Below are 233,031 nucleotides of genomic sequence, written 5' to 3' on the forward strand. Positions count from 1 at the left end.
ATTTTGAATCTCTGGCATTGTTTCAAGGTTCTAAATGGGACAAGCCACAAAGTGAAATACACCTTTTAGTAAGCCTTAGCCTGTTTGATCCCAATAGTATGTCAGCTATTCAACTACTGTCCTTCTCTCACTGATAACTTTTAAATAGCTGAACCCAAATTGCTGATATGGCTCTAAGGTAGTGGCTAAGGCCAGTGTGTAAGTGAACAGTAGATCTTTGTTATGTGGTTGGTTAAGGATGCACATTGATTTCTTTGTCATGAAGTTAAATCATCACTTGTTTATGTAATTTGAACTAAAGTTGGTAGGAGGGGGGATGTGCATCATTAGTTTGACACTGTGTCTATGTGAATCGTGATCTTGGTCTGAAGGTATTTGTTAAGTGTGAACATTTTTTTTTTTTTGTTCATATGTGCAAAGATCTAAACTATAGCAACTGGCAGAAACCAACAGTTTATTGATGTTATTTGCATTGATAAAAACAATTTTTAATCATGGAAAGCTAATTACAAGTCTTTGAATTCGATGACCTGTTTACATGTTGAAAGAGTTTTCAGCAGCATGACAACAAATGGTCTGACTACTCCAATCCAGGAGGAAGGTCTCCAGCAGCAAATTAAAGCCTCAATAGAAAAGGTTAGTGGGTCAGACTTAGAGGCTAAAGATCATGTACCAATATAATGCATGTCTATTTTCATCTATACCACTCCGGCATGGTGTAATGTGTCCAAAGCTATAGGAACAAGACTGGGATAAGTAGCGGTCAACAATGTATGAATTAGTAAACCATTACAAGTCTTCAAAAAGAAAAATTTACAGAAGCCAAAAAATAAAATAACTTAATGGTAAAAACCCAACATGACAAACCAGGAAATTGAGGAATATATTGAAGTCCTTTTCCCACTGTAGCTATTTAGTGTGATAATGGCGTTTGATCGACAGGACACAAACACCATTGTCACACTCCACAGCTCTGGAGGACAGCATTTACAGCAGAAATGGCCAATGGAGAGACGGTTTATGCAAACTGGCAGCTGCACGACCTGGAGAAATTAGATAAAACATAGTTTAGTGAAAAAACAGAGACAATCATACATCATACTAAACAATAAGAGAAAAAAAAACCTTGTCCATACGGCACTTACATTTTGTATCAATCATTATACTAAAAAATAACAATGAATGAAAAAATATAGAAAAAAAAGGAAAAGAATGACGCAGACTCTTTGCACAGCACTTATCGAAACTGTTCAAGGTCCAGTCAGGTATTTTCTAATCATTGTGGGAGGACTGCAGCTGTGTGCATTTGTGTTTGAGCAAGCAACCATGTAAAAGACCACCTGTATGATCCGCTGTCTTTACGAAATACAAAAAAGTAGTTTAAACCAGCCCATTCATTCTCAAAATCCCAATACTTTTCAAACATCTTTTTTTGTTTCTTTTTAAATGATATAACATTTTTTTACCTGAATATACCAACTGATGACTTAATAAATGAAGAACAACCTAACAAAAAATGTGACATTAAGCGAATGCGACTTATCTCAAGATAACAACAAACTCACCTGAAGTCTATGAAGCGGATCCTCTCTCCAGAATAACTGATTTAGGGTTTGTCTCCTGCGTCTGATCCTACCAGCTATTCCCTATTCTCTACCCCGTCCCTCTCACACCAGCGCATCTTTGTCTCCAAATCTTTCCAAATGGGTAAAAGTCCAGTAGTGAGTCCAGAGTGGCATGTTCACGAGGTGATATGTGGTGCATTTTGGTTTGATGCTGTTCCGTCCCGAGTCTTTATGTAGACAGAGCAGGGTTTGGACAAACAGCCAGGTCCACATTAGTGATAAGCTACAGGGGAAGTATTGATCGACCCTGACCAGAGGTAGAGGGTGAGGGGTGGAGGAAGGGTGACTTAAAAAATTGCCTGGTGAGGCAACAGAGCCTAAGTGCCAAAGTTTCACTGAAAGTCGCCATCAACTGCATGAGTCCTGATTTGAAAGACTAACTTGTAAATGTATAAAATTACATATTAAGACTAATTTTAGACATATTGACCTTACCCAAGTATAATGTTCTTAATAAAACTTCTCACATATAGGTCACGTTAGGAAATAGCATCCCTTTATTGGGGATCTGATGTCTCTGATAGGGTTTCATCTCTTATCTCTGGAGTCCTAATGGTTAATCAGTGTTTCCAAATAAGATTTTGTGACATCTGTCACCTGAACGCGTGGACAAATTAATGGATAAACCTCGGTACTGTTTATCCAGCAAAAAGCTTAGTTAGCTTAAAGTTATGAACAGATGGCTGAAGTGGCTAGTTAGCTAAAAGTAATCGTTAATCTATTAGAATGGCTTGCTAATGGATATGCTGTTGACACAGTTAGCAAAACGTAATGTGTACAAAGTTAGTTCAAATATAAAATAAAGGTTACAGAATAATGCAAAAAAAAAAAAGTAAGCGAAATTGACAGAGTTAAATAGTTTAGCCAAGAGTAATGACAGTGGAAATAGTTAAACAATGGACAACATTTTGTTGAAATTAGCTGAAGTTTCCAGATATACATATGTAACTAGTTCACTTAGCCTAAAGTAATGAATTACATTTAAACTAGTAAACTAGCCTATAAGAAAAAGGTAGGCAGAAGTAAGTTATAAGTCATGGGTTAGCTAAAAGTAGGCTACGAGACGAACAATTGAAGTTTGCTTCAACGTTTGGATTAATAGTTGAAACCTCTGATAAAAAACATGGATAAACAGTTTAAATAGTGAACTAAAAGTAGTCCATTTATTGCTGACATAGTTTGATAAAATAAATGGTTAAAACGTTTGTTGAAAAAGAAAGCTAAAAGTGACAATAGTGTGCTAAAAGTTAGCTTAAAGTGGCATTAAATAAACTGTTGAAAATATGTTAAATGTATTGGATTAATGGTTTGATAACGTTAGCTAATAGTAGCCTATTGTTAAAAAGCAAGCTAGTAATAATTAATTAGCTTTTGACGGTAGTAAGCTTAATGTAGCCTACTTAATTCATTGTAAATTATTTGCTAAAAGTACTTAATTCTGGGCAACAAAGGCAACATTCCCAAGAAGAAAACTCAACTTACTTGTGTTTGAAACTGCTCTCCCTCTCTTTTTCTTTTTTTTTTCATTATCATGGCAGGAGCAAAGTAAACAAAAATTATTTCAGAAACAAACTGTAAAAAAAAAAAGTGACTGTGAGGGGGGGGGGGGGAATACACCGATCACAGAAACCTTTAATTGAACACATTTCCAACATGGACTGGTTGTAACCTAAAATACAAGGAGGGCTACTTGAAAAGAGATGTGGGGATACTATCAGCAAAAATGTCACAGCTGCTCAACAGTTGTTAAATATTCCAACAATATTGGTGTTTCTTTTCTTATATGGGGGTAATAAACAAATACATTCAAGGCTTAGCAGAGTAGCAACATCACAGTTGAAAATAAAACATTATTGTATAATTTAGGTCTCAGTTATTGCTTAAACTTGCCATCAGACTCAGTGCTGTCATGTAACACAGAATGAAAGGCCTGTGAGGGATGATAAATGGTTAAAATGGTCTTATCTTTTGTGTGCGTTTGACTATCTTTGCACTTTGTGACATTTTTTAGAGCAGGTAGAATATTTTGGAAGGTGGATCTAAAGAAGAGTTGGCTCTCAGTTTGTTTGTGACCAGATTGAGGGTAGAGAGACTTGATAAAATGTCCCCGTACTGACTGGAAGGCTTTTATTTGCTTGTCCTTGGAGCTGATAACTCCTAGATTGTGATTGTGTGAATGAACTGAGGTCCTTTCACCACAACACACACACACACACACACACACACACACACACACACACACACACACACAATTACAACATTTAAAAAGGGGTCAGGACAGCTCCCCTCATTAACAGATGTCACGAAGCATTTTCATCTACATCAGGGTTTTCCATTTTATTTTTAGTACAAAACTATTACAGAAATGAAATAAATGGTATGACGTGACATAAGTGAATTTGTCTTTGAAATGTTGCACTGTCAAGGAATCAAGAAGGAAGATTAGGTTTACAGATGGAAACTACTTTACTTTCAACCAGTGCAAAAGAGCAATCCTGGAATCAAGATATGAATTATCAAAATGAATCAATGTCTTACATTTTATGCAGCTTGTAGTTTAAATCATATTTCTCTGGATCTTTAATGTTTTTAACTTCTGTTCTGAGAGAAGTCATAATAACTGAAACAACACAATCTGAGAAGTTTCATTTTTATTTGACTGAAGTTAAATGAACCACAAAGAGTTGCAGAGAGTGGTGGAAACGTTTAACAAAAGTGATATTTTCCCATGATTCGATAAAATAACAAAACCCCTCTAAAAAAAAAAAAAAAAAGGACTGAACCAGTTTTGAAAAGGGAGAATCACAGAGGGAAGCTAACAGAGGAAACAGGGAGGAAATGGTCAAGAAAAAGAGAAGGAATAAAAGGATACCAAAGGATGTAAAGACCATGCTTCACATCTGTTAACTTTTTCTACCTTAGCAGCAGCAGCCCAGATTTACAGACTATTTATATTGCACCAGGTAAGTGCTCCGAATGGAAAAAAGAAAGAATCACATTCAAGTTAATGACAAAACACATACAATAGGAGACATGACCTCAGAGTGATCTATAAAGTGCCCTTTAGGTTCAATGGTGTTAGAAAAAGGAGAGAAACAAAAACATTTAAAAAAACAAAGTTTTGCTCTGTAAGAAACATGCTGCTTTATATTCAGTGGCAATCACAGCTTTTCTCTCAAACACCCGCACGCGCACACAGCTTCATTTTAGTGTCGTTGATCAGTAATAGTTCTGTTAAATGTAGTTCATACATATATTTATATATCATGAAAGAACTTAAAATGTGTTATTTTTTTCCAAGAACAATTTACAGCATTATGAACAGCAACAGGCATGAGAATATTCATATAATCATGACGCAAACATCTCAGAGAAACTAGCGTGGGGTTTAGTTTAGTTTTCCCTTTCTCGAACTTGAGACATATTACACGTCCAAATTACAACTACAGTATGTAGTCAAAGCAAACACAAGATACAGTTTCATGCTGCTTTCATAGCACTACAATAAAAACCATTTTATTCAACACATTTGCTATCACCATAACAAATGATATGGATTATTTCGCAGACTAGCCAGATTTACACTTCACACACCATGTCATATAGAATTGTCAAAATAGTAAACAACATTGTTCATCAGTACAAATACGTTTGGAGTATTTTCCTGCGAGAATTATACCAATGATTAAAAAACAACGAAAAAACAAAATCTCTTCCATAATGACAAAAACTATAAAAATCAGTTTTTCGGGGATCGTTTCATCCCACGTTCTTGAATTCTTTACCAGCGGCTAAAATAACAAAAATCATTACTCTACAAAAAGGCTGCAGTGGCGGTTTCTGATCACACAACAGGCTCTACGGAGGGGTGTGGCCGATTTCCTGAAATGTGATTGGCTAGCATTCCTAAGGTAATCTGGTGTTGGTCTAAGGATTTGAGAGAGAGAGAGTTGTGATCATAGTGCCATTGCAGTTTCTTAAGAGAAATAGTGCATGTAGGAGCCAGATTAAGGCCATGCTAAGACCCCTGCAGTGAAGGGTGCAGAATACTGTGTTATAGTGTACATAAAGGAGCTATTGAAATGCATTAGTGTTTCCAGCACTGTAGATTTTCACAGGACGAGGGGAGGAGGGGAAAGAAACGGCGGATCAGGTAGGGGGGCCAGCTCATTCATCGCTCATGCCTGTACATAATAGATTTCAGCATCCAGCGGGAGGGGGGGGGGGCACTGCCTGTTTTTCCCCCAGCACCTTTAAGAAGCGAGCTACCCGCCCTGAAAAGATATAAAGACGTAGGCAAGTTGTCTCGACAAATCGCTGTACAGTCTCGAAACCACCGTGTTGTGGAGGTGGCTCACGTTCAGGCATTACAATACAACATGCTCGCACAGAACTGCCACTACAGCAGCTGGTTTGACATCCCTGTAGCTTTGTGTTTTTTTTTTTTATTGTTTGTTGGTTGGATGCAGTCGAAGGTTGCTTCTTTAGTCGACTCCCTCAAAGCCCTGCGCGTTCTCCACCGCCATGAGGAGTTTCTCTCTCAGGTCCTCAAATGAGTCGTAAGTGGGGAGATCCAAGCGGTTGAAACTGGGAAGAAAAAAACATTTTATACAAAATTATAAAAACTTCAGACGGTATTTGACTTGAAAGTGCATAAATAGTTCTTTAAAGTAGTAAACACTTGAAGTCATGCTAGCGGTTGGCTACAATATCTTTATATCTGACTTCTTTGTTCCAGGACAAGAAATCGAAATGTTTTCATCCAGAAATATTGCTGGGCTTGATAGAGTAGGAATTGGAGGGGAATGACATGCGGGAAACGAGCCACAGGTCGAACTTAAACCTGGGCCGCCCCAGTATGTTGTACATGTTCTTTGCAGGATAAAATATTAGACCTTTGCTGATCACACGACTTTCCTTAAACTCCTACAGCAGGTCAAGGGTTTTAACTTGTCCAATAGAAATGCACAGCGTTCTAACATGAGAAACAGGTCAACCCATTTCAAACGCGTGTTAGCTTTGTCATAGTGAGCATATTATCATGCTGATTTGAGCAATTTCAGCATCCAAGGATGGCTCTTTTTTCATCTGCTTGTATGCGTGTGTGCAGGCAGTAGACACATACCATGTGTGAGCTCTTGGTAACTTATCCGGTGTTCCCCACTGCTCGATTGTGAACAGCTGTGGTCCATTAGAACCTGCAACAAAAGATGTTTTTATTACACCTCAAATTTAACCTCTACATTTAATAGTCAATAATTATAGATGTAGAGGAGGGATAGAGAGAATATGAACAATTAATGCATTGTGTGATTGATTTGAATATTTAAGTGATCAAAAAACCAAAAGCCTCATTAGTAACTCCTATGTCTAAAAGTTAAATGTGAGAAAATAAATAACTATATTTTGATCACATACAGTTGTAAATTAGATAGTGATAAAATTATTTGACTCCTCTTATCAGGATACTATACTTTTGTCACTGTTTCCTTGTATAATGCACAGGTACTGCAGTTTAATCATAACATGATGTAAAAGTACTGTGGCCATAATAAAAGCAGGATATAGTAAGAAAGATGAAGCTGACTGGTGTGTTTACGCACCGTAAAGCTCCGCAAAGCCATTCATGGGCACACGTGACGTTCCCGTTACAAACTGGAGGAGTCGGATCCTCTTTTCAGCATCCATCAACAGGACGACCTGGTGAGAGACGAAGTGACATGATCGAACAGTTCACATAATTAAGTTATCAAAATATCAATCAAATAAAAGTTCTTTAAAATTGTTGCTGTGTGTTTAAAACGTAAAAGGGCAAAATTCAAACAGAAGCCGTTTAAGCCTGCTGGCATGGATGACATATAATCGTTGTTTGTGTGTGTGAGTGTGTGTCAGCATGCCATGTACACAGAAACAACTACTCGTGTACATTGTTTGCTGTCAGAGTGTTGTGTGTGCTACTGTGTGTGTGTGTGTGTGTGTGTGTGTGTGTGTGTGTTAAAGTCAAGACACATGATAACAGGGGCAGGCGACTACTTTAGGCTCTTTCATCAGAGCAAACAAGCCTGTTCTTCCAAACAGACTTTGATCTTCAAAAGCGAGGCCAGCAAACCTGTCACAGGCAGGATGACTGAAACCAGCATTTCATATGAAGCAATATGTAGCTGACATTTAAGTCAGTCCACCTCTGAAATAATCAGTTGTGCTTGTGCAGCGTTTTATTGCATGTGTTCACATGTCTGCGTGTTTATGTATCGCACTCGTACCTTCCAGAACCACTGAATAACGGGGTGGTTAGGGCAGTATCCGTTCTTGTAAACAGTGTGTTGTCTCCAGTCGTTCACGTCGACGTCACCCAGACCGCACATGAGCAGCTACACAAAGACAGAGAGCAAGGGAGAAAAATAAATGAATCATTCAAGTTAAAAAGGTTTATGTTATTTTGCTTATGTCTGTGAACAGTTCTGGCAATGTGATTGGTGCAAAATGACTAAATTAAGGATCCATACCTCCAGTTCATTTTCATCAAAGATCTTGATCAGATCTACGATAATAAGTTCTGTGAAGCCCTGAAAATAAAAAAAAAAGGGAATAAAAAAAATTATACCAGTTAATGTCAAGAAACATAAAAACAAAACATCCCACAAAATGACTGTAAAGCTTATAAATATTAAATTGAGAAATATTTTGAAGAAGAGGTTAAGATGCAGAGGTTGGTTTAATCTCATTCTGAAGGGGGAAACATAAAAGGTGTGTGGGAACAGTGCCCCCAAGTGGAGAATGTATTAATGCACATAAATACCTCCAGGAAGGCGTTCATCTGCTTCTGGACCCGATTGACAAACCTCCACTGGATGACGAGGCTGACAGAGGGAAGATCATTGAGATGAGAAAAACAAGTTTGAAGACAGTTTTAGATTCAGAAAGTTTTATTTTAAGTAACTAATCATAAAAAGAATCATCTTAAAGGATGAATACTGATCCAATCCTTACTCAATGTATTCCTTTTTGTTGTCATTGGTGACCACCATGTCTGAGCCGCTGGGCTTCAGGTCCACCTGGTACGTCTGAGACAGAAAACAACGATAAAGATAAGACAAGGAAACTCCTCATACCAAACCACTTGCATGCTACTGCATTCATTTTTTTTTGATATAATCAGATATAAAAGGGACGGATTGAAGCCTCCACACCTGTCCAAAGTTGTCCTCGTCGATACAAAACCTCAGGTCCAGCTCTGTGGGATCATTCTCCAGAATCCACTTTAGAGAGTTGTAGTATTCACTGTCCTGTGGTACAGAGGACACAGAGAAAAAAACAACACATGAAAGCAAGGTCATTCATTATGACCCAGACGGCTGGGTGGGTTTAAGGTGCGTTCCATTTCCGAGTTGTTTCCGGTCTGATTCGTCATCAGGGACGCCTGTCCGAGTTAAAATTTAACATGGCTGCTACATGCACCAACAGTAATGTTTATGATGTAACTATTGTGTTTATTAATAACTTAGTCCTCTTTTTGTGTAATTAAATCAATCACTCTGAAAGTATAGTTCAGGTTTTATCTGTTATCATGTTATTTTTGAACGGAAACTATCACATAGTATGTTCTTATCGTCTGGTATTAGCTAAAAAAACAAAGGAACTCCTGGAGGCGTTCATGTTGCTTGTTCGACTTGTAACCAACTCGCAACTGGAACAAGGTTAACTCAGGTTAACTCAGGTGTAACATCACTACCAACTCCAAGATCCTAGTTCCGAGGTAAATATAATGCACCATTATTCCTTCACGTCAGACCATGACCAATACGTTAAAAGACGGCTGATTGTTTAACTGATTAGCAAATTAAAGCCCACTCGTCTATTTCAGAGTGCTAATCCTAATGGAGGCTTTTCTTTTTTTAATCATGATGTATTGATGTCAAGCTGTGATGTCTTACCACTGACTCCATATCTTTCAGGGAAATCTGTTTCCCCAGCATCATCTTGTAGAACGGCCGGATGAAAAAACCTAAAGAGGCAAAACGACACGTCACAATGTGTGTGTGTGTGTGTGTGTTTGATTGATGTTTTTAGGTTCTTAAAATTACAGAGAAAATGTTGATTTAGTGTACTTACACGTGACAAACCAAAAAATACACATTATTACACAATATCCAAATGTGTTTTCATCTCAATAACATCATCAAAGACAGGACTACAACATGAAGCAGCTTACCATCCAGTAGTTTTCCATGAAACACGGCCATCCCTGCCACACGCCCGATGAACTTGAAATAGGAGAGATGGTCCTCGTTGCACAGGCCAGAGTTGGGATTTATTTGGAGAGTGTAGTTGTCCCTGCAGAGGCAAGAGCGTATTAGTAGTTTTAGAGAAAGTCGTTCAACGGTTTGATATCCAGGTCATTCTGTGGTTCTCCAGCCAGTCAATCGGTTAACTACCTTGTGTCCTTTTTGTCACAGAAACCTCAAAATGTACATGTTCAGGGGCACATGCAGCTGCAAGCTATGAGTAATGACTTTTAAAAAATAACAAGGGATGGATTTGGTAAAATTGGAGGAGGATTAATAAATCAACACAACTTTGCCCTTAAATTCATTAAAAAACGTAACAATCCAAATAAAATAATGAAATAATGTTGTTGTTTTTCGCATGATTTAAAAAACAACCCCGGCTGATGCCTGTAATAATTTATGCACTGTCACTTAATAATTATCCACACTCTTCTACCCTTCCTGCAAATTCTGGTGATTAATTATTTTATTTCAATCCTCTCTAATACTCTACCAAGGCAACAAAACCTGAATGATTCACACTGAAACAATGGCAATGTTGTGTGACTTAAGAAGCATTGTGAAGGGATATATTTTCAAGAGTTTTTTTTTTAATTTTTAAATCACTTCATTTGTTTTACTTTCTTCTACCTTTGTCCTACAAAATCTGAATGGCTGACTCTTTGTGAATTGATGGTGGTGCCGAGAAAAGGAACAAAACATACAGCGCTTTAATTATCTTAACTCCTACTGCATGTGGGAAACATTTTTTCCAGGATGGATTTTTGAATGAGAGGAAAAGTTAATCAAAGTGAAAGGAAACTTGAACAAGTCTCACAGGGGAATAATACAGCAGCTCCACCCTTCACCCACAGTTGTGCACAAAGCCAGACGAAAATATGAGGGAAAAGGACTTCTCCACAGCTGCACACATAAAACATGGTTCCTTCACTGCACCACCTTTGGGAGACTCTGTGTCCTGTGTTATATCCTTTTTTACACATGTTGACAAAGACCAGAAGAGACTCACGTGGCAGAGTATTCAAACAGGCCGTAGTAAGGGTTGAACATCTCCTTGGATAAGAGGAAGAACCACTCTCTGGCCACACCGCCGTAATCCAGACCTTTCTCTGACTCAAACTCGATCCACAGCCGAGCCTTCAGAACATCCGGCCTTTTAAGGGACATGATTCGACGGTACGACTCTTCAAAGATGTTGTTTCTGTGTAACTTCATCTCGAAGCGGTTGGGAATGTCAGCCTGGAAGAGTTGATAAGAATTATCGTGTGTACAAATATGAAAACAGTAAAGGCAACATATAATCACATTTTCATTTGCAAATGTAAGGGGGACATGTGACCTGGTAGAAAGTAGGGCAGGGTAACAGAATGATCTCAAAACAGGATCATGATTACATTGTTGATAATAATGATGATAGAACAATTGCAACAGAAAACTTTTTAAGTGTTTCTTGACCTGCTCATTTTCAGCTTGATCATTTAAGATGAAGAAGACTTTTAGTAATCTGACATCTAGACGTTGAGAGAAAGCAGCTGAACTACAGAGAGTTAGCAACAGCTTGACATGCGGTCCCAGAAGCAGCACCAAAGAGTGTTGGAGAAATACAGATCTTTTTTTAAACATGAAACAGGTTTATTCTTTTCACTGGTTTTGATCATCACTTCAGAACCTGTTCTCTGAATTTTGTATTATTCTCTGTCTTGCTGCTGCAACGCCCGAATTTCCCCACTGGGGATCAATAAAATCTAATCTAATCTAATCTAAAGATCGATTTGGAGAAGAGGAGACCGCTGTGGAGGATTGAGCTCTAATTAGAAACCTCGAGACTGATGAAAAATAAAGGAATCCTAACCTAAAACGGAGTTACCAATATTTGTGGCAGCTCAGCTAACATCCCCTCCTGTGCAAACAAGAGCCCAAGATAAACCCTGATTTTCAGATTGTATAAAGACATTGATTAATATAGAAAAAAAATAATGGTAATAGCTTTTTGCAATACTGGAAAGCCAAAGAAAGCCACAAAAAAGGTCAAAGTCTTAGTATGTTAACACAAGATCAGATTCCAGTATTAGAAAACAACTGCAGACCAAAGCAGTAGAAAACACCTCCTCTTGGTGTGAAATGATTGCATTGAATATTCAACATGCAAAACAAAATGTCAAACTCAGTCACGCAGTGTAAAGACAGTGTGAAGAAAGTTAATTAAGTTTGCAATCAGGCATAATCAGAAAAGAAGGTAATTAGACCACCTTCTTGTGCAAAGAGAAGCTGTGAGTTTTCACCATATTTAGCTGTCGCCTGGTGTTGTAAAGCAAAAGACCACTTCTTACCGGTTTCTTCAATTTCTTCCTGAAGTAGTCATATTTCTGCTTGAACTCTCTGGAGTAAGGGACAGCCTATACAGACAACAACACAAAGAAAATGTTCAAAAAAGGGCATCAAAGTCTTTAAAAGCATGTGGCTTTTCAAAATAAAGTTAAATATAGCGACAGTTCTTGTTTAAAACATCAAAAGCTTCATGCAGTGAAACCAGGGGAGGGTTTTTCTAGAGAGGCACTACAATATCTGAAGTGGTGCGTATAATAACATGAAGGTGCTGGCATGTTAAGTGACAACCTCAGTGACAAAGTGATTTATCTTTGTCATACAGACAGAGACTAATGAGTGTATGTAGCAGACAAAACCAGAGTGTTAAAAGAGGGACTTGTAGTTTCCACGTAGTAACACTTGATAGAGACTCTCTTGAGTAGTGAAGTCATTACTCACGGGTCCTGTGATAGCTGGACTCTGCAGACGAGGGTCCTCCCACTGCGTGTTCTTTGTATCTGGGTTAAAACAAACAACACATACTCTGAGTGCAAGAACAGGATCAAAAAGCACATCCTTATCTTTTATTTATGAAGAATATGAAACATTTGCTGCTTACATTTTGAAAATAACGCATTTTCAGATTTTTTGGATTTGAAAGTAAACTCAGTAACTTTTGGTCAAGTTGGAATTAATGAGTGATCAGAAGGGGTTAACTTTGGCTCTTTAAAACATAAGGGGCATTTTCAGACATTTGATAGATCTAATGTTTACTAAATTAAGCCAAACAGCATTACAACAGCTGTATGTATGTGAATGAACCAGAAGGCTAGCATGCAAGGCAAAAAAGAACCCCTGCTTTCAGACTTTCCCCAACTGTATAAAAAGCAACAGCATTAAAAACATAAAGGGCAAGGCGATATATTAATTATTATTTAATCAATAAATCCAGTTTGTGGAAAATCGAGATTTTCTCTAAAACTTGCTCTGCCGCTCCCCTTGGGCTCCCTTAGTTCACATCCTCCCCACTCGTTTACTTTCTACAGAGCGGCTAGTTGGCCTTCAGGTATGAGCCACCCAGTATTTTGCTGAAGTTGCTGTGCCTCATCAGTACTTTAGCTGTACCCTGAAACTGCACCGTGCACTTTTAAAGAAAGGTTTACAGCTTCAATCTTGCACTATACGACAGCATGTGGGAGTCCACTCTGAACTGTCTACTGACTGAGTTTGTGTTGTAATGGATACTTCAGATATGCAAGAAACCAAAAAATTGTAGGATAGAACTGTCTTACTGTGGTCAATGTAGAAGGTGCGTCCGTCTGAGTGAATTCTTTCTTCCCATCCAGGCTAAAAAAAGGAGCAAGAAAACAAAAAGGTGAGAAAAATGCACACAGTCACCATTGGACATATATCAAAGACGACATGCTCAAATAGTAATTTAAATCCATCCCCTTTATTTTTCCTTTTGAGATTTATGTTTGATTGAACTTGACGGACCAAAAATGGTCCAAACCCTGACAGCCCAGCACAGCGAGCGAGGCAAACTCAATCAAACACCACAAAGGAACCAAGAGGATTTTCTCTCCTATTTGAGTCACGTCTGAGATGTCAGCAAGGCAGGGATACAACCACGACATTAAAAGAGGTTAATCACCAATACCAGTTCAAACCAGTACACCACCACTGACACGGTGAGCACTCGGTACGGTGTCACAGGCCAATCACACACACTCGTACGGCACCAGCAGTCAGGCAATGACAAAAAGTAACGGAATATTGAGAGTTCAGGTGTTGGGGAAGGTAGCGACTCTGACAATCTGTCAAACAATGTGTAACTGAAGAATATGTGTGGTTAGATATGCTGCTACTGCACGAGTGGAGAGACCGGATTGAAACTCTGACAAGACATGCAGCATACAGCCAGCTCCTTCCTCTAACATACACATAGAACTGCTTTTGTTTCTCTCGCATCTCTGTCATCCCTCCCTCGATCCCTTATTTAACCTTCCACTCCACTCATTCTCTCCTCAAGCTGAAAAATGGCCTCGTTCCACTTTCCCAAATTGTGTTTAACCTCGCCTTTAACACTGTCAACAGGTACACAGACATGGAGCAGTCCGGAGGATCCAAGGACGAAGCTTGGCAGCTCTAAATTTTAAAGAAGGGGTGGCGGTGGTGGTGCAGGGAGGGCGCACAGAGAGAGGAAGTGGTGTAAAAATACTGATTAAAAAAAAAAAAGGAAAGGGGAGGGTACAAGTCCATCCATGCCGGTCATGAGAAAGAGAACAGATAGAAAGACAGAGAGAGGAAAAATAAAACAAAACAAAAGTCAAAACAAAAAAAAAAGTAAGCGCAAGGCTGTCTTGCAGGCATTTGACCAGACTGGACTGGACCAGACAGGTAGGCAAGGCAGGCAGAGGGAGGGAGGCACCAACCAACCTCCTCTGGTAGGTTCTGCCAAACAGACATGGCCAGGTGTAGAAGAAGTAGCATACATTAGATCCATCAGAACGGAGAGAGAAGAGAAAGAGAAGAGGGAGGGAGAGAGAGAGAGAGAGAGAGAGAGAGAGAGAGAACACACACACATGCACACACCACACAAGCCTGTGAGATGTACAAACCCATGAAGCTTTGGTTATTTAACAGCTGAATAGAGTAACATTTGGCCCACTAGCTGGGAGGTTCTTTTCCACCACCCCAATTTCTCATCCGTGGTTCTCCCTCTTTTTTAACAGGACTACAAATTAATTTAAAGTGATCACATGATATTTCTTCATTCACAAAGTTCAAACGTAAAACATTAACAACTTTAAGCTGGCCTGCAGACAGATATGAGGAAAACAACTGCTCAGAAAAGAAATACCTACATGTAACACATTTACATTAGTGAATGGTTAAACAAAGCGAAGCAATTATCGGAATCCATTAGGTCATTGTTACTGTGCTTTGTGGGCCAAAGGTTAAATATGCAGTAGGTCTTATTGTGAGCGTACTTACAGGAAGAGGACCGAGCTCCCCAGGCTCCATTGAGTTCTTATTCCTCAAATGAACGGGATATTTCAACCTGGGATCCTCCTGGTTGTAAAAACATTGGAGAAGAGAAAGAGGAATACATATGAATTATTCCAAAACAGGTACGGGAAAATCATGTAAAATAGATCTAAATAATATCTGTTCATTTGTATTCACACCACCAGATGTCACTAAAACATCCTCGAAGGTCATCGGTACTGTGAGTTCACTGCTCTGCATCTAACTGTTTATAACTGAAACTGTAACATAATCATCATTAAGTAGCAAAAAAAAGAAAGAAAAGAAGACACTTTCTCATCAGTTTCTTACAGCACTTTTTAAAATATATTTTATACTTAAGTCCGAAAAAGATTCCTGGATGTTGTTTTGCTAAAGTATTACTTCATTACAGACTCTCACTGGCCATCTTCCTACACTATCGTTGCCAACATTTTAGATCAATATTTTTCAATAACATATGTTTTAAAAATATTACAGTCTTTTTAATTGAATGAACGATAGTATCAAAAAGAGCCGAAGCTAAGACATATTTTTAACCTACAGCTGCTGCTGGGGAAAGAGAGAGGACACCATCTAAATAATTTAACAGTATTCATTAGTTTACCTGCATGTTTAGGTAATCAAAAATAAAATAATAATGGGGGCCTAGGACTTGATATAAGATACAAGAGGTATCAATATTGTTGGATTCTTTTACTGGAATCGTATTGTAACAATGCTTGTTTTCATGATTTGGTTGAGGGGGGGGGGGGGGGGGGGGGGGGTGTTAGATGCAATGTGGTAGGGAAGGAAGTATTGGCGTTGTCACTAGCTGGAGCTAGTAGCATAAACACAGCCTACTGTAGCTCTGGGTTTCAAATACTACCTTATAACCCTTATTCACATAAAATCCATTATCTGTTAATAATATTATTATCATGAGAAAAGAGAGGGAAGATGCTATAAAGAAGATCCTCTAGTTGAGTTGTTCATATTGAGTTTTCTAAAAAGCTTCAGATTTTGGAAGGAAATTCCTTGAAATCTAAACTCCAGCTAATAATCATTTATTATTTATGTAATATTGGAAATTCTATACCTCCTCATAAAAGCAGCTATTCTTACTTGTCTGCAGTCCTTGTGCTGACCTGCATTGCACGAGGATTGTGCAAGCTATTGATTGTAATTTAAATCTATTATCATTCATAATTATTGGGGGGAAGTAATAAGAGTTATTTCCTGGACTTTAACAAGGAAACTGTACTATTAAGCTCTTCTTTTAAAAAAAAAAAACAAAAAAAAAAAACTCTTTTAGTCACAAGAACACAACATCCAAGAGTGTGTGTCAGCTCACCCAGGTTGTGTTTCTGCTGTTGTGGTCGATGAAGAAAGGCCTTCCGTTGGGGGCTATCCTCATCTCCCAGCCCGGGGGCAGGAAGCTCTGTTGGGTCTTATGCTGGGACTTGGGGGAGCTGTAAGGGGATGGCTGTGGGGACTGCGGGTTGGACACCGTGTCCTTTACAGCCCTCCGCACCTGGATGTTGTTGGCTCCCTGGAATCATATATTAAAAAAATGAATAATAATAAAGCGTAACGTTATCACTCCCATTAGATTCAAAGAAGAGGATTAAATCAGTGACTGAATATTGATTAATGGCAGTATGGAATAAAATCATCACTGATCCTTTGAAACCCAATAACAAGAATGGGAACCAGTTTTCAAGTACTCTGTTAGAAAACCTGATTAGATCAGCAAAGATATAGGAAACACCATACTTCAGCTTCGTAGCTATGACCACCTCGAGAGAAAGACCCCTAGGTGCTGAAGTAGTTATTACATACCCGACAGGTTAAAAGCTTAATAGATGTGTTAGTGGCTGACGATGGAGAGTGACTTGAATGCAGGCAGTCATCAGTCTGGAAAAAAGGTCTACTCCTGTGTGTATTGTTTTATTGGTTACTGTGATGCACTGCTCACTTATTCAATCATTGTAGCCACTTTAAACATGAGATGCATCTTGAACTTGTGCGTGATGTGTGATGATTTTTCAGTGAGATCTCATCTACATGTAGATGTTAAACCAACGTCTTACAATGGAGGCTGAAAAAAACGTTTAAATAAGTTTCTTTTAACTGGTAGCCATAGGAGTTTTTTTTTAATGTTATCCAACAAGTTTAAATAAGTCTCAGAGCTCCCCAAAACATGTCTGTGAAGTTTCTTGTTCTAAAAACACTCTGATCCTGTATTTGATCATACCTATAAACCCCGCTATTTCAGCCCTGCTCAGAACAGGCTGTTTCTGTGTCTGTAGCTTTAAATGTAAATGAGCTGTGTCTGACCACGCCCCTGAAAGGGGATGTGGCTCGGGCTTTCTTACTCCATGCCCTATTGTTTACTGTAAGAAGTCAGACTCAGAGGGCAGAACAAACACCTAGCTGTGGGAGTGTCACCCACCTGGGGGAGGGGTTACTGCCCTTTGTGATAAAGGGAAAATCTCCAAACAGCCTGTTTGAGCACACATTTTCTGAAAAGTGGAGCAGGCAAAAGACGTAAAGGATGGACTTTTCTCATAATTGGGGTGTTTGTAGACGGACGAGAGACACATATTAAACATGATAAAATGTATTTTATCATTAATTTTTCATTGATACCCTGGATATTGGGACTGGGGCCTCCTTATCGATCAAAAACGTAAGTAGTTTTTGACTGGATAATGAAAAACTGCAGAACATCTTTTGTTGTTTTTCTATATCAGATAATAGATGGTAGGCATAAAAAAGGACAATGAATGACAACATAATACCAATATTTCTGAAACTATATGTTTACAAGAAACCTATAATTTCTGGCATTTAAAAGCTTCTAATGCAACATTAAACCGACTGAATCTGCTCCGGCTAATAAGTGTCCCTGCATCACACTATTCTTGTAGCAGTAATTATCACTGACTGATCTGATTCTGAACAAGAGAAAAGACTGTTAATTAATCCACAGACCTCCCACCTCCTCTAGAAGTTGTAATTACAACATTCTGCAGTGAGTGTTTCACTTTCTTTGACTTGTTAACGTTAGCACACACACACACACACACACTCAGAAACACACTTAATTAAAACTCCATCAGGTCTGTTCCCTTGATAAGAGCACAGGATCTTCACAATAGCTTTTTAATGGAGCAGGAGGTCAAAAAGAGACTGTGCTTTATAAGATACACTGTGTTGATCTCAATTAGCCAAGTTAGAATGATGTATTCAAGCTACACTTGGTAATCTTAAAATCTGTACTTAAAGTTTGTTTGACGACAGAAGGTGTGTCCCCAGTGCGTCCTTGAGGCCCCCAAAAGGCACTGTCCCCCCCAAAAAAAAGAAAACGAAAGTGATGAAAAACTTTCCAGCGGTCTAAATCCACAAGTCAGTCAAACATACTTCTCAGTCTATCCACAGCGACTTTTCCCCCCAATGTATGTTGTGTCTTTAGAGACCCACATCTGATTTTGCTCTTATTCCGAATGTATCGTGCATAAAGGTTAAAGGTACAAGGACAATAAATAACTTTGTCAAAGGTTTTCTTAATGCATTAGCACCTTTAAGCTGCAATTGAAGAACATGCTCACTCACAAAACAGCAACACAACGTTGCCAACAAAGTTAGAAAGGGAGCAAAAAGCCTGATAGATAGTTTAATTCAAACTCAAAACCCTTTAATACCACTTGATAGAATTATTTTTCTATAGTAAACTGCAAAATGTCACCTTTAACAAATAAACCTCTCCTATTTCAGTCAGTAACTCCAGATTAGCATGTATTGTACTAACTGTGAAGTCATTTGAGTAACACATTAACCACCTGCGCTGTCTGATTATTAAACCCCCTCACAAATAAGTAAGTAACTGTCCTCTTGAAGGCCGACAGAGTAGAAGACAGGAATGCTAACATACTGCAGAGGGATTAGGAATTACTATGTCTTAATATTTAATCTGTACACTAAGTGGGCTGAGTCAAATACTTCTAATGCACAGCTGCTGCTTCAAAGTAAAAGCCCGACTTTCATTGAGATTTCTGTAGGAGAGGATTTTTACAGCGGCTGCAGGTACAGGACTTACAGTACATAGTGTACTGTGCAAAGTGTGTGACTGAGCCCTGAGTGCTCGCTTAATTCTCCATGAAAATTGGTGTGAACACAACTTTGATATCTTCCTGTATTTTCCTAAAAGTTCACACACTACCACTGCAATGTTTACTGTCTGATTTTAAATTCTAATCTGTTGACTGTCTTTCAATGCATTCAAAAGAGAAGTCTAGAAACAATGAAAAAAAGGAAAATACACCTAATTAAGTCTGCAGAGATTGAAAACAACTTTTAAATGTTTAAGAGCACAAAAGGTTTTCTAAAGGATGCCACGCTTTAAATTAATCTTGAATGCCTCCCATAATTTAAACAACATTGTTTTATTTGTTTTGTGTTTTAAAAATAGCCTCTAGGTATAAGGGTGCTTCATAACTAACGTCAATATCATTGATTTCCAGACAGTTAGCTTTAGCAAAGAAAAACATTTGTTGTTGCAGAATTAAATGGTAACTGTAACGGTAAGAGTGCATAGTGAACCCAACAAAACTCAATGTCATGAGTGAACAAGCGCGATGAAAGCTGATTATTTCATGTGACTAATTAACAGGTGAAGATCAAAAACAGGAGCAGTGTGAAACAAGAAAGTCGTCTTTGACAAAAATAAAAATTAGAGGAAAAGATTGGCCAATGATGAGATTAATATTTCTGGATGGTTTGTGAGGATGAAAAGAGAGAAAGGCAGCATGATGACAAGATGTAACCTGAAAGAACGAGAGATGGCATTAGAGGAGTGTTATCTTAAAAAAGGAAAAATGGCAGACGTGGATGGGTGGGGGTAGTGATGAGGTCTTCTGAGGAAAGGCGTTGATACACTGCAGGATTGCATGACAAAAAGGAGAGAAAAATAAAGTAGCCCTTAGGAAGTGAAAGAGGAGGAAAAAGGATGCATGGGAGTTGTGAAGCGGGATCTTAAAGGTGTCTAATTCTCACCTCCAATGGGGTGGAAAGGGTGACGGTAGGGGAGCTGAGGCTACGAGGTCGTCGGACTTGGGGCTCATGGAGGTGGTTGGTGGAGGCATTGGAGGAGGTGGAGGGGGTGGATGCAGGTGGCAGGGCTGAGGCTCCTCCTGACGATGATGATGTTGCTGCTGCTGAGGTGCTGGCTCCATCTTCAGTCAGCTGTCGGTGACAATAGAACTTTTCAGGTTAAGTGGGGTCGAGATAAGTCAGCTGAAGCTCTTTGCTAGAAAAGTTAATGATGGCTGCTGTTGTAAGAGATGCTTGTTTGCTATCAGAGAGGTCTGGATACAAGCTTTTCTTTCATGAAAACTAGTTCTTTAAACAGGGACCTAGGGATAAGTAACAAAAGGTAGTAGAAGAAGAAAAGTTAGTGTTATTATCAATCTTAACCCAAGTGGTTGCTGTAGGGCCCTATGATTTCCCTGATGCAGAAAATGCAGCATTATTACTGAAATGGAATTAGTGGATTTCAAAGTGTGGATGCTTTTCTGTAACATTTTCAACCTCAGCAAAAGAAACAGACAAGATCTATTTGTTGTCCATTATCAAGACCATGAAGGTGGTTTACCTCTTACCAGGAGAGATTTCCATGATACCATATGTTGAACACCAAATAAGCTCTAGAGCAGGTTATGTTCGGAATAAGAGATCAACGTGTTGAAATCCCCACCCACTGACCGATCAGATCTCTTTATGATGGCGCTCTGAGAGCTGATCGAGAGGTGAGGAGGGAGAGACACTGACAAACACGTTGACTTTCCTGTGTGATTTTTATATCAATGAAAGTAATTGATTGTACTTTACTGATATCATCCTTCAACAGAGACTGAAAGGAGTTTTTTTAAGATGTAAGAACGCTTTGAATTATATTTGTTATAAATGCTTATTGGCTCTGTCTGCTACCATCAGAGCTGCAGCTGAAACATTGTGTCTAAAACCGTCATACACACCAAGTGAAGTTTAATCTTAAAACAGCAGATCAAGGCAAAATGAAGGAGAAAAAACAAGATAGGTTTAAAGTTTAAAAAAGGATCTCATAGGGCCCTACTCATACTAGGAAAAACACACATTAAGAATGAGCCACAGCTATGTTTCCACAGACTGAAGGAATACCATGAAACTATTATGTAACACACTTGGCAGTGTCCTCCTCTTCTGAGAAATAACAAAAACAGATGAGAAGCACAGAATAAGAAAAACTGTGATGAAGGACCAAAGACGAACAGAGTGCTCAGGTAAAAGCAGAAATGAAAGGGTTTGATATCAAAGGAGGAGAGACTTGAGTTATAGACATACACACATTCCCATGTTGCCGTCTCTTCCTGAGCTCAGACTATATGGAGCTGCGTCAGACAGTAAGACAGGGGAAGACAAATGGGAAAAACAGGGTCGAAATGGGAGAAAGGGAGGGAAATATTGGTGGTTGCACTTCAAATGCCAGGGTTTAGAAAGGTGTGACCAAAACAGAGTCACACTCCATCCAGAGTTTCAAACAGAATGCTAGACAAGAGGAGAACCACACAGTTGGAAAAGGCTGGAAAACCAGACAGAGAAAGACAGAAGGAGAGACTTTAAGGTTGCAATGCTGCGTCTCTTTCCGTCATTCTTTAAGGGCTACACAGAGGGAAAAACACAGAAGGAAAAGAGGAGGAGGCCCGACACACAGGCTGAAGTAAAGGTCCAGTCCCATGCATAGAGTGCGGGCCAGCCATCGGACCTGCTGTACCTGCACAATCGGCCTAGTCCAGGTAGTGGTGCGGCTGTTATGGTTGACGAAATAAGTTCTTCCCTTGCCGTCCTTCCTCTCTTCCCATCCAGGAGGCAGGCCGGGGGTGGTCAAGGAGTAAGGGGTGCCCGAGGGAGACTGGCCGAGTTGTAGAGAGAGAGCAAAGCAAAGACAACTAATCAGTACAGGCTGCCATGAGTAGAGACACGTGGAGGGAATCTATTATTTCTTTTGATCAACCTGCGATGGGAAACGATTCAGGGAACATATGACTGTCCTCGGAAGTGGATACAAAGGGATGTTTTCATTTAAATCAAGGTCAGAGTTATTGCCATTTTCCACACCTTTGTAATCATCTAAGACTAAAAACATCAAAGCTAAAAATCATTCCTGTTTTGGCTTGATAAAAAGTAAATGAAACAGTTAAAGAGCAAGATATGAAAACTCTACTGGGACAGTAGGCGACTGTATATGAGGTTAACAAACAGAAACAAAGCACAAGACTCAAGAGCTGAATGTAAATAAACACCACATGGAGGAAAGTAGTAGATCATTGCTCCTGTGTTGAGTGAAATATTAACCATTTGATGAATAAAGATTACTGCAAAATAGTCAACCAAGCAAACATTAACCTTGTGGATAGGTCATAACTGTAGAAAATAATGCTGGCTTTACTCTTCTGAACATTTGAGTGTGTACAAGTTCAAATCAATAAGGCACACTTTACTGACCCTGACTTTACAGAATGAGGTTCCCAACATATGCAGATTTCTGTCTGAATCTAATAAACATGAAGTCTGCGTAGGTTCTCAGTTCTCAGTCTAATAAATATTAACAATAAGTTGTGTAACAAACATTTGTGTGTCACTTTAAAACAGCATTACAATTTGTTTACTCCTTGAAATAAGAAAGTGAGTGTTAGGGTGTCTGGTCATTTTTAGGAGTAACTAGTTCATGTGTATTCTGTGAAGTAAGTTGAAATCAGAGAATATGAGTTTAGCACATTTTCAGGTTAAAGTGTTCCTAAAGCCAGTGTCTGTCTTCAGTCAAAGATCATGTACGAGGTAAGATCCTCCACTTGAGTCTTCCAAAGGTGGACTCAAGTTTTCCACAAATCCAACTGTGTGATAAATCTTCCCTCTCACTGACTGCATTATGTCAGTTTAAGTTGTTGCATTTATTCTGTTTAGCATTCATTTATATCGTGTGGATTTATTAACTAGGGTCCTAAGATTTCAAATAGTTTGTGAAACTTCAGTCTGAAATATTAAGTAATTAACAGCTATTATATCAAAGGGTTAATTTAACAACATTTAAGTAAATGCAGCTATCAGGTCAGACATCCAATATCAAAGGACTGGGATCAGGATCAAGGGCAACAAAAAAAATCCTACTGGACAGATTTTGCTTTTTGACTTTTTAAATCAATGGCATAACCTGACACTGAGGCAAGCTTCAAAATCAACAGAAAATGTGTAGATATGCTTTAAGAGGAACGTTTTCACACCCGCTGATCTATATAAGCACTTCAGTTCTTCATCACATTACCGATTACAGAACTGCATAAAGAAGGATTTGCTTGGATTTATCAGCTGATTGTTTTACAAAAGAAACAAAAGCAAGTATTTTCATTTTTAAAGAATTGCTAACAAAGGCATCTTCTTCCGTTTAAGAAATGATGTTTGCTGGTTTGGCTCAGCTGGTAGAGCAGGCGCCCCGTGTACAGAAGCTACAGTCCTCAACGCACTGGTCCCATGTTGGAACTCACCATTTGGTGCATGTCATCCCCCACATTTTCTGTCATCTTCATTATTATCAAATAAAGACACGCCCCTTCCCCCGAAATAATAAAAAAAACAGTAATAACAACAAAAACCTGTAGGCTGCTTTATTATTTTAAGGCCCTATGACTCGAGTCATATCTGATAAAAGCGCGCGTATGCCGCCTTCCTGGATAACAAAGCTCTATAAATGATAATAGGTATGAATGAGTGGAAGTCGTCATGTGGCTTTCTACCCAAATGTAGGTTTTAACAAAAGGGATTCACAGAACTAGTCAGGGGACACTCTGAGCTGTCCTCTGCGGTTTCTGTGAATTAAAGGGTGTGTGACTGTTGGGATTTAAACCGTTTATAAACTGTGATATTACCATTGACTCCTCACCACCTGAGACTGTCTGAGCTCTTGTTCTTCTGGTCTGGGAACCCTGCTGGTGGTAGACAACAGGGGAAGATGGTCTTTAGTTCACAGTAGGTTTGTGCTTTCTTTGGAAGTAAAGGTGCAGGTCCAGTGAGGAAACACTGATTGGACAAAGGTGGGAATTTATTTTTTAAAGGAGGTGAGGAGTGACAGAAAGGGAGGAGGAGGCTCTTGTGATTGTGGGCCACGGGGGGAAAGTGCAGTGGCGGGAATAGGAAACGAGAAGACATCCACTGAAGCCTTCAAGCTTTACGGTTGAAAGGGGAGCAGGAAGGAGGAAATGTGATTTGAAGAGTGCATTGTGATTGGTTGATGTGATCACACAAATTAAGCTTGAGCTTGATCTTTTGAGCTAACCACCTTTAAAACAAAGACAATCAAATAGTAAGTAATCAAGAGAGATTGATACCCAGAAGTGATCAGAAGTTATCAGAAGTGAATTACTTGGTTGAAGTTCAAAGAAAGTTTAAGGTTTGAATGTCAGAAGAGAGCTGTTAGAACATTTTCAATTGCAGCATAACAAACAGAAGACCGTCAGAAGGCATTGCTTCACAAAGACATAACTGTATGTTCTTCTGCTGTTTCTAAGCTACATAACCTGGTAGACAGATATGAACCATATTACCACCTAAAGGTTGCATCATCACAAACCTCTAAACTACAGCAAAATATTGAACCTGACTGTTTTGATTATGTCTAAACCACAAATGAAATCAAAGTAAATATGTATTAAACCATTTTGACAGATTAAGTCCACATTAAAAAGGTGATGAGGTGATGCTCTTTACTTTAACTATTGCCAACAAATCCCAAGTCAAGACCACTAACGAATAACATACTAAAAAAGTATTGTCCGTATGTTACTAGCCTGATATACAACAGTTTAGTCCTAGTTACCATAGGCCTCCATTGTTCAACAACTATTTAAAACAGAAAACTCCCACTGTTGCACTTGCTTCGGAAAACACTCAAATCAACTTGTTGTGTATAAATCCACAGCTGAAAATAGTCCTACAACAATGCACTTTCTGTCTTTCAGAAAATGACAATACCTAGCTAGTTTGAGATAATAATTGAGATAAAAATAATACAAAGCCTAAGATTTGAAAAATATACACCAACTAACGGATAGTCACATGTTAAGGCGCAAGGAGAAATCTTATAAGCAGTGACCACCAACCACCCACTTCCACATTAAACAGCATCAGGAATAATGTGATCTTTCCTAGATCCACACACTGACACAATTATAGGAGGAAACTGGTCAAACACATGGTTTCCTGTGATGGCTTTTTAATGAGCTAACTGTTGTCCAGGTCCTTATAGATGAGTCATTCAGGGGAAAAGGCTGACATCAGCACCTGTACTTTTCCTCGGCTCGACAATGCCTGGCTCCCTGTTGTGACTCAGCTATGTGACAAACATCTGACTCAGATCTTGTGACAGTGTCTTTGAGCTGAATCTCCACTGATGCTTTGACTCAGGACTCACTGGGGAACGTTTGATCTGATGTGGTGCTGCCCTCAATCTTACTCGCCAAAGATTTTTACTGGAAGGGTCACTCTGCTGGCACACAGCCTAAAGGCGTACATTTCTACAGAACATCAGACAAAGCTGCGAGTGAATCACAAAGAGGACGGAGTAGTAGTGAGGAAGGAGGAGGAGGAGGTGTGGTAATCCTACAGTACCAGGAGGGAAAAAAAAGGAACACTGTGAAATCGAAGAAAGAGCAGGAAGGAAAGGTGAAGAGGAAGCTACTTCTGCAAGTGGAAATTTTAAATCCAAAGAGGAGCAAAGAAGGTTATTAATGAGTGGTACACTTACAGCACTGATACATGCCAACAGAGAGGATGTAAATGAGACACCAAGGCCTGCCTGCTCAAGAAAATCAAGGCACAGTGAAAAGGATGTGCACAATGCTAGTAGTAATGTAACAAGGAAAAGGGAGGAAGTGCGAGAGGAAAGAGAACAGGACTGAGGAAAATGTGGGAGTTAAGAAATATGTACCATAAGAGGAGGAGCCTGGGCCTGATCACTGACACCATCCGTCATGCTCGAGGATCGGAGTCTGTTTGACAGCTGGGTCTGTTAAATAAAAGCAACAAAAATAAAAGCTTAATAGCAACTCTGCATGTGCCTACATTAAGTCATTTATGTTTTGACTATTTCAATATTTCAGTCTCAGGTCTCACCAGAGCAGTGCTGGGGCCTGCCACTTCACCATTCGTTTCTGGAGTGAGTGACAGCCTCAGATTTAAGTCCTCCGAGAACTCCTGGGTGGCAGGTGGCGGTGGGTGTTGTGGCGTTAGCATGGAGGAGGTGCCAGGCAGAGACTCGTTAGGATCTTCTTCTGTGATGAGCTCCCAGGACTGCAGAACCATCAAAAACAATATGTTATCATCTTAATCTGCTGTGGCTCAGTATCTACATGCTGCATGTGTGTGTTTATTCCTCTCGCTCTCTCTTACATTGTCCAGGTCTCTGGTCTCAATGTGCTCGTTCTCAAGGTCTTCACTGATGTGGCGTCTTGAACGGAAAACACGGTGGGCTTCCTGATGGATCTGCCGCTGTTGATTGTCACTCTCAGTCTCTGAAATCACATCCCTGAGGGAGAAGTGTGACAAAAACAGAAGTTATTGTAAACCATAAAATGACCCAAAAAAAAGGACAGATAACATCACATTCAGCAGGGATTACTGATACGTAAATAAAAACCATAAAGTAAAACCCTTGAGTAACACTGGATACACAGTGCAAACTGTTGCTGCTTAAATAAAAAAAATCTAACCCTGTCATGCCTGTTTGTATAGCCAAGAATAAAATAATTCTGCTAAGATGTTTCAAAAATGGCAGTAATGAGCCGACTGACATGTGACATGTGACATGTTTGGTCTACTGTGACCAAGGGATTACTTACAGAATGACACCTAACCTTACAAAGATGTATTTATACTGTAATGTAACATCATGTATACTTTAAGTAGTGTCCTCTGTGCAGTGACACTTCTTAAAACTCACTTATAAAGACTTGCTTTTAGTTGATCTTGTCTTCTTCATTTCATTTCCTTAACATTCAGCATTTCATTTATTGCTTTTATTTCCTCTCTTAAAGCTATGATTTAATGGCTTTTATCTGTTTGTACTGTTTTTATTGCTTTCTTATCCTTTGTTTTTAATGTATGCTTTTACTTCTATGTCAAAGCACTTTGTTGTTAAAGGTGCTATATACAACACAGAGTTTTTTTTACTGCTTTTCATGCTGAACTACTCTTTTATTTGACGTGTAAGGAGAGAGATAAGAAGTACATGTTGGAGGGCCGTTTCCACTGCGTATAGCGGTTGTTGTGGTTGACGTAGTAGGTGCGTCCCAAGTTATCCACCTTCTCCTCCCAGCCCGGGGGCAACGGGGGCAACAACTGCTGGGGTCGCTGTGAGCCTGAGTCTGCAGACTCATCCCATCCCTGAGAGAGACACAGTTCAGATTTTTAACACGAGGCAGCATGAGTAACTCACTGGTAGCTTTGGCCAGAGACCCTGTGGTCATAGATATCCCAGTGAGCTGAGAGCTTGTCAGACACGCATGAACATCAGCAAACAGGGAGAATTCAAGCATGGCAACACATTAAAGATGTGGATTTACTTGTGGCAGGATAGAGCCTTTCAGAGTGCTGTGTTGTGGTTTGAAGTGTTTTTGTTAACATTGACTGGAGTTTGTTTTTGTCTGACAAGCTGCTGGCTGGTCTCGATATCTCCAGCCAAAGCGTCCAAGACTGAGCTAATGCGCATTAATATCACTTCTAGGAATGACAAACCTGAACTGTCCTTCTTGGAAAGTTTGGCAAAGAAGCAACCATGATATAAAACCAGTGAAGCTGGTGTAATAAATTACATTTCAAAGGTCAGCATACAGAGGTAAGAAAAAAAAGAAAAGAAATCCAGACAGTCAAAATAAGTGATTTTTTTATATTGAGAACATGCAGTGAAGGAAAGACCTTTCACTGTCTGAAAATGTATAGCATCTTTCTTGAGCTCAACAAGAAAACCACACTTAAAGACACAAACAAAGAGAGAAGTTATTATTTCACCAAATAACTGGCAGTATTGTAAATGGCTTTTCCATACGCTGACCTGGGAAAGACTTTCACCAGATTCTAAGAGACAGAGAAAAAAAAACAAGAGCCCTCCTCTCTGTCCTTCATCTTAGCAGAAACCACTTGTACTTCTATTTGTCCAAATTGGGAAACTCAGTTGAATTTTTATGCTTAGATCTGTGTTTTTCTTTGTGTGGAAGGAAGTAATAAAAAATAAAAAAGACTCTGGTTTGGCTTCAGTCTCGTGATCGAGATGGTGAAAAGGATGCCGTAGCTACTGCTAGGTCAGCAAGTTAAAACCAACTCGAACTGCCAAGACCTTACCTCAGCCTCCTCCCTCACGTCTCCAGCCTCTTCCTCTGGTCCTCCTTGTTTGGGCAAATAGGCCATCTTCAGACGCAGGTAACCTTTCACCCGGGACTTGTGACTAGAAGGATTACATCAGCAAAAATTGACCCTTTTAAATACAGCACAGAAAAAAACCAGGTGGCTTCAGCGTCAGAGCTCCAAGTAATGCTTAGAGGTACTGGGGAGTTTCCAAACGGGCTATTAGTGCCAGATGGTTTTTCACCTTCAGTGTTCAGCTGACCAGCCCATGAACTTAGTGCTCTGTGGAGATACTGGACCAGTCTACATCGTGTTTAAAACAATAATTAAAGTCACTGTGTGCTAAATGATAGGTCAGGGTATATTATATCTTCTAATGGACACTGTTTAAGCTCAGACTTTGAATTACTGATTTCAAATTTCACAAATCACCACCTGTTTGTCACATTCAACAGAGACTGACCTTCGGGGCCGCAGGAGGAAGTCTTTAAATGTGTAGGGACGCTCCATAGCCGGGTCCTCCGTCTGCAAATTAAGAGGAGGCATGTGTTGACACAAATCAATTGAGCACGCAACAAATACATATATTAGAGAGGTTCAAAATATCAGAGTCATGAGTTAAGAGCACGGCTGAAACCCTCTGCACAGCCAGCGCAGGATCATTATGCAACACCGAGCTTCTCCTGTTACATATTGAACAGCAGGAAAGTCTTTTGAAATTCACTGCAATCTCCCATTGCTCCTTGACAGAGGCAAACCAGTCTATACTGGCTGCTCATCAGAATCTGTTCTGGAAAGTACCACTGAAGCCGACTGTCAGTTTCCACATCGAAAGTAGAAGATACATTTACTTAACAAATTCTATATTTCTTGTTTAATGATGAAGAAGTTAGACTCTCCCTGAGGTCTTTAACATTAAGAATTTATATCAAGTGTTGTGAATATTTCATCCAAATGAAAAGTATTTCGCAAAATGTAGGCAGTCTAATCTGAGACAAATGTAAAACAGGGCTGTGTGAATTTTTTGGCAAATGTTTTCATGCTGTCTGGTGCTTGACATTGTCTGGAAATGGTTTAAAAGCAGAATGAGTGGGATTTATGGCGTGCTGGTTGTAAACAACTTTGAGATTTGGCGCCCTCCTTCTCAACTTTTTATCTTGACTTGAATGCTCACATATGATCTGGTAACATTCAATATTTTTGCAATATTTTATATATGTGTTTATTGTGATTGCTCATAGCCCGGGTACAAACCTGTTGTTGAACATTTGACCAGATATGACCATGCAAAGGCTGCTTTCTTTAACAAATAATTGAATAATATTAAATCATCTATAATAATGTCCACAGGTTCTATTAAAGACTATCATCTGCTCAGCTGTGATACATGTGCAGCAGACTGCTGAGAGTATATGTATAGTATATATTGTAGGCCTATATTGGTAGATATAGTTGGCCAACTACAGCCATATTTTTCAACTTCTAGTGATGTTGAGGAGAGATCATTTTTGGACCAGTCTATTTACACGGTTTCTAAAACCCAGTCTGTCTGCATTTTACTAAACTTTCTTTAGGCATATGCACACTTCAGGTGAGTCAAACATATTGGCCAGAAAACATTAAGTTTAGTATCCAGGAAAAGCTTGGATAGAGAAAAGGACTATGACTCAACAAATGTCCAGTAACTATGAATAAGACTGCAATTCCTACAAAACGTTATTTGGCATAAAATCAATGGACCAAATTCATTCCAGACCCACTTAGAATGCAGATCCCATCATCGACACAACCTCTGCAGTAGCTCATTCATGCCAGCTCAATTTGTTAAATGGCTAAATTAAATTTAAGACAGCATTTACTGCATCAGGACCACTGGCTTCATCGCTCAGCATGACTCAGCTTGCTTTTATCTACTGCCAAACTTCTGGAGCTCTGGGAGCCAAAAAAAAAGGACATTAATAATTAACCCCAACACCTTCTACTGATGTGCTTTTAAGGTTTGCAACCTGGACAGCTCTTCAGAGAGCCACAACCAGTCTAACAGCTCTCAGCTTAGTAGACAGGGTGCTGCTTTAGAGAGGTTTCTATGTCTATTTGTTTTAGTTTCCCACACAAGCCCTAAACTGTAAAAACAGGAGCAAACAAACCTGTTCTCCATGTTTTTGTTTACAACACCTGATATCTCCAAGGAGTTCACAGCTTCCAAGCAAATATACGTGCGTGAATTTGAGGAGTGTAGCTTTTTCCATTGGTTCTGAGGGTCTCACACCCTCAGGAAAGTCACCTCTGTTTACATCTCAGACAGCACGCCTCCAATATCTAACAGAGAGCTGTTTGGTTGCAATAACACCAGTGTGGCTAGCACTTTCTCACACTCAGGAAAGACAGACACACACAAACACACAGACTCTTTGCCTGACATTCACAGAGGTTAATCAGGCAGCGTGAAGTAGATAAGAAACAGCTGAGTATTTAAAACAGCATTATAACAGACCGTCTGGCGTGACACACAGGTGCAAATAACTCACCGGCAAATGGCTGAGCGGAACATCAACCTGGCCCAGGAAATCATCTCTCGTCTAGGAGAGAAAAAACAGGGTCACCTTCAGCAGCTTAATTTTAGAAGTAACAGCTTTTAGAGTGCGTCTTTGGGGAAACCCAAATTTCCAGCAGGGGAGGAGAGGGGAAAAAAACCCACAATGTGAATTAACTTAAGCACCACAAAGTCCAGTAGCCTTTGTGCTCATTTGTTGGATAGAGTGAAAATGACAAAGCTTCCATTTTATGGACAGGCCAATCCAGAAGTAACCTCTAGACTGTTTTTATGAACACATATAGTGATGAAACAATCTCAGCTGGTTGTTTAACAGTAAAATGCAATCATTTTCTTTCAAATCTTACTGAATTTAGCATTCAATATTTGCTTTTTGTTCAGCTAAAAAACTTTTACACTATCTACCAATCAGTACAGATTTCCACAAGTGTCCAAGCAGAATATTCCGACTAGAGTTTCATTTCTGAACCGGCCTGTGGTATCATTTCAGAGGAGAAAAACCCATTAACCCAGCAAGGAAAAATAACATCGACCGCCACCAGATTGAAGCCAAGACAGCTACACAGAGGAAGAGAAGGACAGTGGGAGAACCAGGAAAGGTTTTTGTTTTCAGATTTAAGAGGCCCGTAGATTTGTCCAACCTTTAGTCATAATAATGAAGTCTGAGAGGAAAAGGGGGAAAATGAAAATGACGGTGGAGCGGGCACAGCAGCAGCCCACACTGGGAGCAGTGATTACCTGTGCCAGATGGAAAAGGCCATTCTTGGAAGAAGCCTGTATGTGGGACACAACTGATTTAGATAGCGGGCAATTACTAACAATGATGCTTGTCTGTAGTTATTGGCTTTACAGGAAAAGGCAGCATTGAAAGAATGCACGACATTGTGTTTCCAAATCCCAGTTATAGTCCCTCTGCGAGTTGTCAGGGGATCAACATGACTAAAAGACATTACGTCTTGTCCATTGGAGAGGTGAAGGCAGTATAAAATTTTTGTTTTTTTTACATTTCTCATTTAGTCTTCAAGTTTTAATGTTCAAAAGAAGTATTTATTTTTAGTGGCATCTGTTAAAGTTGATTCACTGCTGCAAAAAAATAATGCAGTCCAAAAAATCTGTATGTTTGGAGACCTGTTGTGGCAAATCGACATTACGTCATTCCCAGTTTGACGATGAAATTCAAACATTTCTGTTTCTGTTTTTTCAAATGTCATCAAGCAAGTTGTTAGGGCTTCCTCAAATCTCATCAAACATTTTTGCAGTGTCAAGTTAGACAGTAAAAACAATTTTAAAAAAGTGCACTGGTTTATTCTGATCATCAGGGGAAAAAAAGCAAATAGACCTGGAATTCAACAGTGAAAGGTTACAAAGAAACGGCAAGTTATTAATCCACAAAAAAACAAAACACTGAATCGGTGTTGACACTTACTCTCACACACGCACACAAATACATGTGAACCCACACACAGTTTAAACAAGCGCTTTATAGATAAAGTTCAGAATTGGACTTTAACCAAGGCGTTAGGCACTCCTGATTTCCTTTTATCACCAATCTTGAACCTTTAAAAAAAAATAGAGGAACTTTAGTTTGTGACCTTTAAACCAGCTAGTGTCAGTGTCCCATGGGACAAATGCACTCATGAGACACATATCTGTTTTTTTCAGTCCTCAACAATAACAAGCATTTTAAGCTGTGGGTATGTGTGAGCAGAGGGATATAATTGCAGAGTCATCAAAGGGTCACAGTTGAGCCTGCAGCTGCCTCTCAGGGCCAGGTTACACTCTGTGTTACTTACAGCCTAAAGGAGGAGGAGGGACCAAGAGCGGTAGATGGTAAGGCTGACGTACGTACATGCACGTTTTGCTTTGAAAGCCATCAGTCTCACATGTTCACTGATCAGCTCCACCTCCTCCTCCTGTCAGAGCGGGTGTCAATGTTTACAATGAAAGGGTATTGTGGCACAGCAATTAGGTTAACTCATAATCCCCTCTCCAAGTTTCAGCAAATAACAACAACATTAAGGTTATGGATTTGCATCTCCATTACAAAAGGGTCTGCCAACTGAATATGTGTTTAAACTGATGACTCGCTTGTCTGAAGTCCAAGATGATTAAAAGAAGTGGGCTTGGCCTATGAATCATGGCGAAAGGAGCAGCTTTAAAGACCAAAACTGCAGATGGTGTTATTAAAAATCTCTCTAATTGTAGCTCCGCTAAGGCTTAAATGATAAGCACATTCTATTTCCGACAAATATTTCACAATAAAAGTCCCCCTGCCTAAGCTGTTAAAATGCTTTTATTATGAAACAGTTATGTCAGGAAATGTGGTGTTTTCAGCAGCAGCTTTACACATCTCTGCAGGAGAGAAACAAAACTTAAAACCATACAGATTCAGTTACAAGCTGCTAGGACCTAAACGCACAGTGACTTTTAAAAAAGCAATCCTTTAAGACAGAAATAAAGTAGAGAGATAGAGTGAAGAATTGACAATTCAAACTATAGTTGTACTGAACTGCCATGAATCTACAGGGGGAAGTGGTAACAGACTGAGAGTTTGTCATATATAGAGCAACCTGGAACATGTCCAGTCTGGCAGTGAAGTGTGAAAAGGTTGTCCCACCTACTCAACAGTCTCTGTGCTGACACAACTGAATTGCAATGCCATGCAACCCTGAGAGATCAGAGCTGACAGAGAAAAGCCCTTTGCAACAATAGCAATATGAATCCCTCTCACATGCTTCTGGACCAAAATAAAAGGAGACCCCCGCCCCCGAACTGTCCATCCACAATCCTGTCTCAGGTAAATATAGAAAACCCAGTGGCCTGCAAGAGCTCTTTGTGAATGGCAACTGGGGGGCGCCGAACGAGGGCATGGCACTGTGGCATAGCTGTCTGCACGTAGTCTAGCTGGAACACATACAAAACACACACTCGTAGTATCCCATGCAGGGCTTTAAAAAGGGGCACTACAACGTCAGGCTACCAGTTGGGGAAGACCTGTCATTATGGTCTAAATGAGGATTTCCTTGTTGCATGAGAAACAGAGTGCCCGAGGGTAACACTAAACCACGTGTTTCAAAAAAGGGAATGGAGGAGGTGTTTAAAATGCATTCTAGTATGGCCTAAGTGCTGTCAGAAATATGACTAAAAATATAAAAAAAGCACTGGAGTCGAATTTAATAAAATTACAGGTGCCCCCTTTCTTAGTTTATTATTACTCATCAAATCCGCCGTCTTTCCTTGACGTTTGACTAACGTGTTGAGTGCATTTCCTTCTCCTTAAGACATTTGTTAACTTGCTAGCAGTTAACATGCCTTTCTTAGCGCGTTGCTGTGTATTTTGGCACCTTATAGCCACATGTCTATCAGTAGAACAACTTTAAACAACTGGCAGGATTGTATAGTGGGTCAAGTACTTTGTGCGCAACACCAACAAATCAAGGACCCGTAAATAAAATAACTGCTGCAACTTTAAGATGAAAATTTCTCAGGGCATTTTGATTCCTTATAATTCATGGGTTCAGAAGTGGTTCACTGTCTGGTGGGTAGGGACTGTGAATGTTCACTACTAGCCAACTAAACGGTTAAACATTATCCCCCCCTGCCCATCAGTGCGAGAATTACTAGTCGATTAAACTAACTATTACTTATTCTTTTTTTAAATTCAGGCCTGCAATGCCGGTTAAATGTTGTTTCTTGGCAGCCACTAGCTTGGGCTGTAGCTCCAATTAATATCTATTGCAATACTGCCATAATGCTCTACTACCTAGATGTAATCCAGACCAGTGGAAAGATGGCATCGTGGAGCGGTTTGGCAATATTTTGATCTAGAAAGTGGAGATAAAGCTGTAGGCTGTGTCAGGTTACACTGCCATATTGACCAGAGCAATGTGTAACCAGCATAGGCATGTCGAGGTTAACCTGAAAGTACAACCTGAGGCTGGGCGTGCTAGCATTGCTAATGTTAGCGACAGTCAGCAAACTTCTTTGACATTGTCTACCTGCAGACGCTATGATCCCATGTGTGTTTTCTTGACTTTACATTCACCTGTCTAAATTACAATTCACATTTAATAGACTTTGAAATAAATTGCCTGGAAACATCCCAAGTAGGGAGGTTGCAAGAATAATCCAAGTAGTCATGAGATGATAAAAAACAGAATAAGAAGCAGACAAAAATACTGCTATAACATTCAAACTCACATTGGATGAGTGAAAACTTTATCTTTGGGGAACTGGCATGCATAGAACCCTTTTACCTCTTCTTGCAAAAAGACATTACATCATTTGCAGTAGTCACAAGCCAAAAAGATGAGAACCATGAGTGTTCAGGTTGTACAAGTTCAAAAAAGTGCGAGGAAGGCAGAAGATTCAAGTTTATGTTTTCGAGATTCACGGTCAACTCCTGGAATCAACTTTTTAAAGAGATGCCAAAAGGAGTAATTATTATATGATAAATGTCAACAAGATCTTACCTTTATTTACAGCTGAGGTACAAAATTTACAGCTGTTGAAAGACACACGCTCTAAAGTAATAGAAGAAGCTTGTGCATGATGAATTAGGTAATATGATACCCTTATTATATAAATTAATCCTTAAAATTAGTTTTGCTTACAATGGTTGAGCTACACTAGAATGGGAAAGAAAGCTAAAACATAACACTTCAGGCTTTTAAGAAAAGCAGGTTTTGATAGTTATTAACCTTCTTTGTCCTCCTTTTGGACGTAACAACATCTTAGTTCTTAATCACTCTTGGAGCAGCTGCGAGGATATGGATCCATACCAGCCTAGAGCCAAAGAAGACATGCCGCCTGCCCGCTCTCAAAATCAACAACCACACTCAAAACAGACTAAAGATAGAAACAGCCAACTCTCAAAGAGCACTGGCTGCAGTTGAGGGTATTACCAAACTTAAGTGTCACATTTCCGTGGAACAGAAGGCAACAAGTGCACAGGGAGAAATGATCCATTCACCCTGTTCCTGTTTTCCTTTGGTGACTGACTGAATTGGCCGTTGTGTGTAACATTTCAAATGCCTGTGGTCGCAAAGTGAAAGAAGCCAGTGTGTGACTTAGCTCCTGAGCCATGTCTGTGCTTTTCACCTCCCAAAATGTTACCACACTCTTCCTGCATCGTGTATATCTCTCATCTATGCCGGATTTATAGAGTGAAATGGATCATATTTGCAAATGCACAAACTGGATGTGATACATTTAAGACATCCAACAATTGCATAATTTAGGAAGCAAAAATTCCCTCTGGTTCTTGTTTTTTTATTGTCATGGCCCTTTTTCTGGCTACACTACGTAAAAGCTATCATATGTTTTACTAAATGTTGTATAAGTCTTTGTTGTTACAACTAATCATCTGGCAATTTGTTATTGGGATATTTAATTGTAATATTTGCATAAAATCCATTTCAAATACTTTTACCAAACCACCAAGAAGTCTTACTGCCTTTTTAAAATAATGTTTACCTTGGGATTATTCCTTGTCGAATCATTGCCAAGACTCACATCCTGATCTGCAGCTCCGCCTGGGGTAAAATATATCTTGAAATGAGGCTGCCTTCTGGAAACATCCCTACTGATTTTGAAAGTACAGCCATTAGATTGGTTTCTTGCTTCCATTCTCTGTGTGCCCACGTCTGTTTGGTTTTCATCCACAGTTTGAATTCTGGGGAAACGCACCACACGGCTACCTCTTGAGCTGGTGACGCCGAGATCTGGGCATTCATCTTGGGAGGAAGAAGTCTGTTCCCTGTCCTGGCTTTCATCATGGTTCTGATTTTGCTGCAGCTGAAACACTAGTCTCTGTGTTCCTCCATTAACAACAGAGAACTGGTCCATGCTCGGCTGATGGACGGACCAGCTGGTACCACCATAAGGGAGGATTCTGAATTGCTGAACATCAGAACCGTCTTGAGAATTCCTTCGTATACAAATTCCCCCGACACTGATACCAGGTTGGCCTCTGCCATGCATAAAAGTTCCATTGGAACCAATACTAAAGACCCTGCGTTTGGGAAGGTTTGGTTCTGACAGAAAAGTTTGTGAGTTTAGTGTATCTGGTTCATAGTATGGAGGAGGTGGATGTCTGGGAACATCTTCTTGAAGCTGGGTTTCGGAATAGGCAGGCGCTGGTCCTGGGGGAGAATAACAGGGTGGCGGAACGTCATCAGCAGGACCTCGGGTTTCTCCATTACTAGATCCATTTGAGCGTTGGAGGGAGATGTGCATGGAGGAGCTCTTTGTAAGCCGTGGCTCAGCATAGGCGGCGAGCTGGGGTATGAACATGGAGGAGCTGCGTTTAAGCAAAGGTTCTGATCGCAAACAGAACTGATTTTGTTGGACTTGCTGGGCAGCTGGCTCCTGAGAAGGCCTCAGTTCCGAAGGTGGATGCGTATAAAGCTCTGCGACCACATCATTGTCTCCCTGCTGCTCCTCTAAGTCCCCTTCCAGAATCTCAGGCGCTGTATTACTGCGGCCTGAGGCGAAGTACAAACGCAGACGTTGTGCCATTTTCACCTCACGTCCTACAGCTCCCGTTCACTCTCACTTTCTCTCTGACTGGCTGTTTGGTTCTCTCCTCAGGCTCCAGTCTCACTCTCTTAGTGTCGCCCACTTCTCTCCTTTGGCTGGCTGGATGACTGATCCCCCCCTTTTTTTTCTTCCACTTTCCCCCTCCCACCTTCTCTCAGTCTAGTCCACAACTTTCCTTCCCTCAGTAAACTGTTTGGAGGAAACAAGTCACACCACAAAATCTCCACTGCTGCTGAAAAAGAGCTGACAACTTTTCACTGCTCACTCAGAGTGGAAGCTACAAAAAGAAAAGGGTGAGGGGGAAAGAATAAAAAAGAGAGACAGATCCCTGTATGCCAGACTCTTAGCACTAGCGACAGACAGCAGAAATAGACTGAGCCTAGTGACGGCCAGCATTCCTTACATGATAGGATAAGAGCTGCTGGCGCTCCTGGTTTCCGAGGTGACAGTGGGTGGCTTGTCAGTCATGTGACTACAGATGGCCACCCCACCTCCTATTGCAACCCCATGCTGCCCTCAAGTGCCAACTTCCCCCCCCAAACACATACTGTACTACTCACCAATGTCTTTAACATCCAACCATTCCCCATCCTCAACACCTCTGATTAATGTCCTTGCGGTTTTATAGCCCTCTAAATTACCTTAAACTGTGATCTCAACATCTATCTTTATATCTTTATTTGTGTAGCGCCAATTCATAACAAATGTTATCTCAACACACCTTGCAAAAAAGAACAGTTCTAAACCGTACCCTTTGTTATATAATTTACAGAGCATCTGAGTAAAGTTTTTTAAAAAGCTTTATCAGAACATCACTGTTTGAACACTGAGCCAACCACACAAATACAGGAACATGTTCTGCCCCACTTGCATCGCAAAACAAGAGAGCATTGGACACCATTGCCATATGAAACTACCTTTAAATGCCATTCTTGTATAATAAGATTTCCAGATATAACTTGTGGCAAATTCTGTGCATATGGAAGGCAGGAAGGTAAGGTCCCTTGTTTTTTTAGAGACTTTGATTTATTGATTGCTGTTTGTAAAGAGAAATTCCACAAATAACAAACTCATTCTAAAATAATACTCTAAATTTAATGTAACGGCTTAACCACAATATCGACCATTCTGTGGTTGCTGGGAAACCCACAATGGTCCCCCAGGAGAATGAGAAAGAATAAGAGAGAGAATTCATAAAAGAAACAGGTCCGTAAATCTGTTGTGTGAAAACACACAAAATCACATCCACCTCCATATCCAACTTATACAATGGTAGTCAAAACAAGAATTGAAGATTGACAGACTAACAAATCTGGAAGACAAATTAAGCCTGGGTTCTTCTTGTACTTTGGAGACATAAAAAGCAGAATAAAGAAGTTGTTCTAAAAATAGACCATCAAAAAAAGGCAGCAGCAGAGTGAAGAACAAAAAGCTGACAGATTGCAGCTTCGATAGGGTGAAGAGCATGGCCCTCTCTGGGGAAAGATAGCCAAGATTTTTTTTCCCAAACGGAATAGACTAGGCTGTCTCCAACAGACAGCCGAACAGTTATCTGTCTGGTGGTTTTTATAGGCCACTCTGTTTGCATCCAAAAACAGCCCGAGCTACGACTCAGCTGAGATCATAGTCTGCAAGGCTGAATGAAGAAATTATGACGCTTAAGCACTTGTACTGCAATATTTGGCTACAATTCAAGGCAAAGAAGAAGGACGCAATTTCACAACAGAATGTACATGCATGTCAGTACACTGCTAGATAGCAGTGAATCATATATTGATCAGCATATCTTAATTGCGATTTATGGCTTCTTTAATCTCAGGCATGAGTCGATAAATAAGCGGCCAGCCTCAAGGCCCAGAACTGTCAAAAACCCTCTGATACTTTGACCTTTTAGGGTGCAGTCCCATGGACAATCCGTACTGTTCCCAAGCATGTTTGAACCCAAAGTCCAGTTCGTTTGACTAGTGCGAGTGCGCCATATTGTGTTCAGGCACAGTACACTTTCTTGGCCTTGGCACGGTTGGAAGAGGTGGGTTCATGCACCAGCACAAGCACAGGAACACAACGTCGACATGAAATAAAATCAACCCCCGTTTTGCATAACTGAGAAATCCAGGAATGTTAACAGGGTCTTGTGATCTGACAAAAATGACTCAACATTTGCCACAAAGTCGGTAATGTTGCCGTCATGTTCTCTGGGTTGTTCTCCATTGTTAGAGAAAAATCACTACAGTCTATAGCCAAACTTTTAAGGTGGAGTGGAGGGTTTTCTTTCATGTTACTCAGTGAATTAATTTACATCGTAAATCATTCAAGCCACGTAAAATATCAAAATGATAACTGAGAATTTGTATTGTTTTAAATGTCTCTCTCGCATAACATACACTTTAGTGATGATCTAATCTAGAAGTGATCTAAAAAGTGTATATGAATTTCAATTGGATTATGCAAACTGCCAATATTCTATTTCCTCACACTTGGAGAGTAAAGTCCTGGAGCACACCAGTACTACACGTATGTGATGACTGATGACATGTGTACAGAGGCAACCGTGCTAAGGACCGGTTGGGCCTGTAGCTGTGTGAGTGCATGACAGCAGGGGAATGGGGTGGAGGAACAATCGTGCTTCAGCACAGTACATAGCAACTTGGCCGAGTGCGAGTGCGCCCTTAGAGCGCTATCACCCAAAAAAATGTGTTCCTACTCCCATGACTGATTTGACCTATGGTTCTGGCCTCAGTGCGTCACCTTATCTGTGTCAAAAAGCAGGCTGACAGCCAAGCTACTGATGGTTCACCACAGTGGAGCTGAAAAGAAAAAGGACAAAAACCAAGAAATGAAGCTGCTCCATTGTGGACCACAGGGCATTAAGGAGACAGGCAATATTGACTGGAGGCACAGAAACATCCAATAGGATAAAAGACTAGAACATGAAGAAGCCATGGCTTGGCAGGGTATTAAACTGTGTGATGACTCACTGCTTACAGTGCAAGAAGTCAATAAATGTGTGTGTAATGTTATGGAGAATGTTCTGGATACAAGAAACAAAATGCCAATGTGTGGTCAAATGGCAGCAAGCCCAGTTTCGTAATGACATAACGTGTCTTCTTCACACAGAGCACTACACTGTATTGTAAGCCTTTTCAATTTCTTTTTTTACATTCAATGTTACTGACAGTTACATCTATAGTTGTACTACATTTGTAGGCACAAGGAGAAGATGAAATCAGGGCTGATACCTATACCAATGTTTCAAATACCAATTTAGCTGATGGCCAATTCCAATACAGCTGTTTTTCCCCACAACTTCCCTGTTATTGTTTATGTCTGTTTTTCAATTTCTAGCTACTAACACCAAGTGTGTGGGTGCGCTAGTACTGAAACGTTACTCGAATTATAACGTCAACAAAGAGTACTCGAGTACTTGAGAACTTGTACCCATCCCTACATGCTACAGCACAAAGCTACATTAAATATTTCAACTGTTCAGACAAATAAACCATAATGGATCCAAGATAACAAAAAAAGTCTGGTTGAAGATATATTGCCCAGAGATGGAAGAGCTGCTTTGGCATGCACCTACAGATAGACAGAAAAGCGACTCCTCAGACATATAAGGAGTCGGACAGGAGCAGGCTTGAGGCTGTCTTGTGTCAGCCTCTTCTATACAGCAACAGAGTTCCCACTGTACTGCGGGGGGGGGGGGGGGGGGGGGGGAATTATAGCTGCCCTTTTCTTAGCAGGCTGAGTGCCAGTAATTCCCTCTTTGCAAATCATGTGCACACAACAGCTCCATGTATGTGCTTATTTTATCAGCACAAAACATCTAATCATTCAATCTACACTTAATAAAGTTATCAGGAAAAACTACAGTATGGTCGTCACAAAAAGACACTCCACAAGCCTCACACCTTCCAACCTCCCACGTTGGTTCTTTGCACATTAAAGCAGTAGCCCTGAACCAGTCAGGCCCAGACATAATGTTCCTTGTCCAGCCAAGAACATCAACACTCCACTGTGCTGCATCCTCTGTTTGTTTTATCAAACATTCAACTCTAGATTCTGACCGCAGAGTTACAGAGGAAACATCATTGCAGTCTTACATCCCCTTTTCATAAAAGCCTTCTGCTTCTTCCACAGAACAAAGTCTCCATAATGTCAACAAACACTTCATTCTCCTCTGAAGATTAGAACATTTATTATCAAGACCTACTTGTGCTGTTTTTAATTGCTGCAACGCTTGACTTTGTGCAGACACTTAATCCAGTTGTCATGGCAACTGAGGGCCTACAACAGGCTTCGTTTCACAAGTCAAGGAAGCCAGTGTTCTCGTCTATGGGGGAAATCTGAGAATCTTGACTTAGGAGGAATGTAGTGGTTGTTAGTGGACTACAGGCTTAAAGCAGAGCAATGAAACTAGCAGCCTGTACAATGATTGTGTTAAGTGTATTCCTAGAAATGCAGTTTATTTATTTTACTTTCAGTGAGGCTACAGATGAAATCTGGTAATGTAACAGAGAGTTTACAAAGATTATTGTGGCGTCACACAGGGTGCAGATAAAAGACCATTTCAGGTTGTTGGTGATTCTTGTTGTGAAATGAAAGCAAAACTAGTTGGAGAACATTTCTTGGACGATTGGCATCACACTGAAATTTTCTAGGCACAATTTAGGCAAAACAATTAAATAAACAATTGCTGTACAGCCTGTGATCACTGAATGGAATCAAAAGAAATGTTATCAAGACAATGCGAGTCTAAATAATTTAAAGCAGCAACAAAATCAAGTGAATAAAAAAAAGAATAGACATGAGGAACGCTGTTTAGGAAATTTTATCAACTGCTTGTGAAAGCTATCAAAACAAGACAAAAAACAATGTGTGATAGTAAACAACAGAGGGAGTGAAAGGTAGGAGGTTACAGAATGTGAATCTTACCAATCTGTTTTCATCAAACACCTCAAAGAGTAGCCTGTGATTCAGTGGACACACCTGTGTGGGCAACAAAATAACATCAGAGATAATATAGCAATCATCCAGTGGTTCTGTTTGTAGCATGCAAAGTCTATGCCAATGTACCTTATACATGCATGCATGCATACAGATATTCAGCAAGCACTGAGTTCTGCACAATAATTATCAACTACAGTAGCTGGAGGGTAATCAGTCCTTAATCATTATATCACTGGACTGAACTTTGATTCTTTTCGATAAACGGCATTGTTGAACATGTAATTCTGATTGCTCAGTTATAGTATACTAGGGTCTGTAATTTTTGTAGGTCAGACCACTGCTATAAATACCAGACCCTTGCCCTGATTGCATGTCTGATCCAACACAATCTAACCATGCCAGTCTTATTGTTCTGAAGAAAGAAGTTCATTAAAGTAAGCGTCAGCTCATTCAATTCAAAATGAGCTGACACTGCGGCAATAACAACAGAAAAAGGAAACGAGAAAGTAAAAAACTTCTTCCCCTTTTTTTCTCCTTTAAATACTCGCTCACTCTATACATTATCCTTTGCATAAATAAACAGAGAGGAGTTATCATGTGTGACTAAGCTTAAGTCTAATACAGACAGTTTGAGAGTCCAGTGGCGCAGGAGGTGGACATCTCAGTTAAACTGCAATCAAAGATTAAAGACTGTAACACTAACACTCGAGAGTAAACATGTGCAATGACAGGCCATCACAGTAGAGGATACTGGGAATAAGGGGAATCTGACACATTGTAAATCATAGAAAAAGGTTCAAAATCTTAACTTACTCTGAAGTAGAATTCCTCGTTCCATTTGGGATTGAGGGTCTGAAATAGGAAGCATAAAAAGGTTTAGAATCATATAAGCACAGACAGCAGCATCATTAAATGCAAAGAAAACAGAATATGCATGAAACCTATCAAACTTAGCCTGAGCCCAAGTGAAACATTCATGTGCGTCAGAATGATCCTCTTACGTTGTTAGTGGAACTTTATGTCTAACATGTCAGAGTGATAGGCGTGAGTCCCTAGATTAACGATATTATGAGGATTTTATCCCACTTTCTTGACAGATCAGCCCACTGTGTTGGTACACGGACTCTCTGCTCCTGCCTCACACATTCAATATTTTATTGGACCGAGAACTATGTGACACATCACATTTAAATTCCTTCTGTGATTGAAATGAGTTAAACACCAGAATGTCAATGAAGCCTTAAATTCACAAGTAACTCTGATTAATAAACACTTTGCAGCATTTTACGGCAGCGATAAATTAACATCTCTGTTAAAGAAAACTGCTGACGGACAAGAATTACGAATGAACCCACTGACCTTTTAATTGAAGCTAGTTACACCCTTAAATCTAACAAGTTGTCATTGATTGAATAATGAAAATATCCAGGATAGCAAAAAATATTAGGGTTTGGTATTGCAGGCACTTCAAGATACTGTGTTACAGTCTCAGTCATATTCACCATCATTTTTTTTTCTTAAAGCTTTCTTGCCTCAAGCAGGTCTCTTAGCTTCGGCAACAAAGATTGCCTTCAAAGGTGTCCCACTTTAAGACACATAGAGCCCATAGAAGTACCGAGCAGTGATGCTTCTTTCTCGGCTGCTCCACATAGCCGTGCATTGTCAGCTATTTATATCCAACAAGGCAACCGTGGCCACTGGCAGCATATGCCTGCCTGCATGGAGGCCTGAGCTGCCCGACTCCAGCAGAGGGTTGGCTGACAGCTACAAGGCTAGAAATTTAAAAAAATAAAAAAAAATAAAAAAATATGGAGCTGCTTCCAGATTCAGGCTGTTTATGACAGCCATATCAGCAAAGTGGATGATAAGCATTTATTGCAGAATCATATAAATTAGATTTTCTGCATTGTAATTGAATAAAGACTTCATTTTAAGCCATACACCACAATGTTAACAATGAATATGAACTGAAGTTTCAAAATCACAGCCCACGTTCACATAAAGATATTTTCTGAATGGTGTTTAATATTATAGCAAGTAATAGCTCCCCCTGCTGTGAACAGGTTTGCTCCCTAAAATAAGCCTCAGGGGTAAAAAGCTTGCCTAGTGAATCCCTCCACACTCTACTGAGCAGGAAAGGAAGCACTGCCTTCTGGTGACTTCCTGAGGTTTCCAAGAGTGTATTATTGCCTTGATTTGCGGGAAACATGCTGCTATTGTTCGGGGTGGCGTTGCTAGGAAGATTTGGTGATCTCATACATGTGGAATAAAAGGGAAGTAGACAAAGCCTCATTTAAAAGGCTTAATGGTTTAAGTGTGATGCAGGTGTGGGAGGAGATTACTGTGGCAGGATTGGCTAGTCTTCTTGGGGAGACAAACACTGACGTTCACTGGGTCTTAAACTTAAAGGTAAAACAATAGTATGCTTAAGATGAGTGTAACAGTGTCACTTCTTACCTTACGACCTACCTTTTTAATAGTTTTTGTTTGAACTAAGGCAAGCTCTCTGTTTTCATCAGCAACATAGAGGGACAGTTTGACGTAGGGATCGCTGCAGATGCAAAACAGGAAGAGAAAACAACTTTTAGTGGCAAAAAAACACATTTATTTGGAGTCTGTCAAAATTCTTATTTGACAACAGGTCACAGGTGTCAATCTCCTTTAAACAATGTAATCAACAACATTCAAAATATGCAAATGACATTGCTAACACTTCAGTAGAAATATACACATTAATGTTTTTGACATGGCAGTAACAATAAAGGTTTATTCCTTGACCAATCAGGAATTAAGCCAAAATACTAAAAACAAAATGAACAAAATTGTGTTTTGAATCAGGAATTTTTCAACTTAAAAATATATTTTAGACAAGCATAATGTAGCTTGTTGTTTAGGCAGTTGTTGAAACTGTGACACATTTTTGGTCTTAAAGATTACGTATCCCAATCATGCAGTATATTGAAATGTCTAAACGTAGTTAATTCTATTCCAAATCCAACATGATATTAACTCTCAACAAAGGTGCAGGTGCCCATACTGCTCAGCTACACTGGTTGTTCCCAGACCTGAAACCTGAGGCTTCTACAAACAACCCAGCAGGGGGGAAAAAAACTGCTTACATTTGAGCATTATGAGATAAGGCTATAATGTCTTATTGACAAAGCAGAGTGCTAAAAATAGACACTGCAAAACATATTCATGATACCAGTGCAAATAGTAAGCAAGGTGACTGTGCTATTTAAAAACAGCCAATGGCTTTATTTGAAGGTGCTGACAAGGTAGAAATCCCTGGCGGGTTGTGGATAAAGAGGCAGAGCTGTGCTATTCACCAGACAGAGCAATTACTCTACTGAACTCAATCCCTACAGGCAGCACGGGGTACAATATCAGATGATAACCTTTTCCAGAATCTCCTTTATGGAGGATATTCTCACAAGAATGTGTGTGTGTGGTGACAGTGCACATATTTTAATATCACTTGGCATATTCATACTTGAAACCTTTACAGTATAACATACCTGTCTAACAAAAGTGATTTGCTAAAAAAAAAAAAATTAAATAGCTGCTGTTTTTACACGTTTTATATTTTAAGACAGCAATCTGGAGAAATTATACATGTGAAGATACAGAGGTAAAAGTTATATACAGACCAATAATTGAAACAACATGAAATGTTTAGGTTTTTTTTTAAATGTAATGTCTTTAAGAGACGCCCCCATAAGAATAAAGTAAGTATTGGTTCTCAATGTGGGTACAAAACTTTACCCTTTTGTGCAATTAGAACTGTTGGTCTGAATTTGTATTACGACAGTTCAGATAATATACAGTAGTTCTATTCATATTGCCAGTTGGAGGCGTAAAATTTACGCCCCTGTAATGTCTTGCCTATGTGAACGATGTGAATGTCACAGGAGCGGAATGGGACCAAGACATCCCACCAGTGTGCCAGCATCTGAGGTAATGACACAGGTGTTACAGGGGCAAGAAACGGCAGGGCCAATGGAAGAACAGCGCTGTGTGTTTGTGCACGTCTGAGTGTGTGTCATGTATGTGAAGCTCCCGCTGTTTCTTCACACGTCCGCAATGCCATACCGCGATGTTCAATCACAAACTTGGACAAAAATATTATGCTGTTGCAGAATCAATATAATGGTTACGGAACTGTCTCAATCTATAAAAGACATTGCACTACTGTTGGTACTATCTAGGAAAATAAATTAAAATGTGTCTATCATTAAAATGCATGTAAACTATGAATAAACAATGATTAGTGCTTATGAGAATATTGAAGTGTGAGTATTGTAAACATTATTGGGATCCTCAAGTGTAGCGATATTTCTTACAGCCCCGGTTTACAAAACCTGATGTCTGTATTTGGTTCACAATAGTTTTGTTCTATGTAAATAAGCGGCTGCACTAATAGAATAAACAAGTGGGAAGGATGCTTTTTGTACATAATTCTGCTCTGTCCTTGAAACAGAAAAAAAAAATAACTAGCACTACAGGGACTGATCTGAATGGATAAGGGGAAAGGGAGATGAGTGCTGAGGAAAGATAGTGCTCAAGTACTTCTGTGGAGACAAGTGGATGGGACACTCCAAACATGAGTGGTCTGACCTGACCACACTGCCTCACGTTGCACATCATGTGTGTTTTCAGAGTGCATTGGATGCAATTTCATATGCAAATAGGACATCCAAATTCAGACTCCAAAATAACACCTAAGCCAGAGTCGGGGTGCAGTGTGCAAGTATTTTCATTAGTGAATAATTTTCCAACTAATGTGTTTATAGACTTTTTTTTTTTTTTTTTTTTTTACAGATTTGTTTTAGGTGTTTAATGCCTTTATTTTGGACAAAGGATAGTGGATAGAGTCTGAAACAGGGAGAAGAGAGAGTGGGGAACAACATGTGGAAAAAGAGCCACAGGTCAGATTCGAACCCGGGCTGCCTGCTCTCGAGGACTTAAGCCTCTGTACATGGGACGCACACACAAACCGGTAGGTTCCCGGCGCCCCTGTTTATAGCAGTTTAATCGGCATATGAACATCAGAAAATAAGGACAACTTAAATTTGTAACTGAACACTTATGGAGCTGTTCTGTATCCTTTATGTTTTAAATCATAATGGTATAACTGTTTGGTATCCTACTAACAGGGGTTACATAACGACGTCCTAGGTAGCAACCTTGATTAAAATAAAATAATGAAAACATTGGTTGAGAGAAATAGAAAAGACAAAAAATAAATGCTCATCAAAATATCCAAGAAATCCTCGAAAAAATAATAGTAATATGTCTATTATTCTTTAATAGTATCAATTCTGCCATTTGAGAATAAAATAATTGGCTTTTGTTCTTGACATAACAAACGCTTAATCAATTATCTTGGTATCTACTCATGAGAAGTCAATGTTTCCCATAAAGCTACTGTGTGACCTGAAATAACTTCAATCAGGGTATACACACATACACATAGTGTAGCAGATGGTGTGATTCTCTCATGTGGAAGTAAAACAGCAAGAAGCACTGGTAGAGAGCTTTCAATCTGCACAAAAGACAATAAAGGAAGTTAAAAATCTGTCTTGCTCTTGCGGAGACATTGGTATTATGTCTTGCATTTCCTGTGAAGCAAATGGCATTTTGATTGCAGTGGCTAGCCTCATCACTCAAGGTTAGAAATGCAATTTGATTCACATTTTAGACAGCTATGAATGTGTGTTAAATCTGATTTGTCAAAATCAGTTTCCATGGGATTTTATTTTTGCCAACAAGAATTGATGTGAGAAGCAATCTAATTCCAGTATGGATATTGCCAAAATAAGATTTGGCCTGCCAGCTGGAGCGTAGCCTCACATTGACTTTACAGGAAGCAGCTGAGAGGGAGCGGAGGAAAAGTCAAGAGGAATAGGAAATATTTTGAAAATGAGCTGCAGACAAACCCAAAGCAAAAAATGCTGTTGCTTGATTGCTAATTAAGGTCTCTGGGAACCCTACAGCTTCTAATTGTGTGTTTTTGTGGTTCTGTGATGTGCTGTGGCTAAACAAAAAACAATGGGTCTACTGTACCGAGCCTGCTCTGAGACTCCTTCTGGTCTCCTTCCTTCTATCAACACAAATCCTGCTGAGGAAGACGGCTACTACGGGTCAAAGAAGGGAGATGAAAGCTAGCATGGGCTGCTAGTTCCCCTGTGACAGCTTCATCCAGTTGTTGTTTCTCGAGTTTCTATCTATACCTCACAATAAAAAAATAAAAACTTTGGATGTTTTGTGTAACCCAAAATAACCGCAGGAAACAATAGAACAAAGTAGCTGTATAACTGAATACAACAACAACAACAACAACAACAACAACAACAGGAACACGTTTGGAGCAAAAACAAGAGATGAACAAGCCAGCACTGTTTGAGCATCTTATAAAGTGACAGACTGCCAAGTCAGCACCGTCTCCTCCTCTGGTAGCTCACCACACATCGAGGCCTCATTCAGTGTTTCTTCATTACAGTTCAGATTTCTCCCAAGCCAGGCTGAGCTGTCCTGCCAGCAGGACATCAGGATGCTAACAGATGCACTTTGGCATGTGAGGAGCATTCACAGAGTGCTAAACATGCCAGACGCTTTCTCTGACAATGTCGGCTTTCTCATTCCTAAGATACAATGCATTACTATAAGCAACAGTAAGATCAGTGTTTTCATGTAGATGAGGCTGACTGCTTGAGTAAAGCCTTGTTCCAAATGGGAGTTTTCTGATCTTTGGTGTTTTCATGCATGCACAGAACTATTTTCAGGGTGAGCCGGATGTGATCACAATTGGCCGAGATACTTTTTTTCTGCAGCCCCCTAGATGTTCTGCAAAAACTTTCAATGTATTGGACTCTGTCGCTTCATTCGCCATTTTAGATAAAAAACAACAGTGAAATTCTAGTGGAGGCTGTCATTTTAGTCAGAGCTACACTGAATAAAACAGTTACAGAAGTTACTGTTTCTCTAACAATAAGCATTGCTAGCTAAGCTAGTGTATGAAATGAATATGTCTTGAAATAAAGTAGATAAAGAAATAAAGCAGTATGACATTGAAGTGTCTTAAATGTGACTTTGAAGACAATGTCAGCCCATGGCTTCCTGAGGTAAAACACATCTGCAGCAGAAATGATGGTTGGTTATTCTAACTGAAAAATATATCAGTTTTAAGATATCATATAAAGCCATTTAAAGTATACAGGCAATGAATATCCTTGAATTAGGATGACAGCATTATTGATTTGGTCTAGACTAAAAAGGACACACTTCGAAAGGATTTTCCCATTTGGCGCAGGAACAGAGTGATAAGGATTCAGCACTGATTGATGGTCATTTGGTGTATTATTAATTGATCATGGTGTTCTAGCACTGCAGGTACAGGCAGAGGTATGTAATTAAAATTCAGAGGACAGAAGCCACAGTACTTAGCCATGCAAAAAAAATGACTAAACACAGACTTCAAATGCAAACCCACAGAGGTGTATTATGCAACATGACAAAAGTTGTGTTAAAAGTGGGTTACACTTCATCACAGAATTACACACGGGAAGGAAAGTCAGACAGTGTAAGAGAAAGGCCCCTTGATAACCATGATACTTCAAAGGCACTCAAAAGTTCACAAACGTGTCTTCTGACAAGTGAGACAGTTCTGGTGTGTATAATTTTGGTCACCTCACTTTTATCTGGACAAAAAGGTAATTGAGGTGGGTCATGAGTAGGACAGGAGAGGCAGGTGGGTAATCATTAATTAACACGTACAGTTCAAGGTCTCTGTAAGTAAAAGGAATGCAGTAAAAAAAAAAGTGCTTAACACTGTACTGCATGAGGTTAAAAGAAAAGGCAAAAGAAGAGTAGAATGCAATATGCAAAGACATATCTACAGGTTATGTACTCAGTCTTATGTTTGGCTTTTCTCACGTAAATAACCCTCAAGTCTCTTTACTATTGTTTCAAGTTCATTGTTTAAATGCTGTGTGATGCAGAACAGTTGTAAAAGTGAAGACACATTTACAACATGAGAGGGGAAACAGGTACCCTTGTCCAGGCCTTCACATCTATCACACGGTGACAATAGAGAGAGGCAGAGCGAGATGGTGACTTAAAAGTGTCACTAATAGTAAACTTGGGTCAAAAAGCATCTTCAGTCGGTTCTTTTGTGATGCTCACCTGGCTCCAATGATGTCTTTCTTCGCCAAATCAATTCCTGCAATGACCTTAACCCGCAGCACTCTCGTTTCATTCTGCGGAAGAAAGAGAGAATGGATGAAAACACTGAATCAAACACAAACAATAATGATCTCAAAACAATGAAAATCAAGCCAATTCAGATATCTCAAGATTCTGGCTGCACGTAACTGCCTTTTAAGTCAATAACACGGACATAGATATGAACTGACTTTTATCTGTAACACTCTCAGTCCTGATTGAGTCTTGTTTAGAACCTCGTAGATGACGTGTCTTAAGCTTTATTGATCTAATGCGTTGAAAACCATAAAAGATTAAAACAGAATCTCCTCAATCTTACTTTGACTATCCCTGTGTTTTATAGCTAGGGCTGTGTATTTTTAAGAATCCCACAATAAACTACAATTCACAATAGAGGGAGCACATCACATTGTGATACAATACATTGCAAAATTGTAAGCAAGACAATATATTGCACACATTGCTTAATATTGCTGTTTCACAGGCCAGTTCTCTTTTTGTTGAAGCTAGCTTTTTGTGCTTTCTTCAATGCAAATAGGAAAGAGTTCTGAATAAAATTCACCAAAACTCCTTCTGACTGAGTTTACATTATGACATTGAAGTTGAGCATGAGGACATTTTCTGTCACAGGTGTGTATTCAACAAGTGCTAGAGAATGCAGGTTGGGGTTGGAGTTCAGGACAACCCCGCTGTTATCGGAGGCCATGGCTTTTTGTTAAGTGGGTGTAGAATTACTGGACGTTCACCTCATGGTTTGAGGAAGTGAGAGTCCCATGGAATGTGGACCCAAAATTGTCTGAAAAGCTTTACTTGTGCTCTGCTATAATACTGTACTGAATGTTAACCAAAATAATAGGAATCCTATTTTAAAGTCTCCCGGGTTTCTGTCTGTGGAATTCTGCTGAAAGGCATGCATCCCCTCCAATACTGACGGATAAGACAGGGGCCCCACAGAGCTATGAAAGTGACAGAAATAGTGGTTGAGTTTGGTTGCGCATTGGCATAGCCCATTAAATAAAGCTTGTCATATAAAATATCATATGTTAAAAATACAAATGTATCCTGTGCTCATTATATCTAGCAAGAAATACTGTATGCTCACTAAACTAACTTTAAAATACCACTGCAAATCTCGCCTCCATCTCTGTGTAACAGTGACAATTTGGCCTGCTGATTTAAGCAGTTGGCACACTCCACTGCCACAGTCACGCTTCTGGTTTACGCTGAGAGCCATGAATGAAGAAATGCAAAAATCATTTTTGGTCCTTCATCCCTAACACCGAAAAGTACCCAGCCTTACTATTTTTGACTGTATTGGTAATGTCTGATGGGTAGTTGGCTGATATGCCAGCTGCTCGGTTAGATAATTATTATGTTTGTCTCTCAGTTGTGTCCTTATGTTTGACTCGTGACTATCGTGCAGCCATGGAGAGCATGATATCATGACTTTTTTGACAAGACAAGACAAGACGTATAATGAGATGAGATGAGATTCAACTTTATTGTCATTACACATATACAAGTATAGAGTAACGAAATGAGGTTTGGCATCTCACCAGAAGTGCAATAAGCAGAAAGTGCAAGAATCTGTGCTATGTACAGTAATTTCCATATTTACAGATGTAGACTAAAGAAAAAAGAGAATTATTGGGTATATATGGATGGCTGGATTAATAGGATGCTATAAATATAAATAAATGCTATAAATATAAATAAATGCTATGAATATAAATATATTCTTAGGATTATAATATACAGATTAAGGTGTGTGAGCATGCTATACTACAGGGGTGGGCAACTGGCGGCCCGGGGGCCACATGCGGCCCCCATCAACCCTCAATGTGGCCCTCAGGTCAATTTTTTACAAATCAATGAATTGGAAAACATGAAGAAAATGTGACAAAATCTGCCATGAAATCATGAAAACCAGAAATAGGTCCATAATAATATTTGATCACAGGCATATGTTGAGTTAAATTTGAGACATAATTGATTTTTCTTTATTTTTATAATTGATTCATAATTGATCGTTTTTGTTATACTGCAATGTGGCCCTTTTGGCAGGGAGCATTAATTGAATGTGGCCCTTGCCATGACAAAAAGTTGCCCATCCCTGCTATACTAGATTACAGAGAATATAAAGAATGTGGACATATTGTACAGGTAACTTATTGAGGTGATATGAACATATTATTGGGATTTTAACTCAATTTAATGACAAGCAACCATCAAGCATTGTTGACCACTATTCTAGTCGGTAGCAGTGGACCAGTTTGACCTACAAAAGCCTCCACATCAGTAATTTATAATGCTCTCCTCTGCACATCTGGGCTTCATAATAACACTACAAGTCTTGTGTACATGCATTAAAAATTGAGTTTAAAGAGCTTTGTCGACCTGTTATGTTTTATTTTTTTTGTCTATGAAGGAAGGTGTGCAGCTGGTGGTTAAATTGCGGTGACAAACTAGTGGACATGCAGACATGGGGGGGCAGGAAATTGACAGCTGCCTGAACACTACTCGCCGTGGGTGAGGGCTTGTTAGCTTCACTATCGGCTACAGTTAGCTGACTGACTGACTGACCCCCCCCCCCCCCCCGGGAGAGCCGCATATTTTTAAAATAGAATAGAATAGAGCTTACCTCATCTTCAGAAAGTCCATATATCGGCTCGTAGGTCGCAGCCATATAGCCTGCTGTACACACAAAAACAAGCCGTCTGGCAAAGCTAGCTAGCTAGCCTCGAACAATAAAGTCCCACTTTCCTCTCTCTGCCGTCTAGTCCGCGGTGAGACCAAATCCTTGGCTCAGTGCGGGGGGTAAGGGTCGCAGCCGGTTAAGGTAATCCTCTTCAGCGCTGTCTGTCCGGCGTGGACACACCTCGGCAATATAAAAAATAAACTATGCCCAAAAATGTTTCGACTGAGACAGGTCGCTTTTGTCAACTCCGAGCTTATCGCTGAAACGTTTTGACACTTGACTTCCTCCTGAAAAGCTCAGCCAATCGTGTGCCAATTTAGACATGATTGCTCTTAATGTCAACCAATCAACTGCGCCGCATAGCTCCTCAACGGCCAATAAAACGTGCAGAGGGCGTGGCTCCAGGGCGCGGTGTCGTCTGTTAGTGTTATTTCCCCCCTCTTTTCAGGGTGTGTGGGGTTATGTCTCGTAAATCAACTGCGTTTTAAAATAAATTAAATAATTTTGAGATTAATGCTTTGTATGTGATATCACAATGTACACCTTGCATGCCTCTTGAGGGTGGTATTTTTGCTCCGGAGCGCGTTCATGTAGGGGGCGGGTCCTTTTCCAACACGACCAATCACAGGCTACATCCCAAAAAAAAAAAAAAAGAAAACAAGAAAAAAAGATTAGAACTACTGATCCGCATCACGAATTTAGGTCGTCGCATCCGCAAAAGTAAAAGGTGTCTCCATGGAAATTACTTTAAATATAGATTTATCTAGCCCTCATTCATTAATACTTATAAAAACAACAATGGCTTGAATTTGGCTTATAATCTCAGGTTAATTGATTAGGCTACTTAATAGACCTTTACATATTTATTGATAGGCCAAGAGAGATATGTAGACTAGACCAAAGGAAAAAATAACACTAAGGAACAGACTGTATACATTGATCAATTTAAGAGTTTTCATGTATTATTTATCCAAAAATTCAAATGAATCATCACGATTTAGTATCACTATGCCAACACGTCAAGTCTGAAGTGTTTCGCTTGACTTGGTGGAATAATCTTGAAAGGCTTAACATAGGCCTATAGTTGTTTTAATCACTCATAAATAATAGTTGCAGTTGATAAAATCATGATAACATAGAAGTTTTTTTATTCTTATTATAAGGTATTGTCAGTGTCCAATAGGGGCTTTGTTGTGGTTATGAATACAAATTAGATCTGTATGAGAAGATTTTCTGTTCACATTGGTTATCGTTTTGTACAAATGTGTTGTTTCGAGCTTTAAAAACAACTTGTCTTTGGCATGGTTGGGCAACAGCAATAGCAACACAACTCATATTGGTACTGCTTCATTAATATTCATTTGCAATTCATTTACATTCGAGAGACAAGTGAAGCTATATTTGAGCAACACTATAGTCCTATACTGCCTCCTATAGACGCAACTGACGCAACTTTCTTTTTACCAAAACTGTAAGAAAACGTTTTCTTTCTTTCTTTCTTTCTTTCTTTCTTTCTTTCTTTCTCTCTTTCTCTCTTTCTCTCTATTATCAATGATTGGCATGTATAATCAGACAGGCTGTTAGGCTATTCCACTTCAGCCTGTCGTTAATCGACAACGAAATTAATCGAGAGACTTGAAAAATGCCTAGGCCTACATTTTACTGATTTAAAGATACAATTTCCGTTACATTTCCTGAAGTGTTATGGGTTTGGTTTCTGTTGGGGCTATGTTTTAACTGAGTGGCACTTTGTCAAACCAATTCAAAGACCCGCCACTTGGTGTCGCTGCATGGCCATGATGGATTCTCTGTTGCCTATCCAGATGTTCAGTGGCTGTGAGAGCAACTGTCACATGGACACAACGGATACGTTTTAAGGTTTCTATGGGGAGTTGAGGGACTCTTTACCAGCCCTTTACCTCTGACTGCAGGCTGAGCGTCTTTCTTCTTCTATTCCAACAGCGCCAGCAGCAGCAGCAGCAGCAGCAGCAAGCCCGTGCAGGCAAACATGCTGTCATAAAAACAACAATTTCCGCGCTTCTGACCCAAAAGCATTTAAGCCCGACAAGGATAACGACTATGAAAAAGGGGGCAATAAATCTGCACGCTGTTTAATTTTCATTGTGTCTTTGTTTAAATGTTCCCTGATTTTCACAATGTCACATAATGGGACGTTCAAAACATTGTGAACAGCAGATGGCCATGTTATGTAACATTATTGCTTCTAAGTAGAGCTGAAAGGGGAGGGCCAGACATTTCCCTGCTACTCTTGATACAAAAGCATCACTCACTTATTGCATTTGTCTATGTTTATTTATATGTATTCAGGTCAATACAGATGCTGCTGAGCAAGCAATTCATTTAGTAAACACTTTTGTCCAAAGCAGCTTTTGCTGATGTGCAGCTGTGCAAGATAACCCCCTTAAAGTTTTCTGCAGGTTACATTTAAACATTTGTATTTAGTTAATTGTTATTTTTGTATGGAGGGGATTTTATTTTGTTTTTTGAAGGGGTTTAATGTCTGTCTGTCTGTCTATCTATCTATCTATATATCTATCTATCCATCTATCTATATATCTATAAACAATAACAATTTGATCCTATAAGCACATTTGTCTAACGTATACATATTGGTAAATAAGTGACTTTTGCAATACAGGATGTTTATTTGTAAGTATATGATATTATTTGTACTTACGTACTTCGACCAAAACTGTTTTTAGAGTTTTTTTCTTTTCATTTTGAGGTTCCTTGCTCTGTACAAGCAAAAGACAGTTTCACATTTTGACACCCTCAAGCACGCACAGAATGATTAAACCACTACTTTGCAGGAATTTTAATTCTCTTAGCCCTCAGCCCACTCTCAGACGAGTGTTTACATAGTTTTGTTCCTCTGGTATCTATGGCAGATTTCGTTACCCAGAGAGTCGGAAACAATGAGTGTAGAGGAAGTTAAGCTCAGAAGACAAAGCTAGATAGGATACAGGGACAAATTCCCAAAGATCCAAAAGACTTCTGTGTTCTGGTGTATCCCCAGCAGAAGTAAAGGAACAATGTCCTCAAATGAATTCCTTGTATGTGATTGTATGCTGAAATCTCTGTATCCCTCTGAGAAGAGAAATCTGTTTCTCAGACTACATATCAATATCAAACAGTTCAAGTGAAGGAAAGCTGTCACATAAATGCCTAAATAGAAATAATAATAATAAATTAGATTATACTGCGCTTTTCTAAATACTAAAAGACGAAAGAGTGACAGAATGAGGCAGAGCAGGGGAGGCTATTTCACATACTGGGATACCTTACTATGTTTATAGCTCCCAGTAAGAGGAAACACATTGCTTTCGCAGGTCACTAAGCTCCGATCATAACAATGTGTTTTACAATATTTGTTCAACTAGAGCATGTAAAGGTCGCTTAACGGTAAAATAAGGTCCTGTTTTTTTTCCAGAGGAGAGGTGACTGTCTTTGCTTTGGTAGATGAAAACATTTTATATATTCAATTTCAGGGTTAGGGTTAGGGTTATTTTAGGGTTTTGTTTATACAAAATAAAAAGGGAAACACGTTAAAGTCTGTTTTGTCACCGTAAACTCCCAAAGAAGCTCACAACATTACTGTCAGTTCAACAAATGGCTTTAATATTAACAGTTTTGAAGGTTGATGGTTCTTTTTTTTCTCTGTCTCACAATCACACAACGGAATGTAAACAAGGGCTGTGTTCAACTATTGTGCTGAGGTTATAATAGACCTAATAATAAACATCCAGTGTTGAAAAATGAAGCCAATGCAAAGAACTGCAGTTCCATGAGTGTCCACTTGAGGCTGGTTCCAAAAGACCTGGAAGTCCCATACACACCATATATTAGAAAGTCTGACAGAAGAAAAAAAACATGTTTACAGCCTGGTACAAAAAAAAAAAACAATTTTGGTCTGATTAGTTAATGTCTTTTTTGGCACCAATTTCCCGGTTTCAGGGATTTTAAAAGTCTCTGTTCTGATTTAATAAAGAATACGAGTTGTAGCCTTAGTAGGGGCGTGACCAATATAAGTGCAAGCAGCCACGTTTAAGCAGGTTGTCAGGAGGCTTTCCATTTTTGTCAATCATTTTAGCATTGTTCTTTTTTAAACAGTCTTCATTCTCTAAACTCTAAGTGCAATTGTCACAACAGTTTAATGATAGGCTACATCCAAATTTGCATGTTTGCAAAAGGTAGTAAGTCACCCAAAACTTTTCATTTATGTTTCAAAACCTATAGTTTTTGTGTCAGTTTATTGGTCACTGCAGCCAAACTGAAAAGTTGTTTTGTCATTGTGTGAGTTTTACTGGTCAAATGTTTCTGCTTTTTGTCATCTTTTTCATGTTTTTGGAAACTTGGAGTTTCTCAATTCACAAACATGTTGAAGAAATCTCAGTATCTGACGAAAGAAAGTTTAGAAGTTGTGAAGAGTTTAAAAGTTTTACTGAGAATCAACTGATCCGTTTTGATCAGTGAGCTATAAACAAGGGATTTTTTTATGCAGATTTGTAGAGAATTGCACACATGTACCAAAACAATGAAATGCGCTTGAATGGATTAGAAGTTCTAATCCGTTGTGAATGACAAAGTAGTTGTTCAGAGCTTAATGATTTGAAAAATATGCTTTTCTCATTTGAGAATTGTGCGAAAGGGAATGAGAGAAACTGTAACATTCGCCTCAGCTCCAGCTCTTTGCCTGATTTTAGGTTGACTAAAAGTTTTTGAAAGAGTCAGCATTTCCAATATGGCAACCACCATGGATGGGCTTCCAAAACAGCCTTTCAGAAACCAATGGGTGACGTCACACAGACTTTGTCCAGATTAATATTCAGAGTATGATACAGAAGTATAGAATAGATGAAATGATATGTTGATTTATTGATAGGCCTGTATCAATTGACAAAAAATATTCTGAAACTCCTCCCACTACGACAATAAAATAATGAGGGAGTGAGAGAGAGAGAGAGAGAGAGAGAGAGAGGATGGAGGATGAAAGTACCTTAAGCAGCCTACCATAAAATAAACTGGGCATGCACTACCTAAATTAACCTGCACTATGTTGTATTACTCATAACCTCCAATCTCTTGTCTGAGACGGCCCATGATGTGGGCGTGGCTTCCTTCCACTCCGCCCCGCCCACTTCGGATCGCAGAGGGTTTTGAGAGAGCGGATGGATGATGCGCTCACTTCGCGAGTGTGACACAGTCAGGACGGCAGAGCTGCTCGGGGTGGGTGGTAATGCCAGTGTCCTTGTCTCCTGTCACCCCCATAAACCAGTTATGCTAACGGATCAACACGACTCATAAACCGAGGAAGAGACTGGAAACTTCTATGAAGAGCTGGTAAGATCCACGTTTATCTCTCGGTATGGTCAGCAGGCTATTCGTTTTATTATCATTTTAGGTCTGATCAGTTGCTCATCATTGGTGGATGGTTTGGAGCTCGTGAACTTGAACGCATTTTGTGTATCACTTTAAACAAACTTGAATTAATAGGCATTAATAAACATGATGTTTTATGTCCTCAAGTGCTTTTCAGTGTAAAGTCCTTTAGAGTGCGTTATGATGTGTTAAGGACCATGAATGAAGGAGAGTGAAACCTGTTCATTCTTATTGAATCCACAGAAATGTTTCATATCTAAAGCTAGTTTATTTATCAATTAGTCAATGAAAAGAGAAGTGTTCACCACTTTTCAAGCAGAATTGTCAAAAACATTTGCCAGTTTCCGCCTCTTAGATGTAAACATTTACTCATGTTCGTGTGATGTATGATTGTAAATGAAAAGGCTCTGGATTATAACCGATTTATCGTATTAAATAAGCACTTTGTTGTCTTCACTTGGCCTGTGGGAGTTTCCAATGACCATTTTGACCATATAGTCTCTGAAAGCACTTTCTTACTTTCTGAATTGAGAAAAAAAAGTCTTTATCAAATGATTATCATTGGAACCACAACTTGACTTGAGGCCTTACGTTGTTCAGTGATGAATGTATTTTCAAGGGATGAAGGATTTACAGATCAGATATTTTTTTGTATTTCTCCAAAAATGTGATTTGAACAACACCTTCACTTTGTTAAAGTAGTCTGGGAAAAAAAAAGAAGAAGTAAGGGCAATAGATGAACAGCTGACTGATTACAAAAGGTAATTCCCATAGCGTAGGACGATGATGCTGCTGGGTGTCAGCGGTGTAATGGGATTTCTCGGTTCATGATCTGCTCCTGTTCTAGATGCTGCCTGCTTGGGTTACGGTGAGGTGAGAGGGGCTGTAAGCATTTATAGCACCAAGCTGATCAACTCCATACCAGATTACGATTTCAGGCGCCTGCAGTTTACAGACTCTTGTCACTTTTAGTCCTGCACCAGGACTTTATATAGTCAGTGCGTACTTTAAATATTAGGTCCCACAGCTTCATTAAATGTTGGTTGAAAAAGTCTGTGTGTGTTGCCATGCTTCAATAATAATGCACTAAGCATATTTAAAGGATACAGTTTTAAAACATGCATAACAGTTGGATCAGTTGTTCAGATCAGAAAAGTAGAGCTGGTTTTTGGGCTTTTGTCACATGATAACACCAGATTCCCTTTTATATATGACAGATATGACGGACCTAGTCCTTATCACAGGGCAAACCTCGGTATCAAAGCTCTTTTTCAATGCCTACCTTTTCAGGATTTACTTACTGGCTTCCAGCTTTAGAGTTCATACAAAAGACAGAAAGTCAAACTTTTAAATTAGGAAACAGAAATTCATCACGTGAACAAAACAAAGCAATATGCTCATACATTTATACAAAGACTTAATTGGAAATTATAATACAAAAACAAACCATAAAGTTAGTATTGATTTTTCCCTCCCTCAATGTTTCAATAAAAGAAAAAGTTGTTATTGATGGTATTATACCATCAGATGAGCAGATGCCTGCAGCTGCAATTAAATCCGCTCAATGGGGCGGCTGGAGGGAGGGGGGAGCTTTTTTATATCGCATGACCAGTACATGTTATAAAGCTACTTCATACTCTTTTCTACTCATGAGTTGGCTTTTTTTCTCACTCATCCCACTTGTTGATGATTTGACTAAGTCCAATCACAGGTGACATTGTGATAAAGACATGAACTGTCATTGTAGTGCTGGAATCTGCCATCTTGGATCTCCGTAGCGTTTTTCTTAAAACCCTGAGACCCCTCTTGTAGTCCAATAAGAAAAAATACCCACAGGACATGTGTGAACAAGCAACTCGAGCAGATTACTCGTCAGGAGTGCATGTGTTGAAAACATCTTTTGACTGAAACCCCTGGAAGCCACTCTTCAAATCCAATGTATTTATTGCAAAGGAAAACGGCTTTGGAAACAGGAACCATAGTGAGCTGTGGTTACTTTCTATAAATACAGGTTTCCCTTATCTTACTAACCTATTTTAAATAAGCACACGGGTCAAAGAGCCTTCCCGGTGCATCTGTGCTTTAAAAGTACAGGAGGGCAAGGGAGGTAGGTTGGCCAAGACAACAGAGGAACAGCATTCATACAGGAAAGTGTGAAGGAAAAAAAGTAGTGATGGATCAGTGTTGAAATAGTCAACACATGGTTTGTGGTTCAGAGTTAGTAATGCTGGAAGCTGTTCGGTGCAGTCAAGCCGACGTTGCCTTGACAACCTTGTTTAATGTTTATCCCAGAATATTGTTTCTATTTAGAAGATGGACAGATGTGTTTAATTCGCAGTGTTTGAGACATTGTTATACTTCAGTTCTAGTGAACTGTATTTCCGATATGGGTGGGACTTCCTGGGTAACCCACAATACCATACGCAATATGTGACCCAAAATTACATCACTGCACAACAGTAACTGATATGGCAAGACTGTCATAAAATAACACTGAAGAATGTAAAATGAAAACTAAAATAATGCTCCTTAAAAGGCAAATAAAGGATTAATGTATTTACTCACTGCAATTTGTTGCAGTTTTACTTCTTAGTACGCTTTATCTCTTAACTTATTTTCTTGACTGTCCACCATTGTTCTGCTCTTTCATTTTTTTTTTTTTTGTTCGCTGTCAACTTGTTTGGCCTCATTCATATCATAAGAGCCACTGTGTGGAGGATATCTATAGATCTATGTATAAGGTTATATATTTTCGTTGTAATAAAAAAATGTCGATATTTGGCACCAGGGAGTCTGAGAACTGACATATTGCCGTATTTATGTTTTTTCCCACCGTTTGAATAGAACCATGTCTCTCAGGTGCTAACACAAGATTGAGAATTAAGGAGCTTTTGTCTGACAGGTTTACCCGAACATATGGATTATTATTAAATCCAGATTTTATGTTCATATCCTGAATTGTCAGTCTTCTATTTAAAGTAAGTTTACGAAGTCTAACTTCAGATTTTTTCCTTCGACCCAGATCTAGATTTACAATTTGTGAAATAAGATATGAATAAGACTTTAAATTAGGGCGTGATAGATATGGGATTTTGGGGGCCGGTACCGATACTGATATTTGGGAGAGAAAAAAATCCGATAATGATATATCGACGGATATCTTTCTTAGTTCTATGTTCGATCTGCAGAGATACATAAAGATACACATTCATGGCATTGATCCCTCAAATGCAGTTATCAAACACTTGTGGAAAAGACATAGTATAACATTGACAAGACGGTCACTCAACTGGTCACTCAAGTAAATGCGCATGAATGTGCATCACCACTTGACACTCTGGAGAGTGATGATGCTTATTGTAATCCATATAGAACACTCTGCTGGTTAAAGAGAACTGCTGGTGTAAAACAACGATACTCAAAAGAAATGCTATTTGACTGGTGAATAAATCTAGTAATATCGGCATATATCTGCGATAAAATGTAGCCGATATCGATAGTCACTGGATATGCTAATATCTGCAGATATTATCAGCTGGCCGATTATCGGTCAGGCTCTACTTTAAATCCCCACTTGCAGGCTTTAGGAATTGTACCAATACATTAAATTACATTTGCAACAGGTACAACTTCATTTATAGGCCTAGTTTGATTAAGGGTTAAAGTTTCATGTCCTTGAAATGTTCCTTCAAGTTTTCCTTCTACTCTGGGATCTTGCACACCCCTACGTTAAGTTAAGTGTTCCTAGACAGTATTTGTGTCCCGTAGATCAAACAGGTTTTGCACATTTCCTCGAAGTCGGTTCCAGTTTGAGCAGGAGTGGAGGTCACGTTTCTGTTATTATGAAAACCTCGTGCCCTATTCGTGGAAACTGCCCATTCATTTTTTCCCCTTAACTTTGCATGAAACAATTTACAACTTATAATGTATAGCATGTATTTTTTCTGATAAGAGGATTGATCATTATCTGTAAATCAGGGACTGTTACAAGAATGATCCAGATTTATGTCGTACACAACCTTCTTCTTCAAATAATGAATACACTGTTGGGGTCATAAAGTTCTTTAAAGTCAGAAGAGACTGATGTTGTATAAAACGCTCAGATGTGATGGTTATCACAGTGAAGTGCTTATACCCCGTGGGAAAGGAGTATTGTTGAGTATTTAAACTGAAGGTGCCATTGTTTTATTATATTTGCACTGCACGTACAGTTACAGTTAATATAAAACTAAACAGTAATTCACTGATGATATATTGTGTAACAGGTTCTCCTGAAGGTAATAATGAAGCTCTTATGGTGCATTACCAAGAAACATGCCTTGATCACTCGTTGTTTTTTTTAATGGGGTGTTTATGTGAGTTGGGGGTCTTTTGGAGCAAGCCTCAAGTGGACACTAAGGGAACTGTAATGTCTTGTAATTCTGCATTGGCTTCATTGTTTGACACCAGAAGTTGCCGCTTGGTGTATACCTGTAAATGTAGTCTTGTGGCACAGGGTAGGTCACCTGAACTTGTGTAAGACTGCTAAGCTATATGTGGGAAAGCTAGCAACTGTAAGTGCATCAGTTTTCTATGATACCATACATTTGGATTGATGGAATAATAATAGTGCCAATGAGTCCCAAGGTAAGAACTGACAAAGGTTTGTGTACTTTAGATACTTTATTATTGCAAATACAGTCAAATTTTGTTGGCAGCAATCCACTCCATAGCAGCCTCAAAGTGTGTATAAAAGCCTATACACACAAACATGGGTTCACCATTAACTATAAGGCTGATGACCAAAACATAACACTTAAAATGTAATGTTTAGAATAATGTCCCTAAGGGATCTGTTGGTCTGCACTGTTGGATAGCACTTTTCCAGCTTAGCAGCTTATTCAGTTTGTGCTACTGGTTACGTAAGAAGGCTATATGCAGCAGGAGGCTAATCCAGTGCCGCGACCTTAATGCCAATTATGAGATCATGGTGACGTTATTGAAATTAAGGCAGAATAAACAAGAGTTGCAAACAGTCACCTGCCTAAAGTCATTATGGTATTAAGGAATAGTGCCAGCTTTGAAATAAGCTGCCTGCCAGGGAAAAAGCTTTAGTTTTTTTTCCATCAAGGGGAATATCATGACTATCACATCAGTTAAGTATTAAGTAGGCAAATCAGTGGATATGATATGACAACTTATGTCAGTCCTGTGTGATATTATCCACATAGAATTAACCTACAGGCTTAAAGTGTCATGTGAAGTTGTTATGTCGCATGTTTGAAAGGGAGTAGTGTCTTCATGTTTAAATGTGACTTTTGGGGGATATTTCACATAAAGGTGTTCTGTTGAAAGTCTTAGAAATACCACATGAAGTCTATGCACATTTACAATTTGCACATTCTCCTCATAACACATGACAATAAGCGATAAGCAGTAAGAACATTATAAAGCTGTTGCACAGAAATCTGTGAGTATTCTTCTAAGGTTTTATTGGAATAAGAAGAAGAAAAAGATCATCTCCTTATTTAACATTCTTTTCATTCATGTTTGCTTTTGGCTCAGAAGTTTTGAGGGTCACAGCACACTAGTTAAGAGAAGAAAATGCCTGAGCATGTTGCAGAGCATGTGAGGTTGATTGCTTTCAGCCAGCTCTTAATTTTTAGTGATGCAACATCGACTTAGGCTCTATTTAACCCCAACTTTATCTCCTATCCAACTATTCTCCCTCCCTCACCGCTTTCCATGTGTGCTCAGAGATGAAGAGCCATGGCCAGTAATAACTCAAACATCTGCACATGGCTAGGGAAAAGTAGGCTTCCAACTCATGTGCACAGGAATCAAGTAGGTCGCAGCTAGGCAAACCAGCCTCCCACTTTGCGTGTATCTGTTTCAGAGAGGCAAAAGCCTGAACGCATGTTATGCAATCAGTCAATGCTGCATGTGCCAGCTGGTAGAGGTAGAAACAAACAGAGATGATGTTTTTAATCCTTAGCGAAACAGCATACAATCTCTGCAGAGGACATTTTGCTTTCAATTCATCACATCTACGGTTCTGTAGTGGGATTTGTGTCGTTTTAACACTTAATCAGGTCTGTGTGGGATTTTGTTCTATAACCTAAGAGCAGTGACGGGATTCTGATTTTGAATATTAAGAACTAAAAGAAACGTCTCAGCCACAGTGTGCTGCTTTTCTTTGTTATGCAAGCATGTTGTGACTCAACACAAACTTCTGTTGTGTTGGACTGCATCCAACATTGTGGGTCATTTTGTTTTGTAAAGCGCAAGTAGCAGCAATTCTCTGACACTCACCTTCTTGGTTTGTGTTTGCTTTCATCCACCAGCCTACCAGGCTTCGTTGTGCCATGATGAAGACCTCTGCGGAAGTAAACCTGCTTCTGTTGCTGCTAGTCTTCACACTGCATGCAAAGGGAATGCGTAAGTGTTTGCATGTAGCTGGATTTGAAATATAGATTCACTATCTATTAAAGCTTTTGGTAATGAGTTCAAACACCTAAGAGGTGTATCACAAGTAACAACTGGGTAAATGGTAAAAACGTTGTTTGACTGTTTGGAGATAAATTGCTATTTATTCCCAGTTGATCTAATTGTTTCTACTTTTGTTACATGCTATAAATGTCTCATTGCATATGTATTAATTGCTTGATTTTTCACCATTTCCTGTGTGACTATAGGCTACAGCCCACCAGGGAAGCCTGCACTGACCAGATGTCGTTCTCCAGAAAAAGAGACTTTCACCTGTTGGTGGGAGTCGGGTTCTGACGGGGGGCTGCCAACCACCCACGCTCTGTTCTATCGTAAAGAAAAGTGAGTCAACAGAGTCAGGAGAAGTCATATCAATATAAACGTCGAGGTTTGAGAAATTGAGACTAGCAGTAATACAGCAACTGTGGGAAACACTATTGGGCTTATTCACACCCTAAAGGTCAACACAGTTGTCAGTGAGCGGCCTACCTGGTCTTTCGTAGAAGCGAGGCCACCAGACAGAAGTGTAAGAGGATAAAGATTGCAGAGATTTATGTGGCACTGGTTGGGGCTGTGGCCAAAGACAAAGCTCCATGCACTGAATCAGCAATTATGCACGCTATGAAGGTGCTATGAAGGTGCACATTTACGAGAATTAGATTATTTATCAAAACAAACATTATCGACTGTACAATCAGAATACACAACAAGTAAACAAATCACAAACATCATTGAAACCATTTGAGGCATCATTTACAGCCATAACTCATAGCCGCACCTGTAAATCTTCATTAGAATATCTGACGGCTGCTGGAAAGAAGGGCCTCCTGAGTCATTCAGTGGAACACTGAGGCATCAATTCACTTTCCAGGAAGCCACCAAGCTATAATAAAGACATGGGTGGCAAAGTTAATACAATGTCTGGACATACACATTGAGTGGCAACTCAGGAGGATGAGGTTAAAGGTTTAGTTTTGGTAAATAGATTAGATTAAACTCAATTTATTGCATGTATGAAACAAGTATTTTTAATTTTCAGGTATAACATTTGCTGTCTTGTGGTTTTGAGTGGGTTAGCATTCACTTATAGCCAGTTAGAGAAACTTAGCCTCTAATTTGTCCCTTTTGCATTATGCTCTTAAACCTATGTAGCTGTGTGTAGCTACAAATGCCACCATGTCCGGGCTAACAATGTTATTTCACTTTTTAAACAACAGAGAGAAAAGGCGTGAATTTGTTTTGGCTAACAACAGTGTAAGCTAGCGGGTAGTGCTGTTAGCGAGGCGATGGTAAAGTCAGCTTGGTAACAGTAAGCTAGCTTAGATTGATATAACGCAGTTACAAAATGTTGTGTTACGTAAAATACATATTGTACTATCAATGCACCGTGCAGATTCTTATTAACAATAAGCAGTAAAACAAGAGCAATTTGCTGTATTTTCAGTGTTTGCTACGTTGTATCATCATTTAATTGTCCAATCCTGAGCATGACGTTGGAGGAAAAGATAGATGTAGGAATATTTTTGAATGATGGCTTTGCTGTATTTTTCCACTGGTGGCCCTTTGCTCATAAAAAAACATGTTAGCTGAGTAATTTGTAATGTCTTCTTGAGGGAAAAAAGGACTTGTTCTTTCATTTCTGTGTTCAGTTCAGAAAAACATGTTCGCTGTGTATTTGGTTTACACCCTGTCTTTATGTCTCTGTCATTGTGTTCCATACAAACACACAAACACACACAGTTTAAGGAACTGAAGCATGAAGAATACATGTTGTTCTTCGTTAATGTACCAGTAGTGTACACTGCAGAAGATAACACGATGTTCCCTTTGCCTTCTCTTGCAGCTCCGAGACCGTGTACGAATGTCCCGACTACCGCACAGCTGGAGAGAACTCCTGCTTCTTTAACAAGAACGACACGTCCATCTGGGTTAGCTATAACATCACTGTTGTGGCCTCGAACGCGTTGGGCAGCACATTCTCCGATCCGGTGGATATAGATGTTGTGTACATTGGTGAGCGCCTGCTACTTCTCTTACGTTTAATTATTGGTTGAATTTAAACTCAAGGTCTAATGTTGGAGGCTGAATATCCCCATGAGGATTAAAGAAATGTATTTAAATGCACTCTCTCACAGCTGCTTAATGGCTCACACTGGGGATTATGCTCTTGAGTAACCAACCCCCCCCCCACCCTCCCCAGATGGAACTGTGCACTAAAGGTCACCGTTTAAAGATAACATTTTGTCTTTCCAGGTCATAAAGGTTATTTATCATGAAATTTAAAAAAAATATTATAAAATTGAAGAGAAGCCGGCAGAATTTTAGAATAAGAAATGAAACTTATAACAAGTATTGCCTGTCCCAAACCCATGCCTAATAACACTTATTACTGATCACTAAAGACTAGAATTGTTCTCAAATGACACTCTTTAGAACTGGTAGACTTTTTCCTTTATTAAAGGGACACTAGTTCACTTTTAGTGAAGCCGTCCGATCCATTGGAGTACCAAAAAGAGATTCATCCATGGCGAAAAATTGGATTTCACTATTCTCCCCTTATTGTGACTTTTTTTTTTTTTTTTTTTTTAATCTTCTGTACCCAATTGTTAGAGGGTCATATTAATTTTTTGGAGATTAAACTTTGTAGACCAATTTTTTTAAAGCGGTAACAAATTGGATATGTGTAAAAAAAAAAAAAAGCTGTAGACATTTGTTTGTTGTTGTTGTTGTTGTTGTTTTTTTGTGGGGGGGTTGCAAAAATGTAAAACAATTCAGGTCTTCTTCTTTCTTTCATCTGATTAAAAATACATACATGGAAGATCTACTCAACATTTTATAAACTTGTATAAATATTGTATGTGGTTTGGAATCACACACTACTGTCTTATTGAGCTCTTATTGCTGCCCTTTGTGTTTTGGCCTGATTACTCATTCTGCTCAGTCACGCACAATAAGCAGACCCTCTCTCATTCACATGTTCTCCCTGCATCTCCAGTCAAGCCTAATCATCCAGAGATGGTAACAGTGACTGTGATGGAGGACAAGGGCTGGCCCTTCCTCCGAGTGTCGTGGGAACCGCCGCACAAGGCTGACACTCGCTCCGGATGGATCACTCTCATCTACGAGCTCCGAGTCAAACTGGAGGAAGAAAATGACTGGGAGGTACATAACTCTTCACTTGAGCTTAAACTTCAATTTGTTAATTGGATATATAAACGATTGTGAAGTTTCAACAGATGTTTCTTTTTCATTATGATAGCATTTACAATCTATCTAGTTTCACAAAGCAACACTGACTCTGCATAACTATGTCATTTGTGTGCGATCTATTTCCAGATGCATCTTGCAGGCCAGCAGAAGATGTTTAACATTTTCAGCCTGCGATCAGGCGGCACATACCTTGTTCAAGTGCGCTGTAAGCCCGATCATGGCTTTTGGAGTGAATGGAGTTCCACTTCCTACATCAAAGTCCCTGACTGTAAGACAACTACGAACTATTCTCTACCATAAACTATACAGAACACATAACATTACATAGATTTATCATAGCATATGATACCAGTGGAACAGATACGATACAGTTTATTGTCCCCTTGGGGAAATTGGTCTTGCACTGAAGTGCTGCACACACATATAGCTGCCTTTACAGTAGACTCAATAAAACTATAGAAACAAACAACAATCCCCCCCCTCCCCCCCCATTCTAATGAAAACTACACACTACATTTTTTCACATGATCTGTATTTGCACAAGTTCCACATAAAAAAAAACTTGACATTAATAAGAGAAAATGATAAGAACACCATGACGCTATTCCACCATCTGTACGACCTTAAAAAAAACATGATTTTAAATTTTAATGAAAGTGGCAGAAACACGTCTTTGAAATGGTTTACTTTGCACTGGGGAATTCTGCATGAACTGCTGGATGGCAATAGCTTAACATTTTGTGAAATAAGCTCATGTGTTAGCTTAGCTCAGTTTAATTGCAACTTTGGGAAACAGTAGCTAGTATTCTAACCTTTGGAAAGAGAGAGATTTATTTACAACTCTCAGACATCATTTTGGGCTTGTTAAATTTGTAGAAACTATTAGTTTGAGTTTTTTAAGGTTTTTATGTGCTGGGTGCTGGAACTAGTTCTTTCCTGGTAGAGATGACTTATGAATTTGTATTGTTTCAATACATGACTGTTTATCCTACAGAATAAACAGTCGTGATAAGAAAGGGTTTATTAGTGAAGGTTTGAGGTGCTGGTAGGCTGGAGTTGAGGTTGAGTTTTCTGCCTTTGCAAGAAACAAAACTAGCTGATCCACCTTTTTACAGACAGACAAAGCTAATTATACCATGACTCCGTTTCACAATTAAAAGACAGATTTTACAACTGAATCCATCTTCTCATTCAGCTTTCATCAAAAAACAATTAGCCTATATTCTTAAATGATATAACCTCTGTAACTAACATTTTAATAACACTTTTATACACTAACAACATGTAACAAAAGTCATATGTTGTGTTAAAGCAATCGTGTTACATTTTGTCTTTCAGATATCCAACGAGAAAAGCCCATGTGGGTCCTCATTACATGCTTTTGTGCCTTCATCTTCCTCATCCTCACATGGTTGCTGCACATGAACAGCCATAGGTAAAATATGATCATTTATCGATTTTCTTTGACAAATAACTTTTATTGTTCATTTTATATAAATGTTAAATTTATTATCTAACCTTTCTAAGTCAATAGCAGCTTTAGCTTTCAAGTTTATCTTGAGACAATAACTTTATCATTAGATTAGACATCAAGGTTTTTTTTTGTGATCACATTACTTCAACATAAAATGCTCCAATGTTTATTTTCTAAGCATATTATTCAGGGGCAACACTTTGATTACAACATTTTTTTATGTGACAAACACATCTCTCAGTCATATAATTGATTTTTATGAGGGGTTGAAATGACTGACTACAACTTCATTGTCACATAAAGAGTTTAAAGATAACAGTATGGAAAATACAACTTTGTACAAATTGAATTTAACACTCAGTGTAAGTGATACTTTCATGAATTTCATGTTGATGGAATTTGAATCTTTTTGTTCTTTATAACAGTTTAATAACTTAATAAAGAAAGAGCAAATTAGGTTGTGATCTTTAACTAAAAGGGCTTTTAAGTCCTGCAGGCTTTAATAGAAAATAGTAAGAAAAGTATTGACTCTTTTTATATTTTTTCCATGTGCTGCTCACAAGCCCTAACTTTCATCTCTCTTTCTTCCATGAATGAAGTCTGAAACATTTTATTCTGCCACCTGTCCCGGGTCCGAAAATCAGAGGATTTGATAAGCAGCTTCTCAAGGTAACGTGGCAACACATAGATACACCTAAATTAAGTTTACACCTGACAACTACGGTCTTTAATGTGTCCCCTGATTAGTCTATCTGAAACTGACTTTCCTGTATTTTTGTGTGTAGAATGGCAAGTCTGATGAGATCTTCAGCTCACTGGTGGTTTCCGGTTTCCCCCCAACCACATCATCTAACTGTGAGGACCTACTGGTGGAGTATTTAGAGGTGTATGTCCCTGAGGAGCAGGAGCTGATGGAGGAAAGCAAGGATCTACACGACATTTGCCTCAAATCTGAGGGCTGCACATCAGACAGTGACTCTGGCCGGGGCAGCTGCGACAGCCACACTCTGCTCATGGATAAGTTTCGAGAGGCGAAAGAGGAAAAGAGGCAAAGAGATCAGGAGACGAGTCGAACAGGGACGGAAGACCAGAGGCAACGGAAGGACTGGGAGGAGGAGGGGTTGACCTATGCTTATGAAGACATGGTCAGTCCCAACATCTCCAGTGGGAGGGTGAAGACCTGGCCTTCTTTGTTTTCTCCGTTGCCCCAGTACAGCTCAAGTAGACACAACCGAAAGAGCTCACTTGAGAAGGCTAAAAAGCACTGCTTTTCTGACAGTCTGTTCCCCCCAGGCTCCACATCTTTCTCCCTCGACCAGGGAGGCCAAACCACCATGGAGGCCATCAGATCGAGCAATCGGGAATTCAGTTTGAGGATCAAGCAACCTCATCTACTCCGTTCCCACACTCAAGCTCGCTGCCAACTCCAAGCCCACAGTGAAGTCAACATCTCAAGCGTCGGCTGCAAACAGGCTCTTGGTGGTTTGCGGTCGCCGGCTCCCCACTCAGCTGAGTATGTGGAGGTGCAGAGAGTAAATGAGGAGAATACGGTGCTTCTCCAACCTGTAGAATCAGGGCGCGGCCACATTGACGGCTGCTCTCAGCTGCCTCTTGGGAAGGACTACAGCAGGGTGCAGGGAGTGGACAGGGACAACAGGCTGCTGCTCAAAGGAGAGGTTCCACAAGAAGCTGATTGCCTTTGTGATTACCAGGACATGACTGGAGACAGAACGGAGAACTGCAACACATCATCATCAGTTCCTAGTATACAGAAGCCCACAGCCTGCATTCACACTGTCATAATGGGACATGATGAAATGGTTCTGGCAGAGAATGGTTACATTGACACTTTAACTGCCAGAACACTGCCCAATTACTGATTGCCATTCATGCCAAATAAACCAGGTCTAGGACATTGCGGGACTTATTTCAGACTGGGGCTGAGATGATTTAAAAACACTTGCACTGTGGACTCCTAAAGCTTTTTTTTAGTGTTACAGAATCACTGGTATTTGATTTTGTTTAAATGATATGAATGATTACCTTTATAAAGAATATGTCTGGGTAAATGATCTTGTTCTATAAGATATCTATATGATTAATAACATATGTCTGTTATAATTATTTTTCTGAATTGCAGGTGCACTGTTTCATGTCATGAAGTTTTTAATATCTTTCCTATACAATATGTGAACTGGTACAATGTGAGTTAAAATAACTCAATTGCGTAACCTCAGATTTAACTGATACATATATATATATATATATATATATATATATATATATATATATATATATATATATATATATATATATATATATATATATATATATATATGTATATATATATAGGCCTATATATTAAGTTAATACATGACTGGATCTAAACATATTGACATGATTTTTTGATTGGCAACCAGCAACAACAACACTTATTGTAGTGACTCTATCTCACTTGTTAAACAGTGAAAGTTTCAGTTTTTTTGCTTTTTTGCATGTACCGTATATAGCTTTATAAACAGCCAGCCTCGTACTGTATACTGAATGCAATTCGAAACAACAATCGTTTTGAAAAGCTTGCCATAAAAATCATAATAATAAATTTACTATATGCCTAACTTATAATGATATCTTGATGTTATTTAGTGTGAATTAATATATTGACTTTTACATGCCTGTTTTATGACATGAATAATTATCAACAATGAGGCATACAAAATGATGCTACATGTACCTCTGCCTCTTATTACAAACAGATTTGATTTAACTTTATTGTCACTTCACAAGTATAAGTACTGAACAATGAAATCCATTTAACCAGAGGTCCAAAAAAGCCACCTGAGGTCCTGAGTAAAATTTGAAGTGAATTTAAGTGAAATGAAGACATAAACTTGTTTTATACAGTATGAGCATTAACAGCATAAAGCCTATATGTATGAGCTTTGAGGGGTGGTAGTGCTGGATTTGTAATCGATGATGGCTTGAATGCCTTGTCACTTCTAGAGTCAGAATATAACAACCAAGGGGAAAAGATGTATGAAAAGGGAAATTATCTTCCAGATATTATATGATAAAACTGGAAAAAATGAAAACTAAAATGAAGGTGCTTTTTATTCATTATCAACGGCGTCACCAGGATTTCTGGGTCCCATGAAAAGACTGTGGGCCCCACTGCAACAACCCGAATCAATTTGTACAATTACCACACCTCCGTAATGCTTATGACCAATAAAAGCATTAAAGAATTAAAACTTTGTGTTACACCAAAAACAGATCTGGGATTAATAACCACAAGTGAGAAAGTGTAGTATTTTCTCAGCAATATTTGAGGTCCTATTGATTTTTACAAACACTGAACAGGGCACAAAAGCAAAATAATTTAGGTGTACTCTATCTGGCTGATGATGGTCCACAAACTGACATATCAGTTTAGGCTAATCTTACTATTGTTTATATTTTAATGACATCCAAGGAGAGCCACTTTGTCCTATTTAAACAAGAGCTTTGTCTAAATGCTAAGTTGTGTCTGTTTACAAACGCAACTTGTTTTTACGTGTGAAGCTGCGGAGATGCATTGTGTCATTTAACTGTCTCCCAGAACTAAATAAATGCCTATGTGAATTCATCTAATAGCCTAGGCTAAATAGACCAGGCTTATTTAATAAAGAAATAAGTGCCAACATGCGTTTGGATACGTGAAAAATAATTCCTATACATAAACTCGGGGTTGTGTTTAAAATTTTCCAAACGCTTGGTGGCGCCAAAACTCCTTGAAAGGTGAATCACACGCAGGAATAAAGGGGGAATTGGCCTTCCATACAAAGTTGGGAAACGTAGCCTCAGTGGAATTGGGGTCATTGACTGACCCGCCTGTCCCAGGGAATTCCGAGAAGGAGTAGCTGCCTGGAAGAAAACTTCTGCTGAGCGTCAGACGGAGACTTTAGTCGGATAGCAGTCTCTTCTCAACATGTATAAACTTGTTTCTTGCCTAAGAAGCTACAGTGCAGTATTAACAGGGAAGTCCTGCTTTCGTCCCGGTTTGTCCAAACTCCACTTGGCAAGTGGTGAGTTACCATGGAGATAAACACATTTCAGAACCAGAACGTATTGTGTATAGCGTTTAAGCAACAAAAAGGTTAATATAACCCAGAAACAGAGCAGGCTATTTGAGACTTTGGACGTAAACACTTTCAATGTAACTTAATGTAAAAACTGCTACAAAGTTAACAAGTGTTAGCCATACGTTGAGCCATAGTAGCTGCATATATTTTGTTAAGTTGATATATTTTCTGCAGGCAGTACAGCCCAGGCCCTGCATTGATAATGTGTATTATCAAGAAGGAGGTGTAATGGGACAATACCTCTCTGGATAACAAAAACGTCAGAGTAGCATATTTGCTTCTGAAATGCACAAGGTTAGGTTGCAAATTGATAAAGTTTTTCTACTCCAGTAGACATGAACCATAAGAATAACACCTAAGTATAATGACCTCGTTTTGACAACCTGGGGTAAACATGCAGTTTAGGTGGCCTGTCACATGTTGCACAAGGTGAGGTCTAATGTGAACTGAATGTGGTTAACGTTTTGGACAGGTTTAGAGATTACTAGCAATATCATCCTGAATGTTATGAATGCCCCTAACATTAATCCAAACACATTTGTTGACTTTTTGTCAGTCTGTGAGGTAAAAGGGCTAAAGTTAAAACAGAGAAGTATTGAAAGACCTCTTATTGAGGTGTTACTGATTAAATGAGTCTTCAAAAAGAAAAAAACTAGTGTGCGCACAGCCCATAAAAAAGCATACATAAAAATAAACTGCAGGCAAAAAAAGTGAAGGCTGAGCAACGTTACTTTGGGCAAAGTTTCAATCCTAAAGATCTTCCTTCAGGATTGATAAATGACCTTGATTTAGCTAGGTTTACAGAAGTCAAAGGTTTGGAAAAGGTAGGATGTGCAGTGTCTTAAAACTTAACCGTCTCTTGTACCTCCATGCGTTCATTTCAATTCAGGTGCATTATGTCAGAAATCAGCCTTCAAATACCCTCCCACAGACCTCCCAGAGATGCCGCCATGCAATTTCCAACCTGAAGAATACAAGGTAAACCAACATACTACATTGTGTGCCCTGTTATTACCTTAGTTATGAATATCATACTTACCAGAATTTAATATAAAAACCGTCTGCATTCATTTAAAAGTCAGTTATAGTTGAATTTCACAGGCACACAAAATAAAAATATCCTATAATTTCTATTCAGGGTATGTCCAAGGAGCGGATGATGGAAATCCGCAAACTAAACTGCAACCCCATGACGATGAAGGTTACTAGCTATAAGAAGCCAGTCTTCGTCCACCAGGGATTCATGCAGTGGCTGTGGGATGTGGATGGGAGGCGATATTTGGATCTGTTTGCTGGTGTGGCTACTGTCAGTGTAGGCCACTGCCACCCGTAAGCTCCTTGTTTCTTTGCGATGCTGAAAACTTGTTCAGTTCTGATACACAGTGTACACGTAATAAATATTATTCCAGTAATTAAATGTTGTTCCTGTATCGGGTACAGGAAAGTAACGGCAGCAGCAGAGCATCAGTTGAGACGACTGTGGCACACGACAAACATCTACGTCTATCCTACTCTCCATGAGTACTGTGAGAAACTAGCCTCCCACTTACCGGATCCTCTTAAGGTACCCAGATGGCTTACTTCAATTTGATCACCGTTATTAATTTGTTTGCTAAAATTCAAATTGCCGCTGGTTCGTTTCTCCTTATGAAGGTTGTATATCTAACCAATAGCGGCTCAGAAGCCAATGACCTGGCGATGTTGATGGCTCGGCTGCACACTGGCAACTTTGACATCATCACTTTGAGGTTTTTTTTTGTTTTTTTTTATTATTCCTATTATTAAAATATTTTTAAAAGTGCCCAAAAACATTGCATAAATGGAATAGTTTTGTTTTAAGAAATCATAATGTAATAGTGATTAACATACATTTTCTAAGGCTAAACACTAAAAGTCAAAGATCTTTTCTTTTTTTCTTTCTTCCAATAATGTAAGATGCTACAGGGTTCTTTTTGTTAGGCACAAACAACATATACAACCAGTTTAGTAAACAAGAAGGTTGGTAGTTCCATTATCTCCGTTTTATGACGAAGAAAAGTTATCTGTAATCTAAAGTCCAAAAGTGTTCTCATTGTCATGGTTTTAATCTTTCAGAGGATCCTACCATGGTGGGAGCCCACAGACCATGGGTCTAACTTCCAACGCTGCATATAAATACCCCATAGCCAACGGTTTGGGCTGCACTAATGTATGTATGAGAAAACGTATTACGATGCAGTATCTTGAGAAAAAGCATATCATTTACAATGCTCTGTCATTTCTATTTTGATAAAGATTAAAAACATTATTTGGTGATGTAAATGACCAAAAAAAAAATCAAATCTCACAGAGGAGAGAGAGGAAGCTGTGTTGTGTTAAGAAAATGTCTTTCTTTGTGCTGAATGTCTAAATGGCTGTCACTGAGAGGTTGACCCAGTTGACTAGGTTTGTGCCCTATAAACAGACCATGTGTCCTGATGTGTTCAGAGGTCTGTGGGGAGGAAGCCACTGCAGGGACTCTCCTGTGCAGACTATCAGAGACTGTAGCTGTGCAAAAGGTACACACACACACACATGGATAAACACACTGGCTGTGCTATAAAAAAAAACAAAAACTGGAAAAATCAAGACTTTTGTTTTGGCCCTGAGATTAAGCATTAGTATCCCTTGTGCAATATTTCTCAGAAAGTTTAACTATACTATGATTTAATGATTACTGATCATGTGGGAGGCAAAGAATAGCTGATGCTGGACGATGTGTGTTTACTCTCTGTTCTTTGCATTTGAGTTTACAAGCGATCAAAAAATAATCGGCACCTTTAGAAAGAGAGAAAGCTTGTCTTTTTAGTGTTCAGTATTTCTTGTTTTAGTGTTTTATACTACTGTACAGAGCTCTGTGTTTACTTAATTGAAAAGTTACTGCCTCAAAATCAAGAGGGTAAGCAAGTCAGCTGAAAATAAAAATAAATATGTTGCTTGCATGAAGTTAAGGTCTCTCACTGTTAATTATTGTCATCTAATGGTAATTTATATCTTGAATAGGTTTTCAGCTCATCTCTCTTGCACAAACAAATTGATTTGAAATGGCCTGTTTGTATCCACACGTTATGTCTGGACTAGTTGTATTAATAGGACTTCGCTGTGTTGAATCCCAAAGGTCAGTGCATGGCACACGACCAATACATTGGACAGCTCAAAGAGACGTTTGTCACGAGTGTCCCCAGTCGAATTGCTGCTTTCTTCGGGGAACCTATTCAGGTACTGTATTGTTTGAGCGCATTACAAGAAATCCATTTTACAATTTTTATCAAATTACAGGCAGTGCAACAGCCTAGCGAATTTATTGACTGTTAACATCCTTATTCAGTTAGAAGATCCTTTAAGCTCGATATTAAATCTGTCCATAACAAAATTGTGTTTGGTTTGCGCAACATTAACTCTTGCTGAAGATAGTTCCAGGTACGAAATGTCCAAAAAGCTCCGAAGCCAATGAGTCCTTGAATTATCATGAGGTGGTTTCCAACGCTGGACTACAATCTTCTTAGCAGCAGTCATGCCTGTCAGCCAGACTATTGCGTGTTGGGCCCTCGTTATCCAACTTAAAATAGGACGGTCTTTTAAATCCGACCCCCAGGGAACCTTGTTGGCTTTACAGGCTGACCTTACTCTGAAGTAGAAGAAAAGAGAGTCCTTATCAATATCACATTGAGAGACAAGCTCTTGAAAGTTACGGATATTATTTGCTCCATTAATGTCTTGAAGAGTCGTAATACCTTTATCCTCCCAGCTTTTATTGGTGAATGGTTTTCCCCCCCAGTTAGAAGGTGATTATTGTTCCACATTGGAGATGACTTACACAGTCAATATGTTTTGAAAGTTTTTGCATGCATATTTTGTTGAACATTGACATTATTACCTGAATGTTCTTTGTACAGAACTATAAGCAAGCATGAACTTGTTTGTTAGCTTTCCTTGTAAAGTGTTGCCTCATGTCCAGATTAACATGAACTAAAGTGAATTAAAAAGTAAATGTTTGACGTGAAGATTGTGTGTTTCGTTTGCACAGGGAGTTGGAGGAGCTGTGCAGTATCCTAAAAACTACCTCAAGGAGACTTACGAACTTGTAAGAGAGAGAGGAGGGGTCTGCATCGCTGATGAGGTTAGGTACACGATTCAGTTTTTTTATGTCAGTGAAATTTCTGTTCAGAATTTAAACTTGATTGATTTCTACAAAAACACGTGTGCCGGATGTTGCACTAAATGAACAGATACTGTACAAGGTTAACTCAATGCACTGTAGAGTGTTTGCACTCTTGCATCACAGTGGCTCTTTTTGCATCATAAACATTTGAGACAAGGTACAAACACAGTCACAGAACATATTCTTGTGTGGGTGTGGAGTTGACACTAACACATATGGAAACACTATTCAGAGACTTTTATTAGTTTTCATTACATTTTCTCTCGCCTTTTCTCCTTTAGTCCTCTAATCCGGGTAATAGTTCTGCAAGGAGACGCATTTAGCATCATTACAATAAATCTGCACATTTTTGCACTAAATAGCTTATTTTAAAAAAATCATCTCAGAAAAACGATAAGAACTCTCAGCACAGAATCTGGGTTTGACAGAGACAGAGCTATATTTGACGTGCATTAAACTTAATAGTTTGACCCATGTCCCTTTTGTTAACACGGAGGAGGCGGGCTTTACAACCTATACTGCAGCCTGTCAGCAGGGGGTGCTCTATATATTTTGGCTTCAATTCCAGGTGGCTATTGCGCCGTCCATCTTAATATAAAGTCTCTGATTTGAAGCTTTGTTTCTTGGCACATGGAAAATGTATGGCCATTATTCACCTTCCTTATAGGGGTTGTTTTGAACTCCAAAGTTAAATATTTGAGTCTTAGTTGCTAAACACGCCACTGGTTGATACCATAGACTGTAAAAATAATTAATAATAAAAGTTGATACCAGCTGGCTGTTAAGGGTTTATATCTACTGTTAGCTGTACTTAAAACTGCTGCCTCTACCAATAAGTGTTTTGAAGGCTGTTAGATGAAAGATGCTAAAATGCAGTGAAGAGCTGAAGGGAACAGAATAATTGATTCATATTATTACTTATTTTGACAAAACAAAGTTAATTCACGTGTGATTTTTACAGTTCTGAGACAAAGTGACAATGTTATGCCTTAAAGAAAGCCATGTAAAGCAAACATACAAAACGTCTTCTTTCTTTTCTTTTTTTTTTTTGTGAAGCACCGACAGTGATAGTAACTTTTTTGCACCCAACAGGTCCAAACTGGATTCGGACGAACGGGAACTCACTTCTGGGGTTTCCAGGGTCATGATGTCATCCCTGATATGGTTACTATGGCAAAGGGCATAGGTAATGGATTCCCAATGGGAGCTGTTGTTACAACTCCAGGTGAGATAACACTACATAATACAATGCAACGTATTAGTATAAGATTTAAAGAGGGAAAGTTGTGTTTATAAAAGCCTCAAACTAAACTTATCTGTGAAAGTGAAAAAGTTATAGAGAATGTACCTTATTTTTAATTTATTTAATTGTGCACTGTGTGCTCTTTTTTTGGCTAACCCTACCCTTTGCTGCTGTAACACTTTACATTTCTCCGTTGTGGGATGAATAAAGGTTTATCTTATCTCATCTTAAGTTCCATAAGAGAGCATCCTGTAACCATTTGCAGTATCACAACAACATCAGACACCAATGACAACTGTACTAAGATTGAGACTGTTCCGAGGAGATAAAATGGCTCTCTTGACCTTCAGCTTCTCACTGCTGTGGCTTTCTATCGGTCTTATCTTGATGCTGACCTGATGTGTATGATGCCCTTGGTTTCCAACATGTATTTGTGTGTCATGATGTGTGATCACAGGTTGTTTCTTGTATTAATGTTGCTACAGTACTATCACTGTTAAGTCGCCTAAGGTTTTAGTTTGAAAGGCCATTGAATGAGGTGTGAGCTTGTTTTTTTTCATGTTTCCAGAAATTGCTGCCTCTTTCGCTAAGGGGGTTCACTTCAACACCTTTGGAGGGAATCCTGTGGCTTGTGCCATTGCGTCATCAGTGCTTGATGTAAGAATGTATCTGTTCTTTGTTTTATTTAAAGTTCAGCATATAGTATGTCTGTGTATTGATAGTGTAGCTGCATCTAAAAACTTGAACTTCATCATCCTGAAAACAACACTGAATGCTATTTCAAACAAGACTATGTGTTTTTTTTAATCAACAGACTATCAAAGAGGATGGCGCGCAGCAGATCAGTCTCAATGTGGGAACTTATCTGATGACACAAATGGCCGAACTCAGAGACAAGTATGAGATTATCGGTGATGTCCGCGGAAAAGGCCTCCAGATCGGAGTGGAAATGGTCAAAGACAAGGTACTGAGTTTGTTACAGAAGCGACAATCATCTCCCCTCACATGCTTGGACAACGTGTGTGTGTGTGTCTGTGCTGTGCCTCCCGGGGGCATGGTTCAGCAGTGCCCCAGTTAACAATTAGCCTGAGCAGAAGTGGCCATCTGTAACTGTGAACGGAAAAATGTCAGCTGCAGGACAAATACAACTTAGTGAAGTTCTGCATGTTTGTTGTATTTTTTTTTCCATACTGGCAGATATTGTTTCAGAAAAAAGCGCCAACAAATGGAAGAACAAGTAAAGAAACTTCAAACAACAAATGAGGCAGTGTATCAGAAAGAAATGCTGTCAAGGTGAAATATGTAATCTTCAGTTTTGTTGATTTAATTAAAGCAACAGCATGATTTTTTTAAGATAGCTGCAGCACTGTTTGTCAAGTATCCTGCTTTGTCAGGGTTTGAATAAGGTTAAAAGACATGAAAAAGCAAAGGCTCCCGTCCTTACAGGAAAGGTTAAAATGCCTTTATTAAATTGGCTACTTCTAGAACTTGCCAATTTAAAGTCATTTTTCAAGATTTGCTCATGCCCTCCATCAAACAGCATCGTCTTTTTTTTACTTTTACTACTTCTAAGAAGCTCTCCTGTTCCTGGACTTCTCATTTAATAAGGTTACTTTGACTTCATTCCCTCTTTGCTGATGCAGACTTGCTGTATTTGGCACATGTCTTTATGATTTGTGAGACTCTGCTGCATTGAATAATTTTCCAACGTCTGTGTTTGATATTCTCAAAGGCTGAAATCCCCTGAAAACAACTAAAAACTAGTTTGCATCATAAAGTTGTCAAATACAAAGAAAGAAGAATTTGTCCTGGTTCTCTGGAAGTTGTCTTTCTTTTTATTCCTCTGCAATAACAACCATTTTGTTACACACTCTTTAAATGTCATTATGATGAATATGAATTCTTCATATCAACCACAGGTCAGCAGGGACCCTCTAGCCCCTGAGGCGATAGCTGAGATCTTCGAGGACATCAGGGACATGGGAGTTCTGATAGGGAAAGGAGGCGTCTATGGACAGGTAACCACACTCACCTTTTTGCTTTTAACTTTTAGCAAACTGATCTGGAGGACTTTTACTTGCACACGTGCACATCACTTAACACAATTAAGTGCAAGTATTTCTGTTTTTTGCTGTGTATGACATCAGAAAAAAAAACATACACTAATCACATTACAATAATTTATTTAACAGCCCGAGCACTAAAGAGTCAAAATACACTGCCACAAGAAACCACACCTCTTTTTGAATCAACTTCTTTAAATGAATTCAGTGTTTTGTGCCTCAAATATCCCTCATCATATCTGCCAAAAAATTTTTTTTTAGTTGACTGAATGCTTTGAATATTTCATCTTCTGCTGCTTTAACGTGTGTTTAAGAAATGTGCCTGTGTCAGTACGTGAAAGAATAAAGCGTCTGACCTGGTGTCACATGTTGTTTGCACTCAGTATCTCCGGCGCGCCATAAACTCTTGCTCTGATATTTTCTCTCCATGTAAGACCTTCCGCATCAAACCCCCCATGTGCATCACGATGGAAGACGCAGATTACTTCCTGGCAGTTTTTAACAAGGCCATCCACAACTACATGGAGAAAAGATAAAAGGTCAGCTGGATAGCTGGATGTTGATCTTTTTGTAAACTTTTGTAAATGTGCTTACGTATCGTGTAATTAGAATATTTTCAAAACATACCTCACTTTTAAATGATAAAGGAATCTTGTACTGTGCCTTACTTACAATGGATTTGAAATGTATGTTATTTGGGGATTTACTGAATCATGCTTGGATATTACTTTCAATGATTGTTTTAAAAAAGTGTCATTTCTGAACACACTTTGAGTCCTGCTTGTTTCTTAATGATTAATGTGAAAGTAAAAATTAAGAATGAAAGCCCTGAGAACGACAATTTGTCACACTGCCCCCTGCAGGAATATTTCATACCAATTTGACCTGTTAGTTGCGAGGAAGCAGAACATTAGAAGTGATTTAAATTATCACTTGAATCTATGTTTTTCTCTGCTCTGCAGTATCCAAATCCTTTGCTGAGGTATTGTCTGTAAACACTTTTAAGGGATAACCTGTACTAACTTTCAGGTTCTTATCTTTGTTTCAACACCTGATGAAGTTTGTTTTCTGTTCATCTGTATTGTTTATACTTGGATTACTTCCTCTGGTTTAGGGCCACTCGACAAGCCCCTCTGGGTTTCTTTAGCTTCTCCTGCACTTTTCTTTCTGAAGTTATGTTTTACTTCCTAATCATTATGTGCTGCTTGTTATTGTTCTTTAATGGGTTTTTTTTTCTCATGTGCAATAAAAATAAATCTTAAGGGCATTTTGCTACGGTTGCTAACTTTGATGCGTCTACCAGCTCGTACTTGAGGTTTTAACTAGCCCTCATGTTCTTGGATGCTGCCTTCCGTCCCTGATGGCTCGTATCAACCTCCAACACAAATGTCTTCAATCTGCCTCAACCAATAACAGTGGTTTATAAAAGTTCTTCCATGTCAGTACGAAGACCCAGTTCAAGACTTTTAACGTGTTTTGACCAGTCCTTCCAAAGGGATCAGCAATATGCAATATGATACTCCTTTAGAATACATCAAACCACATGCCACTCATTCGTTCTGACTCTGCATAGAGATGACTTTCTACTTTCTCTGGATGCTAATGTATAAAAGAGGATCACTTTTTCCAAATACACAAGTACTGACTTTTATATTGAAGTCGAGTATCCCAACTTGGCTTCAAATTTGTTTTTTTCTTATCCATATCAGCAATTCACTTGATGTTAGAAAAAGACAAAGATTAAAGCTTGAAAACCACTGAACTCCATCAGGGCATTTGAGGACTGAATCGCAGGAAGCGTTTAAAAACCATCCACCTGATTTATGTGCCATATTTACTTTCTGCTCTCTGCCTTTGCCATTGATTAACGCCTCTGTTACTAAGATTCCTCCATACCGTCCTGCCCTGCATTAACCTTTGTCCTCCCACCTCCACTTCAGCTTTGCTTTTCAGCCCATTCACAAACACATTCCACACTACCTCCGAGTCTCTGAGTTTTGCATTGTGGTTCAATACTTTGTTAAAGAAAAAGCTTTTTCTTTACAAGCTTGCCACTTAACAGAAGAATCAGAAGCATACACAATATCCCTGAAGTATGGTTACTATGACAACTGGGTGAAGAAGTGGACATTTAAGACGAATAACAACCTGGTGTAGGACTGTGATGGTCAAGCAACCCAAGATTGAATTACAGTAACTTGCTGGATGACTAAACATGCCAGAGGTAGGTATTATGACCTTATGTCCAACCGGGGACAAAGAGCATTGTGCAAGTAAAACATAAATGGTTTTCCACAAACAAGTCTTCTAAGCTAGTTCTTGGTGTGCATTGAACTGGTGAATGATTGGCTGGCAATGCCCATTCAGCAAAGACTTTAGCACGGCTTACTATGCTGAGCTCAAATCTACAATTTTACAGAACCTGACCTGTGTCTCCTTTCCCGCTTGTTATTCTCCTCTCTCTCTCTCACTCACTCTCTCTCTCTCTCTCTCTCTCCCCCCCCCCCCTCTCTCTCTCTCTCTCTCTCCCTGATTACTGACTCTATCCACTGTCCTCTCTCTAAATAAAGGCATAAAATAAAAACTTAAAAAGGAGCACAATTAACATGTATTGAGTTGGTGGATGGTTGGGTAAGATAAGTCGAATGAGTGAAAGTATGTATCTGTGTGATGCAAATCTAAAATCGAGGTTTTAAGGGAAAAATAAGTCATATTTTCATACATGAAGCTCGAGGTGGGAAGCTCAATTTTGATTGTAATGTCATACTGCTGTAAACCAAGTGTGCTCACAAGATAATTATCTAGTTAGAGGATAACTTTTAGGACCTAGGTAATTATAACGTGCTCAATAATTAATATCTAGTGCACACAAGTTATCATCTAACTTGTGCACAGAAGATAATAATGTTATGCACATAAGATAATAACTTCTGGAAGTTGATATCTTGTCTGCACAAGATAATTATATTGTGTGCAAAAGGACAGGATTTTTTTTTTTCTTTTGGGCCACCATGAGAATATGATGAATGGGGATGCTTCGGAATAAAGAGAGAGTTTTGACCTCAGGGTTAAAATTGCATCATTTCTAGACTACAACCGGAAAGAACCAGCACCTGACATGCCTTGCCTCCTTTCTATCAACAACTCCCAAACAGCTGGCTTGAAGTGGAATTCTAATTACAAGATGCCACTGGTTATATATTTATCAGGGTGTCGTTGCAGAGAAATCATTGTGGTTTGATGGGCTCACTGTACCATTGGCTGATAACTGTCCACCCATCCTTAAACCTTAAGTGAGTTTCCTCTTTAGTCCCAGACAGTGAAGTTAGGAGGATAGCTGAAAGCTCTCTGTATCTGCTCAACATGCATAAAGCTGTGTCTTTTCTGAGTGGCCGCTGTGCAGCTTTAACTGGACAGCCCTGCTGTTACAATGGTTTGGCCAAATTTCACCTGGGAAATGGTAAGTTACCATAGACGAAAAAAACAACTTGTTTGAAGCTTGTTCCTGATATTCCCTTGAAAATCAATGTCTTGAGTTGACTGTGCAAATAAGACTTGATATGATAAAATAAAAATTAGGGCAGCAATGCATAAGTGTAGAACAAAGGCCTGTATTAGGATGTTCATTATTGCTGAAGTTCAGAGATGGATGTTCAGCTTGTTTGCTTGGCAAACTGGGAGAGTCTCCCTGCCTTTACAAAATACTTTATTGCGTTTGATTTGTTTAGTATTATTGGCCATCATGTTTTTAGAAAGGGGGAAACATGTAGGCTATTTGTTATAGAAACATTTTTTTTTTTTTTTTAAACCTGACTTAAATTCTGGACAATTGGCCATGAGAGGGGGTTCATGAACCCTCTGAACCCCCCCTGACAACGGGCCTGATTTATGGGTTGTAGCCTAAATGACAGTATATGGACCTCTGGAATACTGACGTTTACAGTAGCATAACCTGTGTGAACTATGAACAACAAAGTAAACAAATGTGGCACTCATGCCTGCAATGCATTAAGGTAACAAGGCATGATGGGTTGTCACTACGGACTTTTAGGAGTTTACCTGGTCGGACATAAGTGTTTTGAGGCAGTGGAGTTATGCCGTACACTTGTAGCTTTTTTTCTCTCTGTAAAAGATCAACACCATCCGTGATGGATAAACCGATGTCAACCCCCTCACTCTTTTTCAGTCGCGTACCTGTCATGGGCAGGGTCTCCACACCTGCTCCCCAGAGAAACACACACCCACACAGTAGCCCTTTTCAGGCTGATTTTTCCGCAAGAGTGCCATAACTAAGCTCAACTGTCATCACATCTAAAAGACAATATTATACACAACTTTGTCAACATTGGACTTGAAGTTATGCTCTTAATCTAAAATTGCAACTCAGATGAAACTACTTTAGTTAACATTTCCAGATAATTCAACAGCATTTCCCTGATGCCTTTGGATTGACTTTTACAGTGCTGCACAATGTAAAGTTAATGGAAACTTTAAACATTGACAATTTGACAATCATCAAGAAAAACCATGCTGCCTTTTGAACATTAATGAAACCAAAAGATATTTTTGAGAAATCATCTCAACACTTATGAAATCTATTTTATAATATTTAATAGTTTATTGATGTTGTGTATTTTTTTGTATGGTTTTGTATGGTTTGTTTTATGAGATATTTTTTTATACTTATTGCGAAGGTTGTCTGGCACCTCAGGGATGCAATCCTAGTGTTTCTGTGTTTGGGTGATGTATTTGCTTCCTGAAAAAGGGGGATCGGCCCATTTAAACAGTGATGTCATCATTTAAAGAAAAAGAGTTTGATCGATCTTATCTATAAAGAGCGTCAAAGAGGTTTTTAGTGATTCAAGTTTGAAACAACAAATGAAACAACAATAATGAACATTGACCATTAGGCGGCATGTTTTTTCTGTAGATAAGTAGCCTTGTTACAGGTCACTGACTTACAAAGATGATATCATAGCGAACTGCTCAGCGAAAAGATCAACCTCAGTGATCACCAAATGGAGGCTTGCAAGCCACATTCGGCCCACCAAATTTTCCCATCCAGCCCTTAGAATATATTAACCCCGGTGATTAAACAATAAACATTCAAATGAAATCCCAAGGCTGAAATACTCAAATTAGATGACACTAACTTCTTCACATCTGGCTTGAAAGCTTTCAGGCTTATGTGCAAGATTATTTAAAGTCCGGCCCCCGCTGTGTCTGTCAAGAAAAAAGCCGGCCCTTGTTGATGACCCCTGACTTAATTGATTCAAGACAAATAACACTCTCCCTAACTTCTTAAGATTATGATTTTTTTTTTTTAACCAAATCCATTCCACAGGTGCAGTATGCCAGAAACCAGCCTTCAAAAACCATCATGAAGACCTGCCAGAGATGCCCCCATGCGATTTTAAACCACAGGAATACAAAGTAAGACCACCGACCAGGGTTGCCTCTGGTGGAAGTGGTTTGACATGACCTTAAAACAAACGTCGACTTGCTATGATGCCAAATGAAAATAAGGGGTACCCTAATAAATCAAACATCCTCCTTTTGGGACCATGAATGTCTGTTCAAAATGTTTATTGCAATCTATTTTGGGGCCTGCACGCAAAACATTTTTTAAAATTCTCCTACATACTCTAACACTTATCTTTTTATGCCCATGCAGGGTATGTCCAAAGAGAGAATGATGGAGATCCGCAGACTGAATTGCAGCCCTGTGACCATGAAGATAACCTACTATAAGAAACCAATGTTCATCCATCAGGGACACATGCAGTGGATCTGGGATGTGGACGGGAGGCGGTATCTGGATCTCTTTGCTGGAGTGGCTACTGTCAGCGTGGGCCACTGCAACCCGTACGATCGTACTTCTTTTTTTTTGCTGTGTGTCTCAGTGATAGCATATTCTGTACTGATGTAGTTTGTCTTATGCTAACTCATGTGGGAACAGGAAGGTGACAGCAGCCACAGAGAAGCAATTGAGGACACTTTCGCATACGACAAACATCTACGTCCATCCTACTCTCCATGAGTACTGTGAGAAACTAGCCTCCCTCTTACCCGATCCTCTTAAGGTACTGCATTGGATTTTATTAACTGAATGGGCGGAGACGGGATCAATATGAGAGATACACTGAAATGTCTGCTGGTCTGTTTCTCCCTCTCCAGGTGGTGTATCTGACCAACAGCGGCTCAGAGGCCAACGATCTGGCCATGTTGATGGCTCGGCTTTACACGGGCAACTTTGACATCATCACTTTAAGGTACAAGTCTTATCTTTATGGTCCTCAGAATGACTTGGTGTAAAGACCAACGTATATCATGTATGCTCTTCAAATGTGCACGATTTCTTTTTGTTTAAATCTTCTAGAGGATCATACCACGGCGGTACCCAACAGACTATGGGTCTAACCTCCAACTCACCTTACAAATACCCCATCGCCACTAGTTCAGGCTGCACAAATGTATGTATGCATCAATGCAAAGCTGACCTTTTTTTTTTCTGTTGGAATACCTCTGAGTGACTGTGGCGGTCCAGTTTGACCCAGCTGACTAGGTTTGTGCCCAATAAACAGACCATGTGTCCTGATGTGTTCAGAGGTCCGTGGGGAGGAAGCCACTGCAGGGACTCTCCTGTGCAGACTATCAGAGACTGTAGCTGTGCCCAAGGTACACAAACGCACGCACAACAGGCCTGACACTGCAAAGGATGTTTGTCCTGCTGCTCACATAAACCATCTAACAGTATATTATTTAATCCTGCAGGCCAATGCATGGCAAATGAACAATACATTGGACAGCTCAAAGAGACGTTCGCCACGAGTGTCCCCAGTCAAATCGCCGCTTTCTTTGGCGAGCCGATTCAGGTTCATTCTGTTGTTTACTTTTTACTTAATTTGAATGATTGCATGTTTTAAATGTGAGTAAAACATGAAGAGAGTAACTTTTATCAGCTTGTTAGTTAAGCAGTGACTGTAAGACGTGATGCATTTTTGTTCGTACAGGGGATGGGAGGAGCTGTGCAGTACCCGAAAAACTACTTTAAGGAGACTTACAAACTTGTGAGAGAGAGAGGAGGGGTCTGCATCTCTGATGAGGTTAGATTCATGTAATGAGTCAAGTCTGATGTCTTTAAGTTCCAATGCTTATTTAAAAGTGCTAGATTTGAGTATGTATAAGGATATTTCAATTTTAAATACGTAATGAAACTAAGCTTTTTGAGTTGACCAACAGGTCCAGACTGGATTTGGGCGGACAGGCACTCACTTCTGGGGTTTCCAAGGTCATGAAGTTCTTCCAGATATTGTTACCATGGCGAAGGGCATCGGTAATGGATTTCCGATCGGAGCAGTTGTTACAACACCAGGTGAGATTTTTTGTAGGACACGGAAAAACTTGTCTGACAATGTACTCAATGTTTTAAAAGAATCTGATGAGACAAAAGGATGAGCAGTGTAGTCCCTTATTACCATTTTCACTTTTTATACCAAAAAAAACAACGTATGGAAAAACGTATTCTGTGGCACATGTTATGCTATTAAATGAGTATTTAGGGTGTTTATTACTTCAGCTTAATTTATATCAGTGCTGACCTGCGACAAGGTCATTTCACCCTAAAGATCTCATATTATGCAAAATGCACTTCACCACAGCTTTTTTAACACTAACATGTGTTATGAGAAAAGTCCTTCCTCTCCATCGTTTGCCTGCTCCAGTTTAAAAAAAAAAAATCTGTGCTCAAACAGGCCATTTGGAGATTTTCCCCTTGTGACATCACAAAGGGCATCAACCCCTCCCCCAGGTGGGTGACACTCCTACAGCTAGGTGTTTGCTCTGCCCTCTGAGTCTGCCTTTCCAACTAACGTAAACAATTGGGCATGCTGCATGAAAGCCCGGACCAAATCCACCTCCAGAGGGGCGTGGTCAAACACAGCTCATTTGCATTTAAAGCTACAGACACATAAACAGCCTGTTCTGAACAGTGAGGAAATAGAGGAGTTTATAGGCATGCTTAAATCATGATCAGAGTGGATTTTAAGCAAGAAACTTATCAGACATGTTTTTAAGAAGGAGTATTAGGGCCACATAAAGGGATTTTTTTTTCTTTTTTAGATCTTGTGATTAAAGTCATAAATGAGGAAAAAGGTTGTTATAGTCTATTTATGTCAGAAAAGCAGCAGTATTCCTAGAAAAGTAATGTTGAAGGTTTTAATGTAAAGCCAAGGTTGGTGAAGAAATGTTTCTTTATTCATGTGTTTTTCAGAAATCGCTGCTTCTTTTGGTAAAGCCTTCCACTTCAACACCTTCGGAGGAAGTCCTTTAGCTTGTGCTGTTGCTTCATCAGTGCTTGATGTAAGGATTATACTTTTCTCTCTACAAAGTCCTGTTTATTGACACAAGAGTTTCATTTGATTAAAATCTACTCTTGTAATAAAATACACTGTTAAAAAGTTTATGATCACCTGACCTCATGTATAGCCAAATGTTTTAAGTCTATCTCAGTGCATGAACGGTTCAACTGGACCTCATTTCTACTCACAGACTATCAAAGAAGACGGCATACAGCAGAACTCTCTCAACGTGGGAACCTACCTGATGACAGAAATGGCAAAACTCAGAGACAAGTATGAGATTATCGGTGATGTCCGTGGAAAGGGCCTGCAGATCGGAGTGGAAATGGTCAAAGACAAGGTACTGAGTTTGTAACAGAAGTCACACTCACACACTCACCTTCACTTACAGTGAACACCTGTATCCATGAACAAATCAAGTAAAGCTGGAAGTGGTTGCAGTGAGGAGAAGGTTCTGATATGCCTTCTATTGAGTTTAATCTGGTAGGTTTAGTATTCAAAATAAAAACACTCTGAACAAGAAACAGCACATTCTTTTCTGCAGGGTTAACCAATTTCTGAAGCGTGAAATGTTGCAATTTTAGGATCTTTATTTTGCATGGGTTAGAGGTGTTAAAGTTTTACTACACAGACCATCCTTCATTATGTAATATGTAACACTATTTGTGGATTTTTGTTTCCTGAAACTAGTGAGAAATGTTGCATAATTTCCACATTGAAGAGGACCCATTTGGTTATTTTCTGCTGCCTCGTTTGAGCAGCCAGTATTCAAACCCTTGGTTATTATAAACTTGAATTTTAATAGCATGTCAGTCCATTTAGCGCAAGGGTTATGTTACTTGGACACAGGCTTGTGTGGATAGTGTGCATAATGTTGAATACTTTATATGATCCTCCATTGGTTTCATTTCTGTTTGATCCACAGGCCAGCAGAGACCCGCTGCCTCCTGAGGCGATGAGTGAGATCTTCGAGGACGTTAAGGACATGGGAGTTCTGATAGGGAAAGGAGGAGTCTATGGACAGGTAACCACACACACTCACCTTCACTAGTTTCTCTTCTGTCTATTCTGCGTTGTCATCAGCATGTGGCCTGAAAAATACAACAGCGTTCGGTAGACAATACAAATATTTTAGAATATTTTATCTGGCTATGAAACAGACTAAATCCATGCTGATGCCTCTTTATGAAGTACAAAAGCAAACCAGACCACCAGGAAGAAGATAATACACACAAAGCTGAAGTTCCTCACTTGAGCTTTAAGCTCAACTGTGAAATTAATTTAATTCAAGCCGATTATTTATATTGCACAAAATAACAAATCAGGGCATTACAGTGTATACAGCAGCCAGATTAAAAACATCCTCCTAATCCCTGCAATGACCTCAAGCATGGGCACTAAAAAAAGGACTCTTTGCTTCGATACGTTTCCTAATATTTTTACAATGAATTAATTTAGAAAAACGTCATGAACAAACTTTAGATCCAAACCAGAGGTTACAGAAAAAGCTGTTTCCTAACCAAGATATAAACCTCATGGTAAAGTTATCATTTAAAAAGGAAGTCAAACAAAGCTGTGTGAAATCTCTCTGCCTCCAATATGTGACACAGAATAACGCACTGACCTGATGACGCATGTTTCCCGGTAATCAGTATCCTTGATGCTGCATAATCTCCCCTCTTGTCTTCTGTTTTCTCGCCACTGTAGGCCTTCCGCGTCCAACCCCCCATGTGCATCACAAAGGAGGACGTCGATTTCTTCCTGGCGGTTTTTAACAAGGCCATCCACAACTACACAAGCAGACACTGAACGAGTGAGGAGTGAAGACCAAAACCAGGAAATCTACCCAGGAGTGGACTACTTTTTTTGTAAAATTCAAATGCTGTTGATCATGTTTCTCTGTTATATGCATGTGCTTTTGTTCAAGCAATTCTAACACTTTTATCTGTATGTTATCGTTATGAAGACACACAGCACAGAGCTGAGCTGAGGTCAGTTTTTAGAGGAAAAATGATCTAATGTACAAAAATAACAAATGTGAGTTATTTAGTAAAATGTATCTATAGAATCATAATTGATGTTTATTCTGCAGTTTTATTTCTTGTTATTGCTCATGTATCTTAAATAAATAATACCATGTTTGATTGAATAACCATTTGTTTCGTTTTCTTTCTCAACATTTAAAGCATATAAATGGTATATATGCTTCTTTTGCACAGACGAACTTAGCATAAAGTCGTTTTAGTTAAACGTGAGCCAACTTACCTACGTTCACTCCTGAACATTTCTAGACAACCTGCCCCTGATATCTTCCTCAGGTGCTTTTACACATGAGTCCCTCCCAGTATGAAGATTTCCCTGTTGGACAGTGTGAAGGGTGGGGGGTCACATGAGGCCAAACTCCTAGTCTTAATTTTACTAGGAGACTAGCAGGGAAATGTCTGGGTCAAGTCAAGTCACAAATATTGGGAAACTTTCAGAAGTGTTGTTCATGTGTGCAAACACCACTGGTTAGCATTCAAATGATTTCAGAGTTGTTGTATAAATACCAACATGCAGCATCACTTTTATTTTTGTACACAGTAATACCACCATAGAGCTCTTCATAACAAACCAAGAAGCATGATTTTTGAAACCAGTAAAGGATGAAAGGGATTAAAGGTGAATCCTGTACACATCACGGCTGGTTTATCAGTTAAGATATTTGTTCCAGGAGAGGTTCATAAAACTGCTCACATGGTTTCAATTGTTCCAATCTAGAAGATTCAAAACTGTAAAATCAGCACTCAGTCCGTCCAGTCCATTAAGCTCCTCCAGAGAGCACCGGTTCTGTGATTCCCCGCTGAGCTCAAAGCTTCCAGGTGCTATCTGTTCTTCTTCTTGTCTTTTTTGCTCTTGCTCGTGGAGCTGTGAGGGGCGCCTGAGGAGAGAGCGGTGGCGTGGCCGCTCGTCTTCAGATGGTCGAACAGCTTGTTTCTTGTAGAAAACTCAGTGTTGCAGGTCACACAGTGCAGGATCAATTCCTTAAAAACACAATTATGATATTTTTACAACACTTCAAAAATGTTATAAGGTCATTTGAGGTATAACATCACTGAAAGCTGATTAGAGGGAGAAGGGCTAAAGAATCTGCAGTCAAAATTTAAATAATAGTATTGATGAACATGACAGAAGTAAATACCAAACACATCAACATTTTTCAAACTCTGGGCTCTACTGTACAAACCTCAGGAATCTCTTCTCCTCCGGTGTTTGACTTGACAGTCATCGGTTTCTCTTTTCCTCTCCCTTCTTTCCCTTCGCCTTCCCAGAGCTGCTGCTGCTGCAACATTAAATGACAGATTGAATAAAGAACACATTCAAAGTAGAAAGAACACAACACGTTTAAGACACCTGAAAAAAGCTCATGAAAGCCTGCATCATTCAGGAACAGACTGTTTGCCTCCCCTACTCGTCACACAAAGGAGGCCACGGGAGGTCCTTTTCTATTTCTCAATTTTCTGTTGTTTTTGGATTACATTTTTTGTTTTTGCTAAGATGAAGTTTCTGTTGCTCCAAAAGGGTTGTTTCACTTTTGAAAAGCTTCAACAAAAATGTAATATTTGTTTTAAAGTTACACAGGTGTGCATATTTCAAAAAGATTTGCAGAGAGAAAATTAGACTCTAAATAATATCAATGTCACAATATCACAGGGGCGAAAATATCGAGGCTTGAAACGGCAGTCTGAATAAGGCTGTTAAGATTCAGATACAGGATTCAGGACACCAAAACAGAGCTAACAGGATCTTAATGTTGGACTTATATTCATGCACTAACCAGAACTATGACTCTTGATTGATTGCTTTAAAGTTGCTGGATGTGTAAAAATGCAACTAAAGGCAAACATTATTTATTTTATTTTATGAAATCCATCATGTTTGTCATTAGTTGCCTTTTGAATTCAGCACTACTCTCCAAGTGATCGTTTTTTAATTTGTGTTTACAGCGTCTCCTGCTGCCCTCTGGTGGTAAAATTGATGAAGAAAAGTAGCTTACGACTTCAGTACTGCAGCCAATAATCATTGTTTTGGTCTTCTCCAAGTACAATGAGGTATAGACAAGCAGTGTGTGTAGATGGTATATGAGAAACATTTTCCAGATTGTGAAATAGGATAGGATTTTTTAAAAACTCGACTGACCTCTTGACCTCTGCTGGAGGAAGATCATCTTGATTCTCAGGTTCTGTGGGCTCTTCTGACTTCTCTGTGGCTTCTTCCTCATGGGTGGTCGGCGTTGGTTTGTCTTCCTCTTCTTCCACAGGTGCACTCTGCTATGGAGGACGCATGATTAGAGATAAGCGAGAGCCTTTCAGAAAGACTCACCACGCATGTACTGAGAGTCCACTACACCAGACACAGAGGCTAACAGGTAGAAATGATATTACTCACAGTCACTACTTTCTGCTGTTTCTTTTTCCTCTTCTGCTTTTTGGACAGCCTGTGTAGATGGGGAGAAAAATGTCAGAGAAGCAACTTAGAAATGTGATTAAATTCCACAGAAAATATGTTTTTCCCATCATCACATCCAGATACATACTTCTGCCTAGGCTTGTCTTCCTCCTCATCTTCCTCCTCCTCTTCTTCTTTATCATCGTCCTCTTCCTTTCCGTTAGCGTTCAAACCAAGAGATTCATCCTCTTCCTCAAGCTGTTGCCGCAGCAATGCCACCATCTCTCTGTGCTTTTTGGATTTTTCGTGGTTTTTCATGCTGCAGAGAGGAAAGAAACAACAACCGAGATGAACCGACGTAAAGGTTAAATGAGCTTGGGTGACGTTGTCATATGACGCTAGACTAATTATGTAATTGGACTGGTGGGAGTTACTCACGCTTTGTCTGATTTGAAGGATTTGTCGCATGCTGGGCAGTACAGATCATCGTAATAATCAATTGTCAGTTCATCTCCATCAGCCTGCTCTGCATCTGTGAAAGAATCAACAGCATTAGAAACCATTGTGAGCAAAAACACAAGTCGCCTGATGTGGACCAATCACAGCTCTCCCAGTTACCATTTAGCATCACTGTGGTCTACAATGTCAGTGAAGCCAATGCATCATTCTTATTCCTCTCATATTTTTTCTCCTTTAGAAATATATCCCCCTAAAGTGAGTAGAAAAAGTTTAATTACTCAATATTTAACGGGTCCCTGAAGTCTTGTTTATTCCCTTTGTTCAGGGAAATAGCCACAAAGGTTTCCAAATGCATACAAGATCTTTTAAAAAATTGTAAATGTTCAGATACACTTAATGTTGTTGTTGTTTTTTGTGATGCTGCTAAGCGCTTTTTAGAATTGATTCAAAATCCTGTTAGAAATAAGAGTAGGAGTAAAACTCTGAAAACACTTTTTATATGCTCTCTTGAACTTTCCAAAACGTCTAGATTTTAACACGACTGAGCTTGCATGCATCTAAATACCTGACTAAATCCCATACTTGCAAACATACCTAGTAGAAACCGTGATTTTTTAGGATACATATATACAGTATGTCGGCTATAGTGTTAGCTGCAGGAGCTAATGCATGTATCTGCAGGAAATCAAACATTACCATTCTTCTCCTGTGTCTCCGTATCCAGCTCTTCATCCTCACTCTCTGATGCGTCTCCAAACTCTTCTCCGTACTGAGCCTCTATCTGCTGCAGCTCCTTCTCCAGCTCAGACATGGCCGCCCAGCTCTGCTCCTTGTACTCCTCTGCCAGTCTTGGAGAAACATGCAAAAGTGCATTATTAGCATTAGAAAGAAGCAGAGAAAATAAAGTACCTCACTATATCCACTGCTTACTTGGCCTGGTTCAACTTCTGCTGTCGCCTCATCTCCTCCACCTTCTTTATCTTCTCGGCGTTCTGCTCCTCCATCAGCTTCCTGTGGGCCTGTACACGCCGGTCGCGCTTGCGAACAAAAGAAACTAGTTGTCGCACAAGCTCGTTTCTCTCCTTTCGAGCCTTCTCTCTGGTTTTCTTGTTTTCCTTCTCCATCGCCCTTTTCTCCCAGCGGTTGGAGGCCTGCCTCGTATCGTACTCCTCCTTCCAGGCAAAGTTTTTACGCGTGCAGAAGCTCTGCCAGTAGCCGTAAAACACGTGCACCACCTGCAACATGGAAATAGAGACTGAATAAGTACAACAGCGAGAAAAAATACCAAACTCTTGACATCTTCAGTTTTTATTTTTACTCAAAGAAAGTAGCACATAAAGAAAATGTAGAGACTATTCATATCTCAGATGAGTGAGGTTGGCTTACAGTGTCGTAGTCGCTCTGGGAATCTCCAAAGGGAGGAAACTCTTCCTCCTCTTCTTCATCTTCCACCTTTCTGTGCTCCATCTCCTCTTTAACAATAGACTCAAAGAGATTCCTGTAGACTGTGTAAAAGCCCTGGGGAGGAACAGTAGGTAAAAAAAAAAAAAAGAGAGGGAAGAGGGAATCATACATTAGAATATAAATGTTAGGAAAAATCTAGTTTTTGGAAAGAAGCTGCCACAAGGATCATAAAACAAGATGATTTTTTTTTAGAATTCAGACAAAAACATTCTCCCTCAGAAGCATTAGATCTTTCTTGTTCCCCGACTAGCTGTGTGGTTTTCACCTTTTTTTTGGTAACACATTTTCTAGCCTACTCAAAGTCCTACAGTTGATCTAAATGCTGGCCTTGACTTTAATCAGCCTTTTGATAATCTCATTACCCGTTCCTCTAACATGAACGCTGAGCCAACAAGTGCTCACAATCTTGCCTGTTACTAAGTAGTTTGGGGACATGACTCCTGGCTTACATTGATCAAGACACATCAGAACAAGCTGTGTTGTATGTTTAAAGTTTAATATTCTAGATCATGTGATTAATTTGGACTTGTGCTGTGGTTATTTAGCAGGGACATGTACAGCTCAACATTTAGTCAACTTAAAAAGTATTACGTAAAGGAACTTTTCTTAGTGAACAACATAAATCCTGAAACTCGGATGATTCATTTGCCAACAAAATGCATCTCTCAAGGGTTCAACAAGCGCCCTTCCCTCCTCTCTGGGAGAACCAATTTAGTAGGATAAAGTTGCTTAAAAGATGTGTCTTATTCAGAATAAGAATGTGTTCCTATTTTTCTTTCTTTAACCTTTATTTATCCAGTAAAGTCCCATTGAGATTAAAAACCTCTTTTTCAAGGGAGTGCTGGCCAAGAGGCAGCAAAAGTTACACAGTTGCACTCACAACATACAGACAGCAATTAAAATGATAAAAAAAAAACAGTTACAAGTAAAGGAGGTCATCTCAAGTGCTCTCAACCTGGATTTAAAAGCATTTGCTTGTTTAATGTCTTAACAGACGGGTTTAAGGGTTTTGTTTGGCTGTGTGTTTGTGCCGATCAACATCATCCTCACAAACATCACTTAGAAACATTTACCTTGTCATCATCTCCAAAGCCAGAGTAGCAGGTGACTGTGAAGTACTGCAGTAGGTCAATGCTGTCATCTTCATAATCTCCACTGATTCCTCCTTTCAGCAGAGCCTCCCTGTGATTGTCATACCTGCAAAACAACACAAGACAAACTTTACCGACATGCTTTGTAAACGAATGAGTAAAGAGAATTTGTGGCAGCAACTACTTTTAACCCACGATGAGATAATAAAAAATGTCCTCACCATGCTCTCTCCTGGGGATCACTCAGGACATCATAAGCTGCCTGAATCAGCTTAAAATGCTCTGCAGCCTCCTCAGCATTGTCCAGGTTTTTATCTGGGAATTTCAGAGGAAAGTCAGCGTTGTAAGGTTGGGGAAAAAAGTAACAAAAAAAAAAGCTTCATTTGACAAAACCAAGTGTCCAAAATAATACTTTTAACACAAAATGTCATGTCACAACAGGTCAAACTGATGTGTCACACAATTTATGCTTAAACAGCGTGTCGTTCTTTATTCTTAACCAAAGCTGTTGCACTAAAAATGGAATAAACAGATTGTGAAATAGGATAGCTAGGGGGTGCACGTGAACAATAAACTGGACTGGAAGCACCAAACAGAGGCCGTCTACAAAGAAGACGCTTAGGTCTTTCAATGTGTGTAGCAAAATGTTTTATCAGACTGTTGTGCCATTTTCTTTGCGGCCGTCTGTCGGGGCAGCAGCAGCATCAGGGCTTGTGACTCTAAAAAGCTGATTAGGAGGGCTGGCTCTGTGCTGGGGACTCGCTGTGGAGCCCCTGGAGGTGGTGATGGGGAGAAGGATGATACAGAAACCTGTTGAACATTATGGACACTAACATGCATCCCTTACACAACCTCGGGTGTGAACAAAAGAGTGTTTTTAGTGGGAGGCTACGGCATCTAAGCTGCAAAAAAGACAGCTTAAAAAATACTTTTTTACCTACTGCAATTGCACTTTATAACGACTCTATAACGCTGCATATATCAAACTGTATTTTGCACCTGTAGATTTGCACACTTGACTGCTTTTTTATAATAATTCTTTATTTATCTATCATACTATGCACTGGCAGAGCTAGTATTTTGTACTGTTATCTATGAGTAACAGCTACTTATGCACATGGACCATCCATACCACTTTTTTTATCCTGGCTATGTTTTTTTGTATGGGTGGGATATGTATGTATATATGTGTTGTGTGTTTGTATACATGCTGGCTGCTGGAACACCTAAATGTCCCTGCTGGGATGAATAAAGTATATCTTATCTTATTATTATCTTATTTGAATCAGTCAGGTGTTTAAGGTTTCCACCACAACTTACCTGGATGCCATTTCAATGCCAATTTACGATACGCTTTCTTTAATTCGTCGTCTCCTGCGTCTCTTTTCACACCCAACATTTCATAGTGGCACTTCATTTTCAGTCAATTATAAATACAAACTCGCCGAAATACTCAAATTACTAAATGTTATTCACGTTGTTTCAATCGAAGCTAACGTTAGCGCGTAGCTTATAGCAGCATGCTAATGGAAAGACAACGTCTCTAGTCTGTTTCTTAAATATTATAAGACTGCTCAGTAGTAAGCGATAGTAGTGTTGTATTAAAGCCTTACATATTCAAATGTAAGTGAAACAATTTTCATTATGAAAATGCATCTACCGGCTGCTAAATACTCAGTAAGCGGCGGATGGAACGAGAGGTTGAGCTGCCGGCTGGTGGTGTCGCGAGATCTCGCGGGAGCTGGTCTTGTTTGTTACGTGATTTCAGCAGATTAGATGTTAAACTGGCTCTCTGGAGCCCTCTGCAGTTTGAATGATTTTCATCTCGAACTACTCAAGTTGAGCGTTTCCTTTTAATATGCTTTGTTTTACTTTTATAAAGTTACTCTGTCAAGTGTCGTTGATTATTTAATTTGATTTTATAAGAATATTTTGTATAATTATTATCTCTGACAACTCTCTCATGAGCCGATTATACCCTTTTTTTTTTTTTTTTTTTTACATTTCTTTTCGTCTTTGTGTAGCTGAACAGAGGATATGTTCAGATAGAAAGAAAACAACCAAACTGACTCTTATACTGCAAAATGAGATCAGGTGCAGTAGTTTATCTTAGAAATATTGCCATTTTGCATTTGGCACCTTTATATTTTCAGACACACAAAATCATTTCAAAGTTTCTCTGACAACTCTCTCATTATCCCCCTTTTTTAACATTTTTCTTTCTGGGAAAGCAAGGTGTGTTTTTTGGAGCCATTTGGATGTCTTAGATCACATCATCTAGTAAACATTGGTATTTATTATTTGAAATATGACACAAAAGAGGTCGCAAAATTCTGGATACTTGTTAATTTGGGCAATATGGGTAATGGGAAAATGTTACTTACATAGTTTCATACATATGGTGCTCCAATTGAAAACAAAATCAGTGCATCTTCCTTTAACTTTTGTGTTTTTGCTTCCAACAAATGTTAATATAATGTAATTTTATGTTGCTCAGAGTGATTTTTCTTGTTTTAAAAAAAAAATCATATTGAAGGCTGGCCAGTGGATTTAACTTATTTGTAGCTGAACAGAGGATATGTTCACATAGAAAGAAAACAACCAGAGATCAGGTGCAGTAGTTTATCTTAGAAATATTGGCATTTTGTATTTGGCACCTTTATATTTTCTGCCACACAAAATAATATCAAAGTTTGCGTGCTAGTGGATGCAGTACCACCTCCGCGCCACTAGAAGCTGCAGTACCACCTCCGCGCCACTAGAAGCTGCAGTACCACCTCCGCGCCACTATGAGCTGCAGTACCACCTCCGCGCCACTAGGAGCCTCTCTCTCCACTCCGTTTGCACGTGGGGTTGTTTTAGCTCGACGTTTTCACTTCTGGCCACGCGAGATTTGTGTCAGCCTACAAAACCTGGTCCAAACATGTCGGCGTTCAAGAGAAAACGTGGGGGAAAGGCTAACGATAAAAAGGCCAAGAAAGTAAAAATTGTCGCAGGTGGAGAAGAAACACGGGAGCAAGCCGAACAAGAGAAGAAAAATGAAGTCACAATCCCACCACCTGTGTCGAGGGTAAGTGATTGTGATTGTTTTCAGCCACTGAGGCTAACTTCACCGTGGACTAGTTTCTATCTTCTGTAAAACAATGGGTTAGTTAATGTCATTATAGTTATCCAACCCATGACTGGTGTAATTCAAAACGTGGGAATTAAAAGCATTTAAGTTTTAAATGAAGACTCATCAAACAAGGCCAAGCAAAGTTATTTTTTTTTATTTTTTAATAATGTGGGAGAGCATATGGATTAAACAGAAAATGTTAACACTCAATGTGTTTGTTTTGTGTTTTTATGTTGTGGGTTGATTTCTTGAAACAGGGTCGATGGACCAACAAGGAAAGGGTTCTCATTTTCTCCTCAAGAGGAATCAACTTCAGGACGAGACACTTGATGCAAGACCTGAGGACCATAATGCCTCATTCAAAAGCAGGTTAGTGCCTGATGTTAAATTCTGTATCATTTCATCCAACCTCATGCAGCGATTGGTTTTAATGTTGTGCAGAGATGTGTTGTTTTTGTTCATCTACATGTCATAATAATGGTTTTCTTTTATTAGATACAAAAATGGACAGAAAAGACAAATTGTTTGTGATAAATGAGGTGAGTTTGTTTTTTTAATTTGGGCACATTTTATATCATGATATAAGATATACTTTATTCATCCCAGCAGGGAAATTTAGGTGTTCCAGCAGCCAGCATACATACAAACACATATATACATACATATCCCACCCATACAAAAAAAACACAGCCAAGATAAAAAAAAGTGGTATGGATGGTCCATGTGCATAAGTAGCTGTTACTCATAGATAACAGTACAAAATATAAGTAAATATATAATCGCTGCATTGCTAATGGTAGACATTTTCCCCTCAGGTGTGTGAAATAAAAAACTGCAACAAATGCCTGTTTTTTGAGGCAAAGAAGAAGCAGGACCTCTACATGTGGTAGGTTGTTTTTTTTTTTTTTATCTGTGAAATGATCTTGAATTAATTAGGCTTTTTCCAAATAAAACAACATTTAAAGTAAACCCAATGTTTTTGACTTGCAGGATTTCCAACAGCCCTCATGGACCTTCAGCAAAGTTTCTGGTTCAGAACAGTGAGTATCTTCTCTTATTTCCTGAACTGTAGTAAGCAACATCTGTCATCGTGTGCCCTTTTGGATAACTGATTGTTTTCTCCAGTTCATACATTGGCTGAACTGAAGATGACAGGAAACTGCCTCAAAGGATCCAGGCCGCTGCTCTCATTCGATCCTGTGAGTAACACTGGCATGTATTGTAATTACAAAGTATTTGTGCTTATTCAAAAAGTGGAAAAAATCGAAGAAGAAAAAATTCAAAATCCTTATTTGATATCATTAAACCTAATGGAATTTGACTGAAATGGTATATGTAAATTGGGAAATCCTAACATTTTTATATAACATCTGTTGCTTTACTTGATTATAAAAGTTGCGGTTCTCTGACAGTCCAGAAAACAAAACAATTTGTTCTTGATGTTACAAGTATTAGAACCAAAAGCTGCAGTTTTCCCCACTCTTGGTGCATGATTTCCCTCACTTGCATCAGTTATTAACAGCCTTGTATTCTCTTGCTGAAGTCAGCATATGCCTGTATGCATGTTAACGTCTGATCAGCTTAGTAAGGAACCTGTTAGAAACTGAACAAGGCCTGATATCCTTGGTCTCTACTATTTTGTCTCCCACAGAAATTTGACAAGGAGCCCCACTATGCTTTACTGAAGGAGCTCTTCACCCAGGTCAGTATTCAAGTAACAAGACACTAAACTTTGACAGTGACTTAGATGGATGTCAACAATTAACGTTTGGATCCAGCAGGGAATGTAATAAAGTGAGTTGTTGAAAAACGGAATAGGCTGATGTTCATATTATGAAATTAAAGAAGCAATAATGTTTTGTGGTTGCAGACATTTGCCACTCCACACTACCACCCAAAGAGTCAGCCTTTTGTGGACCACGTGTACACGTTCACTATTGCAGACGACAGGATATGGTTTAGAAACTACCAGGTAAGGTTTTGTCTAAAGCATTCTTGCCTATGTCTTTGTTTATTTAATCGCGATTTAACTGTTCCTGTTTGCAAAAATCTCATCACTTGCAGATCATTGAAGAGGACGCCTCTCTTGTAGAGATCGGCCCACGCTTTGTTCTCAACCTCATAAAGGTGTTCCGGGGGAGCTTTGGCGGAGCTACGCTCTTCGAAAACCCAAAATTCAAATCTCCCAACATGGTAAAGAACAGTGCTTGCTAGTTTAGATTGTACAAATGTTAAGTTTACGGCAAAATTCATTAAGTGTACGCTCATTGTATCAAGCACACGATTCAGTCCCCTTTCTTTTCACACACCTGCAGCACCGGCGAGAGATTCGACTGGCAGCCTCAGCCAGAGTGCGAGAGAAGCAGATGGTGAAGGAGCTGCAGAAAATGAAGAGGACCGAGGCGAAGGAGGACGTGACCACAGACGTTACAGCCGACGTCTTCTTAACGCCGGCAGAGGACAAGCCTGTTCACATTCAGACAGAGGCACCTGAGCCTAAAGTGGTGAAGAAGAACAAACACAAAGCTTTCAAAAGACAAAGGATGGCACGGAGGTAGATGGATGGACTGGATTAAACTGAATGAATGGCTAACTACTGCCATCGTTCAAAGTTGTCTCAAGGAAATCTGTGTGTGCAGCAATGCAGTTCAGTCAAGAGACTTTGTATTACATGTCATCCCCCTGATTAACAGATTTGGAAATGCCACAGAAACTGTAACATGTACTCGTTGTGTTAAGTGTTCCACAATATTTCTAAAAGGTTCTTTAATTCAGGACTCTTGTGCAAAGTGTTGACCATAAAAGTCAGCGCTTATACAAGACTACACCTTTCAAAAATGTATTTTTTTTTTTTTTAAGAATATTCCATCAGTGTAAAAAAACCTTGTTTATTGCTGTTGAGTAACTACAGTAGTTTTATATATATCATGGAAATTAAACAATTCAAACATACTGTCACTATCATCTGGTGTTTTCTGAATAACAAAGGTGTCAACATATACAGTAATAAATGTGAAGTCCTACTGATGAACTGATATCCTGTAGAGAGCAGAAGTCTAAATATCTTTTCTATTGGTTGTCGTAACAGCGACCTGCATGAGTCTACAGAAAAAAAGGAGGCAGGAACTGCCCAGAAACATGACATCAATAACAGCATTTAACAGATTTGTACACCCAGAATGTTTCTTGAAACACTTGCGCAGGGTCTTCTGGGTAAATACATCTCATAGTAACTATGTATTATCAATTTATATATCAGTCTGAAATGTTTAAGTCAGTATGACATTCATTCACCCAGGTGCACAAGACCAGGGAGATGGCATTAACTTCCACACATTCAGAGGATCTGCTCAAAACTAATCTGAATGTTTGGTGACTGATCATCACAACCCTTCAACTGTGTCCATTCTGCCCGAGGTCCAGCTCTCTGTTTTCATAAGGCAACCCCACAGGCCATGCTGCCTCCTCTGGCAGACTTTTTTTTCTTCTCATTTAAAGCAAACAGGCTCCACTGGAGTTACGCTGCTTGAATCAAAGTGGAGTCGACTCACTCCTCCTCCACCTCCTCGTCAGGGCAACAATAGTATTCTACAAAGCAGATCTGTCCATCATCATTCCTGACCAGGTACTGCAGAGAGAGGAATCCCCTGCTGTCTGTCCTCACAGAGACTTTACAGGATAGAGCCAGAGCTTTGGTGGACGGCTTCAGTAGGGACATCTTGTACCTGTCAGAATGAAAGGGGGGGGGGGCTTTAATAAAAGATGATACTGGAAGAATAAGACAAATACTGAGTGTGACGGAATAGAGTTCAACATTATAATCCAACAAGCTATTTCTAAAGAGTCGTAAATTTACTTTTTTTTTCACTGCAGATATTACAACATGAAAAACACAGGACATTTGGTGAGTCAGCACCGAGGACTTTAAAATGAGAGTGGTTTGGAAAATAATCAATGCCAAACATGAGACATTCTACTCATTAACATATCTAAAGTTTAAGAGAATTAACTCAGTTACCCAAAGCAGTTAAGAATTTGTGGAAAGAGGAGTACCTTTTTGTTAGTTAACCCACTACTTTCACTTTGTCTCTGCCGTGTTTTTGTTATTTTTGTCTTAATGTCGGGCACACCCCTCGTCAAGCTCAGGGTCCTTACAGGTTAGTTTATTCTGTCTGTGCTAACCTGTTGGTTTGTGTCTTGGTGCATTTAAACAGCTCCATCATGTCAGAGTCTTTGGGGTAATCGTAATGGGCATTTCCAGAATTCCCAAATGTAGACAATCTGAGGAGCAGATAAAACCAAAGATCAGTTTCACTGAAAAAGGCAGCAGTCAGCAACATTGGTTATGAAGAAAATACTTCTTGCAACTTGATAGATTTGCAACTTATGTATGGTTGATAAACGGATGTTCACACCTGAAGTATGGCTGGCTGGGGGACATGGTGATCTGTAGAACCTCACTGGTCATGTCCAGTTCAGAGAAGGCCTCCTTCAGACTCTCTGACAGCAGGATCACCTTCAAGAGGAACAAGCGGTATAGGAGTAGCGATCAAATCAACCAGTTCCAGGGACTGTCATATATATGTTTCATTATATGAACTTGTAGAAGTTCACCTTGTTTGTAACGTTGCTGCTGCAGAACTCAAAATCAATGGGCTCTTCTGGTTCTTGCGTGTTAATTTTGCACACAGTCACAACACCACCCTCCTCCAGGAACAGGGTCAGAGGGTAACCGTATCCCTTGTAGCACATCCGCAAGGCTGTTGAAACTCCTGTAATGTCCCGAAAGCGACAATTTTTGTAATTTTATTTCAAGGATAGCCCCTTGAGATGCATCATCTCATTTCCAAGGGGGTCCTTACGAAACATAAATTAATCATCATAATACAAAATCAAAATAAAAAGGTTAAATCCAAAACATTTAAACACAGAGACACCCACACCACAAACACACACACACACACACACACACACACACTCACAATCACTCACACTTAATGCTCCCCCAAGCCTAGGCACCCACCAAGGAAAGGAAAACCATGAAATGGGGAATGCCTGAGAAGGATCATTTACAAACCTCAGCCAAAAAAGAAAATGAATGGTGACAAATACAGATATATCCAGTTACATTCTCCAGCCAGGTTTTCTTTTTCTTTACCTGGCACGGTGCTTCCCCCAAAGATATTCAGGCAGTCCAGCAGAACGGTGAGGTTGACCTGAAACCCCACCAAATCCTCCTTTATGGTATACTCTTGAAAGATCTCAGCCTGGAATTTAAAAACAAAAACAAAAAGACTTGTTTGTTCTTTTACACATCACAGGAGATGAAATCAAACACTTTGCTGTGTTCTCCTTGACCATTAAGAGAAATGAACAAGGTCATAAATATGTGATTGGCACACGTACCTGGATGAAGGCATTGGCTTGCAGACATTTGGAGTCCTCCACAGTGACCTTGAGGCCGTTAGGTGTGGCGCTGAAGATGGCATGGTCTTTAAAGGTGATGGCTTTCAGGATGTTGGACAGATTGCGAGCATTATCCATGCTGGCAACTAAAACGTACTCTTCATCATCGGCTTGTGACTGAGTTAACAGAGGCATTGTGGCACTGAAATGCACACACACACAGAACAAAAGACAAACGTTAAGAAGGGTAAAGCCCGAACACACAATAACAACAAAATAGCAGCGAGGTTGAAACTTCTAAAACGTGTTACTTACCTATTTTAAGATAGGTTGTATGGCACCGAACAACATGTGATAGGTGTTTAATAATGAAAATATCCAACTGACACTTACAATAACACTTCAGTGCAACTTTTTCTTTTAAGTTACATCAGTGAGACATGAAATTAAAATAATGCGTTACTGATAACCAACAAGAGGCATTCCAGACACTCGTTCAGTGTTGTTTTGAAGAAAGGCGCCCTGATATTTCCGCTTTTCATCGCCTGCCACGGAAGTAGATTCTGCGCATGCGCGATCATCGCATTCGAGAGATTTCCTCGCAGCTAGTTCCCAAGCGTAAGGTAAATATCTGGTGTGCGTTTAAATAACGAAGCTACACGAGCTTTCCATTTAAAGAGTTTGGTTTTTTTTGATTCAGCTAGAGACAGAAGGCTGGGAAACTAAGACTAGTCCGCAATTTAATTAAAGTTCCTTATACATAACCGAGCTTTAGCAGACAGCTAGCGTTAGCCAGCAGTCTGATGACGCGATGATTACAGTGTTTGCTGTGCAGTAACAAGGAGACTGCTTAGTGAATCAAATGTTCTCTGTGGTTTAAAGACTCAAAAGGGCGTCGATTCAGGTTGTTATGAGATTATAACAAAGCCTCACTTCTGCTACCTCCTGCACAGATGTTGTCTTCTTTAGTGATGGGCAACAAACATGTGTTTACTACAGTGTTATGGAGAATAAAGTGAAACAGTACTCCTATTTAAACACACTTTTTATGTTATTTGATTATGTAAATGTTTTTATTTTTATTTCTGATGTACTTCTCTACATTTAAACTAAGTGGAGGCTCATTCATACCTTATGATTCTACAATTCACTTAACAATAATAATAATAATACATTTAATTTGTAACGCACTTTACATTTTTGCAAATAAAATCTCAAAGTGCTACAGGAAGAAAAAAATAGAAATAAAAACAAATTTAATCAACTAAGCAACTAACGAAATTAAAAGCACAAGCATGTTCACTTCATTTGTCTGTCTACTCGCCGTTATATTGTATAGTTTCTCCTTATAATATGTCTACACTCATGCACTTTAACTTATGTCAATACTGTCCATTTACTACTTTGTTTTTGCACATTTACATTTAATCTTTCATATTTAATTTATAACCATCTACGACTCTGTTTTTGCACATTTACATTCAATCTTCCATATTTAATCTTCATATTTAAGACTAGTAATGCTTAGTTAAGTCCTGGTTGTATATATTCACATTCTTATTTTTTATATCTTTTAGTACTTATTTACTTTGTAGTTAATATTATATTATGTTTAGATTTGCTAACATTGTGTTTTTTACTCATATTGTGTGTTTGGATAACCTGCTGCTGTAACGCCACAATTTCCCAGTTTGGGATCAATAAAGTAATTATATTCTAGGTAGGTTGGTGTTTCCAGAGCGGAGGCTTCGTGTGGAGGATTGTGGGGTGAGGAGTACTTTGAGCTAGAGGGGGGCATTTCCATGGGTGCACTGGTAGGTGAGAAGGGTGACTTTGTATTGCATCCTGAATTAAATAGGGAGCCAGTGTAGTGTCTGAAGGATGGGTGTGATGTGTTCATATTTACGCACCCTCATCAGGACCCTAGCAGCGCTGTTCTGGACATGTTGGAGCTTCTGGAGGCTCTTGCTAGGGATCCCGATGAGGAGTGCGTTGCAGTAGTCCAGCCTGGAGGAGACAAAGGCGTGGACGAGTTTCTCAGCATCTGAGAGGGAGAGTGTAGGACGGAGTTTGGCAGTGTTTCTGAGGTGGTAGAATGAGTTGTTTGCACAGATGTTTAATGTGGGCTTCAAAGTTCAGTTGAGGGTCCATTTTGATGCCGAGATTTGTGACGGTTGGAGAGAGGTGGATGGTGGTTATGGGGGATGACTTGATCTGGTGTGGGTGTGCCAAATAGAATAGCTTCTGTTTTTGGAGCTGTTTAACTTGAGAAAGTTGTTCTTCATCCATGCCTCTATCTCCTCCAGGCAGGTGGTCAGTGGCACTTAGCAGACGCTTTTATCCAAAGCAACGTACATCAGAGAGTAAGTACAACACAAGCAAGGATCTAGGAAAAAAAAGGGAATGTCAGTAAGAGCAAACGATCAGCTTTGAGTCCGATTGGACACACAGGTGCTGACAGGTATTGCACAGAGGCAAAGCACAACATTGACGGCAGTTCTTGAGAGCTCTAATCAGTATAGAAACCATCTTATAAGTCATCGTTATCAAACAAAAACCATCGTCACAACCATCATCATCATCAATGATATGGAGACCATCATCATTAAGTTAGTAGGTATTCATGAAAGAGCTGGGTCTTTAGCTTTTTCTTAAAGGTGCAGAGGGACTCTGCAGATCGAATGGAGTTTGGAAGTTCATTCCACCACCAGGGGGCGACAGAGGAGAAGAGTCTAGTCAGAGACTTAGGACCCTGTTGTGAAGGTTGGATCAGACGCCTTTCATTGGCAGAGCGTAGTGGGCGGGAGGGAGTGTAGACCTGGATGAGAGAGTTAAAGTAAGGAGGAGCCGTTTTAGTCGCTGTTTTGATGCAGAACAATATGATGATAGGTTGAGTCCCCATGTACTATGAGCTCTGTGTTATTACAGTTACAATGTTTGACATGTCTGGTAATTTTGTATACCCCTTTGGTCACTTAAGACAAATTAATTCAATGTTTGACAGCTTTGAAATGTCATTGTCTTTGTTTCTTTATTTCAGATTCTTCATTTTGGAGTAGTGTGACTGAGCTGCAGTCATGGTGTGCATTCCCTGTATTGTGATTCCTGTCCTGTTGTGGGTCTACAAGAGATTCCTGGAGCCTATCCTCTACCCTTTCATTTCCCCGATTATGAATATGTTCTGGACCAAAAAAGCAGTCCAGGAGACAGGCACTAGTGACCAAAAAGCTACTGAGACTAGCAATGGGACTTGCAAGGTAATTTAAGAGAGGAACAAAAAAAACTTTGAATGCCTTTTTAATAATTAAGCTTTTTACCTCCTAGTATATTTGTCTTTTGCATTGTGCCGTGAAAGTATACTATTTTATGTTGGATGTGTCATACTGTATTTCATGTTTTGATGATGTGAGCTTATTGTTTTATCAATTAACAAACTTTCTTTCTCCTTTGTTTCAGCCTGAAAGCAATGGTGTAGCCACTGCCAACGGAGCCACTATAGCAGCAGACAAGAAGACAGACTGACAGTGCTATATGTTTATAATGCATCTTAACCAATGTAAATATTCAATTCTAATAATATAGAGAAACTATGAATTAACTTATCTTCTTTGAATGGAGTGGTTTTAAAACTCTCCATATTATGTGTACAGATTCATTTGTTTGTATAACAGTAACTTTGAGAATTTGGTTATTGTTGATATATTTTCTTTGTTTAATTGATCCCTGCATAGACTGTGTTGAATAAACTATCTCTATTAAATATCTTTTATAAGTCAAATGGCAGTTTGATGAATGAATAAAACAAAATCTTCAATCAAGAACTGATTTCTGAACTGATTTATTTCTCCTATATCGATTGATATATATCGTGTGTAATGTTGACAAAACGTAATTGGAAGGATGTTACAGATTAATGCTTTATCTGAATGTCTGTATTTTGAAACAATATATTAAAAAGCTTAATTTATTGAAGCTAAATTCAAATGTTTGGTAACTACCAATGCAGCATGTGATGATTTTGACAGAAAATACCACTATGCTGCAAGAAAGAATTATTGCATCTGTTAATATTCAAGTTTCTTTCAGAAGTCGGAATAATGATTGTGACTACAGTAGTGAAATACAGGAAGACAGAAGGATAGATTAGGATTAATATTTGTGTGAAGTGTTAGAGGAATGTAATTATCCAGAAAAACTGTGTAAGTGGTTAATAAATAATGCCCCTCTGGTTGTGAATGAAAGTTACCTTGAAATATCGATCTCGATGAAATTAAAACGTAGCCTATTGATCTCAGGAATCTACAGAATGAAATTCTCCATTTGTCTTTGATGGCATCACGTTGTAACTAAACAGGACATCTCAGGTAAAGTGGTGTTAATAAGTTAAATCTTAAGGCTTGAAAAATAGAAAATACCTTGTGTGGTTTTGAGGATTTTTCTATAATTACCAAAGGGAGAATGTTCTTAAAGATAAAGATAAACTTTATTGATCCCCCGTGGGGGAAATTTGTGTGAAATTTGTTCTTTGTTTACACGTGGTTCAGCCTGTTTTTGCTCTATGATGTTCTGTCAGATGAATGTTGAAAGGGCTGTCTCTCTAGTATTTCTAATGGGAAGCACTTTGAACACAGACCTGATTACAGACTAAGATAATGATTTGGATCAACCTTTTTATCATTTGATCAAAATAGCCCGTCTCTGGTGCTTGTAATAAATATATAGGCTAAAACGGGATTTCTTTTCAGACTTAATATAAGTCAGTATTTCAAAGACAATTAGAAAAAAATACATATATTTAGCCGTTTCTTAGTTTTCAAGATATAAACATCAAACAGCCTATTTACACGTTCCTGTGTTCATTTTATTTTTTCGTCAAGACAATTTCCAATTTGAGTTTAATGATGGAAAATAAAAGATTAAAAAATATGTTTTAAAAGTGCATTGATGCTAATTTTATTCACATACAGACAAAATAAATATGATAGCAGTGAATGTATAACATGAGAACAACCTACAGAGGTTGTCAAGAGTTTCTACTTTATATATAAAGATGTAGAAGTAGGCTACATTTTTGTTGTTGTTGTTGTTGTTGTTGTTGTTGTTGTTGTTGTGTTTTGTGCTTATATTTTCTTTTTTCCCCCTGGTATGGTTATGTTATTGTAATTAATGTATGTGTCTGTGTGTGCGCATGTCTGCGTGTGTATATGTATGGGTGGGGAGGGGGGGTTTGTGACATGTTACCAAAAAAAAAATTGTCCTTAATGATTATTGTATCAGGATACCTGTCAAATGAATAAAGAGATATTTAAAAAAAAAAAAAAAAAAAGAAGTAGGCTACATAGAAATGTAAAGTTCAGAGAGGCACTCGGGATCTATCTGCCCCATTTCTAACTGCAACGTCACATACGTACAAACGACTACGTGTCGTCATTACGCAAGGGGTGGCGACGTGGAAAACATGGAGGATAGTAGTATGTAGAGTAAACTTAATTGTCTTACATGTCGCACAGGTTAAAGTATTTCGCTTTGTTGGGGATATTTGTTAAAAACGTTGGATTAAACTCATTTACCTGTGTGGAACAACAGTCGTCCGGTATCGATCCTGGGCGCGTGAAGAGCCGCGGAAACTGCGAGAATCATTTATGACAGGTAAGCCGAGCGGTCAGCTGATTGCAAACAAGCAGGGGACGTTAGCTGTTTTTTCTGGACAGCGAGTGTTTACCCGCCGTTTGACTAGACTAGCATATGAATCAGAAAGGAATGTAGGAAAAGACACCATGCAAACTAAGACTCATTCGTGTTCCCACCTGACTGTCTCAACCTCAGACTGTTTCCTGCTCCTGAAACTGGATGAAGAGCTAGCTAATGCATAACTGAACCAAGAGATACATCATTTTAAGAGCTAAACTAAACTTTACTCCTGTAGAATAATAATACAATTATTTTCAGCAGTGGCCATTTTTTAAAATTGTATTTATTTATTTATTTGTTAGGGACAGTGCATATTAATGAACAGCTGTAAAAATGCCAGATTATAGCAGAAGTGCTAGTTTCCAATCTGTTGTCCCTAGGCAGGTAACAGAGAAATACAAATACAAAGGCACAAGTGACACAAGACAATAATAGAGGTTAAAAGTGGTCACACACTTGGTTTTCTTTTGTCCACTGTTTGAGGTGTGTTTTGAAGGTTGCATATAAGATAGGATAGGATAATACTTTATTGATCCCCAGAGGGGAAATTCTGGCGTTACAGCAGCACAGACAAGAAAGCTCAAAAATACACATTAAACAGAATAGATAAGATAAATAAAAATAAAAACAGGGGGTATATACAGGACAAAATGAATGATGAAGTTAACTGGGGAGAATTGAGACAGTATTTGCAGAGAATGACAAGATAAAGGGACAAGTGATTAAAGTGACTTGGTATGATAAATAGCAGCAAGTCATGTAAACAGCAGAGAAGATAGGCAGTGTTGAACAATATAGTGTAATATAATGAACTGTTATATAATATAGACTAGTATAATATAATAAAATATATAGAATGTACAGTATACATGTGTATATATATTGATGCTAAATAATAATAATAATACAATAATACATTGATAACAATGATATGTTTGTGAGTCTCTTATTGTGAGTGGGAGAATATTCCAATATTTAGTTCCTTTGACTGACAGAACAGTTTGAATGTAGTGCGTCTGTATGGGACCTCACAGTCTCCTCGGGCTGTGGCCCCTGGTGCCGATTCCATTGGCAGACTTCAGCTTTATAAAGTCCTTCAAAAGGAGGAGGAGCAAGTCCGTGCAAAATTTTATATATAAAACATGCATTTTTAAAATGAACCAAAATTATGAAAATGTAGTAAATTATGTTACATAGGAACTAGAATTAAATGCGTACCCTGTGATTGGTACGTCAGAATAACAAAACATCTGAATTGTTTGTCTCCTCCTGAAAGATTCTCATGCGCCGTGGTTTACTTGTGCAAAGGTTGCTTCGCTGGCTGCACCTGTTAGTCAAAGGTGTGTCTGTTAAAGAGAACACAGCACACGTCCTGGTCCAGTATGTCTCATCCTGTTGGAAGATTGGCCTGTCATGAATGAATGGAATGGGATGAATTGGGAGAGGATCTGTACAATTTCTTCAACCTGCTTAGAAATAAGTAAGACTTGAGATTTTGCCGGCTCCTGAAATTTGTAAACAAAACCATTTTTGCCATGGATACGTGAACTTACAGTATGATGATGTGATATTGTTTTCTGTGCTTTTGAAACTTCCAATCCCACCTTTATCCTGTACACGGGCCTCTGTTGATGCCTATTTTTGGTTACATGTGCTGTGTGTTTTGTTGAAGATTCATCTTTATGATCAAAGTAATTTTCTCCGTCCTAGGATTTGGCGTATGCCTGGTGAAAAAGCAGTGAGTAGAGGTGAGTCTGGCTGATTGGAGCCAGTAGAGATGGGTGCCAACACCAGCCAGGTCAGTGACCTGTCCGAGAACCCCAGCCTCAAGTCCCTGGTGGGCACCGTGTCTATATCGGAGAACGATCCTTTCTGGAACCAGCTGATATCCTTCACCTTCATCAGCCCCACAAGCAGGTATACAAACACACACACACACACACACACACACACACACACACACACACACACACACACACACACACACACACACACACACACACACACACACACACACACACACACACTCAAAAGAGTTTGTTAAACGTGTCTCATTACTAGCTAGAATTCTAGAGTCTGATGATAAGCTTATTTATCAACTGGCTTAAAGTCCTAATGAAAATTGTCGCATGAAATATTTTGGTTGCAGCTTCATGCAAAAGTTGTCTTCTCTTCTATTTTAAGTTTCATAAGAAACAAAAACTTTAAGCACCAGGTCCACGAGAGCAAGGACAGTAGACTCTCTCCCAAGATGATTTATTTGAAATAACTTGACATTTAATAATAATGAATCTGTTAGCTTGACTCCTGTCATGATAAGACCATTACACATCTGAAAGAAACACACAAGAAGCAAGACATGAATAGAAACAGACTTCAGATTAGACTGATAGCGTATGTAGCAGAATGTCTGGAGTTGTTGTCTTTAGGGGCTCTGACGGACAAAATGTTTTTTTTCTGCAAGTTTTTGAGAATTTAGAGGACAACTAAATGGAAGTCACATCTCAAACACATTTTGAAAACTCCTCAGCTTTTGACCAAATTCTCTGAGCATCTTCTCAAGATTTATGCCATGTTTTACCAACTCACATCTGACACTCAACCTTCCCAACAACAACAACTACGTCTTGCAGGATTGTGAGACAGTATCCAATATTAAACTGTTGACAGGATGTTTGCAGAGCTCACCCGATTAATGATCCAACAGAGTTAAGTTGTCCTGCCCGGCTGAGGAAAGATTAACTACCTTACATGAAGTTTCTTAGTTAATAATTCTCAGAATAAAGTCATTGAATTTTTTTTTTGCAGCAGGACTGGGAAAGATGTTAATAATCTATCATCTTTTAGGAGTGTTTTATTCATCTAGAGCTGGTGCACTTATGCACAAGGTCATTATGATCCTGCTCATAATTGAGCTATGCTTTTAGGATACCATCACACGTGTGGCCATCTCAACAAACAAAGGACATAAAGACATCGATCTAATATGTATAAATCATTAGTTAGGACCCAGTGTAACAATGCATTATATTCCAACTCTTACAGTTATTATTGCATGCCTGCTAGTGGTGGCAATGCTTTCCTGTTACCCTGAGTAACGCAAGCCTATTTCAGTCACCCTCTCTGTATTCATGGAGATGTATGAATATCCTTTATTTCCTATTATTATTATTTAACCCTTGAGAGTCTTGACTTGGACCTGCCCTCGAAAACATGAGATTTGATTTGAAATTAATTATAAGTGACTTGTGCCCATCACTGATAAGATACTCAAGGCAATCAAAAGAAAACCCACAAGATTAAAAAAAAAAGGTGGAGAAGCCAAAGTTTAAACATTACCCGCCAGTTGAGCTTATATTAACACACAGCCGTATCGAGAGGGCAGAGAATGGTATGTCATACTTAAAGATTTTTTGGCATGTCTCTCAAACATACTGCACAGAAGCATGACATGGCGGGACTTGATTGAGCTGTCCATCGGATATAAAAAAACATCCATGCTGAACTCTTATCAAAATGTATAGAAGCTGACATACACAATTGACTTTAAGTGATCTAATTAACCAGTAAATGTATCTACTTAGTTGTAACAATATAAGAAAAAGTCGCCATTTGTTCTGCAGCTTTTAAAGTATAAATCAAGAGAGCAGATCATAAAAGCCATCACGGTGTCTGTTCCACTTTCTGTTGTACGTTCTTTATGTATTTTTATATTTTCCTTTGTCGTCTAATTCTCTTTTTCCCCGCCTTCCCTTTCAAACAGTGGAGACTCCAAGCTGCTGGAAGAGGCTGTCATCCCCCTGGCCAAGACCCTCAGTATGTTGCTTTTTAATAAATTCAGTTAAAGGGTGGTTCCGTTTTTTTTTTTAAAGTGGGTTTGATGAGATTTTTAATCAAAATAAATTGTTCTTCATCGAGTAAAGCACCAACATGGTAGCTAAGCTATGTACCACTGTTAACAGGGTCATCAGAACTGAATGTAATTTAGCCAACTGAAAGAATCCTACTTCTAAAAAAACTTCATGTTAGGTGTATGTGTTTGAATATTTTCTCCTCTTTACAATGACGACAGAAAGCCCTCTCCTGAGGACTATGTTAGCTTTAAAATGTCCAACCCAGAATCCAGAACTATCCCTTTAAAGTTTTCTTTTTGGTCTGATCAATGCTGAGGTTACAATGACTCTCTACTTCTTCAGACTCAAAATTAAGATAAAAAACAAAAAGTTATTCTTCTTCGTAAGAACTGTACGTTTCGATTTCCTATTTCATATCACTGATACATTCTCCCCTGTTTTCTTTTCCCCCCTCTTTAAGTTGAAAACAATCCCAGAACAGGGAACTTTGGCGCACTTGTCCGAATTTTCCTGGGAAGAACCAAAGAGCTGAAAATCTCCACAGAATGCCAAGAGTGAGTATGGGAACCTCAGAGGAGACAACCAACTCTGACGGCGGTATCAGCAATCATGCATGTCAGTGTTCATCTTCTGCGGTGGTGCAGTCCAGTTATCGGTTGGTCACAGGCAAGCAGGGGATCTTTATTTTGTACAGGGCAAGAAACACTGAAGAGGGGTTTTTTAAGTTTCCCATGAGAAAAACACCCGAGGTATAACCATCAACACATGTGGCATTATTCTCCACTCACTGCCAAGATCCTTTCCACACAGACTGACCCTGCCCAAGTCACCAAAATCCATCGGGTGGGAACTCCTCCATCTCTTTAAACGTCATTAGAGGTTGAAGTTATCGCTCCCCATCCACACCCATTTATTTTTCAGACAATTTAGACCAGATTTTGTCCTGTAAACAAACCTACATTTTCTGCATGTGACATAATTGTCATGTGCAAATTGTCAATTTGTGGGACTGATTAGACAACTCCCAGTTGGCGCGGCACTTTGTGCTTGAGAAACTTTGTGGTTTGAACAGGATGTTTTCAATCATTTCTTGTTTTCCTCATTACGTATTTCTCACCAACTTGGTCCCGATTTCTTCCCCCGCCCTCTGTTGTATGAGTATGATTCAGTTTGTGTCAAACTGTTATGTTGTATGGTGAAAGATATTGTTACATTCATCTGTTTTCGAGCTGAGGTTTCATTGCGGTTGTCAGGAACATTATTTCAAAGAGTGACCATACAGTGCTTTATTTGTTTCCCTTTCTAATCATCATTTTATATGGGCATGGCGGGAGATGCAAATGAAGAACAGGAACTTTAAAGGAAGAATGTGCGACTTTTTGATCCAGTAGAGGTCGCCATTGAGCACCAGCATGAAACCAAAACAAACTGCTGTTTGGCGACACCTCTGCTATTCTGAAGCCTCCGCTCTCCTCCAGCGACACACCTCAAACCCCTCTCCACTCGAGTTCACACGAAGGAGTTATCATATATAATCATCATTACATCACATATGATTATATCATTATCATATATCTTATAATTAAGCACCTTTAAGCACAAGCTGCGGACAAAGTTGCCCTTTGCTCGAGCTGCAATCGCCTGTGTCCTGCATTGTTGTGTTAGCAGGCTAATGTTAGCACACTTTGGTTAGCTCGTAGCTTCACATTGCATATAAATTAACGCAGAATGACCGTGATCTAAACACACATACGTGACATCCAAATAAGCAGTGAGTAGGCTGTGTTATTCTTCTTTTCCCTAGTCCTTGACTAAAACAGCTTTCTACACAAGGCCGTCACATCCATGTAAACATGATGTAAACACAGCTCCGACAACAATACAGCTGGCAGGACTCACACTTCTCAATCATTGTCTACAGTCATGACTCAGAGAGACACTTACAGAGGATATACCTGATTTCTGCTGTATTTATTTTTGGTCAAGTTAGATGTAATGGCATTATTTAAGAACTACTTGAGGGTCAATACTTGATTTTGAGTGATGATTTTAATGTCAAAAACCTTTTTTTGTGTTAACTTATTCATTCTCAGTAAGCAAAAAAAACAACAACAACACAAGGACACTATTACCAGCCTCCTCTGGTCGAGTTACTCATGTACCCGAGCCACTCTCCAATGATAACGAGAACCTGAAATCTTTTCAAGCCACATATAACTGAGGAACGCACACGGCCAGCCAAGCTTTCCTCTGTAAATTTAGGAAATAAAACCACTGGCACACATCCATCCCTTAATAGAACGTTTATTTCGGTCCGTTTCTGACCTCAATGTGATGTCCTTTTTATCCTCCTCCTCTGCAGTCAGCTGTTTATCTGGCAGGCCCACAACGCTCTGTTCATGATCCGCTGCCTGCTCAAGGTGTTCATCAGGGAGATGAGCGAGGAGGAGCTGCACCTACAGTTCTCCTACCAGGAGAGGGCACCAGGCTCCTGTGGAGGTGAGAGGCACTGACTCATTTGGATTAAAAGGTTTGGCGTGGGAGGTGGAAATAGAGCCAGAAATTGAATACAAGTCAGCTTTAAAGGATTTAACTTTTTTGTTGTTGTGAAAGCCCTTTTATATGTATGAAGGGACTAGCAGCTGTTTTGTGTGAGACTGATTGAGCTTTTAGGCACTTAAGATACTTTTCACAAAATCCACATCATCTACTGAGAAATCTGCTGAACACCACCCTCTAAAGTTCTCATCTCTGAGTAGACTCATTACATGTGAGTTATTACAATACAGTCACTAGGGTCAGTTGCGTAACACTTCTGTTCCTACCTAAAGAGAAATATGAAATTGGCTTTTTAATTGAGCACAAAAACCCCAGACTACTGACCTGGATCAGATGTCTCTGAGAGACTCTGTTAATAAAGTCTGAATCTACGTCAATGGACTGCACATCATTATCTGACCTCAAACACTAGCCCCATCTGAGAGTTTTCACTGAATAAACCAGAGACTGCATAAAGCATGGTGGAAGTAGTCTCAGTGAAGTCACCCATTGGTTTCTGAAGGGGCGTTTTGTAGCACAACGATGGCGATCACCATATTAGAAATGCTATATCCACTAATTACAAAATAAGCTATTGAGGCTAAAGCGATTTTGTATGTTATGTATATTTTTGGGCTTTTTATGCCATTATTGTAGAGATAGATCAGTGGATAAAGTTGTAAATTAAGGACATAGAGAGTGGGGAATGACGTATGAAAGAGCCACAGATCACATTTGAACCAAGCCCGCCCGCTTCAAGGACTACAGCCTCAAGGTTCAAGGCGTATGCCCTAACCACTTGTCCACCGGCGCCCTGAGCCATTTTTTGATCCAGGCTTAAGTTTTGTTTATTTTTGCTAAAAAAACTTGGCATTTTCTGTGGGGGCTAAAAGGGGATTCTTTGGCTTTTGCAGCCAGCGGCCTCAAGTGGACTCTTGAGGAACTGCAGGTTTTTGCAGTACCGTACTGGCTTCATTCTTAACCCCCGAGGGGTTGCCAATTGATATAACCACTCTGCAAATGTGCAGCTTCTAGGAAACCTTGACACATTTCGATAAATTAGGGTTAGGGTTACAGAGGCAATGAAAATACAATTTAAAGGAAAAATAATGAATGAACTCCTTTGTTTGTTATCATTCTGCAGAGGCAGCGTTTAACGTTTGTAACCAGAAGTCACTAAAGCAAGTGCACTATGACATTTTCCTCAAGACAAATGCCCTCTCATTCTCAGCTTTCTGCAGGCCCCTGAGCATATTTGCTGTGTCGGGTGGTTGGTTATAAAGATACCTTTATTTGCATTCTATATGAAAGAGACAAAAACAGCTTGTTGAAAGAGATAAATAGAAGATAATCCTGGATTTAGGACTAGATCTACCTAGGGTTCCTAAAAAGGGCTTTAATGATATAGATCATCCTGATGATGATAATTTTAAGGAAGCCACACACAGACTTAATCAGACAAGAGAAATATCTGTGTTTAATAAAGACATTAAAGCTTAGTGGGAATAGTTGTGACTGAGGATAGTGTTCGGAGAAGGTTGATAAAACCTTTTTCAGCCATCAGAGTCAAGACCTGAAACAAACGCTGTCACTACACTACTGATATAAATTGTTCTTCGTTTGATCATTTGCCATTTTTGTCATATATTGCAAGGAAGTACTGACATATAAACGAAACATTTAAAGGCCACATTGTTCCTGCTGTGGTTCCATCATTCTTTCATATTTTCTCCAGTGATTATGGACCAGCTCTGCATGTTATGCGGGTTTAAATGGATGTAAAAAGTCTTACATTTAAACCCTGCAGAAAACCCTGTAATCCCAATATTACCTACTGCTACTTCTCTCCACAGCAAGCATGGAAGGAAGGATAGAGAGAGAGAGAGAGAGGGAGGGATTGGTTAAGTTAGAGTTGGAGGGAGCAAAGAGAGATATGACCAACAGGGAGCTGTCATCTGTGTCTCATATAATAACTCTCTCTGCTCCTTGTGTAGAAACGGGCAAACAGGACCTCCTCGAGGAGCTGCTGTCCAACCTCGTTCACCTGATCGTTGAAGTGCCCCTGCTGTAAGTATCTCTCTGTGTGTGTGTGTGTGTATGTGAGGACAGTTGAATTAAACACCCCATTGTGTCTTGCGTACACTAAAAAGGTCAGACATGCGAGACAGCACCGTAAAGTGACATTTTACACAGCTGGCCTGTTCACTCTGCCCTAACTGAATCCACACAGTGATCTGTTAATGCCACATCACTTATTATTAAAGATCACTTGTTTGACATTTATGTATAACCATAATATTAAAAGGAATCAATCAATTACTGGAGACTTTTGTGCAGCCCACCCCGTTCCTTTTTTTCATTCATGTTTGCTTTCTTTTTTTCTCAAGTGTCCTGGATGTTAGTCATAAAGCTCTTAATGGAAAACAGTTTGGGAAAAAGTTTGTGTGTGTGTGTGTGTTACCCTCTGTTTGCTTGGTCCTTGATTCACCCTAACAAAGACAAGCTGAAATCCATTTATGGAACAAGTTAAGGTTTTTGATGTCCATATGTTTCACTTCCTGAGTCCTCAACCGAACTGACACGCTGGAGCACTGCGCTGGAAAAATGCTGAACAAAGGGGAAACAAATACAAAAAAAAGACAGGATGAACCTAAACTAATTAAAGAAAGGGAGAGAAAGTGTTGAAAGAAGAGAAGGCCTGAAGTGAAAGTTGGTTCAGGAGCGGTGCCAGTGAGTGGGAGACGAGGGAACATAATGATTGAAAACTGGTATCAGCCTTTACTCCCAGTGGGCGGTGTGCACGCTAACACTTTAATAAGTGAATGTTTCAGGGTTTTTTTTCCCTTACTTATCAATGGTAGGATTATCTCCAGCCTGCCACTCAGTCTGTCACATGCAGACAAAGATACAGTGTGTGCGTCTCTGCAGACAAAATCTCCCCTGCAGTGTCAAAACAAGTTCACAGGAACATGACAGTTGGTTTTTCCTTAACGCAGCATCTTCCACTTCTCCTCTCTTTTCGCTTGTCTGTATTGTGTTATTCTTGGCGTCTTCCTCCTCTTCCTCTTCCTCCTCCTCCTCTCCCTGTCTACCAGACCAATCATGCTTTCTTTCTCTTCATCTCTCCTTCTCTTCTGTTGTCTCCGGACATCAAACCCTGGCTCTTATGTAAATGCATTTCAGCATTCCAACATTATTCATTGTTCCCAGCGTTTGAGACTCTACCTGTTTTTCTTCCCTTCACCACTTTGTGGCCGTCAGCCCACTTCCTTCGTACGTGCTCCTGGTTTGGTTCTGAACATTACCATTCTTTTGGTATAGCTCCCCCCCACAATCTCTAACAGAGCTTTGTACTTTAACAGTTCCTTCGGATACGTTTTTAGAGGTTTGAGTGTACGAGGAAGAGAGAATGAAGCAGTTCAAAAGTGATCTTTTTGAGACATGAAGTTGATATCTATAGACACATTGAACCTACATGTATCATCATATCCTCTTTTACACAGAATCTGTTATATGTTGTGCCTCAACTGGTGGGTCGGGACCTAAAAGTGGGTCGCAGAGCTTTTTCCATGTGATTGGGGAAAAGAAGTGTCAAAAAGTCTATGAAGCACTCTTAAACATGTTGGTTTGTTCCTTCACAAGTTTCGTACCATCTTAGGTCCAAACTGCACCTTTTTTTTCATCGAATAAATCTGAAAAATAACAGAAATTTGGGTCACAATTGGTTCTTCACTTGTCTAGCCTAAGGACCCCTGATATAGAGTATGTGTGGATTAAATACCACAGACTTATTAAAGCACTTGTGATTTAAGCCTCAAAACTTACTGCTGCTTTATTAGGTTTCTTAGTTTTACCAAAATGTACATATTAAATGGAACCTAAAGAACCCAGATGAATAAATATGTAGTTTGTTATTTTTTAAAATAAGTTTTAGATTGAATGGATTTATCAGATTATATGAACCTCGACACAGAGAGCACCCACTTTGCTTAAGTTTAGATCAATATGAGTCAGAGTTAATAGGAAAGACATTTGTTTGCTGCGTGTGTAGCAGTCTCTTTGTTACTCATCAATGTACCAACAAAATGTGGAAAACTCAATTCATCTGTAAATCATTATGAAAGTGATTAAATCTCAGATTTTCATGTCAGTATTTTTGGTTCATGGATGACATATTTTGGGGGGTTTTCGACTGATGGCAGGGGTATAAGAAGCTACGTTTTGTAAAAATTTCGAACAGTCTGCTCTACTTTTTCTGACTTTAAATCAATTAAATGCTCCGTCTGTAAATCAGGGAACTTATTGACGGATGAAACGATATTAAACATCTTGGTTGAAGACCATGATGTGGAATTAATCTGTGTTAATGTCTTACACATGGAGAGTGATATTTTCCTGTTGTGAGTCAGGACTGGAAGAGTGTGTAAAAGTGGAAAACAACCTTGACCCCTCTTTAAGGTCAGGCTGGTTCAGTGGTGTGTTTATGTGACAGGAAGCAGGTAACGGCTAAGATCTGCCCTCCACTCCAAAACATTTTTAGCTGATTGTTACCTTAAACGTGTTTTTGACTTTTACTGTTTGTGCAAGGTTGGACAGTAAAAACATTCATTAGCTGACAGGGGAAAGTTTCTCTGTGCTGTGAGTTATATTGGTACATACATACAAACTTTAATTCATTTGGAAACTGTAGTTGTTGGTCCAGAATTCAACTCCTGAACGTGTGTTTTGGAAACTTTTGACAGTATTCACATTTTCTGGGCATTTTCTGGATGATGAAAGGGAGCAAGACAACATGTTATTAAATGTTTTAAAAGAGGTTTTCTCTTTTTCTTTGAAGGAGATCACTTCTTTATATGTTTTTTTTTCCAAGGAGATGGTTTACTTTAACAAACATTATTATGAACACTTGAGCTTCTGACGACTCAAAGTGTTTTTACACGGCAGGTCCCACCGACACATTCACACACTGACACGCTGCTGTGCAAAGTGACCAACAGAAGTAACCAATCCCATTCATACACATTCATACGCCGCTGACAAAGCAGCAGGAGCAACTTGTGGTTAAGTGTCTTGCCCAAAGACACATCGGACATGTAGCTGTAGGAGAATGATGAGGTTTCAGTGTCAGAAGCCAGGAGTTACACGTGAACAGGACAAAATCAGGAAATGGCTTTTTCATGAAGAGATGATATTCTTTTCATCGTCCTGTGAGGGAGGGAGCAGGCGATCATGAAAAAACTGTATTGAAATTGAACATGCTCCTATAAACTGATGGTGATAACAGACAGTTTAACGTAACTCTGGATGCGTTTGTGTTTTCTTCTGTAGAGACATCACCTATAGCATCCTGTTTGAAGCAGTGACCACACTCCTGGTATTCTTCTCCTATCAGCTTTTCCACAAAGACATCCTCCGAGATGGATTAATATACCAGCACGTCATGAAGGGACGATGGTAAGAAAACACACAAACACACACACACACACACAATTAAGTAAATGAAACAAATACAAAATGTAATTTCCTAATCTACACGGCTACATCGTACCTTATTTAAAGGTGTAAGATCTGATCATCACCCCCACATCCAGCTTTGTAATAGAAACACATAACAGGGGGATATTTCATACTTTTTAGACTGAGTTATGAGTTAAGTGGATCTTCCACAATCTGTTAAAGACTTTTTTGAAAGCAGGCCCAAATCACTTTGGATGTCCTCCAATCCAATGTGACACCGTCTGATCCGGCCTACTGTTCCATCCGTCCCAGACTCTGATGCAGTTTTAGCATCTCTTTCAGCTGCCGGTCAGTCTCATCATGTTCCAAACAATGTCTTCCCCTGTCATTCAATTTATACTAGAGAGGGGGGGGAAAAAAAGGAAACAAATCTAGTCCACACAGACCTTTGTGTATTCTGTGACCTTGTCTGAGGTAAGACTAACTGGCAAGTCTGGCAAGTTTTCAAATCTGGTGACAAGTCAACAGAATAAAAGCAGAAGTTGAAACCAAATGATGCCGATCTATTCTTTTAAAAGATTTCAACCCAGCTCCCTGAGTTCACTCTTATCTGGAATGTAAATGAAGTCAGACAAATGCTTCACTGCACTTGTATTTGGAAGTGTAGCGCTGCAGTTTTTCGATGGGTGCACACAGAGGACGGAAGTAATTTTCTTTTAGGGCTCTCACAGCATAAGAGCCAAACGAGAGCACTCTGGAATAATTGCTAGTGAGCTGAAGGAAGGCTTCCAAGTAGTTGATGTTGGCAAAACAGATTAGAGGGCAGTCCATGGTTTTAACACTAGGTCTGTTGGAAAAGCAAGGTTGCTTGTATCTTAATAGTAGTGACAATTTACATCACCTTTTAGTGTGCATTTCACTCCCTGGGAGATGTGATGACAGATATAGACTCCAGTGACTCAAGAGTACACAGATCTTTTTTTTTTTTTAACACTACTCGTTTTTTTTTAAAGGTTTTTTTTGGGGCTTTTTATGCCTTCGTTTTGAGATAGGAAAGTGGATGGTGTCAGAAACCAGGGACAGAGAGAGTGGGGAGTGACGTGCAGGAAAGGACTCACAGGTCGGATTCAGACCCGGGCCGCCCGCCTACAGGACCAAAGCCTCCGCACATGGGGTGCGAGCGCTAACCACTAGGACACAGGCACCCCAACACCACTCATATTAACATTTCCCCAGCATTATTCATGGCTTATTCATTATGCCTTTTAATGTTTTACAAGTTCACTCATGAATTGTTATTCATCTTTAACACCATATTAGCATTTCTAGCATTCTATTTGTCATGCATTATTTATCGTGGCTTAAAAACTTTACTCACCACTGTTGATCGCACTATGGACGTTATACAGTCGGTCAGTGTGTTTGTGTGTGTTTGTGTGATATGTTCTTGTGCTGTGTTGACAAGTACGTTAACTGTATACACACTGATGCTTTCACACAAGCTCTGTATGCATAAATAAAGTTATTTGAAGTTGAAACACACACACACACACACACAAACACACACACACACATGTATATCTGCATAAAAAGGTTTTTATTCTATTGGAATGGATGTGACAGGATTGACAACCATCAGAAAAGACTTATTGGCAAATAATGACCTAGAGTTTTTGAAAAAGCAAATCCTTCAAATACGCCTGTCAATATTCAAAAAACTATTATATGGTCTCAAGAAAAAAAAAAAAAATTTTGTTTAGCAGCAGAGAAACAGCTTTAGAAATCAAAGTTAGACCTCAGGACATGATAACCTTGGGGCTTGGCGACATTTGCAGCTGAGATGGAACCTGTTTCATAAACCAATATTTCAGTATTGAATAGACAGTTACATAAAACCTCAAATTTTGAAGACCTTTGACAAGTTTGAAAGAAGTTTGGACTTTGAAATATTCACAGCTGAACTGTCATGTCTCAGAAAATTCTAACTTCTTTTGTCTCCCTCTCTTTCCTCCAGTTTGTCTCTAACCAGTCGACTGGTGAAGACGCTGCTCTACAACTTCATCAGGCAGGAGAAATGTCCGCCTCCGGCAACACACATCTTTGAACCCAAAGACGAGGGAGGCCTGCTTTACGGCCTGGCATCAGGAGTTGCAAGTACGTCACAAACACACAAACATACACACACACACACACACACACACACACACACACTCAAACACACAACAACAAAAACAGAAACATGATCCGGCAATCATTAGCACTGGTTCAGAAAACATTTTACTTGCTGACACTTTTTCCAGGCCCTTGAAAGTAGAGGTGACAGGATTTTTTAGAGTTTGCCACATTATATCTGGGTAAAATGTTGACTTGGCACAAGTTTTGTATTTCAGTGGCTGTTATGATAATTATGGATAAAACCAGAGTTAGATTTCCTCCGAAATTTGTACTTATGACCTCTAATCATATAGATCTTACAGACTGTTTTGTATTTGAATACTTATGTCGCTGTTACGCCTCGCATGCAGCTCGTACCACATGGAGGCGGAATAGGGAATAAGAGCTGGCGATATGTATCATAGGAGCCGGCAAGGTGGAATAGTGCTGTGTGTGTGTGTGCATGCCTGAGTGTGTGTGTATGCGTAGCTCCTGCGGCGTGCTGACACGTTGTGTGCTCATCTGGCCCTCATCTGGCCCTCATCTGGCCGTTCTTCAACACAGTAACACACAGAAGATAACACACGGGGACATCAATATTATGCCTTTGTGGTTGCACTCTGTAAGCACAAAGACATCATGGTGGTGGAACTTTAGTACTGTGAGGTTTCGGTGCCGCACTCTGTAAGCGGTTAAAGCTTGTGGCCTTTGCGCAGATCAAACTGGGGATTTTTGTGAATATAAGGATGATGCATTTTAATAACAAACTATTTATGGGGGCTTTTAAGATATGAAATTATTATTTATTTCAGAATTTAAATCAAGAAAAGTCAATCAAAGTCCACTTTCACCTGTTTGCCATTTCATTCCTATTAATTATATTATGACATCATTGATTCCCCAGGAAGCATTGTCTTAGAAATACAGTAAAACTTGCACTTTGTTGTTGCTACAACCTTATACATTAACTTCAAGCAGGTGAGTAGAAACGTTTTAGAAATGAATGGACTGTAAACCGGAATAACAAAAATCAGATCCAGACATGAAAAGGAGAGAATCCAGATGATCTGATTTTTCCTTGGATCTTTTTCCAAGGAGGGAGAGTTAGAGTTAAACTGACAAATGAAGCCATGTCAGTGTTCTTGACATTGATGAGTCAAAAATGAACAGAGCGTGTGTGCATCAGGCTGGTAATGCGCTCTCTGTGTGTGTATGTGTGTGTTTGTTTGAGGGTGAGAATAGGGCCGGGTTTCCCCCGAAGATAAATGCTCTTTGTCGGTTGTTGGTGGCAGATTCCTATCAGTGAGCCATCAGCATTCAACCCAGCCTGTCTGTCTGTGGCCAGTGATCGGCCCGATGAGTTATGGTGCCCTGTCCTGTTCCATAATCCCCTAGAGCCTGTCTGTCTGCAGCCGCCTCCCTTGTACACACACGCACAGACCAACAAAGACACAAGCTCTCTTATGCTCGGAGCTCGGAGACAACACTTGTTTTCTTTCTCTGTCTCTCAGTCTTGTGTTCACACAGTCATCAGGGACAGACAGAGCTCACATAAAAGGAATATTTGAATTTGAATGTTAACATGTTTGCATGCATGTATGATAATAATCGTAAATATTAGTTGTTGTTTTTTTTTTTTTTTTTACTTTACACCATTTGCAATTATTCAACTGGTTTAAAGGGGATTTTATGAATCACATGGGGAATGACATGCGGGAAAGGAGCTGCAGGTCAGACCCGAACCAGGGCCAACTGCTTGGAGCACTACAGCCTCCATACACGGGGTGCGACCTAACCGCTAGGCAATCCTCCAGCATATCTCAGCCATCTTCTACATAAGGTTAGCTTCCAACTTAAGGGTTTCGGTTTCATAAAAAACTATTAAGCCAAATGTAATGTGTGAAGACAGACAGAGGCTTCGTTTGTATACAACTTAAAAACATTCGGCAGAAACATGAAGGGCTGGGCTGTGGTAGCCGACAAAGGCATATACAGCTTCAGCACTGTTGCTCATTGGGGCGCAGATGGCCTAGCGGTTGGGTCACGCCCCATGTACGGAGACTTAGACCTCCAAAAGGACGGCCCTGGTTCAAGTGCATCCTGCAGCTCCTTTCTCGCATGTCATTACCGGCTCTCTCCCAAATTCCTACCCTATCCAACATCTGAGCATGTCTAAAAGTATTTTCTTAGGCAGCGTTGAGCGATGCAGAATTGTGCAACCCCTTCTTGTTTTCATGTCATGGGTGTCTAATAGAGAACTCATCCAGGCTTGAATACCACAGAACATTATTTTTTCAAAACAAAACACCCACAGCAAAAGATTACCTGATGTATTTGAAATTATATACTAAGGCACAATAAAAAAAAAGTTTAAAAACAAATATGGATATTATTTAAATCCTTATGTGCATGTTACCTTACAAACCCCTTAAACTTAACTTGTATAAAGATCTGTTTAAGTACTTCAAAGTATACAACATGTGTTTGAGCACCTAAAACTTTCAAACCTGATCTCTTGAGCGTCTACTCCACATATTATCCTGGACTATGCTGTACCACCACTACGTAATTTCTATCACCCACATTTTCTTAAAGAAGTGCATAAACCTCATGCTTGTTGTATATAAAATATCTCATGCCTACACACATTCATTAATAGACTGCTCAGATTTTCCCAGAAGCCAACTCTGGTCTCTGGCAAAGTAAAGCAGTGCTTGATTTCTGTCACTATTTGAGAGTCTGGGGGGGGGGGATGTCTCTTCTTCTCTTGCTTATGAACACACTGCTGTCTGAGTCTGAGCGAGTGTCTACAGGGGGGATTATCACCCAGACTCCTAACGCAGAACTTTTCAGTCACCTCCACACCCATCTTCTCATCTTTACTCCTCTCCTCTTTTTGAACTGAGTTGACTTGAAGACTCGTTCTCTTCTCCACTACGCTCACCACTCAACCAACTCTACATGTGTCTAAAATTTGCAACAACGCAGCATTAAAAACAAAAAGTACAAATGATACAATATATTTAGATAAAAACAATCATAAGGTATGTGTTGTGTATGTATCAGGTGTATGCTAAATAACTTTACCCTACTGTCCTCCATTTTCCGTAATGTATAACACTCTTTCTCACACACATTAACATCTGCCAACAAGCCGACACAAAGTGATCATTCTTGTGCAATCTAGGGTTTTCAAGCCACCAGAATTTTAACCTTAGACACGATACAAGTCAAAATAAAACAATCGATACCAAATTCATTCGTACCCAATTTGTCATTTGTAATGACCAAATATTGCAAGCAAACTCATGCACACAGTCTTTATTGCACAAATACATTGGCATAGTTTCGCTACCAAAAAATTGCCATTGTATTTGTGCAATTTAGACAATGTCTCCTCCACTGTTATCGTCTGCTGTCCGTGCGTTTGCAAGAGATCTAAGCATTACTTTTGTATATTTTTGAGATGCCAAAAGGACTTGAGAAACGTCAGACCTGTGCATTTCAATGGACCCCAGCTGCTCTCTCTCTTTTACCTGTGGCAGCTTTTGATCGAAAATATCACTGAAAATCTGTAGTTTTTTATCTTGTGCATACGACTGATCTCTAAATGTCACATATTATGCAAAATACACGTTACCATGTTTGTCCCTAGCCTGTCTACAAAAGATTATGAGAAATAATCCCATCCCATCTGTATTTTCCCTGCTCCACTTTTCAGAAAATGTGCTCAAACAGGCTGCGCTTTGTGACATCACAAAGGGCAGTAACCCCTCCCCCAGGTGGGTGACACTCCCACAGCTAGGTGTTTGTTCTGTCCTCCGAGTCTACCTTCTCACTGTGAACAATCGGGCATTGAGCGAGAAAGACCGAGCCGCATCCCCTTCCAGAGAGGGGGCGTGGTCAGACACAGCTCATTTACATTTAAAGCTACAGACACAGGAACTGTGTTCTAGGGCCCCCGGTAGCCTAGTGATTAGTGGGTGTGCCGTAGGCTATATTCCTCAAAGTGTCAATCCAACCTGTTGCTCTTTTCCTGTATGCCATTCCCCACTCTCTCTCTCTCCCCAATTTTTGATTCTGTCCACTGTCCTGTCTCTAATTTAAGGCATAAAAAGCCCCAAAAAGAAACAGCCTGTTCTGAGCAGGGCTGAAGTAGAAGGATTTATAGGCATGATAAAATACAGGATCTGAGAGGATTAAAGCAAAAAAACTTCACAGACATGTTTTGGGGAGATCTGAGACTTATTTAAACTGGTTGAAAAGGAGTATAATATGGGACCTTTAAAACGACAGCGATTGTATCATTTGAACATTTTTTGACAACCTTGGTGCGATTGCAATTTTCAGCCATAGAGAGATCACCAGCAACTCTGCTTTTCTAGATTTTATTATAATTTATCTTATTTGCTACAGCATCATTCTTCGCCTGTGGAATGTTCTCACATTTTAGATTTGTTTATGTTAGAAGGGGTTTGAGACTGAGTTTTGGTGAGAATGCTTTAAGGGCATGTTTTAATTTTTGTGAGATTGTAAGAAAGCTGTGTTTGTTTGTCTCTACAGCACGTCTCCCCATGTGCATTTTTGGATAATCATCACGAGTTTGGCATACTTGTGCGCCTGTGTGTGTGTTTTTGTATCTGCATGCTTGGCCCCTGAAGCCCATAATTCATTCACTGTTATGCAAGTAAATAAATAAGTAGCACATTCTGTCTGTATCTGTTCTCCAGGCGCTCAAGTCTCTGCCTGCAATGACGTGAAACGTTTTATTTATTTATTTATCTTTATGATTTATTTGATAGGGACATAGGCAAACTGAAAACAGCAATCCAATGCGAGTATCATAGTGTTTATACAAATGCTAATTAGCATCACCAGTCCCTAGAAGGGCTTTTGTGTAAATAAAAGATTAAAACAGTTAAAAAGGAAAAAGAGAGAGTAAACTACAGCAAGATACAATAAGACCCATTTAGCTGTGATAGAGCTACAAGGAATTAAACATGAGTCTGTTGCTGAACTAACCAGGACTTGGTGGCTGTCTTAAAAGTGGTGAATTTTGCATTAAGTCTCAAGTGATCACGTAGTGAGGTCCAGGATTTTGCTCCTTTCAAAGACAGAGCTGTTTGTGCAGAGTGAAACTTTACAGTTGCCACTTGAAGCTGCTCCGCTGCAGCCTTGAAGTCTTTGTATGTATTTGCAGAAAGGCTGAGGAGCAAGTCTCTTTAAACATTTAAAACACAAGCTTCACACGATGGAAGTCAATCACATTTGTGAAACTTCAAATCTTGTGTTTTCTTAAAATGCGGCAGTGATGATTTGTTTGTTTTTTGTCCAGAATTTTCAAGGCCTGATTGTAAAGACACTGTAGGGATTTGATTACTCACTGGTTGGCCTGAGACCAGAGAGTTAAACCACAGGACAGATGTGAGACTATCATAGTATTTAAAAACAAAAAAGGCACAGTCGAGTTTCAGACTATTTCTTATCATTTAGATAATTTGCTACAAAGCTTTGTTCTCGGCTCTATGAGAAAACACTCGCATCACTGCTCCACTGAGTTGAACTGTATTAAGTTTAATCAGTATATTTAGCTCCAGTTTGTGTCTTAGTTTTTCATGATTTATTTTAGAGTTGCTAACTTTAACAGAGGTTAAAGCATTCCTTTAAAATGAAGCTGTTATCTTTGAAACATAATGCTGTGTACTGTAACCATCGTCACAGAGGAGCAGAGGTTGAAAGGTATTTATTAATTAATTAGTTTATTAATGAAGTAAAAGTTTAAAAAGTACAGTTTCTGAAATGTATTTTGACGTATAAAAAGGTAGCTCTCTGAAGGGCATTTCCACCTGCTGTTTCCTTGCAAAGTTAAATGAACCTTAAATCATATTTGGGAGACTATAAAAATGTAATAATTCTAACTTGTTGTGAAAACAGTATAATGAAAACAATGAACACTGAATTTCCCCCTGGGATTAATAAAGTGTTTCTGATTCTAATAACCGGCGCTCCAATGAGCAAATAAAGCGGATGGAATATGTCTTGCTTATCAAAATTGTCAGTAATGTTGGCTGGTTCTTTTTTGTGATATTTTAGTTTGAATACAGAGACTGGCTTTCTACCAACACTGCAGACTTTTGTTATTGAACCGTTGTTTTTGTTTGAATCAAAATTCGATTTTTAAAGAGCCCACATTATGCCCTTTTTGGGGTTCATATATTTAATCTATGTACTAAAGTATGTTCACAATAGCTAGAGTTCGAAAAAAAAGTGTCTGTTTTCATGAACTGCCGCTCCATGCACCGGCTCGCTTCTGACTCTCTCTCTAAGGCTCTGAAGTGCCCACGTTCAGAGTCCCCACGTGTGCCAAGTCTGATCTGATTGGTCGGCCTGTCGGCTCTGCCGTAATTGGTCAGTCACTCAGCACGGTTCTCGGAAATGTCACGCCCCTTTTACCATATTGGGAATGCAGCCATGTTGGCTCCGAGGGCTGGGGAGCAAAAACATTAGCACCTTAGCACTACTGTGCTACCGCAGGCTACGGCATATCGTGGGCGTGCTACAGAAGTTAATGGGCGTAAAACATGAGATGCTGGGCTTGCCACAACGAGCCAATGGGCTTAGATCAGTGATCTCACACTGACAAGACGTCACACTGGCAATTTTTTTTTCGATGGCGGCTAGAACCGAGCGTTACATGCAGCTAATGCTGCAGCTAACAGGAGGACGTAGGAGAAGCCGCGTTTCCGCGCACATAGATGGACTTGGAAAACACACTAAAGAGCATATAAAACCAGAAAAAGCATAATATGGCCCCTTTAAGCTGTATGGCCTTCATGCAAAGTCCTTAATCAAACTTTAAAAACTCAACTCTTGAGGTATGGTCTGTTCGTTTGCCTCAATCCATTCATCCATCCATCAAGTTGAGTCACTGTGGCAGCATGCTTATCAAGCTGACCCAGACGTCCCTCTCCTCAGCAACGTTTTCTAGCTCATCTTGGCTAAATCTGAGGCATTCCCAAGCCAAACAGAATATATAATCTCTCCAGTGAGCTCTTGGTCCATCCCGGGGTTTCCTCCCTGTTGGACTTGCCCAGAAAACCTCCGAAGGGAGAGACCTATGACGCATCTTAATCGAAAGCCTAAACCATCTCAACTGGCTCCATGGAGTAGAGGCTCTTCTCCAAGCTCAATCCTGATGCCTGAGGCCAGCCACCCTTCGGGGGAAGCTCATTTAGGTTACTTCTATCTGAAATCGCATTCTTTTCTTTCCTTGAGTGCGCGGTCACACTGGCCATCCGTACCGTGCCCAAGCACACTTCAACCCTAAAGTCCAGTTCGTTTGGCCAGTGTAAGCACGGATAGCCCTGTGTAGTGTGACGTGGGAATGGCGCAGCGGGAGGGCCAATCGTGCTTGAGTACGGCACGGTACAGATGGCCAGTGTGACCGCGCCCTCAGTCACTACCCAGAGCTCATGACTGTAGGTGAGGGTTGGAATGTAAATTGAATGGTAAATCAAAAGTGTTGCCTTCATGCACAGGTCCCTCATCACTGCGACAGTCCGTTACAATCCCCCTGCAGTACTGCTCATGTTGCACTAACAATCCTGTTAATCTCACAAAACCAATTTACCCTCAATCGTGAACAAGAACCCAAGGTACTTGAACTCCTTCACTCAAGGCAGACACTCAATCCCACCCTAGAGGGACCAATCCAAAAATTTTTTGGAGGACCATGACTTCAGACTTGGAGGTGCTGACACTCACTTCGAGTGTTTTTTTGAGCCCTGTTTATTTGTTATAAGCATGCACAGTATGCAAATATCATGAGTACAAGCAGAGTATTGTTTGTCATGTAAAATACTTAGGTCCTATTTTTTTTTTTTTAGCTTCTTGTGAATACCGGCCTAAGTAAGACTTTGTTGGAGAAGTTTTGTTCCATGTCCCACAGTGCGATGCCTTCACTGCCCCCGAGTCCTGGAGCCCAGATTCTGATTTCAGCGCTCCAGGCTCTGTGTCCGTGTGTGACCTTTTCTCTTCTCCTCACTTTCCCCTTCCCTTTCCTCCTCTTCACGTCCTCCTCCTCTTTTTCCACTGGGCGACTGGCCAGAGCCGGAGCAGCCTGAGCAGTGTAGCATTATTGGGTTTATGTGGTGGGCAGGGAGACAGGCAGGGGGAACCGAGCCAGACGGATAACAAACAGCACCCACTAAGGTAAAATAGAGCTCTATGTGTGTATGTGTGTGTGTGTGTGTGTGTGTGAGAGAGAGAGAGAGAGAGCAGGAAATGTGGCTGCCAGACCGGGTTCTCTGACACTGCCGGGCCAGTCACTGTGGTGCCAGCGATGAGATGAACAGGGCTCCGTCACAACTTGGCCCTCTCTGTTTCTGGAGATCTTGTTTTCCCTCACACGCTCACACTCGCTCTTCTTTCCGAAATGAAGAGTATCGTGTTTAGAAAGGAGAGACAGAGTGACCAGTGCGAATGATGTCATTTCTCTCTTGGGGATTTTCTTGTTGTTGTGGATGCAGTTTGTTTATGTCCTTTCTCTCAAGTATAAACACAAATCATTCTCCTCCCTGACTGGAATTGCATCCACATTTGTACACTAAAAAAGTCAGACTAAATGTTTGACTAGCCCTTTACTAGCCATTAGTGAAGTTAGAGGCAAACCAAGGATGTTGCTTCACTTCTAAACAGTCACAAGCTGCTGAAAACAAACTCTTAGTGAAAAACAGAGATGTAAAAAAAAATGTTGAAAGCTCTGACTGGTTTCAGGCTCAAAGGGTCAAGTTGTTCCTAAATGTAGCAGGATATCATAATGTAATGTTCTGAACTCATGTCTCCTTATTATATTATCCATTTGACTCAGTAACCAAGTAAACAAATGAGTAGGATGGATCAGGATGACTTTGTGACTCTCACATCGAGGAGAGATAGTCCAAATCCAAAGGCGACTCTCATCTCATCTCCTTTCCCATTCTTTGCCACTAGATGGTGACAAATGTACTTGGCTTCTCCTCAAATTCAGTAGCTTGATCAGTGTGGACTGGTTACACACTCACACTGCCCCTTAGCAGTACTTGGTTCGTGCATTCTATGTGGCCAGACGTTCAGGAGCCAGAGACTGTCCTCTGTGTATCTTGGTGTTCATGCTTCTCATGCTTCTTGTGACGCCTGAAAGCACCGGCGCGTCACCAGAAATTCAGCGCCCTCTCGTCCCCCCCCCCCCCCCCCCCCCTCGACAGCAAGAAAAAACGAACCCCACTCCAGTTTGGCCAGCAGTGCCAGTTTTCTCTTTGTTCTGTGGCGCCGTCTATGTTGTTTCAAATTTCAGGTGCTGCAAACCGCTGTGCGTGACTCCATTGTGACCGTTTTCTTTTTGGCCTTGATCACATCAGTCTGACTGCACAATTCTCTTTTGCGTTCATACCTCTCATGAATCACTTTCAAGGCTGAGGAGCTGCAGATTGTGAGAGTAATTAGCTCCTGACACACACAAACAAACTGCTCTTCATTACTGCAACTTGTGCAGATTGCCAATCTGTTGCAGCGAGTAGAGAGAGCTGCAGTCCTCATGCCAGTTTTTTTTTTGGTTCTATTTTTGGGCCATTTTGCTTTTATTTGATAGGACAGTTGAAGAGAGACAGGAAGGGTTGGGAGGAGAGCGCGGGGGACGACATGCAGCAAAGAGCCGAATGGGATTCAAACCCACAGCTGCTGCGAAGAGGACTATATCCTCTGCACATGGGGTGCACGACATAACCGCTAAGCCGTCGGCGCTCCCTCTTGTGCCAGTTTTGAAACCCACTGGAATGAAACTGCTGAAATGTTGATAACACCAGGATATGTGTGTTAGAGAAGATGCACTTGAAGTCTTTTCTGTACGTAGACAGGCTACAGTTTGTGATAAATGAACAGCATCTCTTGTTTTTATGTAGCATGAGGTAGAGTTTCAGCTTATGTGTTAGCGTCGATGGTGGAAACGTTGTTCTTTATGTGCTGCTGTTTTCAGACAAAAAAACACTTGATGTTCAAAGCCTGCTTCGCAACAAACAGCAGATAAACAGCAGCAACTAGCTGTTAAACATAGAGGAGCAATAGAAGACAGAGTGCAAGGTAATTCACCCGGGAGTGGGTAGATACTTATAAATAAGCTCCTTGAATTAATAATATTGATCTGTAACAGTTAGATGTGTAATTGAACAGTTTCCTAGATGTGGCACAAAATATTGATGAGGCAATATATCGTCGCCCTGACTCTTGATACAAGATCTTGATCTTCTAATAAAAAAAAAAAAAAAGATATTGCACTCTAAGCAGATTTCCCTGTTAATGTGACTCACCATGTCACCCCTTGGCCCTTAAGACCTATATGAGGGTAATGGGAACAGAAGTGAATTGGCCAAAGAAGAAGTTGACAGTGGGACAAAATTAAAAACAATATTAAGAAGAAGAAGACGACAGCATGATAATGTCAGACGGGCAAGAAAGGACGTTAGGAGATGAGTAGCAATGAGCAACCGACACCAAATGGCAGTGAATGAATACAGTAATCCTGCCTTTTAAGGGCATTTATATCCTTCACGTAATAAGATAATGTGATGTATCATTGCATATTTGTCTTTACATGTGTCTTTATAAATTATCCCAGAAACCCTATAACATGATAAGGTAGTTGTGGGGTAATGTGTCATATCATATTGTATCGTACCGAGTTACCATCCCTAGTTTCCTGAAAAGTTCACCTATCGTCTTTAATGGTCTCGCTGTTTCCTTATCGCGGCCATAACTTGTTCCTTTGCTCCAAGTGGCCATAAAGGCAGCTCAAAGGATCCCTCTAACCGAATACTTCCTGCTGCTTCGTCTGCGGCGTGTGAATCTGTATGAATGGGGATTGGTTACTTCTGATGGACACTTTACATAGCAGCCTCTGCCATCAGTGTGTGAATGTGTAGGTGTGACCTGCGGTGTAAAGGCGCTTTGAGTAGTCAGAAGACTAAAAAAGCGCTATATAAGCTGAAGTCCATTTACCATACGTGCACGTACATTTGTCAAATTATAAATTATTTTTGTGTCCTAATTGTGTGTCTTTTTCCAGGTGGACTGTGGAGTGTCTTCACATTGGGTGGAGCTGGCAGCAAACCCGGAATAGACCAGGAGCACAACCCGTTACCTTTGTCCAATCAGAGCCTTCTGTTACTGCTGGTGCTAGCCAATCTGACAGATGGACCTGACTGGCCCAACCCCTACCGCCAAGCTATCACATGTTTTAGGAACACACAAGGTAGTCTTTTTAAATCTTTGGTATTTGGCTCGTGTTTGTCATGCATCAGAGGGTACTAAAGGAATGAAATAAAAAATCCTGATTATTTTCTCCTCTCCTCTCCTTATGTAGACACGTCGTCGCTTCCGGTGGAGCAACCTCACGCGTTCCAGATCAATTTTAACAGTCTGTACACGGCGCTGTGCGAGCAGCAGCGCTCTGACCAGGCAACACTACTACTGTACACCCTCCTTCATCAGAACGCCAACATGAGGACATACATGCTCTCCAGAACGGACATGGACAATCTGGTGGGTGAGACCACGATGAAAACCGAACAAGGGACACAAATTCACACTTGTTCCCCATCCCGGTCTCATTCTCATTCTGTTTTTATTTATTTTTTCCGACCATAAAAAAAAAAAGCTCACAATGCTGTTAAAATTGAATCAAAAGCGTGATTGAGTAATCCCTAACAAAACACATTATGCAGTCACTCCTTGCACACATGGGTACGGCCATGAAATCCTTTCATCTACGACCAACGCTACGGCTCAGTAATCAGCAAGGATGCATGCAGAGGCAGCTGGTGCTATTCTGTCCATGTGGGACGGTGCCAGTTATTCTGTACGGCAGAATGAATGCGCCGAGGCATTTAGTGAATGAAAATCACTCTGAAGCTCAGCATGTCAGCTGGAATCATATAAGTGTGCGAGACTGTCACAATGAGGCTCTTAATAATAGCTTGATTAAAAGAAATAGCTGATTGGAAATGAGTAGAAGTAAGAGTTAAAGACTTGATTATCTGTTAAGGCCTCGATTCAGGCTCAAAAAGAGACTTGAGATAGTGTATTCTAAACTAGTTGCAAAAGAAAAATTAGGTTAATTAAGTTTGGTGAAAAGGCAAACATGCAGGATGCAATTGACACATATTTTTCAACTGCCGGTCAGTTAAATCCCTTTTACGTCTGCTATCAGAATGACCTTCCTGTGTCACTTCCTATCTATAGCTGCTATAATAAAATACCATCATTAGCGGATCTGGATTGTGCTTATTATGTAGGGGGGGCTACTAATGAGTCTCGCTACTTTGTCTGCGGAGTAATAAAGCACCGTGGCACGACAGCGTAATGAGCTAACACTGCAACACAGCGTGCTCATCGCTCACCACGCTAGTTACTAACTGCCTCCACTCTGACAGTATGATTCCTGGAATTAAGTCTTTTGCACACTGTTGTCATTAGTCGATCACATTCACCATCTGCTCTGCATGCATTTGAATGCAACATCTGTCTGCAAATATAGTGTAGCAGCCATGATTATGTAAAATTCTTGTCTGCTCAGCCACCGTCTTAAGTGCTGTTTTCCCTGTGTTTTGTTTCTTAAACTCGGTACTCAGATTGTACCTCAGCTGAGATTACTACTACAGTAACAGGGGCTTTATATAGTACAAGATTTCTTTAAGCTAGTTGATTGATTAAACTTGAGATTCATAAACATCCAACATCCAAAAAATAGTCAAATCCACCAAAATAAGAAAAAAAGGGTTCATTTGTAATTACTGAAAGCCTGAACCGAGGAGTAAGGAATTGAAATAACTGCATTTTGCAAGGCCTGGTGTCAAATCATTTGCTCCTCAAACAAAAGACACCCCAACTGTCATGGTTACGGCTAATTTTAGCTTTAGACAAACGCACACAGTGGCGGCGCAATGATGGAGCCACGTCATGCCTGCGATCTGATAACAAGGATTTAATGAAGGTAATTTCTCCTCACATATGTGCTGAGCCCTTCGTCCTGCTCTCCCACTCTACCTCCTAGGTGTTGCCAATCCTCGAGATCCTTTATCACGTGGAGGACAGAAATTCTCATCATGTCTACATGGCCCTCATCATCCTCCTCATCCTCACAGAGGACGACTCCTTCAACCGCTCCATCCACGAGGTGGTGAGTACACACAGTTTAATACACCTTGTTTGTAGTCCAGGTATTGCTGCTCCATCTTTTTATTCCCGCATTATCTGAGTTATGATACATTATACTGGATGTTAAAGACTGTAATGTGTCATTTCAGGTGTTGAAAAACGTCACATGGTACACAGAGCGGACGTTGACAGAGATCTCACTCGGCAGTTTGCTCATCTTGGTGGTCATCCGCACCATCCAGTTTAACATGACGCGGACGAGGGTAATTTAAACACACAGTAGATTTACACACACAAAAGGCTATGCAGTCAGAAACTCATAATGAATTTTAACCAGATTAGACTAACATCAGGTTTAAAAAAAATGTTTGTGCATCCTCCCTAGGATAAGTACCTCCACACCAACTGTCTAGCTGCACTCGCCAACATGTCGGCCCAGTTTCGTTGCCTCCACCAATACGCTGCCCAGCGCATCATCAGGTGAGGACACAACACAAATACCTGATACATGAAGGTGTTAAAGGCGGAGCTTTAGTGAACACAATAGAATTTGTATTTATTTTTTGTTTTTTTAAAAGCCTTTTATTTTATAATTTTTTTTTATTTTGGGGCTTTTTATGCCTTTTATTTAGAGATAGGACAATGGGAAGTGTCGGACATCAGGTAGAAAGAGAGAGTGGGGAACGACATGTGTGAAAGCAGCCACAGGTCGGAATCGAACCTGGGCTGCCCGCTTGGAGGACTATAGTCTCCGTACATGGGGCTGGCGCTACCGGTGCCATCATTGATACATTTTCTATACATCCTATTCCTGGACTTGTAGTCAATTTATCAAATATTATCCTAAGATAACTTTAAATTAGAACCTGTATCTTGACATAAACATGTTACTCTTTATATCCTGAATGAGGAAGAGATCATATGGATCAATATCAATACGCCTGGTGATTAAAAAAAACATGAATTCAAATTTCAGCATGGTTCTGTTCTGTGATTAAAATAGAAAGTCTTGTTTTGGCAAAGTTTCTCAGATGAAAAAATGATGTACTTTGATAACTTTGTTAACATGAGGATTAAGATTAAAATCAGAATCACAAGTTTGTAATGTTTGTTTTAATCCACTTGGTAACTTGGCTTTGTTTGCCGTTTTTCTCTCTCTGCTTTGGCTCCTCACAGAAGAGTGTCTGTTTTATCTTCATATACGTAGGTGAAAAGAAAAACTTTTCCTGCTCTCTGGTGTGAACTTTAACTTTTCCGTCAGTGTTATAATTAAAATTCAGGCCTCTACACAATCTCCATCTGTGACGCGACGAGAACAAAAGAAAAAAAAAAAAAACAGAGAGAGAGATTTCCCAAACAGAAGGGTGGAGAGGACAACTCACCCACAGACACACTGATTCATTTTTTGACTGATTCATATTGAATCACAAAAACTATTAATTGTTGTAGTCACATGAAACTGTCTTCTACAGTAAGACTAAGAACTGAAACAATAACAGAGTGTTGTGTTGGAACAAACATTATGTAACGTGAAGTAAGAGAGGGAAACGTTTTAGCTCGTAAGAGACGCGAGACTTGAGAGGAACGAAGTCCAAACCACACACACACACACACACACACACACACACACACACACACACACACACACACGAGTCATTCTTGTCTGTTGTGGACTCCAGGCGCACAGGAAGAAATGTTTCCTTCCGTGAACACGTGCACACATTCACGCACACTCAAGGCTCCTCTTATCTCCCCCGCCTGTGTCTCCCCCCCGTATCTGTGACTCTGCTCTGTTTTGAGTCAGGGAGGAACACTGTCTGTGAATGTGTACACGTCTGTCGAGTCGAGATGTAGAGCATCTGACTCCATGTCTGACGATAATGATAATGATGATGAGTGTGATGGCCCAGGCTGGTCTGAGCTGGCTGGTTTGAGATGATGGGAATTTCCTGCCAGGAATTTCCAACTGTCTGCCAGGGCAGAGCTGAACTGTGCGCTCCTTTAATTGACTCTCACAGAGAATCACAGTTGTTGTCATTTACAGCCAGAAGAGGCTTTGATTTTCCATCACATCCAACACACTCATCTTTACTTATTATTTCCTATTCATGCTCTCTGCTCCATCTTTTCGGCTGCGTTGTTCCCCCCTCTGTTGTTGTTGTCTTCAATATCAAGAGTCCCTGCTGCCGACCGCACATCCTCACATGTCCATTCATCCGTTTGATTATTTTGATGTGTGCAGACGTTACAGACACAGTGTTTCCAGAGCTCATGGTGACATCATGAAAACATCTCGTTTGTTCTCACCACAGTCCAACGCACAGATATTTATCAGAAGGTGGATCTGGAGGATTTTTGCCAAAAAAATGACTAGTTCAAACTGTCCTGCTAATTGAAATACAATGATTGAGATTTTATTGACTTCTGTGAATCCAATTTCCAATAACAGACGAGTACAAAAACAAACAAAAAGAGAAACAACGGGGGACGCCGGTGGTTTAGTGGTCGGTGTGCGCGCCTCGTTCATGGAAGCTGTGGTCCTCTGGGCGGGCAGCCCAGGTTCCTTTCCCGCATGTTTTTCCCCTCTCTCTCTCTCTCTCTCTCTCTCTCTCTCTCTCTCTCTCTCTCTCTCTCTCTCTCTCTCTCTCTCTCTCTCTCTCTCTCTCTCTCTCTGATTTCTGAGGATTTCGGACTCTATCCAATGTCCTGTCTCTAAATAAAGGCATAAAAAGACTAAATATAAACCTTTAAAAAAACAAAAACATGCAGAAAACATAACATACATTAACAAAATGGTAACATAAATTGGTTACAACAATGCATGAGGAAGCACCACTACATATAACGTGTGCTGAAACAATCCATTAAAGCGCAAACTAAAACCGCACCATTGCTCCTTAGACGTGTTATTTTTCAAGCATCACATCACATGATCGCGACTGTCACCATCATTCCTTCTTTCCACGTTTTCACTGAGAGGGTTTCTGGCTCTTCAACACGTGTTACTAAGCCAGTAGTTAATACTTAATGTGAACACTAAGGCACAGCATTTTCATTCCCAAGGAGACGTAACGTTGGTGTTTGGTGTTGTTGACTTTGACTCTGCAATCCCCCATAAGTTCCAGAACATTCTGCCATAATTGGAAAACCATTGTGCATTCCCATAATTCATGCATGTTTGTGCTGGATTCTGTTAAACACTTCCACTAAATGACTTTTTGTCCAAGATTAACCCTTTGTAATCAAGTCCTGTGGGGGTGTAATCATTAATATAAAGTCGTTTTTGTTTTGTTTTCAGAACAACAGAGTGAAAAGTTTAATTTTGCTCAGGATTAATCAAGTATTTAAAAATGTCTCTCTGATATGTGTTTGGTTTATTATTCGAATACTACTGGATAATTCCAACAATAGGCCCGAGCACGAAAATGTTTCCTGAGTCTGTTTTTATGCAGTTAGATTTTTATTTTTTTTTGCCCAGAAAATTCAGAAATGTATGCAATGACAAAAAAGAAACAAAAACCAAGAAACGTCATAAATTGAACACATTGTGGGGGCGTATTAGCTTCAGAAAAATCCAATGTGATATATACGATGTCAAGGTAAACTTTTTGCAGAGGCATTTTTGTGATTATTTCAAGAAAGAGTATTCAAATCAGTACACAGAATAGCAGCGTAAAAGTTAATTCCAAGTACAAAAGTATTGTTTTAGCCATCAGCATCAATAAAATGCCTTCACGTAGCCGCATAGCTGTTCATCTGTGTTTACTGGTTATATGCCAACAAAGGTGTTTGATACTTGTATCTACTTTTTCTTTTCCTAATGTCAGAAATGTTCCTACATCTTTAGCAGCATTTTAAAGAAAACATGAATTTGAACTTGTTTTTTTGCCGGCATTAAAATGGATGTAAACATACATCAATTCAGACATACAAATATCTCAATAGAGATTTCAGACATCCATGCGCTGTGTGTGTCCGGATACTAAAGGAATCCTTTGAGCCGGCAGAGACAGAGCACCTTTACATGATCATTGTGTCAAGGCTGGACCACATGTGTCATTAATCAATCATAAGTGATTTTAGGATTAGGACAGCAGTGTGGAAATCTTTGTGTTTCGCTGTTTCCTTGGCCGTGTCCATCACTGCCTTGACATAACTGAATGATGTGACAGAACAACCAGTCACAGGCTGCTTTTTATGTCCGCGGTCTCGCCCCAGGTGGAACTTTGTTGGTGGTCTCGCAACTGAAAAAAAAAAAAGAAATGGAGTAGATACGACAACAGGTCCCATTAAGCAGTCATGTCTACTGGGACCTTTGACATTAGGGTCTGTAGATAACAAGAGGACCTCCTCATAGCTGCTCAGATAACTCCGCTCAGCTATCATTGGGCCAATTAGCTCGGATAACCGATGCTGAGAGACTCAGCGTGTGTGTTTTGTGGTGCTGACAGATGGACAGGTGTAGCTCTAAGAGGCTTAGCTCTGTTTGTGCATCTGACTTTCCCCAGCCCTTTGCTGTCATTGAAGCTAATTTATTCTGCAATCCCCCCCCCCCCCCCCCTTGATTGAAACACACATTAAACATGCATCACCCTAGGGGGGGTGGGGCTAGAAAGTCAATTAAAAAGTTGTAATTAAAAAGAAGGTCACTGATAATCATAATAAGAAACAGCAATGAATAAGAAACACAAGTTTCCAAAAGAGGAGTCTGTACTCGATGAGATGAAAGAAACGAAAGTGCTTAACATGGGGAAAATATTTGATGATTTGACAAACAATATAAAGCAGATTTTTCTAAGTATTTTTAGCTGTTTTGTTTTCCGGATCAAAAAGTACTCCACACACGACTTAGTTATTTTTTGCACAGTTGTTTCTCAAAGCCAAACAAAGAAAATATGTATAAATAATGACGGTTTTTGCGAATCAGTTCACTGTGACGTCAACGCTGTGCCGTATATGGTGCATATGTCTGTGTGTGTCTGTTTGTGTGTGTATCAACTCACCCTATAGCTACTCAAGGTCGCTCAAGCATACTCTAGGACTCTTGATGTACGTCTGTGGCCAGCCATCACATGCAATCATGCAATCACAGCCAGACAACCGTGCACTAACAAACACGCACACGCGCACACACACACACACACACACACACACACACACACACACACACACACACACACACATATATATTTATATACAATAAGCATGAAGTCAGTCAGCCAACTAGCAGGTCAAATGGCAGACTGAACGTCAATGGAAGTATACATACTGGAAATTTCCGGAAAAGCTGAAGGAAAGCCATGATTAAGAATTGAGTTTGAATAATTTCGACAACTTTCTCCTGCCAATTTCTTGATTATTTTGTTATTCTAAGACTTATTATTGTTAATGATTTTTGTAAGGCCTCATTTAGAAAGCAAAACAGGACGATCTTGTTTCATAATCTGTCTTTAAAAAGGTTCTCTTGATATTAAAACTGTGTGAATTACATTTGTTTAAAAATCATTTACAGCACATTTATTACTGGCCGATGTATGCAGTGTGGAAAGTGTGTATTTGGGTCCTTGGGTCGCCGAAGAAATGAATCACTCATCCGTTGTTGCTGCTCTGATTTATTTCCCCCCTCTCTTTGTTTCTCATGCAGTTTATTTGCTTTGCTTTCCAAAAAGCACAACAAGGTTTTGGAGCAGGCAACACAGTCTCTGAGAGGCAGACAAGGAGACAACGAAGCCCTGCCCGACTATGTGAGTAACTCTCTCTCTCTCTCTCTCTCTCTCTCTCTCTGTATCTCGCTTTCTTTATTTCTCTCTGTCTGTGCTCAGATTATTATTCTTTAAAGAAGCAGTATTTATCTAATTATGTCTACTTGGATAAGGTACAGAGGTGTTTATGTCTGTGAAGTTTGTGTAAGATTACATTCATCTGCATTAAAGCTCCTGTGAGAAGTTATCAGCTGGTTATGAAACGTACTGATTTTAAAAGTGAGGCCTCTGTATGACCAACAAAAGCAAATGAGACCAAATATTTCTATGTTGTCATTTTTAATGCCTGAAGCTGCCGGAGGCTAGGTGTCAGACAAAGAGACTAACAGTATGCTGCAGAAACAACCTTTTCTTTTTTTACTACTTCCAAGGCAGAGATTGTCCATGAGTGATGCATTTGACTCTTTAAATAAAGCACGGCGAGATTTTTTGTTAAAAAATAAAACGCTTCCCACATGCAATGGACAATATCGGTGAAGAAACGAGAGGTATCGCTTTGTCCACCAGGGGCGCCAAACACACAAATCAAAAGGTACATAAGTTTTCAAGTTCGTCACCCTTACTTTTATAATGGTTTTGAAAAAAAAAAAACTGCAGTCATCGTTACATTTACACAATGGTTTTTGTTTTCATAAATGATCATTTTGGTAAATCTATATGCATTTATCGGCTGTTTTTAGCATTATTTGATATTGCTTTAGTAAATGCTCAGTGGTATGGGCTTCCACATAGTATGCTTCCACATACTCCCCCCTTATTCTGGCAGCGGTTTTGTGGACCAGTTCCGGTACTCACTGGGATATTTTTGCACAGTTTGATGCCGTTTTACATTTTCAGTTTAGTGGAACGCATCAGATTTAAGGCCTGTTGCCTGCAGGGTAGCAGTCTGCAGCTCGGTCTGTTCCTGGCCTTTTGTCTTCTTCTCATTACTTTCGCAGCTCACGTACCCACACGTTTAATTTGTTCTGAAATAGAGTCTCCACTTGGAGAATAATATTTGATGAAAGTATTGAGCGTATTAAAAAAAAAAAAGAATATTTGAACGTCACTCACAGTGGAAGCAAAGTAATATTGAAATTCTCTGAATCATCAGTGTTAATCTGAAATTGAAATCTGAACAGTAGCACTGCAGCGAGCCTCTGGCAGAGACTAATGCAATACATTTTCATCATGATGTTTTCCCCACTCACATATGTATCGATCTTAATAGTCGCCACGCCTGGCCAATAAGTGAACTCTGTTGACTATGATGATGAATAACTGTTTTCATTCATTCATCTTTGCCTTTAGGTTCTGCTGTATACGTCTCAGTCTGGCTGTCGTATTAGATTTGCATGGGTCAGAATAAGTGTGTGTGTGTGCGCTCGGGGGTCGGAGTTGTATTAGGGATCCCCATAGATGCCCTAAGGTGTTGGTGCAACGTGAGTGTATTTGAGTGCTCCTTCAACCGTGTAGAGACTGTCTGATGAGGCCTCTTATGAACAGACGTCCATGCACACAAACGAAGGTACACACCCACATAAACATAGAAAATGCAATTATCCATCTATGTTTTGATGCTTTTCTTCCTTCAGGGCTTATTTTAATGCTCGCCGTTATTTACAAACATGCGTAAACCCACACTATATATATGTTTGAAAATGGAAAAAGGAAGGAACGTATAGAGCGATTACCTTGCCATAAATGTGATTGAATCTGATTTGAATAGTGTATACAGTCAAAGTTATGACAATTACACGCACAATGAGAGGCCTCACGATACTACACAACAACATTCCTGCCTTGACGTTTCAGTGTATAACTCAAGGGCAAAAAGAAGATTTCCAGTAAGATTATTTCATGGGAATTTTTTTACAAGCAGAAATATTTCCGAGAAAAATGTCTGACATCCAGTCTGGGTCATAGACTTTAAAGACAGGGCTGGTCAACTTTAGTGATACCGCTGTTATCTTTGAGCTTAGACTATACTAACTCTATGTGACATTGGTTCCCAAGCGTCCCAGCAGCTACACCTCATAGCAAAAATCCACTTGTTGCACTGTTGACACGTCGTGATTAAAAGGAACATATCGTTTTGTTTGCGTTCTGAACATGTGCACACATAGATAATATACATCCTGCTTGTTTTATCGTGGACTGCAGCTTTCTTGTAATTTAGAGCAGAAGTGATCAAGCATCTTGTTCTCAGTCTTACCTTAAAGCTTAAAGTTGGGCTCTGCTTTTGCAACTTTAGTATTTTAAGGGCCACAAGAGATCATGTGTGGACTGGGGAGAAACGTAAATCATGATTGACAGATCACTCTGAACAGAAAAGGAGCGTCATTTGACATGGGGTACACAACATAACTACTTGGCCACCTGGAACCCAGCCAATTATTTTTTTTGAACAAAAATCTCATCGTGCCTTCTTTTAACAGTCAAGCGTATCACTCGTCTGGATTTTTTGCAGTGGACAATCTTACAAATGCTGTTATTTCAGTGTGAAGTGAATCGACTGATACCTACCCAATGGCTGTGATTACACACATTAAAATGTACTATTTTAGAAATAATCAAACCTCTCTCGGATGGATTTGTTTGCTTTGTAAGACGCATCAGTATTATTTTCAGTCTGTTTCATAACAGGCTAAAGACTCCTTCCATGAGCTTTAAGCTAAAGATGTACCTAAACCAAATGAATAGGACTTCATACCTGGTTAGTTATTATGACCTCACACACCATCTTTAAGTTTTCTCATGCTAACTCTTTAGTTCCCTCCATCTCTGACCCTCCTCTCCTACTCCAGTTGAAGTGTAATTGAAAACAGCCTGCTCCGGTTTTATTCACAAACCCTCATCTTAACTCGAGAAGGGAAGAGGTTTAGCGATCTATAGGGACAGATGAAGAGGAGTTAAACACGAGGAGAGCGGAAGAACAATAGAAACAGGAGCAACAAGCAGGAGGAGAGGAGAGGAAGGGGGGGGGGGGGTCTGGAGAGAGGGTGGGTGTGTGATGGGCATCTGGAACCAATGTAATTTGGCTTTGGAGTCTGGCTCTGGAGAGAGAACTAATGTTTGTTTTATGTGGGATTGTCCTGGACATGTAATTGCTCTCTTTACAAGGGAGAAACCGAGAGGAGGATATGAAAAAAAACGTCGTCAAATGCTTTAAGCTGTGTGTTAAAGCTGGCTGCTTTCTGCTTATGTGTAAATGTCTCCCTCTTTTTTTCCCCCCCATCTTTCCCTCTCCCTCTCTCTCCCTCTTTATGTCTGCCTCTTGGTCTCTGTCTTGCCCACACACACACACACACACACACACACACACACAGAACCCACACGCTCTCATCCTTGTGTGTGTTTGTGCTGCTGTGTCTGGTTAGTGTCAGGGAAGAAAGAGTGAAGGGTCGGGGGCCCCTTGAGCCCCCAGGGGACACACCAGAGGCTCCCAGTCCAAGCAGGGCAGCTCTCAAAGGGCTGCTCTCTGCAGCCCCTGCACCTTTGATTGCAGATGTTTTTTCTTGCCCTTTGAGATATGTGCAGTGACATGCAGTGTGTGTGCTCTCCCTCTCTCTAACACACACACACACATACAGAAAAAGAAGGTAGTATGTGCTGTGTTGCTTTGCGGTGCGTTGTGTGTCACTGTTTATGCTCCCAGCCAGTGTTAGTGGTAATGTTACTTCTGTGCCTCTTAGTCTGTTTACTGTTGCACATTTCTGGGAAGAGACTGCCAACACACACACATGCATACACGCACACACACAGCATCAGGGCCAGAAGCATGTTGGACCACCCTGTCTATGTGTTTATACGCACGGGTTGAGTCACAATCTGTGATCTCTTTTTAATAGCCACAGTAGACACATGCATTAGCTGTGCAGCACCATTCCTCTTGTTTAGGGAAACAGCAGAGCCCGAGGATATATCAACAGATAATAAACATTATGCCTTCTGTTAATCATCAGGCCTTCCAGGAATGTACAACTTTCTCATTAAGATACAAAAATGTTCCGCAAAATCCACAAATTTCCATCAATGCCACAAAAGATCACAGAAGACAAGAAATAGTGTTTCGAGCACTGTTCAGTCTCTGGAGTGTTTGAGGGTGTACAGATCATTGTTTTTCTTGCCTTGAGTGTGTTTGTTATTTTAAACATCTTCTACTAACAGGTTAATACAGGCTTCAAGGTCTCTTGTGGAGTTAGATCTATTAACCTCCTACACTGATAAATCAGAAGAAAAGGCCTCTCTCTGTGTGCATGTTGGTCACAACTTTAAGAAAATGTTTTTAATCTATGATAGGATTTTTTGGGTCGTGTCATTTGCTATTGTAGGAAGAAATAGCTGATATATTCGTATCTGCCAATATAGATATCTATATCTGCTTCAAATGTAGTGATGTAGGGCTTTCATAACTTAAACTAAACTTCACTGGTAAATGAGAAAATTCTAATTCTAAAGAGTCCTAATATACACCCTCAGACCACTAAATAATAAGATACATACCTGAGTTTCTGGCCGTCTTAACACTTAACTTTAATTCCACTGATATAGTTTTTATAATAATTAAATATTTTTAAACACACTAATGTACAATCCCACTTCCCAAAAAGTTGGGACATTGTGTAAAATGTAAAAAAAAAAATAAAACAATGTGATGATTTGTAAAACACTGAAACCTCACATTTGAGCACAATGTGAAATGTTTAAAACGAGACATTCATCATTGTCATTGGAACATTAAATACCCATTTTGAATTTGATGCCAGCAATACTTTTCCAAAAAAAGTTGGGACAGAGTCATGTCTCCACTCTGTTGCATCATTTTCTCTCTTGAAAACCCTTTTTGTGTTTTTGGAACTGAGGAAACCAATTTTAGTCATTTTAATGAGATTTTTGCTGGATGTAGGATTTCAGCTGTTCAGTTCAGGGACTCTTTGTCTTATTTGAAGTTTCATAATGCTCCAAACATTTTCATTGGGTGACAAGTCTGGACTGCAGGCATGACATTTTATCACCCTCACTACTCAGGATAGATTCAGCCTCTCTGGGATTCTCCCCTTTTTACACCCAGTCATGTTTTCTTTTAGCATTTCACAACTTTTCCAGTCTTTTGTTAACAATGTCCCAACGTCTTTGTAACAAGTCGCTGGCATCAAATTCAGAGTGGGCATATCATTTTCCAGAAATTATGAGATTTCCCACTTTCCGCCAATTTAACCTTTTGTCTTGGTTCTATTTTCAATCAAATCTGGGGTTCCTATATCCCAACTTTTTTTGGAAATGGTGTTGTAGCTTTACAGCATCCTCCACTATGGATGCCCTCGCTCAGAGTTAAATACAACTTATTAATGCTTACCTCTCCATTAAAGAGTGTTCCTAACCATTGTGATGTTTACATGTTGTCTGCCTTGTTGGGAAATTGCTTGGGATATACCGTATTTATATATATATATATATCCTATAAATTATTTCTTCCTCTCAGTCTGCTTTTCTATACTTTCCATCCTGTCTTGATCTTTCTGCCCTCTGCATATTTTATATGTAATGACTATGTATGTGTTCAGTGTAGCCTCCATGTGGCTCAACCGTATAAGGAGAACATTTTCATCTTATAGCTCTCAGTCTGTGCCATAGTTAAATATGACAGTTTCATCACCTGGCCATGCGCCGACATGTAATTCCACGGTGCTGATGGAGACTCCGAGACAACATCATGTGAAATCACACACATCAGTGTCTCCTCTTCGAAACGGTGTGTCTGAAAGCAGGAATGGATTGATTGAAGTGTGATTGTTACATTATCCGTACATTTTTCTGATAGTCTTTTGATGTGGAACCAATCCGCCCCACAAGACTGATGTCCATCATCGTAGCGCTTTCTCTGAAATCAGAGGCTACGGTGAGCTCACACACGGCGCTTCCTGTCATGTCAGGTGTAGACAATGGGAGATACCAACACAAGCTTCAGCCTCTTTTGTCTCATACTGATCTCGTAAAAGTTTCTGTCTTCGACTGCATTTGCTAATCAACGCATCTAAGCCAAAGCCGATTATTTGCCAAACTACTGTTTGCCTCACAATTACAAGGATGAAAGATAAATTGAGACAAAATGCTTCCTTATACAACCTGCTGTTCAGGTTTTCAATTTCATTCAGGTCAGCTACGCGCCTAACTATGGATAACCTGTATCGTTCATAACATCAGAACAGATGCTTTATATAAAAGTTCACCACGCAAACATTGCGTGCCCAGGAGGACAATAACAAATCAGACCTATTTCTTTTTTTTTGGACCAGGCTGTAAAGATGCTAATTTATGCTCTTAAAAACTGCCTTTTTTTGGCTATGGTGTGGATGTGACGTCCTTGGTTTTGGAGCCAGCCTCAAGGGGACCCTGCTGGATTTTGCACTTCCGCATTGGCTTCATTTTCAACATCAGAGGTCGCCACTTGGGAGTAACGGGGGCAAGACGATGACAGTGTGTAACGTCCAAGATGTCAGTGCAGAATTATTTTTTTTTTTGTTTGCACGTCGTGCCTCTTGAGCGCCTGCGACAGCATAACGTAAAATGTTCAAACTGAACCTATTGAATCATATTTCTTGGTTCCTCCACTCCGGTACAAGACGCAACACATCCCCATCAGTGCTACCCTCAGTGCCCACTTAGATTCATTTGTAACAAGCCGCAGTGAATGGAGTTGAGTAAAGCCATTCATTTCACCTTTTTCAGTCTATGGTGGCCTTTCTAAAAGTTAACACAGAGTAGAAAGGGCCTTAAAGAAGTAGAGCTTTACAAATTGTAAGCTTTTCTCAGACTGATACCACTCTTTAGGTAGCTCATTATATCAAGTCTGTCCCCTTGTGTGCCACTCATTAACGCAGTATCCTGCTGAGAGCTGACTTACTCACTAACCTCCTTTTATGGTCTCTTATCTTCTGGTACTTTTTTCTCACCTGTGCTGTGAAAATGATGCTAGGCGTACTTTTTTTTTTTTTATTTAGCCTGGGCATCTGTCGGCCTCTCATCTTCTCTCCTCCGTCTCTCTGTGTCTGTCTGTGCTCATTCTTGGGCAGCAGGAGAGCCACCCCTGCAGGCGGCAGGTGTTCCGGGGGTCCTAATGATTGTCTGCTTCCAAATGGTAATTAGGGCAGCCCCGCTGTGCCCTGGTCTTTTCTTCCTGATCGAGGCGCAGCACAACAGAGCGCAGCCAGCAGCGGATCAATTAGCACTGCCCACCTATTCCGCCGGAGCTCTGTTGCAGCCGTTGGCGTCATCTTTTTTATCTTTATCGCTCACGTCATCGCAGACATCACCGCTTCTTTAACCTCCCCCCCCCCCAGCCCTCCTCCTGTTAGTGCTAGCCAAGTCTCGGAGAAGAAGTGTGCTTGTTGACACTCATAATAAAGTGTCTGCCTGCGAATACGTCAAACTTTACCCCTCTCCACTCAGAGTGATGCAGCGATTGTCCAATGTAGTTTTTTAAACACATCTAAGACATCAGACTGCATTGTTGGGAGCTGTGGGTGAATAAGAGGCTGACCTGGGCACAATGCGCTTCAAAATGGTGTGATTATGACATGGTCGTGGGACCATAATGCAGGGCAGACAATGACCTATTTCCAAAACTCCCAAAAGACAGAGCAGACTGCTGCTACTCAGCCGGTCTGACCCTCTCTGTCTGTCCACGTGGTGTTTTTATTTTTATTTTTCATCTTCTCTTAATGCTTTCCTGTCATCTTTTTGTCTTATTCAATCCTCTTTTCTTTCCGTCCATTATAATTACATAAAGGACACAACAAAACGACTTCCTTTTTGTTTCTGTAACATGTTTTGCATTCTGACAGTAAAAAAAAAAAAAAAAACTGGTTTTAAACTGTCTTCAAGTATGACATCTCATTCTTCAATGTTTGTCTCTGGTTGTGTGTCTGTCTCTCTTTATCTCCTTGCCCTTGTCTTTGTCAGAACTCTTTCTTAATACGTCTGGTTTGTCTGCCCTGCAACAGCCTGCACCGAGCCGCCACTGAATCACTAAGCTATTGGTTTAATGATGCCAGCTCCTACTTTACAGGGATTTGCATGTCTGTGTCTCTAAACACCCTATCCACACACGCACACGCACACACATACTCGTATAAAACTATGCACGGCTATGATAGGAACGCCTAGACACATACACACACAGATAGTGCTGTGCAGGCGCTGTCCTTCCCATTCGCTGATTGCATCTGCAGACTATAATTTTCCTTGTCAGACAGATAGCAAAGGTCAAACACACCTGCAGACATAACACATTTGAGCCCAGCATGTTGAAGTATTAGCAGTATAATCAAAACACACACACACACACACACACACACACACACACACACACACACACACACACACACACACACACACACAAATAGAGGCTTCCTGTTAGGTTTGTGTGAATCGGTGAAACTGGTCAAATGGGGCAGGATCATTGAGACTAATGACACAGCTCATGTCTGAGGCCTGTGTTTTCCTGGGTGGAGAGAAGATATTAAACAGCGTCGTGAGTGGTTATGACTACATGACAATGCAGGAGGCTGGAAAAAAAGAGTCACATGGCATAGGAAGAGTAGGCGAGGGAAGGAAAAAATGAGGAAAGGTAGCGAGAGGAGGAAGAAGAAGAAGAAGGAAAAAAAAGCCCTTATGGTTTCATGCAGTCATACAAACACATGTCAGGTGTTTTCTGGCTGTCTGGTGGATATATTATTTTGGGGGGGAAAAACAAGTGCGGGAGAACAGAGTGGGAAGTTGAGGAGGAGGAGCCATTATATTTAAATCCTGTCTGGGTTTCAAGTAGACCATGGACCTCTTAATCTCATCCACTTGACAAACATACACACACACAGAGCCAGGCAGACGTCTAGCTAGCCTATTTTCATGTGACCTGAATTCCCCAGTGTGGCATTTTTTTCCTGCCAGGCTAATCTCATTAAGCTGGGTGCACAGCTACATAACAAACACACACTAGGCATCCCTCACTCCTACTCCTGCCTCCCTCTTCCTCCTTTTGTCTTTATCACATTCGCTTTCCCCACCAGCCTCAGCTCACGCTCCACTTTTCCTCTTCCGCGCTTCCATTTCTGTCCCTCTCTGCGTTCCTCCCGCCCTCTCTTCCTCCGACTCGGTTGTCTCCCACATCTGTCCCTGTGTTCAGTCTAATTATGGCCTGCCACAGCAGAACAGAGGAGGGCAGGTCTAGCTAGGCTGTCTAGTTGAGCCCGGAGAGCCACCTCGGCTTCCAGACGCACAATCAATCCTCATTATAGCTGAATCTGCTGCCTACCTTTACTTACAGCGCCACACATCTTGGTCCACCAGTCTGTAGATGAGTGCATTACTGCATCATGCTGTATAGCCTTATTCACGGTCAAATCAAAAATAAGTGACTTACAGTCGTCCGAATCCTCCTGTCTACTCTCAGATTGTTATTATGTGTGTTTATTCCGCGAACGTGTGACCACACAGCAAGAACGGTTATTTTTAAGATAAGGACTTGTTTCTGAAGCAGGGCACAGTAGACGGAGTGTAAAATGCAACCACATGCAGTTCTCTTACAGATGGTTCACCCAGATTGGAGGCAGAATCTCGGCTCCCAATCAGCCTGCTGCCGCAGACTCTCTGAGCCGCTGTTTTTTGAATCAGGTCTTAGCCGGCATTAGCAAATTCTTGGTCAAAACAGGTCATCATCAGAACAATGATGTTCGTCATGAAAATTAATCCTCAAGGATAAGTCTCGCAGTGGACTAGAGGCCAAAATGTTTTCAAGTTTTAAAGGCTTTAAATGAGTCTCATTGTGCAGAGGATGTTTTGTCATAAACCCCCTTTTGAGTTATAGATCCATACATACAGATTATGCTGAAAACTATACTTAACATATTCCACTGGTTTGCCTAGCACTTTATTCTGATGTATTTTACTGAGATTAAATACTTACATAAGAGTTCACTCTGTTTTATTTTGTTCCTGAAATGTGGCAGGAGGTTACCCCCCGGTGAAACTGGCCGATGAGAGCCGTTAAAAACGAGGCTTCCTGTAAACCTTAAGCCGTTTTCACACGTGCACTCCTCAAAATGTCTCGAGAACCTGGTCGTTCACATACGCACCCCCCACAGCAGGAGACTATCCCTGTCAAATGGGAGAGGGGACGCGGGGGGCTCTTTGAGGCAAGGTGTGACGTAGAAGAACATAGTGGTGAACAGAAAACATATTGCAACGGTTGAATTTCGTTCACACAGATCATAGCCGATCATAGCAGTCGTGTGCGTACAAGACTATGATCGTGCACCGATCGCAGGTAGTAAACGTCACCACACCCTCCCACTAGCATCGAGGTAAATTCTCCTGATTATATTCTACTGCGTTCAATCATCATCAATAAAGACACTTTCGTGTTTGTGTATTGCAGACAGATGATTGCTTAACGCCATAATTTCCCAGCGTAATGGGCGCTTGAATAAATAGAGCTGGTGTGTGTGTGTGTGTGTGTGTGTGTGTGTGTGTGTGTGTGTGTGTGTGTGTGTGTGTGTGTGTGTGTGTGTGTGTGTGTGTGTGTGTGTGTGTGTGTGTGTGTGTGTGTGTGTGTGTGTGTGTGTGTGTGTGTGTGTGTGTGTGTGTGTGTGTGTGTGTGTGTGTGTGTGTGTGTGTGTGTGTGTGTGTGTGTGTGTGTGTGTGTGTGTGTGTGTGTGTGTGTGTGTGTGTGTGTGTGTGTGTGTGTGTGTGTGTGTGTGTGTGTGTGTGTGTGTGTGTGTGTGTGTGTGTGTGTGTGTGTGTGTGTGTGTGTGTGTGTGTGTGTTTCCCATTCGGTTTTCTTTCTATGTTAGGGTTTAACTGGTTGATTGCATCTATAAGACATGTTTCAGGGCCTTGCATCTGAAGGCAAAGCTGAGGCATCTGATTGTTAGATATGTTGGCCAAACTTCGCTTAATACAGATTCATGTACAGAACAATCAAAGATATGTTTGAGGTCATTTTGAAAAAAAATGGAGCCAATACCCGTATTTACCTCCATGTCCTGCATTGTAGAAAGTTGACGGGACGCGGATGTTTCCGTCATGTGTTTGTGTAACAATACACTGTAAATACATAGTCGTAAGACTTACTATCAGGCTTGTAGCTTGTTGGTGTAACATGGTCATGCTGTTCTTGTAATCATGGAGACGCAGGATCAGCACTGAAAGCGGTTACCGAATCGTTGCCGTGTGTGTTACAGTGTTGGTCATTCTACTGTTGGACTTATTTCATTAGTACACCGTCGCATTAAGCTAAGCTGCTTTCCATGTTCTTGACTCCTGCGTTCTCTTAGTCTGCATTTTTGTCTCGGCTCCTTCTAAGTTGTTGTTGCTGATTTCGCTCTGTTCGGCCCAGCATAGATATACTCTTAATAGAGTGGTTTTCTAAGCAGCTGATGCCACCTTGTCCCATGTAGTCTTACAAGAAACTGGAAAAATGAAAGGCAGTCCCAAATATTAAACTGCTGTTTGGTGAAAAAACACACCATTGTGCCTTAAGTCCATTTTGTTTGCAGGGTGTGTTTTCACTGAGATAAATCAAAACTCTGCTCATTGTTTTTATTTTCAGATTGGTTTGGAAACTGAGGGCATCGTCTCTGGATTTTTATCTATAATAACATCAGTCTATGATGTCACACTGCGGGGAAGTTGTACAACTTCTCTGTATGTCCCAATTCATTGCTGCATCGTTTTTTTATCTCTGTAAGATTCAAGATTCATATTCCCACGGTCTCTCAGGCTGTTTCCTTTCTGTGCCACCATGAAACACGCCGTATGGGACCTTATCTTGTCATGTTGACGTCTGTCTGTCTGTGTGCACACATTGTTGTCAGCACAGTAAGTCAAGAAGAACAATGCATGATAGGATCTCTGCTCTTACATTGCATGTTCCCCACATAGAGCAGATAGTCTGATTAGATTTAAGAATACCTCACTGCTTAGTTATTTTTGTGGAACTACCAAATCTCTCCCTGAGTGCAGACAAAGGGCTGTTGGTTTACTGATTTCAAAGCTACAATTGATGGTACTAAGGTTTGAGTTTTCTTAGCACCAAACGAGTTAAAAGTAGCAACAAAAATGAACTTTATGAGTAACCATAAAATGTGTGTATGGTTAGAGGTGATCTCTGACCTCTAAAAAATGGCATTTGAAGGATTTATAATGATAATAATAATAATAACTTTATTTATATAGCACCTTTTAAAAACACAGGTTTACAAAGTGCTTTGACAAACAGCAAAAACAAGAACAAACTAAACCAAACACAGAAGAACATTAACAACAGTAAGAACATAACAGATGCAAAATACTAAGAATAATTAAATACAATTCAACAGAAAAGAACCCAAAGTGCACGATACCCAACAGACATGTATAACCCGACCATCACAAGAACCATTATAAGAACCCAGGCAACACAAGAACCCAACAACACTAGCTGGGACCACGAGGACCAAAGATTTGTTGGTAAAAGGAATGAAGATCATGTTCACTTTCATGGTTTCTAGAACAAAGACAAGCATTAATATATTTAACAGATTTGATTGGATGTCCAATCAGTGATGATCCAAGTGTGGTCCATGAATGCAAATAATACTTCAGTGCATGTTAACTGACCAAGGAAGGTTCGTCTTGCACAGCCCTACCAGTAGTGCACAAGGCGGCTTTGGCTCAGTGGTAGAGTCGGTCGTCTCTTAATTGTAAGGTTGGGGGTTCGATCATGTCCGAAATGTCCATGAGCAAGACACTTAAACCCCAAGTTGCTCCCACTGCTTCGTCGGTGGCGGCGTATAAATGGTCATGAATGGGATTAGTTAGCCCTGGTGGCCACTTTAGTTAACATGTGAATGGGTAGGTGTGACCTGTGGTGTGAAAGCACTTTTAGTAGTCAGAAGTCTAGAAATGCGTTAAACAAGCTCAAGTCCATTTACCTTTTAGTCCATTAAGCACATGTTCCAGGATACAGCAGATGCAAGCAGCAGCAGTAGCTTCGCCCTCTTGTCTTCGTTTTGGAGTATTATGTGTATTTTCTTATATGTTCAGGGGTTTTTTTTCTTTGTCCTTCGATTTTCACCCGGCCTACTTTGTCAGAAAAACTTCGTAAATAACGGATATTGTCAGCAAGTAACTCAACCCTCTTTGACTTTTCTCCCCCACCACTCTCTTCCCATACTGTCACCTGTCACCAGTGACAGTCTTCTTCCCCACCCTCCCCCCCAGAGGAAACATACTGTGACATGACCGGATCTGTGGCTTACTAAGTCACCTATCTGTCCCTCACCAAGACCTTTGCTGACAACTTTGCAACATCTTTCATTCCTCTTTCTTTCCTCCATGTTACCCCCCTGCTGTCTCTCCCACCCCTCTGTTCCCCCCTGCTGATCAAACTATCAGGAGGAAATCATTAAAAAAAAAAAAAAAAAAAAAACACCATTAAAAGTGAAAGCAGTGTAGTGGGGAAACCAATTAACCTTTACATCCTCCCTCTCCCCCAGGCCCAGGACCTGAATGTGATCGAGGAGGTGATCCGCATGATGCTGGAGATCATCAACTCTTGCCTGTGCAGCTCTCTCCACCACAACCCCAACCTGGTGTATGCGCTGCTCTACAAGAGGGAGCTATTTGAGCAGTTCAGGACGCACCCATCCTTCCAGGACATCATGCAGAACCTGGACACGGTCAGTCAGCTTTGTTTTCTTTGTTTGAAAGAGAGAGGAGGGACGAAAAAGTCCCTGTCCCAAAACAAAGGAGCATGTCCCCAAACCTAAAAAGCACTCTGACAGTTTGTATGTCTACATTTGGATCTTCATTCGTATTCAGAATCTGAAACTTGTTAATGGTCAAGGAAGTTTACACATCGCATACAAAGAGTTTGACTTGATGTTTTGGTTAAAAAAACAATGAACATAAAAGTAGAATAAAGAAAGCAAAGCAGTTCTCCCACTGTCAAGGAACTAGAATTCCTTATCAAGATTTAAAGCAATATAAACTATTTAAACACAATAGAATAAGATTTCCATTTGTGCAGATATGTGCAAGGTGACTGTGAGTGCAAATATCTGACAGTATGCATTTTCTTACAGTGTGAAGTCTAAACTATAAGTATGTTTACATCCTCTGTTAGTTACTGTGAGTTGAACTATGGTTATAGCTCTATGAGGCCCTTTAATTGCACTACTGTCCTTGTCCCTGTATACAAGCATCGGGGCAGAATCGGTTTATTGGCAGAAGTTTGTCCGGCTCCACTACAGCAGGCTGCGATATGCCCCCTTTGAGCTAGTCGCTATGGTCAATTCTTCCAGTTGACCTTGCTAGCAAGTGAGGAACGATTCGAGGAACGCGGTGTGGGGACTGTGGAGCATGCTCCAAACTCCTGGTCTAGATTGGGTCTGACTGAGGTTTATAAACATGTAAGAGTGAATCGACCCCCGACGACGATCTCCAGCTGTGTTAGTCTGACTTCAAGGAATTCGACTAAGTACAATTTCAGTCGGACTAACATGTAAGCGTTCATTTTATTTGTTTGATTTTAGGCAGACTAACAAGTCCATAGGTGTTCACTCAATACCGCAACCAATGAGCTCCAGAATCAACTGGTGTCAGGTCAATTGTCATGCAACAGTGAAAAACAGCAGCAGTGAGTGTAATGTTTTTTAAAGCTCGCTTAATGCTAACAATGCTTGTTTTCCCATTTTTATGGACTAGTGTCAGAGGGGGTTCTCGACAATGGCCAGTACCCACGTCTAGATATCAGAATCATAAGAAATCATGGTTTCAGAAATCTCTGATGAAAAGCATGTGAATAGACGTTTCAACCTGGTAAATATTCCACGGCTCAAGGTTGAACAGAATTTCCCCCTCAGTGTCCTTCGACGTCTGCAGGGAAAGTTTCTTAAAAGGCCCAGCAGTCCTGGAACATATGTGAACTGCATGTGTAACAGTGTGCAGTCGGACTATACAGCATGCTGTGAGCTTAAGCAGTATTGATGAATTAATCAGTCCCCTTGTGTCAAGAGGCTCCACGTCAAATATTCAGTGAGAGTGTTCGGTCTATGAGGGAGGAAGGAACGGTGAGAGAGAAAGCTGTCATTCATGCCTGTATTAGTCATATAGAGGAGGGAGGGGAAGCTTTGGTGTGCATGAGTATGTATGGTTGAAGGATGGGGGTTGCTGCATACATTGCCATGGGCTTTGCTGTTATCCATAAGTATGAGGGGAGCATGCTATCTGGATTCCCTCGGTTAAGTCAGCCTCCCTGAGGCTATTCGCCGAAGCCTTCGCTGCGCTCGCAAATCCTTGTGTGTGAGCATGAGATTCAGGATGAGGGGCTGCTTTGCTCCTCTAAATTAACCCCATATGGGAGGCCTTCAGAGTTAATGAAGAGATTAGTATTAGATAGATGTAGACACACACACACACACACACACACACGTACAGTACTCATATAGGCCATGGTGTGTTTGACTTCTCTCAAGCATCCCCCAAACATGAGAACGTTGCCTTTAGATGTGCTTTTTTTCAAGTTGGTTAGAATGAACAAAAAGCATGAAAAAGAATCAGGATTATTACCAAGAGTTTTTTAATTAACAAATATCAAACATCTCAGCAGGATAGAGCCCAGCGCAGCAGAGGAAACGCTGTTGCCTAGATCTCCTGTTTGGGCTTAAAACCCAGAAGGCATCAGATAATTTAAGTTCGAGTGAAGTGCTTATTTTAAGTGGGATGAAACATGCTCAGACCCTATGGAGGATTTGTAATCTGAAATGCTGTATGTATGTACTGCATGTTCTGAGTCTGTAGCCTAAAGCAATATTGGCCGAGCCCACGTATGCAGCATGTTGAATTTGTGCACCCGAACAATCTGTGAAAGCAGAATTCATGCAGCTTTAAAGCCATTCCATTAACCTTTCTCCACGTATTTGCATGAATCATTATTGTTATACAGTTTGCATATAGAGTCTTCTGTATGCAGCTCTGTCTCCCTGTGTGTTATAGACACGTTTTCAGAGCAACTTACTGTTGCTAGGACACATGACAACCCATGGACACATCGTGTTGATGCAAAAGCAGCTAAATGTAGTCTCAACTCAGTCAGATCAAAATAAGCCGCCTTGTTTAGCCGTTAAAATCATGTCATGTTGACAACATGAAGTGCTGCTAACAGGGTGGAACATGCGCCAGTTTTTTTTTTTTGTTGTTTGTTTACATGCTGAAGCCGTCTATATGTAGCATGATGCCACTTTGTTCTAACTTAGATCTACACATTGCACCCTGTGTCATCATATAGGGTGTGGCTGCTGCAATATCAATGTGACAGCTCTAAACAGCAGGATTAGAAGATTCAAAGAGCTTCATGACAGAACAAGGAGATAAAACCTCAGTGAGATCAAGATGGGATGACATGAGATCCCGTGGTTTTAGAGACGCGAGCGGAATATAACGGGGAAAGATTTAGGCCAGAGTCCAATGTGGCCAATCGCTGAGATTGGTTGTACTGAACTGAAGGAATATGATAAAGAAAGATATATAGATACATGTACGGTCATAATATTTATATATATATAATATAGATTTACACAGAACATATAAATATATTTAAATATTTTAACAGTCTTACAATAAATCGTTGCATATGATGACATTTTTGAAGCATTTTGAAGCCAGACTTGAGTAACTGCAGTTATTTTAACTCTGGCATTAGCTTTATTTTTGATAGGTTCAAACTATGAGTGACAGACAAACTGTGAGCGAGTCAAACACTGACTGACAGCTGACAGAAATAAGAGTGTTAAAGAGCTACTCCTGTGACTCTCTGTATAAGAAAGTTACTCAGCATATTTCAATGAATGTGGAATTGTTCTCCTCTCATAAAAAATAATGACGAAAACCAAGTGCACGGTCATCTTTTACACTAGCATTGCCAATCATGTATGTTAGAAGTATTGGTTATGTATTGTAATTGCTTGTTTCCGCTTGTGTGACCTCCAGGTGATCGGCTTCTTCAGTCAGCGTCTGGAGCAGGCTGGAAGTGACCTGTCAGTCGAGAGGGTTCAGGAGGTCATCATGAAAGGAGCCCAGGCTTTGCCCAAAGACAGACTGAAGGTAAATCTCTCTCTCTCTCTCTCTCTCTCTCTCTCTCTCTGTCTCTCTCTGTGTCTGAAACACACACTCTTGAGACACACACAGAAAGAATGAAATATGAGTCTGGTGGAAGAAAAAACAACTGGTACATATTGGACATCATGGTGCCTGTCTAGAGGGTACAATTTGTTGTAAAAAAAAAAAAAAAAAAGCTGCAAGGTGCGTTGGATTGGTGCTGCTTTTGAGAGGAAAAGAGAATTAGTTTGTCTGGACAGGTGAGAGACGAAGCGGTATGGGATATAGGATATGGACTGGGGCGAGGGAAAGATGGAAAGAGCTACTGGGACACGAGACAAAAGGCTAAAGCCCAATTCTCATTAGCATTAATGCCCATCTTCATTCCGTCTCTGCGAGCCTGCGCCATGCGAACATGTAATGACATTTCAAGGAGATGGGATGGGGGACTGGGGGGCACTTTGTCATGGGCACATGAGATCGCTGGGAGGGGGTGGGACATAAATCTGCCACTGTGCCTCGTTACCCAACACTCCCAACACTCCTGGCGGGTTCGCTAACCCCCGCCCTTCCCGGTCCTCCTCCATTAATCAGCGAGGAAATATGTAACCAGCGGTCTCCCCACTCCGCTCCTCACCCGCACAGAAGCTCTTAATTGCATGTTTCATCATGTGTTTCATGTTCTATACTTGGCGGCTGGCTGCAAGGCATTTGTCCCGCTTGCCGACGTGGAAGAGGGATGGTGCGTGGCCGCAAGTCCATGTGCTCTCTCTCGGTCTCGCTCTCGGTCGGCACCTCGGAGCGTTAATGTAGCCATCGACCATAGAGCGGTAGAATTACACACAGACACATGTGGGTAGCCGTGCTGTGTCCTTATTCTTGTAGTCAGCTCTAGTCGGTTTATGTGTGTACGTGTTGAATGAGCGTGTTTCATCATCTCAGTCTCTGTATATTTTCGCCAAGTTTTGATTCGCCTATAGCAGCGTTATGAAGGAGCTGGCCCAAGCAAAGCCTACCTATATCCCCTTTCACACATGCACTTCAGAAAATTTAAAAACAGGCTTCCATTGACACTTTCTAGAGTTCCCCATTCACAAAGTCCCTCATGGTGAGAGATTTTTTCGCTGTCAGAGGGGAGAGGGAGTCTCAGGAGGCAGGACATGGAAAAAGGGACACAGGGGAAGTCACAGAGGATTGTTTAAACATATCCAAGACGGCGATGGAGATCCAGAGTCTTGTTGTTATTGGTCATATCAGTATCAACGAAACGAGTGGAAACCAACCTCACAGGTGAGCAGAAAAGGGTATTAAGTTGCTTCAATATGTGCACGACAATGGCAACAGTTGCTCAGTGTTGGCAAGGTCTTGGACAAGGGTGATGACGTATAGATGTCTCAACACTGCCCACTCACTTACGGTGAATTTTCCTGCTGTTTTTTTTTTTTTTTTTTTTAAAGATTTATTTTTGGGCTTGTCGTGCCTTTATTGTAGTGGATATGACAGTGGATAGAGTTGGAAATCAGGGAGAGAGAGAGAAATGGTGAATGACATGCGAGAAGAAGCCACAGGTCGGATTCGAACCTTGGGCCGCCCGCTTGAAGGACTGTATAGTCCATACATGGGGCACGAGCAGTAACCACTAGGCTACCTACGCCCCTTACCTGCTGTGCTCACACGGCGGCTGACCCTGACTTTATGTTGAAATTATACTTTACTGTTTGTATTTACACATGCTGCTCACCCCCGAAAATGTAGTGACATTTAAAGAAGTGCATTGTATGTGTGAAAAGGGGATATGAGTCCTCCTGGACCCTGACATGTAGATGATTCTAAAGAAGAGGGGCCAGATAAATAAAGGGTGTGGCTCCTCCATAGAATTTTTCTCATTTTTTTAAGGTACCACAAGCAGGCCTTCATTTAATGAGCAAAATAAAAATGGAGGCTGTGCAGAGAAGTGAGAACGGAGAATTCCGATCTCTTTTCTTGGTTCTCGTAACCATGTGTATGTCCACGAGTGTGTGGCCGAGCAAGCCGGTTCTTTGTTTCTGAGCTACAGTGTTGTTTTGAGTCTCACATTGACTCTCCTCCACCCGAGTGCTCTCCAGCGCCACTGGGTGACATGAAGCAAAGAGAATACCCAGGCTATGTCTCCTCAGGGAGAAGTCCCGGCCGATTGATGGTATCGCTCAAACAAGCAGCTGGCTCTCCGCTGCTTGCTTGTTGCTTCCCCTCTTCTTGGGAGCTCATTCTGCTGTTCAGCTTCCAATGCAAAAATCCATAGGTTTGATTAATGTCGTGTGAATCATCAATAAGTTGGAAATTACTCTGTAAGAGCTCCTGGAAGGGGCTATTGGTGTGTCAATCAGTCGTGTGTGCACAGCGAGGATTGACAGGAAAGAGATAGTTGACTCAAATAGTTTTTTTCTTTCTGAAGAAGAGCAGAGTATCTTAGTCACAGAGTAGAGTTTTCTTTATTTTACAATTTGATGGCAGTAGTGCATGCTAATAATAATGCTAGTTAACAAATGTTAATCAGCATACATGCTGTGTTGAAATTTGACTTCAAAGCTGTAGTCATGTCAACACAAAGGGTACTGTCACCTACACGACTTACCTACACTTCTGTCAGCGTGTTGATAAAGTATGTAAACCATCAGGAGTTCATGCATTGAAACATGTCTTGTGAAATACGTAATCCCAGTCCATAAATGTAACTAATAAAAGTCTATTTCCCAACAATCAATCCCAAGCTGCTGTGCTGCCATGTTAAAGTCACACAGGTTAATGACAACAGCTGTGCTGTGGTTTCAGCTATATTCACATTTAAAATAATCAATCACAAAGAAAGTAAGAGGTGACAGAAAGTCTTTCAAAGTCTTCACTGATAAACAGCAGCTCTCCGTCACTGGGCGATCTGCATCACCGTTTTGTAAAAGCTCTGTTTCCCGTGTTCCCATTTAATCACCAAGTCAGCTTTTAAAAGACGCTGTGGAAAGCTACATTTTCTTTAGTGAGGAAACAGCGTTTTTTTTAACAATAGAGAGGCGAGACATATAGAGGAAAATGATCAAATATTTTACATATTTGGAGCGTTGGTGGCACAGGGGTAAGTGCGGGCGCCTCATGTATGGAGGCTATAGCCCTCCAAATCTGACCTGTGGCTTTTTCCCCACATGTCATTCCCAACTCTCCCTCTCTCTCTCTCTCTCCCTTAATTTTCTGACTATATCCACTGTCCTATCCCTCCAATAAACACACACAAAGCCCAAAAATACATTCTTAAAAATATAGACATATATTACATACTTATATGAACATATTCTTTGCCAGCATGATACATTCATTAGACTTGACTAAACTGCCCATATTTGCCTAAGATGTTCAATATGTGATGTTAATGGTTCTTTTGAAGAAGAGATAAGTGGAATGGGAAGAGCTGACAGTTGTTAAGTAAATACTTTTGTTTGGTAAAATACTGACCATGTTGTTTTAGTTGTGGACAAAGGGCGACAAAAAGTGTGTTTACTTAAAGGGCTTAAAAGCATTTACACACGGACGTGGTCGTGCAAATTGGAGACCCAACTGTAAGAAAGGGTTAAAAGAAGGTGGTAAATACCCCTGGGGCAACCCTCAATGTCTTGTCACTCAACTGTCTCTCTTATTCTTTGTGTTGTTTTAGTGTGTGCGTGTGGCTGTGTGTGTGTGTGTGTGTGTGGCTGTGTGTGTGTGTATCTGTGTGTGTGTGTGTGTGTGGCTGTGTGTGTGGCTGTGTGTGTGTCTGTGTGTGTGTCTGTGTGTGTGTGTCTATCTGTGTGTGCGTCTGCGTGTGCGTGCGTGCGTGCGTGCGTGCGTGCTGTTTAGCCTGACCGGCTGAAATCGGCCTCATTGAACAGTGATAGCCTTCAGACTCCTTGGCTCCTCAGGAAGGGAGAGAGGGGGCTGCTGGAGGGCATACTGGCTGACCAGCTGTTACTCAGTACCTGGGTCTTTATTGTTCCCATGGCTGGTCAGTCAGACTTTCACACACACATACACAGGGGTCAAATGCATTTCCCTGGTATGAAGTCTCTTTAACACCAGTGGAGCAAATTTCAGAGGAAAATAGGGTTCAGATTCTGAGTTTAACAAACATACAAGTAGCTCAAATTTCGGATGAAACAGACTTTCAGAAATGACACTATTGAAGTTACTGCAGAATTATTTCAGACAGTTGTATCCATAAAGGAGCATTTGTAGCTCCTTTAAACCTTGAACTCCTTTCATTATCCTATACTTGAGAATACTTCAGAATGTGAATTTGAGAATTGTTATTACTGAATGAACCTTAGGCGACTATTATTCCTTCAAATCTCTCAATTTTCTCTTCAAAGTTAACAACACATAGATCCCACCACCATGCTTTCAACTTTTAACAGTTTCAGCATTGCAACAAGTGTTGCAAGACATTGTGAGAGACGGAAGCAGCCAGATGAATGAAACAGAGTCCAAAACGACTGTGTAGGTGAATGCAGAGACACGGACAAATAGGAAACACATTTTGAGATATTTTTATCAGGACCAAAGAAGCAGATTGACGCATAGCTTCTCGCATAGTTACACCAACATTTTCCATCTTTTTTTTTTTTTTTTAATCCTAACATAAAGTTAAATTAGCAATTGGCTCAAATCACAAGATGAACATGTGGACCCGGTTGAAAGCCGTGGTAATGTTGAGGATGAGCCTGAAGAAAATTAAGGGAATTTAAGCGGCTAGTTCGGCTTCAAGGGCATTATGTCTGTAGGATGACTCAAAATATGATCTTTCCTTACTTGTAGCATATTTATACTGAGGAGCAATAATCCACCTGTTGGCTTTGAGAGATCATATTTTACTTTTCACCCCCAAGTAGTCAGTACTTGATACTTGAAGTACTTTTTAAAATAATTAGTTATTTGACTTCAACTTCAATTGAACTGTAGTAACTGCAATTTTACTTGAGTACAATATTCTTGTACTCTTTCCACACCTGATACCTTCTCCTCCCTCCCCTCACAAACACCAACCCCGACACATGACCACATGATTCATTAGCTTTTAGGAATTCCTTCAGCTTCCTTTTGGCAACCGTAGCTTGTCTGGGAAAGGAGGGAAGTATGACACCTCACAGTCCTCTGCAGTGGTATTCCTGGTTAAAGATCCAACGGCCCGTACGGGTCGCACAGTGTCACAGAGAACATGTGGACTCGTGTGGATATTATTAGCATTTGCATAGCAATAGTAACATTCAAGAAGTTGTATATCGTAGATTACAGAGCTAATGACCATGTATTTGATCAGATACAACCTTTCAGTGTTTGTATTTGTACCTGCATCTTATTGTGTGTGTGTTTGTGTGTGTATTAAGTTCACATTTGCTCCTGAGCCACATTCCTCCCTGTCTGGCCGCGCTCTCACAGCGCAGCGGCGTGCAGAGGAGGGAAGGGAACACAGAGTCCTGAGTGCAGATATGAGGCCAGCCAGCCAGTCAGTCTGTGTTCAGGGGCGAGGGCCTGACCCGCCAGGACCCATAACTAACTGATAGGAGTGCGGGCCAAGTGGGCCTAGACAGCTGCCAGACTGAGAACAAACAAGAGAAGGGGAGCAGAGAGAGAGAGAGAGAGAGAAAGAGAGAATGCAGCAGAGAGTCAGCGGAGATATGTAGAGACTGGAAGCCACTCTTTAGACAGAATAAGGGACAGAGATAATAGTAGGGATGTGATGTGGCAGTCCAGAGATGCTCTGATTTTTTCCCAGAAAGCACTGGAGCGCAGAAAGGACATTTTTGCTACGAGGCATATTGTGATATCTAAGACTTCCCGCAGCATAAATTCCCTCTGTGGTTCTGTCCAATATAGAAGTGGGAGGAAAAATGTTGGCAAGTGTAGTTCAAGGATCAATCTTCTTTTTTTTTCATTTTGTGCTTAGTGTCTAGTATGTGCATAAGGGACTGTATGTTCCTGCCGTTAAGGTTCATAAATCCCTCTCCACCGGGCACTTTAATGTTAAACTCTCATTTTCTATGTGAAATGTTAGTTTAATGGGCGCAGGGAGAATTATTGTGAGGTACTCTTTAGTCTCTTGACGGGTTTTGAGATGATCTCCAGCCTGCTTCACTAATGTAAAATCAAACTAACAGCTTTGACATTTTAGGAAATACACTTATTGAAGATGAATACCATTCTGCAGGCTGAATATAAAGCAGGAGAGGCGTAGCTTAGCTTATCATCAAGAATGGAATAAAGAAAGGTTAATCAGTTTGTCATTCTGCAACACTTGGTTGTATGCAAGTTGTTGTCCCTTTATGCTACAGAAAAATAACCTCAGTATGATCCAATGATCGTATGAACGCACAAGCTGAGGAAAGAAGCTGCTCTGTGGTCAGGTGTTAAAGGATACTGTGTGTAGGTATATTTTTTTAGGTTTGAGAATAGAATAGATCTTTATTGTCATTGCTTTAAAAACAACAAAAACAGTTGAGCAGCTCTTGTCAGTGGCAGCACAGACAGACAGGAATAATGATCATGTAAAGACAAACATTAAAAGCACATCATAAAAACACAATAGCGAGAAACACTGAAGTCAAAACAACAGCAAAAAAGCTTCACAAAAGACAACAGCTGACATCGAGTGCAGAGCCCGGGAGAAAATGTCGGATCATTCAGGGGTTGACAGTAAGGCTGCTATTGTCATACCACTCATACCTGTATTCATAAAAAAAAAAGCCCTTTGTGCAGCACAAAAACCCACTTTAGTGCTAATAGTCATTCTCTGATCTGTTTCACTTGTTCCTGCGGAGTGTGAATGCTGCACACCGAGGTCACGATGGAGAGCTCCTCGTATTAAGTCGTGGTTGGATTGTGCATATAAATGGAAATATTGGCCTATTAATGTCCTGCTGCAACTATGGAAACCTGTGCAACATTATATTGCCTCAGTGGCTCATGTATATCTATAGGTGTGTTCTTATAAAATGAAACAATAACACAAATGTTACTGCTGACACAACATGTCTTCATATTGATGATGTGACTTTTTTTCTTTATGTAGATCAAATACACAAGGTAAGCATTTTTTTATGTTATTGCTTTAATGAAAAACGTGAATTAAACATAATTATGTTAAAAAAAAAAAAAAAAAAAGTATGTTTAAACAACAGTACATTCTGGTGATTTAATGATCTTTATTACATGATTAGCATAACTGGTTTGCTTTCATTTATCATAGTGATAACAGCAGGGCATTAATCAGATCAACTGCCCCCTGTTTTTGTTTGTTTGTACTTATTGGGCAACAATGAGCTGAATCATATGAATTAAATTGTGTCCTAAAGTGAAAAACGATATTGTAACATTAATGCTCAGGAGTAAAAGCGAGCCCGGGTTGAGACCTGTCAGCGTCAGCGTCATATAAACATTTGATGAGCTGGTGCGCCTGTCTACGAGACAGTCACCTACACACAAATACCAAACCAGATAATACAGCTCCTGCTTTGTGTCTAGCCTTCACAATGGTGCTGTGTGGTCTGGCCTCAGTAGCCTGGCATATGGCCTGTGACCCCGTAGCCCCGCTGTCTGTGTCATTATGATACCGATAGCGCGGCGGTGAATAGAGCCAGCAGGGACTCAATAGACAGGACGGGGACCATTGCATAAAGGCCCTCAGCGTCTGTCTTTCAGCGCAGACTGATTACCGGCAGCGTGTGTGCGTATACGTGCATGTGTAGACAGGAGGCTATAATGAGGGAGCTCTGTATTATTGATGCTCTTCCACCGCTGCCTACCTGCTGTTAGGTGGCCTTATGTTTGCTTTCAGCTGGTTTGGTGGAAGACGTCCAGTATTTTCTTTTGAAGGCACTTCAGGGAAGAGCTCAATATGTTTTAAAATGAAGAGCTCAGACAAATAAAGTTGTAATAAAGGTTCCCTGCAAACCAAAAAAATCAACACGTATCTAACGTCTGCCTTTCACATCTGTCGGTTTGCTGCTTTTCACATTTGTTTTAGCAACTTTGTCAACTAAAACATATTTTAAAAAATGTAATTGTCAAACAAAACCGGTATTTTGTCCATTTTCTAGAAACTGCAATTATTTTGAGAAGATTCATTGTCTCCATCACATCCATTGACTCAGTTAATCTCATTGTTTATATGTAGATCATTTTGCTAAAATGTCAATTTGGCCTTAATGTGCTGAAATGAATACCTTTAGAAATACACCAAACAGGGCTAATTGTAAACCCCAAAGAGGTAGTGTTGCTGTAAGTTCATGGTAAACCTTGTTCTTTAAAAGATGCATTCTGATTTTTCTAGATCTCTATATTCACCCCATAGCTTTTCTACCTCTTGTTTTGCTAAATCCCTCCTTTTTCCCTCAAGAAAAAATGACTACTTACTGGCTCGGTTGTCCCAGACTAAATGCTGAAAAGACACCCTAAAGGGAAATAAAGGAATCTATACTGTATGGATGTACTGTATCTGTTGATCCATTATTCAGTGACAAATTTGATCACTACTTGCTCTGTTTACCTCTAGATATCACGGTCAACCTTATGTTGAGACAGCCATCGACATCAGCATGGACACACGGCTGTCTTTATTATACACTTTGGAAACATATTTCATGTTTGGTTGATGCCGTTTTGTGTTACTCGTATTTTGTACTGTTACGTTGAAGCAACCTGGAACCAGAATGTGTTAAAAAAAATTAAAGTTCTGTCTAATGTTATCTTATCATAATAAAGTGGTTTAAGGTTCTGGACAACGTTGCCAGAAGCCCCGTGTAAAGAGTCTAAAGTCGCTGTTTAGACACCCTATCAGAAACCCTTTGATGCATATGATCCCCCCCCCCCCCCCTTCCCCTCTTTAGCTGTCCAATCTAAGAAAGGCGAACAACCAGAATAATTTTTTTTTTTTTTTTAAAAGCTGTGTCATGACAATCTGAAGCTTGACCGGATATTTCTGCTGGAAATCACCAAATTACTCAACAGCACAGACAATAATGTTACGCCTCTATGTTTTTATGTGTTTTGTAACAAAGTTTGGAAAGTCAACCCCTGCCTGTACCTCTGCTTTTTACTCCTGTTCATCTGCGGCTTGTTTCTGAATAAGCCATGAGCGACAGTCTGGCTGCTGTATACTCTCCCAAACACTAGCTGTCGATATCCAGTCTCCTGCTGGGGTCAGGAGGTGACGTTAGCACATTAGTCGTCCCTTTAAGAGGTCAGTGCTCCGACCGCAGAGCCATATCTGTCCTGTAAGCAATTTTACCTCACACACACACACACACACACACACACACACACACACACAGATGGAATTACATCTGCCAGCGAGCTACTGTACCTGATGAAGAGTGATTACTTTGAGGGCCTGAACAAGCGAACCTACCTGTACCACAACACCTCAGTTCATCTGAGCGAGAAGTCACTCCGCTGCTCTCACACTTTATAAATATCCAATGTGGCTGGAGGTGTTAGCATCTGATGGGGTTAACAGCAATGACTCCATGGTGTTGACGTCACATGCCGTGTTCATTTCAACTAAAGCACTGCGAGAAGAAACTGCAGCTCTGTTATTATTTTTAATGAGATGCTGCAGAAGTTACTTTTTTTTTTAAACTACTGGGTGATTCTTTTTATATGTTCTTGTGATCAGACTCTTCCTCCTCATCGTGTCGTTAGAGAAGGGAGAGTGCGTCTGAATCTGACAATCTCTTGCGGTGAGGTGCATGTGTGAAAGGCAATTCTGAAAAATTTGAGGACCCCTAAAAATAGAAAAATATCAAAACTCATGTGTGAAAGGGGCTATCATGTTAAAATTGCATGTCATTCTATATTCCCATTCCCAAATTTCCTCCATACAATATTGTCACTGTTCCCGAACTGAGACACAGTAACTTTTCCTCGTTGATGTAACAACCGTGTAGGTCTTAAGACAGGACGACAACTTTCAAATATTTTTAACATAGATTAGAAAGAAGTATAGAAATGTAAGTGTACCCTCTGTAAATATCTCTCTGAGTCACGACTGTTTATAAGGAGTGAGAAGTGCGAGTCCCGCTGGCTGTGTTGTTGTCGGAGCCGTGTTTACATCGTGTTTACATGGACGGGACGTGCGGCTCCTCCCCTTGTGTTTAAAAGCTGTTTTAGTCAAGGACTGGAGAAAAGAAGAATAACTCACTGCTGATTTGAATGTCAGCCTCTGTTATTTCAGCCTTAGGTGTTTATCCTTTGTACTGATGATTCGACAAAGGTTGTTCCAGATGTAAGTCATGTAACGTCTTTAAAAGGAGAAATGAATTTGAAATCATTTCTATTACCAGGGGCACCCAGAACGTCCCCTCTCAGTTCTATTAGAAACATATATGTAGTGTTTGCAGCCCTAAAACTTAGACTTTTAATATATTGTTTCAAACAATCCTTTGTGCTTTCTACTTCATCATCTAAAGAGAAAGCACCATGTCGACGTTTTAGGCTGAAATGGGCCGCAGACTAAGTTACTTAACTGTCTAGACGTGTGCTTGAAATTTAAATACAATGCCCAATTTGATTTCACAAGAAGTTGTGATTGGCTGATTTTGCAGTCGTGCAGGTGACTGAGCTTTTCAGGCAAACTCTTATCGCTAAGCTGTTTTCTTTTCCTATTTTTTTTTTTTTTTTTGTGAAGTCAATCCTTGACTTGTGGTCAACAATAGATCCTTTTTCAACTGCAGGCAAATTCCGTTTCTGAAAACTGAATATGAAATAAGGTGTTTATAACTCCTTAGTCCTTCCCTTGTTCATCCTAACATTTCTTTTTTTTTTTCCTTTTTGTGTCGATAGATGTTTCCGGAGCTGAAGTTTAAGTACGTGGAGGAAGACCAGCCTGAGGACTTCTTCATCCCTTACGTCTGGTCCCTCGTCTTCAACTCTGGAGTCGGCCTCCACTGGAGCCCGCACGGCATCGAGCTGTTCAGCATGGACTCTGGCTGAAACGCATTCCCCCCCCCCCCCCCCAGTTCAGTGTAGGGAAAAAAAAAAAAGAGAGACTGACAGCATGTGAGTGAGTGTGTGTGGGTGTGGGTCTGTGTTCGGGTGATTGTGTGTGCGCATTGCCCTTTATAGTGTGTGCACGCTGCTTTGAAAGTGCCTCAACCTTGTACAGAGCGGTTTTTCTTTTTATGCAGCACAGTGTTTTCTTCCCTCATATCACAATCATTTCTCTCTGCTTCCCTCTGCACTGTGAAGCGTCGTCTGTTCAGGGTAACAGTTCACACCGTAGCACCCACTCATGTACAGTCAGTCCTGTAGGGAACAACCTGTTGAACATAGAGCAGCTTCACCTGGTGATGAGTTACGGCCTCTCTCCTGTGAAGCATGTTCTCGTTGTGTGGAGCTCAGGACACTGGCCGCGGATAATCCTACGGTATTTCTTGCTTCTAAAGGAAAAAGGTCAAGTTTCTTTGCACTGGTGAAAGGTCATTTTCAGCTTCATTTAATGCTAAGATATAGAACCAACCTATAATTTAAGACGGGCCAAGCGTCTTAAAGCATACATTTCATGAAAAACTTGTATGATATTGAGTTTTAGGGATGATTATCTCATAGGATAGCGTTTCATTTTGACCGACATTGTTCTCTGAAAACAATGGGATGTTTATATGAAGATTTCTGTTTGTGAAATGCATTGCAAAACAGGTCACAGAGAGTGAACCAAAGGAAAGTCACTTCTTTATTGTCAGAGTTTTGTATCCACCGGTGTTGCTCGGTGGCTTCTCCAATATCCAACGTTGAACTACAGCTTTGTTAAAAACTTAATTTCAGACTCTGGAAAAGATCAGCGGTTCCAAATTCTTCTGATAAGTTACTTACAGCCCGTTTTATTTGACTCTACCCTTTTCTTTGTCGTCTCCATATTTCCATGGTAACCCAAGGCAAGTACATAAACTAGGACACGTCATAAAACCTCCTCCTGTCCTACTGTGCATAATTACAGCTGTTTCATTGATTTGTCACTTTATGTGCATGTTTAACTACAGACTTTGTATTAAATTATTTATTTTCATGTATATGGTTTTTCTTTTTATATATATTTAGCCCCCTCTAAAATGTAAATGCTAGTAGTCTTGAATTGACTACAACTGATGAGAGAATTGGTGGTACTTTGCTTTGATTCTTCCCAGGTGGGAAACTGGCTTTATATTATTACATATATTATAATGACAACAGCTGTCATTTCGTGGCGAATATTACTTTGAAAATAGGAGTTTAAATAAAAACAATAAATCAAACCAGCCCCTCGTGTCCCATCGTTATTAAGCCAAAGGAGATACTGCGCCATTAAGTGAAGAACGGGGACGTAAGGTAGGGATGTGTTCCTCATTTTTAAGACGGATTGTTTCATCGACTCAGATGATGTCAAGCAGATAACGCAATAATCTCACAGCTATGAATGCAAATTTAAGCAGCCCTGTCTTGTGTATATTTTATGTGTCCTTTGCTGATTCTACAGTATCTACATTTGCCTCTTTAGAGACATTACATAAACCTCTCCAGTAAAATAGCTTTACTGTCTTTGCATTTTAAATGAGAGCATCACTTCCAGTCTACTACGTATGATGCTACAGCCAGGAGGGAATTAGCATTTTAGCAAACTCCTACCTAAGGAAAAATCTGCCTCAAACCCCGGCTGTCACAAACGGTTTATATCTGCGTTTCAGAAAATTAATACACTTTAGCACTGTCTCTAATGTCCTATTGTTGCCTGTTGTGGTTGTAGCTGCAGAGGCAGCAGAAACACAGTTATGAAACCACTTTGGGGGGAAAAGTTTATGGCACAATGGCACCCACTGTGTAGCTGGCGCTCCCACTTCCCGAGAGAATTTCATGCCTTTTCGTCTCTATTGTATTGATTTTCATGCCTGGAATTCTCCCATTCTCAAGGACAATATAATGGATGCAATTTGATGTAAAGAATGGCCCGTTTTCAGCTCGGGGTCGTCGGCAGGTTACAGTGAGACGACGCATCCGCCCTGACGCTTTCTTTTTCCTCTCTGTGCACCCACCCTCACCTGCTTCAGCTCCATTATCTCAGCGCCAGATGGTTGAAGAGAGGTGGCGTGGTCCTCCTTGTTCCTTCTTGGCGTGGAGGGTCACCTTACAGTTGGCTCCTGTTTCATGCAACAGCAGGAAGATGAATGGAGCGTGGGATTCTGGGATAGGTAGTTTGCGACGCAGCGCACCGGTGCTCCAGAGGCAGAGGTCAACGTCTACTGAGCGATGTAAAAAGTAAGGCACTGGAGACCAGTTTGCTGAAGTGGCTCTGCACTAAGCACTGGTTGCCCCCAGTGACATGGAACTCATTAATATGACAGATCACCACGGTAACGATGGAAGGTTGTTAGGATCCACAGTTTTGGGTTTAGGTCACAGTAGGTGGGAGGGGGAGCTCTCAGCATGAAAACAGCACCAAGAGATAGATATAAATACAAAAATAAACAGATAACACTCAGCCTCATGCATCCTCAGTGGAACAAACCAAAACTCAAATCCACAAAGACATACAGAGAGACAGGCGGACTTTACAATGCTCTGATGTCTGCAAGAGATGTCTACAGAATGATTGATCTCTGGTTACCTCACCTTAGGAAATGATGCAGACAAACTCTATTGTGTCTCATCTTTGTGTTTGTCACCAGTTATTTTGTACAGTATCTTATCAAATGATGTTGTTTAAATTCCTTTCCGGTCACCAGGCGTTGATCTTCTCACATGGAGCTGCTTAACATAACGCAAGAAAAGAATGTGAACATTTGAAGAAATAAAGAAGCTTAGCTGAAAGAAAACTTTGAAGCAACATTAACATTTTGACTCAAGGGATTGAAATTTGAACCACACATTTTCTTTTCTCGCTTGGGGTAACCCTCAAACCATCAGTGCTCTTCGAAGGGAATACAAAGCCGCAAGCCGATACGTGTAAGTGTATGTGAGTTCCATCCCCTTTTTAATATCTATCTATATTCTTATATACATTATTTTACAAACATTTTCGGTCCATTAACGATGAACCCTTTGATAGAACCAGCAGCAGGTCAAAGGCTTTACTTACCTTGTTAACTATACTGTACCCATAACCCCATAACTATATACTTTTTTTCTTTTTTTTTTTACAAACATTCAAGGTCCCTATGATGACAACAGTTGGTCAGGTTGGTCTTTACCAGTCTTGTAAGATACTTCGGTGCTTAGTTGAAGTCAAACACTTTGGTCGTACTAAAATAACTTTTTTGACAAATTGGAAAAAAATTCAAGGTCGACAGAGGATAGATCTGACCTTGGTTTGAGCACCAATGGCATGTCAAAATTTGACTTATCTTCTAAAATATTTGAACATCTTACGGATTTGGAATACAAATCTTGCGGAGATATTTCCGCAAAAATTGAACCGAACAAATTGTCATTTTTAATTTGCCGGAGGGCGATGTAAGAAAAGAGCTTCCAAAAACGGTAAAAAACTGGAGAGAGTTCAACTTCCGAGGAGCACAAATGTTCTCATCGCATTGAATGGCAATCCACTCGCACCATTTGAATTTTTTTGAACGCAAATATTTCCTGTCATGAGGGTGTAGCACTTAAAAACAACCTCTTCTCGCCTATAATTGAGAATTCTTGTTTCAGACCAAAGCGCTGTCTGACATTGCTGTCACCATTTGGCCTTGGCACTTTTGTCTGTAGCCCAATTACACGTATGCAGATCTTCTAAATTGTTTCACACTAATGGCCTATAAAGAGAACTGGGTCACCGAGGCCTCTAGCTACGCTGATAAAATGTCACAAATTGAAAGAAACCAGTCAGAGGGAATGTGAATGTAAAATGACCTGATCTGTACAGAGTGAAGACATAATCAGAAGCAGCTCACAGACGTGAAACCTTGAATTAGAAAATATTTAAACAAAACTGCTTTAATGAGAGAACCTCAGACGCAACAGGAGACATGTTGGACTCTAATATAAGCTTTGGGTATATTTATACGTCTCTACGATAACAATGTGCACTTCATGTTTGCTTGTGGTTGGCTGCTTATTAATTTTTCACTAGAACATAAATGTATGATGGTGGTGTGTAGGAGTGTAGAGAACTATTGATGCAGCGCGACGCATCAGTCTGAGTTTGAAAGTTCGGATTGATTAGAAGTTATTAATATTGTATTAAGGTGTTTCTTTTTATTGATTAACCTCCGTCTGCAGGCTGTGATGTGTTTCTGTTCCACTTTCCATCTCTGACGTAACACACCCCCACGCTGAGCTGCTGCTTTGCTGACGATGACGCTCTGGTTCTCTGATTCTGATCCCTTTAAGGTTTGTGTGCGAGTCTTAATCTGTTGCCTTTTTAGGATTTGATGATAATTATTCATCATTGTACTCATTTTTATTTCTTCAAGCAAATAGCTGAATAGTCGACTAGACGATGGACAGTAAATGAATCAGCATCTCTCATGATTCATTTAGTGCCAGTTCATTCAAGCAGAAATATGAAACACTTCCTAGTTTAGCTCCATTGTGAGGAGGTTGCAGCTTCTTCTTTTTTGTTTGTATGATGAAGTGAATATCTTTGGGGTTTTTGAGTTTCTATCTGACAACAGAGATAATGTCTGGACAATCCCTTAGGCTTTTTTTTTTGTTTTTTTTTGTATTTTCAGACCTTTTGCTGACCAGACGATTGGACAAAAACAAAAGTAATCATCAGCTCTTCTAGTAATCGCTTGCTTTTGAGATGTTCTCTGTGATTAGTTGTTGCCATGGCATCCGTCTCACCATGCACCCCCGAGGTGTAAAATAATTGACCAATATTTTCTGGAGCCGTTCTGTTTATCCTAACACTGTAATGTTTCACTTGAGGAAGTTTGTGGGCTTAATCTCCCGCTCTCAGAGGCAAACCGTTGAGTCGTGTCAGAACCTTTTATCTCACCTTTTTTTTTTTTTTTTACTCAGTCAGACTTCATAAAGTCTGATTTTCCGACTTTAAAGTCAAAGTAACTCGCTTCCTTGTCCATAGAAAGAGTAAAATAGTGTGTAAGACAGGTAGATCTATAACATATTTAGATTCTGCATAATAACTGTGTCACTCTGTGGGGTGCAGGCAGATTCAAAGACAGAAAACGACTCTATTTCTGCTCACTTTCTTTTTTTTTCTATTAAGGTTGAGACTTGACAAATACATTTCATTCAAAACAATGAAACGAGAAGTGAAGCACATCCAGCTCATTTTCACCCAGTGATTATTTCATTTTCAATTACGCACTGACATTTACCAATGTGGGAGTTTTTGCTCTCTCTGCTGACAAGACACCAGACGTGTGAGTGGTTTAAAAAAAGGAGCCTCCTCCATCTTTTTTTAATTAAAGATGTCTTATTTTTATTGTTCTTATCTTAGTGATGACAAGCGCCCTGCGTGCCGTCTTCACCCTATTCCGAGCACCCATGGTTCAGACAGAATAAGCCTCTTTAATTGCATATGCATGACCCCTTGTCTGGAAGCAGTCACTGTGTCAATAAATTATAGTAAAGGCCACGACTGCTATCTACAATATTAATCATCCCGCTTCCTCTTGCTGTGGTACTCCATGACACGCTTTGAGGGTCACGTTGGAGAAATCATTTCACTCTATATGACTGGATCTCAAAATATTAAGTCAGACATCAGATATAAACATTTTTGATTACTACAATAAATTAAAGGAAAAAGTTACTAAAACATGTTTACACACTATAAGCAAAAATAAAATAAACCTGTATTCGACTGTCACATGTTGAAATCTATGAAAATAAAGAAAATGTAATATAGACATTTGGTATGTCAGTAGGACACAGTGTGGATAGAATCTAGGAGAAACATTTCTAGAGTGCATCGATGGACTTTTTTACTCATTTATATTGAAGACCACTTTTTTACACCATTGATAGATCAGCTGTGTCAAACTAGACAAAGAAACAAACAATAGTCAACTTCAATGTGTGCACAATGATACATCGTGGCGTAGATCACACCTGAAGCATGATAACATTTGAAAGTCATGGGGGAGATAAAGTACAAGCACTTCATCCATGTAGTGCGAACAGAATAGAGGATACAAATCCAGGTCCTCTAAAAGATAAGACACCTCAACACGCCTTTCCTCATTTCTTTGTATGTTAAAGAAACACACCCTCACATAGTATCCTCCCAGGCTGCAAACGCACCCTAACCCTAACCCTAGCAGGCTCGAAAAGAACAGACATTCACACTCTACAACCTATTCTTCCTTCTTACCATTCCTGTCACAGTACTGAAGAAAGTGTGGAAACATAGGGGATCACACACACATATCTTTTGGGATATCACAACGATTCGGGGGTTTTGGAGTACTGTAAAAGATGATATTGGAAATATTTAAGAAGTGACATGTCCCCTTAGATGTTTTCGATGGGAGCTATACCCAAAGGGACATATATCACAGATTCTTGAGTTGATTGCCAAAATAAATGGTAACTGTAAAACCAGAAGGGCACAAAACCACCAACAATAGCTCAGGGGATGCAAAGTCTGAAACAAGTGTATACAATGGAACGGATGACTTCAAGTCTGCATATGAAGACGGGCATTTTTACCCAAAGGTGGAGCTGTGTTAAAAATATATTTGGGTGTCTAGAAATTGATATGGGCAGTTGAAATGATCCAAGTCCTCCTTTAAGTCTACACAGCTCATCTGCGTTAGGATAATTCTATATCAAAGCACAAAAACAAACATTGTCATTGCTGTTACTCAGTGTTCTTCAAAGGCTGCTGTCACCATGATTTTAATGTGCGTAATGACATTTGTGGTGCACATTAGAAGTTCCATTGAGAAGTTACAATTAAATTAAAGTCTTACGTAGACTTTACATAGTTACAAAGTTGTATCATTGTTGATACAGCTCGTCCCCAAAGTTTATCTATGGACAGTATTCAGTATCAGTATTTTCCTGAATGAAGACAAATACGTGGTGATGCAAAATGTCAATAAAACCCGACCCTGCACCTTTATGCAGACAACCTCTTCCAGCCAGACTGGTATGGAAAACGGTTTGATAAAATTGGCTACTTCCTGGAGTCTGGAGCCTAGAGTCACACACTCAAACGGAAGGGTTTGGAGACGTAGGGAGAGGGGAGGGGACAATGTGCGTCTGCAGCCACTTCCACAGTCCCTCTGACAGACCTTCCCCCCCCCCCCCCCCCCCCCCCCCCCCCCTGACTGATTGCTTCCAGACCACCTTAAAAACGCACCGCAGTCCTCTGAACCGTGCGGGCTCCTGCGTTGCGCTCTTGCGCGGCGCCAGTGTGGGGGATCCTGGGACAATGTGGGGATGAGCTATTGACTGCCCCCATCTATACGTGCACACACGCACGCACACACTCCCATCATCATTATCAGTCAGCCACCCCCCACCCCCCACCCCCTCTGCCCTGCAGCGACACTGGCTCACTGGCACATTAACATACTGCTGCTGCTGCACCTCCTCCCCTGGACTACTGTCTGACTGTCTAGAGAGCACAATTAGGCTGCGAAGGAGACACACATACCAGAAAGAAAAAAAAGATCCATTCTTATGCAGCTCAATGTGACTGGAAGTGTCTGAAATACTCTGAAAGCTGCAGCCACAGATTATATGTGTCTGAGGATACAAGTATTATTTCAGCAGGGTTTGGTGAGTTATTCTGCAGTGCTGTGTGTGTGTGTGTGTGTGTGTGTGTGTGTGTGTGTGTGTGGTTCACACAATACAATGAGCTCAATTTCTGATCTAATATGAAAGTATACTGGAGCTGTGTCAGATAAACCGTTTTAATTATGATTTTCCTCACGAGTTTAAAAAGGAAAAACAACTTCCACACTGTGTTTAAGTGCCTGTCTCTCTCTCTCTTAAAGGGTGCATAATGCCTTAAATAAATCAGATCAAACCCATGGTATTGGGATTGAGCTTCAAAGCTAATAAATAAAGTGGGCAGCTCCTGTTACACATCTAGTGTCAGGCCGGAAAGGGGGAATTGATCCTCAGCCGATGGACGGTTTGTCTGGATAAATAAAGAAGGGTGGAAACTGTTGAGGAGATAATTAAACTCAAAGGAAAGCTTCAGTTTGTCCCACCTGGAAGCTGAACGGCCAGGGGGCGGCAGCAGCGCGCTCTCGTCGCTGTTTCGGACAAGGATTGTAGTTTCTTTACGCCCTGCACGCAGACTCGCAGGCAACATTTAGCCTCCCCTGTTCCCATTGAAAGTCATATCTGAGCCCATCTCAAGTCCCTGCGCCCTAACCTGAACAAGATCCAACCGAAAACCTTACAAGATATTTTGTTTTAACGATGACTGAGGGACCGAGTGCTACCTGAGAGACTACACTCAGGACAAATTATTAAAAATAAAAAAGCATTGAAATCTCCACTGATTGATGTGCATGACAAAATCAAAATGTTTAATCACAGCATTACGGATTATATGGTAGGCTACTGTTGCCGGTCATACGATAATGTAAGTCATTTCCACATTTATTCACACTCATTTTAAGCACTCATGCATCTTTTTAATTTGTAGGCTACTGTAAATAAAACACTTCAAACGTTTTAGACAGTTAAAGATACATGTATCAACGCTTATTCATGGACTTAATTTCAACTATGGAGGTTTGTTATTGTTTTCTGTCTCGTTAGCTTTTATGAATCATGCATGTAAAAGAAAAACTCAATAGAAACAGAGGTTCTAAACTATAAATATCTTCTTGAATTCGAAAAAAATTAATAAATCTAAATTGTTTTGAGAGTTTTTTTTTAATCTTTGGTTTAATTGTCCCAACTTCGTCCGTGTATTTTCAGTGATAAACTGTCAACTTATTCTGTGAAACGTTCACTTCTCATAGCCTACTATCATACTTTAAATGTGCGTGTTTGTGTGTGTAAGTGCGTGTGTGTGTGTGTGTGTGTGTGTGTGTGTGTGCGCGCTGTGGGCCCTGCTTGATCTGTTGTTTGCGCAGCACAATCACATTTCTTTTTAAGCGACAGGGTGTCTAGACACCCACGTGACCGGGCGCGTCAATGCGCACTGGAGACTGGAGACGGAGCAAGGGCACCCAAACCATCCGCCTCATTTACAGACAGAGAGCCTTCTACCCCCCTCGAGATCACTCGCCGGCTCGCTTTCTTCCACACACACACACACACACACTCTCACACTCACTCAGACACGGAAACTTGCTGTGAGATACGAGCTTGGATTATTTTATTTTGAGGGATTCGCCTGCTAAAATAGGTTACGAGAGGCTCGCTGCGTGGACGTACAACCCGAGGGGTCTCTCTCTCTCTCGTTTTTTTTTTTTTTTTTTTCCTCCCAGTGCTTTCAAACTCGAGAGATCCAGCTCTGGATTTTCTCCCCAGCTCTTTGGACGATACTCTTTCTCGCGAGCAGACCACATCATCTTCAGACGAGTGGCATATTAAGACGATAACGGATAAAAAAAAAGAAAAAAAAGAAAGAAAGCCTCAGCGAGCCTGCTGGAGAGCCCTTCTCTGTGCAGTCGGATCAAGGATTTTGTGGATTAATGCTCTTGAAGACACAGCGGCGAGCGTCGGTTTTCATGGGATAATTGTGATAGCGTTTGTGCGTAATTAGGCCCCAGTTTGTCCGATACCAACTGCAACTAACACGCATACGTGTTAAAATGTTGTAACAGTTTTTATTTGATACAAATCGTGTTGTTAAAGGGGTCAATTCACACCAACACCAAGTGAGTGATTGTGCCCCATCCAGGCTACATGCGGCTGTGTTGTAGCACATTTCTCCTGTCGCTATAGACGGAGAAAAGCTGCTCCATTCAGTATTTAGGGTTAGTTTCAAACATCTCGGGGGCGATGGTTGTTTTTCCTCAGAGGAAAAGCTGACTGCCCCGTGAACCACGACATCTTTTTTTCGGTGCTCCAATCTGCAGGAGAAGGCGACAGAGACTGGCGTATGCTACAGATTTCCTCTGCTTTTCCAGCTCCCAGTTTTTCCACCGTCTTTTCTCAGGCTGCTTGTCACTGCCTGGACTCGGCTCCCGGAATCTTCATGATTTGCGGACACCATGCTCGTTTTTTAGCCGGGGAAACCTCTTTTCGTCCCGCATGTTTAGGACCAAACGATCGGGGCTCGTCCGGCGACTCTGGAGGAGCCGTGCGCCCGTGGAGGGCGACGGGGAGGCGGATAGAGGGACGCATGGCTCCGGGGGCTGCTGCATGGGCAAAACGACAAAGGTGGCCAAGTCCAACGCAGGGTCGGAAGCTGAATTAAAGGCGTTGACCCACTCGATACTGAAGAAGATCAAAGAGAAACAATTAGAGCTGCTTTTGCAGGCGGTGGAGTCAAAGGGGGGAGCCCGGAGCCCCTGTTTGCTCCTGCCCAGCAAAGTGGACGCCAAAGTGGGTCAACAGTCTTACTCTCTCCCCATGCTGCTCTACAAAGTGTTCAGGTGGCCGGACCTCAGGCATTCCTCGGAGCTCAAGAGGCTGTCTTGCTGTGAATCCTACGGGAAAGTTAACCCGGAGCTCGTCTGCTGCAACCCGCACCACATGAGCAGACTGTGTGAACTCGGTGAGCTGGATTATTCCCACATTTTCCCATCATCCAAACAACACGAGAAAAGAATCTCACATTGCTTTGATAATTCTCTGGTGGTCGGGCCTCATTTTTTTGTTGTTGTTGTAATCGTCATTGTGTCACAGAATTACACAGACTCTTAAAGGGATAATTAGCCTAATTCAAATGACATCACCTCTCTTGGCAGGGTTGTGTTTAGTTTCCAGAAGGTCAAACTTGACCGATGTGAAAAGCGTGCCAAATAAGTCATCGTTATCAATTCCTACAGTGTAGTTTCATTACATTTGATGTTGGAGTTAAAAAAAACAAACGATTATTGCTGTGTTCCTAAAAGATAAATATGCTATTAAGATGCCTTAATTAGACTAAATATCGACTTAAACGTCGTTTTGACCCTTGGGACGATCCATAGCGCCCTTGAACTGTATATTCTAACTTTTATGAGGGTGTTTTCAACTTCATGATGTGAATAAACAGCCCGTTTGCTATTTCAACATTTCACAATTGGCATTTCCAAAGTGCAAAGCGACTCATCCCGGGCTTTACAGTTTTTCCACGGTGAAGTTTCCAGTGTGTGTATTTGTGTGTGTGTGTGTGTGTGTGTGTGTGTGTGTGTGTGCTAGCTTGGCGTCCCGGGCCAAAAGAGGCCCGTATCTCAGTTTGTCCTAGACGCTGATAGTGGCTCTCCTGGCGCCAGGCGGCCCCCTGTTTATCTGCCTGCCAATGAAAGGCAATAGCCGCCCGGCCTCTTTGCTTCTCCAGGCTGAGCTGACAGACACAAAACCCTTTTTTTTCCTGAAGAATGACAACTCTAATCGTAAAGTGTAGATCTCTTCCTTGTTTTTATTCCTCATACTCTGCTTTTTTTTTCTCTCCCCCCTCCATGCAGAGTCCCCTCCTCCTCCATATTCCCGCTATCCCATGGACTATCTTAAACCACCAGGTAAGCTCAATATAAAACCATAAATTCACACATGTGTGTGTGTTCTTGCATTTGTTCTGCAAAAACATGCACATCTCAAAGGCCATCTTGTATTCATGAATGTTTATGTGTTTGTCTATCTGTCTTACATTACACATGCATATAGTCTTACACACTCCCTCTGCGGTGCATTTTGTGTTTGTGTGTGTGTGTGTGTGTGTGTGTGTGTGTGTAGGAAACGGCTCCATGTTATGTTGTGATTTATGATAGCGGTGGAGTGGCACGCCTGGCTGGCTGGCTGGCTGGCTGGCCAGTTCTAGCGTGGCTGGAAGCCAGGGCAAAGCAGCACAAAGTTGAGATACCAGCTATAGACTGACTGGCATTTCACCATGGGCAGAGGTTGTGTGTGTGTGTGTTTGTGTCTGTGTGTGTGTGTGGGGGGGGGGGGGGGGGCAGGGGAAGAAGGGGGGGGAGGAGTTGTATTATGGGTGTTTTTGTTTGTGTGTCCATCTATCTATTGTGAATCGCAGGGCAGACAGCGGCGTCTCTGGAGCCAGCCGGCCATTATCATGTGAATTAATCAACAGATTAAGGTTGAGGGTGTGTGTGTGTGTAGGGCGGGGGGTGTCACTGTCCCACATCTCTGCTTGGCTGTGTTTGTTTTGGGGACCAGGGGAGAGAGCTTTTGTGTCTTTTTATTTTATTAACAAGCTTTGCTGTTGCTCAGTAGTTTTTTTTTTTTGCGGTTGTAATCCTTCTCCCCGGTAGCTACCGGAAACATCATCAGGTTATGTCATCGCTTATTTAGTCGGATTCAAAGTGTGTTAAATTTCAGGCTATAACCAGAATAGTGTGAGAGCAGGGAGCACTCCCCCCCCCCCCCCCCCCCGTGTCACAGAGAAGGTGACAGAGATATAAATGCATATGTCGTGTGCTCAGTGTGTGTGTGTGTGTGTGTGTGGTAATGCTAAGGCTTCAGTTTCAATTTCCCCATCAGTCTTTTTCCTCCTTTCTACCTCTCTCTCTCCTGCAGTCTGTCAGTGCAGGAAAAGCTCAGGGTTAAACAATGACCGGTCAGACGACCAGTTAGGAGAAGGAGAAAGTGGCTTTCAGTGAGTGGAAACAATAGGAAGTCATTGCGGCTGCAGCTGTGTGTGTCCCCCCCCCCCCCATTTCTCTCTGTATTTATGAACTACCTGAAAAGCACACAAGAGCAGGAGCTATCTGAAGGGCTTAAAAAATGAAACCATGCTTAACCTCACCCTGCTGCAGTCAGGAGTGTCTTTGTGTGTGGAAATGAAGGTAAATAGAAAAAAGCAAGCGGGATGCAGACAAAAGAAATTTGATTTAACAACTCATAGAGAAACGACTTAGCACTGGTTTGACTTTGCGGGGGAATAAAATGTCACAAATCAGACTAGAGCAAGGCAAGGGACACATTGGTCTTCGAAATGCGAACATTAAAAAAAACAGAAAACATTTAAACATGTCCTTTAAAGTCATTTTAAACACAGAGGTGTAGCTGTCTCTGGTTCACCTGTCATGTTTCAATGTCTGGACACATTCAGTCCATCTATAGCTGCAGCTTCGGTGAATGAAATGTGAATGTGTACATGTATTGGTGAAGCGGTAAAATACAACATATATTAACAGGACAATGGAACAGGATGGAGGACACACACACACACACACACACACACACACAGGACAGATGAGCTTATCATGCAGCAAGACAGGGGGGTTTTCCCAGGGGCCTCTGGGAGCTGTCAATCATGACCTCCTTGTCATTACTAGAGGCTATTACAATTTCCTCTACTATAGTCTCTGTATTTGGACGATCTGCATTGTTAACTTCTACGGAGCAATCAAATGTAAAAAAAAAAAAAAAATCTGCATGAAGCCGAAGAGCGATGAATTTAATGAGGAGTTTTATGATTCCAGCGAGCAGGAAGTGGGTGTCAGGGTGCCCAGCAGCAGCAGTGGCGGCGGCGGTCAATATGAAAGCAGGCCGACATGTCAAATGCTACCTTGTTTCAGCTCTGGGGAATATAAATCACACAGTGTTCAGCTCTCTTCTCTCTGATGCCCCCTCAGGCCTGTGGTCAGCTGTGAACTGTTGCCCGGGGAGACCAGGGCAGAGGCTGCTGGCAGCCAATGAAAGCGAGGGATGGCCGGGGCTCTGCCCGTGCAAGTCATTAATGTGACCGCAGCAGCACGGGCAGCGTCCGAAACCGGGGGCAGGGGGGCAGGCAGGCAGGGCAACTACTCTGGTTGCTGTTCATATTTTTCATTTTTTTTAACCCTTTATTGTAAGCAAACGGTCAACCAGTAAGTCTGGTTCTGCTCGAGGTTTCTGCCTGCTATAAGAAAGATACTTCTGGTCACTGTTGCCAAGTGCCTGCTGGTGTTGGATTGAAGTTGGGTCTCTATACATATTGTAACAAATGGTTCAGTCTAGACCTTTATATCAAGTGTCATTAGATCACTTTTGTTGTTGTGATTTGGGTCAATGATAATTGATGAACGTAGAACAGATGCATGGGCAGACATTGAGAAGATATGACAAGACAAATCTAGTACACCATGGAGGAAACTGCTTTTTTTTTTTTAACTTTATAGACTACAGCAGGTCTTTTGGTCAAACACAAGTCGACTGGGTGAACATATGTGGCTAAAGTGCCTCCTTACTCACCTCCGCATCGTTCTTCATTGCAGCATTGATGTGCAGTTTTTGCATTGTAACCATAAGAAAAAACATGCATTTTACTGACACAAGTCATACGACCACCACCACCACCACACACTGGTTCAGTGCTTAGGAGGTGTAGTGCAGCGTTGACGTGCAGCAAAAGGAATGTATCATTAGTGAATACCAAGCTACCAGCAGCAGCGGCAGCTCTGCAGCAGAGCTAGCCCTTTTAGTCCCAGCGGTGTGCAGCTCACACAGCCGTTTTGTTAAAGCCCCATTCAGGTGTCATGTTGAAACTAGTCTACATTACAGGTCTTAGTAGGAGTTAAGCATTGAAATGCAAAGAGAGGGAGAGCGAAACCGAGAGAGAATGATTGTTTTTTTTTTGTTTTTTCTTACACCCCTTTTTCTCTCTTGTCTGCCTGCTAGTGCAGCGTTAAGAAAATTGTTGACGAGCTTTCAAGGCCTTTTAAAGCAAAGTACAACACAAAAACAGCTTATTTTGGTGGTAGGAACACCTGTGCCCGCTCATTCAAATCTCATTTAGCTTGGGAATTTCAGTACTTGACAGCTTTTGTTCTTTGTCCTTAAAGATAAGGGAAGAAACATGAAGCGTTACAGAGACCCAAAAAAAAAAAAAATGGAGCTGGGATCAGAAGTCTCGGTCTCAGTCATTAGCAGGAAGAAGCGAGCTCTTTCCAGATCAGCAGCTCGTCTACGCAGAGATGCATGGGGCTAACGCTCCTACTGAAGCAGTGGATTATGGGGGATTATCAGGGGTGTAAGGAACTCTCCTCTGTGAGTCTCGGCTGTGTGTGTGTGAGAGTGTGAGCTTCGTCGTCAGCGTCTTCATTAGGCATTGATTTCACCCGGGTGATTGACGGTCTCACAGCTGCTGCTTTGCCTTCTCCCCTCACACACACACACACAGACACACAGAAAAAAACACACAGGAACACACACATGGTGCTAATTCAAAGTCTCTTTCTGTCTCCATTAGATTCTCCAGACTCTGGACCATCATCCAGTGAAACTGGGGGAACGACATACTCGGCCCCTGTGGGGCTTTCAGGTAAATATTCCGACCAATACATCTCATTTTCTTCTCTTTTTCTTCTTCTCCCAGTCATTTTATCTTCCTCATCTGTTTTCTTTTCCTCCTCCTGTGCATTCCTCCCAACACACACTCCATACTTGCGATGATGAGGCAGTGATTGTGGGGGCCCCTGCTTCCCCTCCGTAATAAAAAAAAAAAAAAAAAAAACAGTGAAGGAGGGTGGTGTATTTCTCCCACATCCACATAAATTCCCTCCCTCCTGGCTCCACGAACAACGCTCCTCTCTTCTCCTCTTCCTCTCATCCCTTCGTGTTGTGTTGTAATGGAAGACAAACACGCCGAGTCGTTGTTTGGAGAAGAATATGCCCTGTGCGTGCGGTGTTGTGGGAGGAAAACATTTAAAAAAAAAAAAAAACACACACACACACACACACACAGCAAGAAGAGAATTCAGCTGACATGCGAGTGTTTGTTTGGTCGTGTTTGTGCGCACAGGAGATGTTTTGTGTGTGAGCGTGGACCGTCTTCTGGGCGAGACACTGGCGTTTTTTTTTTAAATTTTCTTCCGTCTCTCATGCCGGACGTGTTTCAGGCTTCCTCAGCTTTTCTGCCCCATAATCCCCTTTGGCTGTGTTACCCTGTCCGCAGGCTACAGGGAAAGATGGAGTTCACCAGAGAGAGGGGGAGGGAGAGGGAGAGAGAGGGAGAGAGAGAGAGAGAGTCAGCTCTGTGTTGCTCTCTGCTTTCCTCTACCTCAGATGGTTCTCATTACCAGGCCTTTAAAGCCTGTTTTATGTCAGTTGGTGTTGGCTGCCCGTTTCTCCCCCCCTCCTCCTTTGTTTGGTGGTAGGGGGGTTGGGGGAGTTGCCTGCTTTCTTGCCTGCTAGAATGTGTGTGTGTGTGTGTGTGTGTGTGTGTGTGTGTCCTTAGATGGGGGTAGAGATTGTAGCCTTGCTTACAAGCAAAAAGAGGAACTAAAAATCAACCTCCGGTCTCCTCACACGGACATTAAAGACACATTTTAGACCCAGTTCAAAGTGTGAAACCCAAGATCTGGAGTCTTAACAGGCGCCCTTATGATCCCTCCCTTAGCTTCCCCTCCTCCTCTTGCTCCCCTGTTTTCCTTCCTGGCGAGGATGACATGGCAGCAGCGGCTCCACTGAATGGGCCTCCTCAGAGAAGGCGGCAGAGGTAGAAAGGCGGGATGGCCAAAGCGCTCTGCCCTCAAGATTTCCCCTGGCAAGCCACATTAAAAAAAAAAAAAAAAAAAAAGGCCACTCCACTCCTCTTCCTCCTTATGCTCCTTCCCTCCTTCCTTCCCTCGCTCCCTCCCTCTGGGGCCCTGACAAAAGAAACATGGCTCTCCCAGAGGCCCGCTGCTGACCTTCTAATTCACTCACTCTGCCCTTTTTATGTTCTTCTCCAGACTTATTTACAGAGAGGAAGAAGGAAGGGAGAGGAGGGCAGTGAAGACTTGAAGTCAGCAAGAGTTGTGTTGTTACTTTTTTTTGCGTTTTGGTCGAACAGTTGCGCTGGTAAAGTGTGTTATTTCGGTAAAGCAGGCCAGCTAAGGAGTTGTACCAAAAGCATGACCCACAGAAAAGCTTGATTCTTCTTTTAAAAACACAAAACTGATGAGGGCCAGAGATAATATCCTTGGAAAAATCCAAGACTTTCCAGGCTGGAAGGAGTTAACGGAGCTGCGACAGCGACAAGCGCAAATGCAAACTAGGCTGCCTGCCAGGCTACAAGCTCCAAAGCTCCTCTCGCTGGCTCACGTCATCAGCTTGGAACAGAGCACAGAGGAGGAGGGAAGAGGAGAGGAGGATAGGGGAGGAGGATGGAGGAGGAGTCGTCGTCAATGGCTGGAGGCCTGGAGCTGGGTGTCGGGGTGCTGATCTTGGTTTGAGCTGGGGTGAGGGCTTAGCTCAGGGGTTTAAGGTTCTCTCAGGAACCGAAGAGGCGGGAGATTAGGAGGGGAGATTTGGAAACGGGAGATCGGGTCAGGGTTAAGAGTACGCTGGACTGTTGGTTATGAATCCGTGGAGTGTTAAGTAATATTTAAACTTGTTAGGGACTGGATTCTATACGAGCAGCTCATGTGGCCCCCCTCGGGCCCATGTGGCCAAGCCAATAGAGGTTAAGAGGTTTAAGCTTTCTCTTCAATAAAATACCTCTTTCAGCTTGACAAGAGAGTAGTTAGGCTGCAGAAATAATTGTGGATGTGCGTCAGCAAAGGTGGGGTATGATTTAAAATGTTGCTATAATACCTGAGCTTTTTCAGGGATACTAAAAAAACAAATGTAGCAACTGAAATGACACTCAGATTTGGGTGTTCTTGCGCGATCAATTTGTCTTAAATTAGCAGAATATCCAATAGGGTTTGGCACAATGCTAGCGCTACCATAATACCAGAGCTTTAGGACAAGATACCGAAATACAATTTTGCACTTCGTTGGTCGTGTTTTGAAAATGGACGCATTTGTCGGTCTCCAGTTTTACCGGTAGAGTAGCCGTGTCCAGCCAGAGAGTGTAAATACATGCACTCTAGTTTAAAAGTGAACCTATAGACGCCTGCTTGTGCCCGGCTCTTATTGGCTGTGTAGCATCAGTGTGTGTGTGTGTGTGTGTGTGTGTGTGTGTGTGTGTGTGTGTGTGTGTGTGTGTGTGTGTGTGTGTGTGTGTGTGTGTGTGTGTGTGTGTGTGTGTGTGTGTGTGTGTGTGTGTGTGTGTGTGTGTGTGTGTGTGTGTGTGTGTGTGTGTGTGTGTGTGTGTGTGTGTGTGTGTGTGTGTGTGTGTGTGTGTGTGTGTCGCGCCTGCTGGTGCCATCGGGGACTGACCCCCGGAGTGCCTGTGTGTAAGAGGATCCAGTCGGGCTGCGGTGGCACGTACGCGCGCGCACGCACACACGCGCGTGCATTTTCACACACACACACCAACGCGTACACACACACAGGCAGGCAGATAGAATGACCTGGTGCGAGCCCTGGCGCACGGCCGACTGTCACACAGGCGCTTCCTCCCACTGCAGGTTAAATTTAGGCTGAGCTGTATTCTTATACCACCAGCCAGTCACCTCGCTCGACAGACAGTCGGCCAGCGTTTCAGCCAGTCAATTAGTCATCCGGTGAATCGGCTGGAGGTGTAACCTTCATCGGGGGCTCTGACAGGGATTAAATTTAGTCTTGGCACCTTGGCTCATTAAATCAAACTAGTTCTGCTGTCATGTGGACGCTCCCAAAGGAACGACCCAATTCTGGAGCAAACCAAGTGAGAGAACAGGCCCCTGGATGTTGTCTTTCACGTGTTTGTCATTCAGGAAATGAGGTTTAAATGACTTATCACCAACCTTAACGCACCATCTTGTAATTTTTTTTTTTTTTTTTTTTTTTTTTTTATAGAGTTCACTCAAAGCAATCAGGGGTTTAAAGTCAGAGACAGAGCACCCTCAGTGTTGCATTCCTGCCTTGTTTGGGTTAGCAGGCAAAGGAAAGGGCTGCGCAGGATATGACCTCATGTCTTTGAGGAAAAGGCGAGCGGACAGGGAGGCAGCCGAGGCCTCTTCTGGATGGAAAACAAACACTGAGGTGCACCAACCAGAATGAAGCCGAGAGTGAAATGAAGGAACTGAACATAGAAGTCTATACGTAGCCTTTCGCTCTACTCGGTTGATTGTTTTTGCTTAAGCACTAAGACGGAGGAATAAAGAGGGAGAGAAGATGGCGGCTTTGGGTGGAGGGAGAGATGGCCGGCAGCTCTTGCTCTGTTCTCTGTAATTTGGAGGCTGCGTGTTCAGCCAGCGAGTTGAGTAGAGCTGAGCCGCTCCGTGCCGGGCCAGGATCTCTCATTACTCCCCACTTCCTCTCCTTGCGCGGCAGCCAAGCCGCGTCTTGGCAAGAGACTTAATTTTGGTTTTGGCCGTCCTCTGTTCCCCACCCTGTGTCATTATGCTGCACAAATCGAAAAAACAGCATGCAGAGACAGCGGAGGACGGAAAGAGGGGGTAGAAGAGAGAAGTGTGCCTGGCTTGTTGTTTTTTTTTTTTCATCTTTTGTACGAGCTTTCAGAGCAGCATCACAACTGTTGAAACTTTAGCCTATAGCTTAGCATAGCCACTTGACTGAAAGGTGGGATATGCAGATTTGGCTGCCGGCCCGAGCTTGGAGGTGAGCCCAGAACAAAATGAACATTGTTTTGGTTTGCAGTCACTCTGTGGAAGTGGATTTTGACATTACCTCAATGTACAAGACATGAGAGTGAGAGAGAGGGACTGTGTGTGTGTGTGTGTGTGTGTGTGTGTGTGTGTCTGAGGAGAGAGAGAGAGAGAGAGAGAGAGGAAGGGAGGGAGAAACACCCCCTTTTAGCAGGATAACGACGAAAATGGAAATAAGTGGAGACACATTCCTGTAAACCTGTGTGAAACGGTGTGTGTGTGTGCGTGTGTGTGTGTGTGCGTGTGTGTGTGTGTGTGTGAGACACACAGTCTTGCTGTCTCCACCCTCCCGCCTGCTCATTCATGTAGTCAGTTTGTCTTTTGTGCGCACAGACTGGAGGGGGTGTGTGTGTGTGTGTGTGTGTGTGTGTGTGTGTGTGTGTGTGTGTGTGTGTGTGTGTGTGTGTGTGTGTGTGTGTGTCTTTTTTATCTCAGCGACAGACTCAGGCCTGTCAGTAGAACACGTCTCAATCACAGATTTACACACACACACACACACACACACACACACTCACAAAGGTTCATAATTATAACAGGGCAACAGCACACTGAAGTGCAGGAAGTGCCCAACTGGCTGTGCGGGTTGTCTGCCTCTCTCCGTTTGCGGTGTCGTGTATTATTGAGTTCCCACGGTGTTTTCGGAGAGAGACAACAACAACGTGAGCGATTGTTCTTCTTGTCAGTCCATCTTGTGCCTCGGCACCGCGTGTGTCAGAGATAGGGATCCGGAGAGTGATCCTCTGACTTGTGTGTGTGTTTGCAAAAGTGAGCTGATGACATCACTCAGCCAGCCTGGCACCCGGTTTCCAGCTAGCGCGTGTTTATTTGTCCTGTCACCCTGGGAAATGTGGGCTGCGGAGGATCATGTGTGTGAGGGTCAGCATGATGAAGTGTTGGAATAATAACTCAGCGGGAGGAGAAGGAGGTGTAAGAGGAGGATTAAATGTTCTGATGTAGTTTTGTAAAATATATATATATATATATATATATATATATAAGGATGGAAGATGACGCCTGATTACGTTTGAGAAGTTTCAGCTTTTATCTCAAATTCAGAAAAATGCTCCGTCTGAGCCACATCAAGAAACATGCTTAATGTAATTACAGCAGAAATATCCACTCAGAGATTATAGCGTAATATGAAGGCATTGGGAAAAACATTTCTTCTTCCTTATCTCCTCCCGGATGAGGCCGGATGGTTCATGTTAGCGATGGCGTGTCTGCAGCTCGTTCTCTCTATCTGTGTTGCTGCGAGGAGTCAGATCTGTAGATAGCGAAACCGTGCCACTCCCCTGTGCGGTTTTCCTGCCATCAGGGCTTATTTAGGTTTCCTGAAGTGGGGGAGGGAGGGGGCAGGGCTTTACATCTACTTACATAACCTGCCACCCTAAAGAGGCACTTCCTCTGCTATGCTACTCGGCTACTAAACCCCGCAAGCAACAATGCATTGTTTTAGTTTTCTTTATTGTCGCTCTGCAAAGTAGGAACTTTAGAAAAAACATATCAGCTCAACTTACTGCACATTTTAAAACGTGTTAATGCTTTTGGGACACACAACAATCCATCTCAAAAGGGAAACTGCAATGCTTTTACACAAGGCTGCGTTCTAGCATTAAGAAAAAAAACTGAATTTCAAATGGTTCTGTGTGGAATATTAAGAACAACATCAGTGTTTTTGTGCATGGATTCTGATACTAAGTGTTACAGAAATGCAATGCTAAGTCGGTGGCATCCTCTCTCATGTAATCCGGGCAGCCACGCTGATAAAAAAAAATCTAATTTTAGCCAGATGAAATGTCATTTGGTTGACTTGTTATTGTGTTAACTGATCACAATAATCCTCGTAAGCAGACCGAGTCATTTACCTTGAAATAGTGAAAAAGAAAACAGACTTCATAAAGAGGCTGTGTTTGTATTCATGTAAGAAGAGATGCTCCTCTGCCTTCACTGCGCTCTCTCTCTCTCTCTCTCTCTCTCTCTCTCTCTCTCTGAAGCAGTCGCCTGTCATTGACTTTCTCTTTTTTTTTTACCGAGAATAAACACAACCGGCAACAAGTCGGCTGTTGAGGACTCTAACTTGTATTAACTTGAAAAATCAATGACACCAGATATTTCCCGTGAACACACACATACATAGCAGAAAGAGAAATGCTCAGGGTTACATTACAAACAGAAACACACACACACACACACACACACAGGACTGAACATATACGGCACGGCAGCGGGAACAAAAGGAATGCCTCTGGGGTGACCCTTGACTTTTGGAATAGACTTTCCCCGGCTCGAGAGAGGGTGTTGACTTAGAAAATAAGGCACCATGAAGAGTCCTTCCTTCCCCCTCTAGCTATTTCCTTCATGCCTTCCCCATTCCTCTCCTCAGTCGCTGTGTGTGTGCCTGATGACGACAGGGTCATTACACGTCTGAGGCGCGCGCACACACACACACACACACACACACACAGTTAGAGCACAGGGGATCAATACGAGACCGTTCTCAGGAGCCTCCTCACTATTTACCGATGTTGATAGTCTTGTGTCCATGAGTGAAGGTTGAAAACTGTGTGTGTGTGTGTGTGTGTGTGTGTGTGTGTGTGTTAGAGGGTTTAACCGTGGAGCTCTCTTGCAAGTGCACAAGCGACCTGGTGTGTGCTCGTGGTTTGTGTGTGGAGTCAGACAGAGGTAATGATTAACCTTTCCAGACTGCGTTTGTGAGAAGCACCCAGTCTGTCGTCGCCCCTCCCCTCCCCTCGTCTCACTCGTTCTCTCTCTCTCTCTCTCTCCCCCCCCCCCCCCCCCCCCCCCTTTCAGACCGGGTCCAATTGTCTCAGCTAGCGTGGCGTCCACTCTTTAAGGCCTCGGACCATTAAAATCCACAGGGGAGCTCGCATGTGTGTGTGTGTCTCTACTTGGAGAATTGGCCCCCCTTCCGTGCTGTGGTTTAAATATTTTGTATCCAAAGGGGGTTTATTTAATTACAGATATTTACAGTCCCCCCCCTGCCCCCCAACCTCGCAGACCATAAGCTGATCATCTACTAAATACCTCGAAAACAAGGAACCTTAATGCTGTTTTTGTTGACGCTAATGGCTAACATTAGCTCTCGGGCAGCTGCTTCTTGTATTTTCCTGCATTTGAAAAAGATGCTGCTGAGGTTTCATTTTCTTTTTCCGGTCACATGTATTACTTAACGCCAGAATGCTGGTCTCAGCATTGATTTTGCTTTAACATTTTCACCCCTCAGATTAGTTCCAAAAGCAGGGAAAGTGTTTTTTTTTTTGTTTTTTTTTGTTTTGTTTATGTGTGTGAGGTTGGGCTTCACATGCAGCCCCCATGGGGACAGACCAGACCGGGACAGACCAGCAGCAGCAGCAGAGCAGAATAGAAAAAGGTCGGAGTGACAGATGGCCTCGGGCTGCCAGCTAGCCCGCTTATCTCCAGCGACGAAGCCGCCACAGACACACACACACACACACACACACACATTGCCTGAGAGCAGACGAGCAGGTGGGGGTGGCAGACAGATAGACGGACTAATGCTCCGATAGGCAGACATCCAGAGAGCAGACAGACACACAGACAGATGTACAGACGGCTCTATAAGTGTTCAGGGGGGGCTGTAGCGGATGGAAACAACCTGCTGCAAGGACAGACAGACTTGGGGCAGACACTCTGATGACACTGTCTGACACACACACACACACACACACACACACACCTATGTGAGACGCACCTGAAATAGTGTCAGAGTGTAACATGAGGAGCATGACCGGCAGACAGCTCGCACGCAAACACGATGTGTTAAAAATTAAAGTTCAGCTAAATGAGCCTTGCACTTGGAACACGGTGTGTTGACACAGGGCCACGTCGATTAGCGTCGTGTCTTTATTGGTGTGTGTTTGAGTTCAGCCGCGTTACGCATGTGCTGTGAGGACAAGGTGTGAACATTGACCGCAATTCACATACGGAGGAGTCTCTCTTATTAGACCGAAAGTAGCTTACCTGTGAACTTCGTTTTTTTTTTTTGGTTGGACGTAGATCTATAACTCTTATTTATCTTTGCCTCTTTGTTTGGATGGACCCGCTCACTCTCTTAAATTAGCTTCCAGTCGCTCTCTTATCTAACTGCGGCTGAGGAATGGGAAGAATTCAGGATAGCTGTTGTCACACTGTTGAGCCAGGAGCCCTAAATCACTACGCTGCAGTTCTAGGAAATCAACTCAGGTAGTCGCTCACTTCAATTTCACAACGTTGTCGTCATGTAATGTTACCCCCTACACCAATGTTTTGGCCCGTCTTACTCTGAAGTTCCACCTATTTTCACGTTAATCAAAGCCCCCAAAAAAGCTGAAACAGCCTCCTGATGATGTCATAGTGATGTCATTTTTGTTTGTCCAAGTTTGATATTCGGGACTCACAGTTATGACAGAAAGTTTTCCCTTAACCAGCTGGTGGCACCGCGTTTGAAATAAGTGGACATTTAGTACATTAATGGAAGAGGTGCATTTTGGAAAGTGTAGGATCAAGTTGTTGTTTGTTTTTTGTTTTTTTTAGGCTGAACCCATATAAGAGTCTAGAAGTCAGATTTATTGTGCCGTTCCCAGCTGTCTTTTGTTAACTGTCTCATGCGAGGAGTGACTGATGATAAACTTCTACATAAGAAATGTCTGACCCTTTTTAGTTGTTTTTATCTCTCTTCAAAGCTTTTGCTTTTATCCTTTCCCTTGGTTTTCTGTTCTCTGTGCTTCCTACTGGCTTCCAGTCTGAGTTTCTGAGAGGAGAAGAGAGGAGAGGAGAAGAGAGGAGAGGAGAGGAGATGAGGGAGGGGAAGCAGGGCAGTCAGTGTAGTCCTGAATAGCAGGGTGTTTTCAGGCTGCAATGACAGGCTCAGACAGGCAGCCGCTCTAATGACCTCTGACGCCAGGCCCTGTCTCTCTCAGCAATAACACACACACGCACGCACACACACACACACACACACACTCACACACACGCAGGGCCCCACAGGTGAGCTCCACCAGCAGGCCCTCTGTCAGCTGTTTAAGAAAGTCCGACTCGTCCTGGCTGTTCCTGTACATACATGTGAAACAGAGATCTTAGAGGAAAACGGCTCGGCCAGTTTGAGGCACAAGAGACACTTTCTGTCTCTTATCTGAAAGACAAACGCTTTTTCTTCCTCCATTTAGTCTAAGGTAGATAGCTGGGCACTTAGTTTCCCCAGCACCCCATGAGGGCGGATTTACGATAAACTCCCCGAGGCTCGGCTCTGACCAACTTCAAAGCACACAGCCCCTCTTGTTTTATGGAAGGCATGCTTTCAGTTGTTCTCTCCCCTCCTCGCCTCCTCTGTGTCTGTCTCTCTTCTCCCACTGTTGTCTTTTTCTGCCCCCCCCCCGTCTAATGAAGGCTAATGACAGGCCGTGGTGAGTCCGCTCGGGCCGGCAGAGATCCTGCCGCATTAACGTCGCAGTTTGTCTCAGACAGGACCTTCCAAATTACCGGTTACACTCACAGCTACCGCCAGATGAAACGAAGAAGGAGGAGGGGGGAGGGAGGGGGGAGGCTGGGAACTCAGAAATGGCTCTGAGAGGGGGCTCTGTTAATTTTTTTTCTCCCTCACATATATTCCCCTCTCTGTTGAAGCTTTCTTAACCCTTGAATGTGTCTTTCACCCAGAAGAGAGGATGTTAAAAAGATAGCTGATCGGGGGTTTCAGAAATGAAACGAGGACCTTTTTAAGAGCACACGAGGCCCTTTAAAAAAAAGTCGGGAGAGGAAGCAAAAGTTGCAAAAGTAACAGTCAAAATATGTGAAAGCATTCCTTCTCTTCCCCATTCCCGCCCCCTCTTTCTGTCCTCACTCCGTCTCCCTCTATTTCCCTTGCGCCTGACTGGCTCCCACTTTTCTCGCTGTGAGTAGCTGGGAGCCAGATTTCTGTGGAATAGAGATATGAAGGAGGGAGCGGGACGGCGCAGGAGGCACGCTAAAGGGAGACGGCAGAGGGAGGAGGAGGGGTTTGGAAATTGGAGCTCGGCCAATGCTACACTTCTTTTTACGCTCTGGGGAAACTTTAGACTGGAGAGGCCTAGCTTGTCAACGATTCAGACACCAGCGTCTGAGAGTTTAACGTCCTGCCCCTGCTCGTCATGTGCTTCACCTCGGACAGGGCATGGTTTATGTGTTTACGTCCAAGTCTCTTGTCTTGTTGCTGTGAATTCAGAAGTTTCTCATTTCCTCCTGTAGAGTTGAGAGAGAGAGAGAGAGAGAGAGATGATCTTAACAGGCGGTTGACGTCACTACATTGTTGGCCGCAGCGCTGCAAAAATACAGCGAGCCAGACAGTAGATAAGCATTTAATGCCTAGGCAAATATTGTACTGCGTGTGGACACTTGCCTGCCAGTGTCTCTGAGCTGCTTCTCTTGTCTGAAGTCCAAAAATTCCAACATGGTTTTCGTCTATGGTTGAAGTTGAGGATGACAGGGTGGCTTTGGCTCGTGAAACAGGGGAATTCTCGTTTTAATAACTCATCTTTGATAATTAGAAAACAGTTTGTAGCTCCAGTAACGTACAACCAAACAAAATGTGCTACATTGAAATGCCAAAAAAAACAAAACTGTTGCTTCAAGTCTCGGCCCCTGACCAGGCTGATAGCTAATCATAGTTTATGGGGTGGCAGCAGGGACCCATGCCACCAAAAGTCAACCCATGGAAACACCCACTACACATCACAAACTCATCTTTTCCTCCTCTCCTACCTTTTTCTTTGACGTTTCCTGTCCAATGTTTCGCCGTCACCACGTTCCAACTTTTACACCCCTCGCACCGATCTAACCGTCTCCTTCATCTTTGTTTCCTTCTTTAGATTCCTTGGCGTTGCAGGAGTCTGGCGAGCGGGCCCATTGGTGCGTGGTGGCGTACTGGGAGGAGAAGACACGTGTCGGGCGCCTCTACTCGGTCCAGGAGTCCTCTCTGGACATCTTCTACGATCTACCTCAGGGGAACGGCTTCTGCCTGGGCCAGCTCTGCTCTGAAAACAAGTCCCAGCTAGTGCAGATGGTGCGGGCCAAGATCGGCTACGGCATCCAGCTGACGCGTGAGCCGGACGGGGTGTGGGTCTACAACCGCAGCTGCTACCCCATCTTCATCAAGTCGGCCACACTGGACAACCCGGACTCGCGCACGCTGCTCGTGCACAAAGTGTTCCCCGGTTTCTCGATAAAAGCGTTTGACTATGACAAAGCCGGGAACCTGCAGAGGCCGAACGACCACGAGTTCACGCAGCAGCCTCGCACGGGCTTCACGGTGCAGATAAGCTTTGTGAAAGGGTGGGGACAGTGCTACACGAGACAGTTCATCAGCAGCTGCCCGTGCTGGTTAGAAGTCATCTTCAACACCCGATAGCAGCAGCCTTCCTCTTCTTCACCCTCGCCCTTCTCAAACGGACTAAACCAACTTTCCTTTTTTTTTTTTTTTTTTTGTTCCAGAGGTTCAAGCAAGTTGAAAAGAAGAAGAAAGTATAAAAACTCTGACGGACTTTGTTTCAATAAATGACTAAGATTTAATTAAATAAGAAGCGAAAAATGTATTTTATGTTATATATAAATATATTATTAATTGTAAATATGAAGACGTTTTATATGCATCATTATTTATGTATTGTGCAATGTGTTGATGAGAAAAAGAAAATAAGATGCACTTTGCTTAATATAAATGCAAAACAAAGAAATGCCAAAATAAAAAAAAAATTCAAATAACTTTTTCCCGTCTGGTTGATGTTTTTATCGTGCGGTTTCACTCACTTGTGTTTATGTTTTACCCAGGATCCAAATGTGATCATTTAAATAGGTCCACGTCAGTTTTCTGCTAACCTGAAGCGTGATTTTATATAAAGAACCTGCTCTTTTTTATTACAAGTCAACCATGGCTCAACGTTGGAAGTCGTGCGTCGTAAAAGCATTTCCCTTTCAGACTAAATGAGTCAGACTGTGACAGCGGCGTAACTCATCGTCCCTGCTCTTATTACGCCTTTTAAAATTGTCTGTTTTTTTTTCCTGAGTTATTTTGGGATGATTGTCCCTCTTCCTCTCTGTCATTAACCGACTCACGACATCACGGCCAGGAAGCAGTAATGACAAATTTCAGGAACCAATAAAGACAAAAGAGACTCCAGCTTCATGGAGGAGCCTCTTTCTTTTTAATGGCTGATAAAAATAAAAAAAACACAAAGGAATGCAGCATATCAAACAATCCCACAAATAAATTGGTGCCACACCTGAGGAAATGACCACATGGGAGAATATACTGGAAAACTACCAACTGATTTCGACATCTTTGATACGAGAGAAAATTGTCATAGTGTGCAAGCAGTGTACTGTAGAGCAGTGGCCTATTTGTGACCTATTGTGTTTCTAAAATCGAGACAAAACATAATAGATTGCCTTCTAACAAAATCTGTGAGTGTGTGTGTGCGCATGTGTTAGCGTGTTTCTGTCTGGGCCTCGTCCTGTTGCTAGTCAGATGGGTGTCTGTGAAGAGGATTACTACTGTAAGCCTGCTTTACCCACACACACACACACGCACATACATACACACATACACACATACACATAGTCTCAAAGACCTACATTCACAAGACCCACTTTCTACACCATCCAACCCCCATCCCGTGCTCTGCTCATCAGTGCTTTGAAAAACAAGTAACTTTGTTTCAAACGTGAGGAAAAAATGACATATTTGAAAGACCGTGAACGAGGCAAACATGTGAACTTACATGCTATTTCTTTATATAACATAGTTTATATAACAGTCTGTATTTCCATGTCCCATCACCAATCATCATGATTATAGTTATATCAGTCTCTCCCAAAGTATTACTGAAAAAAGGCACGATTAAACCTTCAAATATTGATACAGTATTAACCAGCACCTATTCAAATAATTGAGTCCAAGAATAATGAGCATTTATCAATCTGGTAAATCTGCAGTCAGTATTTAAGATAAACACTGAGAGTATTTATATTCAGTTTATTTAGGCCCAGTGTATAATACAATACAATAAAAGAAACCTGGAAAGAAAGCGTAATTGACAAAGATGATAAATGACATTAGACTATCAGAATGTAGCCCACCAGGGGGGTTGGCCCACATGGTGGGACCCTGTTCCTTGACAGCAAGCACTTTAAACTCATTGCTGTCTGTATGCCTTGACAACAATAATCCCTAACCCTGCTAATACAACTAAAGCGGCTACAAGCTTTGTGTGTGTGTGTGTGTGTGTGTGCATGCATGAGAAAGAGAAATAGTCCTGTACCCATGACTTCCCTCAGACAGGGTGACCCTGATTCTGCCCAGCAATAATTACGTTAAAGCTATAACAGATATCTCCCAGTCTGCATGTATGTGAATACTTGAAGTGAGAGCAGCTTCTTTGTGCCAAAAAAAAAACCTTGAGAATTTTACAAGCTGAGCTCAGTCGTATTAGACAGTACATGTCTGCTTTTTCATCACAAGAAATTACAACATAAAACAATAAATACCTCAATCAAGCATGATATCAAACTCATGAAAAAAAGCTAAACTCAAACCAACGACCATATCATATTTCGACCCCTTAATGAAGAGAAACAGTTTTTTTTTTCATTCTCTGCAGTTGTTGACTGTCTTTCAATTAAGTTTGTTCAAATTGGTGAAACAGCGCCCCTCTGGGTGTGAACGGCTGCTTCATGTTAATCATTGTGTGTGGTGACACGAAGTATTACACTCTTGCTGTAGAAGCAACTTCACATGACTTTATCGAATTAACTGGGTAAAGTCAGCATCCTTTTATAAACAGAAGCTAATAGCGGTTAACTCTGCGTGATTTAGAAACTGTCATGCTAATGTAAAACTATGTAGGAAAATATCTTTGTGAATCAAAATAACATTAACTTTGAAGCAGCCGCCCTCAGGCCGCATTGAAGCACATGCAGGACATGACTATCACCTGGACATGACAACCACCTGGACATTGATTACTTTCCCTCCATGAAGGACAACAGAAAGGGCTTCAGCATCAAAAAACGTGAGTGAAATTCACTCAGTGTTTGTCTGTCTTTGTTGTTTACTAGTGCTACCTACCCTGGCTGTAGATGTTAAACATGGTGTTTTGCTGTGCCTTGTTACCTGCTCAATTAAGCTACCTTTAAAGGGTTGAAGTATGCATCCACGGTTTATCCATGTCCATAGTGGAGGAGGCGTTACATATGAGTAGCTAAAATAAGTGAATTTAGAAAATGTCCAACAGTTTCCTATAACTAAGCTTATATATTTTGTTTTGTAAAAAAACTTAAAGCTAAAAAGTACAACTCACTAAAGGTGCATGTTAACACATTTCTATAGCCTACAAGTCTACTGTATGCTTTGTGTATTCTCTACAATCCTGAAATATGAAACAGACATGAGCAACCTAAAAAGGAAACATTTGGGAAGAAGCAATGTGGTTTTGTTGTGTATTTTTTAAAATACATATACAAAGGAGGATCCTATTCTCATACAGTAGTCTGTTCCCAAGAGGAATAGAAAAGAGTACAGTTACCTATAAATCTTTCATTGTGAAAACGGGCTTAAGACTCAATATTATATGGACACAATTCATTATATTTTTAAAACACAGCATTTGTTCTTTCACCTATATCCACATTATTACAGCCTGGTTAACACACCCATGTAGTCCTTAGTAGGTTAGCTGCTGTGAATGTGTATGTCTTTATGTATATTTTTTACGTGTGTGTGTGTGTGTGTGTGCGCAGACCTGGGGGGTTGGGAGTATGAACAGGGTTGTGGTCTGTAGGTGGGGCCTTATAGCCTGTCGAGGCGGGGGGGGGGGGGGGGGGGGGGGGGGGGGGGTTAGGTTGTGTTTGGCGAGTTCTTTGTGTATGCATTGACCTTTTTCACTTCAGGAATTATTTTTTCTAATGAGACTGTCATCTGTCATTGAATCAGATGTAAACATCCTTGTGGTTGTTTAAATAACATGTTGTAGATTTGTCTGGAATGCGAGTCATCTGAAACTCCATCATTGTTGGAAACATCCTATATATGCCGTATATATAGATCAAAGCGTTCTGTATGCTTTGTCCTTGCATATACGTGCTGTGTGCCATATACTATCTGCTTGTCTGTGTGTGTAAATGTGTGTGTGCTCATGTGTATACATTTCCATATATTCATGGACACGTGCCTTAGTTCATGCATGCGTGTAGGGATGCAACATAAAGTCTTCGTCTGTGCCTGTAGACACAAAGCCAGACCCCAACCATCCCCCTCTTCCTCTTGCCTGGGGGGGGGGGAGATAAGACAGTCTGTCTATCTGGCTGCTCCCAGCAGGAGGGAGGGGCCAGGGCCCAGGATAGGAGGTTATGAAGGTGATGGGGTGGGGACAGTCTAGCCATGTTTACAGGCTGGATGTGTTGGTGGGGGGTTTAAAGAAGGGGACGGTCACTTCTGGCATTCTTATGCTGATTTAGCCCCAGTATGGCCTGAAGTCATGTTGTTCTTAACCTCGTTGAACCACACGAAAGTCACCGTCAAACACAATTTACACACATGTTCACTGGCCGAAACATACTTAAAGGGTGTGCAGCTACATAAAGCAGGTATATAAGACCTTCTTGATCTCAGTAGATGTTGCGTAAACTGAGGAGCAACATGCGCTGACAGAAGCACAAACACGGCTCACTGATCATCATTAAAAATGTTCAAAGTCCTGCATTTTCCATGTGATTAATCTGAAGCCAACATTGATCCTTTGCTGGGAATAGTCATGCACGGGCCTGTCTGTGTGCTGTTTGCTGTTTGCTGTTGTGATTAGTGTTTGTGATGCCAGTTCCATGCCATCACATGCCAAATGCTCCTGTTCCACCACCGCCAACACACGTATGCACATGAAGTGTAACATGTGTACAGCTTCTTTAGCCGTTTTCACATATACACTCCTGAAAATATCTAGATCATTTCAGGAGGACTGCTCGGGATATTCTCCTGAACTGGCTGTTCACAAATGCTCCTCACAGCGGGAGTCTAAAAAAAAAAAAAAAGACGCGGAAGTAGCGGATGGAAAAACAGAGTCCGCAATACGATGCTATAATGAGAATATATTCATCAATACCTATACTAGGGGTCTGGCAGGAGAAACTCCGGGTGAAGTCTGAGTGAAAAATGTGGCTGTTTGTGTTCACACATAAGCCGTTTTCACATATGCACTCCGGATAATATCTAGATATTTCCAGGAGGACTTCTCCGGAGATTCTCCCGACCTAGCTGTTCACATATGCTAGGTCGGGGGAGGGGTGGGGGGGGCGGGGGATTTCCCGACGTAAGACGTGACGTAAATAAACAACGCGGAAGTAGCGGCCGAAGCAACAGAGTCCGCTACACGATGTTATAATGAGAATATTTGCCTTCATATCAATGCTATGTGTAATCCAATGGAATGACAACATCCACAAAAGAGTGGAGAACAACATACTGACGAACAGAAAACATAATGCAGCCGTTTAATTACGTGCACGGAGATGGTAGTGGTCGCGTGCAGACACTTTAGGCAGTCACTGTATATAAACGTCACTCGGGTCCCATTGGCTCAAATTGAAAATCTCCAGAGTGCCCGAAAAATGCGGCTGTTTGCGTTCACACATAAAGCATAAAGAACCTCCAGGTAGCCAAATCTCCGGAGTTTTTACGTGTGAAAAGGGTTATAGAGTACCTCCTGGAAATATCTGAAGGAGTTTTTCAGGAATTTTCTGCATGTGTGAAAGCCCCGTTTCATACGTGTCTGAGGTCATGTTTGAACTGTTGAAGTTTGTTTTTCTGCTTTTTGGGCACAACATTAAAAAAAAACAAAAAAAAAACATTTGAGGGTCGTGTCAAATAAAGGAGAGGGCAGAATTAGTTTCTTGTGGACCCGGTCCATTATAGCTGTATTTTAATTCACACAGAGTTGTAACTTATTTATTATTGATCAGTCCATTGATCCCATTCTTGATCAGTTGTTTGGTACATAAAATGTCTGAAAACATTGATTAATGTCATCACGGTTTCCTTAATGCCAAAGGGTTGTCTTCAAGTTTAAACACCAGAAATATTCAGTTAATTTTCACTTAAAAAACTGTAAATACTTAAAACTGAGGTGCAAACACAAGAACATATTTGATATTTTTTGCTTGACAAATATGTACATTATTAGCCACTTTTCATTACAGTTGCCTGTTGTGGTTTTGTCATGGCTTAATCTCTGGGATCAGTTTTAAAGTCTCAAAATAAAAAACATACTGAAAATGACGATGCCTGTTCCCGAGGCAAGAACTCTGAAAACCACGTGAAAGAGTCACTCAATTTCCCAGAGAACAATTCAGACAAAGTATAGTTGTTTTTGACAGTAATGTGAGATGTTGCTACCATTTCACATTTATATGTCCCTGCCGAAGGAAACAAGACTGTTTCTGTTTACTCCAATGTTCAGGTTCAATCAAATATATCCCCCCACCAGGATTAGACCTCATACAGTATCTACACTTTGTTTTAATGTTAGCAGCTGTAGAATAGTTCTGGCTGCATTTAGTCATTTACAATATCCTTAAAACTTCTCCCTGTTTGGAAGATTAGAAGATTCTGTCCGACTTAACTATTGATAAATTGATAAATAGTGATTTATTTAAGCTATCTTAGTTTAATCAGAGACTGGCTTTTTCTTCTTTGGATGAAATGGAATGAATCTGTATTTAATTGAATATTTTGTTTACTGATTCTCCATTTAAAGTCTACTGGAAACTTTGTTTGAAGATGCTTTTTGATGAAATGATGATTGTTTGAAAGGCCACATTCTTCCATAGACTCCCATATTTTATTTATTACACCCCCAACTCCCAGACACATACATCACATCACATTAAATCATCATGTGCCGCCCCCTCTCTGTACTCCTTCTCTTTCTGTATATTTACACACAGAGTATCTGCGTAATATTACTAAGATAAATCAAAAGAAATGTCAGTGAACACGCAGAACATGCCCTCTCAAATATGATTGATAGGTGCAATATCAACTTGAGACAAGCTTGAGATGACTACAATATCCTCTTTTTTTTTTTCTTTTTCAATTACGTTACACAAGAAGAGCCATTTCCTTTGCCTTCCTCTTGATTATGAATATGCACGGTCCTATGTCCTATTGGGCCGTTTGTTCTCCCTGAGGCAAAAAAAAAAAGAAGGAACAATGTTGATGTCAGTCTCACTGACAGAGACCTGACTTTAATAAAGCAATGGGAAATCTATTTTCAAAGGAAGGAAGCAGCGGTTGGAGACAGAACGGCTCCAAAATACGAGGCTGAAGGAACGGTACTGCACCAGAGCTGCACGAGCACAGAGCAACGTGTGCGTACAAACACCTATGCTATAAATAAGTATGTGCCCGATTAGGTGAGTGATGGACTAAAAGTTGTCACCATTGCTTGTCTGCACCAGGATTACTAGTTGATTATACTGATTTATTTTAATAAATGTATGCCCACTATGCTGGTTTATTGTTGTGTCTAAGCTGTAACACAGCCTCCCGCCACTAGCTGGGGCTATAGGTAGCTGCGGCTTCTACTGCCCAGATGCTAACCAGCAAAGTGGACGAATGATGTCAGCTAAGAGCAGTGAAAGTAAACTGGCGTATAACCACTCAAGAATCAGAGAAATGTGTAATTACAGGCGTGTGGATGTTAGGCCTGGGTATACAGAAGCCACAATACGATATATATTTCCATGTCCTACTAGAATTAGCTTCAACAGCTGAGAGTATAACAGCAGAGACACAGATTTAAAGATCCTACAACTTAAAACATCCATTTACATCCTCAGAGATCCTAAGTAAATTAGAATATTCTGTTTATAATCCCAGAGCTATTAATATATGCAAATAGACTTCAAATTTTCTAACCTCAAATATCCCTCTCTGTTGTCTCTCTTGTTTTTTTTGTAGAATGTGTAATATTCTGGTTTCACTTGACAATGAGTCCCCTTGAATTAGCAAGAATCTGTTTTTGCTTTACATATGTAAACTATACTGAAGCACCGTTGATACTACTGAACGAACGAGTAGAATCACACAGCTTGACTCACTCCATGAGCAGCTGCTTGAAGCCTTCCTTATCAAATACGCTACATGTGCGCAAGTCTTTTCTAATAAAGCATAAATGTTTTGTTTTTTCCCACTCTCTGAGCTTTTTAGAAGTTAAGGGGAATTTTAACTTGAAAGCGTCATTCGGTGCTGTCATACGCCTAATGTAGCCGACCTAGCTGTTGTTGCTAACTACTGGTCATGTGTACACTGAGGTTGGAGCGTGTTGCTGCAGTATTTTATCTATTGTTAAGTTAGCTGCAGACACCGGATTTGACCGGATCACGTGTGTTCCCGACTCGGTCTGTACGGGTCACGGATCAACTGTGCGCTGAACACTAGAAGTTAAAAAGTGCGCGTGATGGCTGGCGCTCCAGTGTGTGTTTGTGCCCTCTGAAATTGACTCGCCAAACGGAAAATCTACCCGCATTTGGCGCTTGGCGGGTGTTAATTTCGGACCCTGGGAGCAAGGCCACCTCAGTGCGTGCAGTGGACCTTCTCTCTCTATATCTACATTTACATTTCACTGCACATCTGTTTGAGCATGTGACAAATAAAAATCTTGAATCTTGAATCTGCTGATGTGATTCTGCTCTCTTGGTTTTTGCTGGGCAGCTGACTGGGCTGAATCTGTAAGGGCATTCCTTGCAGCAGGAGGGTAACAGACATGGACCACATCACCGCCGCTCCCCTCACAGTTTGGCGTGAGGTGACAAACGCCTCCATGTGGATTACTGCATTTCTGGCATTTTACAACCAGGTTAGCACTACAGCGGCAACACAAACCTCAACCACAGCAGAACTCTCAAGTTGTTTTTTTTGCATTTTTCCCCTTACAGAGTTTAACAAATTGAAGACAAATGTCATGTCGACAAATGAACATTTTGAGTTAAAGCTGGTTAAACATTTGCATGGAGATCGGTTGAGTTTGTTGGTCTGTGTGTGTGTTTGTGTATTTGTTCTGTATGTTATGCAGACTCTGTAAGTTTCCTGTGTGGACTGGAGTAAATGAGGGCTGAGGAATGTGAGTGCAGGGTAATCATGGCAGACCTACAGGAGTAACCAGATACTGGCTGCCAGACTTCAGAGGAGCGGGAATCCCTCCTCCGCGCCGACACACCACCTCCTTCAGGAGACGCTATGGCTGGGACCTTAAGACACAACCCCCCATCCACGGCTTTAACCCAAACCTGGCCCTTAGTGTCCAGCCTCCTGCTGTTACTACGGATATCAGCGTTTTGTTTGTCCATCTTTGTTTTTGTGTTTACTGCACCTAGCATGCACATGTGGGAGCATTGAAAAACCTCTCGAGCTGAAATGGTTTGTCACTTAATGGACTCTACTCCTGAAAACATGACATAAGATATCCAGATTATTTAAACATTTGATTTTAGAGTTCTGAAAGGCTTTTGTATTTTTTTGGGGCTTTTTCAGGCCAAATATTAATGACATCATGTTGAGAATTATCAGCAAATTACTCTTTATGAAAAAGAATCACTAGTTGCCACCCTTAAACTCAGAAAACACAAATGACTATTAGCTGTGTTTGATCATTACCCTTGTGGCTCCCACATTTAGAAAAGACAGTGCAGCTTCTGAAGTCTGCATTCATTGTGAGGCTTTTATAGTGTTGAACTAATTGCTTCTTCTATGGGTAATATACTTGTTAGTAATCATTTTAGTTCAGTAATAAGCCTGGAGCAAGAAACACTTGTTGTAAAGCAGGAGGCTACACACTGGGGAAAACCCAATATTTTCAAAATAAAACAAACTAGAAATTATGACAAAAATAAAGTAAAGCACGACAAATAAAGTAACAGTATTTAAGTATTTAATTCTTTATTCGAAACATTTTTTAATTTTATGATAATTCTAAAGTTTTCAATTAAATATAAGTTCACGCTTGGATTGGCTATTGTAATCTAAAACCCCATGTTTTTCTTTATACATCTCTATAGAGTATAAAGTAGCATTGATATCTGAAATTACATTTCTGATTGGAGGTTAAATTGTTCAATATGTCTGACTTTTTTATCCCACCCTAACCTGACTGATATCAAGTCCTGAGTGCTTTTGGAAAGAAGGCTTGTTTCACTAACATTTACAGACAAGGGTGAATATAAACACACAGGAAAACACACAAACCTACACACACACACACACACACACACACACACACACACACACACACACACACACACACAGAAATGATGCAAAGGAAATGGTTGATCTTTATCCTGCTTTCTGGATCAGACCGTGACCCTGCTGTCTTCCTCCTCAAAACATCCTGTCTGACCAGAGAGAGAGAGAGAGAGAGAAAGAAAGAGAGAGAGATACAAACAAGATGTGCTAGATTATTGTATTTACTGTAGCAAAGAGAAACACAGAATCCAACAAAAATGCCAGAAAACTTTAAGATCTTATAACAGCAGAACATATTGTACTTATCCAAGATTTTTTAAAATACATTTTAACAACATTATTTTCAACTTCAAGTTCTCCCAGTTGCTGAAATATTTTTTGTATTTTGCAGAGAATTGTTTGTGCCTTTCATTTAATGTGCTGAATTTGGCTCCATAGGAATAAAAATGAATGTCATCCCGCCCAAATTCAATGGTGTCTTTTCTATCCTCATGCAAAGTTACTAATGGTGCTCTGTGTCATACACCGCAGCAGCAACGGTAGATGCTTAACTGGTGCTCAGATTCCAATTAAACACCAGCAGAACTGAACTGAAAGGAAAAAAAACCCTCTAATTGACTGCAGTATCCTCGACTAATAACGGTGGAGTGAGCGTTTAAGAAGGAAAAAAACCCTCGTGAACAATTAATCCCAGAGGGAACATTTGGAGAGTGTCTTACACCAGCAAGAAGATTCCACCTACTTAATGTATACGTATATGCTCATACACATATATATGTAAAGGGTGCACACACACACACACACACACACTCGCTGTAGATTGGACCCTTCTACTGTCTTCTACAGTAGACCCTGGGGCCTTGTTATGTGAAAAGTAAAATCAAAGCAATAGTGCTGAGAAAGAGATAAAGAGAGGGACATACAAAGAAAGAGAGAACTATAGAAAGACCTCGTTAAGTTCTGCTTTTACTCTAATTATCTCCAAGTAACACACAAACTGTCCTCTAATCATCCTCCATACTCAACTCAGAGCGTGGTAAAGATCCTGATTCTTGTCGTGTTTGGCTTCGGACTCGGTCATTATCTTCTCAAGCTGCTGAATCGATACCGACAATAGCTCAGTAATTTCTTGGCATTTAGGCAGGTTTGGCATCCAATACACTCGAGTTTGATGGATTTTCTTTGGTAGCACTTTGATAATTTGCAGGTGAAATTTCAATGTTTCTAATGAAACGTCTCTTTCCATGGCGTGTGTCCTTGATACTGGAGACCATCCACTGTCTTTAAAGTCCAAAATCATTACATTGGAATTAATTCTTAAGTGAAATAACGGTTTCTTAAGATTTTTTTGTCTTTTTTTTACCAACAGGAATACAGTTAAATGACAAAAAAATGCTTAATTATATCTGCCAAGGCTTTGACCACAAAATTGACCTTCCATTCATCTCCATTGCAGAAATGTTCAAAACCTGGGAGAATGAAACCAAAACTGTCTACATGGCTGCTTTAATGGGATATCTTTGAGATGGACTATTACATTTGGAAGAGTGCAGGTGGTATTATACTGGACGACTAGACATTTCTGTATTCATAAGGACGGATATTTGTTGTGATTGGAGCAGGGTTTAACACTGGCTCCTGCAGAGAGTTATGAGTTATGGCTTGTTTGTAGCCTTAATGCTGCCAGACGAGCGATAGTTTATGGTGTGTTTTTTAGTACAAGTCTGCACTAAAAGTGTTTTATGAAGCTTAGTTTAACTTAGTGGACTTTGTGATAGCTGCTGTAACATGTTTTGCATCAACAGAGGAAATAAATTCTCGACGAGTGAAAACATCTCCTGACTTTCCCGCAAGAAATGGAGACCAATTTATCTTGCAAAAACTAAAAGTCCTACATTGCTGCAAAGGACAGCAAGACGGGTAAAATGCTGACAGCCAGAAAAAATAACTCTTAGTGTTTCTGAGAGCTTCACAGTGCAGTGAAGGCAAGTCAGTGATGGACCATTTACGCAAATGTTCAAATGCTTTAAGTTGAAATAGTTGGAAAAACCAGCGTTGAAAAAGCCCTGACACATCAGTGAGATCGTCGGCCGTAGTTGGACCAACGGTGAGCGATTGTCGCCGTAGTTTTTGCGGTGTGTCCAGCTTACCTGTCGGCCCCCGTCTGCCTTTTCCCAGTCGATTCGACATATTGAATCGGCTTAAAAGGGATGGTCATCTTCAAGTCAGATCAATACGTTTGTTGAAGAGAGGCCTAAAGCAGCACACAATACAGACCTAAAAAGAACAGAGCATTAAGATGCTATTACTTTTCATTTGTCATTTTCACATTACCAGTTCAAGGAGAATTATTTTCAGTCATGTAACGTCCCGTCTTCAATATGAATTTCACAGAATCGTAGTGGTGGGACCAAGTCATCCCAATGTTACCTGGAATCAATATGAAAGTACAGAAGTAATGACATTGTGCATCACCTCTTGGTGTCTTCTGGAGATATAATTAATCAGTTGTTAGAAGATCATTTGCCAAAGATTTTGATTATCAATGAATCAATTGGGTAACTTCAAGCATAAAGCATTTGTTTTCTTGCTTCCTGAATGTAAGAATGTGCTGCTAATGGTCATTTTTTTATGGTAAGTGTCGGGTTTGGAACAGTTGGTTCAACAGAAGAAGCAAACTGATGATGTATCAAACATTTTCACAACTCTTTACGCTTTAATGGGCTTGACAGTTGATCGATAAATCATAAGAATATTTAACAGATGAATTGATAGAAAAGATTGTAAGTTTGTTGCAGGCCTTGTCTCTTTCCTCTCATTTGCCTTTTTTCCTTTTCTCAGCCGTAACTTCACCCTTCCCCCCCCCCCCCACCAACCCGAGTGGTCTCTTCCTGTTGCCTTTTTCTAAGAACCAGCCAACAACACTGACGTACTTCCATGTCGTACTGAGCGAGCAGTTCTCTCCAAACAAACACGCAGAGGCCAGTGGAGACAAACCGGCAGCGAGACGATCAAGATAGTGGGGAAGAAAATGACCCCCAGGCAGACTGTTTGTAAAAATGAGATAGCAGAGAAAGAAAGAAAAAGAAGTCCTGGGACATGATTTAGTTTCACTTTGTTTCACTTTAGTGCATACTTTTTGCACTGTACTATGCAGATGATATAGTGATAGATATATTCATTTTTTTCTATCAGGTAAATGTAACAGTAACTGTATTAACTTCAGTGTTTACATCAGTGAAGAAGAAGCATGCGTCTTGAAAAAAGTGTCAAAATCTGCTTTACTAAGTTCACACTAAAAGTTGAGACACGTAAAAGTTTTGTGAACAGCGTATTGACAAACAGCTCACTTCAGATTGCTTCGGTCACACTTAGTGGAGCTAATCATTCGCGAGCGACTGGGTGCTCTTTCATCTTCGAGCGTTTTTCTCTCTCTCTATTACACATCACTCTGTGGTTTGTGCAACGATGCCTGATATTGAATGGTCTTGAATGAAACGTTTGAGAGAGAGAGAGAGGGAGAGGGAGAGTCTTTTAGCAGACGCTGGCTTTCATCCAGTACCTGCCATCATTCATCTGGGCAACGGGGGTTATTGAGAACAATCATAGTCGGAGAGAGAAGTGTGCTGACAAGCTTTATACGCGTGATGATGTGTGGGTCTCTCCCTGCAAAGAGCCTGAGAAAATGTTTTTCATGGTGATTTTTCTGCCAAGTAGACATTTTTATTTGAAAGGCAAATAAAAAAAAAACACATTAAAATGATCTAATAGCAACTGAAAATGTCTTTAATTTGAGGAGCAAGAGGTAAAGGGGAATCAAGACCAGGACTAACTTGATCTTTTTGGATGTATTTTGGGTTCAGTTAAAACAAAAAGAAGTCATGTATTTGCTGTGAATCCCTTTGTCGTGGTGATAAAAGAGCTATGGCACCTTTTACTGCTTCCACTCTTTGAACAAAGCTAGGTTAAACATGTCTCAGGCATATTTCTGGACTATACGCACACACTAAATGGATATTGATCCTCTCCTCTAACTCTGCGTCAAACTGCCAACAAGCAGAGCCCTGTCCATGTATTCCTCCAGAAAAATCAATAACATAATTCTTTTCTTGACAAATAAGGTGAAAATGAGTCCAGCAGCTGGACTCTGTTAAATGAAAGTATGATTATGAAGTGCTGTTTGTGATTGAAGAACCTCTCTTAACATGCTTTGGGTTCACTTCACATCAGCTGTCTTCAGTGATTGGTGTTCATTGCTTTTTCTTTTCAGAAAACCGTTAATTTTTGAACACACACTTTTTTTTTTAAAGGCTCTGTGAACAAACTGAAAAAGAAATAAGTGAATATGTGTCATTGGATGATCTGTACGTCAAGGCGATTTGTGCTGGAGTTAGAGACAATGTCAGAGAGCGTGTTGAATTGGCGATAGCGTGAAAGCTTTTAGCTCTGATGATCTTGGTCTTGTCTCGATCTCACCCTGCCTTGGTCTTGGTCTAGAGTTCCCTCATAACACTACCATTATTAAACGAAGCATGGAACTGATCCAGGGAGGAGACAAGTGGGAGAAGATTTTGTACAAAGGTTTGGGATTGTTGTACAAGAGTTGCCACAATACCAGATTAAAAATCTAACATTATGGATACCTGTTTCGATACCAAGGCAAAAACAAATAGAAGTCCTATAGGCGTCCAATATGGGGTAACTTCTTGTTTTTACTTACCAAAAATTGCAAGCAAACTCCTGTTTACTGTCTAAATTGCTCAAAAACATTGGCAATGTTTCAGTACCAAAGCTGGTTGTAAACAAACCTCTGATGGTGATGACATCTCAAACACAGATCATTAAAACTTCAACAGCAGAGGCAGACGTGGTGAGATTAGTGAGTAGTGATGATGAGGATGATCTCTGGATTTACCGCACCAATCACGTCCTGACTCAGTTTCTCACTCTGTAAACCCTGTCCATGTTATTAAACCCCCTTTCTTTGCGGAGGAACTTGTCCACATGTTCAGGGTCTATGTGAGGGATGTGACACCCAATCAAAAGAGTCCCGTCATACCGCTGCATACATACAGTACAACAGTCTCTGATGCACTAACTTAACACCCTTGGGGACTGTGCTGTTCAACAGAAGATATGAAAGAGAGTACAGCGGTGGACATAAAAGACAGAGGAAGACTCGCGCAGTTTCTTGAAGCCTTACAGTCCCATCAGACATGAAGTCCAAGCAAGAGCCCTAGAAACATGCTTTCACTAGCTTACAGTTCTCGCTCAAGAAGTTTTCATACAGAAGGTATGATACTGGAAAGATATTAATACCTGTTTTGATACCAAGGCGACAAAAAAAGGAGTTGTAGGAATGTCCGGGCTCCTCACCCCATCAGGCTGAGCCTAGCCGCCCTCCGGAGAAAACTCATTTTGAACCACAACGGTTCGGTGCAATGCCAATGTCAATCTCCCGGTCCATCTTACCCCAACCCGTAAACAAGACCCTGAGCTACTTATATGAATAATAAATTACAGTTGGAAACAATGGTGGAATGATGATGTAACATTTCAAATAAGCAAGGATATGGTGGCATCAACATACTGCACTGGGATGTGAAGTGGAAAAAAACCCCAATTTGATTACATGAAAAAAAAAAAAACAATGACGTAAAGAGACAAGAAAGCATACAAGGGCAAGACAGGCATGTTGAAAATGATTTTAGCTTCTCTATAAATGTTGTTCCATTAATGAAGAATTTCCACTTAGGAGTGTCACTTTGATGCTTAAGTATGTTTGTCAATTTCTGAACTGTTTGCATTTAATGTATCCATAAAGCAGATTATATTATGAATGTAAATGATGGTATGTTATCCATTTTTTTAAAACAACCAGTTGTGGACATCAAAAAGTTAAACTATTAGATGTCAATGTCGTCCCAGTGCAGTATAAATAAAATCAGGACAAATCACAACTAGACATCGTTTAATTTGAAGCCGTGTATCTGATAAATCTTCTCTAATGCTTCAGAAGTGTATTTACATAAACTAGATTATATCAGATCCTTTATTTAGGTCTAAGCCAAAGCTTGAATATGCAGAAACTAAACACAAATGGATATCAGAGAGGGGGAATACAGGCTGCTGTTGCTAAGCAACTGTGTGGAAAGTCTGTGGAATTCAAACAGTGGAAGGGATCCAATTTTTCCGGGGACTGATTTCAATGTGGCGCCTATCTTTTAGAGGTTCCCTGGACATGAGAGCGGAAGTCAGCCTGGACGGTGACGCGTGTTTGGCTGTGTGGATGCCTTGTTGTGAACATTTAGTGTGTTTACTTGAAGGGTTGCATATGAAATAAAAGAAACACTTAAACCCTGCCTGCCCTTGAACCTGAAGGAGCGTATGCTTCAAGGCCATGTATTTGAGTCTGTGTGTGACAGTGTGTAAGAATAGCGGCCTTGACACCACCGTAACCCCCTCTGTTGTCGCAGATGACTGGAAAACACAAGAACTTTTAGCTGTAACTACTCCATTGGGGCAAACTCCTCATCCTTGGTCGAATGTTGGAGGATTGTGTTTAGCTTACTCTCCTGCTGGTTCAGCTTTTAACTGTGGTTTGTTGATTTAATTTGTTAAAGGCAAACAGGACTGAAATTGTTTGTCCTGTAGTCGCTTCCTGTGTTTCCTCCTCCTCGGGGATGTTTACCTGCATCAATGAACAATAATTTATTTAGCACAAGTTGATGGGATGATACGCTTAAATAGCCTATGTCTTGTATGAAACCATGCCTGACTCAATCTCTGTTTTTGAGGCAGTCATCGAGACTCTTTTCTAGAGTAGAAATGTTAAGCATTGACTGTAGACTCTTTATATCTCTCTTGTGTTTTTTTTTACCATGAGAAAGTCACCAATTGGACGTCTGTGTGTGTGTGTGTGTGTGTGTGTTCTCAGTCATCCAGGTCATGGTAAATCGAAGCTTGATTCAAATACAACATGAGCGAAAAGATATTCTTCTTATTTTCAAAGTCAAGTTGCCTTTGGATCAAGTTTTGATTCACCAATTGGACATTCAAAGCTTGATCTGAAATGCAGCTGCACTAAGGCCACGTTTAGACAAAAAAAAACATCCACTGAAAACTGAATCTTTTTAAAAACGTTTAAAGGACAACGTTTTGATGACAACCGCTGTTCAAGGAAGGCTCATGCACCAACGTTTGACGCTTGAAGTGCATTTATGAAAACAGCTCTGGATGACTCCATTTGGACATCTAAACACATTTTCCATCTTGTTTTTTTAATTTAATGTAGTATTCAAGTGAGGTGGTCAATTAGTAATTAGTTACCACCGGCACTTCCTTTTCCTCCACGAACAATCGTCAAGTGCACGCTTACCGTTTGGAAACGTGTTAGTAAAGCAGCCTCTCTTGTGGATTCGCAGAAACTGGGCTGATTCAGTGTCCTACCAGCTCAGCCACACACAAATCCCTCACCATTTACTGAAGCCTGCTGAACTCTTACTGAACCAGTGCGCTGTTAGTGGAGCTGAAAAGCACATCCAGTTCACAACATTGATTTCACTCACCCAGTCAATTAGCCGGCCAGTCACTCATCCAGGCCGCCATCCAGCCATCCAGGCGGCTGGTCTAGCTTTTTTGGAACATTTCAGATGGGTGTTTGGGTGTGAGTGAGCATTAGGGATGAGATTTGTAGAAGATTACCCAGAACCAGAAAGCTGCCTTGGGGCTCCATGTGCTTTTCCACAGAACTGCAGCCATCCCTGCTGCATTAGTGGAGGAAAGACGGGGTGTGTGTCACTCTCTCTCTCTCTCTCGCTCTGTCTCTCTCTCTCTCTCTCATCGCTAAGTGGTTCAGACTTTGAAAAACATGGCTGCAGGGGCTGGCAGTGATATCTAGGTCTTCTCTCTTTTCTTCTTCTCTACTCTCTCTGACAATATTTAACCATTTGTGGTTTGTGTGGCCGCAACGTCACATGTGCACCTCTCTTCGCCTTCCTGTGATGACCGCAGGAAGGCGGACTCCCACTGCGTGTCTCCTTTTAACTCCAGGGAAGACGCTGGGCATGGCTGGCCAAAGACAGGACATCTGACCTAATTATTCATCCTGCTTATATCGTCATCTGGCCAAGGCAGAGTACAGCAAATTACAGTGGTGGTGATGCTCTGTGCCTTTGGGAGAGGTTGAGTCTGGGTCGACGAGTGTCTTCAAGTCTGTTGCTGAATGATGTAGCACATTGGCGAATGAGCCTCTGGCCCACTGATGAAAGCCCCTACATTTACAGTATTACAAACTAGTTGACCGTGATGACATTACACGGGAAAAATCACAAGCGGTAAAAAGTCAGTGACTCCTTTTCCATCACACAGCAGAGGTTGGCCGTCACAAGCAAAGCAAATGCAACAGACTTTTTTCTTCAACTCACTCGTATGTGAAGAAGCATACTGTTTTCCAGTCTCCATTGGCATCTATTATGGAACAGCAGAAACTAGCATACTCCTTTTTTTCGTCTGGTGTTGACATGCACTGTTAAAAGAAAAATGGACTTAGTCTCAATGATGTCACCAATAGGTTACTGAAGAGGCCTTTGAAGGTGAATGAGGGTAGTTGACATGTTGGAGTTGTTAAGTCTAACTTTCTGCCAATGTGGTAACAGGCGAGTAAGAGGCGGGCCTTAAGCTTCCTGGCATAAAGCTACAACGTGTCCACCTGTCAGTCAAATTGGTCATGCCCATACATGTTATCAAAAAATATGAGTTTTATGGGATCCTCGGCAGCCAGCCTCAAGTGGACTCTCTAGGAACTGCATTTTTTTTTTTTTCTTTTTCAAAGATTTATTTTTGGGCTTTTTGTGCCTTTAATGGATAGATAGGACTGTGGATAGAGTTGGAAATCGAGACGAGAGAGTGGGGAATGACATGCGGGAAATGAGCCACAGGCTGGATTTGAACCTGGGCCGCCCGCTTGGAAAACTAGAGCTTCCATAATGGGGCACGCGCACTAACCACTGCGCCACCAGCGCCCTGGAACTGCATTTTATTTGCACTTTCGTATTGGTTCTTTTTTCCAACACTGAAGTTTGGCACTGTGGTGCTGATGTCACTTTACGGCACACTGCGGTGAGGTTGTTAGCGCTGTTGCCTTAAAGTGAGGACATTTATGATTTGTCAAGGGGCCTCTCTGTGAACCATTTTTTGTTATGCGTGGATTGTTCTCAGGATACTCTGACTTCCTTTCACAGTCCAAAGTCATCAAAGTTGAGTGGTTGTCTTAATGTACCCTGCGTCTCACCTAATGTCTATATAGCTAATGGATAGATGTTAATTTGGATCAGAGACTTGTACAAAGATGTCTATTAAACTTATCTTGGTTTTTTTCATTCCTAGACATCAGTACTGGCCGATGCCAAGTAACCCTCTTATAAATACACATTATTGAGGGCAAATTACTTCAAACCAGTTGATTTTTGGTGCTTAACATATTATGGTATGGGAGACATTAGTTAGGCATTAGTTCCCATTCTGCGGGACACAGTTATCTAATTATAGGCTCTATTACAGGCCATAACTGATACTCCTATCAGATCCAAAACAACTTGCCTTTAAGAACCCCAGAAATATCCTTTTGCAGTTTAAAGCACTCAAGGAAGATGGTATGTGTACTGGGACATACGCCCACTCAATTTGGACTTCATGTGAATAGACAGTCTTTGAAGAATCATATTTTGTGCTTCTATTCACCGGATAATTCATATAAACTATGTGTGCTGTGCTGAACTACAACCAGTGCAAAACAGATAATTTAAGCCTTGTTTTGATTATCAAGATGTAACCAAGGGACCCACACAGAAAGTGGTGTATGAATTTGGTGCAGCTTTTAAAAAAATGTGCAGCTCATCGCTCAAATTAAGTGTTTCCAGTGGAATGCTCTTACCTGTCCTGCTGCCTCCAGATAAGATGACTGTGGGATTTAATCAAGTGGAAGTGATGGGTCTCACACACAAACACACATCTGTGGAGAACAGATATCTCAAAACACATTCAGCCTTTGCAACATTATGGCCTTAATCAAACACTGGTGTGTACGGAATCACGGCTAGCAGTGGAAACCGTGACAACAGGGAAGAACTGATGTGATTTTGGTGGGCTATATGTGGGAGCATCTTTACTGAGTTAAGATGTTTTCACAGCTTTGGTGAGTGTGTCTTTCTGTCTACGCTGAGTCTATAGCCTTTTTCACACATGCACTCTTGAAAATTTCTAGGTGATTTCCGGACAGGCTGCTCCTGTAATCTTGTTCTGGGGGGGGGGGGGGGGGGGCGGGGGGGGGGGGGGGGGGGGGAGCAGAAGATGATGTAAAAAGGATGCTGCGAAATTGCGAAAGAAGGTAACACGCTGGCGACTACAACAGTATTAGAGTATTAAGCAGCTTCGTTACATGCAAGAAGATCGCACTGCGACGTCAACAGGTCACATCATATAAACATCATCAACCCCACCCCCTTTACCTGCTGAGGTCACACATCTGCTCATCGCGACTTATAGTGGAAAAACGGGGGGGCTGTCAGAAAAAAAGTCTGAAAGAGTAAAGTTCAGGGTCAAATTATGTCAATTTGAATTTTGAGAAGTTTTGTGCATGTGTAAAAACAGCAAGTGTTTAAAAAGTTAAAGAGGAAAAGGATGTTGTTTTGTCAATACACCACTGTTTGATACCTGTAGTTCACCCTGGTGTTCTCCCCACTCATCTTAGCACAGGAGACATCCACAGGAGGCATTTATTTGTCAAAAAGGTGCAGATGGCGACTCAGATATTGTGGTTTTTAAGTTTTTTTTTCTATGGCCCTTTTCGCAGATGAACGAAACAAAATGTAGAAACTATAAACTGAAATTTTAGGAAGTGAGCTGCACGTGTCAAATTTTACCAGGATTTTTTTTCTGCCAGTGCCAGATTGAATTTATCGACGTGGTGTTAGGGTGAGCTCATGTGAGAACGCAGAATTAAATGTTCAGGAAAATTCACCACCACTGAGTGGGAGTGGGTGACGACGTTGGTACCAGCACGTTTAGGGCCTCTGGGCATTTGTTTGGCGTTTGAGTGTCGTTTCAAATGTTTGTATCTTGAGTGTTGTGTTGTGTTTGAGTGTTGTTTCAAATGTTTGTATCTTGAGTGTTGTGTTGTGTTTGAGTGTTGTTTCAAATGTTTGTATCTTGAGTGTTGTGTTGTGTTTGAGTGTTGTGTCAAATGTTTGTATCTTGAGTGTTGTGTTGTGTTTGAGTGTTGTGTCAAATGTTTGTATTTTGAGTGTTGTGTTGTGTTTGAGTGTTGTGTCAAATGTTTGTATTTTGAGTGTTGTGTTGTGTTTGAGTGTTGTTTCAAATGTTTGTATCTTGAGTGTTGTGTTGTGTTTGAGTGTTGTGTCAAATGTTTGTATCTTGAGTGTTGTGTTGTGTTTGAGTGTTGTGTCAAATGTTTGTATCTTGAGTGTTGTGTTGTGTTTGAGTGTTGTGTCAAATGTTTATATCTTGAGTGTTGTGTTGTGTTTGAGTGTTGTTTCAAATGTTTGTATCTTGAGCGTTGTGTTGTGTTTGAGTGTTGTTTCAAATGTTTATATCTTGAGTGTTGTGTTGTGTTTGAGTGTTGTTTCAAATGTTTATATCTTGAGCGTTGTGTTGTGTTTGAGTGTTGTGTCAAATGTTTGTATCTTGAGCGTTGTGTTGTGTTTGAGTGTTGTGTCAAATGTTTGTATTTTGAGTGTTGTGTTGTGTTTGAGTGTTGTTTCAAATGTTTGTATCTTGAGTGTTGTGTTGTGTTTGAGTGTTGTTTCAAATGTTTGTATCTTGAGTGTTGTGTTGTGTTTGAGTGTTGTTTCAAATGTTTGTATCTTGAGTGTTGTGTTGTGTTTGAGTGTTGTTTCAAATGTTTGTATTTTGAGTGTTGTGTTGTGTTTGAGTGTTGTGTTGTGTTTGAGTGTTGTGTCAAATGTTTGTATTTTGAGTGTTGTGTTGTGTCTGAGTGTTGTGTTGTGTTTGAGTGTTGTGTCAAATGTTTGTATCTTGAGTGTTGTGTTGTGTTTGAGTGTTGTGTCAAATGTTTGTATTTTGAGTGTTGTGTTGTGTTTGAGTGTTGTGTCAAATGTTCGTATCTTGAGTGTTGTGTTGTGTTTGAGTGTTGTGTCAAATGTTTGTATCTTGAGTGTTGTGTTGTGTTTGAGTGTTGTGTCAAATGTTTGTATCTTTGCTTCCTGTCTTAATTGTTGTGCCGCAAACGGAGCCGCTGTGGCGCAAGGCAAATTTCAAACTACGTCTGACAATAAAGTATTATCTATCTATCTACCTATCTATCATACGAGTCCAAGCAGTGCGCAACCAGTGAATACCCCCTTGCACATAAAGAAAAAGCAGAAGCAATATTTTTTTTCTGTTCACCAGTATGTTCTCTGCTCTTTCTATACACACCCCCCCCCCCCCCCTCCCCAACCCCCACTGTGAGGTGCATACTGTATATTACCAAGCAAATCAGAAAGATTTCAGATGCAGTCTGTTTTGAAATGTTCTAGACATGTTCAGGAGTTCATGTGTGAAAACAGCTCATCTGTTTTTGTTTGCTAAAGACAGAAAAATTGACATTTATTCTCGTATCTGTACTAGCACAGTTTTGACAAACCATATGGTGTTTGTCTCTAACTCCATGTGAAACCCGAACAAAATCTGCCAACACCAATGAAAACAAACGTGGAAGTCGGTTGGATAGTCAACATGAAATCTAATATGTGTCGACTGTGCCAGCTAACCCACAACTGAACCCTGAGTGTGACAGAGAGTGTGAGAGACAAGAGAGGAGGGGGGGAGGAGGAGGTGGTGGTGTGGGAGCGACAGAAAAAGCCTGGTGAGAAATGAAGTGGTGTGTGCGCGCGTGTGTGTGTGTGTGTGTGTGTGTGTGTGAGCGCATGTGCGAGTATGTCTATGCCACCTCCTCTCTCTGCACCACAACTTGTGAGGGCGACAGCCTGTGAGGGGACAGGAAGCAGAGGAGACGGTGGAGGTGTGAGTGTGCATTTTGTGTGTGCATGTGTGAGCGTGTGTGTGCGTGTGTGAAAGAGGGTAATAGATGAGTGGGATGTCTAGCAGCTCACTGAGCAGACTAGCACTCTGTTCTATTATTAGAATCAATATTTTGTATCCCCTGAAGCAACCTCTCTGGAATTGAAAAGAACACATTAATGCATTTGGATTAAAAGAGCACAGTATTTACGTGGTGAGAGTATGAATTTAAGCAGGCTTTTTTTTTTTTTTTTTTTTTTAATACAACTTACTTTTCATAAAGTATTTTTTCTCTTTCTCTTTTCCTTTCTGACTTGACTCAACAGATGGATTGTGTGACCCTGTATTTTGATAATCCAATGGTAACTCCCTGAAGCCCCTGGTTGTTCCCTATGGGGCAAAAAAAAAGGCCAAACTAACCCACCGTGTGAAATATTCAAACCCAACATGTGCCTTTGAAGAAAGTGAGCCAATGAACCATTGTTGAGTGTCCACATTGTTGTTTCCACTCATTAGAAAACTGTAGTCTTTCAAATAAACCCTTCAGGTAAGATGCAGAATTAGGTTCATGTTTAAAGGTTGTGTACTCTACTCCAAGAGTTTTAACCATAATCCTTTTTTAAAGCTGTTTCACAGATGATTTGAAACTTTTGTTCATAAAGCATACATGATCAAAAAGAAATCCATATCAAGTGTAACCTAAATATTTGATCTCTTTTACCTATAGTGTGCTCTTCTGCTATATGCAGTGTATGTGAGCAGAATACAGGAACATTTCGCAGGTTAAAGGGAATTCTTTAGTTGTGATCCTTTTTAAAGCTAAGGTGGCCCGGTTGCATAATTGATGTAGGAACATTAAGTGAAGCTGTGTGAGTCTGTAATTGGAGTTCTCTGAGCCAGCTGCTTCCTGGTCTAATAAAGATGAACAGCAGCAATCAGGTCGGCGCTAAATGAGCGTTTTAAACAACGACGACACAAAGACAAATAAGAGACTAAAGCGGCACACCTCGTTGTGTTTGTTTGGGACGCCTGACTCTGCTCTCAGGCCTCTCTCTACAGGCTGACGTGCAGGAAAGTGTCTGTTCACACATTACACTGTCAATAAGCAAATGCTGACGTCTGCTGTTAAAACGTCTCTGACAGCAGTGATGGAGTTGTGGGGGGGGGGGGGGGGACTGAATGACCTGCCAGAGGACCCAGACTGATATGAATATTGATATTTCAGTGTTTGGAAAAAGGTTTTGTTTATTTATTTATTAAAATGATCACATAACACAAACCAGGGTTTCAGCAGGTTTTCAAGAGTTGAAATTAAAGGTTGTTTTTTTTTTACGTCGCCTCTTCATCACACAAAGAATGCATCTTCACACATATTTCATGATCATACCAAAAAATCTACAATGAACACTTTATTTAAAAAAGAGGACAGATGAGATCATGCAGCCTCTAAGGTTTTTATAATTCTTTCCAGCACTATCGAACAATATCTCCTAATAGAGAATGAGTTCCCTAACAATAAGACAAGTAATGATCCATTAACGTTGATTAATATATTGATACAATAATCAACATAAACCATATCAATGAACAAAACATTGATCAGAACTTTCATAATTTAAAGATTTACAGAAATATATAAAAAAAAAATCTTTAGATTGAAAAAAAAAATAGTTGAGAAGCAGAAAAATATTAAGTTGTTATTATTGAGCGTCTGTGGTTCAGTTGGTGGAGTCGGTCGTCTCTCAACCAGAAGGTTGGGGGTTCGATCCCCAGCTCCTGCAGCAACATGTCCGATGTGTCCTTGGGCAAGAAAGACAATTAACCCTGAATTGCTCCCTCTGCTTCCTCAGTGGATTATGAATGTGTATGAATTGGATTAGTTACCTCTGATGGTCTATTTACAAAGCAGCCTCTACCATCAGTGTGTGAATGTGTGTATACGTGTAGGTGTGACCTGCGGTGTAAAAGCACTGTGAGTAGTCAGAAGACTAGAAAAGCGCTATACAAGCTCAAGTTTTCTTTCCTTTTCTATCTGAAGTCTCTTCTTTGGCTGGTATGCATCGTAATGACACAGACAGACATGGAGTGAATTAATGTTGACACTCTTTTCTTCAGAAACTCGCGGTTTGGAAACCTGGAAGCAAAATCCGCCATAAAACAATGTGTGTGCACGGAGAATTGTGATTCTGTATTCATGACCTGCCCCCCAACCAGCAGACAGGATACCGAGCGCAGCTGGCAGCCAAGTGTTGATGTGGGTGTGTGTCTTGGTTTGTGTGTGTGTGCATGTGCTGGCTGCATCTAAAGTAGCCCCTGTTGTACACTCATGGCACCATGATTCAATTATATAGAGCCAGTGCTTTGCCTGAATATTAATCTGGGGGCCCAAACTTAATTTGTCTGGCGATGGGGGACACAAGCCCATCTGGCTGTATGGTAAGTGTGACTGTGTGTGTGTGTGTGTGTGTGTGTGTGTGTGTGTGTGAGGGGGTTGTCTGTCTATTGTGAGACACGGGGGGACCTGTCACCCTGCTCTGAGGAAGACTGATCAGTTTGTTGGAGGCAGACAATCAGCGCACACTATCTCTCTCTCACACAGACACAGACACAGACAGACACACACACACACACACACACACACACACACACACACACACACACCAGAAACAGGAGAAAAGAAACAGAACAGCTGAAGGAAAGTTACCTATTTTTTTTTCTCTGTTGGATAACATAACGAAATCAGTGGCCTGCATGTTTTTAATGCAAGAATAAAAAAAGTCACGTCAGTTTCAAAATATGAAAATATATGAAGAAATATACATAACCTGAGGGCATAAAACCTCTCAGCCTCATTATTTCAGTACAGATGCTGTAAATTAGAATAAGAAGTGAATGCATCGACTCTAAATGTGAATCTACAGTTCTTCATGCCTTAAATTGAACAAAAACTTTGTCAAAATGTGAAACTTATTTGGGCTGAGCTTTTGAACGCATACAGCTGCACGTGTGTTAGCTGAACATCCACCCCCCCCCCCCCCCTCCAGGTCAAGTGGGGACCCCCCCCCCCCCCCCCCTGCCCTTTGCCTCGTCCTTGTCACATTGCCCAAAGTCCTTGGGGACGAAGGCAGCACCCCAGAGGCACGAAGGCAACCTCTCCTTGACCTCCCCTGTGTGCGGGTGACCTCTGTGTGACGTGTGAGGTTAGCTTTTATATCGGAGCCGAGGTCAAAGGCAGCGACTGAGAGGAAGGAGGCTGAATAGAGGGAGGGGGAGGAGGATGGGGGAGAAAGAGCTGGAATAGAGAGATAGAGGATAGAGCTGGGACAAAGAGCAGAGAGCAATACCGTGTGTGTGTGTGTGTGTGTGTGTGTGTGTGTGTGTGTGTGTGTGTGTGTGAGATTGGGGGCTGGGCCCAGGAAGTTAACAGTTCATCCAGCGTGTCTCTCACATTCTGCTTCACAGTTTTTGCTTTTTCTTGCCTTCCTCGTCAACAGGAAGCCGCGGGGCAGACGAGGGGTGATAATGCAAGGAGACAGACAGATTTCACACAAACACACACACACACACACACACAACCCCTTCAAGCAAATTGTGACCAGGGCTGGTTGTGTTTTGGTTTGTCTGTGAGGGTGATAGACAGAGTGTGTGAGTGAGGGAAAAGGTGTGAAGGGGTCTGTCTCAGGTGGACGGAGAGTACATCAACTAGACTGAGCGTATTTTCGGTGTCTCCTCTTTCATGGCTGTCTGGGAACAAGTTCTGCCTCATCCAAATCTAACGTTGCAAACCTTTCTCCTAAATTCAATCCCCCCTCTCCTCTCTGGTGTGTTCTGCTCTAAACCTCATAACTACCTGAAACCTAACCTCCAAACACATCATCTCTAAACCCATCACAAACACTGTAAACAGATCCTCACATTAGTCTGACCAAATTCTCACCTGATGTGAAATAGCTCAGTCAGTGCACTCAGTGATTACATTTGGGTGTATTTAATATCAGATATTGAGCCAAACGTTTGTAAAAAGTTTACTGCATCTCAAAAGGTGTTTTTTTTTTGTGTCAAATTAAAAATCTAAAACTCATTTTTAATTGAGAGTCATAAGCCGTTTTCACATAGGACTGCTCCGGAGATGCTCCTCACAGCGGGAGACTTTCCATGTCAGACTGTGGGGGGGTGGGGGGGGGGGGTGGGGGATCTCCTGAGGTCAGACATGACGTTAAAAACATGACGCTGAAGTAGTGGACGAAGCATCAGAGTCCACTAGCGGAATATTTTCCTTTATAGTAATGCTATGTGTAGTTCAACGGACAAAAGAGCGGTGAACAACACACCGACGAACAGAAAATGTGATGCAGCCGTTTAATTACGCCCATGGAGTTCGTAGCGATCGTAAGCACCCTTCAGCGGTCACAGTATAGAAACGTCAATCCCCCCCCCTCAAATTGGCTCGAGGTGAATTCTCCAGATAATATCCTGCTGCGTTCTCACGTCAGCACACTCGAACTCGCTGCGAAAATCAAAACACTAAGGGTCTGGCAGGGGAAACTCCGGGTAAAGACCGAGCGAAAAGTGCGGCTGTTTGCGTTCACACACACAGCTCCTCCGGCAAATAAAGTTTTTCAGGAGTTTTCAGGAGTGTGAAAGCGCTATTAAAGATGTATTTAATGGACGTGTTTTGAACTGCATGCCGTGAAAACATTCTGAGTCTAAATCCCTAATGGAGACTTCCTAAGACATTAGAGAAGCTACATTAGAGCCGTTATGGGTGCACTTTTGCTTATGAAATTATTTGAATGTATTATTCAGGTAGCTATTTTGATTTTAGCAGTTGGTTGACTCCGTGCTAAATTTTAAATTCCAAGAAACCCTTCATTTATTGCACTTCAGTTCTCACAAGCTGAAATTCCTAGAATCAACATGAGCAAACGTAAAAAAAAAAAAAAAAAGCTACTGTTCAGAGCCTCCTTGAACACAACACGAGGGATTGTGTTTTTTAAATGGTTATTGTTGCTTTTACAATCACTCGAGGTTATGTTATGTAAAAGAAAGAAATCCTTGTCAAAACTCGAGGGACATGTTACTGCAGAGATGCTAAGGAAACGCAACTCAGTATTTTTACAACCAAAAAAAAAAGAAAACAGTGATTTCCCTGCTTCTGCATCTGGTGTCCGAGTGCACAGTTTACAGTTTAGGGTCACCTCTCAGTCAGCTCACTTTAAAGGCTTCTAAATGCACAGTGAAATACACCTCGGCCTCTGTGAGTGAGCCTGCAGTGTGTGATCTCTGTGTTGACACGGAGACATCAGCCAAGCTTGCGGCTCTGAGGGCTGAACAGGTTTCTACACCTGTATGTTAATTCTGACACTTTGGTGTTTCCTTTGGCTCTGAGGTGAGTGTTAAGACAAACTAGAGTTTAATTACTGGCCGGGCAGTCACTCCCCAGACACGTTCGACTGTAAATACTCACAGCAGGAGGAGGGGGGGGGGGAAAGGGTTGATTAAAGTGGCACATGGATGAAAGAAAGCAGCTTTAGTTTTCTGTGTGTGAAATAATTTATGTCCATGTTAGCAATCCTTTGTTTCTTTTTTTACATCTCCTCTTTTTCTTCGCCTTTTCCCCTCTTATTCTCAGCCCATACCTCTCTATCTTTCCATTAAAATGCACACATGTAAGGTCTGTGCCTCATTAATAATTTAGATCAATGGCATCAGCCATTATAAGAAGACAAAACACATGTCAGAGGAGACGTTAGCTACTATGGTCGTGTTCCATAGCGACCTATCAATAACTTAATCAATGTGTCTGGGAGAGGCCCCAATAATGATGAGCACTCAAGTCCAATAATGTCTGAGCTTAACTAGCACAGCAGGACTGTATCAATAATACACAAACCGGTAGAGGAAATCCATCAAGACCAAAGGGTTTGCCAATAAAGTTGATTTTATGGACATATTTGCGAGTAAGCGGAGCGTTTGCGGTTTAAACTTGTCGATAAAAAGAGGAAAGTCAATAGCAGTTTTTCCAAGCAATTATAAACAAATGAGTTTGTGTTGTCTGTTACACGTCTCCGTGGTTACTTTGTGTGTTGGTCGTCTCATTTTGAAGACCGGCGTGTTTAAAAAAAACAAAACAAAAAAAACCCACCAATAAACAAAGCTAAATGTTTTTTTCAGGAGGAAACGCAGATACAGGGAATAAATAACATGTGCTGTTTACATACACGCTACAAGATAACAATGAGTGTTTGCCATAAAAGGTGAGAATCAAGCCCCTCACCTTGAGTGAGATGGGAGGTATGTCGTTGCCAAGACAACCGGCCTCTAAACACCTACTCATGAGAAAGAGACATCACAATCAGGACTGGTAAACACTTAGCAGAAAGTCTTATTTTTGTGTTTGTATTCTAAACACAAGACAGACACACAAACACATTGCACACTTCTTTGTGTGTGTGTGTGTGTGTGTGTGTGTGTGTGTGTGTGTGTGTGTGTGCGTGTGTGTGTGTGTGTGTGTGTGTGCGCGTGTGTGTGTGTGTGTGTGTGTGTGTGTGTGTGTGTGTGTTTTCAGCCTTCAGGACCGGAGCCTTGGGTCACTCTCCACAAAAGCGTGTCGTGCTGACACCAAATAATGTCACTATTGTTGCTCCCTGGAGCCGCCAACCTCGGCGTCAGCCCCGGTGTCTCTGAGAGGCTTCACCAATCGCATGAATGAGACACTGAATGGCCCTTTGTCTGCGGGCCTCGTGTCTGAAGTGCAGCCACGGAGGCTCTCACTCACTCGCACACACACAGACACACACACACACACACACACACACACAAACACACGCACTGTTGTAACATCCAGTCATCATTTAGATACTTCTCCTCAGACTGAAAGATGATGTCTGTGTTTTATACAGATTACATTAAGTGAAGCGTTTACCGGCACACATCTCCTTACACAGCCTTCAGACGCACAGACGAGGGACTCGGGGAGACTGATAATAAAAGACTTGAAAGAGGTGAGAGCTGCTCCAGCCCACACATTGTAATTATCATATATATTATATTGTCATTTCACTCATGGCTCAATGTCAAAAAAAAGGTACATATTTCATGAAAAGCTTCGATCTCAGAAGAAGTGTACTTAAGCCTCATAGAGTGTGTATCATATATTATCTGATCTCATAAAGCGCCTTATTATTGTCATAAAGGAGCGGTAGTATGCATCGTTAACTTGGGAAGTCATAATGACACTGTAATGGATATTCAGTGCTTCACGACAAATCATATTTTTAACACAGGTTAAGCAGAAACCAGGTTGATGAAGAAATATGAATGTGGCTTGTTCGGTTAGTTATTTTCCCGCTACTTTTGTAACATGAAAAATTACATTTTTAAGGAGTCAAATGTGTCTTAAAGCGCTGAAAATAATATCTTAAACACATCAGCTCACTTTCATCTGTGTCTCTCTATCCCACTTTCTCGACCCGCCCTGTCAAGGCAAATGGCCGTCTATCGATGAGTCCGGTTCCGCTCGAGGTCTCTACCTGTTAAAACCTTTATCCTTGCTGCTGTTTCTAAAAGGTTGGTCTGCTCATGTGTGTCCGAAAGAGTTACACTGCAGTGTGACGTCTGGACCTGCTCTCTTTCTAAATGTCATGATACAACATCTGTTGTACTTTGGGGTGTGTTACGGCGGTATGTTGTTCCCTGTGCCGTTTGTCCCTTCTCCCCTTCTGTAGTCTCCCTCTCTGCCCAGGTGAGGCGACTGATTATTGCTCAACAAGGTGCAGCTGGTCTCAGTGCTTAAAGGCACAGTGCTGCGTTCAGGAGGAGGGAGTTGTTTGGAGCAGGGGACTGCCGTGTGTCGTTATGTTTAGTTAAGTTAGTTGTTGAGCTGATCTTTGTTTAATCAGGTCGTTTTTTTTTTGTTTCTTATTAAAATCTCAATGTTTTGACTTTAAGGTGTTTTGTGCTTTATTGGGTCAAATTGTGAATAGTTAGCCCATTGTGTTGGATATCTCGGCTCTCTAGGAGCATTTTGTTTCCTCAGCACAATGGAGCATTCACTGTCACAATGCATCATAGCCAGATAACTGTCGCCAAGCCGGCTCCCCCTCTGGACTCACAGCGGTTTGGGCACCACATGACTCAACAGAACCACTTTCTGACCAGCCATTGACATATGACACAGCCTGTGGAGGTGTGTGTCTGACTATACACACAATGACCCCCCTCCCTGTAGAGAGCGTGTGACAGGTGAGCTTTCAGGCCTGCGGGGCTCAAGGGACAGCTCGTATCATGCATGTGGGAGGACGTGAAATGGAGTCAGATTGGGGACAGACGGAGGTGTCTGGGTCTCCCAAAAGGCATCAGGGCTGTTTTTGACATGTAAGTCCACAGTGTGAGGGAGACGATCAAAATGTCAGCAGGAAACCTCTGGGAAACGCACGACGGAATACAAGTGAGAGAAAACACACCTGTATGGTGTTACGTTCATATTTGTAGTTTTCTACCCACAATGAATGCCTACACTGAATTTGTTTTGTCATTAAGGCCAATCGTACATTACAAGAGTTCATGTAAACATGCTGTGTACTTTGTGTTGTCAAACTCACTAAAAGTTAAAATAGAATCTGACTGAAAAAACAGAAATCCGTCACTGATCCAGCTCTGCAAAATAAGGACCTGAAAGAGCTTTTAAACATTTCAGTTAGATTACCAAACAGTCTTAATAACCTTTTGCAACAACAGATCAGATTGAAAGTTTGTCGGAATAAATGACCTAAAGATCTAAACGTTGATGGCTAAACACTGTTCGTCTCTTTGTCTCTGTCCTGCCGCTGTCACACACAAAGCAGGTGTACCTCCTGGAAGGATTTTGATTTGGCGGATTCTCCTAATTCTTACAAGCTGGAGATGTTTTCATGCTTCTAAAAATCGAATAGTTAAAATTGTAATCTTTGAGAGCTCAGTCCTGTGTGTCTTTTCTTTGCTCTCTTAGTTATATTTGTTTGGCCTTTTTTCCTTTATTGGATAGGACAGCTGAAGAGAGACAGGAAATGTTGGGAGGAGAGAGAGAGGGGGGGGGATGACATGCAATAAAGCGAGCCAGCGTTGGGCTGTACATTGAATTTCCTTCCATGTCTCCTCGCTTCCTTCTTTGCAATAATTTCAGTATAATCAACTGAGGCTCAAAACTTATCGGCTCCAACTACAAAATATTGCGCTGGGTTTCAGTAACCATGGTTACCTGAACACAAACAAGCAGAGAATGTGGCAAAACTATAAAAAAAAAAATGGTGCTACTAGAAATTGCACTACCAACTAGTGTTTGTAGGGCAAGTATTACAGAGCTACAGAAAAAACAATAAGTCTGATGCGGTAGGCAATTACAGGGTAGCTAGCAGCTACGGTGTAGCTTCTGCAGAAGTAGAACGCCGGCTTCAGGTCGAAAACACTGCTACAATGCTAACAAAATAAAAACCTACCAGTGAATGTTCACGTTGAATGAAATGAGCATTTGAACTACTTTTTGTTTGGATAATCGTCTCTTGTCAGCCAAAAATGTCCCATAGGTGTGTATCTTGGTTGAGACAATCCAAACATTTTGTGACCTCTAGCTTGTGAAACCCTCTGCATGTGTTTTGGTTTCTCTACTCACTGATTCTGGGTTTTTCTTTGATTTCGTCACCAGCCCCCGTCAGCCGTGTTAACGAAAGTTTCATTACGTGACACGGAGCAGGTAGAGATGCATTCGCGCAGTTACACATTCATTGGCTGTGACGTGTTCATGGTCTCAGTCTGTCAGACAAGACGACAGCTATTAAAACCACAGACAGCTGCTGTACTGCCGCACTAACTTTGGTTACCAAGAGACCAGCCGGCTGCACATGAAGAGACGCCTGCTGCGCCTCGGCCTGTGTGTGTTTGTGTGTGTGTGTGCAGGGTGTGCTCGTAGGTGCAAAGTGGGCATGCCATTGTGATGTACACTTAAAAAAGAAAAAAGAGAAATGGGAACAGAGGGGGTGGGGAGAAGATGAAGGTGAAAAAACAAGAAGAGAACAATGTTGAGCGTTGGATCTGCTGAGATGAAAGACTTCAGAGCAGTTAACCCGCTGGAGCGGAAACAGACAGAAATAATGAAGATGTTCTGAATAATTCACACCAAAGCCAATTGTTTTGTGTTTATTAATTCACTTTTTACTTTTCTTTTGTTAGCACACTTCAAAGCTCAGCTAGTACAAGTAAACCAAAAATGTAACACTGAACTGAAACGCTGGCAACAATAGTCCTAATTAGACGATTTAACTGCGCTCCCTTATTTATTTCATTTCCAATCGGCC

The 233,031-nt window shown here is 40.8% G+C and overlaps 10 protein-coding genes across 22 annotated transcripts; 7 read left to right on the forward strand and 3 right to left on the reverse strand.

Moving 5' to 3' along the window:
• Positions 1 to 4,261: 4,261 nt before the first annotated feature.
• nedd4l (NEDD4 like E3 ubiquitin protein ligase) lies at positions 4,262 to 53,889 on the reverse strand. Of its 13 annotated transcripts, none has more exons than XM_061061951.1 (33): positions 53,569 to 53,889; positions 50,889 to 50,962; positions 45,174 to 45,255; positions 43,518 to 43,556; positions 42,690 to 42,743; positions 31,953 to 31,988; positions 31,189 to 31,239; positions 29,124 to 29,185; positions 28,658 to 28,760; positions 27,549 to 27,703; positions 26,711 to 26,846; positions 26,435 to 26,611; positions 26,250 to 26,327; positions 26,067 to 26,120; positions 24,193 to 24,252; positions 22,044 to 22,181; positions 20,288 to 20,476; positions 16,584 to 16,781; positions 15,218 to 15,295; positions 13,513 to 13,567; positions 12,680 to 12,738; positions 12,244 to 12,309; positions 10,923 to 11,152; positions 9,838 to 9,959; positions 9,560 to 9,630; positions 8,816 to 8,911; positions 8,616 to 8,689; positions 8,425 to 8,485; positions 8,132 to 8,191; positions 7,889 to 7,996; positions 7,229 to 7,325; positions 6,751 to 6,823; positions 4,262 to 6,212 (listed from the first exon to the last, which is right to left on the reverse strand). In XM_061061951.1, the coding sequence occupies exons 1-33, from the start codon at positions 53,611 to 53,613 to the stop codon at positions 6,110 to 6,112; spliced, it is 3,084 nt and encodes a 1,027-aa protein (XP_060917934.1). In that variant the 5' UTR covers positions 53,614 to 53,889; the 3' UTR covers positions 4,262 to 6,109. The 13 variants fall into 13 exon arrangements, with proteins under 13 accessions (XP_060917934.1, XP_060917933.1, XP_060917936.1 ...); XM_061061950.1 differs by having other exon boundaries at positions 45,162 to 45,255; XM_061061953.1 differs by lacking the exon at positions 31,953 to 31,988.
• Positions 53,890 to 58,838: 4,949 nt separating this feature from the next.
• prlra (prolactin receptor a) lies at positions 58,839 to 72,792 on the forward strand. The gene is made up of 10 exons (XM_061061453.1): positions 58,839 to 58,864; positions 58,896 to 58,986; positions 65,349 to 65,442; positions 65,700 to 65,832; positions 67,334 to 67,503; positions 68,486 to 68,652; positions 68,827 to 68,968; positions 70,039 to 70,135; positions 70,774 to 70,843; positions 70,960 to 72,792. The coding sequence occupies exons 3-10, from the start codon at positions 65,370 to 65,372 to the stop codon at positions 72,052 to 72,054; spliced, it is 1,947 nt and encodes a 648-aa protein (XP_060917436.1). The 5' UTR covers positions 58,839 to 58,864; positions 58,896 to 58,986; positions 65,349 to 65,369; the 3' UTR covers positions 72,055 to 72,792.
• A 1,230-nt stretch (positions 72,793 to 74,022) lies between these two features.
• On the forward strand, positions 74,023 to 83,048 carry LOC132992106 (alanine--glyoxylate aminotransferase 2, mitochondrial-like). The gene is made up of 14 exons (XM_061061236.1): positions 74,023 to 74,238; positions 75,185 to 75,273; positions 75,434 to 75,624; positions 75,736 to 75,859; positions 75,949 to 76,043; positions 76,390 to 76,483; positions 76,739 to 76,832; positions 77,432 to 77,532; positions 78,341 to 78,433; positions 79,568 to 79,700; positions 80,287 to 80,375; positions 80,533 to 80,682; positions 81,638 to 81,736; positions 82,216 to 83,048. The coding sequence occupies exons 1-14, from the start codon at positions 74,142 to 74,144 to the stop codon at positions 82,315 to 82,317; spliced, it is 1,551 nt and encodes a 516-aa protein (XP_060917219.1). The 5' UTR covers positions 74,023 to 74,141; the 3' UTR covers positions 82,318 to 83,048.
• A 1,965-nt stretch (positions 83,049 to 85,013) lies between these two features.
• On the forward strand, positions 85,014 to 92,294 carry LOC132992107 (alanine--glyoxylate aminotransferase 2, mitochondrial-like). The gene is made up of 14 exons (XM_061061237.1): positions 85,014 to 85,241; positions 87,126 to 87,214; positions 87,456 to 87,646; positions 87,741 to 87,864; positions 87,959 to 88,053; positions 88,161 to 88,254; positions 88,366 to 88,459; positions 88,556 to 88,656; positions 88,795 to 88,887; positions 89,024 to 89,156; positions 90,054 to 90,142; positions 90,332 to 90,481; positions 91,067 to 91,165; positions 91,849 to 92,294. The coding sequence occupies exons 1-14, from the start codon at positions 85,145 to 85,147 to the stop codon at positions 91,948 to 91,950; spliced, it is 1,551 nt and encodes a 516-aa protein (XP_060917220.1). The 5' UTR covers positions 85,014 to 85,144; the 3' UTR covers positions 91,951 to 92,294.
• A 381-nt stretch (positions 92,295 to 92,675) lies between these two features.
• dnajc21 (DnaJ heat shock protein family (Hsp40) member C21) lies at positions 92,676 to 99,000 on the reverse strand. The gene is given in 13 exon segments (XM_061061459.1): positions 92,676 to 93,164; positions 93,368 to 93,424; positions 93,427 to 93,457; positions 94,321 to 94,448; positions 94,570 to 94,618; positions 94,718 to 94,888; positions 95,008 to 95,101; positions 95,725 to 95,876; positions 95,959 to 96,263; positions 96,415 to 96,546; positions 97,566 to 97,689; positions 97,805 to 97,898; positions 98,904 to 99,000. Coding segments are annotated over 13 exon segments (1,593 nt in total). The 3' UTR covers positions 92,676 to 93,005.
• Positions 99,001 to 100,455: 1,455 nt separating this feature from the next.
• On the forward strand, positions 100,456 to 103,650 carry bxdc2 (brix domain containing 2). Its single transcript, XM_061061065.1, has 10 exons — positions 100,456 to 100,653; positions 100,956 to 101,067; positions 101,194 to 101,237; positions 101,514 to 101,584; positions 101,689 to 101,738; positions 101,824 to 101,897; positions 102,350 to 102,400; positions 102,569 to 102,670; positions 102,763 to 102,891; positions 103,014 to 103,650. Exons 1-10 carry the CDS (start codon positions 100,507 to 100,509, stop codon positions 103,254 to 103,256), a joined length of 1,023 nt encoding a protein of 340 aa, XP_060917048.1. The 5' UTR covers positions 100,456 to 100,506; the 3' UTR covers positions 103,257 to 103,650.
• On the reverse strand, positions 103,427 to 106,652 carry rad1 (RAD1 homolog (S. pombe)). The gene is made up of 7 exons (XM_061061066.1): positions 106,420 to 106,652; positions 106,105 to 106,306; positions 105,857 to 105,965; positions 105,313 to 105,470; positions 105,114 to 105,214; positions 104,881 to 104,979; positions 103,427 to 104,423 (listed from the first exon to the last, which is right to left on the reverse strand). The coding sequence occupies exons 2-7, from the start codon at positions 106,297 to 106,299 to the stop codon at positions 104,246 to 104,248; spliced, it is 840 nt and encodes a 279-aa protein (XP_060917049.1). The 5' UTR covers positions 106,300 to 106,306; positions 106,420 to 106,652; the 3' UTR covers positions 103,427 to 104,245.
• Positions 106,653 to 109,144: 2,492 nt separating this feature from the next.
• LOC132992006 (UPF0729 protein C18orf32 homolog) lies at positions 109,145 to 109,925 on the forward strand. The gene is made up of 2 exons (XM_061061067.1): positions 109,145 to 109,361; positions 109,561 to 109,925. The coding sequence occupies exons 1-2, from the start codon at positions 109,182 to 109,184 to the stop codon at positions 109,624 to 109,626; spliced, it is 246 nt and encodes an 81-aa protein (XP_060917050.1). The 5' UTR covers positions 109,145 to 109,181; the 3' UTR covers positions 109,627 to 109,925.
• Positions 109,926 to 111,527: 1,602 nt separating this feature from the next.
• Positions 111,528 to 174,154, forward strand: dym (dymeclin). Its single transcript, XM_061061122.1, has 17 exons — positions 111,528 to 111,753; positions 113,506 to 113,712; positions 115,559 to 115,611; positions 116,110 to 116,203; positions 118,012 to 118,148; positions 120,182 to 120,254; positions 123,516 to 123,641; positions 125,659 to 125,798; positions 136,897 to 137,082; positions 137,194 to 137,372; positions 138,883 to 139,008; positions 139,136 to 139,249; positions 139,372 to 139,466; positions 144,631 to 144,730; positions 158,266 to 158,448; positions 161,759 to 161,872; positions 172,703 to 174,154. Exons 2-17 carry the CDS (start codon positions 113,573 to 113,575, stop codon positions 172,850 to 172,852), a joined length of 2,010 nt encoding a protein of 669 aa, XP_060917105.1. The 5' UTR covers positions 111,528 to 111,753; positions 113,506 to 113,572; the 3' UTR covers positions 172,853 to 174,154.
• A 7,796-nt stretch (positions 174,155 to 181,950) lies between these two features.
• On the forward strand, positions 181,951 to 200,134 carry smad7 (SMAD family member 7). Its single transcript, XM_061062191.1, has 4 exons — positions 181,951 to 183,491; positions 184,387 to 184,440; positions 188,109 to 188,180; positions 199,242 to 200,134. Exons 1-4 carry the CDS (start codon positions 183,026 to 183,028, stop codon positions 199,778 to 199,780), a joined length of 1,131 nt encoding a protein of 376 aa, XP_060918174.1. The 5' UTR covers positions 181,951 to 183,025; the 3' UTR covers positions 199,781 to 200,134.
• Positions 200,135 to 233,031: the final 32,897 nt, after the last annotated feature.

This window comes from Labrus mixtus, chromosome 17 (genome assembly GCF_963584025.1).
Source record: "Labrus mixtus chromosome 17, fLabMix1.1, whole genome shotgun sequence".
NCBI classification, from domain to species: Eukaryota; Metazoa; Chordata; class Actinopteri; order Labriformes; family Labridae; genus Labrus; species Labrus mixtus.

What these genes read in the sequence shown, in the direction of transcription:
- prlra (XM_061061453.1), top strand. Translation starts at nt 65,370, where the DNA reads ATGATGAAGACCTCTGCGGAAGTAAACCTGCTTCTGTTGCTGCTAGTC. An exon ending in ACTGCATGCAAAGGGAATGC is followed by an intron (nt 65,443 to 65,699) that starts GTAAGTGTTTGC and finishes GTGTGACTATAG; the next exon opens with GCTACAGCCCACCAGGGAAG. An exon ending in CTACATCAAAGTCCCTGACT is followed by an intron (nt 68,969 to 70,038) that starts GTAAGACAACTA and finishes TTTGTCTTTCAG; the next exon opens with ATATCCAACGAGAAAAGCCC.
- rad1 (XM_061061066.1), bottom strand. Translation starts at nt 106,299, where the DNA reads ATGCCTCTGTTAACTCAGTCACAAGCCGATGATGAAGAGTACGTTTTA. An exon ending in TGGGGGAAGCACCGTGCCAG is followed by an intron (nt 105,471 to 105,856) that starts GTAAAGAAAAAG and finishes GGGACATTACAG; the next exon opens with GAGTTTCAACAGCCTTGCGG. An exon ending in CCCAGCCAGCCATACTTCAG is followed by an intron (nt 104,980 to 105,113) that starts GTGTGAACATCC and finishes TCTGCTCCTCAG; the next exon opens with ATTGTCTACATTTGGGAATT.
- nedd4l (XM_061061943.1), bottom strand. Translation starts at nt 37,733, where the DNA reads ATGGCACAACGTCTGCGTTTGTACTTCGCCTCAGGCCGCAGTAATACA. An exon ending in GGACTAGGCCGATTGTGCAG is followed by an intron (nt 20,477 to 22,043) that starts GTACAGCAGGTC and finishes TGTCACCGACAG; the next exon opens with CTGACTGAAGATGGAGCCAG. An exon ending in GGGAGCTCGGTCCTCTTCCT is followed by an intron (nt 13,568 to 15,217) that starts GTAAGTACGCTC and finishes TCCTTTTTTTAG; the next exon opens with CCTGGATGGGAAGAAAGAAT.
- dym (XM_061061122.1), top strand. Translation starts at nt 113,573, where the DNA reads ATGGGTGCCAACACCAGCCAGGTCAGTGACCTGTCCGAGAACCCCAGC. An exon ending in ATCGTTGAAGTGCCCCTGCT is followed by an intron (nt 120,255 to 123,515) that starts GTAAGTATCTCT and finishes TTTCTTCTGTAG; the next exon opens with AGACATCACCTATAGCATCC. An exon ending in TTAACATGACGCGGACGAGG is followed by an intron (nt 139,250 to 139,371) that starts GTAATTTAAACA and finishes CATCCTCCCTAG; the next exon opens with GATAAGTACCTCCACACCAA.
- LOC132992107 (XM_061061237.1), top strand. Translation starts at nt 85,145, where the DNA reads ATGCATAAAGCTGTGTCTTTTCTGAGTGGCCGCTGTGCAGCTTTAACT. An exon ending in TCTTTGGCGAGCCGATTCAG is followed by an intron (nt 88,657 to 88,794) that starts GTTCATTCTGTT and finishes TTGTTCGTACAG; the next exon opens with GGGATGGGAGGAGCTGTGCA. An exon ending in AAGGAGGAGTCTATGGACAG is followed by an intron (nt 91,166 to 91,848) that starts GTAACCACACAC and finishes TCGCCACTGTAG; the next exon opens with GCCTTCCGCGTCCAACCCCC.
- LOC132992006 (XM_061061067.1), top strand. Translation starts at nt 109,182, where the DNA reads ATGGTGTGCATTCCCTGTATTGTGATTCCTGTCCTGTTGTGGGTCTAC. An exon ending in CTAGCAATGGGACTTGCAAG is followed by an intron (nt 109,362 to 109,560) that starts GTAATTTAAGAG and finishes CCTTTGTTTCAG; the next exon opens with CCTGAAAGCAATGGTGTAGC.
- smad7 (XM_061062191.1), top strand. Translation starts at nt 183,026, where the DNA reads ATGTTTAGGACCAAACGATCGGGGCTCGTCCGGCGACTCTGGAGGAGC. An exon ending in GAGCAGACTGTGTGAACTCG is followed by an intron (nt 183,492 to 184,386) that starts GTGAGCTGGATT and finishes CCCTCCATGCAG; the next exon opens with AGTCCCCTCCTCCTCCATAT. An exon ending in GGACTATCTTAAACCACCAG is followed by an intron (nt 184,441 to 188,108) that starts GTAAGCTCAATA and finishes TGTCTCCATTAG; the next exon opens with ATTCTCCAGACTCTGGACCA.
- LOC132992106 (XM_061061236.1), top strand. Translation starts at nt 74,142, where the DNA reads ATGTATAAACTTGTTTCTTGCCTAAGAAGCTACAGTGCAGTATTAACA. An exon ending in TTTGACATCATCACTTTGAG is followed by an intron (nt 76,044 to 76,389) that starts GTTTTTTTTTGT and finishes TTAATCTTTCAG; the next exon opens with AGGATCCTACCATGGTGGGA. An exon ending in AAGGAGGCGTCTATGGACAG is followed by an intron (nt 81,737 to 82,215) that starts GTAACCACACTC and finishes TCTCCATGTAAG; the next exon opens with ACCTTCCGCATCAAACCCCC.
- bxdc2 (XM_061061065.1), top strand. Translation starts at nt 100,507, where the DNA reads ATGTCGGCGTTCAAGAGAAAACGTGGGGGAAAGGCTAACGATAAAAAG. An exon ending in TGAAGGAGCTCTTCACCCAG is followed by an intron (nt 102,401 to 102,568) that starts GTCAGTATTCAA and finishes TTGTGGTTGCAG; the next exon opens with ACATTTGCCACTCCACACTA. An exon ending in AATTCAAATCTCCCAACATG is followed by an intron (nt 102,892 to 103,013) that starts GTAAAGAACAGT and finishes ACACACCTGCAG; the next exon opens with CACCGGCGAGAGATTCGACT.